Source organism: Chaetodon auriga, chromosome 20 (assembly GCF_051107435.1).
Source record: "Chaetodon auriga isolate fChaAug3 chromosome 20, fChaAug3.hap1, whole genome shotgun sequence".
NCBI classification, from domain to species: Eukaryota; Metazoa; Chordata; class Actinopteri; order Chaetodontiformes; family Chaetodontidae; genus Chaetodon; species Chaetodon auriga.
The window spans coordinates 7,851,259-8,139,616 of NC_135093.1; the positions used below are offsets into that span (position 1 = coordinate 7,851,259).

The 288,358-nt window shown below is 42.9% G+C and overlaps 6 protein-coding genes across 23 annotated transcripts; 5 read left to right on the forward strand and 1 right to left on the reverse strand.

The window, feature by feature from the left end:
* Nucleotides 1-344: 344 nt before the first annotated feature.
* Nucleotides 345-110,048, forward strand: LOC143338775 (zinc finger MIZ domain-containing protein 1-like). 3 transcript variants are annotated; one of them, XM_076759443.1, is made up of 24 exons: nt 345-489; nt 30,212-30,310; nt 71,102-71,221; nt 76,961-77,074; nt 81,893-81,998; nt 92,341-92,376; nt 101,853-101,988; nt 102,417-102,531; nt 102,720-102,937; nt 103,083-103,284; nt 103,656-103,931; nt 104,020-104,202; nt 104,363-104,440; nt 104,546-104,714; nt 104,802-104,943; nt 106,179-106,389; nt 106,650-106,755; nt 106,855-107,015; nt 107,258-107,325; nt 107,440-107,508; nt 107,605-107,849; nt 107,952-108,115; nt 108,443-108,706; nt 108,799-110,048. In XM_076759443.1, the coding sequence occupies exons 3-24, from the start codon at nt 71,153-71,155 to the stop codon at nt 108,904-108,906; spliced, it is 3,240 nt and encodes a 1,079-aa protein (XP_076615558.1). In that variant the 5' UTR covers nt 345-489; nt 30,212-30,310; nt 71,102-71,152; the 3' UTR covers nt 108,907-110,048. The 3 variants fall into 3 exon arrangements, with proteins under 3 accessions (XP_076615558.1, XP_076615559.1, XP_076615560.1); XM_076759444.1 differs by lacking the exon at nt 92,341-92,376; XM_076759445.1 differs by lacking the exons at nt 345-489; nt 30,212-30,310; nt 71,102-71,221; ... (1 more) ...; nt 81,893-81,998; nt 92,341-92,376 and adding an exon at nt 87,864-88,003.
* A 3,129-nt stretch (nt 110,049-113,177) lies between these two features.
* Nucleotides 113,178-118,052, forward strand: ppifb (peptidylprolyl isomerase Fb). The gene is made up of 6 exons (XM_076760671.1): nt 113,178-113,419; nt 113,625-113,655; nt 114,718-114,806; nt 114,889-114,985; nt 115,607-115,682; nt 117,373-118,052. The coding sequence occupies exons 1-6, from the start codon at nt 113,267-113,269 to the stop codon at nt 117,506-117,508; spliced, it is 582 nt and encodes a 193-aa protein (XP_076616786.1). The 5' UTR covers nt 113,178-113,266; the 3' UTR covers nt 117,509-118,052.
* A 510-nt stretch (nt 118,053-118,562) lies between these two features.
* LOC143339138 (zinc finger CCHC domain-containing protein 24-like) lies at nt 118,563-132,768 on the reverse strand. Its single transcript, XM_076760200.1, has 4 exons — nt 132,349-132,768; nt 130,771-130,971; nt 120,496-120,660; nt 118,563-119,666 (listed from the first exon to the last, which is right to left on the reverse strand). The coding sequence occupies exons 1-4, from the start codon at nt 132,559-132,561 to the stop codon at nt 119,553-119,555; spliced, it is 693 nt and encodes a 230-aa protein (XP_076616315.1). The 5' UTR covers nt 132,562-132,768; the 3' UTR covers nt 118,563-119,552.
* Nucleotides 132,769-134,197: 1,429 nt separating this feature from the next.
* anxa11b (annexin A11b) lies at nt 134,198-142,697 on the forward strand. The gene is made up of 15 exons (XM_076759965.1): nt 134,198-134,295; nt 136,555-136,924; nt 137,020-137,060; nt 137,249-137,392; nt 137,489-137,576; nt 137,668-137,762; nt 137,909-138,022; nt 138,275-138,365; nt 138,769-138,848; nt 138,976-139,032; nt 139,140-139,233; nt 139,373-139,468; nt 140,026-140,084; nt 140,230-140,352; nt 140,464-142,697. The coding sequence occupies exons 2-15, from the start codon at nt 136,564-136,566 to the stop codon at nt 140,521-140,523; spliced, it is 1,503 nt and encodes a 500-aa protein (XP_076616080.1). The 5' UTR covers nt 134,198-134,295; nt 136,555-136,563; the 3' UTR covers nt 140,524-142,697.
* Nucleotides 142,698-146,461: 3,764 nt separating this feature from the next.
* Nucleotides 146,462-176,661, forward strand: LOC143338851 (disks large homolog 5-like). 7 transcript variants are annotated; one of them, XM_076759666.1, is made up of 35 exons: nt 146,489-147,172; nt 152,669-152,737; nt 153,419-153,587; nt 153,946-154,089; nt 156,220-156,403; nt 157,658-157,914; nt 158,249-158,561; nt 158,907-159,137; nt 159,259-159,297; nt 160,221-160,405; nt 160,543-160,668; nt 160,937-161,069; nt 161,159-161,283; nt 161,482-161,657; nt 161,873-161,976; nt 162,368-162,460; nt 162,877-163,827; nt 163,939-164,062; nt 164,563-164,710; nt 165,418-165,539; nt 166,088-166,168; nt 166,264-166,423; nt 166,686-166,763; nt 167,164-167,326; nt 167,417-167,550; nt 167,849-168,013; nt 168,112-168,295; nt 168,706-168,854; nt 169,149-169,319; nt 169,436-169,632; nt 170,300-170,443; nt 170,644-170,771; nt 171,774-171,883; nt 173,921-174,030; nt 175,597-176,661. In XM_076759666.1, the coding sequence occupies exons 1-35, from the start codon at nt 146,875-146,877 to the stop codon at nt 175,698-175,700; spliced, it is 6,069 nt and encodes a 2,022-aa protein (XP_076615781.1). In that variant the 5' UTR covers nt 146,489-146,874; the 3' UTR covers nt 175,701-176,661. The 7 variants fall into 7 exon arrangements, with proteins under 7 accessions (XP_076615782.1, XP_076615784.1, XP_076615787.1 ...); XM_076759667.1 differs by lacking the exon at nt 159,259-159,297 and having other exon boundaries at nt 146,462-147,172; XM_076759669.1 differs by lacking the exon at nt 159,259-159,297 and having other exon boundaries at nt 146,462-147,172; nt 153,434-153,587.
* Nucleotides 176,662-177,381: 720 nt separating this feature from the next.
* On the forward strand, nt 177,382-257,453 carry LOC143338852 (calcium-activated potassium channel subunit alpha-1a). 10 transcript variants are annotated; one of them, XM_076759674.1, is made up of 32 exons: nt 177,382-178,302; nt 189,223-189,366; nt 209,521-209,582; nt 213,905-213,998; nt 214,088-214,199; nt 219,766-219,841; nt 220,637-220,712; nt 220,859-221,029; nt 222,736-222,827; nt 225,802-225,912; nt 226,052-226,157; nt 226,264-226,346; nt 227,236-227,305; nt 227,468-227,623; nt 227,867-227,976; nt 228,265-228,333; nt 228,821-228,907; nt 230,247-230,323; nt 232,469-232,642; nt 235,279-235,311; nt 239,152-239,245; nt 244,168-244,291; nt 244,657-244,881; nt 245,236-245,428; nt 246,351-246,464; nt 246,698-246,790; nt 247,774-247,904; nt 248,676-248,870; nt 249,640-249,758; nt 249,880-250,101; nt 254,261-254,289; nt 255,170-257,453. In XM_076759674.1, the coding sequence occupies exons 1-32, from the start codon at nt 178,069-178,071 to the stop codon at nt 255,319-255,321; spliced, it is 3,828 nt and encodes a 1,275-aa protein (XP_076615789.1). In that variant the 5' UTR covers nt 177,382-178,068; the 3' UTR covers nt 255,322-257,453. The 10 variants fall into 10 exon arrangements, with proteins under 10 accessions (XP_076615789.1, XP_076615790.1, XP_076615795.1 ...); XM_076759675.1 differs by lacking the exon at nt 235,279-235,311; XM_076759680.1 differs by lacking the exon at nt 232,469-232,642.
* The last annotated feature ends 30,905 nt before the right edge of the window (nt 257,454-288,358 follow it).

Here is a 288,358-nt window from a genome sequence, read left to right on the forward strand (position 1 = left end):
ATTCATTTTAAATTACACTAAGTAACCCTTTAATCAATAAGGAGACACTACATTAAACACCCAGAAAATTTCCTTTTTGATAGGTGGGACTACTTAATGTGGGCCCCCTTTTAAAAGTCGCCTAAAATCTGGATTGTGTGGTCCTGGTAGACCCGGTTGGTAGCACCCTCGGAGCGGGTCTCTCCAGCAGATCCAGTGTACCAGATGGCTGCTGAGCTGAGCGACAGTCCGGCTCCGCTGCCGGCTCTCGTCCTGATGGCGTCTCCGCGTAAAAGTCCGCGACACATTTTGTCAGCAGCCACCGAGCATGGGTCCCTTTGGTAATAGAATAGCCAATGTAATTTGACACTTCAACTTACTGCGCTCTCTCCGAGTCTATTCAGTTACTCACCCACTGACGTTGAGCCCATTCTCAGTGGCCGTGAGGGGGGAAGATATTTAAAAACAAGAGCCGAAAATTACCGAGGACTTTCTCCGCTTAATAACCCGGTGAGTAACTGCAAACTTAACGTTGCTTATTCCCAGTGTGGCGCTGCGAGGCTCTTGTCTCGGCAAGGTTTTGTTTCCACTTTGGCTCAGATTGTTTCTCAACAATAGAGTGACCACTTGAACTGGCACTGAGCAGCACGTCGGAGCCTCCAATAATCAACCGCAGCTTTTTATTTACTATCAGTCCGCTGCGCGCCGTCGGGATTGAACCGGCGGGCTGTTAAGCAGGTTGTGCATTTCGTTGGTAACAGATGCCGCGTTGATCTCCAAAGCGTCGGGGCTCGGAGGCTACATTGTAGCAGCCTGTATGCGTTTTGCTTGCAGAATGAATCATGCCGCGCTGTGTGAGTCTGTGTGCGTGTGTGCGCGCAAGGTTTAGAGGTAGGTCTTGCTTTTACCTTTGGCTTGTGATGTGCACAAAGCACATGGTTTGTCTAATGTGGCTTTAATGGTGCTGCGAGGGGATTCATGCAGGCTGCAGAGTAACTGTGGACAAGGCAAGGCAGCGGTCACTGCTCGGATTGTTCATCAAATGTCACGCTGGATGTTTATTTCTGAACTTTGGTAACAGCAGCACGTGTGTATACTGTTTAAATATCAATGTATTTATGTCACAGCCTGGAGCCATCCTGCCGCTGTAGGTCATTGGTGTTCCATTAGGGTTTAACAAGTTGACTCCCCAGATTCCTGCTGTCTGGATAACCAGTTGGGATTGAGGGGGGGCCTCTCATATAGAACTGGTTTCATTTCCACTTACTGTACATTTGACCAGGAAGCAGAACGCATAGCAGAGTGGAAAAAGTAAGCTAGACTCCCTCATCTGCTTCCTAACCATTGTCAATGAAAGAGCGTGTGTGTATGTGTGTGTGTGTGTGTGTGTGTGTGTGTGTGTGTGCCTCTCTCATATAGACACACTGTGTTTCTTCTTCTGTTTGCTTCTGAAAATCCCAGTTTGGGAGCATCAAGCAAGCAAGCAAACACACGTGCAGATGTTTCTCGTCTTTTTCTGCCGAGATGTCCAGGAGAGCTCTTCCTGTTTTTGTTATGTTGCTGAAAAGTTCATTCTCCTCGCGTCTGCTCTCAGCTGCTGCAGCATCCCGATCTGTCCTGCACAGCTCGCACTGTTTGGACCCAGCTGCGGAGAGTCGTGCAAAACTTCTGCGGTGATGAGCAGCCTCGGTTGCTTTGTTTGCCTTTCCGTTATGCAATCCAAAGGGTCTGCTTGGGTTTGGTAGCCCCTGAGCTGTTCCATCAAGGCTGCATCTAAAACTTTCAGATGCAGCCTTGATGCGGGACGGGAGAGGATGTCAAACTAGGAAGCTGCCATCTTTATGCACCTGGTCCTTTGATTGCTCCTCGCTCAAGTCCCTGCATGGGCCACCTCTCAGTCTGCCTGCATCTCGAGCACTTGATGGCACGTGTGATTAAACGCTGATTGAGCTCTGCTTGTGCAGGGAGGGGAAACTTCAAACTTCCAGTGGCTTCGCAGACTAGGGTGGTGTCAGACAGGGGAGGAGGTTTTCTGTCCCGTCCCCTCCCTCCCAGTCACCCCATCTCTGTGGGGCCCCAGGTTGGGCTCCTGAATAACCATGGGGCAGACCCCACCAGGCTGACCTTCTTCTATTCAAGTTGAGGATGTTGAAACACCAGCCGTCAGACAAAAGACACATTGAAACAGAGATCTGCAACCCAGCACGTGTGTCTGGGTGCTGAAGCAGCCCATTTATTAACTCTGAGATTGACCACTGAGAAGCGTCAGCACATAAGGAGGCAGAATAAAACTGGAGAACGACACAGAGCTGCTTCTGGCACAGATTAATGAACAAAATCTAAAAATAGGCATGAAAAAAATTAAGCTTTACTTTTAATTTTAAAGCAACCCGCGTATTTCTTTTCCACTTTTAGAACAAATCTTTTTTTCTTGCCCAGGCTGCAGCCAGCCTGAGGTCTGTGTGTGGCTCCGTGGATTGACAATGGCAACACGTTTTCAGTGCAGGGTGGGAGTTTTTCGCTCTCGCCTTTCCACCCGCCCGACGAGGTGAGAGTAAAGGCGGAAGCTGGAAATGGCCGTGCCACATGGGAAATAATTCAACTCTCAGATCAGAGAGGACACACAAGAGGCCTCATTACCTCCAGCACTACTGCTGGCCAGCCTGCGAGCAGACCGAGAGCCGCTGTGCCTCAACCAGCCACAGGACTGAATTATTATCTGTGTGCTGCATCTGATGCTCCTTTTGTCTGGAAATATTCCTGACACACAACATAGTGTGCAGTGTCATTTTACACCCAAAGAGTCAAGAGATAAATATGCACCATGGCAGCAAAAATAAACCCTCTCCCAATGGTTTGCAGCCTGAGCCCCCTTTTACCAACAATGTGCGCTTAAGTAGCTGGTAAACATGGCTGTTAGATGGTGAATAATGTCATAATGTTATTGATTCGACTTGGGAATTCCACTTGCGGCGAGCAGCCCTCTGAGGCACTCTAACAGGAAAAAAGGCGAGCGAGCGAACGACCGACTGCTCTTCCTCCGCGGTCAGAGCCTGTGGGAGGTTTGTGTAGGTTTCGCTCAAGGTCCCTTTTGTGTTGTCTTTGCTGGAGAGAATAAACTCCTGGGATGAATCACCCTGCTGGTATGGCTATTTTCAATGAGTGAGGAGAGCGCAGGGCGAGCGTGGCGCGCACAAAGTGTGTCACTGGACAGCTGGAGTAGCTTAATCATGAGCTTTAGTTTGGTGTCAAACAGCACTTGTTTTTTTTTTTTTCATAGTCCAGTTATTATGTTACTCGTGAGCAATTATAACATCGTGAAGGGTTATTTTGATACTGCAGCATCCCTGGCAGTGAGATTGTTCTGGATAACCAGCGATGGAAAGTGATCAAGTACATTTTTGAGCACATTTTAACCTTAAGTCCACCACATTCCAGAGTTTTTTTTCAACTCTGTTGTACTTGTTGTACAGCAGTGGTTTTTAGTTACATTGCAAAGATTTAACACACAAAACTGATGATATTTCATAAAATATGTTGGATTGTTATGGTTTAAACCAGCCTTTCCCAGCCTTTTTCATCTTGTGAATGCCTTAATGAAAGAACCAAACAATCCCGCTCACTGCCCTTCACTTGTACTCTGCTGAGGACTTATATTTCAAATATTTCTTGACCATCTTAAGTTTTGACGACTTCTACCCGAAGAAGGGTGTTAATTAAGTGGCTACGAGTGATCAACAGCTGTGGGTAGTCTTAGTTTGTGGGTAGTTTTAATGGTTTGTGACGCTTTAAAGTGATGCAACATGTACTTACCACCCATTGTGCAAAAACACAGAGTATTATTCCACTGTGGTATTGCCAGTTTTACTCCACTAAGGGACCTGAATGCTTCTGCTGCCACTCAGCATAACAAAATAAGCTGTACATCACACCACGGTATTCTTCCCACACGTGTTATTCTGCATTCCTCATGTGTGTGTCTGTGATGATTTGTGATGCTCCACCTCGGCGACACGCTCGACGCAGAAACATGTGTACCGTGCAGATATCCACAGAGGGGTTTTGTGACGGAGAGAATGGTCAGACTGTACCTGTCAGCTTGGCTGTTGACTGTTAATAAGAAGCTTCTATTTTCAAAACACAGCTCAGGGAAAGGGAATCTGTGTGTGTTTTGCGTTCGTGCAGCAGGGAGATACAGAGCAAAGCGAGGGATGGGAGAGGTGCTGGGAGTGACGCCAGACCACACATCATTTAATCATGTTAGAGTGTGCAACCACTCTGTGCATATTTTCGGTTGCATTGGTGATATGAGTTGTTATTGTACAAACTGCGCACAGAGAGGGCTCGACGGGAGGGGAGACGGGGACGACGGAGAGGAAGAAACATAACTCTTATTTTGGGGTTTTGAGATTTGTCAAATCGTTGATTAATTTCAGTTTTATGAGCAAAAGCTGATCATAAAAGTCAGATTTTTATCGCGGGGGCATGTTATGAAATGTGCGGTGAAATCTGAAACAACAACATTTGCGAGCACTTAAAATTGCAGCCTGTGGAAGGATGACCATTGTGCATATTAGCATTGGATTTGAACGCATCCTTTTGGCTTAATCCCACTGTTGACTCGCCTGCTAAGCACTGAGTGTGTTATTTTTGCTCTTTTTAGGGAGCCCCTCTCTGCATAATCTCACTTAATCTAATCTATCCCTCTTTATAATAGACTGGGAATGATGTGACTTTATAGGAAAAGCTTTAGTGTGGATCCATACCAAACAGACTAGTGTGCCGGCTTCTTCCCGGGGCCCTCTGGCAAAGCTCTTGTGAAAATGCAAGTGACCCCTGCGCCCCTTGTTAGTCTGAACAATAGGCCTGCCTCCTCTTACAGCTGCAGCCATGCTGGAGGGGAAGTTAGCCGGAACAGAAAACACACATCTCGTGATTAATAGGTCTAAATACTGTATTTTGGGCTTGATCCCACGCTTGCCCGGAACACCAGGAAAATTCCCTCTTTATTTATAATATCAATTATGTGCAGGATTCCGGGGCTGCAGCTAATGCTTATTTTCATGATTAGGCATTTTGTCTATAAAATGTTGAAAAAAATAGAAAAAAAAGTGCCTATTCTAGTTTCCCACATCCCAAATTGGTGTTTTCAAATGTCCAAAACCCAAAGATGTTCATTTTGCTGCCCTGCATGACAAAGAAAGGCACAAAATCTTCACGTCTAAGTGTCTCGAACCAGCAAATATTTGCCATTTTTACTGAAAAGAATCACTGAATTCGAATATCCAAATAGTTGCTGACTCATTTTATGTCCGTCAGCTAATCAATAAACTGAGCAGTCGTTGCAGCTCCAGCTGGATTTGTTGTTGGTGCTCAAAGTGGCCGACAGAGTGGCATGAGATGATGAGGCGATTAACCAACTGTTCAGTAAACGGATCATTTTGATAATTGATTCTAAGTTTTAGTTGTTTATGAAACAGACTCCAGGTTCTTTTCCTCACTTAGTCCATCATTTGGTTTCAGACTGTTGCTAAATGTCGACAAAATCAGCCCTCCGTCTCAACTATGTACAGAATTCTTGTGATTGAAGTCACTTGCGCATTGGCTGTCAGCTTTCCTGAAGATCTGGATGACATGGAAGTTAAATATGGAAGGCAAACGCAATTAAAATACACTAATACTTTGTTTACACGTTTGTTGCCATCGGCAGGGTTTTGGGTGTCAAATGGGCGAGTTGGAGGGTGACATGAAAAAAACAAAATCCAATCTGCAAGTCCTAACCCACGATGGATCTAATTGGAGCTTTTGAGGCCCCCAGCAGTCGCAGGCTCATGCATGTTGAATGTGACATGCTGTGAAAAACATACGCAGATGATGTCACAGCGCGGCACCGCGGCGTTAAGTGTAAATGAAAGGCTCTGAATCATGAATAACATCCAGCTTCTCCAGAGCCTCATCTTCTATAAATTAAACAAGGTCCAACCCAGGAACCTTGAAGGGTTGTCAAGTCTTGCAGCGGCGGACGATGTTGCGTGGCAGACACATTTCCCTCCTCAAATTTCAGCGTAAACCGAGAAACTGGCAGCTGCTCTCGAAAATTTGAAGAGGTGTAATCTCACTATCAAAAAAAAAAAAAAAAAAAGGGCGCTGGAAAGACTCCTGAGGGGCTCTGCTGAAGCATCACAGCGTCTAGTTATGGGAGTGTAGGAGAGAGGGAGAGATCCACACCTCTGATGAGTAATGAAGGTGATTCTGAGCAAGTGGTGGAATTACATTCAACAGAGCCCGCGGGGGTCCATATCTCATTGTTCTGTGACAGGGAAAATTAACTGGGATTTACTAATACGCAGGGAACGTCCCCCCCCTCCATCCTCTCTCTGGCTCTCAGAAAAAAAGGTCTGAGGGTAATCTCTTTCCCCAGCAACACCAGCCCCCCCCTCGGAGTCCTCCGCTCCCCCTCTACTCCACCGCAAACACAAATGTCAGATGTTTTCAAGTTTGCTATCAAGATGTAAAACACAAGGAGGCAAAATCCCCGACACGTTGCGCGGTCTCCCCTTCGTCTGCTCCTGCTCCAGCGCACAAGAGGCTTCTATTCAAATACCGTTTTGCATTTCACCTGTTTTCCTTTGCATAGCCGCTGTGACGGAGCCTGAGGTGACCCGGAGCAAAGAGGGCTTCACAGGCTTTGATTCCACATGACCGTCTTTTTTTACAGCACTTGAAAAGTTGGGTTGGTATGTTACTGGTCGTGATTTAATAACAGTTAAGCACTCAGAAACTCACAAATCTGCGTCATCGAGACTCTTAACGAATGATTTGATGCCGTTTGATTGGCATTGCAGTGGAAAACAAGCCCACAACTGTCTTTGGATTTCAGATTCTCGCTGGTTTCAGCCTCTTAAATGTGATGATTTGCTGCTTTTCTCTGTTGTATATCAGTGAAGAGTCAATATTTTTTGACTTTTGGGGTTTAGGACAGTGGGATGAGTCAAAAACAAGCTATTTGAAGACGTCACCTCAGGCATTAATGACAGGCATTTTTCACCCTTTTCTGCCATGTGTCAGTTAGACTAATTGAAGCTGCTCTATTGTTAAATTCTGATTGATGCATGGAAATAACTCTTTTTACAGCTGGTTTAAAGCTGTGAAAAGAGCACAGAGCACAGAAAAACAAACCAAAAACAAATACAAAAGCCTCTCTTTTCGAATAAACCAGCAGTTCAAACGTTGTTATCACTAAGGGGAAGAAACTGATTAAGAAAAATGGTTTCCCTGATAGATTTACTTCACTTTGCTTCACTTTTCATCAGAAAAAGCTGCAGTTTGTACAGAAGCATCTCACACACAAGAGTGCTGCTGTGTGAGAATTATGAGACCATAACAATTTAACATTTTCATGATCTATCAACTATTTTTTTGGTTATTTCTTTAGTAATTCATGCCTATGAAATGTCCAAAATAGTGAAAAATGGCCTTTACAGGTCCTCAGAGCACAAGGGGATGTCTTCAACTTGCTTGTTTAGTCTGACCAGCCGTCCAAAACCTCAACATATTCAATTCATAACTATATTAAACCAATTAGCTGATCAGTTAATCAGTTCAGCATCTGCTTCCTGAGATTTCTCTTTAATCAGTGCAGAGTTGTTAAGTCCCTTTTGTGCCGCGATCTTCTGTTTCACCCTGCTCAAACAGAACAGTCTAACTGATGATGAAGAGCAGGCGGCAGCGACACCACACCCACCGCCCGTGTGTCGGCTTACACTGCGCCCTCGCTCTGACGCGGCGTCTGTGTGCGGTCGCCTTCCCAGGTGCAAGGCATGCATCACAGACCAGAACCGATACACCAGCGTGACAGGTGTGGGCAGTGAAAGAAGACCATGACAGACGTCTCGCCTCTGGATGGGGTGGAATACGTTAACCCTTTGCGTCCCATGGATGCATTTTGGGTCAAAAATGTCACCCCTTCTGTTCCGCGTCTTTCTTTTTCCAGTGGTGGTTGAAGTTCTGTTGTCCATCCTGGATAAACGTCCATAAATCTGCTTAAGAATTGTTGGAAAAATCATGATATCTTTAGATTTAGCCTTATTTTTTTTGGGTTCCCACGTTTGTAATCAGGATTGGTTGATCATAGGATACCTGGGAACCTTGATCTTGTCTCATAATAATTAAATCTAGAGCATTTCTTCAGTGTCAAAATGACGCCAGTGATCAGTGTTACCAGGAGCTGCTAGCAGCTAAAGCTAACGGGATGCTTCACGGATTTGCCACAATGTAAACAAACAGACATAAATGCAAGTATGTGCACATACTGATGAATACACAGGGTGTACAGTGTTGTTCTGTCAATTAAGAGTATTTCTGAGGAGCCAGACTTATTCTGAACTCAATATACGGCATGCCCAGGGTTCAAATGGTCAACAACCAGGTTCACTGGATATAAAACGTGCATTTGTGTATCAGCACAGCAAGCAGGTGACCAAAAACATGGCCGGTAGCCACGCGCGACGCCGTCCCAGCGCGACTTTAAATAACTCTTCTGTAAACACATCCTGTCTGTTTACTTATGTTGCCTCGTCCGGTTGGCCGGCGTGAAGTCCCGTCCTCAGCGGCGGCTTTGGGAAATGAACACGAGATTGTTTCACACACTAATAGTAATCACAGATATCAGAACAACTGCTGCTGATGATGAATGCTAATTAATTGGGAAATAGCTGTCTGGACGTAAACACAGTGAGACACATATGCAGACACACTTCACGCTGCTATTTATAGGTGCAGATTGCATAAGCTGTTTTTTTTTTTTTTTTTTTTTTCCTAACAACAGGGTGTTCTCACTTTGTCAGTATCAAGCAGAGAAACGCTGTAACTGACCAGATTATTTTTACACACATATATTGCACCCCTGCTCCTTCTTGGCAAACGGTGTGTGGCCCAACGGGTCCCACGGCTTACAAAAATGTTGACGGCGGCCGCTATTTTTGACCATCTGCTCTAAAAGGAGGGCACGTTTGAGTCACAGACGCTGTGGTGTGAGGCTGTGCCCGTGATGTGCCTGGCATGGGGGGAGAGAGAGAGAGAGAGAGAGAGAGAGAGAGAGAGAGAGAGAGAGAGAGAGAGAGAGAGAGAGATGGCTCACCCGAGGACCCAGCATCCTTAGCGTCACCATGGGCGTACACCGTGCGCGGCTGGTTTCACTAATGTGTGTTACATTAGCATGAAGGGTGATGGAGGCGGGGGGGTCAGGGTGTTGAGCAGAGGGAGGGGTGGACCCTCCTCATTTTGGACGAAGAACAAGGGGCAAGATATCCTTGTGCTTGACTTATGGTGTAAACATCGTCAGTGAGATGAAATGGTCTGAGGTCAGAAATGTCTCAACAAGTGTCTGTGTCTTATTCCACCTCTCTCTCTTTCTCCCTCTCTCTCTCGTGTGTGTGTGTGTGTGTGTGTGTGTGTGTGTGTGTGTGTGTGTGTGTGTTATTTGTGAGGTAGGAATGTGAAACCTAATCTGCCCTGGTGGGGGTGGGGGTTAACGATTCCTTGTGTTTTTCAGGTAGAGAATCTGGCCGCTGCTTTCATATTTACACGTTTCTTTGTGTTATTTGTGACTTTTTCTTTCTTTTCTTGTGTTTTTCATGTTCTTATGATTCTCTGCTTCCAATATATTTCTTCGTGCACATGTGCAGATGATCCTCCTGTCATGTCTGTCTGCGCTGAAAGTTCATAAAGTCTTCTTTTCTGCAAACGAGCAAAAATCTGCCAGTACAGTAGCATTTGTTTTCTTTTACAACCTGATGATTTTCTGATTTGTCTCTTTTGTGTTGCTGCCCTCGTGAAGCACTTTGTCATGTGGATTTCGACAAATGCTTTTATAAATCAAGATTATTATGATGTCATTATGTTATTTCAAGTCGTGACTCAACTTGTTTCAAAAATCCCTCTAAAAAAAGTTTGATTCAAGCGCAGCAACCAGCTTTATTCTTTTTCTCTTCAGTGGAAAACGGTAAAAATAGATTTGTTCAAATATCTGAAGGGGATCTGCAGATAATCTTCCAATATAATCATTTCCGCCCTTTTTAAAAGCATCCATCCTTAAATGTACTCTCCAATTGTTACCAGCAGCTGTTAAGACCCCCCCCCCCACACACACACACACACACACACACACACTGTTCCTCTGTGGTTTCACTTGACCTTGGACATCCTGGATTTGGTGGCACAGCTCTCCACAAGGACCCCCTTGATTCAGAAAACACGCATGCTATCAAGACCTCCTCTGAGCGCTGATAAATCCACGATACCTTGTGCCTTTGTTATTGTCATGTTTGCCATCAGCTGATCTTGAGGAGCAAATTGAAAAAGCAAATCACTGGAGGCTGCGTTTCCTGCGTCCTCTTTGTGTGGCGTCCGCCGACACTTCCTTTGGAGGAGGGAGGTGGAGAGGATCATGTGAGCTGTAATTATATTTATGTTGGGTCCCATTCAATCTGTCACAGTAAATTTTGCCTCACTTGTCATATTGTAAATCATTACAGCGGATTAGATGCTGGTTATGAACTCAAAAGACCGGGGAAGGATTCTTTTTTTGCCCTTGTGATCGCTGTATTTGTTTGTTTTTGACAAGCTGGTTGTGATGATATTAGCCGTGCAGTGTTTCCTGGATGTTCTCAATAAATTTTAATTGGGAGGAGAATGGGTAATGTCACCGGCGTTTGCTTTGAAGAAAGCCCCTTTCAGAAGAGCGGGCATTCTTCCAAGAGTGGAAGAATGCCTCTGAAAGCCTCCGTGTTTCACGAGCTGTCCTCCACTTTTTGTTTTCTTATTTGTCTGGGATCAAAGACGCGCCATGAGCGGCGATGGAAAGTTTGACTCCTTTCCTGGCAAGTGGCTTCTTTCAAACTAGTGCAGTAGAAAGAAAAAAAAAAACAGCCTTTTGCTTCATCTCAATCAGCAGCTCAGTGCTGAAGCAGGATAGACTTCTGGTCGCCTCTCACGCACTTGTCCCAACTCAAGATAGCGATCGACTGCACGCTCGCTTGTGGCAGCCGACACAATATTAATCATAAATATCCTGATGATTAGTTCAGTCCCTCATTCATTAGTGAGTGGCACGAACCGTTACTCCCAAATCACTAAAAAGATTAGTTCAGAATGAATGAACTTTTCATGCCGCTCGCACTTCCACCGCGCTCACACAACAATGCTATTGTTCGGCTCCGTTTTACTCGCCCCTCATGAATTTTCGGGAGCTGAATCGACTCACGGCTGCGAGTTGTCACACATGTGTTCATCCACCTTGGGCACAAAGACTCACATGTCTGAGCAGTTGCTTCATTTGTCTACAAAATCGCTTGTTTGGAGAAGCCCTGAATGTTGCATCCCGCCATTTGTATGCGAGTCACATCTACCCAAATAAAGCCTCAAAAATTTCCCTAATGTGTACTGCAGCAAAATCACATTTCAGCCTTATTTATGCTACTGTCTACACCTGAAGACATAATTTCATCCTTAATCTTTTAGAGACGCTCTAACTTGCTATATATTATGGATTTCAGCATGCCAGGAGTTCTAAGAGGGAAAGTATGAATTATTTGTGTCATTACTTTTGCTGCTGATAGGAAATGTTTTGCATAATAAACAGCTAAGACAACAAGTGAAAAATTAATGAGAAATATATAGTTTATGATGCATGTGGTGTGATGTTTGCTGATGACTTAAAGAAAAAAAAAACCCACTATTCTCTTTGGAATGATTGTCAACCATCAATTTTCATAACGTCATTGTTCAGCTAGTGAGTATTTGTTTTTATTAATCTCCACAGTTTGTATTGTCATGTTAATTTACTCTACAAGGGTCTCGCTACAGTGTGAAATCTTAAGAACAATGAGGATGAAAGGCAAGAAGGCGAGGCTCATATCAGCGGAGAAGGATATTGGAGAGGAGTAGTCTACACTTTGCTGAACTCCCAAAGCGTCTTTTTTTAATATTTAGCTCCTGTCAGTTAAAATCAAAAAGTTTCTCACTTTCTCTAAAGCTTGCAGAGAGAGAGAGAGAGGGAGAGAGAGAGTGAGGGGGAAACTGCTTCACGGGTGAAAGCCCTCGCACATGAATATTTAATGGTTGCATTTTAACCAGAGTCATAAAATCCAAGAGGATGTGGCTGAAAAGAGAGCAGTGAGGAGTGTGCAAAGTAGGCTACTTTGTTTCTTTATAGTCTGAGCTGAATGCCTGAAAGTCATGTAACTCTTTTCTGGCTGCACAGTGAATCAAATATGTGGATTGTGTCAGGCTAATTTAAAGCCGGGGCCACGTTTAGTGATGTGTTGCAGCCTGTTTTTGCAGGGTAAGCAGCTTGTTCTACAGCAGGATGAAGAAATCCTGGACCTTAAGGGGCTAAATTGAAAATGTTTCATTTTGACACTTCCTCAATGCACTCAGGAAAATGGATTTGATACACTTAATCCATTTGGCCAGCTGACCAGATTCAGAAGCAACATCTATTCAATACACATCAGTTTTAGCTTAATGGAGTTTGAGCCCAAAAAAAGGAGGATATCTGTGGATATTTAATATGCAACCTCTCCGTCTTTTTCTTCTTCTCCTTCTTCTTCTAGTCTTGTCATGCATTTTTAAAATTCTGTTCAGCCCTCCGCTGAGCCAGACTCGCAGCAGACAGACACTGAGCTGATTGTTAAGTTTGATAAAGCTCAGTTTTGTGCGTGCACGGCGGGGTTATTTTCGTGTATGTAAGCTTTACTTCACCGTAATCATTTGTCATCCAATATTAAATCCAGTTAAATCGACTCATAAATTGCAATCACTTAACTCGGCCCAACTATTATGTTTAATATTGCTTTGTGGAAAAGGTCAGCCGGCAGTAGATCAGGTTCCAGCAACCCAGATAATTCAGCTGTCTTTTATGAGTCTTTTTAAGCTCCGGAAAAAGCAGCAGTCAGGCAAACCGAGTGTACAGTACTTAACAGCAGCAGCAGCAGCACACAGGATATGCAGCGGCGACTGTTTATGTTTTCTATCCCTAGATATCCTTAATGCAGTGTTTAAAGTGTGTGTGGTTGGCAGCTTGCTGATAAACCACAGTGGATGCCCTTAAGGGAAACAAAATAGAAGGCTTTCCCCACTGAAAGGTCCAAAGTGCAGTTGTCCACTCTGCACAGCAACAATGGAGCGGTTGTGCAAACGGAGCCATCAGCAGCACTGGCAAGCCTGGCAAACCAGCTTATCAGGAGGCAGGGTGCACTGAGCATTGACAGGGGAGGTGGTGGGGGGAGGTGGGGCGAGGGGCTTGTAAGAGGAGGTTAGAGTGCATGTGTGTGACTTCGTTCGGTGGTACACAACCTCTTAGTTCATTTGGAAGCTTGTGTGCTTGCTCAGGCTGCAGAGATACAGCCGGGCGGCGCTCTGTGTTCACATGTCACCGACAGCTCAGATTGGGAACAGCCATATATTAAATGGCTTCGCATGTGTGTGTGATCATGTATGAGCTGCTAACCAACCCCATTAAAGGGGTACTCCGCCAAACTGTGAGTTCCACTGTGAGTATCAAAGGCCCGTTATTAGAATCAAGCTGAAATCAATATCACAATAATTAAGGCTCACATTTTTCACTGGATTGAATGTGGCAGCAGAATATGCTCACGCCACAACAGTGTGATTGTAATGAACGCTAGCAGGGCGACGGCAAATGATTATTTTCATCATGGATTAACATTCAGGTTCTTTCCTAGATTAATTGATCAATCATTGGGTCTGTGAAATGTCAGAGAAAAATAGTTAATGCTCACATTAAGTCACGTAATGTTAAAATTACTAACGCCGTTAATCAATTATCAAACTATTTGCTGTTTAATGCTTTGCTGATCGATTAATCAACTATGCCGGCTCTAAATGCTATTAAGTAAGTCTGAGTGACACTTAGATCAAAGTGGTTATGAAGGTAGAAAGACTCTGCTGTTGGATGAAGCTCTGAGATCCCTTAAGTGACGTTAATAAAAAGAATCAGCAACAATTTTCCTAATCTGTTAATCGTTCAATTGATCGTTCAAGCAAAAAAAAAAAAAAAAAAAGCTGCACGAGAACCGTCTGTTTATTTTGGCGAGCGGTATGAATGATGCGTCTGATGCCAGTCAGCTAATAGTCAGCTCTATTGAATTATCATCCAGTCTATTACCCTAAAAGGTGGCTCTGAAAAGTTTGTAGTTTGCTCTGTTACTGCTGGCTGCTGACATCCTTGAAGGAAGAGAGAACTTTTCAGAGCCACCTTTCTGCGAAGATTTGACACTTGAAATAGATTTTCAGTAGGGTATTCCATGACCCCCCCCCTCACCTGGAATAGTACTGAGCAGATGTTGAATGGCTCAAACAGGATAGGTCCAGCGGATAAGTGTGGCGAGGACTATCAAAGTGTCAATATTTGCATTACTTTTCTCGTCTGCGTAACACATTTAATGCACTCGCTCGTCTCTCACTGGAGCGACTCTGAATTTAAGCAGCGCAGTTTGTTGGTGGCAGATATTTTTTCTTTCTCAGTTGCTGTTTGAGGTGTTGGAGGAATGCGTCTTGTGCTCAGTGGAGTTTACTCACTTGCAAGATAGTCTGTCGTGCTTTCACTGCATTTCCTTTGGGACACAACACTTGGAAAAAAAAAAAGGAACTCTCAAGGTGCCTGTGTTAGGCTTCAGATGTGACTCTGGGTTGGTAAATATTTAGAGAGCAAACATTTTGATACCAGCAGGGATTATAGTTGAGGGAAACATGTTTTTCTAAGAATGTAAATGTCAGCATATTGCAAGGCATATCGCTACATATTTTCATTTTAATGCCAGTTTCCAAAAAACAGCACTTTAGCAACTGAAATCCCACAGAGGAAATCAGATTGTTTTTCCAAGTCCAGCTTATTTTGATGTTGCTCGCCCACTGAAACTCATTCTCTTTGTTCAAAAACCATCCAATTCATCAGCAGGGATTGCTGCCGCCCACAAACAACCAGCATATTTGTTCTGCTGCTTCACCTTGTTGGCTTTGTAGAGGGAAGGTGCCAAAGGTGGATGTTAAACATGTCAAGTGCTATCTGCCTTATTTACTTGGCCACTGAATATTCATGAGCCTTGATACTGGTGTCAGCCTTCAGCCAGCCGTGCAGAGAACCAGCAGCAGCCTCTACAGTCGTCAGACAAGCTTGAGCCTTCGTCATGCAGCTGCTTCGATCCTTCCCAGAGATCTCCTTTCACGTCACATTTACGTTTGTTTTCTGATAAGGTGGTGATTTCACCTGATGCTGACAATCGCTTCCTGTTCCAATTTGCGTGCGAGGGGAGCCGTGCCGCTTCTCGCTCTGAGGCGCTCTGGGACGAGTCCGCGAAGGCACCCAGCGAAGAAGAGGGAGGGTATAACCCCGTGTTCTGCACTCATGCCCATTTACTCCCCCTGACACCTCCGGGGACATGCTCTGACCTCTGCAGGGATCTCGCCTCCCTCCTCACCCTCACTCATGCGTTTCCTCTCTGCTCCGAGGAAACCGCACCAAATTCCTTGTGCATTACAAGAGCTTTCAAGAGGCCCGGCCGCCGCTCGGCCTCGTCTAGACTGCCGTGACTGTTGTTTGGCAGCGTCGCCGAGCTGCGGTGTGGGGTCAGACTCACTTAGCATGGCAGCGGAGATTGCAGTGGTTGTCTCATTAAATATATGTTTCCTGTGTTAACATGAGAAGCTCATGCTCTCTGCTGCTCCTTGCCTCAGATGAAAGACACCCTCTACAGGCTGTACCCTTTCAGAGCCTGACACTGTCAACATGGTTAATGCTGTAGATTAATAATTCGTAGGGTGTTGCAATGAGATTTTGGCAGTGGTGGAAGAATTAAGGTCCTTATCCAAGTGAAAGATGCAATACCACTGTGTTAAAATATTCCATTATAAGGCCTGCAAGTCCTGCATTCAAAACTTTACTTCAGCCCAGTGGAGCTAAATACAACACTATTATACGGTTGTATTAGCAAGTTGTTAGGGTGACCATGTTAGCTAACATGTTTACACAGACAGGGCGCAGCATTAGCATTCATAAATTGCCATTAATTTGGAGTTGTCTGTCCACCTGATGAATGTAAGTCCAACAATCACTCTTCTTGTATCTCTGTTTCATTCAACACCAGCTCCTGAGGGAAATATTTGTTGCTAAATGCTTCACTATGTCACTATGCTAGCTTAAATGCTAAACTTTGTTTGGTGCTGGGCAGATAGCACACAGTTGGTACAAAAGGACAAGTACCTTGATTTTGTGCATGGGTTTCATGTTTTCTAGCAAGCTGTCAACTCTGCGGTAAAAATGACAAGTTCATAATCAGTGAATTTTGGTCAAGTTGGGTCAAAATGTCCCTTTGAGGGCTATTCTTGATGAAAGAAGAGCTAACATTGGCTAGCAACTGGCCGTCGCTGTGATGCATTTTTCACCATATAGCAGCCCAGAAGTTGTCCTAATTGAAGGCTTATTGCTGATCTATTATATTATGTAAATTATGTATTAACCATAGATGAGACCATTAGTTACAACCTACAAATCATTTATGAACTATGCTTTATTCAGAAGTAGTGTAATGTTATAGCTGGTTAATTGGAAACTGTTGCTTTGATTTGAGTAACAAGTAAAATAATTACCTCTGAATGTAGTGGGTTGGAAGGATTAAGCATTATATCATGAAAATTAGCAAATAAAGTACCTTAAAACAAGTACAGTACTTGAGTAAATTGACCTCCCACCACTGGATTTGTGAGAGGAGGAGCAGAACGAGTGCAGGCTCCTGATACAAGTCCTGATACATGAGTGTTTGGCTGCAGCAGAGGGAATTTCATCTCCTGTCATCTCCCCGTTGATTAGTATTGATTGGTTGGGCTGAATTGGCCTCTTGAATGGAAGTTGCATCAAATAATCCCTCGTTCTTGTTTCCCAAATCCATTGTGAGGGCTGGAGAGCGATTGTATCAGTGGCTTTCCGAGCACACGATGGCGAGCTGAAACATTTCCTGCGGGGGTCAGAAAAAAGACGTGTGTTCTAGCCTCTGTTTTACCTCTTAATGAGACTGGGGGAAAGTTGACCTACCGAGTAATTGTGACAAACATAGCCGAGGGGGAGCTGAGTGTCGCCCTGCCCCCTTTTCACTGTGGTGGTTTAAGAAAAAAGCTCACTGCACCTGCAGTTTGTATAGACATGAATCTGTTCCCAGACAAAACGAGGAATTCGCTGCAGCTTGGAAGGATCCCCCCGCGGTGCACGGATGACACGGTCTGCTGTGTTGCTGCCGCCGCCACTGCTTCTGGTTGGCTTTGGATGGGGGCAGCTTGAGTGTAATGATGAAATGGAAAAGTTCCAGCACAGTGAACACTCGCACGCAGAAGGTAATTGGAGATCTCGCCACCAAAGAACTCTGCACGATATGCTTTCAATTCCGCGCCACGGAGAGACAGACCACAAAGTTTGATTATGTTTGCTGTTGACTAAACGCCTGCTGTTGTCGAGCGAAATGAGATCCTGTTCAGACAGGGTGCAAGTTGGGAAGGTGAGAAGGCAGCGACTTGGGCTGGAGGTGTTTTCTCATTCTGTTATAAAAGTAGCATCACTGTTAATATTTCAGTCCAATTCAATGTCTAGTTTTCACCGTTGAGCTATTTTCAAAACACAAAGACACACACAGGAGCCTGCACAAATAGGTTTTGGCATCCTATTCCTAATTTATGAGACCAGAGTGTTGTGTATTAAATGACTGACAGGCTGCGGATTGTTTGGGATCCCCACATTAGTGCAGCATTGTTGATCGCTTTTCGAGCAGGTGTTTTAGGCTCATGACATGTTAGCCTCGTTTAATTGAGGAAAGACTTGGGATTGGTGGTTCTTTAGCCACTTCAAGTCTGATTTGACACCAGAGGATCGGAGTGTGTTCAATGGAAAGCAAATGAATGATTGATAAGAGAAGCAAAGCTGCTTCAAGTCCTGCTCAGAGGACATTAATAATGAAGGACACTTTGAGCGCCTCAGTGGCGTATGGAAGACAAGAGATTTCATCACCTTCTGGATTCTGCACTATTTTTTTGTAGTTTTACTGATAACTTTATTTTGATTTTAATATGATTTTAATACTTTGATTATTTTTTATTGTATGTTAAAATAAATCCACCTACTTGTTGGTTTTCTCCACTAACAGCTTGCAATATAATTATATGCATATATGGATGCAGTTTTAAGTATTATACACAATAAAGAGGTCTCAAACTAATGGTTGTTTGTTTAGAATTTTCTCTTAAATCAAGCCTGAAAATTATGTTTTTATTTCTCTCCATTTTTGTTTTTCCCCAGATTTTTTTCGCCTTGTAGAAAAATAAACACCAGCTCGCAGGTACTTTGTGTTTGAGACCCATAAACTACATCATTAAGTGCGTTTCCACCCATGTTTTTATGTGCATTTTCAAATTGCGCATAAAAAAACTGAGCTGGAAATGCCAGCAATTCAACAGAAATATTGCAAAAAGCATAATCTCAGTATGGTGTCCTGTTCTGCGATGGTGTGATGCTACCTGACAGAAGAATTAGCTGTTTATCTCAATGCGCCCAACTCCAAATATTTGCATATCAGTAGAGGATGGAAACGCGCATTTATCCACGTTTTCTTTTGCCAGTCTTCTGGAAAGCTGGTTAAAATTTGCTTTGAATTTTGGATGGAAACAATTGATATCTTCCAATTAAGCCTTGCTTAGCTTGTGCCCAATTGTTTGCCGGTGACTGGCTTGTTTCCCTCCACGAGGTTGTGCTCATGGTGGTGCTCAAAGTTTGATTGTTCACTTTTGAGTTATGAGTGCCAGAGGTGCCAAAACACATAAAAGATGTTGGAAGAGGAAAAAGGAAGATGAGGAGATGTTTTTTGGCAGTGTTGCTGCTCTGTGAAGCTGCCTCTCCTGTCTGCAGTGGAGATCCTGCTGCTCTGTGTGTGTCTGTCAGGCTCCATGTCATCCTGCTATTGTTCAGGCCAGAAATCAGCACAGACTCCCATTGTTCTACACACAGATCTGCAGCTACAGGCTGTTCTGCCCAATATCTCTGCACTTTGTCATGTTTGTAAAATACAGTGTCATCTCTCAGCTGTGATAAGAGGTCGCCACGGGTTCTGCTACCTCCGCTGTCTCTTTGTGCTTTGGGAGCTACAACAATATGGAATTCTTCAAACTAGCCATAATTTGTTTCATCTCATTTGGGCTTTAAGTGCCATTGTGGCAAAAAATTAGCCTGAGCATTGCCGCAGAGTGGCTGCACAAGCGTCTCGTCCCCCCTCCATAAACCCTAACTGGCTCTTGACAGTAAAGGAAGACATGCCTCAAAGTGGATCAAAGTAATTCCTCCCTCCCCCTGTCTAAACGGAGCAACATGTTGACATGGTCCCAGTCACAAACTTGGTCGTTTGTGGAGGAGGAGAGCAGCTGAGGATTGCTCCGGCTCATGGGAAAGCATTCTGGCTGAAAAGACGACGTGACATTTGTTTTCCAAACAGTGTTTGTCTGGCTTCATGTTAAGGGCCAATGAGGATCTTGGAGTGTTCAGTGGGTTTTCTGTTGTATGGTGGTGTTGATGCAGGCGGACTTCTCTTATGTGAGCTGATTGTATGGGCTTCCGTCATGTGGTTTTACTTTGTGAAGCACCTAACTTTCACTCTGCCGCTCTGTCTCTTAAGCCCGGCCAGCCTGTGTCCCATTCAATGGCCACGCAGCACGGCTCCTCGACGGGCTACAGCAAGTAACCTTTCGTTCAGAGGAAAAAATCATTTTTCTCAGTAAGACATTCGCTCTTATGCCACATGCACCTCTTAGCCCCGGCAATATTCCCTCTTATGCTGTCATCATGAAGTGCTCTCACATTGAGCAAAATAAATGATTGTGTTTGCATTAAATCTTGCAGAGCTGGCCTTGATGCTACTAACTCCACAAGAAGAAAAATGCGATGTAATACATGCTGTATTTGTTGTCCGGATGCCCACCGGACTCAAAGCGGTGAAAAAGTGGTTATTTTTGCTGTCCATGCTTGTGGAATTAAAGTCAGAATTTTCTCTATAAATAATGTTATGTGAGCCAATAACGGATGGGCAAAAAACTTGGAAGAAAAACAGTTGAATCGTCAGTGCAAAAGAAGAGCAACATGTTAGAAAACACTGACAAAAAGTCAAATGTATAAGCCTGCGTGCATAAAAGCTCAGGAAGAAAGCTCATCTGTGACTCCCAAGCAACATTTTGCATGAAAAATCTCACCTCAGAGATTAAAATTCTGTTGCATGTGTCACTAAAGGCCTGCAGAAGCTAGACCCAACCCTGCAATACATTTAACAATTCACTTTTTGTTCAGTTTTGGATAAATTCAGCACAGTGGTTCCCAACGTTACAATAAAGCATTGTGCAGATAAGGTTAGATAAGATGATCCTTTATTCAGCACCCAGAGGGAAAATTCAGGTGTAGCAACAGCAACAGGACAGAAATAAGCACAGATGAATGGAGAATTTAGAGAAAAAATGATAAAAGCCATATAAAATAAAAACAAGAATAAATGAAATGAAAGGGAAACTACACAATAGCAAATAAACTCAAAATTACAGGCAATAATACTACATATATAGTACCACATATAGTGTAGTATTCACTACCACCCTATAGAGATGTTATGGCTAATATGTTACATAGCAAACCATTGCTTGATTACACACCCTGCAGATACAGAGCAACATTAGCATTGAACACCTATAAGTCCCACGCTGAGTCTGCTTTTATCTGTGTTTTGGTCTCCACCATCTCCTTGGGGAAGTATCAGCCTCTGTAGCTCTACTGTGCTCACAAGATGGTTCACAAGTTTGTCTCTGTGTCTTTTGGTGCTGGGCAGGTAACGTACAGTGAGTTTATCACAGCTTTTTTTTATTGAATGCCAGCTGCCTGCTGCATAAATGACACTGATGAGAACGCTGAGACTGATCCAAAACAGTAATTTTAACCAACTACAAGCTGGAAGAGGCTAAAACACTGCAGAGTTGGATGATGACTCTCTGCAGGTGACTATGAGCAGCCTCCTTTATGTTACTCATGCTGTAGTAATTTTTCCATTGTTGGCATAAAATATTGATCTGTGCAGCTGTAAATTGGCAATAGCAATCTGAAAGTGCACACTTATTGACATCTGTTGGCCGTGCATCTTGTATCAGTTCCTGTTAGTATAAACTAAAGATAAGTGCATTGATTTTCTTTGCATACAAACTGCAAAAACAGTGCACATTGAGTTATTGGTACGTGCTGTCTGTTAGCATGTTGTATATGATATATTCATGTGTAATATGTGTGGAATTTGTCTCTTGTGTTTTTTTTGGGACTTTAATCCTCATAATTCAAGATAAACACTAAGGAACAGCTTGAATGTGATCAACATTTGATTGAATTCTTAATTTGTCCTTGATTGATGCTGAGTGCGTAAGAACATATGGCTCTGGTGTCTGTAATGGCCTGCCGGGTTCTGATGTTTTGCTCCAATAAGCCGCCAGACATTTCTCAGCCAGCATTGCCTTCGCTATGACACATGAAGAGACCGCAGATGAGAATCACCTGTCTGTGGTGAGCCCTGGGAAGCAGAGCCCATCTCCTCTCAAGGCGGCTTGTCACCGCGGCTATTAAGACTAATAGCGGCAGCCTGTGATAAGCACAGTTAGCTGAATTCATGACCCGAGCGGCTGGAGCGGCGAGATCATTTCCACTTGTGTGTTTTTCTGCTGATGCGTTTAATTTTTATCCTGTCCGGTGCTGTGACACAAGAGGGAAACCAGAGAGTGCCAGAAAGAGAGAGGAAAATAGAAAGGGAGTGATGGATCCTTGGGTGAAGTATTGATTGGTACAATCCAGGATGAAAGCGCTGCAACAACAGACGTACATTATATTCTCTCATGACACACAAGAAACCCTCTCTGTAGTGCTGATTGCATAAGACTGAAAATCCATCCCTCTTTTGTCATCGATAGTTTCTTGTTTCCTTTTTATGCTGATGGACTTGTTCAAGGCAAATTACCTGAAAATTGCACATTACATCGACAGCGTTTCTGTTTCCGTGAATGACGTAGGGATAATCAGCCAGGTTGAGTGGCACAGTGACCTTCTTAAAGGGTCCATTCACTCAAATTACAAAATGACACATTTTTCCACTTACCTCCATGGTGGTGGTATCTATCCAGGCAGAGTTTTGGGTTTTATTTGCCCCAGGTGAATTGACTTCCATTTGTGATGCTCAAATTATGGGAAATTTCAAATATTCAGCAGCAGTCTGTCTTTCAGTGAACAATGTCCTGGTTACTGTTAACACACCTTATTGTAAGCAGTTTTCACTAGAACTACTTTCTACTGAAGAAATATTAGGAAGATTAGGAAATTGGGCCAGATTTAAATATCTTATTTAAAAACATAACATCTTAAATTGAGGCTATAAAGTAGATCTACAGAGAGCCTGTCTCCAAGAACAACAATCTGCTGTGTTATTTTTACTTCAGTATGTATTGAAATATTCAACATATTAAGCTGTTTTCTTTCACGTGTCCCCCAAAAGGTTCCTGGGTTCCTGGAAGGTTTCTGAAACGGAAAAAGGCTCTTAGTATTTCTCTAATTTCGGTGAACTGGCCCTTTAAGGCAACACGATTGGCTTGATGAGGCGTTTATAAGATTTCCTTTTCCTTCTCCTCCCACATTTACTCTCCTGCCATTCTTCCCAGTTAAAACCAGCCAGATATTTGTCGAGCATCAGATATGTGTTCCCCCTCCCTGACCCCCTCTCTGCCAACACATGGACGGTATTAGCCGATTTCCTAGAGATCAGTGGAGGATGTCGTCGGAGCACTTGTGCTCCTCTTTCTCCCTCTCACTCGCTCTGCGTAGAGTGGCCCGCTTAATGCATTGTAATGGTTGACCATTATTTACGCAGGGGATAAACAAAGAGAAGCGAGGAATTGATGGAGTAATCCACTCTCGCAGTCATTAGGCATTGAGATGGAGGAGCTGGTGGGAGCAGCCTCCTCCTTGTGCCTCTCGAGTCGAGCAGCTAATGGAAATGGGACTCATTAAGACACCTTATACTCCGACGCACCCAAGATCATGAGCAATTGCTAATTGATTGTCGTTAGCGCTCTCGCAATGAGACGCTCTGCCTGTTTTCTCATTTGTTATGAACGGCTTTGTTTTCTTCCCCCCGTCTCCTTCACTTCATTATTGATGTTGCTGTTTTTCTTTCTCTTTCCCTTCTCCCCTTTGCCTCCAGAGTCCTCTGGAACTGACTCATTTTAACACTGTTTTACCTGGTTAGCTGCAACAACCACAATCCTGAGGAATGTGTAAATTCTGTCGTATTTCCTGCAATTAGAAGGTAGCTCTGTTTTAAAAATCAATATCCTGGACCCACTAATGGCTGTATGTGTGTGAAACACACAGGCCATGGACTTGTGTAAAAGGGCGGATGTAGAAAATGTGCTTCTGCCGGCATGGTCATGGTTGAATAGCAGGGAGAGGCAGGTCTCCCTGTGATGCTTTGATTATTGGCTCTGGAAATTCCTTCCTCTTTCCTCTAGAACCAGCAGATTGTGTTCATCTCAGCCTTTAATCATTTTTTCCCTCCCAATAGTAATGTGCTCTCTTTCCCCTCCCTGGATTCCTCTGTGTATATGTCCGCTCCCCACCTTTCTTCCCTCTCATTGCTTTTTCTTTTTCCTTATTATGACGAGGAGGAAGAAAAGATAAGGGAGGGAGAAAATGCAAATACAGGTCCGTGATTCTTTTTTGTGACAGATCAGGCCTCATTACACCCACCTCTCCTTTGCAATTGGCTCAGGAAGCTCTCCCCTCTATTCCTCTTCTCTCCTGCCTTGTCTCCATTATATTATGAAGTCTTTCACCTCTAGTAAACCCTCCTCTGCTCCCGGGCCGGTGAAACTGTGAGGACGGCCAGGTGACCAAAGAGGAATTTCTGGCTGCAGGGCACAAGATTTGCTTTGCAGATGAAGCAGGACGGGAGTAGGGGAGGTAGGGGGCATCATTTTTATGTCTGTGGTCAGACGGTGCTGCATTTCTTTGCTTTAGCGCTCTGCCAGCAGCCTACACCTCTATCTCTATCTCCCTCGTGGGAGTTGCTACCACCTTCTCGCTCCGATAGGGAAAGACTGGAAACAAAGGAAGAAAAATACAGGCGCCCTCTTGGGCTGCTCTCGCTTTTGAAACAAGATATACTGTAGAGAGAGGAGGAGGAGGAGGAGAAATAATATTGAAGCCATCAATTCATGTGAGACCCACATTAAGCATCAGCTCACTCCTTTGAATTAAGAAAAAGAAAACATGTTTAAACTGGAATTCATGCAACTTTGGTCTCATTTTCATGAGAACGAAATCAGGAGATCTATTTTGATTGAATCGCTCGATTGGCTCGCATGTTAGCCATCAGCTCACCAGCTAGCTCACCAAGCTTGTAGCTATACCTATTATGTGACAACGTGCCGATAAAGTTCAGCGTGCCACTTCCTGGTGTGACCAAGTCTTTACTGAAAATCATAACCATCCATCAGTTTACAGATTGACTTCCTGGTTCAACTTTGGCCGTCCATGCTTGGGTGCAGTTGTGCGCTCCCGGCTTTCCTGTGCAGTGAGTCATTATCGGCAACATTTTGGATGCGCTCACTGTCAGTTTTAGTGGTTCAGAAAATCTGGTGAAACCGCCGACTTGTTTACAAGCTTTCTGATCCTGTGGCGGCTCATTTCTTGTTCATGTCTAGACTTTGTTGTCGCGATGTGATTTTGGTGAGTACAGTGTTATCATAACTAAAACGAAATGAAAGCCAAAGTTTTAACAAACCTTTTAAGCGAACCTTTAAAATGATTCTCATTTGAAACGGGAGCCGTTTCGGGATCACTGTCAATTGTTCCGCTTGTTTAGGCGATCCTCAGCACAAACAATTGATGCTAGAGGGCAAACACATTGGGAAGTTATGCACAGCAGGAAGTAAATTACCTGCATTTGCTTGAATAAGAGACATAATTGGCAGTTGCTGTGATGCTGATCTAGTGGCACACAACACGTATACGACAGCACTGTTTTGAGTGTGTCGGCCTGCGTGTGTTGTATAAGTTATGTGTATGCGTGAGTGTGAGGCTCCACATAATTACAGCAGCGGTGGTTAACTAGGCGCCGGCGTTTGTGTTAATCAGTAGAGAGTGAAGACTGGGGAGCTAACTGAGCTGGTGTCTCATGCTCTCTAAATGTATCACGCTAAAAACCATTATCTCTAAACCTGTAATCATGGCTACAGCGCTCATTCACTGCAGTGATACACTTGATGTTTATGGCTTCGCCCCACAACAACATGTGACTCTGTCTAATGTGATTATTCCATGTGACGTCCTCAGAGACAGCGCAAAGGCATCGTAACCTTACTGCTGTGAATTACAAGATTAGGATAATAGCTAATAAAAAGTTGGTTTGCAACAACCTGTCTTGCCCACTAACCTGAATTTAGGGTTAGCATGTCAAAAGGTTAAAACCAGGCAAAATTTAGTTGAATAGTGAAAGTTTATTGGACATTTAGGTTATATATATAACTACTATTTCAACAGTGTTTACATGTGTGGTTATGACCTGTTTTACATAGAAATTTATAGTCACAGTGATTCATGGAGCTAGTAATCAACAGATTTGTTTATAGTCAAATTGATCATTATTTGCAAAACATGTAATTAGAAAGATTGATGAGTTATCGACCTTTAACGTTGATAATAACCCAATTAGAGTGTTACATGAAAGTTGCAGAAGTCAGTGTAACATTAATTAGTTTGTCTTAAAGCACGTCATTAGTGTGTATGTAAACACGCTGACTGTGAGGCGAGATGATTGCCTGCGTGCTTTCACACAATCCAGCATTTATCAGAAAACCTTCTTCTCTGCTGAAAATCATTACAAACGACCACATTTGCTGTTCCAGAGTTCCTCCTTTGACATCAGCTGTCTTTGTCGGGCGTCTTTTGAAAAGCAGAGATTCATATCTCAGTTGATCTTGCATGTCTTGAGTATATCAACAGCAGGAAGCAGCCTACAGGAGGCATCATGATTTTTGTGCCAAGGTAACATCAAGTGGAGCAGCGTTGAGGGAGGTGAATGGGAGGTCAAATGCTTCAGAGCTGGTATTTACTGAGAACATCACGGTGTGATTAAAATCGTTCCTTTTCACACATTTCTCTGTCTTTGTCAGCTTATTAATACTTTGAGTCATTGCTATGGACTCTCAATATAAGTGAACATCTGGTTAAAAAAGGGAATTTTGCTGCATTTTTTTGGAGGTCATCTGATTTTTTTAAAGATGTATCACCCAACCATTATTACTTTGACACAGCAAACAGCATATTCAACACAATAAACACAACGTGGCTCTGCACATTTCTGATGGGCTGTGACAATAACCACACAGGCATCACCTATATATTATACCTATACCACAGGGTTGAGTACTACAGATGTTGAATTGAATGTATAATACACAAACATGACAAACAGAAGCGTAAATTAAACAGTTGGAGTAAGATTTTAATTTCAAGTGCTAGGTGTTACTCTAACACCTATAGTGGTAACTGCCAACTGTGGGGAAAAATCCATACCATCACAGCTCCAGTTTCTGAGCTGTTCTATCACCTAAGCTCATTGTTTCCTTTTTTATTGAAGCCAAAAAACCTGCTTAAAACCTCTTAAATCCTTTTCCTGTTCCATTTTGTTCACGTTTCATGTCCACGTGCATTCAAAACCTACTGTATTTACCAGTTAAAATGCAAATGTGGCCCTCTGGGAATAATGGCCCCAGAGAGCTGGCTGGGTGGACGGACAGCCTGTGGCTCTCAAGAGCTTTTCCCACAGCGTTGAGAGCAGAGCCAGGTGAGAGTTTCTCCCCAGGTGTCCCTCTGCTTTGCCATTGTCCAGGCTTAGCGGGTGGCTCCAGCTCCCACCACCCGTCTGACTCACCAGCGGGTTTCATGGCCACTTTGCGCGGAATGGCTGTTCTCCATGCAGCCAGTAAAACCCGGTGCTGACTTGGGAGGAATGAGTCTGTCCAGCTCTGGCGGCAGCAGCGACAGTGGGGATTTTGACTCCATGAGGACCCAATTAAACCTGGGAGGGCCTCTCTGAAGGAATAATAACAATGATAAATGCACCTCTGAGGTCGGCTTAAAGGAGACAGGGAGGACTGTTTTATTGTGCTGGCCTGTCTTGACACAGTTTGCTCCCGGCTTCTGTTTTTTTGCAGTGTCGGGAGGTTCAAAATCTCACCTTGTGAAAGCTTTTTTAAAAAATTTTTTTGGTGTCATCTTTAAAACATCCCATGACTTGGCTTTATGCAACATCAAACCCTCTCTGCATGTGCTTTGAAGTGGCTTGGGAAGCAGTGACTCATGCCAAAAGTATGAATTGTGTGTGTGTGTGTGTGTGAATGTGACGCAGACTGGATTTTTTAACGTACATTTCATTTCATCAATCAGTTTACAAAAAATGTATCAATTGCAGTCATTAATCAATCGTTGAAGTCAGATGAAGGCAATTTGAAGGTGTTAATTTGAGCTCCGGGAACTTGCGAGGGAAAGTGTTTGGACATTTTAATCAAAAACTAATTGGGATATTAATTGAATTAATCTGCATGACTTTGATAACTTTTACAGATTGTTTTTTCCACAGAACCATTTGGGAAGTTGTTGGATGAACTATTTCTCTATCACCGTCTATTGTGGGCAGACATCAGCCAATCAGATCAATGAACCATTTTACATTGTAGAGAAAAAAAACCTGTTTTCCATGGAGACGATCCTTCAGTGCCATTCTTTGCTCTACTCACCGAAGAAATACTCTCTGATATAACTGATGCTATGGCAGCATCTATGCTAACCTCTTTATGAGCCGCCATTGTTGTCGCTGAACGAACAGTCGCGCCTAAACCACGCCCGCCCCGTAGCTGCCAGTAGTTCCTCATTGCTGATTGGTTAGAACAATTGCGGTTGAAGCCTTGGCAAGGTGGATTCTCACGGTGCATGATCTTGTGTTCTTGCAAATCCACCTGCATCGCAAGCTAATAAACTTTACAAAAAGAACACAGATCCCTTTTGAAGATTTTGCCTTCTCGAGTGTCTTTCAAATCATCTTTAGATAGAGAAATGTTTAATTTTATGGCTTTTAGAACCCATTATTTGGGGTTTACTCTGTCTGAGAGAAGATATGCAGTCATCTGAGACTCAAAGTGTATTTTCCTCTGTCAGGTGGTAATTCAGAGAAAAACTACTTTAATTAGATAACAGGCCTCTGTATTTCAGATTTGCACTTTGCCAGCAGTTTGTCAATTACTGCTTGTGGTTTCATAGTGCCAGTCAGTCTTTGTCTGGGCGCTCGAGCCTCCTCCTCACCGCGCTGCAGAGCCGTGTTATTGTACTTAAACAAATCAATTCTGTTGCAGTTGAGCTTTTTTTCCTCCATCCCCCGTCATTATGAACTGTTTGCAGTGCAGAGCACATTGATTTTTCACAGCCCTGGAAAAGCTGTTGATGAATAGCACAGAGGTATCTGGGGAGAATCTGGCTTTAAAAAGGAGGCACCCAGCGTCAACCCCTCCTCCTCTCCCGACCCATTGAGCCCCCAGCGCTCCTGCACTTTCTCTTTTCAGAGAGCGGTACTTCCAACAGGGGAGAAATGCTGCCTGAAAAATCTTCCAATGATTAAAAAAAAAAAGAAGGATTAAAAAAAAAAGTGCAAGTGCACAAGGGACCGCCTTCTCCTGCTGAATGTGAAAATACACCTTGTGGTTAGACAGTTTTTATATTTGGAGCATTAGCCTTGTCCTGTCAACCAAAGCGTGAGCTCAGGAGGGGCCAGAGGAGCTCCGGTTGGGGATAGAAATGGCTAGCATGCTGTGTCACTATGCAGACGGCTGATGAAAACGATACTCTTAACAGGATTCAGCGATAGACTTGAAGGTGGACAGGATAAAGGAGCAGAAGGGCGGGATAGAAAGGATAAAGGAGGAGAAGGGCGGGAAAGAAATGGCGCTTGTCACGTACTTATACACTCCATATGTATTCACAAAGCAAGAGCAAACACCTTCAAGGCATATTTGTTGTTAAGGTCCTTCGACCATCTCAGTGAGCTCCTTGAAGTTCAGCATTTTCAGAGTGAAAAAAAACTCGATAGCGCCCTCTTTGAACAAAGGAGAGGGCTTAAAGAAAAGTTGAATGCCACACAACCCCCTCTCCCCTGAACTGAGACCCTTCATGCAGGGTTTAGGACCTCCAAATTTGACTTTTTTCTTCACATTTAAGGTCTTCTGGAACTACAAAATAAAGTTTCAGCACTCGTTGCCACTCATTTGAGCACTGAAATTCCTGAAAATGTAAATATTCAAAGTGCTGTTCCCGTCCGATGCCATCAGAGCGAAGCGTGATATATGGAACGATAACGCATGCTACAATCCAGCCTATGTATTCTATGCTAATAATTACATCTACTCACTATGATTAATTCACAACGGAAAATTAAGTCTCTGTACTGAGTTGCTTGGGCGACCATAGATAAGAGATGATTATTTACTGGGTGAGATAAATCAAATTTTCTCTTCATTTCAAATCATGATTTAAAATGTGGTTACATTTTAGTGCTGTATTATATTCAGGGTTATTTTGTTAAGATCTTAACTGGCCTATATTTAATGTTTTTTTTGAGCTCAAGTAAAAAACGTGGTCATGTTCAAGGATCTGAATGGCACTGCACCAGCCCTGCCAGCCCAGGCTAAGTGCAGAACTACAGTGAAGGCCTCTCTTAATAGGCTTATCTGTCAATCGGGAGTGAATTGTAGCTGTGCCACGGCAGTGAACCTACTCTGCGGTGGATGTTTATGATACCACACTGATCATGTGAAGTATCGGTTGCTCTTTTGATTCGTCCTTCATGTGCAGGAGAGCGTGAAGGAGCTTATCCGTGCAGGGAAGACGTGTAGCACGTTAAGCAAGGCGCAGATGGAAGCCACTCAGAGCCCGTGGGCTTGATTTTCAGGCAACAAGAAAATGCAAATGTAATAATTCAGTGTTTGGAGATTGGTGGATAATGCAGCGGTGATTGATGTTTTTTTTCTGTTTTGTTTTGTTTTTTCTTGTGTCTCTCAGGGGCAGAAGACGTGAGGCGCTGAAGTGTTTCTCCTCCTGGTGTGTGAATGGGTGGGGGGGTCCTTCGAGGAGAAGAATCAAGGATTGAAGTCAACACAGGTGAGTCTTTTTTGTTTTTTCTTATAAGCATGTGATGGGACCTGCAGAGCCCAGCAGGTGTCAGGGCTAAATTTTGTTTTAAGTCGTGTGCACAAATTGGAAATTTATGCTCTGAAACTAGTGTACTAGTAGACACTGAAGGTACAGGTTGTTGTGGCCACTCAGCAGCTTTAGCATTGAGGCGCTCTACTCATTAATTTGTACTTTTGATTCTGCATTTGGCAGCTAACAGTTGTGTGCGAATAGCTTACAACTGTTGTTACATTACCAACCAAGCTAATGAGTTTGCTTACCTATAGTTAGCAAGCTAGCTAGCTCAGAAAGTATCGATAACTCTGTTTTGATTCATATTCCTAAGAACAAAAGGCCCTGAGGGAGGAAAGGGGACAGCAGAGAGAAGATGGACACAAGCTTGGAGGAGCTCTACCATGTCCCCGGCTTGTTAATGTGTTAGCCTGAGCTTGCCAGCTACACTTCACCAACTAGTAGTGAGAGTAGTCATGTCTAGCACAGGTGACAAAAACATTGATTAACTTTAGGTCCTGTAAATTCGAACTGAATCATTTGAGAGCAAAAATTAGCTTTTAATGTGCACAAATGAGTAGTTTTTTCTAATCCCTGAGACTTTCCGGCCTCTGTAAGGACCCTCTTAGTTGCCTGATATGTTGCTTTGCCTGAAATATCCCTGGGAAAAGATGTTATGTCACAACTGGAATGAAAACAAAGCTTGTTACTGGAAGCAGATATCTGCCTCCCCTGTCACTACAGTGATTTAAAGACTACAACTTTGTTTGCTCGGACATGCTCTGTCCTCCGCTGGGCTCGAGTGTCTCTGGTAAACATTGGATGGCAGCAGTTCGTGTGTGGCCGGCGTCCGCTCACCTCGCGGAGCATGTTGATTTCATTAGGAGCTCCTGGGGGGGGGGCTCTGAATAACAAAGTGCTGAGATGTTGTGCCTGTTTATGTTTTTTGCCAACATCCAGGTCCTTATGTAGTCTGACGAATGTGTACACACACAGAAGGTCATGAAGATCCACTTCACCAGCAAGCCACCAGCCACCCTTATGCAATATGTAGCTCTGCGTATGTTCCACTAAAAGGGAGAATTATGTTGTTGAAAGGGAATGTAATTGGTTCGTCCACTGTATTATACAATACAGCTATGGCTTCATGGATTAGGAATTGGGACATCCAGCACACACACACACACACACGCACACACACAGAATAGATAAGAGTGGTTAATCTTGATTAGAGCAGTGTGAATGCAGAGAAATACGGTGCCCTGACAAACATCTGCCCGCCACACAGCTGAGTGGGATAAACCAAAGTGATTATTGTGGAAATGTCAGGCGAGGTAGACAGTGAGAGCAAGTGAAACGAGGGGGGATATGACATGAACAGGGGCCATGACATGAGTGCTTCACAGTCGGCTCTCTCTCTCTCTCTCGCTCTCTCTCGCTGACAGATTTTTTCACTCTCTGTCGATGTAAGGTTGCCTCTGTGGAGGGAAAATCTGGCTGGGTTTGATGGAAAGGCTGCAGTCAAACGAAATAGCAACAGCCTCAAATAGAGAAGTGTGATCTGTGAGGCTGATGGCCAAATACAATCTCCAGCAATGAAATGTGTCTTTCCTTCTTCGTGATTAATCTGTTTTCGTCGGAAAACAGTAAAACAATGCCCATCGCTGGTTTGTAGAGCTCAATGTGACATCTTCAGATTGCTTGTTTTGTCTGAGCAACACTCCGAAACCGAAAGATATTGAGTTTCCAGTGATATGAAATAGATAGAAACAGCAAACGTTCACGTTGGAGAAACTGGAACCAGTGAAACCCTGCCGATTTCCGCTGGATAATTTGGTGTTTTATGTCAGTGGACTAAATGACTAGTTCTTTTAACACTAAGCAGTGTTGGCTCTCAGTTTCATATCAGCTGGTTGATGTCTGAAGGTTGCCAGGTTGGTCTTTGTCTCCGTTGAGCCCTAATGAATAATTGCTTTCCTCTGTGAAATGTGAGGGGTGCAGACATTCTGTTAACCTCGCTGAAGGAAGAAAAAAAAAAGGGGGGGAGGAGAAAAAAAAATCCCCTTCCTGTCAGTGGTCTGTCTTTCTCTCTGTTCTTGTGAGATCTGGAACTGATAAGTGTGAGGCCTCTGGTAACTGAACAGGAAGGATAGAGGGCCTGGCCCTGGAGCCCCTGCCTCTGCACACATGTCCACCTCCCCCTGCAAACAAAGACAGCAGAGCCTCCCACTTCAAGTTTCAAAAATATTTAAGCCTATTAGAAGGATTATCATCACTTGTTGGAGCGAACTCTTATTCTTAAGAGTTTTCTGTTGAGTATAATAACAGGGAGGCATTTTGATTAAATAGACCTCGGCTAAATTAATGCTTTGCAGCGGCTTCACACCCAGGCACGATCACAACTCCCTTGTTCCACTGACCAGTCAAGTAGAAGTGCTTTATTAAACAAGCGCACGGCCGAGCAGTGAGTTTAACATTCAACCCGAACACCCAGAGGTCTGAATGACAAGCTGTTAAACCGATAACCGTGATGGAGCGGCTGCAGTGGCTACGCGGAGATGTTTCCTGAAGCGGGTGCTTTAAGGGGAAAGACACCACAAACAAAATGTAACAGAGTGAACTCTGACACTCATACCGTGTGTGACATTTGTGAATAAGCTGTTGGTTGAAAGATCAGTTTTGTGAGTTAACTTTTTACCATTACAACAAAAAGTTGTGAGGAACTATTTTGGTGAACTTGCTGTGCCAACAGAACAGCCAGGACAACATTTGTGAAGTATTTACTGCATGAAAACAGAAATTACAGACAGGCTATCTGTAACTTCAGGGTTATAAACAACAGATTGCCCAAAGTTAGTGGAAGATAAAAGCGCCTGGAGAGGAAAAAGAAGATCTGTAATCTTTGTAATGATAATAGTCTCGTGCAGGACTATGATTCTTTCAAATGTCATCAGAGTTAAATCAGGAAGTGTTTGCCTAAGTACTATTTAACCCATCCATTCATGTTTATTTTGCTATTACAGTCACATAAGCCAGAAGTTATATGTAAACTAGATGCTTTCTTTAAGAATGTCGTACATTAATTTGTGTAATTTAGGCTTCGTTATGGCATTATTTTGTCACTGTTTGCACTCCGTACCGTGTTAATGCAGTCTTTGCTTAATAAATCAGAGTAAGCCATTGGGAGGGTGTTACCTTACATTTCTGGGCCATTCTCTGCTGGTGCATTTTATTCCTGTAAATAACAGGCCAATCACACACGACGTGACCTGATACCAGGCTGCTTTCAGTGCAGAGTGATAGAAGATGTTTTTGTCCTTACACAAACCATCAGTTCCAACAGTATAGTGTAAAACTGTTTTGCTTACCCCATCATCCAGAAGAACGGTCCTCTGTTCCTAAACAAACAGTAGTTTCAGTAAGTAAGGTGCAGAGCAGCCACGAAACACGTCGCAGGTTCAGTATGGGTTTTCACTGCACTCATTACCAGCAGCTGGATGAGATCAAATTCAGTTTGAGAGTGTCCAAAAACATCCTGACAACGCAGAAACTTACTTAAATAGATGACAGTCCCTCAAATACAATGCACTTTGTCAACCCCGTGAGATGAATTGACATACTCGTATCGATAGCAGTGAACAGCTATCCAAGGATTGTGCCCTTGAAGCTTTTGTGTCATCATGACAGAGAGGCTATTTACTCAAAGGTTCAGTATTGATGTGTAGCAGATGAGTGCAAATATGAGTTTCCCATACACTACTGGGTGAGTAACTGGACCAGGTTGTCTTCTCGCAACCATCCGTGTTGGCTTTTCCTCTGTACTTAATGCTCACGTGGAATTTCCCTCTGATCCCGTCTTGTTCTCTTCACCTTTACTTGAAAAGCAACTTTGGGAATCAAGTACATTTCTTTTTCAGGCCTGAGACTGTGGCGGAGATGTTCGGGGATGGTATCCTTCTCATGAAAAAGTGCGAGATAACGTTCCAGGGTGACAGCTGAATTATTAGCCCATTAGTCACCGGAGAGAGAAAGAGGTGGATGAACATGGCACCCGTCAAGAAAGTGCCTCTTTTTTGCAGATAGCCTCCTCTAAATGCTGCACAGGAATCTTGTAAGTCTCTCCCACTGATGTAGGAGCTGGAGGGCCGGGGTCAGGGTGCAGACCTGGAGCTATCCCGGTGCTCTGCTGCTGCTGCTGCTGCTGCTGCTGATGATGATGACCCGGCCGCCTGTCCAAGGAACAGAGCAGCACAACACAGAGGCAGAACTCAGTGTACTAGACTAAAAATAGACATGGTGTCAACCCCGCTTTCCCATAGACACATACAAATGCAGACGTGCTCACGCCTGCTCGCGCACCCCGTACCAATGTGGGCACATGTCTTCAGAGGCGATCGCAACCGCTGGTGATTCTCAGTGACATGCCAGAACACGTTTGATTGACAGGGTGACTGCGGCGGTACAAAGTGTGTGTGTGTTCGGGACAGATGTTCTCCGCAGCCCGCTCAGATGGTCTGAGCCGACGTACAGCGGGAGGAAGCCATTAAGCAACACTTGGCTCCGAGATGAACCTACCCACTGCTCCGTGACCCTGTTGAATCTCCGAGCCTCCTTTACATCTCGTGTGTCTTTGTACGTGCTATCTGCCCGGCTGTTCTCAAACGAAGGCGCTGCAGAGAAAACGCCGAGCGTTGAACAAATGGCGTAGCGCTCGCTGCTTCCTTTGATGCAAAATTAAACCTGATATCCCTTTGACATGCCTTCCACGGATAACTTGTCAATTTCCTGCTCATGATGAATAGCCTGAATAAGCTACGCTTCACAAGCCAACAAATTAATTAATGGCATGGCGTAATATGTTTTAAGAACACTTGGCATTGAGATGCTGTTGGCTTGTGAATGGTCTACCTTGATGCTGATTCCTGAAATACGGCCGCATTAACGAGCCTTTCTTCTGCCGCATGCTGCCATATTATTGCAATTGTCTTTGTCAGTGAACACTGTTACTGTGGTCTCATTAGGTTGGTACATGCTTATTGTAGAATATAACCAAACAGGCTTGACTTGGCTCCTTTCTAATGAAATGATGATAGTGGCAGCTTTGCACGGCCTTGAATTAGCCCATCAGCTGATCTGACTGTCATTCAAGTGGCCCAGTTTAAAGATGTATTTACAGCAGGAGGACACATATAAGCCCTGACCCTAGTTGCCATAGCTGAAGTTCACCAAGTTAATGTGTCTTTTGAAGTGACATTACACTTCCTTTCGACTGTTTTTCAGATCACTACATTTGTTTGACAATTACTTGTTGCTTTTCAGATTTCAGCATTTTTACACAAATAGTCAGCAGTATGTGAAGCAGTTACAGCAGTAAAAATCATTACTCTTATAACAACAAAATGCAACCTGAGAACAATCAAGCTCTTTGTGGTGAACCAACACAGAATTATCACCTGAATCTGCAGCTCTACTCATCTTTATGGAGTTGGTGGAGACCAAAAACAGAGTTAAAAGAGGATGAATATTGGACTGTCATTCATCATGTGGACACAAACACAACTTCAAAGGAATTGTTCGTAACTGCTGGATGTGCAAATAAGAAACTGCTTGCTAAGAAGTTCATTATATCAGTCCTAAAAGATGGCAGCGCTACACCACCTGTGCTGTTTCCAGTCTTACCGCTAAGCTAATCTAATTTCCTTCTGGCCCCAGCTTCACACTGAACAGCCTGACATGAGAGTAAGAGTATTTCCCAAGCTGTCAAACTACTTTTTTTTTTTTTTTAAAGTTAGCAGCAAATACTTGTGAATTTGAGAAGAATTTTGCATGTCAAACATTCGCTTATGATTGAGTACTTTTACTGATCCACAGCTCTTAGATATTTAACCAAGAAAAGGAGATATTTGAGTATTTACAGATATACAGCACTTTGTCACTTTAAAAACAGCAAAATTAAGAATTTGTTTTTCTGGTTCTTTCAAAGGCTTTGATATGAAATATGGTGTATATTACCAGTTTATCTCTTCAAACTCTGGAGCACGATTGACATACAATGAAGTCAGATCTTTTCAAAAGCTCAGGAATTCATGGCAGACGGGCTGATAGTCATCAATTTCAGACTTGTTTGGTAATTTTTGGGATCAAAGGCGATGATGAGGATGATGATACTGATGCTAATCCCACTGAAGGGGATGATTGAGTCATCAAGGCAAAACAGCTGTCTTATGTGCCGCCCCCCCCCCCAACACACACACTCACACACACACACACACACACACACACACATACTAATGGCTGATGATGACGGTAGCAGAGTGTAAGTGAGTGCAATTGACAGCGAGTTTGAGCTTCCTCAGGGAGGAGGGAGAAAGGCTGAGTCTGAGCAGAGGGAAGCAGGCAGCAGGGTGGCCATGAAACATTCATGCACCTGGGGACTCTTTGCATAAGGAGAGCAAGCTGAGCCAGTAATGAAGTAAAGAGCAGAAGACTTTTAATGGCTCTGTTTGTCCTTTTATGAGATTAGCTTTAGTCTGCCTTCTTATATGAATTGCGTTAAAAGCCTAATTGCATACAGTGATTTAGTGATTTGTACTCGCACAAAAGGCACTGCCTGCTGCTGTGCCCTGTAGAAAATATTATTTACATCTGGAATAATCTAATTGTGCTTGGCTACAAGATAATTGGTACCACAGGTGCGCGGCTGGTTCTAGCTGAAAGCTGGACAGCAGAAGGTGAGTTATTCCCAGCCCTCGGCCCCTCTGCCGCGGACTGTTGACATGACAACAGAGCACCAAATGTGGACATCCCCAGCTGTGCCGTTGGAACAGTTGTCCCTCCTAAACTCGTCCCGCTCAGCGGCTGCGAGCTCGCGCAGGGACAGAAAAAGGCGAGAGGAGGAGCAGAGGAATGGCGAGATGAAGAGCAGAAGACGGGAGAAGTAATATTTAGACAGCTGCACGTGCACTTCGGCGTATCGCTGACAGTGGGAGGGGGTAGAAGCGGGGGGGACATTTCGGCGTCCTCAGCTGGGCCTCAGACAAACTGCAGTATTGATGTCACTGCGCCGTCCTGACTGTAAATCAGTCGCAGTCATCCATAGATTTACAAACACCTGCTCCCTCAATCCTATATCGTGGCCGTATATTATCCATGTAAACTGAGTAAAAAACATGTTTTTAAGCTGATCCATGACGTGAAAGCTATCTGAGAGCTCATTGTCAGCGTCCTCGTCCTCAGCCCTGACTGGCGTGGCGCGGTACAGTAACGATGGTTGTGCGAGACAGCTGGTCACATGTCTACGGTCCTGTGCTAGACTGGCCCTGTGCCTTGAGGTGGTGGATGGCAGCTGACTGCTCTGATTCACTGGGAACTTGACTTGTGCGTTGTGCGCCTCACAATGGACTGAGTCATGGGGAGTACACGCCGAGCTTGTTCAGTGTCCATCTCTCAGACGTTTTACTGGAACATTCTGTTTGACTCCTTTGTGGCCTCTGTGTTTTGATGGAGACAGTGGTCTTTTCTTATGACTGTGTATTTTTCTTGCATTGTTCCCTCTTTCATGGGAATGGTTAGTTTCCCTCCTTTCCCTCCTCACACTGGCCTTCTTGTTGCTGCTAGCTCTCACACTGCTGTCCTGGAGAGGATGTGGACTCTTACATGGAGGCGTTTAAGTGGAAGTATGACATGTGCACACAAATAACCAACCCATTCCCCTTCAACCTGTAGGATTTGCTCGTGATCCCTCACTGGCTTCCCAGCGAACGCTCCCAGTTGCGTTAGGCCGCATTTAGAGAGATGAAATTTGAACCAGTCCATTTTTAAAGCTTATCAGATGCCAAAACAGTGGCACAGCATTAATACTGTATATAATACTGCATAAGAGTGCTGCAGAGTTTGTTCATTTACATATTGTAATGTTTGAAGACGTCACCAGTAACATTTTAAAACACGTCATAACAGAGATAATAAGTAGTAAATATCAAGATCACCACATTAAAAAACCCCTGTAGAATTTCAGCCATGCCACCGCTAATGGCGCGACAGCTCACAGTTACCACACAGTCAGGCAGCATGTTTTTCAGCTCCTGTTTTCCAGGTAGTCAGCAGTCAGAAGCACCGACTGCTATCACAGCAAGCAATGGAAATATTTGTCACTGTAAATAGAGCTCAAAGAAATGCTGACACGTCTCAGCCTCCAACACAGTTTGTGGCTCAAATCGAATCTGAGCAACAGAATTAAAATCAGATTGATCACTGAAAGCTACCAGGCTCACCGGCCACGGGAAAACATTTCCTGCGATGGGGTGCCACGGTTTCAAAAAGTCTGGGAATGACTGCCGGTGTTAACAGCCTGTGGCACTGGCAGCCATTTCTCCTGCAATGTCAGTATTTGTAAAAAGAACGCATAATGATAGAAGGGTGTGCTCTTTCAGTGGTTAATGTTTTCATTACAGTTTGTGCTTCCCTGCTTCTTTTTGAAACTGTTTTCTATTTCACGGCTCTCTATTTAGCCACGTGTGCACCATTCAGTCACCGGTTGTCTTTGTGCTCTTCAATAATACCGCTATGCTTGGCGACAGCATTCAGAAACCCGACATTAAATCTCTACCTGCGGTCACTCTCAGTCCCCTATCACATAATAACATGTGCAACATCCGCACAGCAGCCGCTAATTGCTGCTGGATATTAGAGCGAGGTCTCTTAAGACACTGACCTTGCTTTGGCCAATCATAACAGAGCGTGTTACCGGGTTGAGCTGTGATCAGAAGAGCCCCCGCAGCACGAACAGGAGGAATTAATTATTCAGACTGGCTGCTCGCACGTTTTGCTGGACACCACATTTAATGACATCTATAATGACATCTTTGTGAGAGATTAATGGTGATGTGGGGCCATCAAAGCAGAAAATGCACAAAAGTCCAGCCAGACAGCTCTCTGCGTGCCAGGTACAAACACAAAGGAAGCGGTGGGTGCGAGCATTTTATCCAGATTTTTTTTGCCCTGAAATTCATCACTTTGGATCTTACACATCTTTATGCCTCGTCTCTCGTTCTGTGCAGTTTGGAAAACTCTGCCTCACGCTGACACGCGTGAACCTATGGTAATGACATTTGCTTAAATATTTAGTATACGAGGAAATGAAGAGGTAAGAGATTAAAGCCTTTCCTCACAATATTTACATCTCTGCCACCGCTGTTTAGCTTCTCCAGCTCGAGGAAAAGGCTGAGTTCTATAATGATCAGTAGTCTGGTTTCCACTGACCTTTTCGAGACAAGACGGCACTTCGATGGGCTGAAAATGTTTTCGTGTTACTTAGGAAAGGGGGAATTTTTGACTCGGTGTTCTCTTGATCATGGATGACAGCTCCAGCACAGTGATCCCTCAGCTGACAAAGAAACGAGCTATTAAAAAAGGTTGGAAACTTGAGTCGGTGTTAACGGTCCAGACATGTTTGTAGTCTCGCTCATTGTGTGTGTAAATCAGTATAAAGTCTAATGAATCTTCAAAAGTCAAAATCACTTTATAGAGTAATAATATACAGAAAGTATGTACATATTGATGCATTGGTATTAGGGGTGGGTGTTATACCCGTTTTGTCACCAGTGTCACAGTCTGCCCCGACAAGGATTTCGCCGTATCGTCATTATGGTGACCATTTTGCTTCGGCCTGCTTTGAGGTCCAATACAAAGCAGAATTAGCTTTAAAGCCGAAACTCAAAATTAGAACCTCTAAGTTTTGCCATTTTTATGTAGATTACTGTTCATTTTGCTGGTTAGCCTGTTGAATTTGACATTAGCACGCTGCAGCCAATGTGGCTATTGGCATATACCGTCGACCCGCACGCTGGAACGTTGAGGGACCGTCAAGAGACACTGTGCGATCATTCAGCCTCATTTGAAGCTTGGATGTGGGAAACTGTCTGTTAACGCTGCTTTTTGTGCAGAGCCAGACCCTAACATTATCTTCACACTTCATACTACAGCGCAAGCTCAGCTGGTTTTGTTGTTACAGGAAAGCCTCCTCTGCTGCGTGCCTCTTGGGTATGTGTGTCTGTTGATACTGTATGTAAATGCGCTTGATAGACATGCCCTGTGGTGCACTGACTGTCATATTTATACCATATGCTTTGGGTTTTCTGCCAAATAAATGCTGTTGAGATGCCTAAACCTGCCCCTTGTCTAACTCTGAGCATGAGTCACGTTATATTTACAAATTAGTCTGTAATATGGGGCAGGTTACTCCTTCCAAAACACATGTTGGCCTCATCCTCATTCCTATTTGGAGCCAGTAAACATCATTTCTTCTTTCTTCAGGTAGGCTCCCCTCCAATGCCAATAGAGTGAAAAGAGGTAGAGTGATGTATTGAGTGGATTATCACCTTTATTTTTGTAATACGGTGATTTAATACCGTGAAAAACAAACACACCAAGAAATACTGTGATTTAATGTTAGGTCTTATAACCCCCCCACCCCACCCCTAATTGATATATAAGAGGCGTGTAGCAAGAATGTAGGTTAGTAAAGAAAAAGTGTCAACCGATGCACCTCTCCCAGCTTTCATGTGTATTTGCTGTAAATAGTGCTTAGCAACAGCAAGGTTACTGACTCCGGTTGCATCTGCATTATGCTAATGTGATGAGCGCGGGAAGCCGATGGAGGCTAGTTGCAGTGGATCGCTACGGGGACACAAACGCAGGCGTCATCATGCGAATTAGCAGGATGGCTGATCGCTCAAAAAAAAAAAAAGTTTTAATCAGACGTAAGCAGCCAAAGCGACCACACCTCCAGTGACAGATTACATTCAGATGTTGACTCCTGCCTTGATATTTCTACGGCTCTTATCGCGAGCCCCGCCCCCCCCCCCCCCCCCCGAGCAAACATGCAAACAATCTGGCCTGTGTGTTTCCAGTCACATGATGGGCCTGAAGTTCTGGAAAGTCAGCCTGTCTGTCTCGGTATTTCCTGAGGCTTCATAAACATACATACAGACTTTCTCTCTCTGTCTCTCTCTCACACTATTCTTTTTAAGCAGCCAATGAGAATAATATACTGATCATCTTTATTTGTACTATAGGGCAGGTGTTTTATAGGGCAGAGGCAAAGTAAAACCTGTCACCATGAAACATAAAATGAGCATGTTAATACAGCTTCTGTTAGTCTCTAACTCTTCGTTATTGCTACTGTCTTGGCCAAAGAAGGCTTTCACGATCAAGTAAAATAAACACAGCATTCATAAGTTATTAGCTCCATTTTTGAGTCTTTTTTTCCTCCAAAATAAAACTCATCTGGTAAAAATATGTTGCTGTTAGTGGAATAACTGTGAATCTGCCTCTAACTTGTGGCTACTCCAGACTCAGAATAGAAAAGAAAAACAGAAGGAAGTGTGACTTTATTTTGCACTTCTCCTTTTTTTTTTTTTGTATCTTCTCATACTCCTCAAGAAATACTTTTACAATATATAAAGGTGGATTAAAGCTCTAAACTGTACACCCAATACGTTAAGCTTCAACTGTACGTCCATAGAATGCAATTTAATCCACTTCTTATGCGTTTAGCTTGCTAAAAAGCTCCATCACTGAAGCTATTAATGGATGCTGTTTGTGTGCGAGTATGATTATTGTGGTGGACTTTGCCAGAGGATGGCCATGCATTAAATCATTATTCGATTTAACCAGTTGAAATGTGTGTGTTCGTGTGTGTGTGTGTGTGTGTGTGTGTGTGTGTGTGCGCGCGCACTGGTTCATCTAATTGATCTGGAGTGTTAAAGTGCAGGGTTCAATGAATACTCTAATCAAAACCTTGGAGGCTGCTGCTAAACGGTAAAGAATGATTTAATGTGTCTCTGGCTTTTGTTTTTTAAGCTCGCAGCTTTAAGTGGATTCTTCTATGTGTTCTAGCTCTGCACTGTAGTCTGCGGAGGGAGTTAATATACAAACTGTTAAGACAAATGTTTGTGTCTAAAGCTGTCGAGTTGGAATAAAATTAAACAAACTGAAATCACAGGCTCACATTTCAACCTCCAGATGCATTGCGTGCTGTCAGTAACTCTTGCCGCTAATCTCCTTTTTTACCCGTTTAGCTGCCATCTAACACAATTTCATGGTGTTGATGCACAATCTAAAAATTCAATAGCAGAGCATGTATGCTGGGATTATAATTTGGAGTCTCTGTGGGGGATGTAGGTCAACTGAAAGGCTCTATTTCCTCAAATATTGTAATCCCCATTTGTTCTGCTTTTTCACCAGAAACACAGCTTTGAGGTCTTTGTCAGACCACAATGCCCTGGGCAGGACAGTGGCTCTTAATGCTGCTGTCTTGTTTCCAGATGATTTCTCTGCTCGAGCGCCCCTTAGCTTTTTTTTTTTTTGGTCATTTCCAAATAATTTTGAAATTGCTAGCTTCACCTTATCTTGGCCCTTTTTCCGAACAGGTCGGACCAAACACTGGAAAGCACAGCCTCAGTATCTCTTGTTTTCTTTTACATCCAGCTTGAACTTTCACTCCCTGGGTCGTCCAGTGCAGGAACCAACCCAGGTCATGTTTATGGTTGAACTGGTCAACGGGGTCAGCAGGATATACCCGTTTAACCTTGCCGGAGACCTGCACGGCTCAGAGAAAGGAAGTCATTCATTTGGTCTTGAGAGATAAAGCATGATTGAACAGTTTAGTCTGTCTGCCTTTTCATTGACCGAAAAAAAAAAAAGATTTCTCCATCACTTTCTCAAACGGTTCCACTAATTCGCCGTATTAACGGCCACACTCAGCCAAAGTAATTTCGTGCCTGTTTCTCTGGGCTAGAGGAATAGTTTTGTCAAACCATGCATGAACATAAAAAATTGATTTGTTTATATATCATTTCAGTATAATGGGTTTTTGCCCTGATTCAGTGACAAAACCTGATTTACCTTGCAGGAGAAAAAAGGGGGGGAAGGATTAGTCTACTCGCTGGCCTGTTCATATTCTGCTCCTGTGTTGTATAAACCTGATAACAAGTATGGCACAAGACAAGGCTGTCCATTGTGGAAAGAGCTTTTTTCAACAAAAGTCATTATGCTGGATCAATGCTCCCCAGAGAAACAGCAGGCTCAGACGCCACACACAGAGATGGAGGAGTGCGTCAAAATATGTAACAGCCCTAGGCTTCTTTTTGACGGTTCAGCAGGCCAAGGTACATACCACACACCTGCAATTATGAGGATGTTTTTATTCCGCTCGCAGAATGCCTCTAATGTCCATCCTGCCTTTCTGAAAACTGACACGCAACATTAAAGTGACATGAAATTGTTTGTGCATCCACTTAAACATGTTTTCACACTTAACTCTAGTAGCTATGCACATAGGTTATACTCCTACATGCCTACAGGACCATACAATGGAATAATTTAAAGCATTAATTATAAAAAAAAAAAATTCAACAGCATGATATTTTTCCAGAAACAATGTCAGGGTGGCAGAAATTCCCAAGATGAGTAGAGCAAAACCTGAGCGAATTAAAACCGTGACTGTTGCATTGTGGGTGACATAGGCGCCAGGTTTTGACAAGGGAGAAGAATGCGTGGAATAAAAAAGACAAGATCTCCAGTTCTGCTGCATCAATTCTGATCCTTTTTATTTCACGCTGTCCATCATGGGTCTGACAGTGTTACAGGAGTGCAATGCTAAATTGGTGGAGTGCTCTTTTAAGTTACTATGGGGCTTCAGCAGTGTGAGTCGGACAAATCAAATGGACATCTTCCAATGCCAAAGTCTTTCTAGTACAAAATTCCCTCTGCTGCAGCTCAGCTAGGAGACATCGTCTGGGGAGAAACGAAAAGGGGAATATTCAACTGAAAAGGCTGTAAACTCAGAAAATACTCACATGATTTGTCCAAGCCTCATATTTGCTGCTGCTGAACTTTGCACTTTTGCAGGAAAACTGTGGATTTTGTCCTGTTACTTCCATTGGAGACACGCTGTCCTCCACAGTATGAACAGAAGAAATGACTACAGCAGCTCTTTCAGTGCACATACAGCATGTCAGTAATGTTGGGAGAAAAATGTAAATATAGCCTTTAAGTGAGAAAACATGTTTTTTTTGTGTGTAATTTGGGGGATCTGACACTTAAAGATAGTGAAGCATCACATCAGGAAATGAATGCGCATGTACTCTAGTGTCCTCCATTCATTAAACCATGTCTGCCGGTCTGTCTTTGTCATCAGCCTGCAGCCTGTCTGGGCAGTTCCACATGACAGCGGCATGTGTATGTATGGACAGCACATTTAGCCTCTCTGTCTTCTCTGTCTCATCTTGAATGTTTATACCCGCGGGTCAAATAACATCTCATTTAGAAAATAAAGTCGGAAGGTTGTGTCGGGGGAATTAAGTATTTCCTGGTAATAGAGCAGGATGCTCTGGAAAGACTCTATCTGTCTGCATGAGTGTGTGCTGCATGGAGCTGTGTGGTGATGGATCTGCTGGAGGGGGTTGTAGAGGCAAGTTGGGGAGAGCAGGAGAGGCGGTGGGGTGGGGGGGGTCGGAGGTTCCGTAAATAGCCCACCCTGCGTTAAGAAGCGGCATGCCGGGGCTGCGCTCCGTGCAGTCCTGACCTCACCGACCAAGCCGCCGCTCACATTTCCTCACAGTGCGGGAGGCTGTGGAAGTCAGCGCTGACTGTTTCTCCACTTTATCCAGGTCAGATCTGATCTACTCTCACTAGTAAAGCACTGACGCTCGTGACCCCGCTGCCCCCCTCACTGCCAGCCAGTGTCAAAATAACACAAGCAGCTCTGCGGAGGGCCTCCGCTGCCTCTGCCTGCTGTTATGAAATCACTCTGCCCTCATTTGTGTTTCTAAATATCTACACTCGGGTACATTTTCAGATCAAAACAAAGCGTCGGCTCGACTTGATTCCCGTATTCCTCCACATTAAGCTGTTAAAAGAGAGTTTGCCTCGCAGCGTATGTGCAGTGGATATATGTGTGTGCTTGGAAGTAGGTCATTGATTTGGAACTTGGACACTGATTATGTGCTGGCCTAGAAATGAGCTATAATCGGTGTCTCTCATACCAAAACAGCTTTTCATAAGTGGCAGTTATTTCAAGGTCAGGACAACAGTTGTGTCTCAGTGCTGCGCATACATACAGACTTTATTTATCTTTTTTTCTCAGTTTCAACAGATTGCCGTGTCTAGAATCTGTTCAATCTTGTGAGATTGCTCATTTTAGGATACATTACCACTGGGGAAAAAAGACTCTGAATATCGTGTTCATCTCTCTTTATAGCGATGAGAATGTGCCAAATCTGCAGGCATGCCCTGTTCTGTCCTCGATGGGGGTTTGATGTGCTCATTCGGATGCCATTTGAGCCAATAATGTAAATATTCGTGGTCTTTGAACAAGCCAAGGCTTGATCTAATCTGTCTCTTTCCAAACTCTCCTGGAACACGTGTAAAAAGGGAGTTTTCTTCATGACCATGTTGGAGTAAATCTTGCACTCAAAGCTGGGAATTAACTGTCAGCTAGCATCATCACAACTCCCTCTCTCTGCCTCTCTCCATAGCTTGAAGCGAGCGCTGTATTAGCGGTGGATTTTCCTGAAACGCCCTCAGGAAGACGCCTTGATATTGTTTCGTAAATGTAGCTGGATATAGATTCAGCTCTGCTTACAGTATGAGCTGATATTTAGCTTGAAGGACTAGTCGTACTCTCTGAATGGTGGTTGTAGGGGGTCAAAAAGGCATGTTTGTGTACTTCCTGTTCCCTTCCTCGGTCTTGGCTTGTGTGGGTCAAGAACAAACATTGGGAGCGTGCTAGCATGAATGGAGATCTCTTATTTTTAAAGTGGCTGCATTCCCTGGTGTGTTCTTGTGTTGTTGCAGCATCTTTTCATAATGACACCAGGAAGAACTCGAAAGAGCAAATCTGAGTTTGCATATCATCACAGGTTTGCATGAGAGCAGCGTTGCAATCGCTCCTCCTCCCCTCTGCCTGTCCCACATGGAAGATCCTCAGCATGCGCCTGTTTAAATGAGCCCTCGCCATGTTTGCATTTGTTTAGGCAGAGAGGCAGAAACCAACAAGCTGGCACAGACAAAAACCTATCAAAAAATGACATCAGCCGCAACAGCTGCAGGCTGTGGCACTGGGAGGAGAGGAGGGAGAGAAAGAGGGAAAGAGGGAGAGAGAGAGAGAGAGAGAGAGTAGGAGAGAGAGGGAGGAGAACAATTGACCAGAAGCGACACGGGAAAGAGAGGTGACCTGATTGCTCAGCTGGCCAAGAGCACGGGAAGGAAGCAGCAGGAAAGGCTGGTCCCCTCAGTCTGGCCTGGCTCTCTGCTACTTCTGGTGGGTCCCTCTGTGGCCTTCCTCTCCTCCCTTTCCCCCCCCCTGCCTTCCCCTCCTCCTCCTCCTCCCGCCCTCCTTCCCGCACTGCTGCCTGTCACGGCTCACTACATCGGAACACAATGATCAGCTCTCACCTCCTCATGAACACGGGTCATCATGGTAGCCATGCAAAGGCTGGGCCCTTTGTATTAGATAGGGATCACTGATATCTGGGGAGGAGGAGGAGCTGCTGCAGCCAGCTGGAGAAGTCAATATTGTTTTGGTTTTTACTGCACATATATGTAAGGGTGTTTAATTTTTATTATTATATTTATTAGTGATGGCCTCAAGGTTACCAATTTTGCGGCGCTATTAATTTCGTCTTGTCGCACTCGAGGAATTATTGGATGTGTGTGTGTTTATGATTCCTCTCTCCACAAGGAAGCACGTCAAGTACCTCTTTCACAGTTCCTGTAGCTCATAATGTAATTAATTCTAATCGCAATCATCGTAATAGCTTTTCAGATCAAATACCCAAGAGCGGTCCTAACAAAATAATCCATTGCTCTGAAAAACAAACACCCAAACTCTCTCACACACACCCTCGCTCTGTGTTTGGCTTTGGCGTGGAGAGAAGAGCAGTCGGTTGAATGGGGAGGGGGACATCAGAAAACAGAAGGACCTGCACATTTGCATACCTTTTTAGCATGTGGCTGAGGGAGCCTTTATTAAATTCAACCCCCCTCCTGTGGGGTGGGCCCAACCAGTGGAGGAGGGGGAGGGCTGACAGGGAGGCAAAGGAGGGGAGGTCTCATCTTGGAGACAGGAGGCACCATCTGAGCCAGCAGACGAACAATGTTTCCAGACACGAGAACAAGGTGGCAGCAACGGCAAAGTGTTTTTCAGCAGACCGGCACTGTCCCTGTCTGGTCATAGGGGAGGGGAGGGGAGGGGAGGGGGCCATGTCCAGAAACAATCATTAGCCTAAAGAAGAGGGTCTCTTTGGGTGCTGAAATGATTAGCTGATAAATCAATCAGATCAACAGCATTTCTGATGGCCAGTTTATGTCATTCATGAAGCAAAAATGCCCAAAATGTGTTGATTAGAGCCACTCAGATGTGAAAATTTGCTACTTTTCTCTTTTTAAATGATTGTAAATTTTAGATATTTTGGTGTTTGACTGCTTTTTTGGACTAAATAAAGCACTGAAGACATTGCCTCAGGCTCTGGGAAATCATGATGGGCATTTTTTACTAATTTGATCGATGTTATAGCCCAAACGTTATGTTACAGCCCTATAAATCAGCACGTCAGCCCATCCTAAAATGTCTTAGATGACATAAAAGTCTATGATAAATATAGTATGAGAAGACTTCAAAATATGGCAGTCGGTTGATGTGAAAAATCCACCAGCTGCTACAGTATAGGTCTGAAGCTGTTTGCACTCTCTCTCTCATTTATTGTCATTGAGAAATTTGTTTAATTTTGGTGTTTAAAATGTCACAAAAATCAGGCGTCCTTCATGCTGCCCAAAGCCTGCAAAGCTTGTTAGTCCTACTGTAGGAAAACACCTATTAGCAAGTGATTTGATAAGAGCACAGAGATGCTTTGTGTTTGCGTATACCTGTGTGTGTGTGTTTGTGTGTGTGAGATGTATCCGAGGTGAAGTGGGGTAAGCCCAACAAGCTGTAAGTATCTGTTCAAGCAAGCTGAGGCAGCTTGTGGTTGTGCTGTATGTGGGCTGAGATAATGAACCAATGCGGCGAAGTGAGGCTTTTCCCCTGCCTGGAGAGGGATGAGCTGTTAGCACGCTACGCTAGTTAGCCTGTTAGCCCCCCTAATGAGCCTCAACAGCAGCGATGGTTGCAGAATTACAGGTTATCCATGCACAGTTATCACTGATAGCCCTACACCTCTTGCCTTGTGAAAGCAGTTTTAGCTGGATTTTAAAAATTTGCATGCAGATCAGGGTCATTATAGCTTATTTATGACAAGGCAGAATACTTCTCTATTTATTACTTCAAAGCTATAAATAAATATTCCTGTAAATGTACCGTTTTCTTTTTTCAGTTTGATGGTTGTGATTTGTAGGTACAGATGTAAGACGTGAACCCTGCGCCTTTTCAGCGTGTTGCCACATTTGGTTACTTTAGTCATTATTCCTACGCTGAAACAACAGGATCTAACCTTTAAAAAAAGATTCTCTTCTGTTGGAAAACTGATTAAACGATGCACGTAGCTTGCTGGGTAAGAGTCTAATTCTCACAGCTTGCTTGCCATGAAATAGATGAAGAACACGTATTTTTTAAATATAAATCAGTGGAAAACTTGTGAGCTTGAGTCAGTGTTAGCGACTGCTGAGTTTAACCAGCAGGCTTTGCCAACTTTCTAATTCCCATGTCTTCTTTAAGATAACCTGAGGTTCTGATCTCCAAAAAGTTGAGGGGGAACATGGCCGTCAGTGGAAGCAGCATGTGCAACACTTGTGCTAACCAAAAAATACCCTCGCTCTTTGCTGTTTTTGTAAGCCCCACCTTAGCATTTGGCACACCCAAGGCAAAGGGGGGATGGGAGAACAAGTATGAAGTGAAGAAATATCACAGATGTTAGTCTGCATGAACTCCTTCCCCTTTACAGCCTTCCTGCTCAATCTGGCCTCTTTAACCTCCGTTTTTTTTTTTTTTTCTTTTTGGTTTTTTTCCCCACTCTCCCTCCACAAAAGACAAATGACTTCTTCTAACCTAATTTCAGTTGCAGCACGCGAGGGTCTGCCTCGACGCCTGCCGGTCAATAGAGTTTGAGTAGACGCTGTGCAGATTCAAGTCACTCTGGAGCCCAGTTGGCTAGTTGTCTACCCGCAGCATCCTGGCTCCTGACTTTGAGAGGATTTTCCGTGGAAAATTCTGTAAACGTCTTACCTTTTCTCACATTAACTTGCCTCTGTGTCTATGTGTGCGCTTGCTTATTCATGCACGAGGAAGCTTTTTGCACCACATGCTGCAGGGCCAGTTGTCTGTTTGAAGAGTCCAATGGAAACAGCAGGGTTAGGGTTTCAACCTATGCTACAGCTATACTGCGTGTGTCTGGTTTGTGACTGTGACAGGGGTCACAGTTGTGTGACATGCCAAACCCAGTCTGGTGGCGGTGGTGCTGTCACTCACCCGCACGCTCAGCGGATCGACTCGTGCTGTCATCTGCAGCATAATCTCGCTCGCGCTTAATTAGATTAAAGCAAGGAAAACTGTCTTAACCTCATCACAGTCCAGAACGGGACCTGTTGAGATGCTCTGGACCGATAAAGGGCAGGAAGTGGCGGAGTGTCTTTGATTATTCGGCCTTTCTCTATTTCCCTGGGGAAATGTTGCTGCTTCAAGCCTGGCAAAATCTTTGCCATGACCAGGAGGGACCTTTGATTGGTTCCTGATGTGTGGACAGCCGTCGTGTCTCAGAGGGCCCACAGCAATTTATCCAGAGGATATTAAATGACCTAATGGCCATATTATTTGCACAGAACTAACCTGAAGGAATCTCTGTGCGTTAGGTAAGGTGTTGAGATATCCAGCCACTGTTCTGCCTCAGTGTTCACATGTCTGAGATGTGATTTACTGTACTGTGAAGGTGCATGTATTCAGTTTTCAAGCAGACATTTCTCTGAGCTGGATGCTTTCCCCTTTTTTTTTTTTACCAGGATTTTAATCAAACGATCTCTCACGCTAACACACAAGCGTGGACGAGCTGGTGCGATTTTGTCGTCAGGATGTAATAGAGGCCAGAGAAGCATTGTAGTAAAAACTGTAGTGCATTGACGCTGGCCTCTTTCAGCTCTCCTTCTCTTCCCCCAACAGGAACTGGCTAATTTCCTGAACTTGATATACCATTTGGTCGACACAGAGGGAAACATCTGAGAGAGGGGGATCTCAGAGAATTCTCCACTTTAAAAAGCTTAATGAGTGTTCAAATCTCTGGGTCAACGCTTTTTAATGTTTTACAGGTGACGCAGGAGTTTTTCTCGCTGACTTTGGAGGCACCTTAAAAGGAAAAGTGAGCAGTCAGGAAATTAAAGTTTTGCCGGGTAAAAAAAGGAGAAACAGTTTTTTTTTTTTTTTTGCTCAGTCGTTGCCTCATTCACAGATTTCCTCTGTCTGCTCTCACCATTTCACCTGCACAGCCTTCGATGAGTCTGCTTCAATGAATTAGACGCTTTCCCTCACTCAGTCTTAGTTTATGGAGAGTGTCTGTTTCCTCAAGCTCTGTGTCAAAGGTCACAACCCTAGCATGAGGTCATATCTCTGGTTGGCTGGCAGTTGGCAGTATGACCCCCTCTCCTGGCAGTGACCTCCTCTCCCCTCTCTCCCTCTCTCTCATGCGTTCTTCCCTGATGATCCTACAGAGTGGTCAACACGTGTAACTTCCTCTGATTTAGGTGAACCCTCGACCACGGCGATCCGTCCAACGACCTCAGAGCCGCGGCCGTCCCCGCCCGCGTCACTGTTTCTTTAAACAGATCCAGTTGCTTTTGTTTTGCTTTCAAAGAGTGGTGCTGGTGCAATAAAAAAGGAATAATTTCCAGACAAAGCACTTGTCTGCCTCTGTACAGCTCAAACATTAAACTTGTGCAGAGTATTACTTGTGCCTATTGATCGGAGTCCTCTGCAGTGGGGAGGGCAGTGTGCAAAATCAATGCATTATTTTCTCCTAGGCTAGCCTTGTTCATGCTTGTTTTTTGTTTGTGAAAGTGAGAGGAAAACATGGGAGAAGCCACGTACTTGGACTGCGTTTCATCCTTTCCATTGACTTCAGTGACTCATTTTTAGCGAATTCAGCCTTGTTCTTTGTCATCTCTCTGGCCCTCATATTTTTTCCCTCCTTATCTCCATCGCATTCATGGGCATGAATCCACCTCTTTATTGTGGTGGGTGGGTGATGTCATGCTTGTTTTTGCAGTGTGTTTGCACTGTGAGGTTTCGTGTGTCACTTTGCCAGCCTGGGACATGCACAGTGGAGGTTGTGTTCGTCCTATGGCTCGTTTCAGGTTTTGTCTGGCTCTTATCGTGTGATGATGATGACGTCCTTCTTAATGAATCATGTATGCCAGTAGAGCTGCAGCTAATGCTTTGCTTCATTAATGAATGCAGACTATTTTCTCTATTATTGACTGAATTATTTTGTCTATAAAATATCCAAAAATAGCAAAGAAATGACCACATTTTCCCAGAATCCTTGTTGGCATCATCAGATTGAATTTTGTCCAACCAACAGTCCAAAAATGTTCAGTTTACAATGATATAAAACAGAGAAAACCAGCAAATCCTCATGTTAAAGAGGCTGCAACTAGAAAAAATGGCTAAAACGATGAACAGATCCAGATAGTTGCATGTTAATTTTCTGTTGGCCAACTAATTGATTATTCAACTAACCTTTGCGGGTCAACATACAATTATGTCCTCCTTACTTGGGCTTACAGGGCACCACAAATGAATATAAACCAGATCCAGAGTGCAGCATGCACATTTTCATATGATACTAGTCTGAAAAAAAAAACCCACCAATTCACAGAACGTCAAAAAGTCAGACCTCCATGTCTGCAGCAAAATCCATGAATCAATAATTTAATTTAATGGAAATTATACTAGCATCGTTCATTGTAACACAACAACCCCTTGCCTTTCTTTCCAAGCGTTTGAGATTACATTAGCTGATTTTGAAGACATTAAAATCAACCTACCATCCCAAATTTGTCCGTTTCATAAATAAGTGACACTCTTAAGTCATCACTTTGTACAACACAGATGAAAATGGGACGGACGATCCACCTCTCCACTTCTGTTTTCTCCCCGAATATGTGTGAGTCTGCCAACGTCAATAGCTCGGGGAAGAATACCGGTTCTTAAATGTGCAACTAAAGATATTTAGCTTCTGGATATAAAATATGGAAATCTGGATAAAAGCTTTGTTTTAAAACTTATTCCTGTAGACGCACTGTGCAAGGTATTAACCTCCTCCATTGTGTGGATCTGAGGTGCAGCTTTGGTTGGACATGAAGTCCGAGAGAGGACAGAGAAACACAAAAAGGGGTCAGCGGACAGGAACATGGCTGGTGACAGGCTGCCTGCATGTGGGGTGGTTTCGCTAACGAGAAGCCATTGTGCCCTCGGTGAAGGTTAACTCTCTGATTCAGGGAGGCAGGAAGTGTTAGCTGCCTCCCCTGCACTTTTCCCATCCGCGGCCTCTGCCAAGCCTCAGCAGAACAATCCAGCCCCTGTGACTAAGAGGGAGGGAGGGAAAGAGAGAGAGAGAGTCAAAGACAGAAAGAGGGAGGACCAGAGAGGAGGGGGGGGGGTATAAAAAAAAAAAAAAAAAAAAAAAAAAAAAGAGTAGAGAGGTCCAATTCTGCAGTGTAACATCAGGCTCCTACGTTATGCAAGTGTTCCCTTTCTGTTTGCCTCACCCGGGGTTTTGATACAGATTGCATGAAGCATGATGGTAATGCAGAACATTCGCTCTGTCCCCTCTTCACCAAAACAGCCTCCATTTAAGGTAACTCAGACATTTTTTCCTCTACAATCGGAGCTGCAAAGTGGCCAGCTGTAGCCAGGTTCCGGCAGGTTTAAGCTCTGCACCCACACACACACACACACACATACGCACACACCACCAAATGGATATCACAAAATGCACTCAGAGACAAACACCCACACAGAAAATAGACATCTCAAAATATGCACACGCGGGCAAAGACACAGAGAAAATAGATATCTGAAAATACGCACACACACACTCATAAGTCACAGCACCTCATACCGAATCAACAATCGCATCTTTGTTAAATTATCCAGGAAATTGTTTGCGGTGCTTTGATAACACAGGTGTTTATATGGTAATACCTTCTGGAGGCTGGATAAGAATGAAACAATAAAGTCATTAGGGTGTTACAAGAAGAAATGAAAGCAGGCTCCTGCACACACTGCAACTCATCACACACACACACATACACACACTGTCTCAACCAGAAGAGGCTGAACTCTTATACACGAATTCATTAAAAAAAAAAGCTTTTGTCAGCTGCCTTAATGACCCTTGATGTGTATGAACCTGTGCCAAGTTGTCCATGGAAGGGCGATTCATCTCCACTAGTGTTGTGGTTATGTGGAAGATAAAAGAAAATAGAAAAGAATAGAGTATACACGAGCCAGGATGGATCATTCATAGGAAGGTGGCCAGTTTGTCTCACGTAAGCCATTAAAATAGCTCCTCTTAAGCTCTTTAATCTTAAGTGTTTGGTGCAGAGTTTACATTAGTAGTCACTGATATGAGGTGATACCCCCCCCCTCACCCGCACACCCATGAAAGTGTCTTATTGACATCAGGCGTATTCCCATCTGTCAACATTTCATATGTTCAGTCATCTGTTGTAATTGTCTTCATCCTCACTGGCAGCAACCTTTTGCTGAGCTCGCCCTGCTCTCAAATCGTCCGTATGTCTGCGGGCGTTTCTAAACTCACTTACATGTTAATGCAAAACAGTCCAACCTGTAGGTCAAAGCTCATCCTTCTGTTCACCTTCGGCTCCGGAGATGTTTTGTCTGTCTTTCAAAGCAGCGTCGATTAATATTTTTATATTAACAACGGTAAATTGCGACGGCTAATGTGCACATCACGCAGGTTGTGAAAGACGCGAAGGTAATATTGTTTAGGCTTCGTCATAGTCTGACACGTCTCGTGGTCAAATCACAGCAGGTCAAATCTCCTAATCTGGCATGACGACCATCTGGAAAGATGTGTGTTCTGATCCCATGTTTCTGTGTGGAGTAATTACTCAAATAGAAATCGGAGTCTCCGCACTGCTTGTTACTCACAGAAGTAATGGCATTACTGTAACGTGTTACTATCCAACCCCACTCTGGACGAGTGCAATCATCTTTCCCAGATTGATGAAAACAGGAGCAGTAAGTGCGACAGACAGGCAGGGTGTAAACAAAGATGTCTCTCCACAAAGGTGCCCTCTCTCATCTGATCCCGACACATCTCTCCTACAAAGGAAGGGCTGTGCACAGCGTGCAGACGCTGCTAGCCTGCCTCTGTTGGTAAATAATGAATAGGTCACACCTGGTGGTCTCTTACAGGCTCGCTGCAGCCTCCATCCCTCTCTGGTGGTGGTCTGGGAATCGGCGTGTGTGTGTGGCGGAGGTCTAACATTAATCAAAATTCTCCTGCAGTCTTCATTTTTGTTGTGTTTTCTTTAACCTTTAGCTACACGGTGTCCTCTCGTGTCACACTCCAAAATGCTTTAACAGTGTTTGTGCTTTTCGTGTGTCAGAGTGTGTGTATGTGTGCGTAGCAGTGACACCGAGACCCAATAAGAAGCATTAGCCGAGCCGAGTGTTGGATACGACCGCGTAAAGATGCAGACAGGTACTTATATCTCCACAGAGGGTTACAATAGAGACTGTGCACAACAATCAAGCGACAGATGATTTCTTAGGAGATTGTTTTTAATGCCTTGGGACCACAAATGGCTAAAAGCTAATTCAATATCATTATTTGTGATCACTTCAAGAGATAGAACGACCCGCAAGAAAGATTTCTCAAATACCCAGTTGAGATGTAATGCATCATCAGTCATGCCAGCAATCTCTCTCTCCATCAAAAAGGCTTGTCTCATTAAAAATACATGCGCCGCATTGAGCTGAAGTGTACCAATCACACCGGCTTTCCAGAAAAACTCCTCGTGCTGCTGTACAGTCAGCAGGTAATGAGCGGCTACAGGCTAAAGTGGATTTTCAACATTTTGCAGCATTTCAGGAAGGGGCAAGGGTTGTTACACAGAATTATTTTCATGATGGATCAGTCTGTTTAATCAATTAATGCTTCCTCTATAAAACGTTTGATTCCAATCACAAGTTTCAAGAGCCCGGGGGTGATGTCTTCAGATAACTTTCTTTTTGTCCGAAACCCAAAGATTTTCAATTTACAGGGATCTAAAGCAGAGAAAAGCAGCAAATCCTCACATTCGAAGATGCTGTTATTTATAAATTTTCTGTTAACAACTTGTTGATAAATTGGCGAATAGTTTCAGGACTGAGACGTGGATTTTACCCGAATCAGTATTCCTGTCAGTCTCCTCCACGCTGTCACTCATGCCACTTAGGCCGCTGAAATCCACAAAGCGCCTCGGCATCGTAAATGTCGATTTTTTTTAGAAATAGTTTATTTATTCAAGACGAAACTCTCCCAGAAGTGGTAGATATGACTGGTTCAGTCCTGCTTATCAGCAGCGCGGGCCGTGTGTGGCAGAGATAGCGTGCGGCGAGTGCGTCACGGAGAGCGTGTGATTGGAGCCGGATTCAGCAGTCAAACAGCGTTTTATCTCTTGTATATCAATCACGGTGCACTGTGGCCCCTGCGCACACGAGCACCAGAGCTCACCGCATTGTTTGTTGTAGCAACAAACCTACTCTGAAGTGGTATTGTGGTGCCCTTGTTTTTTTTAATATTTTTCATAAAGGTTACTGTTCTGTTGTCAGGGAAGCGGAGAGAACAGAGTCCTCAGACTGCCGGTTCACAAAGCTCAGCGGCAGCTAGAGCAGAAATCATACGAATTCTTTTGACAGCAGCTCCTCCAGTCAATAGTCTTTACAGGGTTTTGTGTTAACACCAACACCACACGAGGCAACAAGATGCACTCCACTCTGCAAGATAAACTCTTGTCATCAAGGAATTAGAGTAACTATCTGCTCTGTGTGTTTTCCTTGTGAGCGAACAACACAGCAAATCAAAAGAATGTTTACTGGGCTGCAAAAAGAGGAGAAGTGGAAGTGGAGAACAAAACCGTGTTTCCTGTCTAGTGATTTGTAAAACTCTTGAATTAATTTTGGCCTGGAAAGCTGGCTCTGCTTACAGGGAGTTTTCCCTATAAACAGTGGAAGGGAGACTCCTGCCTCTTGAGTTCTTTCCATTCTTTCCACTACGTCTACGTACAACCCTGCTTCCAAAAATGTTGGAACGCTGTGCAGAAGAGAAATGAAAGCAGAATGCAAGCATTTGTAAACAAGCTGTGTTCACCGGCAACAGTTTCATGAAGGGTTCCTGAGCCCATGTAGTAATATCCTTCGTACAATCATGTGTTCACAAAGTGGTGAACCTCGCTCCACCCTCGCTTTTGAACCACTCAGCCTTTCCAGGATGCCCAGTCATGATACTATCACCTGTTACCAATGAACCTGTTTACCTGTGGAATGATCCAAACAGGTGTTTCTGGAGCGTTCCACAACTTTCCCAGTCTTTGAAACGTGTTGCTGCATCAGATTCAGAATATGCAGATATTTACAAAAATCAATGAAGTTAATGAGGTAAAACATTGAATTTATTGTCCTTGTGCTGTTTTCAGTTGAGTACATGTCAAAAAGGATTCACAAGTTTCTGTCTTATTTGTGTTTTGCACAGCGTCCCAGCTTCGATGGAATCTGTGTTGCATGTGTGTTCGCACATGCTCTCACACACGAACAGATTCACAAATCTGAGTTGTTTGCTTTTTTCACAACTTCCACTTGAGATGTTTTGACCATCTTTTCCTTCGGTTAAGATAACCCATAATATCCCATCGAGATTTGGGAAAACGGCAACATCGCTACTGACAGGGAAGAAAAGAACGGCGGTGAGATGATGAAAGCAAAGTAAATCACTTTATTTGGAGGAAAATCGTGAGCACACCCAAAATGTACAGTAGGTACTTTCATTTGGACTGAACCAGGAGTTATACTGTAAAAGCCGTGATAGGATTCATGTTAAAAGGTCCGAAAGGGCTAAAACTGCTGTGAGTCAAACCTAATCATCAGGCTGTTAAATGCTGCTAAAGAGCCCACTCTTCTTCTTTTCATTTGCCTGCCTTCCTTCTGCTTTTTGTTTTGCATCGTGTGATCAAGATACTAAATTCTTTGCCCGAGGCGCTTCTCCGTTTTTTGATGTTTCTCCCAACAACACTCCAGTCCACCGAGGCAAGGAAGAAAAACAACTTTCCCAAGTTTAGTTGTTGAACATAATATTGAATCTTGAACATTGGTATTGACTCGTGTCCCACCAGACCAATTTAATCTGTGATTCGGCTCGTATAGTGCATCCAGCAAAAGGAATCTTGTTATTAAGCCCCTTTAATGAAACAGTCAGGATGGACTCTCCATATCTTCTTGCACTAAAAAAAGCTCATCTAAATGGAAAACACATTGTCTTCATTATTTGCAAGTGTTGAATGAAGGCAGTTGCCATGGTTACAGCCATCGGAGGCTGAAGCCTGGTTTGAGGCCAGAGGGGCTACAGGAACAAAGTGGCTCCTAATGGTGAGATTGTACAAATGGCTCTCTGAGAGGGTTATATATCGCTGGCATTTCCATGTTGGCCAACACAGCCGCGGCGCAACAAATGATCAGTTTCACATCATATCCTCGTGTCAGCGCCGGCTCGGGTTAATGAAACAAGATAAATCTCACCAAGTTATTTGCTATTCCGCAGCACAGTCTGCTAAATATTCTTAGAAATGCATTTCTAAATGGCTACTCTGTGTTGTTTTCCAATGCATCTGCTTTTAAAGAGCCGTGCGGAAACTTCCAGTGTACACCAATCAAAATGCAGATTGTCTACACAGCATGGTGTCCACCCAGGAGAATTACAGCTGAATACTAAGCAGGAGAGAGCTCTCCGCTTTGACTGCTGTTTATGCTTTTGAGACAGAAAGAGGGAGGCAAAATGAGAGAGAAACGGTAGCGCTTAATTCATTTTCTTGTCTGAATGTAGGTTAAATTACCTTTAAATCCCACACAGAATTGCACATTGCAGGTAAATGAGTCACTTGGCAGCTGATAAGCAGCAGAAAACACACGCTGGGAATCAGGGACAAGGTGCCTTTTCGCAGAGAGGGACACATTACTAATAATAGAGGAAGTGGTCATGTGGGACCTCTCTGCTCTACGATTCATGTCAGATAATAATTGGTTTACCTGATACGACGGCCTGTGTTTGGACGGTGATGGGGCAGCGGTAAAACAAATTACCAGGGGGTTGACCTTTGGTAGCGCGGTGTTGACCCCAGTCAGGGAGGCTTCCTGACAGGAACACTCCTCGGTGCCGTGCAGGCCAATGTGGATGCTGCTGGATGGAGCAGGATCAGAAATGGACAGGTATATAATCTAATTATTAATACTGTTTCTTGCATTTAGATACATTACACGCATACATCGGAAAAATCAACATTGGAAATTACACATTTTAATGAATTTGCTTATCGTGCTTTCCATAACAATGGCAGTCAATGAAAAGAATGTGAAATGATATGGAAATTGCTCCAACGCAGTAGTTTTACTCCAACTACTTAAGTTTTGTTAATGGAGACCTGGCACTTAACGATAATGTTGGCTAAAAATATATCATTTATTGCCTCATCTCATCCATTTTTGGGAGGTTTTCTAATTATACATCTAGATTAAATATGTTTTTCTTGAAAAGCATGCACAGAAAAGTGGTGTTTTTCAGCCCTGAGTCTTGTCTGCAGGTCCTCTGCTCTGCCTGAGTGCAGCCTGACAGACTAAATCCAGGCTTGAAACGGTTAAAATGGGCACTTTCTGCCGCATGTAAAGCTCATTGTGTGAGTGGATGGTAACAAATGATGAGTGAATCTCCATTTCTGCCAACTCAGCCAGTCTGTCATCTGGATTATGACAGCAGGACAGTGAGGTGACATTGTTTAAGTGATTTTAATGAGTAAATCAAAACGAGGGGCAAGAGTAAGAAAATTATGCCTGTGCTTAAAGACTGCTCGCTGACATTCAGAGCAAGTTTCAGCCGATGCAGCTCATATTTCTGATCATCATCATCAACACAAGCAATCAAGTTTTGGCCTTTGCTGGTGCTTGTAAGCTCCTTTTTTGTGTCAGACTTGCTATTGTAAGTGCATCAAGGTTCTGCACACCAGCGGCAGCTTGGTGCGTCTTGTTTGTGCAGGGTTTATTTTACCCTTGCAAACAGGTTGTTCACACGTTTGAAAGGGGCTCTGTTTGTGCTGTAGCTGGCCTTAAAGCCCGTTTCATGTCTTTGTTTATCTGAGAAGAGAAGAGTTCTCAACTCTCAAGACTTGTTTGTCCTTCCTGGGTGCAGACACTCTGCAGTGGTGGATCGAGAGGGATTCTTTTCTCTCAGTGTTCCCGACCAAGCATTCAGTCATGTGATGAAAGAGATCTAGGGCTTTCGAGGGCCCGGCGTGACGTCTACGGTATCCATTTTTCTGTAGATCAAGACTAGATATCCTTCCTAATTTGAATTTAAATCCGAGGGAATTGTCTGCGGCCTGCAAGGCACGTAGCACCGTCTCAAACAGGCGCCGCTCGATATTATAACACAATTTGTATGTTAAAAAGGTGGCCCCTGTTGTTTGGATGTGTTTCTAAGTGTGAGTGTGTTTGTGTGTGCGTGCGTGTGTGTGTGTGTGTGTGTGTGTGTGTGTGTGTGTGTGTGTGCGTGCATATCGACCAGTGCAGGATGTGTCGCTGACAGGGCAGCCTCTCTGGCCATTGTGTCGGGGAGGGGAGGCTACTTGCTTTCAATCCATTATTGACTAATCTCATTAGCCGAGGATCCTAACGCTGAATGAGCGGCAGAAACTGACTTCTCTCCCTCCCTCTCATCGGGATACACCAATCACGTGCGCACACACACAAACACATTCACATGCAAACGCCCGTGCGTGCGCGCCCATATTGAAGCCCTCTGCCACAGAGAGGAGGGAGTCACTTGTAATTATAGACAGCAGTTTTGAAAGAAGAAGTTTTTTTTATTGCCCTTAATTAATCATTTTAATTAAGTGACTGCCTATCTGTGCTTTCTACTGGATTAGCTAATTATATGTTCAGCACTTTCTACTTGTGTCCTGATGTATGTGCGCGTGGCCCCTCGCCTTTGTCTCATGGCTGCTTGCGCTCTATCACCGTGGCAGCCTGTTTGGTCTGTTGCTCACGGATCACGCTCACCTGCGCGTCTGTAAAAACAACCGCTTTGCATATCAGCTCGCTCCTGACAGCGTAATCTTTGCAGTCATGGAAAAGGAGATGCAAAGTGTCCATTTGGTTTGCACCGATGCTTAATAATAGTCGGCAATCACGCAGCAGCTCAGCATTGTTTTTGTTTTGTTTGTTTTTTTAAGTGTTTGTGTGCGTCTCTCAGCGGCCAGGTGACTACAGGGCCGCACACCTCTGCAGTATCACCCAGCAGAGAGAGACAGCAGACCACTGCAGAGAGAGATTCACGATCCAGCCAGCCTGTAATTGCTGATGGTTCAGCAGTTTTCGGGGGCTGAAACAGGAGGATACGGAATTTCTCAGCTTTCTCCGCTTCTTGCAGCATTCATTTCCTCCTCTCTGATCCGGTGCGTCTCTCCCTCAGTGACTCACAGCCTCTCACACCTTCCCTCTCTGTCTGTCTGTGGATGTGTTTGTCTTTAACTGCGTGCGTGTGTGCGTGCGTGTGTGCGTGCGTGTGTGTCCCGCACACTTCTAGAAATGCTACTGCAGGCAGCATTGTTTATGTTCACCTGTCAAGCTACCTCAACTTCCCTGATGGATGATGTGGAGCTCTGTTGTTTGCCAACAGCTAGAGATGGGCTGTAGCTAAATTACACCCATGAACATACAAGACAGGAATATTACACAAACCATCGATCCACAGGTAGAAAAGCCCTCTAAGGTGGAACTGGCAACTGAATATTTGACCAAAAATGCATTAATCGTTCATTTGTCTTCATTTGACAAGCAAAAAAGGTGAACGTTTGCCGGCGTTAGCTCCTTAAATCTGAGAATTTGCTGCCTGTCTCTGCTTTGTGCTATGTTCTATTTAATGTCTTTGTTGTTTTGGTCAAAAATGTGCAATTTCAAGATGGGCCCCTTCGCATTTGAGCACTTCTGGCATGTGTCTTTAACTTGTTTCGTCATTTTTATACTGAGTGAATACTCACTTCATTAATAGAACACAACAAAGTATGACAAAAGTGATACGATGCAGTGTGAAAATAATTATTTGATATACTATTACACTACTGACATGGCCAAAGATACCTCTGTAGCTTAGCATTGCTGTATTCATGCAGTGGTGTGTCAGTTTGGCTGTTAGAATAAGCTTAATGCACCCTTTGATGACACATAATGGTAAAAATAAACAACTCCTCACATTATGAAGTATTTGTGCAAGCTATTTTCTTTTTTCCTAGCGTGTATGAAAGAGATTATGTGATGTTTGTGTGTATATGTGTGTGAAAGGATGGCACTGTTATCGCTTCATTTGACAGCATAAGTCGTGAATTGCATAACGCCTCCTCTGTCCTAGCATTCAATATTCATCTGATGCTATTTTTAGCTCCTGTAAGATTATATAAAATGAGACATACTGTTCTACAAACATGTGATCCGCATCACTGGGACTACTTGCTTCTCTCTGGCTTGCCTTTAGTGGTTTTTTTTATGATGTACACAAAGAGCGCCACACAGTAGGACGGCTGAAATAATATACGTTGAATGAAATAAGTCAGGACGCCTAAGAAGGGAAGATGTGCACAAAAAAATATATTGACTAAATGTCTTCACTGTTTGATTGAGGACTCTGCTAAGTCTACTCCCCTGGAGAGTCTCTTTTTTCCCCCCCAGACACATTGGCATTCTTCACAGCCACACGTGAAATGAGAGGCTTCCCGATTCATTCACACAAAGGCAATCAAAACGTGGCAGCCCGCAATCTCTGGCAAATTAGAGCAGTACAAGCCGTGTGGCGTGGACCCGATCAGAGGTTGGAGAGGGGAGGTGGAGGTTGACGTCTGTCTGTTGCATGGGATTCATCACATGCCTGTGTGGTTTTAGCCCCCGCCCCCCCCCCCCCACACACACACACACACACACACACCCCACAGCCCCTCCATGAGGAAGATTTGTGACACAGATTTACGGCAGCCTGTGTTACCTAACCTCTAAATCAGCCCCCCCCCCCACACACACACACACACACACACACACAGCAGACCCCCCACCCCTCCTTTACATACAGACACACTCTGCCTGGTCATGGACAGGGCATGTAGGACGGTGATGGAGAGAGGAGGGGGGGAAAGAGGCCGAACTGCTGCAGTCAAAAGCCTCCTCTCGGTGGATCAAGCGTCCGCCTGTCTGGTAATGTGTTGTCATTGACCAATTAGGAAATCCAGATCAAACAGGCACAGGGAATGGCCCCTCGCTGCCCCTCTCTAAGCACTCTGCTCTTTTTAATTGAGCACATTTGTGGAATGAGAGGCTTCTCCCTGGAGGGAGCGATGGCTGCAGATACGAGCAAGCTGTTAACACAGGATCAGTCCGCTCAGTGAGGTTATCAAACAATCTGCTGATGTAAAAAAAAATATATCTTTATGAGTCATGCCAGTTAGAGCGTCATAATACAGGTCTGTGGGGCGGTAGTATGGGAGTATTTTTAGAGGAGGACATCACAAAGTTAATGAGAGAGTACTAGTTCTGTGTGGTTGCTCTGGTGGTGTTTACATTAGCAAAGATTAACAGATTTTTTATAACCAATCATTCATTTATCATATTGTTAAATGCTAAAACACGGTGTTAAAGTGAAGTCATGAAGTCAGCTAACCGACTCTATAATGTCCATTCAAGCAAGTGTCTTGAACATTAGCCACCATAAGCTACTGGTCACACCAGACCAAGTAAAACTGTAACAGCAAATCCTCTGAGTGTATGAATTTAGCAGTGGTGTGTTTTATTGCTCATATTCAACTTTTCATTCTTGCCAGTTATATAATCTGGCTTTAATATATTTAATCTGACCAGGGAAATGCTCCACAAAGATCTGTTTCACACGAATACATTGACTCAGATCGCTGCTAAACTTAGACGATATAAAGGGCTATGTGATGCAGATTTATAAGCCAGCGTTTAACATATGAACTTTGTGATCAACTGTCACCAATACTACTGAGATCAGGGGGATAATGTAAAATCAATGGAAAAATATTCAAACCACAACACAATTTTAAAGTCCTTTTAAAAAGAGTGAAATAAAATGGATAAATTACGTTACAATATACAGACAAAACAAGTCATGTGAAGATGTCTGTCGCTATCTGACAGGTATTATAGAAGTCAAAAAATCGATTGACTTAAATCATAATGAATAGTTGAATAGATGATGCCAGTAACCATTAGGTGCAGCCAAGATAGAGAAACACCTCTTATGAAATTTTAAAATAGAGATGTTAGCGAGGTCGTTATGAGTGCTGTCAGTCGGATGGTATGTCGTCTCAGGCTTCTTGGGTGAAACAGAGAAAGCTCATGTTGCTGCTGTCCATCAGCGTCTGGGCAGGTTGAGCTCATGCACTATTTAAAATCTCTCCCTCTCACTCTCTGCGTCTCCCTCTCCTCCCATTCACTCAAAGTCACAAACGGCCAAAGGTCACTGGCACAATGGAGACAAGGAGGTCATCCATCCCCCTGCCCCCACCAATAACCCCTCAAAACACACACACACAGGCCAACAAACACGCACAACTGCCGCTAACTAATCACCGCTGCCCGCGCACCTTACACACTTGGAAGACGGCGAACACACGAACGCGCACACCCTCCTGTTCTGCTCTCAGCCTTCTTTGAATTCCTTCCCATGTATCTTGCAGCTTGCCTGTCACTCCTCCCCCCAGCGCTATCAGTCTCTCTCTCCCAGACCTCATAATGGCTCCTCCTGGGTAGCGGCTGCGTCTGCGGCTCCCGCTATTTCAAAGTTTTAGCTGGCCGGATTAAGCGTGGTATGTGGAAAATGAACAGCCACTCACAGGAGGGACACATGAGCTGAATGCATAATAAACCAGGAGACTGGCAGGGAAAAAAGAGAGCAGAGAAAGGAAGAGGGGGGGGAGAAAAAAAAAAAAAAGAAAAACAGTCACTCACAAGTTGTCTGAAGCGGTGTCAGCACCTACACGGCAACAATATCACTCACCGAAATGGAAATAAAATGCCTCTTTGACTTTTCCTGTGCTCACAATCAAAGGCAATTTTTAAGACCAAGTGTTTCGAGGGCTGAGGGTAGTAGTGACGGCATTCTTTGTGAGATATTGAGTGCGAATTCACCTCGTATCGCAACAGTTACTACGGTTTACACTCGGCTCGCCGGTTTTCGTCGTCATCATCATCACATGCCTCCAGAATTCCTGGAGGAATGCGGAGCAGAGAGGGGAGCCTGGCTGACAGAGCACCACCGGCAGGCACAGGGAGCGCCAGGCTAGCCGGCTAGCTGCTAGCTCCACGCTGCTCTGCGTTTGGTCGGGGCTCTTAGGAGGCGTCACGCAGTCATGTGGCTCATCTGTGCTGCCTCTAGCGCCCCGGGGGAATTGACCCCCCGCTCCCCTCCCCTGTTATTAGCGCGAGGGTGGAAGGAAATTAAAAGAGTAGCTGTTTGGAGGAGGCGGTAGAGGGCAAACAGGAGAAGGAGAAACTGCTGCGATGCTCCTCATGTGTGCATTTGGATAGGAGCATCTCCTCTCCCGCTGCTTGCTCCAGTAGCCAGGCGAGGGTAGGTGGGGACTGGCCCCCATCTGCCTTTGTCCCTTTTTTTTTTAATGGCAGGCGGCGATAGGCCTCTGAGACTTGGTGAAACGTTACACTTGGTTAGAGAGGAGATATTGCTTAGGCCCCTCTATGATCCCCGGCCCTCTGTTTTCTCCGTATTCTGAGGGGGAGTTTGGAGCAGCAGTAGTGGTGGGGGCTTCAACCACCCCACCCTCTTGCCCCCACCACCATGCTCCCTTTGCTTTTCTAATCACGCTGCAGATGTGCCTGATGGCTGAACAATCTCTGTGTACTGAACATGGGGCTCCCGCAGGAATCCAGGAGGCTTGCTTATGTGAGCTGTCATGAAAAAAGAAGTGAGAGGGCAGGGAGGGAGGGAGGGAGGGAGGGAGGGAGTGAATGTGGGTCTGCGTGAGAGAGACAGAGAGAGAGAGAGAGAGAGAGAGTGGAGTGAGTTAGAGGAAGAATGGGAGATGGAGAAAGACAGAGGGGAAGAGGGAGAGATCAGTGAACAGCGACCAACGCAGCAGGGCTCCCAGGATTGAGTGTGTGTGTGTGTGTGTGTGTGTGTGTGTGTGTGTGTGTGTGAGTGAGTGAGTGGCACAACTGCGAGCCCACCCTCGCTCACGGTTGCCGCTGGAGCTGCAGACCAAACCACATTAAATAAAAGAAATCCATTCCCAAGCCTGTTAAGGAGCCATGTGGGGAGGTGTGAGAGAGTGTGTGTGTGTGTGTGTGCACTCGAGTGGCTGTGTGTCCATATGTGTGTGCAGCAGAGAAATGGGGGAAGGGAGGAGGAGGTGATGGAGAAGGGCTGAGGGGAGGGGAGGTAGAGCAGGGAGGTGGGACAGGCAGGAGGCAGCTCATATTATCCTCCGTGCCAGCTCTGGATGGAGCCTGCCGAGGATTATGGCACATTCTGTAAAGCAACAATGGAAGCGGCGCCGATTCGTACACATTTCCATCCGCTCTGCTTTTTCCTCTGTCGAACAAACACAGCTTTGTCCTCGCTGCCCGCCTGGCCACTTACCAGGCAGAGAACCAGGCGGACACCTGGAGTCCTAGAGCTGCCCTCTCCAAACTAAACACCCCTCCCTCAGTGCGAGAAAACAGCGTCTCTACAATGTTGAGATAATTAAAGGGGAGCTTTCACGCAGGCCTCGGCCGACAGTCGGAAGAAAACAAGACATATCTCAGAATCAGAGCTCATTAAAATCATGAGGGTGAGGAGATGCTTCATCCCCCTCCTCTTCCTCCTCCCCTCCTCCCTCATCTTTATCGCCCTTAAGCAAGTGCTGCAAACAGCCGAGCCCTAGTCAATGATGGCGCAGATTAGTCCTTTATTGCCTAATTCACCTACAATAGACGGCGTGCGGGGACGCCATCACCTTGAGCAGGGCGTCCCAGCGTGTCCCCACGAGGCGCGAGAGTGACGCTGATTCCTCCGCTCAGGCCACCTCGTTCCGTTTTAATAGTGTCAGCAGTACTTTGAGCTTTCGATTAGTGAGGTGTGTGTGTTTCGCTGTGTGTGTGTTGGTGGAGGGGGGTGTTTCACACAGCTCTGTGGAGGTGTAACACCCCGCCTGTAGTGTTGTTGTAAAGCACATTAGGAGTGACTGAGGGTGTTGTTATGGTATCATGATGCCGGTCCAGCACTCAAGGGAAGGTGAGAAGATCTGTGTGTGTGTGTGCGCGTGTGTGTGTGTGGTCGGGATGGTGGCCAGCGTAGCTTGCTGTCTTTCTACTCCAGCAGCCGCCCTCCACCTCTCTGTCCGCGTGCGATACTTCGCTCGAGTCCCTCTTGAGGCAGGAAATGTGTCTTCATTCAAACGCTGCATCTGTGTCTCCCTCAGAGCATAAGTTGGGTTTATTTAAAGTCTGCCTCGTCTGAAAAATGTGTTTCACTTATTTTTATGTCACTTGGGTATTTGTCACTGTGCAGAATGAACCCAGGATAAGCTGCTTGTTTATCACCTGTCTGATTATCTGACGCTCAATTTCTTGCCCTGTCTGACTTTGTTGTATCGTTGCTGAAATGTTCCCAGATCTCAGCAATTACTTTGGCGAGCACAATGTGATTATAACCAATTACCAAAACTACAAAAAAAAGACCCAATGTAATAAACTGTAAATATCCTTTTAGCGGTACTGTGCCCGGCCCCGGAGTAGCCTGACTTGTTTTGGTTCACAAGCCATTTATATGAATAAATTAAATGTGTTTACCACTTCTGTGTGCCTTGACAGCTCAGCTGAGAGACTGTGTAAAGCGGCGAGGGTTCGTGATCCATTTGTTCTGCTGTGATGGCGGGATAAAGCTAATCATTGTCTACTCTTCTCGCCCTCAGACTGTTTTCATCCTGCAGAGCAGAGGCGCACAACTCGTCTACGTTACATTAACAGGCTAGAAACTCTCTTTGAAGATGCAGGGTCGGGTTTGGGGTGTCTGAAATAATGTTTAGATTCCAAACTGTGCGATTGTGACAGTTCAAAAAGCAATCCCTCTTACTTACTGGAGATAATGTTCTGCTTTAGTGTCTTCATTCAACATTATTTAGCGTCACCGTCTTCCAGTCCCCGCCGTGGCACAGTTTTGTCATCAAATTAAATCCACGGCCCTTTTCAAGGTACACTTATGTAACATGATCACGTAATGAGACAAACATGGACCCTGCCTGACAGGAGACAATCCTGTCCTCTGCGGGGTGCCGTGTGGAAACAAAGCTTTTAAAGTGGTGGTATAGGGGGGAAGAAAAACATTGTTTTACCCTAGAGGTGGGCTGATAGCACTGTGAAAAGCCCATTTGAAGAGGTAGGCCTCATCTGTCACTGGGCAATGGAGGAGGCAGCCATGCAGAAGCCCCCTGATTATAAAGAGATAATTTCATCCAATCCTCTGGTGGTGCTCCATCACCTTGCCGCCATCCTCCACTGCCTTTCATATTTGTTCCCAGCCTGCATCTCCTCACCCGTTTCGTTTTATTACAGCTCCCACTCAATACATATATTTTAGCTCCCCCTTGAATAGGGAAGGAAAGCGGGTCTCCCTCCTCCCCTCCCACTCTCTATCCCAACTCCACCCCCCCCACCCCCCTGTGCGTGTCTTTTGTTGTGCAGGAATCCACAGCTCTCAACTTGTTGTGTAACGCCTGCCGTGCAATTTAGTAAATTAAGCTCAAGCAACGCGTGTATCTGCACCGATTTCCCCTCATACTCTCAAAAGCGTGCGGCAGGATTTCTGGGGTAACTAGCTGAATCAAGGCAAATAAGTTCACTTTAGGTAATGGCGCAGAGAAAATAAGAAATGATAACATCTGTAAGATAGAAAAGAGCATGTAAATAGGGGGAAGGCTCATAATTGCATCTGTTGTCATATCTGCACAGCATCGCTGGTTTAATCTTTAATTTGGCTCTTGTTAGTCATTAAAGATATAACAAAGGACTAGTGTTTAATTAGAACGAGTGAATATCTGAAAATTAAATTACTCCCCAGCACTGTCATCTCATACTTTTTACATTTATCCTGGCAAAGAAAGTAAATGTGAATATGTGAGACCAGGCTTTTTAGGGCGGGGAGGTCAGAAGGATCATTACAATGTGTGTTTTAAGAAAAAAAAGCAGGGGTGGTGAGAGGCAGCCCTGCCTCTTTTCTTTCTCCTCATTTTAACTCTCTGTTGGAGGTAAGTGAGATGACATCGAGAGAGAAAGAGGGAGAGAGAGCGAGCGAAGGGAAGGGAAGGGCAGGAGGGAAGAGAGACGGCGAGAGCAGGTCGACTCGCTCATCAATAACCACAAGGTCAGACAGGCAGTGCCGGGCTGAGTGGGCCCTGTTAGGAAGCAGCAGCTGAGGATTTGTAGAGCTTGTAAAGGCTTAAAGCAACACCGCTCCGCCTTCTTTGTGCCACTAGCCAGGCCTTTGAAGGGCCAGGGAGACACCTGCTGGTGGCTGAGGGGCACGGTGGTCCAGGGCCACCCTCGCCAAGCATCAACTCAGTATCAGCTGGCACAGGGAGGGGACTGTGTAACAGCAGCGAACACCAGAGGGATGTAAAGAAGTCAGTGAGCGAGCATATATCACCACTTAGGGGGATGCACATTCAATTGTGTGACACATCCCTAAAAAACAGAACAGCTTCTATTTCTATGCTCGTAATGGAGGATTTTAAAATTATTATTATTTTTATCAACCTTTTTACCCAGAAATGAGGGCGTTTCCTATTGGAGATAGAATATCTTGAATCAGAAATTTTTGAGTTGAGGTCGTAAATGCCATTCAAATGACCACATTTATTAAAAATGTACAAATAATAAATAGTTATAAAACCCTGCTAAGTCACTAACTAGTGAGCCCACACCTCCCTCACCTCAAGCCTCAAAAGTCAGCCTGTGTGAGACTTCAGAAATGTCAACAAACAGATACTTTCCATCTGCAAAGAGAGTCAGAGTGGAAAAACTCCTCCGATGTCTCGATTCTTTATGAGCTTTCTAATTTATGGAGAGGAATGCACTCGTGTGCCCTTCTCTCCTCTCAAGTGCAGGCATGAGCAGCTCCAATAGGTAGCATAAAAGCTCTTTAGCTGTCTAGTGGAGTAGATTACTGGCCCTACCGTTAAATCCAGCTAGAGACCCCTAAGTGAGCATTATCAGTATGGTGCAGCATGCTGCCTCCTCTCTCTTTTCCTCTCTCTCCCTCATCTCACCGGTACTTTGTGCAGTGAAATTTCTCACTGTGTGATGGTAATGGAGAAAGATGGCGTGGGGCTGGGAGGGGTCTGAGTGATGGGGGCGAGCGTTTGAGTGAGAGATGAGGCACCGCAGGAGGAGATGCCCCTGCAGTAGCAAGAAGGAAAGATTGAGACAGGAGGAGATAAAGGAGGAGCGAGGGGGGAGAAGATGGGTGAAGGAGGAGAGGCTTTCCACCACCACCCATATACTGTATGTGCTTATTAACTCACTTACCCCTCCACACGAAGCTGCAGGTCACTGTGAGTTATGGCCGACACCCTGAGTGTGATATTTATTTGATGCTGAATGCAACATTAAATCAGAGCCCCACAGGCAAAATTGATAACCTTTAATGTAGCTTGTAATACTTTTTAACTTGTGATAATGTTATGTAGCATGTCAGATCACAGCCCTATTGTTTGCCTTCCGTGAAAAATTATTCCTCTGGAAAAAAAAAAAAAAAAAAAGGTGGGGAGGGGGGAGAGGAAGAGGTTTTCCATAAGCCGCTGCTCCAAAATCAATAGTACGCTGTAAGGGGTTTTGTTAGAGGAACTCTTATGTAGCTGGAAAGCGTTGGGAGGAGGGGGGAGAAATGAAATGTAGAGCATGTCTGGGCCCAGGGTACAGATAATTGTTAACCAAAGATTACATAATGGCTAAGTAATGTAAACAGAGAGCCACATGCCAAGTTAATGTTCTCACAGGCCAGGATGGAGGGGTTTCATGCAGCTTTCTGAGAGAATGCTGACAGACTGGGCGACTCTAGACTGTGTGTGGATGTGTGTGTGTGTGTATGTGTGTGTGTGTGTGCGCGCGCCTCCACCTCTGTTCATTTTCACCCCGAGGTGCTTTAAACATGGTCAGACATCCTCTCTAAGTCATCCACTGTGTCCTCTCCGAAGCTGTATGGCAGCGTTCGGGGCAACCGCCAGGGCTTGTTAAGGGTGTCACAGGAGCTGAGAGGAATGTCATCCTTTGGGCTCTCTGAGGTGCTTGTCACCTGCCAAATCAATATCTCCCTGCTCAGCTCACAGCACCACACACACACACACACACACACACATATACACGCTAAACTGCAATATCCTGGTGGTGATGGGATTGGCAGCTTCCCTGGAAGAGGCGAGCTTTAACACGTGTCTGTGTGTCTGTTGCAGAACGCTCCAGTTTAATGGCTGGCAGGTAGAGGCCGAAGAGGGACAATCAACATGAACTCGATTCCGTCGATGGACAGACACATACAGCAGACCAATGACCGTCTGCAGTGTATCAAACAGGTGAGACGCAGTGTGCTGTCAGCTGGCTGATTTACTAGGCGGCCGTGCATTATTATGTGAAGCCTTGACACATAAATCACACGAGGCGAATTTATGTTAGCTATTACATGTGTTACAGGTGGAAAGTAGCACTTGCATTAACATAAGTATTGCCGTTAAGTAAAATCCAAAGTACTGCTACTTTATTTTAACACGTCTACCTTGTGAAGCTTTCGACTTTTACTCCTACTTTTACATATTTCAATGGGATCTGAGGGGTGAGCTGCTAGTTACTTTCACATTCGCACATTCAGATTTTAGAGATTTTTATATTCCAAACACGAGGCAAAACCGACACAAGTAAATGTCACTTTTCAGTATTTTTGGTAGTGTTATCTTGTTAATGATGCATTTCGGCATTTTGAAGAGTTTCAGCAAGAGAGAATTGTGAAAGAATCTTCTTTTTTGGGAATTTTCTCTGCCCCAAACTAACCTTCTCATAACTTAAATCAAACAGTCAGACTCAGATTCACATGGAACATGCACTGTATGAGGCTAACGGGCTAGCAAACTTTTACCAAGATACTTAATTGCAGCTCTTTATTTTTGCATTGTGACCAACTTTGTAAAAATACACTGTGGTATTGCAACTTTTACTTAACTTCAGCCAGCCAGAGGACGTATTGTTAACTGAACAGATTACGTAGAAGCAGTGATATTTGGCATCCAGGCTCCGACCTCAATATTCCCCCACAAGGAAGCACAGTGTGCCATATGGTTGGGTGCAAATATAATATAAAATTGGTTTTGTTGAGAAGAGTGCACCATGTTAGTGTAGCATCAGACCTGAGTTTACTGCTTGAACTGCCCTCATTAGAGGATATTAGTACTTACATTAGGATATTAGTACATCTTCCACCATTTGTTACATATGTGATGTTAACAGTTCAGATCCATATGAATCCAGTTTTGGTTTAAACTTAAAGTCTTCGGTAGGTTGAGAGATAATTATAACCTTTGAAGACTGCTTCTTGTTGACAGAAAAAAGTAGGAAACCATCACTTTGGGTTTCCTTTTCTAAGTTTGTGCTTATACACACACTCACAGCCATGGCCACAAGGCGTCTGAGTCTTCCTGTTTGGCCACAGTGAAGTGACTAATCTGCTCGGTCTTATTATCCGGACTGCGGTGTGACTCAGGTTACTGACTGGGGTCAAAGAGCAGAGGCTCCCCTCCCTCCCCCATCATCACCCTTCTCTCTCCCTCCACCTCCCTGACTCCCAGCAAGTCCTTTTGTTCTCCTCTCACCACTGTTTGCTGCGGGACGAATCTCCGGCAGAATTAAACAGACATACTTGCATAACCCCGGGCTACAGGGCTCTCCCTTTGATCTCTTTTCTTAACTGACGGCCCGTTCTGAGGTCCAGCTCCTGAAAAGTACATCAGAAGGCCAGTGGGACAATGTATTGGGCTTGCACTTAAACACAAGTGTGGATGTGGCAAATTGTTTTACCCTCGGCAGGGAGTTCCCAGCTATTACAGAGAAAGAGACAAGGTGAGGCAGATAGCAAGACAGGGCGAGTGCTTAGGGAGCAAACAGAGGGAAGCCCCTATGTGTAGAGACAGGCTTTGATGTCCTTAAGTAATAAGGCAGAGACAGGTAAACACTCTCAGTCTTCAGTCTGGTTCGCCTCTTCACAGCAGGATATTAAATATTCAATATTCACTCCTTCTTTAGTTGTATGGGAGGTGAAATTGGATTCTGTTAATGCACCGTGTTGCTAATAGCTCATGAATTATTCTGCAAAGGAAGTTGACAGATCAGAAAGGGGGATTTGCATCTGTCTTACACAAAAGTGCAAACAATTCAAATGTTGCGGGGGTTAAAAGTATTAACCCCACAAGGCAAAAATTTAAACAAACACGTCCCAATGTTAGCGGCCGGGGACGCAGCACATGGGTAAACATGCCAATTAGAGAGATCCATGGCATACAAGGAGGCCTCCAGTCCATCTAATAAATGGTTAAGCACCGGGTCATTTCAAACCAACCAGTAAGAGCCAGCACCCTGCTAATAGAGGCAGCTTTGTGCTGCAGACAATCAGGGTTTGGAAGGCCCGCATAATAAATACCATTTATGTCCTGCCAATTAGACTAGCAGTGAGCCCATTCAGCCGGTCGTCTATTCTCCTCCCCGCACACAAAGATGATCATCAGGGGAGATCAGAACAATTAACTCACTATCTTCTCCCCTGCTCCCCATTGTCCAATATCCAAGCCATTAAAATAATTAAGGAAATATTGTAAACCAATCCAGCTGTTTGCTCTAATTGAAAGTGTGCACATGCTGAAATTTGGCATCTTGAAGGCAATACGGACGTGGAGCAGGAATATAAATGAAGCCTCCTCCATTGTGTTGTTGTTTTCTGGAAGATGTGACACGTCTGTCTGAATACTCCCAGCCAGAGCAGCGGACAGGGGAACAAATTGATTTTGTTGCTCAAATGATAAATTACTGCCGAGTGCGATGATAAAGTAGAGGAAATTGGAATCTGTCAGCCTGATTGAATCATGGGTTGAAAGTTAAATCAGAAATCATTATGGTGGTGATTTTTAAATTACCGTCTTGTTGTGAAATTGCAATAATGTGATTTATAAGCAATAACTTAACCAAACTCTTCATCAACGATGAAAACGTGGTTATTTTTCACCCCAGTACGCTAATTTTGATACTTAGTTCAGATGTCTCCTTTATGTTTGCATTGTTTGACATCAGCGTGAGAAAAGCTGAGCGCCTGTGTGATTTCATGTTTGTTTTGCTTCCAGCTCATAAAATTAATTCTTCTATTTGATGCTGGTTAGCACATCACTTCAGCTCCTTATTATTGCATATTAGCAGCATATTGCCTTTTTTTTACTCATTATAAAGCACTTAGTAATGCTTATTCTGGATGACCACACCAAATAGACCATTAACTAATTACCTAACCCTGCCCCTTTAAGAGCCAATGCTACCAATATGCATGCTAATAAGCAACTAGTTAATGGGGAATATGTGTAAGGTGTGAGTTAACGCAGAAACAATTGGTGGCCTGATTGATTCGTCGATCCGTTTAGCCATTTATTAAACAAAAATGCCAAACCAAAGCCTCTGAAATGTGAGGATTTGCTGCTTCCTGATGTCTTATATCATTGGATGTATCTTTATTTGGAAAAGGTAAACAATCTGGATAGTTTTTGTGTCCTCATGATGTTTGCAGTTGGTACCAAATGCCTCAAGGGAGCTTATCTGTAACTCTTAAAGAGCGACGCAGCAAAATAAATATGTTCACTTGTTTAACCTCCAAACAGGTGAGGATGTTTTAAAAAATGATACATAAGAGCAGTTATCAGATTTCACCCCAACACACAGTTTCTCAGTTTGTTTTCCTCTCGCGTCCTGGAATTGCACCATTGTGAACACTTTGGGGAAGATGGGCTCCGTGATACTGCTGGTATCTATTTCAGAGACAGTATTTTTCCCCTCGCTGTGGGGAAGCCGGTTTGCTGTCAGACTCTCCACTCACTGATACGTGCAGAGGTTTGGCGGAAACTATGAACTCTCCTCTCGCCGCAGGAGCACTTCCTCAGACTGCAAGCGTCAATATTTCAAGACAAACTGGAAAACATCCCACTCTGTACTGCTGCTGCGCTGCATGGCTATGCAGCTGTTTTTTTGTCTGCCACTATGTTCTTTCCAGGGTTAATTGTCTCCATTAATATGTTTTCAGTGCTCTGGGGCGCCGCCGAATGTAGAACAACAACAGCAACCGAACCAAAAGCTGTGATTTTGAAAGGGAAGGGAGTCTTTGCCAGATCGCGTGTGCTGTCACATTCGGTTTCGCTGCAGATGTGCAGATCAAGTCGTTTCCAGACGTGACTACAGAGGATGATTGTATCTGAAGAAAGCTGTGTCCTCAGGACACTGCGAGTCCTGTCCGTCTTTGTTTTCCCTCGAACTGGGCCGAGCTTTGACTGGAGTGTAAATGTTGGAGGATCACTCTCACCCAGGGGACGAGGATAGGGGGGAGTGAGGGGTCTCTTGGCCACTAGTTTAGGTTTGATTGGTGGGTTTTGGCCGGAGAAGGGGGAACATCTGTGGCGTGGCAGTGCCAAGCTCTCCATGTGACAGCCACACTGGTGGGACCAATTGTTCTGAGTGCAAAGAACAGTAATCACTTCAAGCCCAAGTGTTGGTGTTTTTTTTTCCCCTCCCCTCTACATGCCCTCCCCCACCCCACCCATTCCTCCCCCTTTCCATCCTTGGTGCGCTGATTGCGTGTGTTGTCTAGCTTCCAGATTCATCTAAATTTAGCATCTGTGGATGTGTGTTTCTCCAGGAGACTTTATCCACCAGTAGAATTTACATGCTCAGTAACCCCACCACGTCCCGTCCCAGTCTCCCCTCAACAAAGACGTGTTGGCGGAGTGGAGAACAGTCTCAGACAGAGCATAAAATAAACAAGACTGGTTTCATCCGGACCTTGTCAAACACTGGCTTTGTAAATTGATATGAAAGCTGCCTTATCAAATCCTGACCTCTGCTGCCCCCTAAAGAGCAAACAAGAAAAAAGCACTGTGAGGTAGTGACTGAAGCGCTGTCACTTCCTCTTCTCCTTTTCTCCCTGACAGTGAAATCAAAGTACACAGACGTGTTAAGAAGGCAGCCATTCACTTTAAGCTGACAAACCTCTCTATTTACCTTTGATGCCATGGAGTGGGAGCCAATTGTTCCTGGTTTGCACTGCAAAGGCTTGTGTGCGTTATCTGTCCAAAGGCAATAGATTACTGCAGAGCTGAGGCGGTGTGCCTGCTCTTCTATGTATAAAGTGATTCATGTTGAGGTTTGAAAGCCTGTAGAGAAGAAATGACCAACAGTGAGTCTGATGTGGCGACCCAGAGAGGTCCATTTTTCAGTTTCCTTTGCTGCTCTACAGCAAGACAGACAACAGGGTTAGCGAGTGGGCTGCAGGCTCCAGTTAGGGAATGAATAGCATAAAGGGGTGCCTGTAGGTCAAGGAGCCTGTTGTCAGATAAAGTCACAGCACAGCTCAGGGCCGGCTGGTGAAATAAGGGCTTCCTGGACTATTCATGCAGCTATACATGGAGATTTATTGCACTCAGGATTCAGGCAGTGCTGCAGAAGCCTGGGGAGAGTGAAGTGGAAGCATGAGTCTAATGGGGACATACCCCTTCACCCCTGCACATTAATACTTTAAACTGACAACATAAGTCATCTAAAGTGTAATAAGATACATTTTGGGAAATGTGGTTGTAAAAATGCTGTTTTCTTTTTAAGCCACTCTGAGTGCTTTTAATTATTCATCGTGCTATTGGCAGGGTTGATGTTCTGGTGACATTTTGTCTCTCATGCCCCATCCACTCATTTTCCGTCTCTTATCCGGGTTAGGGAGGCAGCAAACTAAGCAGGTAGTTAAACCACATCCTCCACATCTGTTTCTTTTGATTTTACACCCTTTTGATGTAAATATAGACATCAGAAGTCATTTTTGAAAGCAGATTTTGTTGAAGGAATTTGAAAGAATGGAGATGAGCAAATGTACTTAATCTGTGAATTATACTTCAAGCAGTATTAGTATCAGTTTAATACCTGTAATGACTGAATTGCCATGCCACAACTTTAAAAATCTCTATTCTGTTTCCTAGTGAAAGTTACTGGACTCTAACATTTTCCCAAACTTTCCCCTTTTTTCCCTCCAGCACTTACAAAACCCAGCAAATTTCCAAACAGCAGCGACCGAGTTGCTGGACTGGTGTGGCGACCCCCGAGCCTTCCAGCGCCCCTTTGAGCAAAGCCTGATGGGATGCCTAACGGTAAGTCGCCAGTCATGACCTCCCTCTCTGCAGCCTCATACTTGGAAGGTTCAAGGACGATGAAGGGGGCGCTAAAACAAGTGCTGCATTTGCTCTTTCCATAACTCCCCCAGGGATGCGAGGGAACTAATGTTTGGCTGCCTGATCTTCACTGAGGTCGCGGGAAAATAAAAACCCTGTAGAAACTACTGTGATTCAGCCACCTTTCAGTGACTTCAGTTACAGTTTGTGCTGTGGCTCATGAAATCGGCACACTGGAACATGAAAAGGAGTGCAATAACGTCCTCAAACCACAAAGCAATCAGCGCTTATAGGGAAATACACTTACAAAGCCTGTAATTCCCTTACCGAAATGTCAAGGGGCTTTTGATTAATTGAATAATTAGTATCCCATGACTTTTGAAAAAAGGCTTGACTGTTTGGAGACTTATACTGTAAACAAAGAAAGATTTTGGCCAAAATGGCAAAATGCATCAGAGTAATTATAAAGAAGGTTTGAGGTAAACGTTCACTCGCAGCCTGAAGAATCTCCTACTGCATCTATGTGGATTCAAAGGAAATACCAAAAATCTCATGTGTGTGTCATTTAACTTCTCCAGATTTAAAAGGTGGCTCTGAAAAGACTGCAGCTTGCACCTTGGTAGAGGACAGCAGTTTAGATTTACAGCACTTAAAATGGATGTCATGCAGTTTCATGGTGGAATAAAGGACCAAAATTACCACATACACTTCAGTGCTCAATAATCCATTGTCCAACACTCCAATATTTCCAAGAAAAATATGCCTAAATACACAGCCTATGTTTGTCGCTAGCCATAGTAAACATTAGCAAATGTAGCTCGTTACGTGCAACAAAGATAAACAGCTAACTGCAGTAGCAACCAGTGGAAGCTGTGCTTTTAGTCGTATTGTGGAATATTTTTTGCAAAACACTATTTGAAACATATTGTATGTCCAGAGTGGTGTTTTAACAACCAAACAATGCCTTAGCGCACAGCTTACACAGCATATGTTGCTAGTGCGGTTAGCTGTTCACCTTTGTGCAACTATGTTAGCTTCATTTGGTCATGAATTACAAAGTTAAACAGCTAACCGTCTAACAACAAGCTGTTGTTTATTACGCCATAATTTGGCGAACATGAGGGTTTGGAGCATACGAGGCATATGGATAGGCAGATTAGTATTTTCAGAAGTTTTCTATCAATGTTTGTTTGTTTGTTTGCTTTTGCCATGGCTCTCGGCCACCGTTGGAATCCATTGTAACTGTTTTAAATCCAAACCAACTACAGCTGCCGTCCACCGCAAAGGAGCAAGCTACAAACTGTTCAAACGAGCCACTTTTCAAACCTACAGGGGGTGAGCATTTGGCAGATTTCGAGTATTTCTTTGAAAAAATTATATTATTCTGAATTATTCTGTGTCAATGCAATCTGGAGAGGTACTAAATGAAGTCCTTACTACATGTCCTCTGGAAACTGAGGGCCAAAATACAGAGGAGACAGGTAGAACAATGCATGGACTGCGGAAGTGTCACTCACCTGTCACCCTGGGACATACTGTGCTTTAACATGCACATTTCCAAACTGCCTCCAGCAGTAGATAAGAGATACATATAGCTCCTGTTGGGTACAATTTGTAACCCTGCAGAGAAAGCGTGGCTACAGCAAGCAAAGGAACCCAAGAGATTTGTACTTGAGCACCACAGTGAAACCGTTGTGACACATCCCTCCATTCAAGTGATTGTTTGTGTTACTGCTTTAATGTGCAGCAGCAGGTGCCTTTTCCTCCATTTCGCCAATTCAATTTGTTTCCTGCCGTGAAAATCTCAAGGCTTTTCCTTTTAGTTTATGGGTTGTATAGACCTTAGCGTGAGCCACTCTGGGAGGGAGCACAGAGAATCTGATGTGATTGTGAAATTACCCGTCCTCAGACTGCAATGGCAAACACTTCACCCTGTTGCCAGCGTGTTTGTGTCTCACTGCTGCCTCAACATTGGCATTTGGTGATGTAAGACAGGTGGCTACACTGCAAAAAAAAAACATCTTCTACAAACAGCTAAATATTTGTTTGTGCCATCAAGAGAAATTTGCTATGGTACCAAACAACAGACTTCCAGTGTGGTAAGCAAAACTGTCTTTCTTTCCTTGAAATTACACTAAAAATCAGGCCACGACGAAACATATCCAATCTTAAAAATTTAAATAAATGTAAAGAAAAGGTTGCTTAAATCACGATTATTGCATATGAGTCTCTATGTGTTACAACCACCAAGTAAGCCTTGCCATCAAGTGTAAAGAAGCAGAAGAATGCACTTCTTATTTTGTGTTATTAGCTCTATGATTAAGCTGACTGGAAAAACAAATTATATTGTCTCAATAATGTTTAGTTTTATCACTTACAATAAGTTTTCTTTTTAGCCAAGCTAAACATTAATGCCATCATCCTTTGTGGTTTGTGCTAATTAGTAAATGTTAGCATGCTAACACATTAAAGTAAGGCGGATGAACATTAAACCTGCTGAACAGACAGACAGACAGCAAGAATAAAAAGGAGCTGTAGAAAAAGAACAAATACACAATGAAAAAGGATGCAAAATAATATCGACTATACACTGTACGACTGTACATTACATACAAAAAGAGTATAAAAACTGTGTTGCCTTGAGAAGGATAGTATTGCATGGTAGAAAATATGTAACACAATATGTAATATAATAAAAAAAATATGTAATATTGGACAAGATAGTTGAAAGTTTCAAGAGGACATTTTTGCATACGTTAGTGTCTGTTTTTCTTTGCATTTTTTTTAGATTGCACAAATAACTTAAAACCACTAAAAAAAAATTAATGGCTTGGTAAAAAAAAAGAAAAGAAAAGAAAAACACTACAGAGCTTTAAAGCTTCACATATGTGACATAAACAAGATGTTGAAAGCGAAGGCATATATTATCTTTACATCTGTCTCTCATTTTCTTTCGCCACTACCACTAAAACAATCACAACCCCAGTATGTGGCATGAATATATTATTTTGAGATACTGTGGGGGGGGGGGGCACTAAGGGTCTTGGCTTTCTTTCCAAAAAAAACAAAATTAACCTTGTGTTAATCATTGCAAAAGTCACCAGTGGCCTCGTGACAGCAATGTGGCAGAAAAGAATGAGTGACTACTGTATGGTAAACAATCCACCACCACAGCTGCACTGACTGTGTACAATTTAAGTCCTGAAATTAGAACTACTTGTCGTAACTTCTTGCACTAAAATTACCATTTAGCGAAATGTCCCTCACAAGTTTAGATTCTAATTAGCCAGCCTATACTCATATATCTTCTGCTTAATGGGGGATTCCTATAAATAAAGGCCAGATATACATACTCTGTTTTGGTGTCACGTCAAGACTATACTTACAGGAGATAATGATATGGTGCAGGGAGCAATGTTCAGCTGTACTACCTCAGGGCTTGTGTTGAACTTCAGAGTGTGACAGCAGGCTATGAAAGCCCAGGCAGGGAGAGGAATTTGTCTCTTGTGAGGCCGTTTGGTCCACTCAGGTCTTAGTATGTCCTAAAGGTCTAAATGTCTGGAGCGGGTCTCTTTGAGCTGGTAATGATGATGGTAAATCAAAGCAATGTGTGCCACATAGGGGTGATTTACATCACCTCCTGTGGCATGTGGATGTTTCTGTTAATGCTTCCTCTCAGTGGGCATCGCCGCACTGGAGTGTGATGCATTTGCTCCCCGTCTCGCTGTCCACTGACTCATATGGAACTGATAAGCTTGTATCCTTTAAGTTTAAGTGGGTCTTTGATTCTGCCAAACTTCACTCTTATGTAAGTCAGAATGTGGGAAAATGTCAAGACAAAATGTTAAGTCCTTTAGATAAGTTTAACTACCAGGACGGGCCTGTATTCAGTGTGTTTTTCTGAAGTAATCCGTGGGTGAAAAGATATATATATCTGCATATCTATTGCTTTGGCTAGGGAGAATATGTATCCATTCCTCTATTATTGCTCGTAAGTTAGAAGAATCTAGACCACACACTACAGTGAAATTTGGTAAGAAACATCAGCGTTTGATAGGGATCTGGGAATTTTTATGAAGAATTTTCTCATCAACTTCTGCAATCGATTGAATAAAATCAGGCCCACATGTCCCTTGATGGTCTGTCACTGTGTGTGTGTAAATACAGATGCACATTTGATGGATTGTGAAGGTTTGTGTGGCACTTTTTTCACATGTGGAGCCCTGCATGGTCAGACACCTGTGCACATCCCTGATCCCATCCTTACATCGCCAGTGGGTCGCTGAGCTCTTCTGAGGACCAGGGCTCACTGGTTTCCCTCACGCTTGACTGAAAACAAAAGGTGATCGTGTCTTTGAAGTGGCGGCTCCACTGCGGCTCGCTCGCTCCATAGACTCGTCCCTGTTGACGCCTTTAAAAAGCAGCTGAAGGCTCATTTATTCAAAGTGGCCATTGTCTCGCCTCGTGTTGTCCAGAGCTGTGTGTGGTTTTAAGGTCTGTTGCTGCTTATGTTTCATTGTTTTTTCTTCTTACTGTTTTTATGGTCTTATTTTTAACCGCTGTATTCTTGTGAAGCACTTTGTGACCTTGCTCTGTGAAAGGTGTTAGACCAAACAAACTTTACTTACTTCCTGCTCGTCTCTGCTGTTAAGCCGATAATGAAATTGCTGTTTTTGTGACCCTCTTTCCAGGATTCATTTGGTTGTTTCCTCAGTAGAAATGAACTTTGTACCATAATAGAACAGAATATCAGACGTTGTCCTGACTGAGCGCTGCATGCTGTGTCGTTGTATTCAGGTGGTCAGCCGGGTAGCAGCACAGCAGGGCTACGACTTGGACCTGGGCTACCGGCTCCTGGCCGTGTGCGCTGCCAACAGGGACAAGTTCACTCCAAAATCAGCAGGTAAGACCAGAGTTTTCTCAACCACCGTCTCAGGCCATCTGGCCATGCTGGCCAGTCTGGGCTCAAAGTTCCTGTCTGCATTCTTGGCAGCATTTCATGATACCCACCCATTGCTGCTAGACTGTGCAAGATCCTCACACTCCAGAAAAGTACTGCACACTTAACTATGTTGGACATGATTTCACATGTACCAAATGGTCACTGGCATGTTTCAGTTCAAGTAATTTAGCATTTTAAGCTGATTATTGGATTCTTGGAAAGAGTAAAAGAGACAAATGATGAGCTTTTATTATTTTAATGCTCTCTGCATGATAAACTTTATTTTTTTGGTTTTGAGCTAAAGTAATAATGCAAAATACATTCTCCTCCTTCGGTCTGACTGAACATTCAGCATTACCCTCTGATATCTCCATAAACTTTGACTTCATGTCACATTTCACTTCCAAACTTGTTCACAACAGCCCGACTTTTCTCTGGAGTTCTAGACAAAGTGTGTACAGCAGAATACTCCATTTGTCACATGCGACAAAAAACTACTCTATCAGTGATGATGAGTTCCTGTTTTCATACCGCACCGTCATCTTGGTACAGTGATGGATTATTGGGACGGATGTATACTGCTAAATGTTGTTATCAAGCTGGCGAAAAAGCATGCTGAAGCACGGTGGGAATGAAGATGTATAGGCTGTCAGCAGCTCGGAAGATAACCAGAATATTTTGTGCTCCTTTACAGTTTTTTGATTTGTGGTTTCCACCTGTCTTGGGTTACGAGGAAAGCGGGGTTGCACAATTGCTTCTGTGTGCTCGGCCTCTCCGCTGAGCCATCTTAAGTCGACTAGGACATGAAAGTCAGAGACACATATTGTTTGAATTTTCACTTGTGTTTGCCTTTTCTGATTTATACCGTCGATGGTTTTATATGTGATAACGTGAGGCTTCGAATCATGCAGTGTCACTCTTATGTCAGCCGCAGGAGGGGAATCATTCTCTGCCTGCAATTAACTTACACTGCCAAATGTTCTAATTCTACTTAATGCTAAACCAAATCTCAGGCCCCACTTTATGGGCTTAGATAAGATTGCCAATTGATTCTCTGTCTGAATAATTTCCTGCAACAGTAGTCATTTGGAAACCGGCAAGTACTCCAGTCTAGGCAACATCCCAAAGTGCATTTCATGGACAATTATGTACCTGTATATGCATGAATATTTTGAGAGGAGAGGTCTGTAGGAAGAGAGGGAGAGTCAATGGAAACCACTGAGGAGGCATTCTCCTGCAAAGCTCCCAGAAGCTCTTTGGAGTGGAGGCCCCAGTCGAGGCGGTTGTTAAGGCGGAGCGAAAGCCCTCTCTGGCAGCCAAGGGAGATGGATCTTAAACGACACTCCCACCGGGCCCCACGGGCAGGACCCACTCCCTGACATCCAGCGGAGCTGTTGCCGAGTGACGGGGGAAGGGGAGTGAGTCACATGATAGGGGCGGGATGGCGGCAGCAGGTCAGCCATCCAACACCAGAGACAGACGAGTCAGTGTCTGCCGCTCACCGAGGAGACTTTTGGGAGTCTCAGAAAGCCAAGAAAAATCTGAGAAACTAGATGAAGTCTGTGCAGAGAGGACCTCATGCACATCCTCCTGTGCGTGATGTTGTTTTAACGCTAATTAATTTAGCCAAATCTTGACAGTCCTGGATGTGATCCAAGTATTTTTTTTTTTAATTCCCAGCTCAGTCATAAATGCAGACAGCCTGCCATTTGTTGCATAACAAGCTTTTTTATTGTTCTGGATAAAGACAGCTTGAAACTGTTCCACCTTATGCTTATTCCTTATCTCTGCTAACAAAGGGGCTCGTGGAGCCCACACCCTGAAAGTATTTCTTAAGAGAAGAAATGTCCAGGGAGCATCTGAAGCCAAATCTTACTCTCATATCCACTGGCCCGCTCAGTCACATCATGCATCTTGTAATCTGCTCCGAAAATCTATGTTAAAAAGTGTGTGTCGGGGGGGGGGGGGGGGGCGTGATCTCCGGTAGTTACAAGCAGGGGCCGTCTGCCACAGAGGACATCAGGTCAATGGACGAGTGCTAATAAGTAAATCAGATTTGGTGTCCCGTTTTAACCAAGCCTAACTTGTCTTGGCTCTGACACACGGCGTGGTCGAGCGATTACATTTCTGTTATGTCATCTAAAATTCATCTCCCGGACATGGGAGAAAATTGAAGGGAGAAGTTGTGCTGAGGGGAGGGCCGAGCTGATTTCAGCGGTAGGAAATCGATGTTCACAGTCAACTTACAGCTGAAACAGGTTGTAGCTTTGACAAATCGATTCAGCGTGAAATGCCTCGGACAGATTAAGACGTTGGTTTGTTAATTTCTTTGCAAGAAAAAAGCTTAGGAGGGCAAAACTCATAGAAACAGACCTTGATCTTATTGACACCAGCAATATGTAACATCTCGCCTGAGGACAACTGTTTATTGATTTTATCAGTTAACATATCTGAATTTCAGCAAAGTGAGTAGTTTATAGGTTTAGATAATGCCTGTTGTTGTATATTAAATGCCTCTGCAGCAGACTGGAAATGGAAAACTCTGCACTCAGTGTGATTTAGTGAGTTACTGATCTCTTCAGTAGATGTACTCAGGGGGGATCGGCCATTTGTAGTCCTCTTGTAAGCAGCCCACAATGATCGGGCAGAGCTGGGGGAGGGGCGTCTGTCTGCTAGTAGTGACCTCTTTGTGAATGAGATTAGCCTGCTCTATTAATCTGTGATTACTTGGACTGTCTTACCGCAGGGTGAAGCCACGCACGTGGTGCCGTGGCGACATCAAAGCAGGCAGATCACTCGCTATGGTGTGGATGAACCCATCAGGGCCTCTCCCTCCATCACAGGGTACATTAGAAGCCCTGGTAGGCCTGTTTCATCAGCCCCCTCCCGCAGTACTGTGGTGGTTCAGTCTGGTTCGAGAGCGTCGACAAAACGCTTAATCACGATATTTTCTTTTTTTTTTTTTTCTTTTTTTTTTTTTCCTCCAGGAGGGTCAGAGTGGCACATTCCCAATCGTTTGCGCCTCACCAAGCTCTTGGAATTCCTAAGCTCGAAAGAGTGAAAGGAGGCACCACTTTAGAAGAGGGGGGAGGCCAGCCGAAGTTTTTCAGCTCCTCCAGCCGTTCATTCTCTCATGTAACAAACGGCTGGTAAACCAGCAATTCAGCAGATAATTAGTTGGGCTTCGGCTCTCGCTCCGTCAGCCTGGTTCGTCTCCACACACTCCTCTACACATGCAGGCCTGTTTTCGGGTTTGATCAGCAGACATTGTGGGTTGTAGGTAACTGTGTCAGCATGCTACAAACATCCAGGCGACAGAGTTTTTACCATTTGTTTCAACTTGTTTCCTTGGTTCGACCGTGGGAGTATTTATGGTGGGACTTGTGGCGTCTTGGTTGTCCAACCAGTTCAAGCATGAGGAAGCAAAAGCCAGTGTGGGAGGGGATGTTGTGTTTGTCTGCAGTTTTAGGTAAAGATTAGGCACTGTGACCAAGTGCTTCATGCTGAAGAAAGCTGGAATCTATCCGGAATATCCAGCAGAACATTCAGCCAAGTCGATTTTATCCGTAGTGTATGTAAAAAGCACAGGTTTGTCTCGAGAGGGCTTTAAAATATGTACAACATATGACCCTCTCATTACACTCTTTATTCAGCTGAAAAGTAAACTTTATGAGCGGAGTAGGCAGAGGTGGCAGGACTAGACTTACACTGTGGAGAAACAGTGGTTTAATATCATGTCCAAAACACATAACATTAAGTAAATATTAAGTGTAATAAGAGTCTCAGGCCAATGAAAGCGTTTGGAGTGAAGACAGAAGATAATAGTTAATTCCCCTTAAAACAGACTCTGCAATCCAGCTGAGAAAACCCAGTTTCTGTCAAATGCTCCTGAGTATTTTTAATCATTTTCTTCAGTGAAGTGGAAAGAGGAGCATTATCTTAATGCTAATGCTATCTTAATGCTAGTCTTCTGTCAAGATACTGATTTTCTAAATGGAAATTCCCAAGATAGGGAAATTACCGAAATTCTCACTGATTTCAAAGAAAAAAAAAGACAGTTAAGGGGAAGATGAACGTCTTTCAAGTGTGCTGTAAAGCTTTTGTTCTTTGTGCTGGAGTGGGTGAATTTTTTTACTTCACCCGAGTGCAAATCTAATGTAAATTTTGTCTAAACAGTAGTTTGAAGTGCTGAGCACACATCGACTTCCAGTGAAGCAGTGGTGCTTAAGACGCGGAGGTCAGACATGTTGTCACTGAGCTGTAGAAAGGTCTCCGATTCTACACACAATACAGAGGTCAGATAAACACACACGGGCCTGCAGGGCTGTAATTTCTCTTCCCAGAGCTTTCCACACCGAAATGTTTTTTCCTTTCTTTCTTTCTGTCTCTCCGGTCGCTGTGCTTCAACGTACAGTTTAGCTGTGGCTTTTCCTAAATAGAGAATAACACAGCAGTAAAAAAAACATCGTTGGTGGCCGAGACCTCGTTTGAATATCGGCAGCAGTCGCATCTGAGAAATGAACAACCATCAGTTAATCAGACTTTAACACAGATTCAAGACTTTATTTGCCTTTCATCAAAGCTTTATTTCAGAGCCATGGTTCCTCGGGTCGTGTTTAGTCCAAGCCCTGAGAGCCGCTCAGCACACCTGCTGTGTAAACTTTACACTTTAAGCTTTAAACTGTAGATGTGCTGTGCATCGGTTTATACACATTTCTCCACGATTCACACAGTTTCACGGACTTGAAAACTGCTTGGCTGCGGATGGACCCACGTCGGAACGTAACTTGCACCTGATTCTTCCAAAGATATAAATCTACACTTGTGTCCACTCCGGACAGGCCGTGTGTTTTACACTATATGATAACTGTATGTGAAGTCTTCCAGCCAGCCATGATTGATGTGTTAACTCGCAGTACGGCTGCAGGGCTGTAAGTCACTTGCTGTGCACTTAGCTGATAGTAAATACCAGGAGAGCAAATACAGACAGGAAAGACCAGAGATAAGAGCTGTTCAGCTCGTCTGTCCTTCCTCCCCTCTATGTAGCTGTCGCAGTTATTATGTGTGTGGCAGCAGGAGGTGATTGGAAGCATCTTCAGCCACTCACGAACGGCTCCGTCATTTGCAGCGCGACAAAATCGGATGTTGGCGCGTTAAAATTAATCCACGTCGTACCCTATGTCTCTAATTAAATGCTTATTGTTGTATTTTAGCCACAGATCAGTTGCACTAATTTGACACCTGGGTTGACTCGCTGCTGGTGAGCGTGAGTATTTTTATTTGCAGATGACAATGGACGCTCCAGACTGCCTCAGGTGCTGCGTCTGCCCACAGTTTACATGTTTTATATGGGTGTAATTATTTATCCAAAAGCCTGCTCAGGCTCATGTGTGCTGAAAGACAAATGTGGTCTAATTGGCCCCTCCCTCTCTGATTCCAACCCTCTGCGCATTAGGAAGCCACAATACCCAGCCTCCTCCTCCTCCTCCTCCTCCTCCTCCTCCTGGTCCTCTATGCCCCTTAATTACAATGACTAGTTTGATGGATTAAGTCGACTGTATGCAAAGACAAGGTTTGGGGGCTTGAAATCACTGTTTAATGCACCCACCTGAACCGTCTCTATCGCCACTTTTTTCGGCGGGACTTCCCTCGTAACAAATGTTGCTTTAAATGAATTGATTGAGGCTTCTTTTACTCGTTGCTCTGGACCCGGGCCAAGATACAGGCTGTCTAGCACATTAGGCGCCACCCCCCTTTGCAGGTTTGAAATGTGAGCTGCCTGCATTTTTTTTCCTCTCTCCTCTCCTCTCCTCCCTCCCCTCCTCCCCTCCCTCCCCTCCCCTCCCTCTCTCCCTTCTGGCGAAGTGGCTGTGGCCGCTTCTGTGTGATGTGTGTATTGGGAGAGCAAGCAATGGATCACTAGACAGAAAAAGAAGATACATCAATAACTGCTGCATACATCCGAGGTGAGGAGATAAGCATTTGGTTCTCTCTCTGTCTCTCTCTCTCTCCCTCTCTGCCTGTCCCCCCCACCACCACCTCCACCCCCCACCCCCCCTGTGTCTCCCCCCTCTCCCCCCCTCTGTCTTTAACCCTTTACTGCTGCAGAAGCCGGCTCCTAATTTTGCTGAATGATTTGTGGCGATACGTACCTTTCTTCTTCTCTGACCACAAACGTGTGTCTTCCTCTTCTCCTCATGGCTGTTAGTGCTGTATGAAGTTTCCTCCCCCCCACCACCACCACCACCACCACCGCCTCCCTCCGTTTTTCCTCTCATTGTCTCTGGGGTATTTGTTGCTTGAGTGCAAAGAAGCCGGTGGCAAGTACAGCAGGAGCCCATTAGCAATGACTCCATCTGTGATTGGTTTTGCCTGCGAAACGGAGAGAGCAGCCATGAATAATTGATGTGTATTGTGCAGTCAGTCACTGGACACGCAGGGAGAGAGGAGAGGAAAACAGAGAGAAGCTGCTGCCCTGAGACACAGAGGGAAACGAGGGGGAAGAGGGAGGGAGGGGAGGGAGAGAGGAAGAATGTTAGAGAGAAGAGAGGAAGGTGGGAGGGATAGAGAGACACAGAGAAAGAGCTTTAAAATAGCTGCTGGCTTCAGTAGTGCAGAGATTAAGGCTGCCCTGTATCGCCTTTGTTCTGCTGTTGCAGATTTGTGCTCAGAAGTGTTTCTAGACACATGAGTCCCCCTCTTCGCTGTGCTGGGAAGAGTGAGAAATAAGCAAGGACATTGCTGGAGTTAGTCTGGTTGAAATGCGGGTGGCATTTTAGACATGGAGACGGGGGGGGGGGGGGGGGGTCTGCGCTGCTGTGAATAGGACAGAGCCGCGAAGCTTTGAGCTGTCAAAAGGAGGAGACAACAGTTAAAGAGGGTTGTGTTTGCAGGGGGTGTATTCAGTGACAAGAGGGAAGGTGGATCTGCTGCTGCTGCTGAGAGCAACTTCATGTTATTTTACCCCTGGGGGTGCAGATAGAGGGTTGATTCCTGCATTGGTGGGTGCAGGCGGGCACCCTGCCACGTCTTAAACTAACGGAATGGGGTTTGACAGTATGACGAGTGCCTCGCAGCGCCCCGCGTGATAGAGTTGCAACAGCTGACTGCTGCATTTGACCCACTTACAGCTCGCACAGAAGGGGTCAAAATGGCCTTGATTATCTCTCTGAGTCGCGCTGACCTACTTGAGGCGGCGTTTTCCGCGAGACTCTTGGCAGTTTATCACACCCACTCCCCTCAATGCCACACGGCACAACCAGCCAGGCTCACTGCAGAGACACGCACAGATTCTCTTCCTATGTAGTCTTTTTTTTTTTGTTGCTTTCAGATCAGGGATTTAGCGTTTCTCGTGGTCCAATCATGTCTGCTTTTAAAGGCAGAGAAGCAGATTAAAATTTCCAGGCTTTTGACGGCACTGAGATGCTAATGCACCTGTTTTCTCCCTGTTCAACTTCAGGGAACACTTGAGTGTCTGTATGCTTGAGAGATAGCTGTGAGAGGTTGGTAGCTTGCTCCTTCACTCACAGCAAAAGACAAAACATCCATACAGACTTGTCAAACCACTCCTGAAGCACAATCCGCCTCTCTGCCATTAGTCTACATGCTCAGTATGTTTTCTAAACTCTAAATAAACTTCTTCTGTGTCACTCTTTCTCCTCCTTAAAGCTCCAAATCACCATCGGATGTTTTAGCTATTTATCATTGAAGCAGTCATTGTTATACAGACAGATCAACGATGGACGGGCGGATTATGCTTTTTGATAAGTTCCTTTGGACATTTTGATGACATTTTTCTCGCTGTGACTGTGAGTCAGCCTTCCTTACGACAGCAACAGAGCTAACTGCAAACTTTTTCGAGTCCCCTTCGAAGCAAAAGGGTGGAGCTCCTTTAATGGCTGAGTTTCTCTTAAGAGATAAAGTCAGCTGGTGTAATTTCTTCCTCCTATCAGCCTCACTTGAGAATTATATTTTGGCATGTTGGTTTCTTTATTGTTCACTTCTCTCCATCAAGAGGGGTTTTGTTAAGCTGTACAGTAAAGTCCTGGTTTGGGCAGTTCTTCAATGATTTTTCTCCCCCCCTCTAAAATGTGTCTGTGGGACAGCTCCCAACATGCTAAGACAAGAGAGGTTTTGCAACAGGCGGTGTTGGTAAAGAGATGTCTGGCTAGCTGTACAGTGCTCCACACTTCCAACTATTCATTACTGTTGTTTTGTCAGCTTCAATGAATCTCTTGTTCTCTCTATTGGAGATGTGTTTTTTTCCACCAAGTTGTGAAATTGCACTGACCTTTTTCTGTGAAGTTTTTCCCGATAAAGTCCCAAATCAAAATAACAGCAGACGGCATGCAGGAGCAGTTGATGTCATTTGTGTATTTGCAGAAGATTCGGGCTCTTTTCACGTTGCTTTTTAATAAAAGAGCATCTCAGCCACCGACACCGACAGGGATGCAGTTTGTTTACACCTATTGTGATCATCCAGTCAAACCCAATGCAGGGTTTTGATCAGATTTGATATTGAATCCTCCAAAGATCAGATATGAAATGGGGATTGTAATTGCGGGCAGTCTCTGACAGAAACACAATTTTAATTTTAGTCACAGTTAGTGATGTTATTTAAATGCTGCTGAAGCATGAAGCTGCTGCTCCACACGTCTTCACCAACTTTATGACGCGATGAAATCTGAGCCCGTCCTCGGCTGAAAAAATGGCCATATGGGTCGACTTTGAAGGTGGTTATTACAGCCCATATTTACGTTTATTGTTAGGCGGCAACCTCTAGTGGCCATAGTAATTATGATTGGAGCAAAGGAGGAAGCCAGGTGACGTAGTAAAAAGAACAAGAAAGTCCACATTTGTAGGAGGGTGGATGGCTGGGTCAAACAAACACAGGACTTTCACCCGGAAGACCGCTGTTTACGTCCTGTGACATGGCTAAAAAAAACTGAATATAAATTTGTCACATGCGATGTGGTCCCTGGACATGTCAATAATCAGAGTTTTAAAATTGCATTGCAGTATCAGTAGGTAGATATTTCTCCTCACGGATGCCTCTGCCCACTACTTCTTCTCCCTGTAAGTCCCTTGGAGAACTAACAACAGTAACTAACAGCAGGCATTAGCAGGTTCACTGTTATTTGATCCTAACTTATGATCAGTCCTGCAGGTGAAAAGTAATCATATAGTTGGTCTGTTTTGTTAGCCGCGGATCAGGTATCAGAGTGCAGAGCGGTGGAAGCGCTTAACTTGATCTGCACCTACAGCAGACTGAGTTACATTCTGCAGAGACGTGAGTGAAGGCCTTTGCGAGGTCTTCTATATGTGTTGTGCAGACAGTCTGAAAGCAGTGAAAAGATCCTTTTAGAAATAAATTAACAGCAGCCTCCCGGGGTGAAGGATGAAGCCAGTGTGAAAGTGCTAAAAACTGCAGTTCTTCGAACGGCCACTTGAGCTGGCTCCAAAAGTGAGTCAATCCCCATAGACCCCCATATTAAAATGCCCAACTTTACAGCAGAAATGAACGTGTTTACAGCCTGGTACAAAAACAGTTTTGGTCTCTGAGGCTAATTTCGGTTGAGAGATTATGAATGACGGTATTGGACAAAGCAGCACATTAAAGAGGCATTAAGTAATCTATGACCACAGATTTAAAAGGAATCAATAGGACTTAATCCTTCTTTCACATGTCTATGGCAAACCTCCCCTGCACATATAAAAATACCCCTTTTTCACCTGTAAAGCATTAACTGCTTAAACCTACTTACACATCATTGTCTATCATAAGTTAACTGCTCCGATTAAGAGCTCCACATCCTTTCAAGTCACATTTTGAAAAATAGTAAAAGAGAGGAGTTGTCTCATTAACTAATAGATATCCTATGGTGATTAGATGCATCACCACGGAAAACAATAACTAGTAATAGCAATACTTCTTAGTCATTTTTTAGTGTTAGTAGCAGGAATGCCGTGAAATGTCAACAATTAAACTGTCCACACTGGATATCACTGTGATTTTATACCATGGCACAGTAAAAGTGTGATCTATTTAACTTGAGTTTTTTACAAATCCATTATACCCATAATTTTCCTTATTTTAAGTATAGTATGTTCAACCATTCTCTCTTCTTCTGAGTAGGTTTTTAGGCAGTTTGTGAACTATAAACTCATATCTCTCATCCATCCAGTCATCACATAGGTCTGTGTTTGAATAAGGAAGAAATTCATCATCAATTGTCTGTCATTTACTGAATATCTTTAGAAATGTTTGTAAAGTACAGTAAAATGTAAAATTTGAACCCTACAGAAACCAACTGCTGCAGGAGGTGTCAGTCTGACTCAGGTACTTGCTGTGTGTTGAAGTGCTGCACAGGAAACTCATACACATTGGCTGAATCCAACCAACCATCCTCATCACAGCCCTTATGTCCTCACATCGGACATGTGTCGACATATTGTACATGGAATGACATCAGATGTGCTTTCTTTGGTTGGTCATTTAGAAAAGCTGCAGAACGTGGCTGCTGTTGTGTTGTCTGTCGGAGTTTCACAGTCCAAAGCATGTCACACATGTTGTTTTATCATCTTGCCTGCATCATAGCTCACACTTGTGGTCTCGGCTGTTCATTGAAGCCATTAACAACCCGAGTTTATGCCTTGTTCCTCTTGGTGATTTGTATGTTAATTATACACCCCCGCCTTCTCTCTTATTTGAAAAAGCAGGTAGTAAAAGTTGTGACCGGAGCTTAATTCAAAGTCAGAATAATGTGATGAAACTTTAATAGAAACAGGCACAGTAAGCACACATGAGAATACAGCAAACTGGATCTTATAGACAGCAAACATGTACAACATCAGTACTGGGTCATAAAAAAAATATGGAATATGAAATCATTTTATGTGTTTATGATGTAGATTTTAATGCTAGTTGTATAGGAGCAAAATACCAGACATTTAACTGAGAGAAAAAAATAAAACAGAATAAAAAAAATGTATTTGATAATGTTCAAAAAGGCACCGTGATGTGCAGGTTATACAGTATAAAAATGTATTACAAAAATATAAATGCATATGATAAATAAAAAAAAATTGGAAAGCATTAATAGAAACGCAGGAATCCAGTTCAAAGGAATGAGGGAAAAAAAAGCACAATATCTGAAGAACGTATATCATTTTAAATACATGCTGTATGTAGAGAAAAGTGCAGTATAAGAACCATCTGAGCTTGTTTGAAATGGGTACGGTTTCATTGTTTTGGCTTGAGTGTTTATCATGTGGAAGCCTTTTATTCAAATCCTGCGCCGTTGCCCATATGGATGACTCTAATGAGCCTAGAGGGGTGCCAGGACCCGGCCCTGGCTCCTCCAGTGTCTGTTCCTACTGTACTTCTAAAGGGAGGCTTTGACCCCAGGCCCACTGTGAAAAGGTCGCAGGTGAATCAGCCACCAGCGTATGCCACCGTGACGGTACCGGCCCTGCCCAGCACCCTGAGGTGGGCAGTAGTCTGGGCACATCTGCTCTGTGCCTAATTAGTATCATTGTAGACGAGGGCTTAAGGGTGGGCCTTCGTTAATAGCAGCCTGTTGCTCGGGGAAACAGTCTGGCTCCTGTAAGCTGCTTCTTTGCAGGTCTGCTCATCTGATAATCTGGTTGCAGAAGTGCACGGTTAAAAACACGCTCTGTGCTGGTGCAGCCGGCCTCACTGGGCAGATGGCAGAGTTTTTGGGAACCTCGGTGTGGTCAGGTGATGTGCTTCGCCCTTTGTAAAGGACCATGTCGTATTTTTGAAAGTTCTAGCGTCTGAAGCGAATCATGTATGCATTATACTTTGGCTGGCACTTTTTTAGATTTTTTCTATATCGCATGCAAGTCAGTTAGCAAACTCTGGAAACTTCAGTTGAGTAATCGACAGTGAATCATATGAATCACATCAAGTGTATTTATGTAGCACTCGCAAAACCTTAAGAAAAGCAACATACAAAACAAGAAAGCAAGAACATAAGTAAGCATTCAAAAATAATGACAGTAAAAAAAAAAGACTAAAGACTAAAATGTAGTCAGGAGAGTCTATTAATACATTATGAAAAGTAATGGAAATGAATGGTTGCCATCAGTCAGTCAGCTGCATACATGCTTTGAGTAAATGGGCTAAAACTGCAACGGCCCTTAAAGGAAGCTCTGAAACTTGACCTCAGACACTTTGACATAGTGCTGCCAGATTTTAGCTCCTGAATTAGGACATAAAGATGTAGGTTTGGGAGGAATCTTGCTCCCAATCAGCTTACTGTGGCAGGGAGCGACATACAGTAACAGATTGAAGATTGAATGTTGGACGTGGGAGATGTTTGGCTTAAATGCACAAGGAATTAATTCACACCAGGGGGCTGAAATGCTATAGATTTCCACCTTCTTGCTTTACAGAGACCCTGAATGGCGTGCCCTGTTTTTAATGAAGAGATTTGTTGCATGTGCCAGGAGAGATTATCTTTGAAAACACTGGTCTGCTTGGGCGAAGGTTTGGTTGCCGTACAACCATGACCAAGAAATGACAGCCCGAGTGATGAGATCTGCATAAATCATCTTGAGGTTGTGGCGTATATTGTATCTTTTTCTTGTTGGTATTCACTCATTGCCAAGTGGATTTCTTTAAGGATGTACAGTCTAATCTTTATCTTGAATCTGTGAACACAGATTTGATTTGAGCATAAGTGTCTTATCGTTGACATTTTTGATTTTTTTTTATTTAGAAATCCTGCATTTTTCTATGCATATAGATAGAAATTTGCATCACAAAGTGGTTAGCTGGATATTTTAATGCTGAAGTTATTATGACAGCACAAGTGGGAAGTTAAGAGGGATAAGGGACAGCTTTCCTATCTGTCAGTAATACAGTCTTTAGTGGTTTTTGATTTTGCAACAAAGAACGCAGGATGTCAAAACAGAAACCCAGAAACACCAAATCCACAGCATTTTCTTTTTCTCCTTGCGCCGCTTGCCTCCACATGGCCACATATGCTTGTGGCCTCAGTAAAACCTTTTTGGCACAAGTCCAAGCGCCCCCCCGTTCTCCTCGCCGGATGGACATGGCACGACATTGTGGCCATGTGGCCAGCAGGAGGCTGTATTTAAGCTGGGGCAGCTCTGAAATGGGCCATAAAACCTAGCCAGCAAGTCTGGCTCCCCATGAGGCAACGGGCCTAAGTACTCATTGACAAGACTCCAACATCACTGACTTTCCAGAGAGAGAGCGGGAGAGGAAATAATGCAAGAAAAAAAGCAGGAGACAAAGATGAGGTGCAGACAGGAGGCAGTTGTCTGGCCTAGATAGACAGGCTGTTTTATAACTGTTAGCACTATTGCTTTCAATCCACAATATGAAGCTGCTTCCCTTTGCTTCTCCACTGCTGAACACCTTCATTCTGACTTTTTTTCATTTGTCTTTGAGCTCATTTTCACCTAATGAAATAGCTTCTTAACTGCATATGTTTAAGTGACCTCGGGGGAAATATGTCACATTTTGATGCCACATGGCAGCCATGACATTCACATGTTCCCACTTCACACATCCTTCCCACTTCATCAGCTTCCTGAAAACATCACTCACCCTGTAATATGTCACCAAATGACCCACCCAACTTTAAAATCATACTAAACTGAGCTAATGAAGTCAGTTTACAGACTTAGTTTTACAACACCCAGTTCACACTTGCCTCCGTGACAAAGTGTTGGAAAGTTGAGAGGCTGACCAATGTGCACCATGTGTTTAAATCGGTAAACCTGCGAGCTTTGGTCTACGACCCTGATTCCAAAAAGGTTAGGACTTTGTCTAACACAGTATATTTAATGTCAGCTTCATTGATTTTTGTAAATATCTGCTTATTCTGAATTTGATGCAACGTGTTTCAAACAAGTTGGACCGGAGCAACTAAAGACTGGGAAAGCTGTGGAATGCTCCAGAAACACCTGTTTGGAACATTCCACAGGTAAACGGGTTCATTGATAACAGGTGATAGCATCATGATTGGGTATGAAAGGAGCATCCTGGATCCTGGAAAGGCTCAGTCGTTCACAAGCAAGGATGCAGCGAGGCTCACCACTTTGTGGACACATGATCGTATAAAGGATATTACTCGGGAACACTTCATAAAACCGTTGTCAGTAAACACGGTTCATTTGCAAAAGATTGCACTCGGTTTTTATTTACGTTTTACACAGCATCCAAACTTTCTTGGATCCCGGGTTGTAATGATTCCCCATGGATAGAAAGCACAGTAGCACAGCTCTGGTCTGTCATGGGTTGATAGGTCCATAACTTGTTATACCTGTTATACCCGCCTCCTAAAAGCCTGCATGATTGAGGAGTTGCTCCCATTTCATTATCAAATTGGCATCGATGAATCATTTGTGGCATCTGTGAAAAGACAAAGAGAGGTTTGATTGCTGCCAGGCGGACGTCCATGGCTCTGTGGTGACTGTCGGAGAGCCGCGAGGCAGAGTGGGACATGATTTACGATCCAGCCAGTAGTTTACGCAGGATAGTTTGGCACCGGCTGGGCCCTCGTGAGCATAGCAACCAGTTATTCATGTAGTTTTCCATATATTATGAGGAAAATCCCAGAATTTTACAGTTCTGGGAAGCATACACGAGGCACATAAGCGAGGAATTCTTTGGCTTAAACTAAACATGGCTGTTTTGCATGGCCTCTTAGGTGCTTGCAGTAACCAGGGATACTAGGGCTCCCTAGACTCTCTCTTATTTTAATTGACTTTGGCCTGCAGGAGGCTTGTGTCCATTCAAACCTTTCTGGGCAGAGCGAGAGAGGAGGGAGGAACAGAATGTGAATAGAGCTCCCTCAAAACCTAAAGAGTGCAGCCCACTAGAGCCGTTCTTGTTAGTTTGCTCATGGTCTTTGTTCTCCTTTCAGCCCTTCTGGCTAAATGTCTTCAAACAAGCCGTTTGGGGGTTGTGAATCTTTCCGACAGGTTTATAGCAAAAATTGGACTTCATTTTTACAGTTAGTGTGGGAATAAGTGAGGAAGTACCTCTGATGTGAGTGTGATGTGATGACTGGATGTGTACTCTGTGTTCGTGTGGACGTTGGTGACCGAGCCATGTGGGACGATGCCAGGTGGGAGTCCAGGGTTGACAAGGGAGCAGGTGTCTATTAGATACAGAGCACAGAGGGAGAGAGGGAGGAGGTGGAAGGGAGGGGAGGGAGCGAGGAGGATCACAAGAGCTCTTGGCATCTGCCTTACCTGCTGCCTCCCTTACAGTCCCCCTGCCAGTAAATGGAGGGAAACAGGAGGGGAGAAAAAAGAAGAGACGAGGAAAATGTTGTCGAACAGGCAGCAAGTGAATGAGTGACCTTTGATATGGCAGCCATGTTTTTTAGGGTTATCCTCTCCCACAGGTTGTTCGTGGAGCGCATCGTCCCTCTCTATCATGGCTCGGTTGCATTTGCTGTACATCTGTTTCAAAGGATTCTTTTTCCACTCTATTATAATGGATCATTTTTGTCTTCAAAGCATTCAAACACGAACATGTCATTCCTCCAACTGGATAATCCAGTCAACATGCTGTCAACAGTTTCTATAGCTACTATTCCTTTGCTAAGATGGATTTATAGCTGATGCAAAGGGATGACGGCAGTCTCGCTGTTGATTCCTAGAGCATACATTTTAATTTATAGCTCAGCGTCCACTGCCACAGTAGACAGATATATCGTTCATTAGCCTATAGTCGTCACAGTAACTGTGTTTACGCTCTTCCAGTTACTTTGTGATAGGAATGCTTTGCCTTGTTTCTTGGTGGGAAGGAGCTTTGCAGTGGAAGTAGTTTTGCCTGATGTGTGTTATTGGAAAGGAGAAAACTGCTAAGCCTTTTTCTCAACTTGCCTCATGTTGTGTTTCCTCTCAAGAATCTCTACCAGCATCAGAAACTAGCAGCCCCAAGTGACCAGTCACAGTTCTTGCTTTCCCCTCATGGTAGATCTGAGGCTGCCGTAGGTGCACATCAGCTACAGTGAAGCTATGGAGGGCTTTTTTGAGCAGCACAATTGAAATTTGACTCCCTTCCATTGTATTGGGGTATGGATAGAAATCCCAGAGACAGACGTCTCAAACCAAAATGGCTAGACACCGCTACAGGTAAGTGAGAAAATATCTGAACTGTTCCTTTAATCTGGAGCCCCCTTTCTTTTAGTCGAGCAAAAGGAGACAGAATCAAGCTATTTAATCAGTACAGTTTATCTCTCTGCCTCCTGTCTGTACGTGCGGTGAAAGGTGGGGTGGGGGAGCATTATCATTGGAAAGAGCATTGAACAACTGTCAGGGATGCAGTCCACGTCATTTGTCATGCCTCCCGGGGGCTTTATGACAGAGAGTGAAGCTGGAAGCTGCAGGCCCATCTACTGAACCACCCATCTAGTCCCAGCAGATGCGTTTACCGCCCTTCGCCGTGGCTGACCATCAGGCTGCACAGCTGAGCACCAGAATATCAATACGGCTCAGACTCAGCCGGGCCCCTGGGACTATCTACAAGGCAAACAGGATAGGCTCCTCTCCTTATGGAAGCCAGAGACCCGTTGCCGCCAGGGAGACCAATGTAAACAGTGCAAAGAGATGCTCTGTAGCACCAAACGGCAGTTTGATTCACTCCAGAATAGTCGCTGTGATTTTGGAGAGCTACCCCTAAGACGGTTATCTCCGGTTTTGGCTCGTCTCAGGGAGGGAAACAGATGAGTCTACTAAAGGGCCGTCTGTGGGAGGAGAGGAGAAGAAAAACAGTAATCCTTTTGTGTTCATCATCCGCACTGTCCTGAGAGATGCTCGGGTAAAGGAGGAGGAGGAGGAGAAGGAGGAGGGGAAGACTGTGAGGAGTAACGGGTCGGCTGTTCCTCCTCCTGTCATATGAAACCTGAAGTTTATCCTCTGAGTCAATGACAGAGTGGCTCTCCTTTAAACAGGCTGGTGCTCAGTGGAGGTGGTAATTTTGTGTGGTGATAAGCCCTTTATCTAATGGTGGGGTAGAATAATTCCTCCTTAAGTGGCAGCACTGGTGCTTCCCTCTCTCTCCTCTTTTTCTCTCGTTCTCTTAGATATGTATTGTCATTTCCCTGCTTGGCTCAGCGCCGTTGTTGCTTTTGTCTTGCGGCTGTTGATGTCGGTCTCGGTGTGAAACGAGGATACCGTCCCCTTAGCCAGACGGCCTCACGGTGGCACAGTTAGGGGACAAATTGTGGAGACATGTTTATCAACATAGAAGAAGTGCAAGTTACCCCTTGTTGGAAGAGAATAATGGGGCCTAATTGAGCTGTAACATGCTGGCTGTTCGCCAGGCCCTTGAATTGAAAACTCACTCCATCAGAAGGAGGTCTGGGGAGGGTGTTGAAGCACTGCAGGACATTCTAACATAGATGTGAAACTCGTAAACCTATTAGCCACACTTGGACCTGGATGTATTTAATTAAAACTAGCCTACAAATCTGCCCATCTACCTGCAAGTGTGATGTTTTTAGGTGAGGAGCGCCCGAGAGGCCTTTTCTGTCAGGCAAAGCACAGCCGCGGCGAAGTCAGATCAATCCTCTGGAGGAACAGCACAGCCTGTCTCCTGGCACCTGCCTTGCCAAGAACAGGAGGAGGAAGGAGGGGGAAAGAGAGAGAGAAAAAGAGAGGGAGCATGAGCGGGTGGGAAGGAGGAAAAACCCAGCTGCCTCTGCGCCTGAGCCCCGTGTTGCTTTTAAAGGAGTGGGAGGGAGGTGGGGTGGGGGAGAGAGGGAGAGGCAGGGAGACTGCTGGCACCATCTGTACATGTCTTTTGTATTCCAGCCCTCATCTTTACACAGAGCGAGGCTGGTGTGCTCAGTGTTCAAATGAAAGGAGAGGAGGTGCCTTTTGGGGTGCGATGCTCTGAGAGGAGAAGGTGCGTGTGTGTGTGTCGACACTGAAATTCTGTTTTGTCCTCGGAAATTCGGCGCACTCGGAGGACATCTCATGTCCTATTTATTTTACCTCTGTGGGCGTTCATTTACACCAGTGCGGTGTCTTTCCTTACGTGTGTGTGTGTGTGTGTGTGTGTCAGAGGGCTTATACCCTGTTTACAAGCACTCATGTGTGGTCAGATGTCTGGGTTGCCATGTTTGTGATAGGAGTCAGAAGCTTTTGTTTGTTCCTCCTCCCATCAGCCCCATTAGCCTGATGTCTCCCCTCTCACTGACTCACTCAACCTTTATTTTTTTTTTATCTCTCCCTCTCTGTGTAAAATGTGCTGTGGCGGCCCGTCCTTGCATGTGGCAGCAGGGTGGATCTGCCTGCGAGGACAGCCTGCGCTGTCTGCTGTCATATTGACGTGGCTTTTTGCGCGAACCGCAGCTGAAATCACCAAGCACTCTGTTTCACCCACCCGCCCCTCCCTCGCTCCTCAGTCAGCCTAGAAGTGCTGTGAATCATAAGAGGAGGTGGCTGCCCTGCTCTTTGATTGAATCCACATTCCCTCTCTCCTCTGACGCCGCAGAGAGAGGCTAGAAGGAGGCACGGAAAGCAAGAGGGAGAGAAAAAGGAAAAGTGAGTCTTTTGTAGTTGGCACAGCACAAAAACATGCACTGCAGATGAAAAGCATATGATTCGATCAAACGCGCTCTGTGGTAGCTGCCTAACCGAGCGGTAGGTAGGAAGGTGGGGAGAAGGGAAGGGCTGGAGTCCATCTGCAGGCCCAGAGTGAACCCTAGTGGCCACGAGCTGCAGTGACATGCTGGATTGAAGCTGATCTTTCATGTTGCAGCATAACGATGCATCCTTTCTATTGATCCGTGCTTTAAGTTTCATTTGGATGTTGAACTGTTTGAAGACAAAAAAATGCATTTAAATAAACCAAGAATGTAATACATTTCATAGGCATTAGGTATTGTATTTTACATATTAGAAAAATATATTTATCAGGGTAAAGAGATGTTTGATGTCAGATGTAATTTGGGGTTCAGTGGTAGATACTGCAGACAAATTCACCAGTATACATATACTTTTACACAGTGAAGACTTAACTGATGATGAATCAATATAGAATAAGAGCTGTGCTGTCACCTTCTACATTATGTCAGTCTAAGTCTCTCACTGTTTGCATTTATTCCCCCATACGGCCTTCATGTCATTTCCAGGAAGTAGTAGTGACTTAAAGCGATGGAACGCAACAGAAAAACATGACTGACAGTAAACAGGAGGCAGCTAATGTGTATCTGTCTGCTAGCGTGAATATATATATATATATATACACATGTAATATAATCTTAAAGCCCAGTCAATGTAAACCAGCCTGTAAGCGAGATAAAAGCTTGTATTTGTCCAAAGGAAAACATTAAAATGACCCTTAAACAGTTCATTTAAGTAAACAAACTGAAATAAAATGCTAATTAAAAGACACAACTGCACCTGGAATCCAGTCTTACTTTTACACTTTAGATAATCTCAGACAAGGTCCTCAAATTATTAAATTTGTTGTCAGGATCACTTATTATTTTTTCTGATCTTATAAGATGTTTAAGTGTTTATTTTTGGAGATACTTGCACAGACAGGACTCCCCGATTTGTCATAGGGTCTTTTCCTTTCTATGTCATTTTGTCAGTCAGGCCATTGCTTTTTAATTTTATATCCATATTTGCTCAGAAGCTTCTGTTCCTAATTTGTTGTTTCGTCACCCTCCTCTTCTCACACAATCAGTTTTTGCAGGTTTTTGCAGCGCTTGCAGTAGAGGGCTATTACCTCTGCAGTTATTTCTCACAGGACTCCGACAGCACTGAAACACTCTTCCTCTGCTCTTTTTCCAGCGCTTCTGTCCTCCTGGTGCGAGGAGCTGGGACGCCTCCTCCTCCTCCGTCACCAGAAGAACAGGCAGAACGAGCCTCCAGGAAAAGTGCCCATGCAGCCTCCCATGAGCTCCATGAAACCCAGCCTCTCACACGGGTCAGTGTTCACACTGCTGCACTTTTTGGCTTGTGTGCGAGGTGTGTTTGTATGTGTGTGTTGGGTGTGTGAACAGACAGACCAGGCCCTCGGGGAAAGCCCTTCCTCTCCGCATGAATCCTGGTGTTCCTTATGGATCAGTGGCCAGACAAACTGCCAGACTAACTGCTTGTAGCACAGTCAGTAGGGACAAACAGTACCTCTAGACCCCTAGTGCATGTAGTTAATAATTACAACACACTGTTTGTGCATTTCAGCAGGAAGAAGGCGCCTTTATTTTATAATCCTAACAATAAAACCTTTGTCTTTCCCTATCATTCAGCCAGTGCAAATATAGCCAGTGCTTTTGTGCACGGTAAATATTTGTGCAGTGACGCAGGGCACATTTTGTTTTGCCTACATGATGTGTTTTTATCCGTCCCATGCAGAGATGGGTCTTTTCCCTACGACTCAGTTCCCTGGCAACAGAACACCAATCAGCCTCCAGGTTCGTTGTCCGTGGTGACTACCGTGTGGGGCGTGACCAACACGTCGCAGAGCCAGGTGAGATTGTATGGCTGCTCAACAGAGAAAAAGTGTGTCTGAGTGGACTGCATCTGATAAAATTATTGTGATGCTGTATATGATGTCATGGCAGCAAGTTCATTTGAGTTCCATCATCCAGTTTGGATGACGTCATCTGTTCTCAGCATTTACACATATTTATCTCTCTGTTTGTCTTTGCCCAACAGGTTTTGGGGAATCCTATGGCTAACAACAACAATCCCATGAACCCAGGGGGCAACCCTATGGGCTCAGGTATGTCTGGTAACAATCCAGGGATGAACTCTCCTCAGTTCCCCGGTCCTCAGCAGCAGTTCCCCAACAAAGGGAACTCTAACCAGGCCTACATGCAGCAGGGCATGTACGGACGACCCAACTACCCCGGAGGAGGAGGCTTTGGTGGCAAGTAAGTGGACTGTGGACTAACACTGATCGTTGCAATGATAAAAACTTCCTCCAAGACATAATTCTGACTATCAGTTAAAATGATTGCGCTCTTCCTGCATGGTGGCATGAGGTCATTTCCTATTTTCTGTTATGCTTTGTCACAGTTACCCTGGAGGGCCTAATGCTGGACCTGGAGGGATGGGCATCCCTCCACACTCCCGTCCTCCTTCAGACTTCACCCAGCCTGCCGCTGCTGCTGCTGCCGCCGCAGTTGCTGCTGCTGCCGCCACAGCAACCGCCACTGCCACAGCCACCGTAGCTGCCCTGCAAGAAACCCAGAACAAGGACATGAACCAATACGGGCCGGTAGGACGCGACAAACAACTAATAGCACCTGTGTGTGAACATCTGTGTTCTTAAAGGAAATTATTGACTTTGCCTTTCAGTGCCAGTAATACGACTAGAACAGGAAGCTGAGAGAAGTGGATTTAGGCTTATTGTTGAAAAAGGCATAATTAGTGTTAAGGGTGAATAATTAGCAGAAGTAGTAATAGAGCCAAATAGCACATTTAGCTTTAACAAAAGCTAACAAGCACACACATTTTAGAACATTTTTGTCTTTTGTTACTTAGAAGATTTTTGTCTTTTGTGATTTTGAATAGACTCTATTACCAGCAAAATTCGCCACATTGAGAGTCAGCTCAGAGATGGTTGATTGAACCTTTTTTGTCTTCCAGATGAGTTCCTCTTTCCAGATGGCACCAAACCAGGCGTACAACAGCCAGTTCATGAACCAGCCAGGACCCCGCGGCCCTCCATCCCTCCCTGGGAACATGGGCGCAGGCATGAATGCATCCAACATGAGTGGGCCCCCGATGGGAATGAACCAGCCAAGGGGCCAAGGCATGGGGCCTTTCGGTGCCCATGGCCAAAGAATGCCCCAGCAAGGTTATGCAGGACCCCGGCCTCAGGGCATGGCCATGCAGGGTATGAAAAGACCATACCCAGGAGAGGTGAGTGGATGTGAAATCAACACTTTCACCTTCAAGTTTTAGCTTCTTTGCTGTATATTGAATATGTTTGTCATCACTGCATCCACAGCCAAACTACGGTGGGCAGCAATATGGACCAAATAACCAGTTTCCTAACCAGCAGGGGCAGTACCCCACACCCAACGCTTCTAGGCCGCTGCCGTCCCCGAACTACCCTGGCCAGAGGATGCCAGGACAGCAGCTGCAGGGCCAGTACCCACCACCCAGCGGTGCCATGGGCCAGTACTATAAGGTGCAGTGATCCTGCCATTTGTTAATCACGATGGTGATTTGATGATTGCGGAGTATCATAGCAAAAACATGTCTGCAATTTCAGCATGGTGTCAGTAGCTTTTTGGTGAAAATAAAGAGATTAATAATGATCATTTCTAATCTGTTTTGTCAAATTACAGCAAGAGCCGCCTTTTAATGGCCAAACAAATAACTTCTCTGGGAGCGGATACCAGTACAACCAGGGTAGCATGAATGGGGTAAGTGCATTTTTGCACCAGTTTTGTGTCATTACATCATACTCTTAGTTGTGCTGTTTACAGCCCATGATCATTTGATTGACTAATCGATTGTGTTCATTATAGCCGCCCAGACCGGTGGGCAACTACCCTCACTCCCCAGTGCCAGGCAACCCAACTCCTCCAATGACCCCGGGAAGTAACATCCCACCATACCTGTCACCAAACCAGGACGTGAAGCCACCCTTCCCTCCTGACATCAAACCAAATATGACCGCTCTCCCTCCCCCTCCAGGTCAGTAACTGGAAAATGTCAGATGAAGAAATCTGAGCAGTGATTTATTCCTTCTAACGGTCATAACGCTCTTCTTTAACCATGTAGCCAACCACAATGAGGAGCTGCGCCTGACGTTCCCAGTGCGGGACGGGGTAGTCCTAGAGCCCTTCAGGCTAGAGCATAACCTGGCTGTCAGCAACCACGTCTTCCACTTACGGCCATCTGTGCACCAGACGCTCATGTGGAGGTTAGACACCATGCACTACATCAACATACAGTATATTTCTAAATATTCCTCCCAAATATTTCATCTGTTGTTAGAGCTTCATGATACCGTCATTTTCTTTTTCCTCATTCCTTTGGCCTCCTTTTGACAATTGCAATTTTAGGTCTCTGGAAACAGTTGGCAGTACCAACACAACATTCTCTGGCTCAGTAAAATCGGTTTTCAAATGCAAGAACTGTTCCAGGAAACCGAACACTAGTTGTCACTACAATCAACGTTCGAACTAGAGATGGCAATTTCTTTGATTGTTTTCAATGGTTGTCGTGACAGTAATACAGACGATATCTCGACTGGTTTGAAAAGCAAGATTAAGGGAGGCTATTAGAGGGAGAGAGGGAGCACGAGAACTTAAACTGTGGTTAAAGTGGTTGCACTTATTGAAATTTTGTGGAAATGCATATATGAATGTGGAAAAAATAACTTTTAACCCTTTATTCAGTTCCTAGGGCTTACAGCGCCTTATAAGTAATATCACATGGGATCCCACAGGATGCTTCTCTATGGTCAATACTATTTTCCCTTTACCAGACCAGCCTTGTTTAAATCACTGAACTGTTCCTCAGTTTAAAACCCTATTGTTCTTACAGTTTGCAAAAATTATCTCAGTGCCTTCCATTGTTCTTGTTGGTCTCTCTGATCATTTGATTCTCTTGTGGGAAATCTGGCTTCACTTAAGAATCGAGAACCAAACCAAGGTAATTCCTCAAGTCCTCTTAACCTTTGACAAGCCGAGTGAAAAGGTTGTGCAGTCATACTGTCTGCAGCTGAGAATTAATAAAAAAATCAAACCGCCATTATTCCCAGCTACCTTGGAGAAGGTCATCCATGCATTCATTTCCTCTGATTTATTGTAATTCGCTTTACTCCCCCTCTCAAGCAGAAGTCACTCTCACATCCGGAGCTTATCAAGATCATGAAATGATGAAACTTTCTGGTGTCAAACCGTGAAATCACATCATCCGTTTGTTTTAGAATTATTAGGAGGCTGGGAAGGAAGAAGCATCATACATTAGCACCGACAGGCTGTAGAATAAACAGTTAAAGGAAATCTTGCCTTTTTTATTACTGCTTATAGTATAACAGGATCTGCGTTCATAAAGTTTGTCCATACAGATGTTTCATCATGTGCAACCAAGTGCCATTAAACCATCCATAACACTTACCAATTTACATTCTTTCTTTGCTCGTCTGTGCAGATCCGACCTGGAGCTGCAGTTTAAGTGCTACCACCATGAAGACCGTCAGATGAACACCAACTGGCCGGCGTCGGTCCAAGTCAGCGTAAACGCCACGCCGCTCACCATCGAGCGGGGTGACAATAAGACCTCCCACAAACCCCTGCACTTGAAACACGTATGCCAGCCAGGAAGGAACACAATCCAGATCACGGTCACTGCCTGCTGCTGTGTGAGTAAACAAATCTCCAGAACTAATAAAAAGAGGTTTACGCAAATCCAGACACAAATGTTAGTCAGCAGATAGATTAAAGTCAGATATGAAAAACCTACCTGCAGATGATATTTAATGCTGAAGCTTAGAGCAAAATAAAAAAACTGATCTGTCTGGTCTTTTTTTCTACTAGCTACACATGTTGAAACAGTAAAGAAACCAGCAGAAACAAGCATATGAGGATGTTTGTGATGGTGACAGTTTGTTTCCTCCTGCAGTCGCACTTGTTTGTGCTGCAGCTGGTCCACAGGCCCTCAGTTCGCTCTGTCCTCCAGGGCTTACTGAAGAAGAGGCTTCTGCCTGCAGAGCACTGCATCACCAAAGGTACATGCCAAAGAACATACTCAGGTTTTGCTGCCTATTGTCCTGATCGATCTCAGAGTCCTTGCTTATGCACTATATTTCTCTCCTCGTGCATCAAAGTTAAGAGGAACTTCAGCAGCGTAGCGGCGTCATCGGGCAACGCAACGCTCAACGGAGAGGACGGCGTGGAGCAGACGGCCATTAAGGTTTCCCTCAAATGTCCAATCACCTTCCGGCGAATACAGCTTCCAGCAAGAGGCCATGACTGCAAACATGTTCAGGTAAGCACCGCAGGGAGAAATAAGCACTGAGAGTCAAGGATCTGATGGCTTGAAAGCATAAGAGATAACGTTTCTGCATTAAAATGTCAAAAAACAATTAGACCTCTGCTACGTATTGTGTTGAGTTATCCCAAATGTTTCCAACACTGTTCAGGATTACAGTGCGTTTCACTTGGTCGCATGTCATTGGTGACAACATTGGAGATAACAAATTATATGTTTTTTTTTTCTTGTTCTTGCAGTGTTTTGATTTGGAATCATATTTACAACTGAACTGCGAGAGGGGGACATGGCGATGTCCTGTATGCAAGTAAGTTTACCCATCTTAGATACATAACAGTGTTTTCCCTGTCTTTAGCTTTGACTGTGATCCATGTCGTCATCTCTCTCAGCATGTTAAGCCCTGTGTCTCTCCTCTGCTCAGTAAAACAGCATTGTTAGAGGGACTCGAAGTGGACCAGTACATGTGGGGAATCTTGAACGCCATTCAAAAGTAAGCTGAGACAAGAAACTAATTTGTAATGCATGTGATGTCTTTTTCTTCATGTCCATGTATCATAACTTTTTGATTTAATCCATGTTTCACCAGCTCGGAGTTTGAGGAGGTGACCATTGACCCGACGTGTAGTTGGCGGCCGGTGGCTATCAAATCTGATATCCACATCAAGGAGGACCCAGACGGACCACTGGCCAAGAGGTTTAAAACGATGAGTCCAAGCCAGATGATCATGCCCAATGTGATGGAGATGATAGCCCAGCTGGGCCCCGGACCGTCGCCGTACCCATTACTGTCGTCTCAGCAAGGGGGCAACAACAGCGAATACAGCAACCAAGGTAGGACGCAGACACACAAACCTTAAACAGACGAGTTTACGTGTTCAAATGTTCAAATAACTAAGAAATATATGTATTAACTGTTTTCATTTTGTTTGCCAGGCAACAGCTACCAAGGGCACGGGAACTTTGACTTCCCTCACGTCACCCCTGGTGGTACGTCGATGAATGACTTCATGCACGGCCCCCAGCTGTCTCACCCACCTGACATGCCCAGCAGCCTGATGGCCCAAGACAAGCCGCTCTCCCACAACATGCCTGACTCAGTGAGTTCTCCCTCTGTTTCGTTTATCGATGCTGCAGTTCAGCCTCTCCTTTCTTCTCTGGCTGCTTTGTTTTATTCTGTTTTCCACCTTTATATTTATTTTCGTGAAGATAAGGTCATCTTACTCAGGTAAAGTTACAAAGACTTTGATCAATTTTGAATTCACTCAACAACTCGAAGGTGTCACCGAACTTGTGATGGGCCTTTTTTACTCTTTTCAGGCACTTTTTAGACTAAATGATTAAGATATGAATCATTATAATAACTGATAACTGATTAATACCTAATCAAAATAACTGAGAGATGCATTTCCCACCTGTCTGTGCAGTTACCTCACTCTGCTGCCAACGACCAGTCGCATGGTCCTCTGCAGCAGAGCTTACATGCATCTCCACACCCTGGGAGCCAATCAGGGCAGCAGCTACACCACAGCGGGCCTCCTCAGCCGTCACGACAAGCTCCACCTCCTCAGCAACAACAGCAACAACCCCAGCCCGCCCCCAACAACCACGGCCACGGCGACCTGGCCTTCAACCCCTCCAGCAGTTTGGACAGCCAGGCGGGGTCGGACATGCCCGAGCCATCTTTAGACGTGAGTCCCGACAAACAGCAGAGATTTTCAGAGCCGGTCTTTAAATCATCTGTTCACTTGAATGCCTAACCGATTCTCCTCCATCTTCACAGCTTCTTCCAGAGCTTGCTAACCCGGATGAGCTGTTGTCGTACCTGGATCCACCGGACCTCCCCAGCAATAGCAACGACGACCTTCTATCGCTCTTCGAAAACAACTGAGGCAATTCAGACACACATAAACTTTTCTGACTGCCTGCAGCTTCCCTGAGATCCCAGGGCGGTCGCTCAGTACTTGATAAACACAAAGATGCACTCCCTTTCTCTTCTTCCTCTTGTACAGTTTTCATTGGCCAGCGCAGATTGACTGAAAGAGGTTCAAACTCAAAGACACGGCGGGACGCGAGGGGGTGGCCCCGCCCTCTCACCCCGTGGCGATACTTTTGAACTGTGCAGCTATACTCAGTTGATTTTTTTATTTACGCCACACATAGGTGTATGTGTGCACACTAGGAACGTGTTGTAGCATTTTTTATTCATGTTTTGTTTCCTTTTGAGAAGAAAAAGGAATTCACTGTATAAAACCGAAAAATGACTGAAAAAAAAACAAAAAAAACCCTGCGCTATCTGGCCAGTGTGCGTTATGTCCATATTGTTATTCCAGTCTGAGAGGCCACAGCTTCCTGGTGTCACAGCTCCATTCCCTGACTGCTCTGGTTAGTCGCACTGTTTTTGTCCATCAGACATCATTTAAAAGCACAAAGAGATTTTGGCAATGCAAAAAAAAAATAAACAAAAAATGGAAAATCATTATGGAAGAAAACAGATCAATTAGATCAGCGTGTCTGTCCTTGACTAAAAGTTTTTTAAATTTTTTGCTCTTCTGCCAACATTTTAAAACAACTTTTGAGAATGATTGGCTTCCACTTTTTCCACAATTTGATACACACGTATTTTTGTCAAAAAAAAGTTGATATCCCTGCTTTCCAGCCCTCTGAGGGTTGACAGCTGGCATGCAGATTTTGGCCCCTAACGAAAACAAAAAACCTTTATATTGCATACCAAGACTAGCATATCTGCACTTCTACATATTGTATAGCTATCGTCCTCCTGGTCAGAGGAGTGATTTTAAAGGAAATGAAAGGTACAATATGAGAGATTGGGGTTCCTTTAACGATCCTGCTGCGTTTACTGCTTGCTGCTACAACTTCTTCCATGCCATCTGCTCTGCATGAGCCCCGGTGTCGCTCCTGTCAGCATTTTTGCAACGTTGCATCTCTCTCCCTGTTAAATGATGTGCTGTTTAAGTAGTCTACAAAGTGCATGTGTGCCAAGCCCGTGTCTAGTGCTGTTCCAAGTGGGTAAAAAAAAAAAAAGAAAAAAAGAAAAAAAAAAAGATCGTGTGGTTTTTATCAGTTGCTGTTTCCACAGCTCTCGTTTGTACATTTGTTTTTGATTTCTGTCAGATTTAGTATGATTTATTTAACACTAACTTTGAAGGGATAATGCTGATATCAGCAATGCATTTTTTATGTATTTGCTGGATATACTGTGTTACGTTTGTTTGTTTGTTTGTTTTCTTGTTCTTGTTGCTGCATAATTAAACTATCCATAAATCTTTTGGGAAACTGCTCAACATCACCAAAGTTAGAGGGAGGAGAATGCAGACGTTTGTGTTCGCTTGGTCCTGTGTGAGAGTGCGTGTGTGTGAGTGTGTGTGGGTGTGTGTGTGTGTGTGTGTGTTTCTACTAGTGTGATGGGAGGTAATATTGATTTCAAAGATATTAGAGGGAGGACAAATACAGTTTATCCATCACTGCTGTTCAAGAAGTGGTTTTTAAAGCAGTATTGGTGCAAACCTTTTTGCCACATTTGTTTTCAATTTCACTTTTTGAGAAGAGTGCTGTTCAGTATGCAAATGTATTATTTTTTAAGAAATGCTATTGTACTGTAAATATCATTGTGAATATTTTTGTATCATCTTGATAATGTCTGTCCTTTTGATCATTAGTCGTCCAACCTAACCACGCGCGCTCCCGAACTCCCATCTAACCACTGACTTTGTTTGTAACCAGCATACAACAGCTGTCTCGCCTCCTCGTTGTGGGGAAGCCAGTCCAAATGTCTCATAAGCTATTTCCTGCAGGTCATCGTGCTTTCTGGTCACTTTTCTTCCCAGTGCACTCTGTCTCACGCCTGCTGTTTACAGACAGGTGTCTGGTAGTGCCCCCCCCCCTTCCCTGTGTCAGCTCGAGGTGATTGTGTAGCATCATGTCAGTTTTCAGATGTCAAGCTCAGTCTGACGCAATATTTTCTTTCACGCTCAGATGTATTTGATTGAAAATGATCAATGTTGTCTATTCATGAGTTTATGTTAGCATTTTATCAGTGATACTGAAGAGTAATGGTTTTAAAAAGATGTGGTATCAGCTGGCTTTCAGTGTAATTAGTGAGCTATGTGAATATCATAATTGTTGCTAATTGTCAATACACAGTGGTATTTTAAAGATATATCACAACCATATTTTAAAGAAATCCATGATATTGTTTATATTTTTGTTATAGAAAATGTGGCTTTTTTAAAAGCACGAGACCATATACATTTTTATCCCCTTTTGTTTTTGGTAAATTATTTTGTACTGGTTTTCTTATTAATCTGTAAGGCTAGAAATCCAATTTCTTTCAACTGTAGCATTGTGCTGATTTAACTGCCCTGGTTTTATGTAAACGTTATTTTAAACGTCATTTAAGAAATATTATTTGTTCCAGTTCAGCACACTGACATGTTGTTTCATATTTATGTCACAAGGAGACATCAAATCAAATGATCCCTCTTTTAACGACACACTGCCACATTTTCATTTCTTTCCCGTCTGAATTGAAACTTTTCATCAATCCCGTGAAAGTCGTGATCATTTCATATTTTGTTCTCACTTTTAAGTGAGCCAATTTGGTGTACAAGGCAGCACCCCAAACCTGTAGTTGCACAATCACAATAAAGGGCCATTTCTGTGGGGGGGTGAGTTGTTTTAAAAAAAAATTTAAAAAAGTAAAGTAAAAAAAAATACAGAGAGAAAGGGCACGTTCATCATTCTGGCCTGGAAAGGATGTTGAGGGCAAGGCTAGATCAAACGTCCCAAGGATGCCTGTATATATGTAAATGAATATAGAGACATGTGAACAGAAATGTATTCATTTTCCCTGGGAATGTGCATTGTTTCTTCAGAATAATAAAAAGCTTGCAACCCCTCTACTGGAAGTGGCTGAATATGGAAAATGAAACTTGTTAGTTAGTGTCTGTGGGTATCTCTCAGCATTTTGTTCCCCCGCTGTAATATACTTTCACCTCTTTTGTTAGGGGAACTGGGACAGCTATGTTTTACATGTAATATTTAGCCTAAGTGTTCTAGTCTGTCACCTGCATACTCTGAGGTGCTAAAGCTAAAAAAGGAGAAAAAAAAACAAGGTTACAAAGTTTGCAGGGGTGGGAGAAAGGCAGTGGGTGGGACGGGTCCAGAAGATTGTAACCGAATCCATAGTTTGTACAATTTTTGATATCATGAGCAGTTGGAAAAATGATACAATCTAAGGTGATTCATGCAATGTGGCCATTGTCTCTATTGTGTACATTGTATGTACAATCATTTCATATTCTAAACTGGTCAGAAAATAAAGGAACTAATTGTGATTTTTAGTCTTGCAGAACTGTATGTAGTTAGATGATGTGACAACCTAATATTTATCTAATAAATATGTATTCAGATGATACCTGTATGTCGCTGTGGTCTTGTCTTTTGTGCACTTGCATCATAGTCTGGTGTTTAAGGCTGCCTAGCTCCCATGGACTGTCTGTCCGAGCAGAAAGTTTACCTTTATAGGTATCAGATTTAGGCTAATATAGCTGAAGATCAGTTTGCCATTGTGTGGAAATGATGTGAGCCCACAGATCCTTTATTTAAGAAAAAAAAAAAAATACAACAGTGTAAAAATATTTAGTTACAAGTAAAAGCCCTTCATTTGAAATTAACCAACTACTTAAGTTTGAGTACAGAAGTGGCTGATATGTTATAATTATGTCCATGTCATGATGCCATAATCAGTCTCTTAATAAAGTCGGACAAATAAATCCTTGACATTTGCACTCATGATATGTTGTGTGATTTGATTTTGAAACTTTCTAAGTTTTTATTTCATTTAAATGTATTCTTACAGATATTTTGTCACGTGATCGTAATACTATGCTGATGATATTTTTAAATTGAAAGTTAGAGATAATCGTCAATGAAAATAATCGTTAGATGCAGTCCTTATCTAAATAAATAACAATGTCACATGGGTTGTAAAAGCACTATTTTGTAACTGCTGTGAGAGCATGGGTTGTCGCTTGCGCTTACATTACGTCTCGCGAGAGTAATCATTTTTTGTGTTTGAATGGCATTTAATCTCGCGAGATCCCGCTCAGCCCACACGACCGGAATTTTACTTCCGGTCGTGTGAAGGAAAACTTCCTCCTCTCACATGTCAGCGTGACTTTGCCGACAGCTGACCTGAGGGAAGTCACTGAACCTCATTAGCCTTCAAAATGTTGCTTTTATCAAACAGGATAAAGTTATGCTCCCTGGCGTTCACCGCCGCGCGCATGTACAGCAGCGGCCCCGCAGCCGCGAACAAGAACCCAACGGTTTACTTCGATATTTCTGCGGACAACCAGCCTCTCGGCAGGGTAACGTTTGAGGTGAGAGGCTGCAAACACCTGCATGGCTTTAAGTTTCACTTTTTAACGCCGTTTTATGTTTTTTATGAATGACAAAATAACAGCTATTGCAAATTAAACCTGAAGTTTGTCCCGCGTCCTGTGTGCCGTTCACTGACAGTCGGTGAATTATAGGGAACAACTTGTTCACATCACCGCCTGAGGCTTTTTATTTTTTCTGTTGCAGCTCAACGCCGACGTCGTGCCGAAAACGGCAGGTAACACACGACCTTTACCGTTATATAACATTTTATTTCATACAAGTTTCAATGTGCTTATACTTTTGCGTGAGTATTTGCATTTTATGCAGCTATATGTTTTAGTTCACCGTGTCTCAGGGGCCAATATTTTTCTTGGACAGCTTTAGCTGCTAGCTTCGTTACAGGTTGCAATTTTTCATAACGTTCATTTCCAGTGAAAACCGTCTATCTCCAAATTTGAATTTTTCTGACAAACTGAAGGATTAAATGCTCCTTTCTTCCTTAAAAAATCTCCTCCTTCTTTAGTTAAACAAACTACTTAAAAACCCTCTTACATCAGCTGGAAAATGCATCGTCATCAAGCTGTAAACAGGCTGTAAATTCCATTAAAAGTCGACTTTTTAGAGATACGTGGTTCTCACAGGACAGCAACACTGCAAACATACAATGACCTTACAGAACATGATGTACTGTTTTGGATTAAACTAGCCAACACTATTTAAAGTAGTTAAAATTAGCTCAACCTTTAACATCTGCAGCAGTAAAATGCAACATGCATAAATACAACAGTAATATTAATCCCAAAGCATCATATAAAATATTAAAACACTGACCGGGGCCATTTTACTGCATAATGAGTACTTTCACTTTTGTGAGGAAGGTTTTGAATACAAGACTTGTACTTGTAGTGGAGTATTATCAGTGTGGTGTTTGTACTTTTAGTTAAGTAAAGGAGCAGAATACTTGTTCTTCCACTGTATGCAACCATAATCAAACAAGTTTGAACAGAACCTGAATGCGTCGGACGGCAGGAGCCTGCACCTGAGATTAGGCAGTTACTAAACACAGTAGGCTGAAAGGATGATTCATGCTCTCAAAGGTCACCGCTTTTCTTCCTTGATTTAATTGGTATTCATGTGCAGGTTTATGAGCCAAAGCTCATTTGGGAATTCTCCACACATCAGACACCCAGCCCTAAAAAACTACAAGGAATAGCTAGCACCCAAGTGTTGATTATTTTCTTTTAATACCTGCTAGTATGGATTGTCAGAGTCATTTGACTCAAAATCTTTCTCGTAGAGAACTTCAGAGCGCTGTGCACGGGGGAGCATGGCTTCGGTTACAAGGGATCAACTTTCCACAGGGTGATCCCTGAGTTCATGTGCCAGGTAGGTTTTTTTATCTCTTTTGTGTCCTTTTGTTGTCCAGCATGCTGTTACAGTGTAAATACAGCGATGTGTGTGTTTCCAGGGTGGAGATTTCACGAACCACAATGGAACTGGAGGGAAGTCGATCTATGGCTGGAAGTTTCCCGATGAGAACTTCAAGCTGAAGCACACTGGACCTGGTAATCATCCCATTCTGCTCGTACGCTGCTGTGAATGAGGGACAAAGCTGTGCTATCTACTGTTTAGTGTCCATCGCTCATTCATTTTGAGGCATAGCGCTTAGTGGTGAGGTATTTTCCAGATGGGGAAAGTCGGCAAATTTGAGAGCCATTGTGAAGCTCAGTGACGGAGGCTCCGGCTGCTGCCGTCTTGGCAGTGCCTGACTATACCAAACTTCCAATTAATCCAAGACAACTGCAGTATTTCGAGGCAGACAGATGGTGTTCTTCAGGGGCTCGTCTCTACAATAAAATATTGGAAACCAGGTTGATCAACAATTTGGAGAGGGCCAAAATCAAACATGGACCAGCAGCAGATTAAATGTTTTAGTCACTTAAAAGTTCAGCTGTGGGAGCCTGTTAAACGTTTGTAATTGGAAACTCAATAATGAATTTAAAGGGAATAAACTGAATGCATGCTGTTCTTCATTGCAACACCAGGTGGCAGCATTTTGCAAGTAGCGTTTGAATAACCTGTTTCAGAGTTTGACGTGTTTCCTTTAGTGTGGCTTTTTCACAGCAGATATTTTGACCTGTGGTGTTACTGATAATATTATTAACCCTTTAACTGCTGCATTGCAGGTATCTTGTCCATGGCCAATGCTGGACCCAACACCAACGGATCCCAGTTCTTCATCTGCACCACCAAAACAGAATGGTATGTGCCACTTATGCTGCTGCGGTTGTTGTAATACAATTCACCTGGAGGTCCCAAACCTTTTCAGCTCTACACCAAAAAAATTGGTTTTTGGACCCAAATTTCCAAAAATACATGATCCATTATTGCAACGTCCTCATTTATAAACTACTGATAATGAACCCGACAAACCATGAATTTAAAAATCGCTGCTCTTCAGCACGTAAAGGTCACATCTAACATCTGTTCTTATTCCCTGTAGTTTCATCTAAACTAGCACAGTAAGAACTTTCCTCCATTATGGTTTTCACTTCCTGCCCTCTGTCTGAATTTAATGTCACATGACTGCAAACAACCTATTTGTTGACAGCATCTGAGCTGAACAGCCCAGCAGAGCAGTTAGTGGATGTAACTGTGTGTGTAGCCCTCTTGTTGTTGTTATGCATTTCACTGCCTATGTAAAACGATTCTGTGACCTTCTCTGGGTCGCGTACCTAAGTTTGGGAAAGTCTGTGACTGGATGGCCTGTTGAGACATCTGCGAAGAGCTCTGATAATTTGCTGTCTGGAAAAGTGAAGACCCCACACAATGAGCAAAACAGACATGTCAATACTTAATCCAAAGTATGCAGAATGATAATGGATAGTTCTCCTTTCTTGCAGTGTCAGTCTCCCCAAACAGCTTGGGTGAACTGTGCTCTATGAATCAGAAAGCATCCATAGATTTGCCTTTTTAAACTATAGAGCGTGGGAAATATGTGTTTCTGGCTCTTTTTAAACCTGAAATTACTTTAGAATTATGCAAATGCGGAAAAACATGACAAACCAAGACATATAACTGAGGATTTTGTCTAAATTCTGAGCGTGCCTGCAGTGGCAAAGTGCAGTTTGGTCACAGCAAACTTTGAAACATTCAGTGAAACGTTAGTTTGAAAACATGGAAAAAGAGAGTAGCTTCAGTACAAAAGCATGTGTTTTAGGTTGAGTATTGTTGCCTATTTGTATCCTTTAATCATAGTGCAGGATGCACTGCCACTTACAGCAACTTACCCAGAATCCAAAACAGAAGAGCTCTCAAACCCAGCACCAGGACCTTTGCTTTTGATATATCTTATTGATTTTCAAGAAGATACAAACCATGTAAGAAATGAGACATGACTTCACTTCACCCACTCATCCCCTAAATACAAACTGAAAATGAAATTCCCATCCCTACCACCCACCCAGGTTACAGAATACAGAAGACAAAAGTATAAGATGGTTAAATAATTGTATGAAATAGGACGTTTATGGGTTCCACAGTATTCTTTATCAAGGGATCAGTATAGAGCCATACAAAAAGTATCCACCCAGCTGAACAACTTTGTTATACCATCCACCTTTAAAGCTTTGCTCCCTCTGGAAAGCTTTTTCTAACATGTTAGATGTAAATGTGAGCCGAGCTGTGTCCAGTTATTGTTGAAATGCTGTTTCAGAGCTTTTTCCCACCCTGCTGGGATCAAAATTCTTGTGTAAGCAGTAAATTCTTGTAATGCTTTGGCACGAGGACAACAAAAACGTGCAGATTTGAATGATGGCCTACAATAGCGGAATCATTGCAGAAACGGTGGCATCACCCAACAAAAAGCCGTGAGTCAAGCGCAGTCGGTTGCACCATGGATCGTCTCACTGTCCGGGGGCAGTGATAATAAAGCCCCTCTTTCTTCATTTAGGCTGGATGGCAAGCATGTTGTCTTTGGCAACGTGAAGGAAGGACTGGACGTGGTCAAGAAAGTGGAGTCTTTCGGTTCCCGGTCTGGGCGGCCCTCCAGGAGGATCACTATCACAGACTGTGGAGAGCTCGTGTAAGATCCCCGTGTGGACACGGCCGTAGTCTCATCTCCTGCTGTAATTTCAACGAGAGTCTGAGTGAAAGAAGCTCTTTCTTCAGTCATGGCACAGAGAGATACCTCACTTTACTAACAACTGACTATCTCACAGCCACACTCACTTTTTATTGTTTTGGTACTTAAAATGTTCATCAGGAAGGCACTTAAGTGTGTCATGCTATAAAATGTGAACTTGTGTTATAGAATAGAAGACAATGGGCTGTTGAGCTCTAATATATCGGAATGAGCCATTAATTCTTCAACATGCATTGAAAGAAATATTTCTTTGCAAAAAATAAAGTCATTGTTTTCTAAATACGTGAGCTCGTTCTTGTTTGATTTGCATGAACTTTGACGTCAGTATTACAGACTCCTTTAAAACCGCAAGAATGGGTTTGAATCCCTCTGAGCGACACCTCTCATCCCGTAAGTTGATATATTATTATAAAAATATCAATTATGGCTGCTCTCAGCCGAAGTTTTGCCCTTGAACATCTGGCTGAAATAAAGTTGATTTAGAGTGGAAGGTGTGTCCGTTTATTGGTGGGAAGGTGAATGTTTGGTCGCCGGCTGAGATCAGCGTTGCGTCACTCTTCCCACCTCCTTCTGTTTCCCTCATCAGCCTCAGTTGACTAATGATCTTACCCCGTGAAGCATTCGTTCTGCTGAGGTCTGTCGAGGGAAATGTTTCATTTTTGGGGTCAGCTTGGGTTTGCTGCACGTTTTTTTGTATTACGCTGCACTGCAGGTTCTGCCAGCGGTGGTATATGAGAGGGCGATGGAGACTGATCTGTTTTTGCTTTGCTGTAAGTAAATTTTACCAGATGCTGCAAAAATATTGAGAGAGGTTGAGATTCTGTTCTGTGCTGTGGGGAGATGGAGATGTGCAGCCGCTGGATCGGTTAATGCTGAAGTGAGAATGTGCTGTTATCAGTCGTCAACTATTCAGCCTTGTGCGTACTCCCAAATCCTCTCTGCTTCACGGATGAATTAAAAACCACGACGGGATCAGCTTACAAAAATCACACTCTGAATAACGTGTTTAAAAACATTTTAATACAAAAACATTTAAAGGGAACACTCAAACTAAGGCACATTAAATTTTTCACACCTTTAAACCGTTAAAAGTGAAAGGGCTTTTCTGCTCCATGTTCATTCATTCAAAAAGCCTCTAAAGAAACGTGCACATCCAACCTTCCTCTTAATCCTTCATCATCTTTGGTACATTCAGATTTTTATTCCTTTTTGTCTCATGTTACATAAAAAAAGCACTTTTTGAGTTTTTCTTAGCACTGGGTGCCAAACTAGAACAGCTGTCATTTATGCTGTTTTTCCAGGAACTAAAATGCTTCTCCCATATTGCATTAGTTTACAGTTTTGTAAAACTTTGGAAAGGCAAACTACCTAAAAGATGTCTTCAGAAATACAGGCACATAGCATATAAAGAATAAATGTTAGTCGGCTAATATATTCCTGCACAAAGTATAATAATCAACAAGTAATGGCTTAAAAATATATTCCAAAATTATGTACCCTCCAGTACTGATAATAATGCAGATACACATTAATACTGCATATCCTTCTTAGTAAAGACTTGTTGCATATTTTATACAGAAAACATTTCATTTAAGTTATTTCTGGAATATACAAACGTGTAAAACAGAATCTTTCATCTGGAAACTCCACTCGTTCCAACGCGCCGGACACGAGCGAAGACAGACACAGAGCTAAAGTTTCTTAATTCACAGTTGGTAAGATTCTTAAGGTTCATCGTTAAGACTTCAGATGAATATTCACATAATGATGACTGAGTAAGAAACAAGTACTCGTCTCCACTGAGAGATGCTGTAGAAAAAAAGAGCCTCTTATGCTGAGAGTCACAGTGTCAGAGAGGATACATCATGAGAATAAACCGTTAGACGCTGCAGTACATAAAGTTTATTATCGTGTATTTTTAGTAATGAAAATATAAGTGTCCCTTTTTGAGAAAACTTTGGAGGAGTGTGTAAGGCGGGTGGAGTGTGTTATTGCACGCGGCGGCAGTAGTAGCCGAGGACTTTGCATTTTTCACACAGGTGCTGCGGGTGCTCTTTGCTTTGGTCCGACACGTCTAACCCGTCCGGCTTCTCCAGAGGTCGCTGGAACAAAGAAAGAGAGAATTACTGTTAGAACTACTGCAAAGTTTTCCTCAGTATTGCCTCTGGGAACTTTTTCTTAATAGCCTTTGGTGGAGTTTATGTTTAGTTTTGTGAAAAATAACATAAAATTTCAATAAAATAAAGGTATTTTCCACCAGAATTCCTGGCTCAAATCCTGTAGACAGCTGAAGCACTTCATTTTACCTAAATTAATGTGGTTAATAATTACATTTTTATAAGACTGGATAGTATGTTTGGAATCTGTATCAGGATCCAGAGCCACGTCAACATACAGTATGCACAGTGTCCCAGTTAAGGACAGAAGAATCACCTTGAAATGCTATAAAATTCTGCACAGAGCTGATATTTGCATCCAAGTTAGAGACCATGCACACAAGAATTTGGCAACCAGTTACAGGAAAAAGGGATGGGATTTAAAAAATAAATGTAGATTTGGTGAAGTTCATCACCACACACATCATAGCTCATAAAGTCCTTTATAAACTGACCCATGGAACTGTTTGCACCAAAAACTAACTGGTAAAAACATTGTACCTGCAACAGTGTGTCTGTTCTACAGTCACACAGGATCTGACTTTGTTTGGGTCATAGAGAAAACATAAAGCAGCTCTTGGCTTCAAGGGTAAAACAACAAGAAATATACAGTCACAGCATGCAGTCATAGAAAATAGAACAGGTTTACTGCCATGTTGTGCGCAGTGAAGCAGTGTTTTCCTGTGAGGATTCGACTCACGAAACCTTTCCTTCATCTGCAGCGAGCACAGTTTTCTGATGCTTCCTTCTGTCTGTGGGTCGGATGTTCTGTTACCTGCTTATGAGGGTAAACGTTGATGTGGCACTTGATGCATTCTTGTCCCATGTTGGCCCAGGAGTTCCCACTCATCCACTTCCTCTTGCACTTTGGACATTTATATTCACCGAAGCACCTCTTCTTTCCCTGATACGGGGTCAGGCCTTCACCTTTGGGTCGAGCCTGGACAAAAATATACAGAAGACAACAGTTTTTACATGGCTGACCTTTGTGAAACCCACTTTACCATGTTGCTTCATTCGATTTGACCCTGGTGAAAGCTATAGAACTCACCATCTTGTCTGATAAGGTGGGTTCCTCATCTCTGGCAGAGAGAGGAGTATTAAACATTGGTATTTGTTGATCCATAAAGCCCTTTTTGGAAAGCTACAACCTCCCATCTCAGCAATGCTGGATTGGAACCTCAGACCACTTATGCTTGACGTCCCCTCGGGTCCAGTCTGAATTTGGAAAGTCAACCTTTTATTTTAGTGTCTCTTGGAATTATCTTCAACACGCGTTAAAAATCAATTCTCTGCTGACCTATGGACATTTTAAAACCATGATCACAAACTTCCCGGCATCAACGTTTAACTGTTTCAACTGATTTCTCTTAAACCTCGCCTATTTATTTTTAACTTGACATTATCGTAAATGATTCCTTGAGTTTAAATAAAGATTTGAAATGAAATGAAAATACTTAGAATTGAGACATTTGTCACTGTGTAAACCTCAACAGCTTTGCAAACATTTTGGCTTTTGCCTCTCACCACCTTCAAATGGAAGACTGACCCATTTGGTTTCCTTGGACGGCTGCCAATTCAAAGCTCTGCGTGATTAAAACGGGAAGTGATAGCTGCCCCGCTGGTGGCCAAGAGCGCGGAGCTTATGGAGTAGCTCTGTCTCAGGAATGAGATGATTATGTATGGTGTCTGTCAATTAAAGGTAAAAATCTCATTTGCGTCAATGCTTGATTAACACACGTTCCTGGAGGTGTGAGCTTTACAGTTCAAAGGAACCTGTCTTATCAAAACTCTGAGTGTTGAAGGACAGCGTTGAAATTTAGAGGACTCCTTGTCCTGTAGGAGAAAAGCTTAATAGTTAATCTCAAGGAAGTTGTGATATATTGTAATGGTTAGGTGTAATTTATTAGTTGGACAGAAAAGAAGGAGTCTCAGCTTTCCCGTTAGAAATGAACTCCCTCCCTCCAGCTGTGTTCCCGCGGGACCATAAAGGAGGCCCCGGCCTGTGGGGGGACCAATGGGAGAGGCCTCCCTGCTATAGGACAAATACCTCAGGCTCTCAGTCATCCCTCCCAGCTGGCCCCAGCCCACCAATCAGGACAGAAAGATCTTAGCAGGGAGGAAATAAAACCCAGATGAACTCTCCACTTGTATAACATGACAAAATCCTAAACCCATCACGAAGAAATCATCTCGACAAGACTGGTTTAAATTAGAAGCTCCTCAGCTGAAAGTAGGGCAAGTCAAAATTAAGACTGAATCCGCACCACCAGAGGAGTGCATGTCAAATCTTGTTTTGATTTCACAGCAGGAACATATGTCAGGTTCAAAACGTCTTACAGATCATTTTACTCATTTCCAGGACTACATCTGTTTCACAAAACACAGTGAAGGCTCCAACAGGCAAATCTCTGTTAAGGCCACTGTGAAGCATTTTGAGGCCCGTGTTTGCATCACCTAGCCACCACGAGGCACTGTTGGAGGTCACTTTTGATGGCAGCCCTCTCTCTCTCAAGCGCCTACAGGGAGAGCAGACAGAGCATCATCTTCCTGAGGGAGGAAACAGCTTTCAATCTGCAGAGCAAGCAAAACAAACTCGACCTAAAGTCTGGAGCCCACAGGGCAGCAAAGGGCATGGCGCACTCCGGAGTTTCCACCGGCCCCATGAAAGATGTGACGCCGACAGTCGACAAATGAAACTCACGCTTGTGACCTGACAGCAAAGGGACTGTCTTGTGGAAAGCAGGAAAGTCCGATTGAAAGCAGAAAAATGCACAAATCTGTCATCAAGCCCTCTTTGTGCACGACACGACCAGTTTATTTAACACACCTCAGAAAACCTTTCATTGTCTCTTGTGAATCTTTAGAAATAAAGATTGTTTGGATTGAGACACTGTGACAACATATTTCAATAAGAGTAAAAATATTTTTCCAAAATGTATATCACAATAGATCTGATGCTTAAAAAATAGGTGTAAAGCAATCAGAATGATGCCAATACAATGAACCATCTTCCACTATACACCTATACAACATCTGGAAGGAAAAGCCAGATTCACCCAGTAGATGTTGCGATATTTCACTGGGAAAGTGAAAATCTTAACCTGCTGGTGGCGCTATGCTAAAGTCAGGGGATCACCAAAGTCAACAGGCTTCATCCTCTGTAGACCATGAATGTCTCTTCCAAACTTCATGTCAATCCATCCCATAGCTGTTGAGATCGTTCAGTCTGACCATCCTCTGAAGCCGCACTGCTAGCATGGCTGAAAACATGAAGGCGTGATGTTTAAGGCTTGGTTAAACTTGTTGAGATTTTAAGATTTTTGGCCCTCCTCTCTTCATCCAAACAGGCACATTTTTCCCAGAACAGATTCTTCACATTTGAGAGCAGATCTTTGCAGCCTGTAACCCAGCTTGAGAAACTGCTTTGTTTTGAGATAAAAAAAAAAAGATCTTAAATTAATTTATAATGTGCATTGCAACCCATCCCGTCCAAAAGCCATAACTTCAGTTGTGTAACTTAAATCAGCACAGACCGATGTAAAGCCAGATTTTCAGGCTGCAGCAGATAAGCTTGGCCCAGATCCTTGTAGCCTGGTGAGAGAGGCCCAGGAGGTTGGCTGCCTCCCTCTGCCATCATCTGGAAACCATCAGGATAAACAATGGACTACTCCAAATCCTCACCCCCCCTCTTTCTCCTTTCTCTCTCCCTCCTTCACTCTCTCCCCCACTTCCATACCCCCATGACACATTTATCCCAGAGAACACAGCAACACCAAGCCCATAGGATACCATGTGGTCAATTACTCCACACCAACAAACCCACAGCTCTCTCCCTTCGCCGGGTTGAATTTGTGTCAGACCCCCACAGCATCAGGGAGAAGCCCAGCTGTTACCAAAGCAAAACAGCCCGTTAATGCCTGGCCTGAAGTCCACGGCAATGGGTTTCCCATGTTTTAAAGACTCCTGTGTCGACTTCAGCGATACTTTTCATTATCTTGTGAAATCAATTATCTCTGGGAGGGTTTAAAACAACAAACCAACGACTTTCCTTTTGCCCCGAAGGGAAAGTTCTAGAACATCCAGATCTTGTTGTGGAAAACGGTTATTATGGTAAGGAGAGGTGAAGCGATTAGTTGAGTAATTGGTAATGAGGATCAATTAACTGCTGGTTATTGTGAGGCAGGAATGCCAAATATACTCTGGTTCCTGCTTTTACAATGTGAGGTTTTACTGCTTTTCTCTGTTTTATGTCTGTCATTATCATTATAAAATAAACACCTTTGAGTTTTCGGGTGTTGGACGGACAAAATTAGCTATTTGAAGACGTCACCTTGGACTTACTGTTAACATACATTCAAATATGATTAAAATTCTACTTTAGGAAGCACCGAATAAGACTGTGGTGTGGACATTTTGTCATGTACATTATCTTTGAAACAGATGTCGTGATCATCTGCTAAGAGTATAAATCAGAGATCAATCAGACTACTTTAGTAAATTTGGGATAATCCCTTGGATTATATGGCTGTTCACAATTATTATGACGTGGCACGATAACTGAAATACTCTTGGGGTGAAATCTGTTCTAAATAAATAAATGTCTTTCACAGACACACTGGTGTTAATAATATCCCTTTCTTTACATATTTGAGCTTTGACTCATTAAAGGTGTGAAGTATTACTTTGACAGACACACTGTTGTTGGATAATGATGACAGTAAAGTCACAGTTATGCTATATTACGATGTAATCCATCTGCAGCCTTTCTGCAAATCCCGCACATCTGAACTAATGAATGGATTAACCTTCCTCCTCTCCAGAACAAATGTGATTAGATTAAAAAAATGGAGGCCAAAGAGCAAATGATTGGTTTTCTATTTTCCTTCGAGGCTCTCTGGATTTTCATTAAATTGAATGATTTCCTCACATTCACACACATCATATTTCTCAGCATCTATTTCCCACGCACTGCTGCTTTCAGAGGACGACTATCGACCAGTACACGCTCTGATCCATCCAGTGTGTGACCGAGCTCCAGCTCTGACTGTGGTCGAGTTGACGACATATACAGCTGTGAGCTGGCGTTGTGTTTCACAAAGGGTGAATGACAGGGGCAGGTGGGCTGGCACACAAACAAGACGAGCAACAGCAAAATATTCCCAACTTCAGTTCAAAACACAGCAGTGTCAGAGTCAAGAAGACGCTGTGTGGAGACTTAATAAAGTTTGATTTTATTGTCTTGTTCAGTAATCGGTGCAGTCCTTCATACCCTGATCTACTCAACCAAATGTGGACTACATAAGCAAAGAGCATGAAGCATATAAATCTTTTAACAAGACATTCTCTCAGCTTTCCTCTTTCACAATACTGGAGCAACTTAAACAGCAGAGCTGATCCAAACCTTCTTGAGGCCATAAGCAAGAGAGAAATACCCAAATTTGGTGTAATGCTCACAAACCCCAGAGTTTTGTATGCAGCCCAAATCTGCTAATAATTATTCTACTTTTTACAACCCCGACTCCAAACAAGTTGGAACGCTGTGTGAAACATAAATAAAAACAGAATCAAATCATCTGCAAACAAACTGTGTTTACTGACAACGGTTTTACGAAGTGTTCCCGAGTCCATGTAGTAACCTCCTTTACACAATCATGTGTTCACAAAGTGGTGAACCTCGCTCCATCCTTGGTTGTGAATGCCCCTTTCATACCCAATCATGATACTTCTACCTGTTACCAATGAACCTGTTTACCTGTGGATTGTTCCAAACAGGTGTTTTTGGAGCATTCCACATCTTTCCCAGTCTTTTGTTGCTCCTGTCCCAACTTGTTTGAAACGTGTTGCATCAAATTCAGAATAAGCAGATATTTACAAAATAACTTGACAAGGTAAAAAATAATGTAGAGTTAAAGACGCCACAGACAGGGAAACATCTTTTAACACTCATTCCCCGCTCATGTGATTCCAACTGGAAAAAGTGTGAAGTACAAATCCTCCAGGATGACAAAAGTGATTTCATCTTGAAAACATGCAGTCACACAAAAAGGGAGCTCTACACCATTCTTTCCTATACATCCATTAGCTTTGCGCAGATGGACAGCCGCTGTTTATGAGGGGAGTCTATCTACCCCACATTCCAGGGTTTCCTCTATCTTGCTCATCCTCCTCAGCAGATGATGTGGCCAAAAGCAACAGACAGCCTACTGAGGACAGATAAGACTTTTATCAGCAGAGAAAACAAAAGGACCAAAGCAGCACTAATCAGACAGTGTTGCTTGAGATTCACCAGTTACATGTTTGGCTATGAACTGCGTTACTCCACCTGAGGTACGGCGTCAAGTCCAAAAACAGCATGATATCATTATCAGCTTTTCTACTGACATATCAGCAGAAAGACGCCCTAAAGTGTGAGATCAAACAGCAGTAAAACGATCATCTCTGGAGATTGAAATCCCAAAGCACTCATCTAAAATAGGCCACAATAATATATCAGTTTGTGAATATGGCATGCCATTTTATTAAATGTTTATTTCTGCTCAGCCTCTGCTTAGTTAGCTTAGCATAAAGACTTGAAATGGGGAAATAGCAAGCCTGGCTCTGTCCAAATGTAAAAGAAAATAAATAAATAAATAATCAGCCGACCAGGATCACTAATGAATTTGTTGTATCTCACCTGGTACGATCATGGTGATGTAAAGACTGCAGGAGTGACTGTGCCTGGCCAACAAACAATCCAGCACTCGTTGTGTTCACACTTTCATGTTTCAGACTTTTTAGCGTGGATTAAACAAACAAGATACAGCGTGTTAATTAGCAGATTTTGTTACTTTTGGGTGGATTCAGTTGAGCAGTTTTCCCTCTGTTTCCAGTCTGCATGCCAAGTTAAACTACTCGTCTCCTGTTGCATATATCAGAAAAAGGTTAAGCTCTTCCTTTAAAGCAGTAGTTATGTCATACACGCCCTCAATCATTAGCAATGACAATTAATAAAAACTACTAAAACTACAAGTATTTCATGGCTTAGAAAGACATGTTGTGATGTTAGATGGTGTTTTTCCTGCCTGATAAGACTAAATGAATCCATGGTACTGAATGCTGTTGAATATTAGTTTATTTTACAGGAAGAAGTTGACATTAAGGAGTAAGATAAGAGGGCTGATGCCACTCTTAGGTCTGTCCGGTAAATATGAAGCTACTACCAGCAGCCAGCTATCTGAGTTCAGCACAAAGACTGGAAAAAGGGGGAACAGATAGCCAGACTCCGTCCAGGGGTGATGAAATCTACCGACCAGCTCCTCTAAAATTCAACAATTAACATGCTTTATCTCGTTTGTTTAATTTCATGGTAAAATGTCAAACTTAAGGACAGAGTTAAGGATATTGCATCGGGGGATGAGATGCTGATTAGGGCTCAGAACTAAAAATATCTGTTTCGGCTTTCAAAGACCACATATAAATCAAGGAATTTCCTCTGTCAGCCTTGCAGCTATCAAACGTTCCTCTGTCCAAAGTAATTACTGTATCTAAGCAGACTTCTTCCCTCCATTCAAACATGATTAAACTGGAACTGTAAAGACATACACCCACTTCCTGTGCTGCACTGTTTCCAAAAGGCACTTTCTGGATGCAGACATCTCTGGGCAGCTGCTCACTGGCCCTTTAAACGAGTGTCCGACAGCCGCTCCTCTGCATAGACAGAGACGGAGATGACTGCAGCCAAGCAGAGCTCAGCGAACAATACAGCCTGACTTCCTGACCTTTGGTTCCACAGCCTCTCTGGAGAAACAATGCCCTCCTTATTTAGCCCAGGCTCTTCCCACTGTACACCCATTTACTATCAGCACACCGTACACACTTGTGCATTCTCTTTACAGTAACCGGGTCCAGCTACTTAATTGGCAAGAGGTCATTAAAATGTTGTGACCCTGGGACAGAGAGTGAAAGGTGTTAACCCTGCAACATATGAGGTCATTTGGTTGAAAATGGAAACAGTTGAATTTAAGTTGGACATTAAATCATTTTTCTGCAACTTGACATAAAGTGAGTGAACCAACACTCTGTATTTCAGTTGTCTAAAGCTAGAAAAAAATGCCTCAGATTCCAGCTAAGAAGAACAAAAAGCAGTTTGTTCAGTAGTTACAGCTTCAGAAGAACTCGGCTTCAACTGAACAGGCCTTTTGTCATGACGGGCTCAGTAATCATTGCTTTGGATCGTGAATATTAGCAACACTTGCTAAAATCTGACATCATCTTTCTGAAGCAGAGTGAGCGTGGCAGAGAGCCAGCCAGCAGAAATGGCTTCCAGATTTTGCACATTTTAAGGGGCGTGACTGCAAAGAAGAATCGTAAATATCTCTGAGTAATCCTTTGACGTCTTAACCTTCGAGTGAAGCGAGTAACCCAACTCTCCACTATGCTGTCAACAGGATGTTGACCACTTACAGGCCAAGCGCTGCACAGATAGCATATCGAATACCTTTCAGTGTGACTGCAACCCAGATGCACGGGCTCCACCTTAACTGGCGCTTTTTCATTATTTTTCATCACCTACGGCTTCCACTGAGGAGCCGTGTGTTTCTTTATCAAAGAAGCAGACTTTTAGAGTTGACATGGGCCCCATTCCACCCAGAGAGAGAGGCTGTTAAAGGCCCCACACACCCACTTCCTGTGTGCTTCTTCTCTCATCTTACTGAGCCGTGACATTCTTTGATTCCTGTCCACCGCGGCTCACCAGTACAAACCAGTCAGCTAAGGAAGCCAAAGAAACTCACAGCTCCTGATAAGATGTTTTTACCTCTCCATTAAAAATGACAGCTTTTCAACAAGTGATTTTTCGACGCTTTGATTTACGCCTCTCTGTTTGAAAGAAGCAATGCTTGTGTTACGCTGTTTCCCGCCTGGTCAGGATCAACCTACAGACTCATACAAACTCAGAAATAAGTGTCAGTGTTCTGCGACATCACATGACTCAGGAATCTGTCATGCAAGGATTCAAGTTTTACGCCTGTGGCTGAAGCACAGCCGTTTGGATCAATCAGCATCCAATGAGGATGACTGGCAGCAATGGGTGGGCGTAGTTTAGGTGTGACAACAGCATGACCGTTTGTTCAAAATCAACAATGGCGGATGGCGAATGGTGGAACTGGAGAGTATTTATTCATTGAAAGAAGAACAAAGAATGACACTGATTTTCTTTGTGGAAAAGAAGTTTCCGCTCATCTCTCAAACTGCCTTTGGCCAGAGTTTCGCTCTCTTGCTACATCATATGATTTGTTGGTCTGACTGGCTGAAGTTATCCCCTGATAGACGATGACCGACGCATGATTCATCCAATCACCCTCTAAGAATTTTCTGAACGCACCCGCCCTTTTCCGAATAATTTCCATGGACAACTTCCCAGATGGTTCGTTGTAACAAACCATCTGGGACCAGCACAGCAGGTTAGCCCAGGTGTGCACAGATGTGAAAATGTTAAGAGCTATAATGTCACTGCAAATGATTTTCTCCACATTCCTCACATTCCTCCACTGTTCACTGCTGAACTGCGCCAATCTCCGCCGTGTTGGCAGTGATGGAGACGACATGCTTTCAGAGATGAGAGACAGGAAGAGAGAGTCAGCCAAATGTCGAACAAATTCTTAATAATGGCCAGGTTTGATGTAAGCTGATAGCCGGACTCTTCCTACACTTCTTCATGTTTTTTAGTTAGGTGAATGTTTTGGGAAATACGCTTATTGGCTTGCATGCATTGATGAGAAGACTGACCACTTTCATTTTAATCCATTAAACAGCCAGGAGACAGTTAGCTTAGCTCAGCACACAGACTGGAAACAGGGGGAAACAGATAGCCTGGCTGGATCCAAAGGTAACAAAATCTGCTTGCCAGCACCTCTAAAACTCACTAATTCACACACTATATCTCAGTTTAATTCATACAAAGATCATAGTATAACTAATAATTCACTGTTTTGGGGAAGCTTACATGCCTTTGCACAAAGTTAAGCTAGCTGTTTCCCCCCATTTACAGTCTTTATGCTAAGCTAAGTTTACAGGCTCCTGGCATACAGATGCAAGAGTGGTATCAATCTTTTCATTTGACTCTCAACAAGAAAGCAAACGAAAGCATATTTCCCAAAAATGTATGGCTTTAAGCTCACACAGCAGGAATTCAACATGCACAAGAAATATGATTTCCTGTGTTGGAAGGAAATATTTTAAATGCCTGCTTATGTCTTAGACGTTACCCTCCGATTCTGCTGTTTGACACTCTAACACATTATCAATAACTGTCTGGTGAAATTGCTCAAAGATTACTCGGTGTTAACATATGTGGAACTATCAGAGAATGTTTCAGTTTTCACACTAGCAAATCCTCTGTTTGCCTCACAAAAGGAAGCAATTACACTTTACTGACTCCTTTATATAATGGACCAGTAAAAGTTAACAGCTATTTGAACTTCTACTTTTGCTACTTTGCTTCTTGGACACATCCTGTCCATCAGTCATTTGATTATTTCCATTATACCTAACAAATGTCAGGCATTTCCCTCTGAACATGATCAATGGGGAACTGCAGCTGCGCATAAAGCAGTGGTAATATTTCTTTCATGTTTGGAGTGGAGGTCGTGCCTCGTTCCACAGAGAAACCTATCATCTTTCATTAAGGCCTGCTCCGAGATCCAATCTGGCATCTGCTGCTCATTACCAACCTGTGGTGGTACATCGAACTCAAATATGTGCTGAGGAATCTATTTCACAATGAAGGGAGAATAAAGTTGGACTTTATACTTTTAATACCAGAAAATTTAAAAAAAAGGTGACTAATACACCAACAACTCAGAGGAAGTATGTGGGTTTGTAATAAACCTAATGTTTTTCTCCGTATCGGACAGCACTTTGTGTGTTCTTCGCATGTGCTCTTTCTCATATATTCATGCTTTTGACTGACAGCCAAAATGGCCCCTCACACTGCACAGCTGTTTCAGTTTAGGCTGCTGCCTGCGAGGATCTGCACCTGACTGATGTGCAGCATCACCGACTGGCTCACCTGAGGGCAGTCTTTGATGTAGTGTCCTTTGTTGAAGCAAAGGTGGCATAGGTAGTTGGGCGGCGGCCTTTTGCTGGGTTTTCGTGTCTCGGGGGACAGGGAGAGGTCTGAGAAATGGTCCGCCAGAGAGCTCAGCCCGTCCACGATGTTGTTGAGGGACCCGTAGGGTGAGGTGCTCTTGTAGAAATTGTTGTTCAAGGCCTGTCGGAGAAAAGACCAAGAGGATAAATCACTGGCAACAGAACCATGCAGAAATACACAGTGGACACCTTCATACAGTAAAGTAGGGCTGCAGCTAACAATTACTTCATTACTGATTGATCTGTTGATGAATCCCATTACTACTTATGTATGTAAATATCCTTAGATTAGCTTTATTTGTCTAACTAATAGTCCATTCCATTATGATGATATAAAGCAGAGAAAAAGCTGGATATTCTCACGCTCAAGCAGCAAGTTTTTGGCATTTTTTATTGATGAATGACTTAATGAATTAATCAATAGTTTGTGTCATTTCAGCTCGACACAAAGTACCTCTCACGTCACAGAAACACACAAGGTTATTGTTGTGACTGTACGATGAAAGAGCATTTCAGCCAGCATGCCAGTCCATCACCCTGATTGATTCGCCCGTTTGTCTCTCCGACAGTAGTCCACATTATTTCATTTCTGCAGATGTGCTGCCTTTACTGCATCTATGCTGTGGGGCCAATAGTGTCCGTTTCCGTGTCAGAACAAAATGCCTTTGTCATGCATTCTTCTAACTTGTTCTATTGACACGGCACAATCAGCATCATTGTGCCAGTGGAGGAGACGGGTGCTATGGCACCGCAGGGCAACCATGAAGAAGAACAGCCTGCAGACACTGGCTGTTTACTCTGAAGGCATCACAGAAGGAGAATTGTGATCAGATGCATGTGTCCATTGCAGTGGGTAATGCCCTGCATGAGACATCAAACCACTGCATGTCTGTGGTGTGTGTGCAGTTACAGCATGTCATTAGAAATGTTGCATTTCTGAAGTTAAAAAGTGATTTTTATAATTAAAGTACATAAAACTGTCTTTTTTTAATGTAAATATTTTAACCAAAACTCACTTTTTTATGATGTATGTCAATTTATCCTACTTTTCCTGAATGTGTCAGTATTCTATTAAGCAGTAGGGAGCCCCACTGGGTGAACTCTGCATACTCCTCTAACCGAGCAGAGGCCAGCCAGGGTGAACTCTAACATTTCTAAAACCTTCTGAGAGCTCTTTCTCAACCAGCCAGTCGTCCTGCAGCTGCACACTGACACCAGAACAGTCTGCACACACTCAGGCACTATACCAGGGTACAAAACACATATTCATATGCTACCCACTCACCACAGTGCAACCCAATGAAGGCATGCAGGTGAGGTTTACTATGGGCAACAAAAATAACCTGCAGTGAAATATGTGAGTATGATATTCATGCACGTCGGTGGAGAGAGATTTCTGACATAGAGCAAAGAAGAGATGACTGGATGGAAGCGCCATGCAGAGCGTTAATCATGACTATGAGCGCGTTATGACAGCGTAACATGACATGAATTCTACCTCACTCCTCAGATGGAAGAAGTTGTTGAGATAGTTGGAGCTCAGATCAGCTGCGCTGCGCTTGGAGATGTTCATGTCCTGAGGAGAAGCGTCCGACTCGGCTTTGAACGCATCAAAAGCGCCGCTCTGAGTGTCTTGCAGAGACATATAGACCCAGTTGAGCAGCTGTGCAGGTTGGTACACGGGGGTACCAGCCTCTATAGCAGACATCATGTTGCTTTTGGAGGACTGCGCCTCTTGGAACAGCACCGTCAGAACCGCCGGATTATCTGGACCACCCAACTTCTTTCAGTCATCCCCCCGCTCCGGCTGGATGGGTGTGATCCTTGTGCTCACCTGGGGAGCCCTGAAGGACCCCAGTAAGCGGACAGCAGTGACGGGGGAGAGCGCAGTGGAAGCATGAAGCGCAGCAGCCTGAATGCCAGTGGGAAGCTTGGAGCAGCGCTGCGCTCTGGACTTCTGTTTGCGTCACAGCGAATAGGAGGTCCAGCATGAGTTTGCACCTTCATGCTTACCTTTCCTTTACATTTGTAGCTACAGTATATCCAAGGATGTACAGTTCTACGATCTAAAAGTAGACGTTATGGTGGAAGGAAAAAAATGAAAATGATAGTTTATATAGGTCTGTTAGTAATATTAGATATATGATTTATCAATAAATTAATTATTTCGTTTAAAAAATGCACCGAGTCACGTTTAATATTTGCCCCAAAAATATTGTTTAATTCACGATTAGAGGTCAGTACTTTACATTTGCGGTTGTCTTTGTTTTATTTTGTTTGTTATGTATTGTACTGCCAAAAACTGTTTACATTGTCATGTTTTTATGGGAAGCCATGAAGATTTGTTGTTGTTTTTGTTGTTGATGTGATACAATAAATTGATGTGTCCCTCATTCGATGTAAGAGTCATATTCATCACACGCAGCCATAACATAAAAACATAAAAGATGCCTTAATGAAAGTTTTCGGAACCTGTTTAAGTGACTATAAACCATTACGGAGGGGTTATTGAGGATATGTTTGTTTGTTTATTTATTTATTTGTTTATTTATTTCAGAGTGAAGTCCAACAACCTGTAACCGTCATGCACGCTTTGACTACTGGTACACTGCTGCCATCTAGTGCTTTTTGTTGGTTCTGGAACATAATTCTTACTTTTAAGGAACAATTAAATTCTGATTGTTGGGAATGCCGTGATAGCATCCTCCAGGCTTCTCCTCCAGTGGAGAAAATGTGTAGGCTGCACTACATGCAAGAAAACGTTTTGGAACCGTTTCACCATAAATGCATCATGACTTTCTGTGTGCCAGCTTTTTATTTGATTTGATTTGATTTTTTGCCCCTGGCTCTCAGACAGCCTCAGTCCATCAATGAATCTCCACGGTGTGAGGTTGCTAAACTTTCAAATGTACAACATTTACGTATTCATAGCTTCTGGAGTGCTCGTTAAGGGAAATGTGCTTTGAGGACATCTTTAGGAGGAATCTTTTTTGGTGGAAAAAAACATGATTCAGAGCATTATTCATAGCGATTTGAAAGTTTTCAGGGGATTTAAAAAAGTTAAATAAGTGATATCGCCGTTTATTAAAATTGAGCTCTGGGTCACGTCAATGAAATTCTAAATATTTGACATAAGAAATTTAAACATGACGTGTTTTATACGCATGACATGGACTCATATGCACATTCTGCGCCTGTTGCAGCAGCACAGAGATAAATCTAATCACCTTTTCGGACAAATAGTGCAGTGTGGCTTGTGTTAGAAATGACAGTGCAGCCCTCTGAGTCAACATCAGCCGCTCTCCGCTGACGCTCGGTAATTACCGAGCAAAGGTTGTTACAGCATGACGGAAACAATGCTGAGGACCCACCCACCTCCGGACGGCTAAATCCCTCTGCAGCTCTCCGCTTGTCTCTTCCTGGATCTGAAGCCACTGTCAAAAAAGTAAGTAACCCAGATGTTTTTATTTTAGACCGTGAATGCCGTGAAATATTTGTCCACCATAGCGTAACAGGCGACAACGAAGTTTAACAAATACTTTCGGTGTCCGTTAACGTTAGCATTAGCTTACTTCTCTTCTTGTGAATGTAGGAAATTAGCCTCGCCCAATTAAACGGACACAGCCCGGTGTGGAGCTGTTTAACGGTAACATTGCTAAACTTCCTTCTTTACAAATGTCTTGAAATGGCTTCCTGGTGCTTTTAACTGTATTTTTCTAACGTGTCAGACGTCTGTCCCGGTAATTCTAGGCGTTCAGACTGAATGCTGGCTAAATGCTATATCTTAACGTAAATCTTCGAGACAGTAACATTATGTAACGCTAAGGGACCACAGTGTACAAGCTCCTGGACATCAAAGAAAATGATGGTGTGAAATTAAATATTAGCTTTGCTTGATAGTATATGTACTTTTACTCGGATTAATATTGTTGATAGAGTATATGGACTAACGTTACTGCACATTCTTATCGTAGCAAGTTGGCGAGTTGAGAAATGCAGGCCTGTGATGCTGCAAAGTAGGGGCTTTGCTGCTTTCTAGTGCCCCTCGTAAAAGTGAGATTCATCCGCGAATATGCTCATTCTCCGCCTTTAACATGCCTTGAGGTGTAGAAATTCAAAATAATATAACAGCAGCAGCAGTCCGTTGTTTATTGGTTTGCGTTAGGAACCCAGAAGTATGTGACGGACGTTATTTTTCAACACCATCGCACATTAGAATTATTATTATTTAAGACAAAAAATTTCGAATGCAACGGACAAAATACTAAACTCTTAGATGTCATTTAACGCTTTAATGATTTTAAGTCACGCATGAACGAATTCCCCACTCATATTTATAGCCTTCTTGGGTTGTAAATCTCTGGTGTGGTGGAAATGTTAATATTTACGATAACACGTAAAAGCCCCACCAGTGCGTAGAGGGGTCCAAAGGAGAGGGCTGGAAACTAATGGAGAGTCAACAATCAGACGCCCTTCCTGCGGTCACCCCTAACACGGCGTGTTTAGGTCTATGTAACTAACCCAGTGGTGCATCTTTGAATTCAGATTACTTAAATCTAAACTCAATTGCTCTAAATAAGTCCGGTTGTGTCAGAAGAATTTTTTTCATTTGCACATAAATACCTAAAATAAGTTTTGTTTATAGAGCCAAACAGTGGATTGTGTGCAGCATTAAGGTGCCTTTACATTGTAAGGAATATCTGTGTTCTCTCACACTACAGAGCCTGTAGGTCGCACCTTGTTTTCCAAAAACAATGATTTCTCCGGTACCTGGTTTCTTGTGTGCATGTAAACAAAGTAAATTTACAGTCTGCCAGATTATCTCTCATTACAGCCGACAGACCAGTAGCTGTAATTGACATTTTTGCTTCATTATGGGATGACACAGGGGCACCTGAACGGCTGTGTAATTCTAACTCTTCCAATGGATGGTATCCCAGTAGAGGGATCTTATGAATTGGAGATTCCCCTTTCATAACTGAAAAATTCAGGGACACTTGCTAGTTATTGTTATGCAGTGTTTCCTCTGAGAAAGGGGAAGGAAAGCTTGAATCCTGTCATAAACAATGAGCACTCTTATCATATGAAAGGGATCCATGCAGATGGACGTGGTGAGATTGTTGTCGTATAGAGATGTGAGTAAACAGCCTGTGGAGTGATGTCAGTGATGGGGACCTTGTCTGAACTTATAGCTTATTCATTAACTTACATAAGTTGTAGGTGAAGGGAAGAGCATTTTATTACCAAACTATTGTAAACACATTGTAAACTAATTATGACCAAACAGTTGGGTCAGTTCTTCAGGAAGTAGAACAGGTGGTTAAAATCCATTTTACACGTTGTTGTTTGTGTTACCACATCTAAAGAACCATGTGGATTAGACATACATATTAGACAAATGAAGATCTGTGTGAGACAGCAACAGTCACTGCTTGTTTACAGCCTGAATGAATGCTGCGCACATGCTGTAGAAGTCCTAAATAGACCTCATGTTGACTATCAACACTCCATCATCAGCCTCCACCCCACTACCCTTCGGTCTATTGAAAAGCATAGGCGGAGCAGAGACATTTTAGGGGCCAGGATGGGTGATTTAAGCTACATCTGAGCTTAAATTTCTGGAAATGGACTTGCAGTTGAAAAAGAGCCATATGATGGCCGTTATACATCACGGTCACACGCCACAACTTCATGTCACCTCCAGGTTCTGAAGATGAGCTACCCAGGATACCCTCCTCAGTCTGGGGGATACCCATCACAGGCAGGGGGCTACCCACCTCAACCAGGAGCATATCCACCCCAAGCAGGTGGCTACCCTCCAGCACAAGGAGGCTACCCACCAGCAGGAGGAAGCTACCCCCCACAGGGTGGCGGATACCCGCCCCAGGCTGGCAGTTACCCTCCCGCAGCGGGCAGTTACCCTCCCGCAGCAGGCGGGTTCCCTCCAGCAGCAGGGGGCTACCCTCCCCAGGCAGGTGGTGGCTTCCCTCCCCAAGCTGGAGGCTTCCCTCCTCAGGCAGGAGGATACCAGTCACAGTCTGGAGCAGGAGGTTATCCCTCCATGCCTGCTGCAGGTGAGGCTCCAAGATGTGCTGTGAAGTTGTGAGGATTCATATTCATTGAATTAAAATCAGTTTTGTGGAGTGTTATGTCAATATTTTCTTTGCAGGTGGAGGCTGGGGTGCAGCACCAAGTGGTGGCTATGGAGCAGTACGTAAATTCTTTACTTAGTCTTCACTACTGCAATACCGTGTCACTGATAACATATGGACCGGCTTAAGCTAAATCTCGTGTTTGCTTAAATCACCTTATCTTCACCAGCCCTACTTGAACCTCGTCTGCTGTATATGAAGTTTGTCACCCTGGATTTAGCACTTACAGCTGTCTTCTGTTTGCAGCCAGGAGGAGCTCAGCAGGGGTACCCAGGGGGTCCTGCCCCAGGCCAGCCAATGCCAAATTACCCTGGAGCCCCCGCGACTAACCCCTCAATGCCCGCATATGGAAGTGGAGTTCCGTCCAACCCTCAGGCACCTGCCATTCCTGTAAGAAGCATTTGTCTTCGTCCCTTTTCTCTGAAACTATGTACAAATGTTATCTCCTAATGTTTATTTCTTATGTGTGCTTTTTTTGGTTTATAGAAAGGGTACAGGGGTTCAATTAAAGACTTTCCAGGGGCTGATCCACTGAGGGATGTCGAAGTTCTTCGCAAAGCTATGAAGGGTTTTGGTCAGTAAATGGTGTTTAATATGCTAAACTCATCGGAAGCATTACTCACTATGGATGATTTTTTTTAACACATCATAAATATTTTAAACAGGCACTGATGAAAATGCCATTATTGAACTTCTGGGGAGTCGTACCAACAAGCAGAGGGTTCCAATGGTTGCAGCCTATAAAACAACTTATGGGAAGGTGCGTTCTCTAATATTTTAGTTCTTGTTTTTTGCAGTTGAAATTCATTCAGTAACATGTTGCTTCTCATTGACCCCGTCTGGTAGCTATGTTTATTTGCTCTCATGTTTTTGTTTCTTGTATTTGTTCTGTGTTTTTCCTCTCAGGATTTAATCCGTGATCTGAAGTCTGAGCTCACTGGAAACTTTGAGAAGCTGGTTCTTGCTATGATGATGAGCCCAGCACACTTTGCTGCAAGTGAACTCAGAGAGGCTATAAAGGTTGGAAGCTGGAGTTGTTGTCTCAGCAAATGTTTCAATTTTGGTTTTGCTCTCCAAACCACTTTGTTTGACTCATCATGTAATAGGAAAATAAGAGCAGAAAAGTAAAGTGCAAGTGAAGGCCAGACAAGTTGAGCTCTGAGTCATGGCTGATGACCAGTGAGCGTTCACCGTTTTTGCTCTATGAAGCAGGTGTGTCCTTCGATGTCTTACTAATGTGTTTCTGTGTTTTTGTTGTTTGTTTGTTTTTAGGGCGCAGGAACTGATGAAGCCTGCCTGATTGAGATTCTTTCATCACGCTCTAATGCAGAGATTCATGAAATCACCCGCATCTACAAAGCTGGTGAGTTCAAATCTTGACATTGTTTTTTGTAAGAAATGAGACCCGTAACTCTAAATGTGAAATATTTTTTCGAAGGCATTGTCTATAGCCCACTCGACACAATTTCAATCCTTAATTTAAATGTAATAAAAATGAACGGAACTGGATTGCTTCTGTATCATTAACACATTGATTAGAGCTCAGACAAAAAATAACGAGTGTATAAATGTGAGTGATATAGACGTACAGCCTCTATTTGAAGGTTAAGACATGTTTGAAATGTTGTGTTTTGCTTTGATTTTAGGCAGTGCGGCCACCCTTTTGTTGTACTTGGATGATGGATTGTGAAAAAGTGGCATCTAAACAAGATGCAAGTTATATGCAAATGATTGTATTTTCCTAAAAAGCAACGCCTTCCTTCCAGAGTACGGGAAGAGCCTGGAGGACGCCATCGCTAGCGACACCTCCGGTCACTTCCGCAGACTCCTGGTTTCTCTCTGCCAGGTAGCTGCCGCACCGCTTCGCAATGAGCTCTCTCAAAACAGATTTCAGCTCATGTAAACTTGAACCCTGTCACTGTACGCCGCCCACGTAGCATATGTTTAACGAGCACATGTCTTGCTTTATCTAGGGAAATCGTGATGAAAGGGAGACTGTTGACATCTCCCTGGTCAAACAGGACGCTCAGGTACCGGTTTGAAGTCGGTTTGGTGTTGTAGCATTCATGGGAACTAATTGGCAAGCCGTGTCATGTTCCTTTTTTTTTTGATTTATGTGTGTCTGTGTGGGCGACAGAAACTGTATGCTGCTGGAGAAAATAAAGTGGGAACAGATGAGTCTCAGTTCAATGCCATCCTGTGTGCTCGCAGCAGGCCCCACCTTCGTGCAGGTGTGTAGTCTCAACATTGCTGCACACAAGATTATTTTTCTTTTCTGCTTTTCCAGTGTCATAACTGCACATTACAGAACATGTTTCACATGTTTTGAAATATTCAGATTATCTCACCTGGGATTGTTTTCTTTGATAGTCTTCCAGGAGTACCAGCAGATGTGTGGACGAGACATTGAGAAGAGTATCTGCAGGGAAATGTCTGGCAATTTGGAGTCTGGCATGGTCGCTGTGGGTACGTTCTTTTTTTTCCAAACCTCAAACAAACCGAAGTGGCTTTCCAAAAACATGTTCAAGTATATATTGAAGTAATTTGTCAAAGATGTTTGTTCCGAAGGGTTTCCTGGAAGGACTGAAAATACCCTGCAGATGCAAACAGGCTGTTTTTTGACTTAAATATCTTTTGAATGCTTGATGATAGATCGATGATTTTGGGTACAGTCATTTTGGTTTATTAAATATTGTGCAGTTACACAAGATGTTGAAGTTGTTTGGGCCATACCTACAAGAATTTGGCAGCCAGTTATAGGAAACCAGTATCTAAAAATAAACGTTGGGGTCCATCCAAATATGCAGTGAAGATTGGATGAACAAGTGTTGTTGGAATGGTAAAATTGTTGTGCACAAATTAAAAATGACAAAGTGCAGAAGAACAAAACCTTTGTGCAGAGGCAGTAACATAAAACGAGTGAACGACAGTACAGTCACCTCTGTCTCTAGTGTGTTTATTATTTGATTGCATTGCAAGCCTCATACCAGACTAATCTATTTACATCCGCTCCTTTTTCCCAGTGAAATGCATCAAGAACACCCCGGCCTACTTTGCAGAAAGGCTCCACAAGGCCATGCAGGTGCGCGTGCTGCTCATCATCACATTTTACTCGTAATGATCACAAACCGGCTGATCTCCTGCGCCGACGTCACCGTGGGTGGCGGGGCATAGGAGAATATTTCACTGCTCCTGCAATGACGTGTCACGTTGTGATGTTTTGACAGGGAGCAGGGACCAAGGACACAACCCTGATCCGCATCATGGTGTCCCGCAGTGAGGTTGACATGTTGGACATCAGACAGGTGTATGTGAAGACCTATGGAAAATCTCTTTACACCCACATCTCAGTAAGTCCCACTAACCACGTCATCATGACAGGTCCAGCTCTTTTTTTTTTTTTCTGTGGTACATTTGTGGGATCATTTGAAATTCATGTTGATTTTTGCTGTGTTTCTCAGGGTGACACCTCCGGGGATTACAAGAAGCTGCTGTTGAAGCTGTGCGGAGGTAACGACTAAAAGGAAAAGAAGCTCACCCTTCATGAGGACGAAATATAAGTCCACACTGAATCAGCGTTATCGGACCTTATATCGTCTCTGATGCATGTAGTTGAAGTCAGTTTTCCGATGACAATAATCAATCATTATTACTTTTTTCTTCAGTGATTTTTTTTTTAGCTACTGTATTGTAGTAGATGGTTGCCAAATAGTAAATCTATATTGATATGAATATTTTTTAATACGCACTAGATAGCTTTGTCATTACTGGGTAGTGCCTGAAAATTTCATACTTGATTAAGAAATTATACAATATAACTGTACTAACTATGTTACAGAATAGGGCTGGGCCATAAGGCAGGGAATACAATCACACTCATTTTTTCCCATATTGATCCATATCGATACTTATCACGATATGTAGTTGGATAATGGTGCCAATTTGAAGAGTATCCTGATGATGAAGAAACCAAAGGGACATCAAATTTATGAGAATAGTTAATGAACATAAAAAATAGAATAATGTTGACATTTAACTGTGCGCACAGAAGAACAAGAACATTGAATAACATCTAAATGTTAACATTAAACTTTGCAGTCATACATCATCTGCCCTAAAACAACTGGAGTTAGCTTGCCTTCTAAATTCCAAAGTAACGTGCGGTGGCGGGGATGGCACCTTTTCAGGTAATGATTTGGTGCCTTTCCCGTCTCGGGTGGAACTGCTTTACCGCGTCCTTTGCACACCATCTTAGTCGCCTTTGACATCCAAACCACTACCGTATAACTGATGTCACACGACCTTTTCTGTCAACAATTCTCTTAGCCTCAGAGGATAATGTGAGTCAGTTTGCATGAGCTCTGCATAACGTAAAGCAAACCGTGTGTGGATTAAGAGGGTGGCGCAAGTTACTGTCCCATTTCTGCAAGTTTGTGTTCTGCCTGTTCAACAGGTGTTTGAGAAATTCTCTCCTTTGTTGCACTTACGGATAATGAGTTCTGCCGTCACTGACTAAAATATATCCTTCAGTCTGTGTGGAAGAGCGCAGCCACACACAGCAGAGGCAGCAGACTCACTGGAAGTTGTCGCGTATGTTTTGGCTGTGTGATAGGCTGTTAGATCTGTCCACATTTAGTAAACATGAATGTCAACGCGGTCCCCTGTCGAGGTAGTTTCATCGCCCAGCCCTACGATCGAAGAGTATTTAAAATGTCCAGCAAACTGCTACACTTCAAATCTGCTTTGGTTTGTATTAATTGTTTTGGAGGGTTTCACAAAATATGAAAACCTACAGATCCAGAACAAGGAAAAGTGTCTCATTTATCTAATATATAAAGAACATATACAAGGAAACATTTAGCTCATTACTTAAAACACGCATTATTAACTGCGGAAGGTAAATTGTACCTCGCTGCCAAACATTTCATCTGTATACAAGTTAATGTAAGCAATGTTCACTTTGTAGTGATAGCAGATTAACTCTTTAATGAATGTCACACTTGCTTGTTTAACTCATAATTAAATGACGTGTATTTTTTGAATGTTATGATAGAAAAGGCCTCTCCTCTGTCTTTACGTTCACTAATCAGAGTTTCACTCCTGCTTGCAGGTCTATGCAATGTAGCTTTTCACTTTTGAACCTTTATATCAGCTTTAAAGGACTGTATTTCGGTCTTGACACGTGAGCCTTTCCAATCATTACTCAACATTTACAGACAGTGCTGCCTTTTTGCTGAAAAGCCAAAGCCTGAAGACAGATGATGTTGTGCCTTCTTGTCAGGGCTGCTGTGTAAGCTGTTCAGAGCGAGTCGATGTTTCACTGTGGTTCATCTCTCAAACAATCAATAATCACACCTGTATGGCTGCGGAAATGTCATTCTTAAATTGTTTGGTTCTCAGCATTTTGTTTACAGTTTTTCCTGTGACCCGTATTGGTTTGTATGTTTTGCTGCCAGCAGGGGGCTCTTTTCTCACATGAAGTGTCATTTCTGATGTCTGTGTGATTGTCTGCCGGATCACTAACAGTTTGGCTTCAGTCTGAACATCCTGTATACTAACTCAGCCTCGCAATCAACCTCGTGACATGAATAGCTGAAATTCAATGGATGTCTTTTTAGTATTGTAACGTTTTGCCGTTTGATAGTCCCCGAGACTTGAAACAGCCACTTCTCATTTCAATTAAAAAAACCCCACAACATTTTGGCGTATCTGGATTGTCTTTGTGAAATGGGCTCGTGTGTTTTGCATGAAACATTGACTGTGGATTTTCCACTCTGAGCCGGAACACAATGAGCAATTTGCATTTCAAAGCCGGTCTCATTTTCACCACCTTGGTCTGCATTATGACGACTGAGTCAACCCCCACCACCGCCATCCTCCGAGCACCACGAGCTGCACGTTCTGTTAAAAGGTGCGAGTAATGTGCCTTACATAAGTGATGTCTGAGCGTTTGCGGCTCGAGTGATATGGCACAGAGAGCTTTTCTCAAGGCTATAAATAGTGTCCATATTGGAGACACGGATGTCCTAAAATCTTCTTTCTGTTATGCTCCTTAGCCTCAAAGTGCAGCCTCAGAGGGGCTGCGATGGGGAGACAAATGACTTCTCCGAGCCTCACTTCTTCTACACCTTTCTCACTTCTCGTACACACGCAAAACGAAAAGCTCCCACCAGCAGCAGGACAAAAAAAAAAAGATAAATATTTAATGCTGGTATTTGTGTATTTTCTCTGGAGCTGAGACTGTTCTCCGTGATACCTCCTGAAATATATAGGTCAAAAGGAAATCAAGGGGGGGGGGGGCTCCCATTTGGCTTTTATTTTTGGAGACAAAACAGAACACTTCCCTGATTTCTAGAAAAAGTGCTTTAATTATTAACATGTGGACGTGATAGCAGGATGCTGCACCCTGTCTGGGATTTGATCACACACACATGCAGGGGATACACTGTCTCACTGGAGATGTCAGCACATGTGTGCATATGGGAGTCGTGTCTATAGTATCTGTCAGAGGACCAGTGGGAGACGGGAGCTGTGAAGGTCAGCGTCTGATGTGCTCTTAGCCTTTGCACTTCACATCACACCCCTGGTGCTTTCTCTTCATCTCTTAAAAGACCATTTAAAGGATTTTGATTTGAATTTTGACCGTCATTGCAAGTAAATGTGACTTCAAATCTGTTAAAAGTACCTTTCACATGTCTTTTTTTTTGTTTGTTTTATATGGTAATTTTGAAGAAAGTGCTTCAGATCACAAGAAATTAAAATGAAAAGATGCCTAAATGAAGTAGATGACAGCTGAAAAACCAACACTGTGTCTCATTAAAGGTCTCTCACAGACAGATTAAACATAATCTGTTGAAAAATCAAATTCTGTGAATCTATGGAGATTAGTTTTTACCTTAACTCACATCCCCATCACTGACCTCCAACGTTAATGCTATGTTACAATCACGAAAAGTAAGAATTGACCAAATTGTTGATTTGCTGTGGATTTTCTCCGGCCGTCCAATGAGGAATGTGCGGTTAAGTGACATTTGGTTGCCAGAGACCTAATCCCGCTTTAAACTTCATGAGTGCATATAAGCAAATTACAAACCCCAGGATTAGATGAACAACACATAATGAGATGTAGCAGCAGATATCACTACCCAGCCTGCAGAGCTGCAGCCTGCAAGGCTCGAGGTTCATCCTCTGATATTTGACAAAATAGGAGAATAAAACCTGTCCAACCTGTTCCTTCTATTTGTGTACGCAGTCAGCATACGTCCATCCGAAGAGGCGTTGAAGAAGAGCTGCAAACTGTCTGCAGCGAGACAACATATTAGTCTCCACTTAATGTTTTTACCGCAAACAGCAGCGTGAGTTTGAACTTTTCAGGGTGTAAGAGCCTCCTGTTTCAGTCTGCGGGGATGGGTTTAGGAATTTACATAATTCCTAAACATTCCGTGTGCGCCAAGTGGATTTTCACTGCAGGAAAAAGAAATTAGTCGAGTTGTTATATAACCACTTACATTGTTAAAGCTGTGCTAAACTTAAGTGGGGAAATGTATAGGCACACTGTGTGCAGTATTAAGCTTTAAAGACAGGCCCTGTGCGCTCCAGCTACCTCTAGATGAGAGTCACAGTCCTCATAAAGGCAAAACACTGAAGCCCCTTAGCGATACAGACTACTGGCAGCAATTACGTTAAATGCGGTCAAAGTAGATTTCAACATCTCTGCAGTTCAGCTGTGGATAGATAAGCACATATAAATAATCCTGCGTATGATTTCATTGTCTGCTTTTAGATCATTTGTTTCTTGAGGATATCGGTCTTACGTGACGTCTGCCTCCTTTGAGATCTGATGGATTATGTGGAGCAGAAGAAAGCTCACAGAGCGGGGCAGATGTGTCAGGGGACAATCCAGATGAGGAGCATGCAGCTATATGATGTGGAGATATACAATCTGCCCTGAAAAGAGATCAAAACATGGGGTAAAAGCTATTGCTTTTCCTTTATAATAATCTATTCAGGGTGCATAATTCATGTGCTGTACTGGATTCACTGAACAGATTAGGCTTTGAAAGGCAAAACCCAAATCAATAAATGCTTGATTTGTGATGCTGTAATATTTGCTTATCTATAAAAAGAAAACACTCTTTTTGAAAAGTGCATGCACAGTATGACAACAACCATACCTGTAAGATACAAGAGATAAGGGAGATAAAAGTCCATCAAGCTGTCAGTGATAACCAAAACACACAAAACATCCCAATAAGTTCCTTCTATATATCAGGAATGTCATTCAAGACCCATTTATTTTATGATCAGTGAGAAACGGAACTTCTGTCAACCAGAAGTTCATTATAAAGGATTTTTAGGGACCTGACAAGGTAAAAGTTCAGAAAAGAAAAACCATAAAAAAAGACAGTTTGGGGCAAAATAAATAGTTTTTAGTTTTGATATTTTAGGTGGGCTACATGAAGGTAATAATACTGTTTTGTGACAATGCAAGACTTTTACTTTTAATGAAGTTTCTACCACTGATGGATCAACACAATCCCTCCGTAACGCCCTAGAAAATATTCAGTCAGCAGTGGCTAATGAAGTATCTTTCACTTAAGTAAAACTAATAATACCACAGTGTAAAAATACTCTATTACAAAGTAAAAGTCCTGCCCTCACAATTTTACAACATCAACATCAACATCAACAGAAGAAAAATAAATTATTTTGCAGAATGGCCCATTTCAGAATAAATGCTGAATTCTAATTATTGATACATAAGTATGCACAGTACTTCAATGCTGCGGCTGTATGTACTTTTGAATTTCACCAAAGGATCAATAAAGCCTTATCTTTATCCATAATAATACATCATAATTGATGAATAGTTTCTTATCAAACAAACATTAAACTGTTTTATTTATTTATTTATTTATTTATTTATTTTTTCCTATTTTGTATTTTATCCCTGTTTATGTCTTTTTATACTTCTGATACCACTGCTGCTGCCTGTAACCCCCAAATTTCCCTTGTGAGGGATTAATAAAGTATTATCTTTTCTTATCTTATTATCTGCAAAGCAACTGAAAATAAATGTAGTGCAATAAAAAGTACAACATTTACCTCCAGAGTGTAATGGAGTCAAATGGAAATACTCAAGTAAAGGTAAAAATTGTACTCAAGCACTTACGTTACTTTCCACCTCTTCTCTCAGGGGCCATTTTACTACATCAGCAGTACTTTTACTAGTGATATTTTAGGTGAATTTAGCGAATAATATTTTTAATTGTAACGGATTACTTCCACCGCTGACTGAACACCACAAACCCTCCACAACGTCCCACAAGACTACTCTGTAACTTTTATATCTCGTAATATTTTTCTTAATGGGGCTCTGAGCGGCGGGGAGCCAGGTGCGTTTACAAACTAAGCCCCGCCCACGTTTACCTTAAATGTCCATTGCACGGAAATATGATTGGCACAGAGCTACAGCTGCTCGCGCGGTGAGACATGGCGGAGTTCGCAGTCTGACAGAGAGGGCTCTTTGAAGAGTTTTTACACTTTTCAACATGTCGAAACTACTTGGTTTCTGGACCACAGCGTCTCCGTAACGTAAAGGAGCGGAGCTTAAAGCGGCAGACGCGTCTTTCTTGTTCTTTTCTTTTTTTTTTCTTCGGGAAGGACGAAGCGGCGGTTGGGAAAATGTGTTGTCATCTTCGCGCAGTCAACAGCCTTGGGCAACAAATATGGCTACTTCTTGTGTATCCTTCAGTTCGGGTTGAAAACCGTCCCGACTGGGCCGAGCGGGAGAGTTTCGGGGAGTCGCCGCAGTAGTCCGAAGTGAAGTCGACCGCGCAGAGAGACTAAAGACGGCTTCGCTTTTCGAGGAGATGGAGCCCAAGCATAAAGAGTTGTTGGAGAAATGTTACCAGAACTTGGTGGAGTCGATAACAGACGCGGACCGAGTGGTGGATGTTTTGGCTCACTGCGGGACCCTCAGCCAGGCGGAACGCTACGAGCTGGGACACAACTGCTCCTCCAGCTCGGAGAAAGTGGACCTCCTCCTGAAGATACTGCTCGGGAAGGACAGAGACCATTTCGCGGAGTTTTGCACAGCCCTGGAGAAGACGCACCCTCACCTGCACGCCGTGCTGCTGAATGGCATCGGACCGGTGGACCACACAACTGGTGAGAAGCCGCTGGGTTGATTCCTCCATCGGTATCTGCTCATAACAATGAGGGAAATGTCGTGTGTAAAAGTAGATGAGTGTGGAGGCTTCTGTGGCTTTATGATGGTGATGTTTAGAGCACTGGAGTCGTGTAGTTTGCTTATAACTCAGCCTGTTTTCGATCCTGCTCAGAGCATGATCTGACCAACATTTGGGGGTATTGACCATATGACAGTTTGATGAGGGGCATGACTTTTCCTTTGGGCAAGAATAAACAGAGAGAGAAGGAGAGGGGGAGAGAGGGGCTACACAATCATGTGACCTGATGCTTATTTACACTCACACTACTGTGCTTGTTTCCTTTGCCATGTCACTAAAAGCACAGCCTGCTAGCCCTTTGTGAAAGCTTTTAATGGACCCAAAAAGGCTCCAACAATCAATGTAGTGACAGCAGGGCTGCCCCTGTGTGTGTGTGTGTGTGTGTGTGTGTGTGTGTGTGTGTGTGTGTGTGTGTGTGTGTGAGAATCAATAACCCACTGTAGAAGTTAAATGAACGAGTGAAGAATTAAATGTGGGCTCATGCACACAGTGCAGGGATGTGCAGGAGCAGGAAAAACATGTCTGCTTCGTTTGTGTCCTGGTGCAGCTGCAGCTAATGTTTGTTGTCATTATTAATCTGTAAATGAGCCTTTTTTTATTAATTGAATGGCAGTTTGGGTTTTGATATGTCTTCAAATGGCTTGTAGGGCTGCGACTAATGATCGTTTTCATTATTGGTTAGTCTGCTGATGTATTTGTTCATCAAAATATCAAACAGCCCAAAGTGGCTTTTTCAAAATGCTTCTTTCGTCCAACCAACACTTCTAAACTCAGATATTTACCAAAGAAACAGAGAAATGCAGCAAACCCTTACAGTTGAGAAGCTGGAAATGCTTTGACAACAAATCAATTACTTATCCAGCTTATCAATTTAGGATTTTCATAGTAAAATGTGTTCAGAATGACCTTTTTTAGGTGGTTTAATATCAACAGAAATCAACAATCTGTGTATTAACTTCTGATTCTGTATAGAAATGGTGTGGAGAGTTTACGCTGTGTGCCATCACTGCTGAGAAATGGGTTCATTGCACATTGCCTTTAGGTTTAATGTCCTAACATACCACAGATTCCACTTTCATGCTGTATTATTTCACCCTCATCAGTGACTTCATCTCTTAGCAAAATTCGTTGTAATATGAGTCATTTTGTCCAGTTTTCCTCAGAAAAACACACCACCTTTCCCTCTAAATTTGTTTTTCTCCCTCACGGCAAAATCCCACAGGAATACTGTCTTTATGATGCTAATAAATGTATCATCATAAGCCAACCCGGTGATGATTTATTAAAAAAAATGTATCACTTTGAGCTGTAAATCCCTCATTCGTATGTAGCTTGCAGTAAATACATAATATTGAGCAGCAGCGGTGGCACGTGGTCCTTACTCGGCACCTGTGCTGCACCTTTGCATTTCAGACGCAGCATTTGCGTTGCTGGTTACGTTGCTCACTCTCAGCTATCGCTTCATACTCAGCGAGCTGAACGGTGAGGTGTTAATTATGCATTTTATTCGGCCCTCATTATTTATAAGAGAACAGAAGCCGCAGAGTGAGTCCATTTTCCTAAGCCTTTTCATTTTTGCGCCGCATTTCACAAACGTGCACCGAGTCTATCGCCGAGCACTGATAGGCTTCCTGCTGCCGAGGAGGTTTGTGCACAGACGTGTTCTGGGCTGGTCTTCGTCGTCTGCAGCTCCCCGTTGGAAGTCACACAGGACACAAATGGGCTGAGCTGCTTTTTGCTACTGGGCAGACAGGTTCCTCCACTGCGCAGCCAGAAGACGGGCCTTTCCCCAGCCAAAGCAGTAGCTTGTCACAGCCTATGTGTTTTGAAATTACACGCCGTCAGCAGCCTCATTGAGCTGCTCCCCAGTCACCCACAGTCTCAGGGGGGGACAGAGGTAGATCATCTTTGGAATCAAAACAAGGTTAACGAGGCAGCGCTTCGTTAGTTAACCCCAGCAGGCGGCCAAATGTCAACAACGGAGGTGCAAAAAAGAGCAGATTGAAATCAACGAGCTGCAAGACTTTGGCTGTGATGTGAATGTGATGCATGCCTGTGCGGTGGTTTAAAAGGTGCATGTCCCCGAAGGCTTGTTTGTTTGCTTCTTTTTTTTAATAAAAACAAGAAAATCTGTAGTTTTATATAACCATAGCTTCAGGGCTTGACAGCAGAGACCTTTTGTTTGCGGATTGTTTTCACCTTTTCTGAAGAACAATAACGTGACGGCAGCACATCATATGGGTGTGTGTCGCGGCTGACGTGTTCAATTGGCTGCGCTGTGCAACTGCGACAAAAGACTGTATGTTCGGTCGTATGTTTTCTGTAGATGTCCTGATCTTCTGTCCATTTAACGGGGAAATAAGTGTCTTTCATTCTATCAGCAGGCTTTAGGTGCTTCCACAGACACTAGTTAGCATTTCATTGCACATTCAAAACCTTTTTCCAGCAGTTTCAAACCCATGATTGAGCCTCATTGGGCTTTTTTTTGTGCAGCTCATTTCTTTACATAATAAAACACGAGTCTGCAGCCAGGCTATTAATGTCTGCACCACACTGCCTGGTCATTGTTGTGACGTTTCACTCTGAACCACAAACGTCAACCTGATTTCATTTTGGACGCCATGAAGCACAAGTGTCCAGACCAAAGTTCATTGCAGTCCATCCAGTAATTGTTAAAGAGGAGCTGAAATGATTGGTCCTGTTGGAGTACAACGGCATGCGTGGGGGAAAAAAAAGTCGTATGAGGGTGCACTGACATGTAGCAGGCAGATGAACATCGCCAGCTGAGGTGAAATTCCTATCAACTCCACATCAAGATTTGCTTTGCCGCCGGATGCAAATTTGTTCATGTGTGACCTTACGCTGCAGCTTTTAGCGGCTGCAGAGGGAGCTGCGTGAAATCTGATAAACAGCCACGCTCATGCCGTCTAATAGGCCTTTTTTCGTTTACAGCAGGATAAGCATGAGTGTAAATAACAAAATTAATAATGGCTGAATTCTGTGTGCTGCAAACTGCATCATGCTGGCTCAGTGTCTTTGTGTTGAATAAGAAGCTGATGTTATTAATGGCACCTGTGCTTCTCTGTCTGCTGTGAAACAGTCTGGTTTCATTATTACAGTAAATAATTTCACTGCCCATCACGTCACAATTTCAACACTAGATGCTTGTTTATCTTTGCTTGAACGTGTAAAAACTGTCAGATTTGGGCTTTAAACGGTGATGAATTGACAGATATCAGTTCAATTATCTTTACCTGACCAGTGTTTTATTTTATGACTTCCTCTGTGTCCACTTCCTGGACCTGTTGCGTCAGTGAGTAATACAACGTGACCTTATGGACTCGCGCAGGATAAGAAGTCGCTTTTACCTCCAGATCATATTTAACTCATTGCAGGAGAATCAGATCTGAGGAGGAACATGAGCCTTTTTTCAGATTCGGTTGTCGTGACTTTAAAAAAAAAAAAAGAGATCAACCCAAATGAGATACTTGAGCGGTGAGGGTCAGACCCGCAGCGAGGTCCGGGTCACATGACTTCCACGGAGCAGAAAAGTGAGTGTGCTATGACACAGGGAACCTTGCCCATTGAGAGACTCTCTGCTCAAACAGAGTCATGGGAAACTTAAGCTAGAGGGAGAACAAAGAGAGCTTGATCCATGGGATGCCACGGTTCCTGAGGCACATCAGTCTTTTTTTTTTTTTTTCTCCTCTCTTTCAGTCCTTTGCTGGGAAAAAGAGGGGTGAGCCATGTTAGCTGGGCTCCTTCCAGTCTTAATCAAACTCATAGTCTCCTTTAGCTAGTGGGAACTCAGCCAGCCAGGGATTGATTTAGAGTACTGAGACGTGGGTAAATAGAACCGTTTGTCATGCTCCCGCTCCGAGCCGAGAGCTAGACTTTACATCAGGGGTGGAAGTTGCTGATTTAACCGAACCCTAAGCTGCTCATCCCACGGCCGAGTTAGATCTCAGCAAATGTGCGCTGCTGGCTGTTTGATCGAGACTTGTGCAGTCTGCGAAATGTTTTAAGCACCATTAAAATGTCTTCTCTTTTTTTCTGACACACTTAGAGGAAATGTGCGGAGGTGCTTGTTTGAGTCACGTCTGATGAAAAGAGGGAGCAGTTGGGAGCAGTTTTGCTGCACTTCAGCCGACGAAGCATTATTAAACAACAATTTTGGCAATCTGTGAATTGTTTGTCAACCAAAGTTTCTCTATTTATAGAATAAAAATGGCTTCACCTTGGCCTCTGACACGGTGATGGATGAGTTTTAGTGTTTTCGGACATTTTATTGTCATATGCGCACGTAAATTTGAAGCTGTAGGTCAGTCGATACAAGATACTTGAGGCCGATATTGATATTTGACACAGATGTAAATCAGATAATGAAACATCAGTCTTTTTTGCATAAACACGTAACAGAAAAGCTTTGGAGCTGAAGAATACAACAATTAATGGGCAGCTAGTAAAACACCAAACACTCACTTCTTCCAGCTTTTCCATGTTTTGTGTTTGCTGCTTTTCTTCATCTAAAGTGATAGAAATCTAACTAACCTTGTCTGATATCATATTTAGATAAGTATGGTTGCCATTTTTCACTTTGTTCAGCCATTATCTAGACACAATGATTAACCAGTTCATTGAAAAAAAGAAATCATCCTGCGAAGTGCTAATGGAAATGATTGTTAGTTGCAGCCCTACACTGTTTCTAAATGACATCCATATATCTGAAAGAACGTGCATTCTACATCTAGTTCTGGCTTTGGTCCCCATGAGCAGGATCGACCTCAGATTTCTCTATTTTTTCGACACCATATGCCATCAGAATGACATGAAAGATGCCATAAACACTTAAAACTTCAGCACATAGTGGCTTTAATAGACCAATCCTGAAAATGATCAATAGTCCCACCAGCGATGAAAACAATTGTTCCTTCAGCTTCTTTTCAAAAGTTACTTTAACTTTGCTTTTTCAAGTAACACAATCCTCTCCATAATACTTGGTGTTGCACTGAAGCTTCCTCTCTGTACAGTTAATTATGAATCACTGTAGGCTATAAAAGAAGGGGCTTTCACGGGGGGCGGGGGGGGGGCTGTGTGATGTTGTCAGAGGAGATAAAAGGAGAAGCTCTGAGGCTGCAGCCTCTTTGGGGCCCTGGCTAGTCAGTATTCAAGCTCCCTGCCCAACTGATAATTAGCTACACTCTGCTGTCAGCCCACAGGCCCGTCATCCCAAGTTGGGGAAAGTCCCACCTTATTATGTCTCCAGCTGGCCCCTTTTTTCAGCAAAGGCCCCTGAATGTAACCTAAGCCACGGAGCCTTGATGTCGCATACAATGCCGCAGATAATCATCTTACTGTAATGCAGACATGGTCGAGTACACTCACAACTGACTTTAATGTTTTGTTCGCCTGGCAGGGTCCACTTACAGCATCTTGTCCACCATGCCGTCGGACTCAGAAAGCAGCAGCTCTCTCAGCAGCTTAGGTGAGTGTGGCGCTCACGGTGGTGTTCAGGTGACAGGTGTGCAAATAGAGAAAAAAGGAAACAAAATGTTATCTTCTATGTGCAAAGAGTTAACCTTAGCACACACTCCAAAGATAATATGCATCAACTAAGAGTCAGTCATTGGTTGCTGCTTGTTTAGACTCTGAGCACATGCAAGTGATTACACAGATGTGAGAAGGATTTAGAAACCCTCTACCCCCAAACACACACACACACACACACACACACACACACACACACACACACACACACACAGACCTGGTTCATTTAGTCATAGGATTTGACTGGTTCATGCCACTGAAAGGGAAACACAACTTTGATTTGTATCAGTGGGGGATTCCTGTGTGACCTATTCACAAAAACTGTGGTTAATGAGTACGACAGCGAGGCCGTAAAGTAATGAAGTAGAATGTCAAACTGATTTTGGCTGCACAAATGTGAGCAATCATTGAAAATGTGTTTTCTCGAACAACAAAGACAACCAACATAAGTTTTAGGTAATAGTTGAAAAAATGCCGCTTGTTTTGAGTTTTAAGGAAGCACATGTCGGTTATACTTTTTAAGATTTTAGAGAAATTAAGCTTTTAAAGAAGTCGATGGCGCCCATCATTCGAGCTTTGTGAACGGCACATGCCACCAGTGACATGCTGACTCACGCAGGTACACCCGGTCAAGCCTCCTCCCCTCCGCCCGCCCAAATGGACAGCCACCAGGTGAGCGAGAAGATGGAGACGGTTCTGTTCCAGCTCCGACATGTGACCCGCGAGAGGGACGACCTCCGTAAACGCCTGGCCCTCTCTTCGCCTGGAACCACCTTCGATGACTGCAGGTACTGTGTTGGTCTCGTGCCCCTAAGTGCCTGTTTTCCAAAACAAACATTTGCAGAAAAGGGCAGTGATCCCGTGTGCGCTTGCACGCTGTGAATAGAGGCATTTTGCCTTGTTCAGCCTTTGAAAGCAACAGAAAAAACAAGCGAGTTGAGGTCATACGTGACGCAAAATTGTTTTAAAATATGCTCAAGTCTGTAAAACAAGGGGTAAGCATGCAATTTTTATGATGCCCCTCTTCCCTCGTGTTCCCGTAAGCACAAAGTTTGTGATGTTTATCTCGCTCTGACTTCTCTCATCCTCCCATGTGGCATCTTAAAAACTCAGTTTTGTCTGCCTTCTTCCCTCTCTGTGTAATAGACCAAACTCGAAAGCAGGTCATGACTACGAGCGTCTGAAGCTGCAGTGCATGAAGGCGATGGCAGACCTGCAGTCCCTGCAGAACCAGCACAGCACCACCCTGAAGAGGTGCGAGGAGGCTGTGAAGAAAGCAGACTTCTACCAGTGAGTGGAAGAGCCTACTACAGGGCCTTTGTAAATTTTTTAACAGCCGCCGCATTTGTGCTGTATGCATTTGCGCTCCGCCTGCAGGGTTGTAGCTGGTACTCAGCTCCCTCTCTGACACACTCACAGCAGATTGCATAGAAGAGATTTTATTTCTGTGAAAGTAATAGGGATGAAGCCTGTATACCAGTCCAAAAGCTGACGAGTTAAAACCTGTGAAAAACCCTTCAATTTAATTTCATGTTTTTCTTTTTAAAGTTTTTATTGTCTTAGCAGCATAAATCCCGAGTCGTCTTTTCAGACCAAAGGTTGAGAGCCTGAATTACTCCTCTATAAGTAATGCCTTTAAAGAGTTCATGCCAAAGCGTGGCTCTGTAATCATCATCATCTGAATCCAGTGTGCATGGCACGGCATCTGTGCCATGAGGATAATGCTACCAACAGAGCATTTGTTGTCCCGTGAAATAAGCTGTGCCGAGTTGACATGAAGGCGGGGGGGCGGGGGGGGCGGTGGTCCATTTGTGTGATTCACTGAGGCCATACTGTCTCCAAAGTGTAGGGAACTAACATCTGTCCCCAATGCAAACAGGCGGATGAAGGATTATTGCCACGTTTAAGCCTCTCCTTCTGAACCCTGTTTGCACATCAGAGAGAGTCTTTATTTATTACTGTCCTGTCTGCCTCTGCACTTATCCATTTTAACTAAACACCAACCTCTCTGAATGTGAAAACACATTGTACTGAGATCAATAAGTCACTTAACACGTAGGCCAGCATTAGGGCTCAGTAATCATGGAGGATTTTATTGATCCTCATTGTATTCATGTCTGTGCTGTGTCCAGTTAAGCAGCATTACGTAAGAGGCTTTTTTATCTGTTAATATCAGCATAAAACTAATTAGCATCTCTGAAGTGGCATGACGACCTGAAAAGAGGGGTTTTAAGACAATACTCAAAATATTACCTTATGATTTTTTTAATTTCACTGTAAATTACTGCATATCAGAGTCAAGAAGAAAGTTCCTTTAGAGAGTGAGCTTGAACTTGTCTACAGTTGTAGCCTGTGTGTGATTTTTAATTTATTTGTTGAGTTTGATTTTTATGTAAGGTTAAAAAAAAAAACAAGCTTTGGCTTGAGCCGGGCACATCTAAAAATAAGCCATATGCACAGAACCCGAGGGAGAGTAAAATCCCGTCCATTAATTTGTAGAAATTGTGGATTGTTGTTTCCGAGAAGTGCTGAAATGATGAGTTGATTGAAAGGAAATTACAGTAATCAACAGCAATTTTCATAATCAGTTAATCACTTAAGTAGTTTATCAAGCAAAATGCCAGACAGCCTCTGTTTCCAGCTTCTCTAATGAGGGGATTTGGTGTTTTTCACTGTTTCGTGTCACTGTAATTTGAATGTCTTTTGGGTTTTGGACAGTCTGCAAAATGAAAACTTCACCTCGTGTTCTCGGAACTAGTGATGGACAATTTTCTTGTACAGCCCTGATTCCAAAAAAGTTGGGACGCTGCGTGAATGCAATCATTCGCAAACCAAATCGGTTTGCCGACAACAGTTTTACAAAGTGTTTCTGAGCACATGTAGTAACATCCTTTATCCAATCATGTGTTCACAAAGTGGTGAACCTCGCTCCATCCTCGCTTGTGAACGACTGAGCCTTTCCAGGATGCCCGTTTCACACCCAATCATGATACTATCACCTGTTACCAATCAACCTGTTTACCTGTGGATCGTTCCAAACAGGTATTTTTCAGGAAAGCATATATTTACAAAAATCTATGAAATTAATGAGGTCATTAAATTAAAAATATTGTTTTTGTGCTGTTTTCAATTGAGTATATGTCAAAAAAGATCAGCAAACGCTCACATTCTGTTTTTTTTTTTGTGTTTTGCACAGCGTCCCAACTTTTTTGGAATCGGCTGTGAAATGTTTTCTGTAAAGTAAACAGTGCATCTAAATCATCATATTACGTGCTAAATAATCATTAGTTGAGTATTTGTTGGTCTGTGACTCAAAGGGTGTAGTCATACTTTTTCTTGGCTTCGAGTGCTGTGATGCTGATTTTAAACATGGCTGGCAGCGCCCACGGTCTGATGGTACTTTCTGTGGTGTCTCCTCAGCACGCTGCACAGCCGTCTGGCGAGCGAGCACGCCCAGCTGAAAGACGAGCTGGAGGTGGTGAGGCAGGACAACATCCAGCTGGTCAGGGAGCACAACCACGTGAAGCAGGCCTGCGAGGAGCTGAGGAGGCTGCACGACGACGACCAGAGAGAGGTGGCCGACATGAGGATGCTGCACCAGCAGGTACCTGTGGAACTGGCAATCCTGCCTAAATTAACGCTTACACAGCAACATTCGGGTGCAGACTGTCGACACACAAAGTAGCGCTCATTCCCATCTCAGACCTTCTTTGAGATTTAATGATTTAGGTCTTGACGTTTGAGACAGAAATCAACGTAGTTCTCGCTCGCTGACCATTGCTTCCAAGACATCACTCAGAGAAATGGGGTCAGGCGAGCTCGTCCTCCCGTGTCTCCATCGATCAAAGCGTTCTTTCAAATGAGACAAATGACTTAACCTGCGTCTTTTAATGTTCATCCGTCTGACATTCAGTCAGAAGGTCAGATCATTAAATGTTTGCAGTAGCTTACATAACAGTGGGGGTTGTCTTGCATTGCTCTTTGATAGCAAAGATACATGCCTCATTGTGCTCAGAGCTCATGTCATCATTATGTAAACTGATGTTCAGCGTCAGTCAGATTAGGAGTCAAATTAGCTCAGTGAAGTCAGTCCACAGTCGACCTTTATTGTGTAGTTGTTAGATGCCCGTGACAAAGTACATACTGGACTTTTGTCTTTTGAGAAACATGTCTTGGTTTGTCCTCTAGCGTTTTTCCGCTTGTGTACTTTAGCAGTGTACTAGTAAAAGAAAAATCTGTATCTGGAAGGATATGTGTGCATATGCAGGATTAAGGTTGATGGCCTCCTTACCTGGTCTGGAGTGGGACAGAGGACGGAGGTACAATCACTTTCACTTCCTGTATAAGGCAAAGTCCAGCACTTGTGCTGACGCACGTGTATGACCATGTTGACTAAGTTATCTTGCATAATCACGTAAATCATTTCCTGTTTCTTGGATTATTTTGTTGTTTATATTTTTGGTATGTTTACCTTTTTAGCTCTTAGCTGGTCAGTAAAGAGGCAGACAGGAAACACTGTGAGAGTTAGGGCTTCATGACACACAAGAAAGATCTCTAAACTTGAACTGAGATCATTGTGACAGTTCTAACATATCTGTTACTGTCACACAGTCCTGTTTACGTTCACACCACAAACAGCATCAGTGATAAAGTTATTTTTCTAACTTGGATTTAAAACTTCATCATTTACATTAAAGTTCACCTGAATTGTAGATGTAAATGGAATTAGATAAAATCTCATCTTTATATAATTTAAGTGAGACACTATTGTCCTTTAAATGCACCATGAATAGATGAACCTGGCAGTCCCATTGCACTCCTCTAATTCAGCGAGGCACCTGAATGATGTCATTTACAGGTGATGAGAGAGGGGTCCTCTGATGTCCTCAACAAGCTGTATGACACAGCAGTGGACAAGTTGGAGGCCATGAAGAGCGACTATGAGGCCCTGAAGAAGCGCTACAACGAGAAGACGGCCGGTCACAACGCAGACCTGAGTCGTCTGGACCAGGCTGAGGAGGAGAACCACCGGCTGCAGAAACAGCTGGACATGCTGCTGAAGCAGAGAGACGCCGCCATCCATTATCAGCAGCAGTACTCCTCGTCAATAAGAAGGTGACGCAAACACACGAAACCAGCGGCACTAAAAGCTGCACGCACAAACTCAACAGCTGTAAAACGTCTAATGATTAACAGCAGTGGCTGCAAACTTTGCTACAAACTCAGTGCTTGAGTTTAATGCCAAGGTCAAAATCAAAGAGTGCTGAAACATTCCTTATCCAAGGCAGGTGAAGCTTTGCAGATGAGCAGATGCTTTCTCACTTTTCCTTTATGGTGCTTAAATTGCAAGCGTGGTCACTTTGCCTGTCTGTGTTTTTTTATTATATACCCATCTACTGAGGATGAAAATTCATAAAGAGCAGTAAAAACCCAAAACATTCTGGTGCAGGTTTGACAACACGCAGCAAGAACTGTCCAAGGCCGCAGCCCAGAACAAGGAGCTGCAGCGAGAGATGGAGCGGCTGCAGTCCGAGGTGACGCGGCTCAAGACGCAGCAGCTCAAGGCCGTCAAAGACTGTGAGAAGTACAAGGAGGAGCGGGACTCCGTGATCAACGAGTACCGCCTGATCATGAGCGAGCGGGACCAGGTGATAAAAGAGGTGGACCGGCTTCAGACCGGGCTGGAAATGGCGGAGGCGAAGCTGAAGAACACTTCCTCAGAGAGACGGGTGGCTAACGAGGAGCTGGAGGCTCTCCGACAGGTAAGAGTTAAGTTCGGTTTAAACATTAAGGACTGGGAGAACAGATAGTCCTGTTTGGATTGTGGATTTGTAGAAACTTGTCTTTAAAACAGGTTAATTTTAAGATCATGAATGTGGAAAACTTGTAGGAAGTTTGTCGAAGTAGCACCTTTTATTCTATGAGATTTTATCGATCCCCGGGCAGTGTCACAGCTGCACAAGAATCAGACCAAAGACGTGGATACAAAATTAAAAATAAACACTCTTCATGTATCAGAGTGAGACTGAAGATTCAGACAGTTATGAGCATTTCCTCAGTGTTGATCTCTATCATCCACTTGCGACCTGCGTTTGTGTGATATGAAGGAGCTGGCCTCAGCGCTGGTGGACAGGGACCGGGCCATCTGCGAAAAGAACGAGCTGCTGGAGAAATACTGCCACGAGGTGAAGGACAAGGCCGAGGCCCAGAAGGAGCTTAGCCAGGCCTGCAAGGACATCGAGACGGTGCGCGAGGAGAGGGACGTGGCCCGCAAGGAGAGGACGGAGGCCATCATCCAGAGGGACCAGCTGCTGCGAGAGTATTACCAGGCCAGACAGGTAGCCAGACAGACGGGAGATTTATCATTACAAGTGCAGGGATTGACTTATTCCTCTGACAATAATCCCTTCATCCCATCTCATATAGTAGTAATAAATGTTTTTTTTTTTTTTTTCCCAGCAGCTGGCAGGTTCCCACACATTGAATCTGTTGAGAAACGTGAGCATCACCCGTCACACACTGTTCCAATGTGATTGTCAGATTAATTGCAACGAAAGCGATGAGAGTCCTGCATTAGGAAATTACCAGCAATTACGGAGAAAAGGCTCCCTGACTTTGAAGAAAACTGCACTGCATCAGAAATGGATAATTAAGCCAAACAAGGGCACAGTAAAGTCTAATGGAATTAATTTAGCTATGGACTTAATTAATGCTCTCACTGCACTTGGCAGTCTCTCTGCTGTACGGTTATTTAGAGACGGAGAGAGAGCATGTGCCGCAGATACACCAGAGACGTACACTTAATATCCTATATATGACCCACTTCAAACCACACTGCCTAATCCAATCTGTGACTGTCACGCCTCAAGCTACCTTTACAAGACTGCACGGGCAGATGCTTTGTAGTTTGCAGCAGTTTGTCGGAGATGTTTATGGTTAAACATGATGAAAAAATTCATCTTGAGGTCAGTTGACTGTTTTCTTATTTTTCTCAAGAACTGCAGAATGTTCTGAACTCGCCATGTAAAAGGATCTTCGTTTAGCCTTCAGACTGCATTAAGAAGGGGCTTCGTTGGTGTGGATGTATTGCAACCAAACCAAAAATGATCCTGGATGCCCAGTTTAAGCAACACATCAGTGGGTTTGAAGGTTTAACACGTGCCTTAACACAGCGCAGCGGCTGTTAAAACCATAAAACAAGATTTTACTGTCTGCAAAGTCACTGTGGACAATGACTTTCTTAATTTCTGTGTGTGTACATCAGACCTGCTGCTGAGCTAAAGCTGCAGCCTCAAGTGTCTCAAATATTTGTTGGAGGGAAAAGCACAATATTAGATCAAAAACACCTCGCTGCTCGTGTTGTCTGTGCAGCCCTGCACTGACCTCCATCACCGTACTTCTTCTTTTTTCACCTCCACCAGAAACAAGACTCTGCCACTCTGGACATGGAGCGAGCCAACAAGGAGATCGACATGCTGAGGAAGCAGTACGAGGCCATCTCTCAGGAGCTGAAGGAGGCCCTGCAAGAGGCCGAGGTAGCCAAGTGTCGACGCGACTGGGCCTTTCAGGAGAGGGACAAGATCGTGGCCGAGCGGGAGAGCATTCGGTAAGCAGCGGGTTCAAAAGTCTGCCTTCGTTATGTGGAAGTGGGTTAGATTTATGATGCATGTGAGTCGAGTGAAGACTGAAATAGATTTGTTTACATTTGTTGTGATGCCTTATGAAAACGTGTGCATCTGTCAGCACGCTGTGTGACAACCTGAGGCGAGAGAGGGACAGAGCTGTGAGCGATCTGGCAGATGCTCTGAGGAACCTGGATGACACGAGGAAACAAAAGAACGATGCTGCGCGGGAACTCAAAGAACTAAAGTGAGTCACTCCACTACAACTTCCTGCCATGCTTATACCGTCTTCTGCACTATTTTTAGGTTTAAATCTTGAATGTTATTCAGTAAGTTCCTACAAGAAGAGCGCAGTCTGTGCTCTTCTTGTTTTGGGATCCAAAAAGTAGATTTTTTTATACTGGATCTTTTGTGCCACCTGGTGGATGAGTTGTGTCACTGACCGAGCAAAGTTTAGATCTCCTCTAAAGGTGACTGTGCTCACTTAAGAGCTACACTTTCTGTGTTTCCTGCAGAGAAAAGATGGAAGACCAGTTAGAAAAGGAAGCGAGGTTTCGTCAGCTCATGGCTCACAGTTCACATGATTCAGCCATCGACACAGACTCGATGGAGTGGGAGACGGAAGTTGTAGAATTTGAGAAGCACAGAGTAAGAACCGCTTCTTAAATGTATCTTCAGTAATTCACTATTTGTTCTCTCAAACTGTAACTACATTGATTATGTTTTCTCTTCTTCAGGATATGGATTTGAAAGCTCTTGGGTTTGATATTGCTGAAGGGGTAAATGATCCTTATTTACCAGGAGATTGTGGCATATTTGTCAGTAAGGTGGATAAAGGAAGTATTGCTGAAGGAAGATTAAGGTAAATGTCTCGCTGCTTTGCCTCCTCACACATTTTCTTAGTCCTGGTCTTCATTTGAATTATATTAAATACTTTGTTTTGGAGAGTATGAAGTTTTAAGCCTTTCGATACTTCTTAAACCTCATTGTCCAGTCCTGCATTTTTATTCATGAATTTGAATTGAATTCATTGAGCTGTCACTCTGTTCTCTCTGTGCAGGGTGAACGATTGGTTGTTGAAAATTAATGACGTGGACCTGACCAATAAGGACAGGAAGCAGGTGATCAAAGCGGTGCTGAGCGGCGAGGGAGTGATCAATATGGTGGTTCGCAGAAGGAAGTCACTAGGAGGACGGATCATCACTCCGATCCAGATCAACCTGGCTGGACACAAAGGTCGGCTTCGAATAGGAAATCAGTGTTACCATTTAAATGCTGCTGTTAACATGCGACCAATGACATTCCAGCACACCAAATACAGTAGTTATTAATGTTAGTTAGTACTGCACATGCAATGATTAAAGGTTTAGTGGTGTACCTGATGATATATATATATTTGACAATTAACATAACATTTTAATACGATTTCTGGTTCTTTCTCTGTCCTACAGACAGTGGCATAGGACTGGAGAGTGGCGTGTTTGTAGCCACTTTGGCTCCAGGCAGTCCAGCTGCCAGGGACTGCGCTCTTACTGTTGGGGATAGACTGTTAGCTGTGAGTATGCTGCTCAGAATTTAAGTTTAGCTTACACTGAAAGAAATGATGCACATTTAATGCAGTGAAAGAGCTGTTTGGGCATAGAGTTTGGCTGCTAGTGCCCTCTGCTGTCCACTGATATATTGTGTTTGGCCCACTGGTCCAAAATATGCGCTCTATACTCATGCTCTGAAGGGCAGTTAATGTGCAGGAAACCTGTGCATGTTACGGTTTTATCCTATGAGGAAATGATGCAATGATACAGCTGCAGCATTGAATATCTTCTGGTAGTGTCAAAGTTTAAAAAGCAGTTATTTATTCCTCTCCACCATCTGTTTATCACGCTGTCCTTGGAGGCACGTTGTGGCTGCTGGCATTTGTCCTGACCTTGTGCTTTCCTCTGCTACAGATCAATGGAATTGCACTTGATAACAAGACGCTCTCTGAATGTGAGTCTCTGCTGAGGAACTGTCGTGATTCTCTCAGCATCTCCCTCATGAAGGTGAAGTCCTCAGGCCAGCAACACAACACAGAGACCACCACTGATCTAGTCCTGGACACTGTGACGTAAACTCAAACAATGAAGGCCTTTTAGAAAGACATGTAGAACAGACACAGAGACCTTTGAAAGCATCCCTGTTAAAGATGTAATGTTTTCTAAATCTGTGAGACTTGAGAGTTGTTGATTTCACCAGTGGTAGTAGTATTATTTCTCTCAAAGCTGAAACAAACAAATCAAAAACAGTAGAGTAACAGTGATTTGAAAGCATCTGTGACGCCACACTTGTAGCTACGCGTGGCTTGAGAACTTTTAATGCGAGGAACATGTCTGGCTTTTTGCATGTTGGAGGATTCTATGTTGTAATTTTGTGAATAAATATTGTATAATAAGTATTTGTTTACCTCTTTCCTCCACAGTTCCTCCCACAGAGCTGTTCTGGACAGAGTTTATTTGAAAGTTTGAGAGATACAGAAAAGATCTCCCGGCTCCAGTCCTGCGAGATCCACACCAGGAACTGCAGGAACTCCAAGCACAACTGCTCCACTCAAACGGACGTTTGCAGCTGTGACAGAGGGGACGAGGCGTGTAAGGATACGGGCGACTCTCTGGACAGCAGTGGCAGCAGTGCTCACTGCCACAACAAGCCTTTCTCCAACAGCTCCCTACACTCCCGCTCCCTTTCCTCCTCCCACAGTCCCTCAGAGCCCCACCCGGACTTCTGCTACAGGAGGCAGGACCTCCACCATCGCCCCTTCACCTTCACCCCTGTGCTCTCCGACTGCAGCTCGCCTCAGACCGCCGTGGAACGAGGGCAGAGCTCGCCAACGAAGCCCAGTGGAGGCACGTGGCCTAAAGTCATAGTGGGAGCTTCTATTCCCGAGTGCGCCCAGCTCTCCATCTACAAAAAAAACAAACAGAGGAAGTCCATCTTTGACGTGAATGCTTTCAGGAGGCCCGAGGCGCCAAAACTGGACTACATGTCTCTTTCTCAATTGCCCAAGCACTCGCCGCAGAGCTCCATATCTGAATCTGCTCAGACCCCTCCCACCCCGCCAACCAGGAGCGACTCATTCAGGTTCAAACATCGCCAGCAGAACAGCTCGGCGTCTGACTCCACCATCACCACCGGCACTCCCCCGGCCTCCCCGGCCCAAGCCACATGCCGACAGGACGACGGAGAGGCAGGGAACCAACTCTATTACACCGATGCTCCTCCAGGAGAGTCCAAGAGCGGCTCCAAGAAACCCGCTGAGGAGGAGGGGAGTCGACACCGGGTGGAGGAGCGGGGAAAGAGGAGGTACCGGCCGAAATCTGCACCCGCACTACGGAGAAATGTGACACCATTACACATCCCAGTTCCCATGCAGGTATGTGGGACACCGTCCTCATCCGGTCTGGCATTCTTTTCATTTATGTGTGTTTTAACAGTTTGCCGGCTGCAGCCTCAGTGTTATTAGCTGTTTCATTGCCTCTCACAGGTTCAGAGTTTCTCTAACGATGAGCACTCTCCAGAGCCGATGGACCTGCTACGTTTCTCTCCTATGCGAACCAATCGGTACAGCATGCAGTTTGCACCCCCCAGCTACAGCAGCATTGCAGCACGTAAGTCATCAAAATGACTTCGCCTGTTCGGTTTTGCTTTTTTTTTGGCGTGTTCTGATAAGTTGGTTGTCCATCAGCTTCTGAACGCAACATGCTTTGTGTATAAAAGGATGTTAAGAATCTCTAGTTTCTGTCGCTAGTATTATGACTTAAAGGGCCAGTCTGTGGGGTTTAGTGGCATCTAGTGGTGAGGTTGCAGATTGCCAGATTAGCCATATTCTCCCAATAGAACCCCCTAAATCTTAAACACTGGTCTTTACTCCTCAGTTCAGAGATACAGGTTATTTATTAGTAGTACTAATTATAGCCTTGATACATGCTAGAGTACATCAGTGTTTCTATTGAGGTGCAAGTTCTCAAGAGTTGGATTTCGCAACGAAACAGGAAAAGCATGCTCGGCTTTGTTTGTGTGAGATCATGTCATGTGACTGCACCTTTACTTCCCATCACTGTGTCTGTGTTGAGTCTGGTATGAACTCTTTCTGTGCGTGCTCCCGTAGACCCAGCACAGCGAGGTCTCGCCCCGTGTCCTGCTGTGACGGCCGTGATGAGAAACCCGGTCTACACCGCCTGGAGCCATGAGATCCAGAACAACAACAACTGTCCTCCAGCTCCCAGCTCAGGCGTCCACCCACATTCACACACAAGGTGCTAACATCTGCCAGTGTGTTCGTGTTTTTCTTTGTTCGCACTAATGGGGCCTTTCCACAGCAGACAATTTGACTTGTCATAATAGCACAGGTGTTACTAATGACATCAGCAATGGCTCTATTCTCTTCAAGTGTCCCATGACAGTGTCACAGAGAACCAACACACGCAACAGGAGGACCATGAAAATGAAGCGGCTAAATGGAATTCAGCCATCGTTAATAACAATATTTACACCTGTGCTTTTCCTACAATGACGTGTTAAAATAGTTTTAAGATATCTGACATTTGATTAATTTCATCAAGCGAAGTATAGAACATTTCATTGGTTCCTGCTTCCTCAAATTTGAGGTTTTGCTGCTGTTCTCTGTTCAATATCATTGTAAAATGAATGTCTTTGAGTTTTGGACAAAACAGGAAATTTGAAGACGTCACCAAGGGCTTTGGGAACTTGTGATGGGCATTTTTTAGATTTTATAGATTTGACTAATTGATACTGGAAGTAGTCGTTATTCGCTGCCTTAGTATTGTTTTTCCACATTCAGCACTGATTTAATAAACCCTGTGATGTATTTATTGCACAAAGCAGCAGTGTTTACCCTGCCCCAGATCTCACGAACAGATGGCATGTAGCAAATTATATCTTGCTCTGGGTTGAATAATTGACCGCCGGGGGACTTACTGAGGCCTTTTTACTCCACTTGTAGCCCCCAGCATCAAGGTCGCCTCAGTCTGGACCTCAGCCACAAGCGCACTGGAGACCTGACTGAGACGAGTTGCAGCCAACCACCTCACAGCACCAACTCCCTGCCCTCCAGCGCCAGAATGGGTATGTATGGAGTCCTAGTTTCAGGCAGATCTTAACTTATATAAGGTGTCCTTTCAATGATGTGATGATTTATTCTCTAACTTGTTGTAGGACATGTTTTTGTAGCAATGAACTGAGCATCACACCTCTGCTGCACCTCTGTTGTATTGGTGCAGTAGCAGAAATGTCAAAGATCGATGAAGATCGTTTCCCACAGTGTATAGACTCTGCAGTGAGTAGCAGACGCAAGCTGACTGCCCTTAAATTGGAGCTCCACCAATTTTACACATCAAAGTCTGTTTACAGGTCTGGCTACATGAGGCTGCACTCTGACGTAGCTCAGGAGATGACAGTGACTGATCGGCCACGTCCTGTATTATCATTGTAGTAATTCATCAGAGCATTGTATCACAATGTGTTAAAACAGCCTACCACCTTCCATAAGTAATATATTGGGGGAAACCGTGCATCTACATGGCTTGATAAGTACACAGCAAGAGAGGAAATGTGTTTTTTTTTTCCTTTGTATTTTTCTTCTTCAGTGAATTTTCTCTGTATGTGGCCCTTAGGCTCCTCCACTTTGCAGTTTAGGGCAGAGCGCATTAAGATCCCTCCAACTCGTTACCCCCGCTCCGCTGGATCTGACCGAGGTACGCCTGAGTTTGGCAGCTACATCGTCTGATAACGAGCGTCGCAGCGGTAAACAGCAAGTCTGAATTCATACCTTGCTCCTCTGCCACCCCAGGCTCCCTCTCACATTCGGAGTGCAGCAGCCCGACACCTCCAATGTCCCCTGTCAACCTGGAGACATCGTCTTTCACCAGCAGCCAATCGCAGAGCTCCATTTCCACCCAGCCCAGGATATCAGTCAGCCCCGCTCCAGTTGGTGACAGGAGGAAGGATGGGTAGGCCGGCCCCTCGTCCGGGTCATTATGCTGCCATCATTCAGCAGAGCGCGACATGTTTTCCACCATTTGTCTGTACTTCTGTCTGCTTCATTGTGATTAAGTGCTTGTAAAGCAGTAAACAAAGCTGTGAGCCCCCCATCTCTGCCTTCTAATGGGCCGAGTCTCCATCTATCATTTTATTCTCATCTCTTTCCTCCCTGCTGCTGTTCATTATAACCTGAAATCTTCCCTCTCTTTCCTCTCTCTGTCTCCTTCTCAGATTTGTCTCTTATAACACTTCCTCTGTCAGACTTCCACTGGCAGTTAAGCCCAAGTTCCTCTCTTTAAGAAGCTTGAGGTTTGTCCCGTGCTGCTTGTAGCTCTGCAAGACCGTTTGAGCACGGATCTCAAGACCTTCTGCGAACACACTGCAGATAGAAATGCTGTCATCGTCTTTTCTGTTGTTATTTATTCAGAATGCGGTCGAATTTTGTATATTGCATGACTTTGAGTTGCTTTCTGAGATGCACTTAGCACATCCCACGCAGCTGAAATGTCTTATTGACGAGGCTTTTTAACCTGAAGGCTAGCAGAAGCTTCACAGTACAGAGATCTTCATTACATTGCAGACAACAGCATCTCCTTTGAATCATATGAAGTTGGTCATTCAGTGTTGCATGTTGCATTCTGCCAGCAGTCTTCATGGCTTCCCACAAATGTCAGAACATTACAAAATGTTCTCCTTTGTCTCCCTGAAGGCCATACTTGGAGGAGCCACGCAATGTGACAGTACAGAAAGGAGCAGAACCACTGGGGATCTCCATTGTGAGTGGAGAGAACGGGGGAGTGTTTGTGTCCAAAGTGACAGCAGGCAGCATCGCACACCAAGCCCGTTTAGAGTACGGAGACCAACTCCTCGAGGTACAGCAGCCACCGGACTTCAGCTAAACATCTACTTATGTATCTGTTGATTATTTCTTTCTGTTTCTAATGAATGACTGCGTTTTCCAGTTCAACGGAATCAACCTTCGCAATGCCAACGAGCAGCAGGCGCGGCTGGTGATCGGGCAGCAGTGCGACACAGTCACCATTTTGGCTCAGTATAACCCTCACATGTTTCAGCTGGGAAACCACTCCCGTTCAGGGTAAGAGGGAGTGGAGGGAAGAACGCCACGGCAAGAACTTTCACAGATTGGTTTCATGAATTTCAGGACGTCAAGTCAACTGTTCTGGCATGAAAAGCCTGTCAGCACAGAGCCAGTGAAAGTTTTCAGTATTATGTGAGAAGATGAATGACGGGTATGCTGCTCTACAGACATCAGTTATATAACTGTCACATTTTGTAAATATTCATTACTGCCATTGTTTCTGAAACCTAACAAATAACTTTTAAGTAATTTAGAAGAGTTGGAAAGATTTTGACTCCACTCCTGTTGGTCTTAGTTCTCGCATGGAGTCCATCAGCAACCAGCCGACTCCCCTCGACAGCGGAGCCACGACCCCGGACAATCACTCCACCGTCGATACGCTGAGCGAGCAGGACGAGGGCACCATGACGCCGCCGTCCAAACAGACGACTCCTGCCACAAGCCCTCAGAACTCCTTCAGGTCGGACTTTAACATTTTCTGTTACTGCAACCAACAAATGCGAACTTCAGCAGGCATGATGGACAAATTCAAAGCTAAACTGTGTTTTTCTTCTCCAGGCTTCCTGGTTCAAGCACGCGGCGGGCTGCAGAGCCTCGTCTGGTGAGGCTGAAGAGGATCCAGGTGGAGCTGGGAGTCCAGATCTGTGGAGGAAACCTTTACGGCATCTTTGTGGAGAGTCTGGATGACGACAGCCCTGCTAAATGTCCTGATGGTCTGCTGCCTGGAGACTTGATACTGGAGGTACCTGCGATGTTTCGCAATCACTTAGATTAACTAAGAACTTCATGTGCAGAATAAACTTGACTTAGCCAGTTAGTGCTAACACTTTATAAGACCTGTGTGTGCCGAATGAATCACTTTCTCTTCCTCCTCTTTCTAAAATTCACCAATAACGAAGACATTTGATGACACAGAACATTTGATGACTAAACAGAATGAAAGCACTCTATAGTTAAACATTCAAAGTTCACATACAGCTCCATTTTAGCACATTTGGCTGCACATAGGCGAGTAAAGTACATCTTAAATCCTCTATATAACTGACGTTTTTTTGTGCGTTGTTTGCTTTTACTGGAAGCGATGAGTCATTCTGTGTTGGCAGCCGAGCTCAGCGTCCTTTTGTCAGCTGTGTAATTGATGTTTTCAAACAGTACAACGGCATCAGCATGAAGAACAAAACGAAAGAAGAGGCATACCTGGAAATGTTGAAGCCGGCAGAAACAATCACATTCAAGGTTCAGAACTGCGTGGACAACCTCGCTGCCATCAAAGAGTCCCGTGGAGATGGATTTTACATAAGGTACCCTGACTGTTCTTCAAACAGTCCAATTCAACTTCACATTTCAGTTCTGTCTCACGCAGCAGAACATGAAAACAGACGATGATGGAGATGTTAAGAGGCCTAACAAAACCGACATAAAGGAATCCTCACACTGAGTTTTGTGTTTTCTATGAAAGGTTGAATTTTAAACACAGAATCTGTGTTACAGACTCTTTACTCTTCTGTGAAGTTGTCTCTCAGTGTGTTGTGTCCTTGCTCAGAGGTCAGAGCAGTGCATTCATCATCGCGGCTTCATTCTTCTTCTCTTGTCAGAGCACTTTATGAGAGGGTGGCAGAGGTGGAGCAGGAACTGAGCTTTAACAAAGATGACATCCTGTATGTGGAAGACACGCTACCAAATGGCAACTTTGGCTACTGGATGGCCTGGCAACTCGACGAGAATGCACAGAAGCTGGGAAAAGGGCAGATTCCAAGTAAATACATGTGAGTCATCTAGTCCTTTGTAGCTATTTTCATGAATCTGAATTAACTCTTCCATATTCACCAAGCATCGATGTTAAAGAATGTAATTACAGTTCATATGAATGTGTCTCCTGAAGGATGGACCAGGAGTTCTACAGGAGACACAGCATGGCCGACATGAAAGACGACAACGGCACCAACAAGACTCTGTCTGCTGCCGCAAGGAGGTCCTTCTTCCGCCGGAGGCTGAAGCACAAACGCAGCGGATCCAAGGACGGGAAGGACGTGATGGCCCTGGATGCCATCAGCACCGATTCTTTACCCATCACAGAGGGTGAGAAATGGTCTACTGAGGCACCTTAATGAGGCAATGTGGATTTTGCGGCGGAAGTATCCAGATTGTTTATATAATGGCCACAGAGTCCCGCTTTCTAAAATTTTTAATGTTGGTAAAAGGAAAGAAGTATTTGCAGAAAGTTTCCAAAATAAAAGCACTCTTTGTAAATAAGAGTCAAAGTAAGTTTATGGTGTTCATACCAGCTGGAAAGTGACTTATTGAGCTGCTTTTTGGAGATTTTTATCCACAGCAGTGAACTGTATCTAAAAATTTCTCAATATATAAAGATGGTTGTCAGCTAAATCTTGTGGAGAAAAATACAAATGTTTGTCTGAATGTAAAAATCAAAAAATTCCAAAAATAATGCACTTTTCCCAAGTGCATCAGCACCCTCAAGTTTCAAGAATCTGGCCCGTGACTATATTGGAATATCTGGATGGGAATGCAAATGTTCTGTACGGTGACTTCAGATCAGTGGTAGTCAGATGTCAGGCAGCTCTCAGGTATGAAAGTGTGGTTAAATCAGGACGGTGCTATAAAAAGCATGCTGGCTCAACAGAGCCTCTCCCAGGATGCATGAATTCATAACTGTGGTTATTAAAGAGCAGCTGTGTCTCTATGCAGTCTTGTGTATTTTGAGTGTATTTCTGTATCTCCCGCTCAGACGGATTGAGCCTGATGTACCAGCGGGTTCAGAGGGTGGAGTGCTCTTCACCCAGACCAGTGCTGGTCCTGGGTCCATTAGTGGAGGCCAGTAAGGACATGCTGGTGAAGGAGACTCCTGCCAAGTTCTGCCGCTGTCTGCCTGGTGAGCTCATACACACAGAGCGAGTGTGTTATTACAGTTAATTTATTCATGAAGGACTTGTTTGCATCATTGGTGTCAGAGTGCAGAGATGGTTTTCACCAGGAGCTGCTCAGTTTATGAAATGAATGCAACAAGTAGAGGGAGCTGAACGTCAGCGTGAACATGTTTGGAAAGTTTTAAAAATCTGATTTCTTCTGCAGAGATTATGAAGGCATCTCAGCAGGCGATAGAGCGGGGAGTGAAGGACTGCGTGTTCATTGACTACAAGCGGAGGAGCGGCCATTTTGATGTGACCACTGTCGCGTCAATTAAAGAGATCACAGAGAAGGTAAATTCATCTCGCTGTGGGTAGAAGAAGATCTACAGCAGGATGTCTGTTGAGTTTGTGCACTGCTGCCTTTTTAACCTTGGAGATACGTCTGTTTAACAGAGAGATGCAGCGATCCACTTTTTGCAGTTCTGATCTGGTTCCAATACTTGAATTTGGATATCTGCTGATCTGCTGCTGCTGTTTCGTCTCCTCCTCCTCCTCCTCCTCCACCTTTGTCCCCTTCTTTTTCTTCTTCTCCTTCTCCTTTCTCTTCTTCTTCTTCTTCTTCTTCTTCTCCTTCTCCTTCTTCTTCTTCTTCTTCTTCTTCTCATTATTCTTAATCTTATTGTTGTTAGTATAATTATGTGTAAGGTTACACAGTTAACCAAACAGCACAGTCTTATTGAAAGAGCAAAAAATAGACAGAACTAAATTTCATTGAAATGTTTTCCAAAGCACTTTATTTGAACTGTAGGATAAGTAGGCCTCACAGCAATGTATGATCAGCTGCTAGTATAAGCAGATTTCTATATTTGAGTTCAAAAGTAATAACAGAATTTTGAAGAGTGCAATGGAAAATTGACAACTCCTCCAGTGAGCTGTGTAGAGAAATAAACATCTACACTATCAAAACATCAAATCCGTTGGCTGTATAAATGGACTGTGGAATCTGAGTCTGGGACATCAGTCCGATGTCTCATGAGTGAATTACGTCAGTATCAGCAGCTAATGCCGATATTGGATTGGATCCGTTCCAACTCTGATTTAACAGCACATCTGTGCATCAGTGTTCAGATGTAACGTTTGTCTTTAATTGCAAATGATGACATTATACAATGTGGCTGCGCTGCCAGCTCAACCTGAGTTCAGCAGTGTCACTGTTGGATGTTAATTATGCATCCAAAGCCTCTGCCAAGAACGAAAAACTAATGTAAGTCGTTTGGCATATTTTCTGCAACATTCTGCTTTGAATCATCCCTCATTCCTCATGCAGTCTTTTGCTGTCATTCTCTCTCATAGGACTGTCACTGTTTACTTGACATTGCCCCTCACGCCATCGAACGTCTTCACAGCGTTCACATCTACCCAATCGTCATATTCATTCGCTACAAAAATGCCAAGCAGATAAAGTGAGTAATCCCACGCCTTTTTTTTAAAAAAAGATGTTTGTTTCAGGTATTTTTTTTTTTTGTTGTTTTGTTTTTTATGGTTTCTTGCCTGAAAACATGTCAAGTGTATGTCAAGTGCGCTTTGTGATTTGGTGCCACCACTGTTTACCCATTTCAAGTTCAGATCCTTCCGACGACACACTGAGAAAGTCATTCTTTAGGCCCAAAATAATTTCAAAATATCAAATATTAATGCTCACAAGGCATCTGCATGCAGTGTCTGTAGATACAATTACCTGATCTTATTTTGCAATTAACTGATTAAATTCAGATATAATCAAAAATGTAGCTGCTGCACATGAAGCTTATTTGCAGATGTTTCCATCTTTACATGCTTTACCCATCAGGACGATGTTTTGGTCAGTAAAATAGATGTTAGCATGACTCAGGCCCACATTTCTCCAAAACAAATGCTCTCATCTGTGCTGGTGCAAATTCTCCCTCCAGGAAATCTAATTTTTCTCTTATAATTTTCCCCCCATTGAGGCAGATGCTCAGGAAATTGACATCTGCAAAAGTCTTGCTGCTTTCATAATCATATTCATCCTGCAGACACAACAAGAGTGCGATTGATCAACCTGATTTGATCACAGTGTCATTAGTTCAGAAACCACAGCCTGCTGCCTCCAGCCACCTGCCGGGGTTTTCATAGGATGATGGTGATATTTCAAAGATCCCTCTGCTTTTTCATTTGTAATCGCATGGGAAGATTAAATCTGCTGAATCCTCAGCATGGTACTTGATGCACAGGCACACGCACACAAATAAAGCCACACTCAGGTCTGGCAGAAACAGGCTTTCTCGGCCACACACGTACACACACCCACGGCCACAAATCTATGAAGCGGTGCAGCAGGCGAACATGGTGGAGATTGATTCCTGCTAAGCCTCCGCTGTCATCAGCTGAGTGCCAGCTGTCCAGGGAGAGCTCGCGGGGGCCTGTGGCTCCGCTTCGTGGCGTGGGTGGCTAAAACACTCGCTGACCCCACCCAACGCCGCGTTCATACAAAAAAAAAAAAAAACACACACCTCCCACTGCCTGCCTGCCGCAGCGACTGACAGAAGCTCAAGCTTTTTCAGGGTTTTTTTTTTTTTTATCCTCTGGGAGGCATCAGCAGACCAATATGTTGACTGCATACTGAGCGCCAGGCAGAGACGGGAGTGTGATTCTAGGTTAGGTCAGGGGCTCCCAGTGGATGAAGACTGAGGACTGACTAGTCACATGACTTCTTCTTAAGACTGTGTGCAGATACGGAGCGAACCAGTGGGCTGGAAGGGCTTGCAGTTGAGAGATGTCATAAAAGCTCTGCGTGGGTTTTTCTGTTAGTCTTGCTGTAGGTTTGATGATGGAAATTAGAGATTTTACGATACCAAAGTGTATGCATTAAAGTTTCCCTTTAATACAGTATGTCTTATTGCTTTAGTCCATCGTGGGTTACAATGTTATGAGTAGGATTTCTCAATGAATTTGCATAATTTTTGATTGAATAGTCATTACCATCTGGTTATTCTCAGTAGAAGTTCCATAAAATGTGCTTTTATTTATTTACATACCTAAAATCATGATGCATCTAAATACTATTTACTAAATACTATTAGTATTTTGATGCTTATACGGGCAATAGAAGTCTTGATTTTGAGTGCGCAGTCACATCCTACAGTTATACATTGCATTTGTTTCAGAGTGAGTTTTATCATCCTGTCCGGCTGGAATAAATCAACAGACGAATCAGATCAAAAGATCTCACATCAGCAATGGAAAGGGAGAGTAGAACAAGAGAGAAACCGACTGAGAAACAGAAATGATGTCGTCTGACTGATGTGGACATTCGGTGTCGTCTCAGAATCTGTTCTGAAGACCCTGCTTTGAAAAGTGATGTTTTAGCTTTGACTCGCTCTTGACTCCTTCCTCAAAGTGGTGTGGTGTCATGTGATGCATATGTGTGAGTGAAGTGTGAATTCGAAGTGTGCTGACGGGTGCTGATGTTGTGTCTTCAGAGAGCAGAAGGACCCTTTGTACCTGCGGGATAAACTCTCACAGAAACATTCCAAGGAGCAGTTTGAGGTGGCACAGAAAGTCGAGCAGGAGTACAGCCGCTTCTTCACAGGTTGGTGGAAATGACTGATTTTCTCTGTGATGATAGCGTGGATACAGGAGTTACATTAATAACTAGAATTATTTTGAGCTTATGGAGACATCAGGGCTCTGTAATGAACTGAAATGTGGATATGAAGCATCATTGCAGGGCCGAACGCCACAATACGTTTTTTTAACCCTAAACTCAGACCAATTAAAAATCAGTTCACAAAAAAAAAAAAGGAAACTTCTCACTTACCGCCAGTGGTTTTTATCCATGCAGATTGCAATAAGTCTTTGTAACATATCTTGACATGGTCCAGTTTAACCAGTATGAGTCTGTGACAGCACTCGAGGTCACTTCAGGTTTTTGGATCACAGTATCTAGAGTTAAACTTTCGCTATCTGGAACAGCAGCCAGTCTGAGACACCCAGCTGTCCAGCTGATTAATGACTCTATAAAAGGAGGCGATTTATGGGGAAGGGCTTTTGGAAATGAACACATACCGACACTGATCCCTTCTAACAGGGAGAGGTGGCCGGCCAACTTCTGCACACAAGCTGCGACGATGAGGACTGTAATTATCAGCAATTATAAATCTGAGTGTCTGGTGGTAGATGGCATGAGGTGGAGCTGGTCACACCCCTGCTGCACTGAAATAGTCTGGCTGCACAGTCCTGTTCGTCTATGAGAACATTTATAGCTCTGAAATGATTCGACGGGCGACAGAAAGTTGATCAGCAGGGATTTGATGCTTTTCTTGGAGTTTAAGTCCAAATACAATGAAGATGTTGGATTGGGTTCTGGGAACATGTGATGTGTGACTGTATTAATCAGTAAATGTTTTCCCATTTTTCAAGTAAAAACACTGTTGACGCATTTACCGACTTACACATTAAAGGGGAACTCCAATGATCGTATGCAACAAAGTCAGTTTACAGGTCTTGTGGAGAACCGCTGCACATTTGAGAAGAGTTGTTTAAAGTCTGACAAGCTGCCTCGAGTGATGTCACTTGAGCCGGTTGGTGCTGAAGACTACAAGATACAAACTGAATAACATCTGGCAGAGTGGAGTAAGAAAGAAGTGAGCTAACCAGACGTCTGTAGCCTGCTCCTAATCTCTGCCTGAGGCTAGCAGCTCAAAGCTACAGGAGCTGCTACTAGCATAACACACCCTAATCTCTCACTCAGTTCAGTTGCATCATGGGTATTGTAGGCACCAGGTTGTGACTAGCAGAATTGAAAAGACAGTATCCTTGGTTGTGACAGTTTATATGAAGGTACACATAATCACCATTAACTAATTACTTATTAGCATGCATATTAGTAGCATGTTAGCTCTTTATTAGCCATTAAGAAGTACCTGTGCCTTATTTTACACGACCATATTCTGCAACTACTAGACCATTAACCAGGAGTTTCCCCTCAATAACCTAATTATTGCGTATTGATGGTAAAAAAGGGAGTTGATGCCCCCCAAAATATCACTAGTTGCAGCTCTAGATGTTCATATACAAGAAGCAGCCAACTCTGATATAAATATTTAACACTCCTCATGTAAATACCCCACCCCACCCCACCCTCACTGTGTTGCAGGCGTTGTCCAGGGAGGCAGCGTCTCCTACATTTGCACTCAGATCATGACCATCGTGGAGCAGGAACAGAGTAAAGTACTGTGGATTCCAGACGGAGCGCCGTAGAAATGTCACCTCTCACCACATGTCACTCGGAAACATTGGGGAAGATGTGATTTTTATTTTTATTTTTTTGCTAACGGGACACAGAGTGAATCGGTACATCTCACCAGACCTCATGGTTAACTCCACGCCTTTCTCACGCATAGCAATATCAGCACTGATGATCGTGTAATATTCCCACTACAATAGTGATGTACTGTACTACAGATAGATTTGTTTACACTAGCATTTAATACTTGAATGTTTTATTTCCCCTCATATCTAGTAGCACTCCTTTAATCCCACTTCGTCCCATGAACTTGTCGGACCACAGGAAGTCTGCATCGATGCAAACTGAAGACTTTATTCTTGAAGTGAAGATAGAGTGGACCACCGCGTTCCCTTCTCTATATTTATACATATTTTCCTGTCATTTAATTTATCTAATCAAATCAAAGATGTTGGTTATGAACCTTTTGTTATACAAATGTAGTTGTGTAGTTAATAGGAAGGATGATATTTTCCAATTAATGTTTATTTATAGAGGAGAAATTGGGGCAAATTTGCTTCGTACCTTCACATTGTTTTGTTTTTTTTCATCATTTCACTGCTCAAAAATAATATTGTGCCAAGCTAAAAATATTTGCTAATCACCATCCACTGTTGGATTTATTAACACCACAACTTCTCTAATGAATCATGCGGCAGGTATGTTCGTTCAGCACGGTTTGTCCCAGTTTGTGTGTTCTACTGGTATTGCCAATACTCGTTCCTCTTTGTCAAGTGGATTTTTAAGAAGGGATGTTTTATTTCTGGTTCACGGTCGGCTGTCCACTTAACATTCACACACACCTCTTGGATTTTTCAGTAGATCGCGCTGGCAACATTTCATGTTCAAGTTGGATGAAATGCTGTAGGTCAGGTTTTCTCCTAATGAAGGTTAATATTTCTATAAAATATTAAAAACAGAGTACTGTTAATGGACTGCGAGTTGTTTGTGTTTTTCATTAAAGCAGAGGTTTACTCGTGTTCATTTGATGTGTTACCTTTTAGTTTTTGCAAGATGATTCACAAAGCAGGCTGATGTTTGCCTCGAGTTGGACCTCAACGATCAATGCGCTTTTTCTCCACTAGGGGGAGTAACCAGCCGCTGTAGGTGACAAACGGTAAGATGTCCTTTTATCACCTCATACCACATTATCATAGCTGCATATTCTAGAAAGAATACTCTTATTTATTGACTTGTTTAACAACTTTCCAGTGCATATGTGAACTGAACGTCTATGATGCTGCTTATTTTTATTGTAAGAGCTAAAATATGTTGTAGATGCAGCTGTCATGAAGTTCACATTTAAAAGGATTTGTGTTTATGAACTTTATGAAAACGCAGAAAAATGTTGCGTTTATTCTCTGCTACATCTTTAATAAATAAATGTTTACATGTATGTTTCCTGTAATATAAATCCAGTAATTTAGAGCAAATCGAAAAGCCGAACTTTAGCCTGTAATAAAGCAGATGAAACACTGCAGTTTGAGGAGGAGAAAAAGTCCGATTTTTGGATGTGATTCGTTATAAGAACTGAAGGTCTCCTCAGAATAGTTTCAAAGTAAGTTGGAATCATGAAAAATAGATGAAGCGGTCACTATAAATAACCAGACATCCAGATAAGCATCGACGTCTGCTATTGATGGCTCCTCCCCCGCTACCTGTAAATCTGCGATGCCATCTCCCAACAAATGGATGTGACAGGCGGCCGCCGGAGCCCGGAGAGCGAGAGCAGCTAAATCCTCCCCTCATTTCATGAAAGCGACGTATTTTTCTTTCCTCCAACGACGTCTCCTGAAGGGATATCGACTAAAACTGCGCGCTTTAAACGCGAGGAGCGCATTCAACAGTGCGCGCCGCGGAGCTGAAGCGGCGGAGCTGCGCCGCTCAACAAGGTGGAGCAGAGAGTGAATCCATCGGCTGAGGACAGCACGCCTCTGCACTTTAACTAACACTTCTATAGTTTTATCCGTCTGGAACATCGTGAGTTTTGGAGGAGTTTGCGAAAAAAAAACAGATTTTTTTTTTATTTATTTTACGCACAGATGAGAGGATGACGCGCAGTCCCCGCCATGAACGCGCATCGTGAGGCGCACCGCTGATATCTTGATTTCAAAGGAAGTTTTTCTTATCGTGCGCGGCTCTGCTGTAGACTCAACTTTTCCGTCCTCGCTCGGTGAAGCCAGATGAGAAGGCAGAGGAGCGGGAGGCGGTGGGCTTGACATGGCTGAGCCGCTGGGGCATCAGGGGGCGCTGGCTGGAACTCCCCAAAGCGCCTGAATCCCGGTTGAGTTGATTGTTTTTTGTGGGGGGGGTTGGGGGCTGGCAGGTGACCAGAAGCCGATCATGTCGAAAAACAGGGAGAAATTCAACCCGGACCCGTCCATCCTCATATCCAAGATGAATGTGATCATCCCGTTTTCGCCAGATGTGCCCTGTGACAGCAACGGCCAGCGGATGTGGTGGGCTTTCCTCGCCTCCTCCATGGTCACTTTCTTTGGGGGTCTCTTCATAATCCTCCTGTGGAGAACTCTCAAGTACCTGTGGACTGTGTGCTGCCACTGTAACGCCAAAAAGAAGGTACGATTTTCATAACCCTCCACCCCTCAGTGGAGTGACTTATTTATTACAGGGGCTTTGTATGACAGCCTGTGCGTGACAGCAGTGTGTCCAGCTAGATTTATGAAATGAGCTCCTAATTGAGGCCCCATCAGCAGAGACCACAGCGAATAATCAACTGTTGGCTTAATGTCACGTACAGTAACAGATTCCTGCAGACTAAAACTGCTTCACTCTTTGGCCCTATCCTGCTGAATGATGTGTTCAAAGTGCAGCTGACACTTGTTGGTGGACCATCTTCAATTTAAAAATGACCCAACACAAGCAGGTTATCACGATTATTTGTTGATATATGAATATATGTTGCCCACCCCTCTTTGCACAGCATGCATCATAGCAGATTAAAATGTATACCAGCATGATTTTAGCAAGTTTTTTTTAACCTCAGTTGTGCTTGCTGTGATGTCAGCAATGGAATATTTAAAGGCTTGACTCACCAAAATGATTAAACAACCAAAACTTGTATTTTCTCACCTAAAACTGCAACTGGTATCAAGTCATGCAGATAATTTAGCCTTTATTTGCTCATGTTTGGAGACATCTCCACTTCAGTACAATGGAGGTGAATGGAGTTTCATTAGTGCTGCTGGAAACAGTAAAAAAACACATAGAAGAAAATCAGCAGCTCGTCTTGTGAAAACTGCTCACAGCTTGTTCTGTGCATGAATCAGAGTGACGGACACTTTCAGGAAAGAAATGCTGCTGCTGTATCTTTCAAATGTTCCATTTTCCGCCCTTCTTTTGGGGTGGAGACACAATTTGTGTTGCAGCTTGGATGAACCCGCCCTTTAAGACTCTCAGGCGTAGACAGAAGCAGAGCTGATCTCAAACTTCAGGATTATAAAAGGCTGGAAAAGTGAGCTTCTTGCTTTTGAGACCAATGTTAAATCCAACTCCAAAAAAAAAAAAAATGCCACCCGTAGCTCAGTTCCCCTTCATTTATGTCCTCATCAGGCTGAGGTCGTCATTATTTGCTGCTTGCAGCCCTCCAGTGAACCGTGCAGCACCATCCCTCTGACACGTTTCCAAAAGTCAGGAATAGTTTTGGCTGCTCGGGACGCGCAGTCAGCTGCTGCCACATGGGCCGAACATTGCTGGATGTCCAACAGACATTCCCTTACCAGCGGTGTGTATCTGCAGCGTCTGTGTGGAGGTTAACACTCATGCCACAGTGTAATCCCCAGAAATCATTTTCATAACATTTAAGGCAGACTGCCACTAGATTTTCTGCTTCGCAGTTGTTACGACACCATCTGCCCGAGGCCGGCCGCAGCCCCGTGTTGGGAAAATAAAAAATCTTGCAGCGTTTCTGTCGCGTCCATCAGGCTCTGTTTAGCCGCCTCTTAAAGTTTGTATCCTTCCCAGCATGCTAAAGGACAAATATGACTGATCCAGCTGCCAGAGATGGAGCTGTTTATCTTTCTGCCTAATGTATGTGCGTTCTTCTCTCAGACAGGCGAGGTGGAAGAGGAGAAATGGCAAAGGCTGCATGCAGGGTGGTGCTGACCTTTCTGAAGGGAGATGTCTGTATCATTTCCACGCTTTGGCTGGAGCTGCAACTAATGATTGCATTCATCAGCGATTCATGTGCTGATATGTTTTTGGTTTTTTTTTCGTTAAATCTCTTAGGCTTTAAAATGTCCAGTGAGCCTGAGGTTCAGAATCCAAAGATATATGAGTTATGATGATATATAGCGAAGGTGGAAGCAGCACATTTGAGAATATTTCTGCTTGATAAATGACTTAAACCTCAGCTCTAGTTACAATATTTAAAAGAATCCATGGGCTTGCATCAGAGTTTTATTTATAGGTGTGCAGAATTGCAACAGAAATACATCTGTGAAAATGAGATCAGGATGAGGTTGTTCTTTTCAGAGTCCACAGTCAAACACTGCTCATGTGTGAATACAAGAGCGCAGTCGGATTTTGTGTTTTTCTTCACATTTTGCCGAGCGAGGCTGGTGAGCTCCACCAACCTGTTGTGCCGCTCTGTGGGAGTCAGCCAGAGACGGGTCATCCTTTCACTTTCAATCTTCCCCTCGCTGCCTTTTGCTCTTCTCGCATTCATTTCGTAACTCCTGCCCTGTCTTCTTCTCACCCTCTTTTTCTAATCCAACAAACCAACCTTCCTCCGAAGTGTCAGAAATGCAGTGTCAGGCGCATACGGTATGTGCCATATGAATCAGTGTTTTTGTTGCTAAGCAACTAGCAAGCAAAGGATTTCATTATAAGAGTAAATCTCTCTCCGTTATGCAGTTGTCTAGGCTGTGAGATGTGGCAGGTTGTGTTGGAGGAACACCTCCCCACCCCCTCCCAGTCTGTGCATGTCATTAGCAGCTCAAACATGGAGCTTTCAGTGCATTGTTCATAGATGGGAGTTGATAATCCGTTTCCTCCTTTTCTGATTTTCACTCTGTGTTCGCCTCCGTGAGGCCTTCGCTGCCCCCTTCTCCTCTGTTCTGACAGCTCTCTGAAACTGAGCCTCCGTCTAAGCGGCTCTGCCTTCCCCGTCTGATGGTAATCGATGAAACGTGTCGTTTGTGCCGTTCTGATGAATGACGGCTATTATCTGTCTGGGAGGAAGAAAGACGGTGTTCACTGTAAATGGCACTGCACTCACGATGGCAGGATGACGAGCCGCAGCAGATTCTCAGTCATTTTTCGGCCTCACAGTTACCAAGTTTCAGCCGAGGAATGTGTTTGTCTGTGTGACACCACTTATGCAACATGGGACCTCTGCCCAAAAGCAGATGCATCAATGGCCAGTGTGTAGTGTACTGAAAGAGGCTCCTGTCCGCTCTGTATTTTTAGACACCAGCGGCGGGGTTGTAGGGATGGCGAGGTCATCCGGTTGACCGCTTTGATCCAAATTTTTGGATGGATTGCCATGAAATTTGGTATGAACATTCAACAGGTTGATATTTGCAGTTTTGAGCGAAATATCTTAACAACTATTGGATGGATTGCCATGAAATTTGCAAGATATTCATGATGTAGTCATGTAGTAATTTTCATTGATTATTTACGTTTATGCACACGTTATGTCATTTGTGAGCGTGTGTTTGGGTGTACATGCACAGCACAGTCAGCGTCAGGTGCATCTTCTGGCTCTGACTCAGTGTCCTCAGATGTGTCAGGTGCATGGGGTGGGTGGGGGCTGGGGTGAAGGGGGGTGATCGGGGCATTCAGATGGAGAGTCGCTCTCATGGTGCTTTTAAGTGCCGTCTGAAATATTGTAATTATGAGACGAGTGCTCATGATCGAACAGTGGTAATTACGAGTCAGAAAGTTGGAATAGCTGAGTGGCACTTTGCTGTTGTCTCTCTTTCGCTTTCTCCTACAAAGAGACACACACACAAACACACACACACACGCACACACACACACACACACAATGCCAGCAAGTCAAGCAGTGAATGTTAATGCAACACAACATCAACTACAACAGCTATCATAAATTATTTTTACAGTTCTTGCTCACGATTTCTGAAGCACAGACTGAAAAGATACAATTGCCTGATTTGGTTAGCCTCCATTTCTTTTTATCTGTAGCCGGGGGCCCTTGAACACATCACGTGTTGTACTTCAGTATGAACTCATAAGAAGAAGCGCTTGAAGGGAGCATCATTTATTCAACGTGCAGGCCCTCGGTCCTTTTACAATGGTCTCATTCAGCTCGTCAGTCCTCTTCGTGAAGAAATCACATATATGCCTTGTAATGTCGTTTTAATTGGCTGTGTAATTAGTTAGGCAAGTATTAGCTGCTCACGTTGCATAATATAAGCAGCATGCTGCAGCTTGGCCGTCAAAGCACCATCTGGGATCCAACAGGTCTCAGATTAACACAAACGACGGTGCCAGGGCCTGCTGCTTTTTGTCAGTCAGAGAGACAAGAGATGCACTTGATGATGTTTCGTAGAAAATGTTTTTTATATTTGTGCAATGAAAATCCAACTTACTTAGTAGGAAAGAAGGAAAAGTTGCACCAGTGGATTGTGCATATAGTCCTATGTTCCCTGTTTTTCACTTTTTTTTCTTTCTTGATGCATAAACTTTTCGACTATGTCAGATAGTTTGTGATAATGTTCATCCACAGGTGAGTCATTCATTAACAGCAAGCACTACTCAGGTCGAGTTTTAGCCTCTGATTCCACCGAACGTTCATGTTCGAGCTGGATGTAGCTGCAGACTGGAGCCTCGGTTTCTGTGCTCTTTGACATTAGCAAAATAATTATGTTCACTCATTCAGTGAGTTATTGATTTGAGAGACTCGGGGCCAAGTGCCGTATGTGATACCGTCTTTCTTCGCACAGCCGAGGGGCCATAGATCAACTATGAGATGCGGATATTTCAGGAAGTTTTCCCTCCTCGGAAAATGTCTTGGTTTATTTTTAATGTGATTTATATTAATATATTCTTAAATAATTCATTCACTTGTGCAGAGATTGTGTCACGGCCCACATGTTCTATTCTCGTTTAATGCACTCGCCCCTTGAGAAATGATCATGGTGGATCCTGAGAATAGGCTAACAGTGGTGATCAATGACCTCTGGTGGCAGGAGGACTCAGACGAGATAGTGAAACCTAAATTTGGAGGCTCGGACTATTGATCAAAGTGACAAAGAGGAGATGTGCGGCTGCCCGAGTGGGTGTAATGACTACATGTACTTTTCTCGTGTCCGTCGCTATTAAAAATGCACCCCATCCATTTTCATTTCATTAAAATAAAGTCTAGCGGAGGATTGTTTAACATGTTGATGATGAAGAAGATGTGAAGATGACTAAAACTACTTTTACAAAAGTAATCACTTCCAAAGTACACATTGATTATAAGCATACAGCATTTTTCACGTGGGCAGAAATGAGCTTTTAAATGTCAAAAACGCAGCTCTCCATCTTCACATTGAAGGTATCTTCCTGCATGTGACCTTAAGATGAAATCAGCCGGCTGACCCTTTTTAAAAAATAATTGGACAGAGGCATGTCATGAATCACAAATGATTAATCTTTGAACTCTGCCTTTACTGGCATTAAAAATCTCGTGGCCACTGTGTTTTCAGGGTACACGTTCAGATTTGGTCATTAAAGTGCTCGGGGATAACAGCGTGGTGCCAATTAAGCCTACTTAGCGGCGATCACTTCGCTCAACACTGCCTGTGTCCCCTCATTCATTAAAACAGGGAAGCACAGCGTCAGATAAATACATCGGGTCAAGTGATTCATAGAGTTTAGACAGAGGACACGTCATGTGAATTGTGGCATAATTGCAACGTGTTTTGGAAATGATGTACTTGCTTTATTTTGGTCGTCAGACTTTGAGCAGACAAAGTTTGTAGAGACAAACGGCTTCGTACTCTGAACTGTTTTCACTTTGGGAAAAAACAGCCAATCAGAGGACACCAGGAACACCTCTGTAAGATCGATGAGCTCTTTAGATATAAAAACTGCGCCTTGACAAGGAACAATAAATTCCACGCAGCATTGCTCACAAGCTAACGATGGATTGAAGCTACCTATCGTCGTTCTCTTTGGAAGTTGTTTTGTATTCGTGCTTCAAAGTACTTCCGTGTTTTATTACTGCACTTGCGTACATTTGGGGGAATTGTAAGAATTACATAGACTAAAAAAACGAGCGGACAGAATTGAAGCAGCAGCGGCTGAGAGATAGCTTCATGTTTAGTCCTTATTAATCTGGGTCAAGCTCCAAAAACCACTGGATCCTACAATTCCCATAATGCAACTGGATAGCATCTTTCATTAGAGTCCTTCTCCCTGTTAAGAAGACTAATCATTTAAACTCTGTGCCCCCAATTTATGACTCAGGTTTTTTTTGTTAAACATTTGAAGGCTCAAGCCTGAATCAAGATAACAAAGATGACATCATTCTGGCATCATTAGGGCTATTTTCTCTGACTTTAGAGCCACAGAAGAAAATAGGAACATTTCAGTTCTGAGTAATGACCTCTGCCAACCATGTGTAATCAGTAGGAGAACTGCCTGGTATAAATGTCTGTTTTTAGGACTTTTCAGCCTTATTGTCCAGTTTAAAGCATTTGCATTTGCATTATTTATTAAATTTTTAACAATGTTAATCGATTACAATTCAAAATGAACCTTCCCAGCGCTGGTCACCATGCCTGGGCCACAGTGCCTGTTGGATGTTTGAACAGCTTCTTCTTGGCTCTTCCTGTCAGTTGACTGCAGTGAATCCAGAGGCCTATGCTCAGTTTAACACTCATCACCAGGCTGCAAACAGCATGTTCTTTTCGCTTTCAGTCTCAAAGCCACAGTCTGATCCACTCACCCTGATCTCCGTAAGGGGATTCAAAAGCCAGATTTAACTTAGATTTCCCCAGTGGCTCTGTTTCAAGTCTGATAAGTTTCTTCTTTTATTAAATAAATGATGTAACCTTGGAAAGACTTCGTGGTTTGGGTCACAGTGTAGAATAATTGCTGCAAAAGTGTCTGTTTACTCCTTTTATTACAGCAAAGCATACTCCACTCTACACAAATTAAAACTCCGCTGAGGGCAGCTCACAAATAAACGCTGCCTGAGAGCAGCTGATACCTGTTGCCTCTCCTTTCTGAACTGCACTCTCACAGAATTTTCCGTTGCTGTGTCTCGTTGGCTGCATTAGCCACTAAGTGAACTGGACATGTTATTATACTGTGTTATCAGGTTAGTGCTGCGGGGCTCTGGACCGGCTGTAGGAAGTGTAATATGGTCTGCTGGTGGTCTGCTTGTCTCTGATTAATGTCTCTGAACATGATTGAATTTCGTAGTGCAGCCGGCTATTTAGTAATAATAATGGAGATGGTTGAAATGTGTGGCGTGTGGGTGGGCACCATTATGGAATACCATGCTGAAAAACCATTTTTGTATTAAAAGGTGTGAAATTAAGAAGTCATTTTACATAAGCAATGCTCTGCAGAGTTTTGAACTACTTATTTTCTGAGACTTCTGAACCTTTCACTGCACCACAGTTATCTACTGGCACATATGTTAAGTTAATCAAGATTGTTATTGTTTTTTGGCTCGTGTTGTTGGAATAATCAGAATAATACAGTCAAGTGAAATCCGAAGAAAGGGGACATTGTGGGGTGTCGACACTCTCTCATACTGATGAGTAATGTTAGTTTGTGTTAGTAGGGTCGCACCTTTCTCTAAACTATGCTAATGATTGCTTTCGGTATTTCAGGAAATGTGTACGAACTCATGTTCAGCTGATGGCATTTTCACTGCTTTCTGACAAGTTTGCAATTTTATTTTTGATGCTTTCAAACGTTACTGCAAACATGGCTATATTTTGGGAGCACAGTTTTAAATGCAGGACCTTTATTTTTCATTTCTAATTTGAATTGCGTCTTTCTAAGTCAGCTGGTGAACTATATTTTGGCAACAAATCCCATTAAAAGACAAAAACCAACAATAAACAATTCCATTGCTGTCAAAAAACTATTAAAGCATAAAGTTGTTTTCTTTCTAGATTTTTGTTAAGGTCAACAAATCAATAAAAACACCAAAACCAACATTGCAGTAGATCATCTCTCGTTCATTCTGGACTTTCCTTCTCTGTCCGTGGCGCTCAGCCCCATTGGTTAATTATGAAGATATAAATCTTCACAAATGGCTCACAAATGTAAAGCTTCATTTCTAAAAAAAAAAAAAAAAAAAAAAAAAAAAAGACTCAGCAGTTTCCTAAAACAGCTGACCACTGCAGTTTGTAGCAAAGGGTGTGTATTTGACGGGGACAGTGGCAGATTAATACGCAATTGATGCTTTCTTGGGTATTTACAGCGGCAGGAAGACGTATGTGGGGTTGAGTCATCACAATGAAGGAACATGCCAGTGCAACAATGACTACATTTACATGCGCAGTAATATTCCACTATTATTAAAAATATGTATTTGACACGGGTCAGGTTAACAGCATATTCCGGTTGGGTTTTCTGAATCAGTCATATCAGGATTTGGCTACACAGACTTGTTAGTGGGATCAATTCAGTGTTGGTTTTGGGAAGACAGAGTATCACAAGACCAATTCTCTAAAAGCGCATAAAGGAGCCACACTGTTGCACTGCATGACATGTGCTGTTCATCACAATGAACATGGCCGCTGTCGTTTATTTTTGTATACATCCTGCTGCCATAAATACTAGTGCGCCAAATTCACCGCTAAAAATAGTCCGAAACAGAAGTGCAATTTACTCCTGCTTGAGTAACATTTGCTAAAAATTACAGTACCCAACTGTTGAGCTGTTTGGACAGATTCAGTGGAGACCAATACGTTTGGGTTTGAGCACTTAGGAAGTCAGAAGTATTGTTACCCACACTAATGCACAGATCTTTGTTTTTTCATGGGAATGTCGCCAATGACAAAAATACAGATTATCACCAGCCTCGCTCTTAACTTAAGGATTTAAGTTATTTATTTTCCCACCCTCCATCCTAAACCAGACTGCTGGCAAACAGCTGCCCTTGTTGTCTAATCACAACTGTTCACCCTGTGGTTGTATGTTGCAGACTACATTCAGTCCATTATTTCAGTGGTGCTGCCCTCCCTTCGGCTTTACAAAGATTGATGGTGGAGTGGAAGCACAACACATGTTGCATGGTTGCATGCCAGAAGTTCTTTGAAGCTGATGCCCTATCACAGGGATACACAAAAGCCCATCCTGCATCTGGAGAATGCGGCACGACGAGATCTCGGGCATTAACGCCGCAACAAAAAAGACTGCCGTAGTAGTGCACGCACGTGTATGCAAACAATATCAACTGTCACTGCTTTCAACCGTGAGCTGCTATTTTTCCCCTCTAACTATGTAAACTGCATCAGCTAATCCCACATGATGAGCAGAGCTGCGGGTGAAAGGCCTGATGTGTGACACCATTAAGGTAGAGGAGGACTAGGATGTCGTGGGGTAAAGAGTCCGAGTCGTGTTAGCCTTGAGGCTGCGGGGTGTTTCATCAGGGAGCACAGCTAACCTCTGCATCCTGTCTCGATTTCCTGCTCTGTGAATCATGCCAGTCCCTGCAGACAGACAGGCAGACAGACAGACAAGAGAGACAGGCAGGCAGGCAGGCAGGCAGGCAGGCAGCCCACTCAGTGGAGCAGAAACACCAGGAGCTCAGTGGCTGCCATGGATACACTCCTGGAGCCTCTTTGCTGCTCTCGCTCTGTATGTTTACTGTATGCATGTGAGCATGCATGCATGTGGGTTTATTTTGTAGGCCTTCAGCCTGGTCACTACATCAAAAATGGTGCATTTGTGTTTTTGAAGAGGTGACTTTTTGTGTCGAGCAGTTAGTTCATGTTGTGTTTTTGCATAGCTGTAAATAAAAAAAAAAACACAGGTGCCACTTCCTGTTGACAGTTTGGATTTCTGTAATTGGTGCGGTATCCTTTATGCTAACTCAAAGCTGATCAAAGCAATATTGTTTCATTAACCATGAATGAAATGAATATTTATTATGTGGCAATCCCACAGAGAATGATCATCTCAGCTCTCTGGAGAGTTTTAGTGCTTTCGTTTACGGCTCACAGCTTTTGCATCACTTTCACAAACCTTTAAAACTCAGTACCAAACCACACAGTTAGCAACTAGCCGGTGAATGTAGCGGAGCTTTTAGCCACTGAAGAGCAAGATGTTTTACTAAAGAGATGCTGGAGAGTGAAATCTGGTGTCATATTTGACGACTGGCGGGAAACACGACTCCGGATGAATGCTAATGTTGCTCTATGGCTGCTAAAACGTTAGCCATAAGGTGCACAGCTTATTGAGCAGCGCCGAAGTAGACAAAAACATCAACTACAGTAATGCAGGTTTAGCAGGTAATTTTTATTGAAGATATAGCATTAAATATAGATAGAACCAAAGATTTTTAAACACCTCCACTGGTGGCCAAGAGCATTTTCACTTCTGCTCCAAGATGTCTACTCCAAGTAAAGATGCTAGCAGCTACTTCCTGCTAAACAAGGAACAATGGCTGTTATGATGCTAAAGTTAGCTCAGTCCTGATTTTGCCTCTCTGTGCTGTTGTGATTCATACTGACTGCTGAAGCTAATTTTTGTGCATTAGGGACGGGTGAGTCAAAACAATGAAAATCCCCCAACTGTTCTGTTTTTACCAACAGCTAATGATAGGCATGATATTACAGCTAACACATAATCAAATGCACTCTTGCTTCTATGGACATTGGCTGTTTCTTTCAACTTAAAATGAAATTTCAAGCTCTCGTCACACACTGGAGTCAAAGCCTCTGCACTGCTGGACCTCACTGACAGAATTTAACTGGAGAACTAGCACGACCGTGTGGCTCTACCTGTCGGCTGCCTCTGTCTTTATTGGTCTCTGTGCTGTGACCTGGATGCTAATTGGACAGCTGCTAGCTGGACACAAATATGCTGAGAGAGAGAGAGAGAAGGAATATGTAAACATTTCTCTTTTAACAAGCTACTATTGCAGTTCAGATCTTGGAATTATGAGGGTCTGTCATTTATGGATTACAGCAATGAACTTATTGGAGACTTAACAGGTTAAACATCAGCCCACTGCAAAGGTAATTTAGCCAACCAGCTTATGGTCCCGCACAATAAAAATCTGCACTTTGCTCGTGGCAGTTATATATTGATTTACAGGTTCTGCAGAATAGCGGTGTTGATAACACCATCATCCCAAAACTCATAAAAATTATTTATTTATTTCTCCTTTCTGCCCAGTTGTTCCCTACTGTCTTATTCTGTTCCATCATACTTGTATTTAAGAACCAGTAAACAGAAATAACACTGCTGACCAGTCATTTACTGTTAAACTCTGGCCAAGTGTCAGATTTGTCACTGTATTACCTTCTACATCTTTGTTTTTTTTTTTGCTTGCAGGAGGTCCACCGGATCACCACAGGCGATGGCATCAAGCGCACCGACAAGGACGACGCGGCGGCCAGCGAGGTGGGCTGGATGACCTCGGTCAAAGACTGGGCCGGAGTCATGATATCCGCTCAGACACTGACAGGAAGAGTCCTGGTGAGTTCACTATCAGCCATCATCCCTCGTTTAATCTCTGACTGACATCTCAAGCTACCTCTGCCTGCATGCAGCAGGCTGCCGCTTAAGACGTCAGTGAGTTGAAGCGTGACAGCCAATCACGATCACCCCCAAACTTCCTCCTGACAGCTTGGCACTCGGGCTGAACTCCCTCACCGTATATTTGTCTGTCAGGTGGCCTCGTGAAAAATATTTTGTTATTAAAGGACAGACCTTGCTGAGGAGGAGCTTGCATCTGACAAGCCACAAATCGGGCACGCCTGAAAGTCCCTTGAATTTATCTCTGCTTGTCCGCCGCATAAATATACTGTTTTGAAGTGCGAATGGTGGTAACTTATCTCTCAGACAGGGAGGCGGATACATTAAAACAAAGCCAAGGCAACAAAGAGGGGAGACTTAGCAAGTGTATTAAGGTCATACACCCCATAATGCTTCAGACAGCAGAGAAACACATCGAGGAGGAGGGAGGGAGGGAGGGAGGGAGACATGTACCGTTTACCAATTGCATTTGGTCAGCTGAAGTTGTTGCCATGGCGCCTGGCGTGTGTTGACAGTGCCACGTGGAGGACACATGCCTCTTCGACCACATGTTATCTTGTATTGTACAGCGAGATTTCAGCGAAGGACGAGTAACCTGTCTCTGCTGGTTTGAGGGCGTCTTGTGAAGGACGGTTTCGCCATTTTTTTTTCCCTTTTTTTTGCTTTTTATTTTGTAAGAGTGCTTGATGATTTGGCTATAAGTGCTTGGCAATGCAAGGGCAGGACTGAGGAGTGATGAAATGAAATGGCATTAGCGGGAGCACAGTGCCAAGGCTTGCCGCAGTGCTCGGGGGCTGATCCCGCTTTCACCCACCCCTCTAAATGTGGCGCAGCATCTCCAGTTGGCTCGGCGTGTGTGTGGAGGTTGTTAATCATGGGTGCTGGGTGCTGTAGCTTTATGGGGAATATTAACGAGCAACTTAGCTCACGTTTATGGGACAAAAACTGGGTGAGAAAAAACTGCTGACCATGTTGAAAGGACGAGAAGATGAGTGGTTAAAAATGATTTCACAATATATACAGTAATGTATAACATGCACAGTACAATAAGGGACGTGCTTCCAGTGGGAATGCTGTTAAGAAAGTCAGCAAGTTATTACATTTGATATGAAAGACTTTTAACGCGTTTGCTGCAGTGCCTCTCTAGCGCCTTCTTGAAGGCAGTTTTATGAATTCTTTATAAAGAGGACAAACAGCGTCGGACGCAGTTTGTCTGATATGCATCCTGATAATTTTACAGTCCTTGTTTGTAATTCTGGGAGTCTGTTTTTGTTGTGTTTATGGTCTACACACAGGCAGATGGACGTTGTCATGTAAAACCCAGTGCAGTGAAACATGTGTTGTGGTTTTGGTGATGTGTGTTGCTGTAAGCTTCTGCAAGGAGGTGATTAAGACCAGGAATGGAATACCCCCCCCCCCTTTGTTTTTGCTCTCAGTTTGGACTAAAAACAGCACATTTTCTTCACCTTCCGCCAAATGTCACATGAAGCTCCGATGACTCAGGCTGAGCTCAGGTTGTCCCCATGGCGTCTTCTATTAGTTTGTCCTGAGCCCAGACGCTAGTGACGGTTAATGGTGGCAGTAACGTCTTGCTAACAGAAGCGTGACATCAGCTCGACTGCCATCCTGCATTTCCTTGTTTTTTTTTTTACTTTGAACCACCGACGCTCCCATCAACGTGTGTGTGTGTGTGTGTGTGTGTGTGTGTGTGTGTGTGTGTGTGTGTGTGTGTGCGCAGCTCAAGTGCCCTGTCTCAATGATGGCTTGACACACAACTGTTTAGCAAGTGCTCGTCTGTAACCATGGTAACTGCAGCTTACCTAAACACGGCAGATGTGTGTTTTGTATGTCAGCCTGTTTGGGGGGGGGGGGGGGGGCATTAAAGCCTATTTTCAGGCCATCTGAGAGAAGTGAGAGCATGTGTGACTTAAATGAAAGGCAGAGTGTGTTTGTGTGTGTTATTTTATGCCTTTATTTGTGTGTGTGTGTGTGTGTGTGTGTGTGTGCGTGTTTTTGTTGAGCAGGGATGAGCTGCTATTCCCACATCTTCACCCACGTTGTTGTTTTCTTTAAAAAGTACTTGCGAGCAGCCTATTTGCTCTTGAAATATTCTGAAAGAGCTTCTCGCTCGAGGATATTAATCTTTACCTGTTTCGTACTTGCAGCCTTCATTAATAAAGGGCAGCAGTGTGTGAATCGATCGGTGTTTAACTTTCTTCATACCCAGAGAGTAGAAGCATTTCCATTATACATGTGAGTCTAAGTGAAATGCGTGTCGTTTAATTAATTTTACCAATTAAACCTGCTTAAATGATTAAGTGCAGATGTGGATGAAGGAGAGAATAAATCTAAACCTTTAAAGACAACTGAGCTGTGGATTATGCAAGAAGGAGGTTCAGCTGCGGGATGCCTGCAATATTTTAGTGTGTTCATGCAGGTTTATGCATCAGTTCAGAGGACATTTGTCGATGTCTCTGCAGACTAAATTACTTGTTCTGTTTCTGTTTTTTTTTTCCCAGTTCAAAATAGTAGTTACAAAGTGCAAAGAGAAAAATATGAGACAAAATAAGCAAATATGTCAGAACACGGACACAAAATATACAAACCACAAAGTAGAAGGTTTTAAAATCAAGAAAATGAGCGAGCATATGATGACAAACTATACTATAAGCTTTAACCTAAAATGCAAACTCATAAATCATACAGCTGTATAAACACAGGCTGACATGCATCAAAGGTTAAGAGGCTGGTTAATGTTTAAAGTAACCGACACAAGCCTGCAGCTTCTTGTGTTTTTTCATACTTGATGAAATTAATTTCTCACTTCTTTATAATCTGGCATCTCAAATTGAAATTTGAGGCACCAATGGCAGCATAAAACATTTCACCCAAACGTGACTTGTAGCGCAGCGACGCTCGCTGCTCACTGTTTACCTCTGGCTGAGGATGCTGAGTGATAAACAGGTGCAGGCTGCCCTGTGGAAGGCCCAGAGGCCTGATGCTCATTTGCCCGGCTGGCTTCGCATCTCAGCAGATTGTGAAAGATCAAACCGTGCCTTCAGGGCTATTTGATTAGCTGGGAGGACACTTCCTGATGACCTTTCAGCCTGTAAAGGTTTATCTGCTGGAGAGCAGTGCACCACTCCTCACGCACTCAAATACAACAGAAAAGCCTCGTGTTTATTCTCTAAATTCAGATCAGCAGCGTGCTGCATGTATAAGGACACGGTTTCCCCCAGATTGGGGACACAGACGGATCCCATCTGTCAGTTTATGCATTATTGCGTTCCCCCTCCCCCCCCAGTCACTGTTGCATCATACAGGACCACCCTCCCTATTCATCAAAAATGTCATCACGCTACTGTTTGCTCGCGTCAATACAAACAAAACTCGCTTTGGGAGTTGAACAGGTGGCTGCAGCTTGTACCTGTGCCAAGAAACCCAGCGGGTCTCCTGTAATGTCATGCATCTATTTCCTGTTCACTCACACTTCCCTCGAGAATGTAATCATCAAGAAATTGGAAGATGGGGAGTGTGTGATGGAGTCTGAGGGTAGTGTATTCTGGGGGAAAATGTGATTTCTCTTAAATGATGGCACCCTGCTGAGTGACATTTAGCCCACGTGTGCTCGGTTCCAGAGGTCCACAGGGGGGCCTGGGATGTCGCAAAGCTATTATTCTGGCCACAGAAAGGTTTTCTATTAATGGAAGTGCAGAGCTACCCTTTGTCACTATTCCCATTGCAGTCTTTGCCCCCTAACCCCAATCCCAGTCGGAGGTTGAATGGAGTCACAGATGTCAGAGTCAGACCTGGGTGAATTATCTCCGATTGTTTGGCATGTTGGTCAGCTATGTTATTGTCACTGTAAGTTAGGCTTCTTAGAAATGCCATCATTTAGCATATGAGTGACGTACAACTATGACCTGTATGAGAGCCACATTGATGGCTGCTGTGTCAGTAATGGAAAATGAAAAAAACAGAACTATTTTCATGGAGTTTTTTTGCTCCTGCAATTTTTGTTTTTTTCATATTTTCATTGGAGATATTACAATTAATATCATGTCAAATCTACTACATGGAACGTTACGCTACATTAGCTACCAGCAATTCCTGAGACAAGATCTTAAATTTGTTTTCCAGGCAGATTTATGGGTGTTTACCCTCGATGGATGTCAGAGATAACTCATAGCGAGAGGTCTGCTGATTTCAAATTATGTGTGTCTGTGCATTGTGGTGGACTGAGTGGACTGGTTTGTTGCTAAAGTGAGCAGTACTGTTGGATCATCAAATAGTTTTGAATCCATCAAGCATGCTTACTTTAACTATTGCCTGTGTGCAAAGGTGAGGAAGTAGGAAGGTGTTGAACTCGCTCAAACTCTCTTTTTTTCAGTCCTCACGTTTCTATTTGAGACCTTTTCCTCATTTGACGGATTCATTGCTTGGAGACTGTGAACATGCAGAGTTCTTTGCAAAGATGCAGCGTTCTTGTAGAAAGATCAGGGATGCTGTGGGATGCCGGTTATCGATGGACAAAAGGTGTCTGCAGACTCACCTCTAGCTCATCCCCACCAGCTGTCAAACACAAAGTGCTGCAGATTCAGGGTCGTGTCGGATTACCGGGGTCAACATGTGGAGGAACTCTTACTGGATGACAGGGTGAAGGAGTCATCTTCCGTCTTGACTGCTGTCGTCCAGATTTGATGTCGCCCTGGGAGCAGCCGCAGGCAGAGAAAGGAGCTCCGAACGAAATTATAGGTGGGCCAGAAGGACATTTTCATCAGGCGGACAAACTCACCTCCTCCTCCTCCTCTGAGAGGCTCGGTGAGCAATTGTATCACTACATGGAAAAGCTTTTTGTCTGATGAGACTGAAAAGGGGGAAAGAGGGAGAGAGGGAAACAGTAAACACTTGATCTCTCCTCTCACAGGCGACTGTGTCACTGCAGCAGCAGAAATGTCCATTCGGAAATGATGCAAGCACTTATTCTTTACATGCTTGAGAATTCAGCTGAGTGCTGCTTTATTATCACATCCGCAGTGTTCTGCTCAGGATTCACTGTATGTGCCCTTTTCTTGACATTCCCAGTTGACTCTTGGCTCCACATTAGACGTCAGTGTTGTTGTGTGTAACGGATATTCTACCAACACGCCCGTGGCCTTGTGGCAGAGACGGGAGGCTGTTTGCCACCTGTGGACTCTGGTGCCAAGGGGATCGTGTGTGACTTTCACCGCGCCCGGTGCAGCAGAATGAACAACGTGGGAGCGTCACTCGGCTCTCTGCCCGCCGATAAGTCTGCCGCTATTTTCGGGCGACAGCAGCTGCCAGGTCTGTTTTGTCAGAGCCTTCCAGAAGGAAACAATGCTATGTGAGACTATGTGTTGCCTTCATTGTCCCCAGTCAAAGAAAGAACAGCTTATTAAGACATCTCCGTCTGTGATTGAGGGAAGAAATCTGCAAGTGCATTAAGAGTATCGCAACTTCTTTCCAATACAATTTGACATATTTCAAGAATTTTCTAGAAATTACCAACTGTATCTTGAAATAGGAAGTGCACTAAAAACCTTCCGGGAATGTATTGGTGTTTGTTTTGATGATTTAAAAGAACTGGTCAGATCTGATGCAACCATCATCATTAAAAAAAGACATTTTGAAAATCAAAATTAAAAAATGTGCGGCTCTAAAGATGGCAGTGTCGGTCAGTGCAGACCTTCATGTCTCCCTCAGGATGAATCCGAATGACATTGATAAACATTCCCGCTGAACATCAGCATTTTAGCATCGTCACTGTGAGCATGTTAGCTTGCATATGTTAGCATGTAGCTCATATCCCCCCTGTGTCCTCACAGAGCAGCTAGCATGGCTGTGGACTCTTACTTGGAGCCCTGGTGCATAATGAGCAGCTCATTTGCATTTTCTTCTTATTTTTCTTCCCACTTTTTATGAACACAATCATTTCCTGAGCTGCAAATGTCAAGAGGACCTTGTTTGCTGTAAACTGTGGTTGTCAGTGTTTCCATGCTGCAGGAAACTGCTGACTGAGGCCAATCTGTTGCTTTTCAAGAAATCTTTCTATAAAACTGATAAAAAAGAGTCTTAGAGATTTCTTAACTTAAATGCAAATGACGAGACCGTCTGGAGTCTGTCTGGATTTCTAACATAACCAGCACTTGCACACTAGCTCACAGACAAATCTGAGTGTCGCTTTGACACATTTATTGGAGGTTGGCTTGACCTGTGGCCCATCTGTGCCTGCACTGTCCACAGATCTGAGAGTTGATCCTTAACTCACTGCCCCCGTGAGGCCAAACTCTTGCAGCAATCACACCATTAGTCTTGGACACCAGCAAGTATCAGGTGTGATAATTATCATCCCCCCAGGAGCGAGGGGGGGTGAGAAGGCTTTTCTAATTTGGAACTTCTCTATGTTTGGCAGCCACGTTTTCAGCAGGGCCTCATTTGGCACAAACAATCGGTTGAGTATAATTAGTTTTGTGGAGTAGCATCATATTCAGAACGGAGGAACTGTGGAGAGGAGGTTTGCGATAACACTCTTCGCCCGTTCCCCCCAAAATCCAATTCATGAGCAGTATTATGATAAGAAATTCTCAACCGTCACGAATTGGGCTCTCCAGATTTCATTAACAATCATTAGCTACACAATGACCCAGCAGCCGCTGCCGTAGTGGAGCTCACGTAGTCTTCAAAACTCATCACAGTCTTCTCTTTCTTCTCACAGGAAAGGCAGATAATTTTCGCAGCTGGCACTTTACATCAAACAGGCTTTCCTTTTGGCGGGTTCAGTTTAATTAATTAACACGGCCACTTAAGGAAAATGAATATTTGGAGGTTAATAGATGTTGTTGCAAACTGGTTACACGACAGGTTCTAAGTCTGAAAGTTCACCGGAGGTTCAGCCCTCGTCCTGAGCGCTTAATTGCAGCCAAATTGTGTCCGATTGCAGAACATGAACTCAATTTTATGCATTAATGTCTCGGAACCATTCTCCACCAGCCTGCTGTAGCTCACACTTCATGCATCCTGCATCCCCTCCACCCTTAAAAATACATGCGACCACTGCAGTACCAGTATGTCCAACTTCCCAGATACAGACATGATTTACATTTTAACACATGCGAGGAATTTCCACTTCCATTGTTAGCGCAGGGCAGAGTTTGTTTTCTCCCCCTCTGTCAGTGAGAACCCCTCCTCTCTGCTGCCAGAGAGGTGAGTCATCGCCTGTACGATAGGCATCAGAGAATTTACTTTTTCAGACAGCGACATTTAATTTTTATGTCAGTTTTCCTTGTCAGTTTCCTTCTCTTGTTCACAACGCTCAGAACAAGCGAATTTCACCCTCATATTTCAGATGAGACAGACAGTGAGAGGATGGGGAGGGAGACACGTCCATCCCCTCCCATCCTAAGCTCTTTACGCCTCACTGTGAGAGTGGTTGGGCCGCTTCCAGGATGGCTTAAGTCATGGCTTAACCACTGTGGGATTTGGGGTTCTACACTGCATGTTTTGATTGTGGGTATTTTAATAGCTGAACAATGGCGCAAACTGTAGTAGAATAAGTTTAAGTCTCTTATTTATAACCGAGCACGACATGCTGTTTTGGTCCAGTGAGAGTATTTCTGGATCCTGTCGCATGAAAGAGCTATAAAAAGCAAAGACAATCCCAAATAGACGCTCCAACAGGCTTGACCCATAATGTTCAAGGATAGCATGATTGTTTTCACAGCTCTGAGAGGACGTGTGGTCGTGTATGTGATCGCTCACTGTATACTGTGACCGATGTCAAGTAAACAGAGGATCAGGTTTCAGGCTGCGGGTAGTTACAGTGCAACCTATACAACTTGAAACTGAGCACTTATGCGTAGCTGCCAAGGGTTTAAGGGAGGATCTGGTTTCTTAGTGCTTTAACCTCCATTATTTTTTAAATATCTGTGCATTATGGCTGATGGGTGGAAGCCAAATATCACGTTATGTCATTTAATTCTAAATGTTGGGATATCTTTGAAAAGAAAAAGAAGAATAACCAGTTGGTTTAGTTTTTGACTGTTTCTAAAAGTCCAGTGGACTTGGAGTACCTTTTTGTGCCCTTTCATGCTGCTGTGTTAGATACCTTGTCAGTGGGAGGAGGAAGAAATGTTTTAACTCAGCTCAGACTCCAAACATACTCAGTGAATATGTCCTTATTTGCACAATTATGGGGTCGGTGTCATGGATTTTTCATCAAAAGAGAAAAAGGCTTGCTCACCGCTAATTTCACACTGTTGTATAAACAGTTTAAAGGCGATCTGAGTGTCTCCCTGAAATCCATTTATCTCTCAGTCATACCTACAACACTCGTCTGGCCTCCCCAGCAGAACTCTGACTCACTGCTTTCATGGCCTCACTCCACTTGTCTGCCTTTCCCCTGCTGCCGTTGTCGTGTGCACAGACTTTTTCAGGACCTAACCAACACGTTTTATCAGAACAGCATGCATGTTCTGTGCTCATTACACCTGGCTGATGAGCGTAGCTCTGCGGCCGCTTTTTTCTCTCAAGCCCCTGAGTCTACTTCAGTCTGTCTTTTCCTTACAGAGTGTTCAAAATGGATTTCTGTCATTTTTTCATTTTTTTTTCCAGTAGAAACCTGCAGGAGCCCGTTACTCCACGCTGTGCGCTCTGAAGTTCACTGAGCAGCACAGATTAGAGCTCGGTGTGTTGATGTGGGGTTACAGAGTGAATCAGGAAGTGTGAGTGGCTGTAGAGACCCTGCCGGCTCGTCCCCTGGCAAACCTCAATTCTCAGGAGTATCCTGCTTATTGCTGACAACAACAGCCATTTTCCTTTGTAGCGTTTGCTGCACTGAGAAAGGAATATGGCTGATGTTCCTTTCATTTTGGGGGTTTTTCTACATGTGCAAAAAAAGCTTTTGTCACATGTTGGTTGCATGTTGCATTCAGAGAAGGTATTATTCATATGAAGTCATAAATCAATGTGCATCAAGCTGCCATGCGCTGTAATTTGGACAGCAGCTGTTGGGAAACGATCACCAGTTATTTTTGACCCACTGTTTTCAACACCACAGCGTTTGCTAAAATGGTGTTAATAATTATAATGCCATCAACATGCACTCTCTCTGAGGATCTGTTTTAGAGAATATGATAATGCTCACAACAAGTAGCACATGATTATATATAAAAATAAACCACTGAAATCACTCACTCAATCTGTTAATATTTGCCTGTCTTAAATTCACTTAAAATGTCTGTGAAAGAAACATGCAAAACTTTAAAGTCAGACTGGCGAGGATTCAAATTTAAGTACATCCTCGAGGTCTTCAAAGACTCCAGAGATGGTGTTTAGAAAAGGAAGAGGCGAGAGAAAGAAGCACAGATGTTGTGTCTCACAGTTTACACCCTAGACATTTTTCTTTTCCATATCGGTTTTGTCCCTCGTGTGCAACGTTGGTCTCTACCTGCCGACATCAGCGAAGGCGTCTGTTGACTTTCCTGTTCTCGGTCCCTCTGCAGCTGAAAGCAGTAACGTTGTGACACTCTGCAGCAGCTCCTGGCGGGTTCTGTGGCTCCTAGTAGGAAAGAAAACTTCTAATGAGCTACCAGCAACCACTATACCAGGAGCTGTTCTCTAGGGCCCCCCATAATGACCAAAAGCGATGTTCAAAGCGTGCACGGCGTCAGGTATTATTCATATCAGCTGTATAAATTTTGCACCAGTGAAGTTGCACGATCGTCTGTGTGCTCCAGAACATGTGAGAAAGAGCCCGTGTGAGGTGCATGTAAGGGTTCTGAAAACAACGGAAATGAGTTATTGTTTGACTGCTGATTTGGCCCGTTTATCAGCAGTTGCAGCAGTGGCTGTGACACGCAGCTCATGCAGGCAAAATAAGGTGCTTTTATTAGCACCGGATTGCCACAATTTGCATCAACATTTGTCCTCCTCTGAGTCATAGCTCTGTCTAATGTGAACACACAGACACGATACACATATTTTTAAACTCAGTGTCACTTACACTATTGGATTATATAAGTATCTCCAGTGTCCATGGCATAGAAATGTCCATTAATTCCACTTAGAAATCATAGAAAAAGATGCTGTTTATAACTTCAAAACTTGCCCGAAATTCATCACATTTTTAAGTTTTCTTAGATATGAGAATAATCCGCTGATAGTTGTCTGTAGATAGTTGTTTGTACATTACAAACAGGAACTGCTAACAGCTAATTCGGCATACTTTTAATGGTGCCACTTTGCCAAAAATGTAAACAAATACTGGCCAAAAACAAACTGGGCTCCTGCTGAAGCCCACAGTAAAGTACCCAGAAGCTCTTTAATTATTCTGGCCCCCTACTGCAAAAGAGCCTCCTATTTGATATCAAGTTGACAAAGAGGAGAGAGATTTACAGTGATGTGTGTCAAGGGTGCAAGATAAGCCATCACTTATGTGTTTGTTTTTGTGTTTTTTGATGTGGAATTTATTTTCGGGTTAGCGTCTGGTGGAAAAGAACTCAGTAAATCTGAACAACATCATAAAATAGGTGGTGCTGGAAGCTTGGTGACTTCCTGCAGGTCGTGCAGTGGCTGCTGATGGTTGTGCCTCGTTTTGTTCATAGGAAAATGGTTACGAAGCTCATTTAACAGAGCAGCCGTACATAAAACTGGAGACAAAGATGCAGGAATGTGATTTCGCCGAAGTTGATCCATTTTGGTCCAAACTTCTGCTCAAACCCTTAATGTCAGTCAGGTTTTGAAAGATTTTTACGCTGTAATGTAATATGTTTTTGTCGTCTGAAATATGTGTTCCCACTTCAACATAGTAACCTTTTGGATTCAATATGGTTTGTTCATTTGAACAATAAATAAATCAAATCAGACGATGGTCGTTGTATGTATGTAGGTCAGGGGGTTTTATTAGTAAGGGTCCCTTAAATGTCACGCAAGACAGTAATTTCCAATTTTAGGTAACAAAAAACCCTCATGTGAAATGATCAGTGTCACTCGTTTTCATTGCTGCAGCTGCCTAGTATGCAGCTCTGTTAAAGTGCCTGTCAGTTCTGCTCTTTGAGACAGATGCATCCAGATTTGGAAATGATGATGTTATCACTGAATAGCAGGTTTATCCCTTTGGAACGGCTGTAATGCTGGTTGTGATTCCTAATGATGTGGAAGCAGCTGCATGCAGCTCCACTGGAAGCCTGGAAGACAAAGGAATAATCTGCTTTTATTGACAAGATGAGAGAGAAATCCCTTAAACCCACCGGTTTTACTCTTGAGTGCGAAAGTCTGAAGCACAACAGTAAAGCCACTGATGAAGCCGTGCTTAGAAACTGAACTGTCTGCACAATGTACTCATACTCTGAATGATGCGGTACAGGCTAGAATATTACATTCAATATGTCTGTGAGGCTTTCCAGGGATTCCCAGCAAACCAAATTACAGTCTTAAAATGACTATTGCACTCATGCTGCATGTTGTACTCTAATATCTCCCCCATGTACACTGTAACAACTGTACAGTTCAAAGCTGAATGAATCAAATTCCCCTACAGGGGCGCCTGGGGTCCCATGTAACTCTGAGCACACCGCCGTGATACACACATTCTTACATTCAGTGTGACCTACGCTTTCGGAGGATATGATTATTTTCCCTGTTTCATATTCATCATGAATAATGTTCATAAGTCCACCTGGAAATCATGACCATTCTGAAAAGCAGAGTTTCTGAATCTGCAATGGTTGGTGGTTTCTCTGTGGTTTGTTATTGGAAGGAAAGCTGGCCCACAGCTAAAGCTAAAGCTGCAGTTGTTTATTTTTATTATTGACTTTTCTGTGGTGGCATGTGGTTTTGATAGACTTTAATTTCCTATATGTGTGCTTACAAAACATGGTCCTCTTTGATTTGTGTTTTTTGACCACTGCCAAAATGGAAATTAGAAATATGAAAAATTGGCACTAAAATGTTTAAGTGCTGCTTAAAAACAAACTTTTCACAGCAACAAACCAACAAACCTGAGGTTCAACATGGTCTTTCCGCCACCCTTCTCCTACCGATCAGTCCAACGTCCTTGATAAAGCAGTCCAGTGGGTGAAGAGATACCTCTGGCAGGGTCAGTGATCCCGCAGCTCGCAGACTGACACACTGAACCCGTGCTGCTCTGTGTCCTTCAGCCTCGCTTCAGTCATGAATCAGATTGCCAAAACAGCGCAGGCATGATCAGAATGACACATGATGAGCTCATTTCTTACCACACGCACGTCTCAGATTCTATAATATCCATCATCCCTCTGCTGCTGTCGTCACTGACTGCAGCCCATTATGCAGTCTGATTGTTATTGTCCGTCGATGAGTAATGTCACACTTTCTGCCAAGCTGAGATTCAGATTTTCAAGATCTGATGCATTCATATATCTCAGTACAGTACCGTGAATGATGCTTCCTACTCCGGCAAATCGAATGAAGACAGCCTGCTCAGGCCTAATTTTCCCTTCAGTCTTTTCTCACAATGTAAATTGAATATTAGCATGGGTCAAAGTTGCAAGTCACTCATAAAAAAGTAATAATAATGTCACTAAAATCACAGTAAATTTCTCATGTGCAGCCCTTACAACACTTTGCACTTTGATGGTTAATTGGCGTCCTTGTGAGAGTGAAGCACAACAGTAAATCTGTGAGCTGTAAAACCAAAACAATGAGCTGAAAGGTGTTAAAATTCATTGTAAAGCTCAGGTAGCTGCAGAGTTGGATAGTATTTCTCTGCGGGTTTGTCACAAGTGACACCTTTCACTTTTTATTTGATGTTAATGTTAACATAAAAATATTGATGAGTGCAGCTTTAAGATTATGCTCCCTGTAATTTAAAATAGCTACAATAACAAACGTGATGCACATGATGACAGTGATTATGAAAAAGTTGAACTCCTGTGCTGTTCAACTACTGTCGCTCTGATTTTGACCTTTAAACTGTGGGCGTCTCACCTTCCTGTGACCTTGTCAAACACCCAAGTGACACAGACCGCAGTGATTTGGACCGTTTAATCACAGCTTCTTATTCAGGCAGATGAAACTATAGTGTGCTTATGAAACACATGCTGGGTAGGTTATATTAAGATCATGCTTGAGGAGGGTGCCAGGCTTCAGGAGCACTATCCAATGCTCCATTAGTATGCATGTTGTGTTTTTGCCTGTCGCCACTAGCATGGGGCACATGCAGACACAGTCAGTGAGTGCAGGTCTGAGCTGGAAAGGGACGCAGCTGTCTTCTGAAGTCCCAACCTGTCATTTTTTTAACAATATAATTTACAGGTAGAGCCTCTATTTGCATGCATAATTTTCAATCACTCTGAAAAATAAGCATCTTATCTTTGTTAGGAGATCATAGTTGAATTTTTAAGCCTGTTTTGATGCAGGGATCAGAAATCATTTAGAATTTGGATTTAGCTATTATCCAGCGTCAGTCTTGGGTTTTGAAATTTTGATGGAGAGCTGACCCAGATGTTTACATTTGGAGAAACCAAGTTTGCCTTTAAGATTTTATTTTAATCTGGCAAACGGCCATTTTCTGTCACAGACAAACAATATACTGTAGGTTTATTAAATATACAGTATACCATATGTATAAATGATATGTCCGACCAGAATTCTTCAACATTTTGGGAAATACCTTTCTTTGTGTTCTTGCCAAGAGTTGGACGAGAAGATTTATTCCTATCTCCTGTCTGAACTCTAAATATGTTGCTGGTGCCAGTAACCTTTTAGCTAAACTTAAAATAAAAGCTGGGATTTCATGTGCAGCTACATGCTGGACTGTTTCTTGGCTGGAGCAGTGGCTTCCTGGAGTCTCTGCTGGTTGACTGGCAACTGCTCCAGGTCAGGAAATAATCCAGCATATAAACGCCTTTAAAACTGCAAATTGTTGGTTTTACACTTTGGTTTTTGTATGGATCAAAAAGATGACATATAACTTAATAGTTAGTGAGCTGTTGAAGTGCTGGTAGACATTTTTAATATGAACTATTTGTTTGGACAGAGCCAGGCTAGCTAAAGCCTTTATGCTAAGCTATGCTAACTGCTGCCTGCATCCAGCTACATATTCACTGTACATATGTGAAAGTGGTATCACTTAGTCTGTACCTGCAGGCTTCAAGATTTACTTTATTTTGGTTTGGCCAACATGAATTGACCGTTTAGGAGAAGCACAGCAGACTGTTGTTAGCAAGCAGTTACCTTTTTAGGAATAAATGCAACCACATTAGCATTTATTTGGAGTCAGGTTTCTGTTTTCCAGTCAGATATTATCCTACTCTCATGTACTGGAGCTCTTTTTCTGTCTCTGCCAAGTCCAGAGTTCACAGCATGCAAAGTAATGTGATCCATTGTTAATATAAAAAGAAATGTGCAGCTTTAAGATTGTGTTGACGTAGTTCAGAATAGCAACGACGCTGATGCACGAAAGGTCCATTAAATAATTGTTTACCCTAATCAGCAAGAACTGACAATCACAGTCTGAAATCTACCAATATAATCAGGATTACAGTTTTAGGCATAATTGTTGTGCCCTATTTCAGGCCTGACACATGCTCTGTGTGTACTCGGAAGTGCTCCAAATAGACAGTGAGGAACTTCAGAGAATCGAAAGGTCATAATGAGGCTGCAGGTCATCATCCATCATTGTGCGTTAGCAGCCGATACAGACATACCTTTTCCAATACGAATATGGAAACGGTAACAAAGGCTTGAGATTGCAGAGCTGAAATTGCATCACATGTCACACATGTCCTGTCAGCTGCAAAGACGTTCAGCAGTAATGATACCGTAAATGTCTCAAGCGTTCGTTCAGTGTCCGTATGTGTCAGGGCTGCAGTCAGTCACGTTTATGGCTGTTGCTGTAAACATGCTAATTTGCTGTTATCACCCTGGGTGAAGGATAAACTGTGCAGGAGCACTGCAAGCAAAGCCTAGTTAGTGAGGACAGTTACGATTACTAGGGCGTTTCTACAATTCAAGGGTCATCACACATTTACAGCTGCTGTAAACCTGGTGGGACCGCACAAACATTCAAACAAAACACCCGTTATTAAATTAATTTGTAGTAGAGTTAATGAGTGTGATGACTTTGCAGGGTGATTCACAGCCAATCCCAAAAATAACAGAATAATATAGAGCCCTCTGCCGCTCATCTTTAAAAGAAAAATGTGTTATTCCAGCTGTGACATAGAAATCTGAAGAAGAAAAATGGATGTTCACTTGTGATGTAATTCAGACTGTAATCGCACTATTCAGCTTAAGGACGGCACATTGATTTTTTTCCTCACCTCTATTGTGCAGTTCTGTATTGCTGAGTGTGCCATTATGTCCATGATGCCTTGTTAATCAAAGTGGCACTTGAGGACAGACAGATGGGCCGGCTTGGATTCACCAGGACGGTCCCTAGGTCATTTTATTTTGGAAAGCAGCACGGTGTTCCTGGGGAGGCTGCTGAGGGTCAGACAGTCGCCCACGAGGAACACCAGGTCAGGGACTTGTGCTTCTGTGAACATTCGAGTTGCACACAGTTGAAGTGGGAGATGCACGAACTGGATGTGACACGCAGGAAAGTGAAGCTCTGACTGGACGGGTTTACTTAAACACAGACGGTCTGTCGACTGCGCACACAAATGCGTGGCATCCCACCAATGACAGCTCTGATCCTGCAGTGACCGCAGGCTTTGAGGGAATATGGAACAAACTGACCCCTGGTTCTTCTGAATCCTGTTTTTAGATACTGCAGCAGCTCACAGTAACACAACCTGCTACTGCCAAATCTGTAAAACATGTTTCTATGTTACCTGAATGTCAATGAGCCCTCATTAGATACTATTATTTTAACTGGAAACTGCTGCACAGTTAGATTAACTTAATGCTTTTAACCACTAATGATGATGTTTTCTCGTGCAACTAAAACTCCACTATTTAGTCTGTCTATTCCTTAAATTGCATTTTTTTTTTCATTCTCAATCATACAAGCATATAGGCATCTGTAGTACTTTAATCTTGAAAATACAGCATTTGCCTCTGTGTCAACCTCTTTCCCCAACTACAAAGGAAAAGAAAAGTCATTTTAATGTGAAATATCAGTGGGGGTGACACCACCTTGGGCTTTGAGCTGGCTCTCCACAGTAAAAGTGATTTATTCTGCCCAAGTGAAGTTCCCATTTCTTTGGCAGGTTATTCATGCTGGTTGATGGTGAGTCACACTTCAGGAAGAGTGGAGGAGCATGAGTGGGTTCTCTGATGTTTGCAGGTTGACATCTGAATGCTTGAGATCTGCTGGTGCTCTCTGCAGGCCTGTGATATGCTGTACATCATTGGCAGGATGATTGGTGAGATCATAATCTGTTGTGAGAGTGGACCTGGAAGAATTCTAATTGTTCTATTTTTAACGTGTATAATTAAAAATGCTTTCAGAGGTTTTACCTCTTTTCAACACTTCACGGCCGGACTTGTGTTCCAGTTTAGCCGCTTACTCTTTCTTATTTTTAAGAGCTGTAGAGTTAAAACTAGATGACTCGAGATGTGACTTTGACCTAACTGCTCTGAGACTTCGACTCCTTAAAGACTTATTTTGAGATACTGTGTCCGACTCTAAAGTCAGTCCAAATGTTTGACCTCAAAAATCCTGCAGCAATAAATAAATTAACAGTGATAAACAGCTTGTGCATAGCCTTAAATATGTTCTAATAAACTTGGATATTTGATATTTAGGCCAGTAGCTTAGAAGGAATTTGTTTCAGCTACCTAACGAAAAACATTGTTTACACAGTTTTGAAAGGGAAATTCTCAAATGCTCTGTCATTTAACTCCTTTTTCTTATAAAGACTCGGCTTCAGCTCGTCCTGAAGGACTTGCGATTTGAATTGGACTTGTCTTAAATGACTTGAGACTTGCATACTTTAGACTTGACTTGGACCTGTCTCTCATGACCATGAGTTGTGACTTCACATGAGACTTGCTCTGACAGACTTGACAATTGACTTGGACTTGTTCTATATAACTTGAGATTTCAGTTAGACTTGTCTGAAATGACTTGAGACTTGAGTTGGTTTTGTCTCGAATGATTTAAGAAGACTTGAGACTTGGTTTGACAGACTTGAGACTGAGTCAGACATGTTTCCAGTAACTTGAGAGTTTAGTCAGATTTTTCTCAAATGACTTGTGACTTGGCACAAGACTTGATATAACAAACCCGAGAATTAACTCAGACTTGTTTCACATTACTTGAGACTCGACTTAAGACTTGCTCTGGCACACTCTCACATAATTTGAGACTCTGTTTGGACTTGTCTCAAGTGATTTTTGACTTGAGACTTGCTCTGATAGACCTCAGACTGGACTTGGACCTGTCTCATATAACTTGAGACTTTTTTGGACTTGTCTCAAATGGCTCGTAACTTTCTTTCTTTCTCTTTAATCTGTGACAGTTAAGCGAATGATTTTCTTCTTGAACGCTCACTGTGCTCTCTGGAAAGTGATTTCCTTCCTGGTGGTGGATGATAATTGTCACATTTGAAAGAAAACATTTGTCATTTCCTTTTACTGCTGCATAATTTCCTTCATATCGTGTAACTAGCTGTGCCATTAGGTGAAATAAATGCAAATTAGACAGAGTATGACTTGGCGGCCCTCGGGGTCACCACGCCGTGGTCGGGCCTCTCTGAGCCTGATCCCACTGTGCCCCCTTGTGGGTGGAGCCATCTGCCAGCAAATGGCTGAAGGTGGCTGAAGATACAGATGTGATGCATCATTATCCAGTGACTGAGATTAATGATGAATGCTGGCACCGTCTGCTGTCACCTCATTGACAAACCCAGCCATGGTTGCCCCCCCCCCCCCCCCCCCCTTTGTTCTAGCCTGTGTTTTATTTACCGCCCTCACTGAATCTCCCTCTGCTGGCGGCATTAGCATTTCTAGGGTTGCACCAACATTGTTTCCAGTTTCTAAACCGGGATGGTCAGAGGCATAAAGAGATTTCCTGGCTCTCAAAGAAGAAGGGTTGATTAAAAATGCATGCGGGTGCTTTTTGTCATTAGGGAGCCATCAGTGGTTGCAGGTTGACAATACAATTTCACATCATGGAAATGAATTAGGCTGAGCTCATTCATTATGGATGCCCACTGGCTTCTTGTTCAGGAGAGCCATTGTGTCATTTCTAAATAGATGAAAGCCAGGTAGGGTTGAGATAACCTGGTAGTGTATTTCAGGATGTAAAACATTTGCCCTGCTGTCTGGCAGAAACCTTTCGGTCCGTATCTGTGTCTCTGTGGCTTTTAAAAGGGAAATTAGGACACTCGTTTTGCAGCCATGTTAATGAGCTCCTGTGCTTTTTGACTTCTAAATATCAATTGATGATGATGCTGTACGTTACGTTTAAAGAATCCAAATCTAGGTCTAACCCAAATGGCAGGAAATGTGTTTTGTAACAACTGCGTGCAAAATGTGAAATGTATGAACTCCTGAACTGTGCTGTGGTTTAGCTTCTTTTTAGCCTACTTTGTGCTAAGCATGCTCTAGTTAGGTAACAGATTTTGTCCTCTGCCTCCCATCTCTGATAATCTTCCACCTTCTTGTCCGGTTGGACAAACACAACATGACAGCAGTCACTGAGTTTTACTGTGGGATTCTCAGTGGCAGGTGAAAACAAAGCTTGTTCTCCTGCAGGTAATGATGGAGTGGCCACCTGCAGCTCCGTTTGACTTGTAAATATCTAGATATGGTCATTTATGTTTACTTCCCATTTAACTATATGTATTTACAGTTAAGCCTGATTCTCCATCTCATTCCTGACAGTTGTTAAGTTTCACCTACGCTCGATCAGTGTCAGAGCTGTCACCTGACAACTCTCGCTTTGTTCTCTAACCCTGGATCTCGTGTTTATTACCTTCTTCCAACCTGCCTGCCCGTCTGCTCTGAACATCTATCGTCCCGCTCCAGGCTTCGGTTTATTCAGCAGCGGCTCCCCCCGCAGAAAGGCAGAGTGACAGAGTAAAAAGCAATACCCTGCTTTTTTTTATTACTGTGCTGCTCCGCTGTGGCCACCGGAGCTTTGGGCTCCGCTGCTGCATCCTTCCTTGTTTGTGTCTGTGAAAGCTGAAGCCACGTTCTGTCACCTCGCCCACTCTTCCGCTGCCAATTTACATGATGAGCCGAGCTCTTGTGTATTTATTTACACTGTCATATGTACAGTAAGTGATGAGGCTGTTTGTGACACTGCTGTTCCAAACTGTGACTCTTTCTTTCTGGTTTATATAACACAATTATAACAGGCTTTAGGAGATGTATCAAGGTCTGTCAGTGCTCATTCATAGGCATTAAACATTTGTTACACACCTTGAAACACATTCCTGTCATTTCATTTTATGGCACGCTTTCAGGTACTTTACTCTTGTGAGAAAATAAGTTGTAGAATGAAAAATGCGACAGCTGCACCAACGACTGCTTTCATTGTTGGTTTGTCTGCTGATTATTTCGTCAATTAATTAATTGATCATTGAATCTGGAACATTTCAGTAAGTAGTGAAAAATATCCACCACAGTTTTCCTGAGCCAGAGTTGATGCCTTCAAATGTCTTGTTTTGTTCGTCCAACAGTCCAAATTTCAATTTTCTGTCCATCGGTTAGTGGTTGCAGCTCTAAAAAGAGAATTTAATGACGTGTTTTAAACTTTATTTTTGAATTGCATTATCTTAATTTGTCATGGTCTCTGTGTCTGAATATTTTTTTAAATTCTTATCTTTGTTAATATTTTATCTTATTTTACACTGATTCATCTGTATTTCTGTAAAGTCTTTGTAATTTACCATCATCAAAAGCTTAAAAAGAGTTTTTGTTTTTTTTGTAAACTCCTCCACATCCAACAAATCATTTTAAATATTAGAGTGAATTAGTGTTTCCAGTCAAATGTGTCATGAAGTTGGTGTCTTTGTCTCATTTGCATCAGATGAATCATCTGCAGTTTAGTTCCAAACTAGTTTCTGTGTAAATATATTGTGGGTGATTTGAGAAGTATCATAACATCTTAAGTAAAAAGGTCAATTTTTCTCTCTTTTGCAGGTGGTGCTCGTATTTGCTCTCAGCATCGGGGCCCTTGTTATATACTTCATAGATTCCTCTGAGTAAGTATTTTCATGAGTAAAACCATTGTTGCAGCTGCTGTTGGTCACAGTTGGTCTAACCTGTTCCAGCAGGATGTTTGGGATGCTGCTGCATGTAGAACTTATCTGACCTGAAGATCAGATGCAGCTGTGTAAATTAACACTGTTGTTGCCTCGAAGCGACTGAACTGGTCTGAAGATGGATGGATGAAACTGAGACTTCTGAGTCCTGTAGCTCGGAGCTGACAGTAACTTTAGGATTTACATGTTGCCAGTTTTCTCTCAGAGAAAAAGAGAAATGTCGGTTGTGTATTACGGTCTTAATCCGGTCTAAATTACTAACAACCTGCTGGAAAAATAATGCTGCTTCAGTTATAGAGATAAAAAGGTTTGTTGGGGAAATTGTTTGTATTTCAGACATGTGTGATTTAGATTGGCCTCAGAGACCTCAGCCATTAGCTGGTTCCTATACTCTCATAAATCCTCATATAGTGCATATACTTTAGTTTTAGCCTTAATAACACTGAGTGCTTTGTGCTCTCTATATGGTATTTGAGAACATGTACTTGCTGGCTGGTTTTATCCAATCCCCTTCCAGGTAAACTGCTCTCAGCTTACTGGCGAGCCGCACTGACAAACATCCAGTACGCACAGATGAAATTTGCTTAATCTCTGTAATGAAAGGATCAGACCATCAAACAGGCAGGAAAGACCAAAGTTCCTGGTCAAAACAATCGCCATCGCTCATCAAAATCGAGGAAGCGGAAGACCCTTTCAGCCCCATGCGCGACAGTATGCTGTTACTGCAGCCTGGTGGTGTTTGGACAGGACGTGCCATTAAGAAGCAGAGCAAAATACATCAGGATAAAAGCTTTTATCAGGCCCAGAGGGAGTCTCCGCTGGGAGTAATGTTAAGGCAGACAGAGAAAATGGGCTGTAAACTCACGTAATTTGGCTCACAGTGCTGGAGGCAGGTAGTCAGGTTTTTTTGTTATTTCATAAGAACGCATGCAGCTGAGGGCTCGGCCTGCTCTGATGTGGTTTGTGAGCATGATCTCATTTCATTAACTGGACAAGCTCAGGTAGAGTTACATCCCCACCAATGCCATCTGTGGCCCTCCGTTCTGAGAACTTGCTTGTAGCGGCGCCTGATACCTTTTCTTCCGATGAAGGATGACCTCCGACCTCTGTCTTTAACCTTTTCACACACAAGAAGGGGCGTTGATAAATACACAATGAGGAATGATGCCGCAGCACCTGTTCACTGACTTATATTCATATTCATCCCACAAGGCTCTTTGTCCCACTTTTCATTCAGTCTTGTCCAGGTCTTTCTATTATTCAGGCCGTACTTTTTCACTACCTGCCAACCCAACAAGCCCAGTACTTAAAGCCAAAGAGCAGCCAGTTAGCTGCTCTCTTGCGTGCTTCTAAGTGGCAGCAGACCGTAATAGATACAGCCCTTCCTGTAATTAGTCCTGTGGGGCTGCTGAGGCTGTTATATGATGGACAGGCTGACCTGGCTGGAAGCGACACACAGAGAGACGTCAACACAGAAGACCCACTTAGATTCATAGAGAAGAGCTCAAGCAATGAGCTGCACAGCCATGAAGGAGCTGGTTAGGTCCCAGAGGGGGATTTCATGATGTAAAAGTTTCATTCATTGATTTCTTTGGCCACTTGGAGGGCAGCAAAACTCCACCACAGGCTGACACACCCACAGTCTGGCATAAAAGTAAAGTTAATTTATGACAGAGCTGGTGCTAAAGTTTATTATTCAACTCTGAAATGTCCCACTCAGCAGAGAGCTTTATCAGAGCTGTTTAGCTGAAAACAAATGCCCGCTGAATTTGGAACTGATTTGAAAGGAGCTTGCAGGCTATAAACCAAAACAATGAGCTAAACAATGAGCTAAAAGAAGCCATAAACCTTTGTACAACCGCTAACTTTCACCCTGAGTGGATTCAGGTTTCTTGACCGCTGAGGTCGCCTGCAGAGCCAGAACCAGAAAACATTCAGGTCTCCTACATGTGAGCCCTTCTGTTTGATCTGAGTCTGAACTGAATGAGGGAGAGAAAGACCAGAGCTACTGTGTGCAGGGAGGCTTTGTGATCCATAACAGGCTTAGTCCTCCTCCAAAACAGGCCTACTGGAACTCAATTATTTTGCACTGCAGGTCTGCCTCCACTATATGCTCTGTCACCCTGCTATGACAGGGATTTGCCAGGATGACGTGTCATTACAGGGAATGAGGGCAGAACTATCCTTCATGTTAGGACTGTTCTCCTGGTGCCTGAGAGACGACTGGATAGGATTTTCAGGAATTTGCTCTATTTTTCTATGAAAACGGTACATATTTTTTGAAAAGTCTAAAAACTCAGAATTAAGTGACAGGATCAAGAGGAACTTCTTCACCAATATTTTGACCAATAAACCAGCACCTTTAACAGAAAGTTGATCATCTTTAGACACGCCTAAATGCAGTGGAAGTCCAGCCAGGCTGGAGTAATACACTGCCTGCTGAGGAGAATAGTTTGAGTCTTCCTCATGACATCAACGACCTCCTGATCATCAACCAGAAGATCAACCGAGTGTCACTGCTGTGCATCAGATCAGTTCAAACTAATCCCCGAGGTATTTTAATGTCACCTCATGAACTCGGCGAGGACAGTGTTTTATCAAATGCAGTTTATTAGATTTTTTTTACATAACCAAAGCAATTTGCTTTAATCCAGTGGTATTAAACAGCACAGGGGAGATTGTTGTTGCGGAGCGATGATGTGTGCGTTAGTGAAGCTTGTGGATGTGAGTGGAGGGATCCTGCAGGCAAACAAAGAGGCGACATGTATGAGAGGGACCTGCTTGGCACTAACATGCTGCAGGGACTCCACGGGCGTTTATGTATTTGTTATTATTACTGTAGAACTAATTAGTTAATTCTGATGTATTATTATAGATTAAGCTACCCAAGCAGTATATAAAGTGTTTAAAATGAGCCCCACCTTTACCCTCTGCAACAACAACAAACACATTAATGCATCGAAATCCAGTAATATATATATTATTCTGAAATGGGCCATTCTCCACTTTTGCTTTTGGTACTTTAAGTACATTTTGATGCTGATACTTTTGTACTTTTACTTAAGATTTTGAATGCAGAACCTTTTAACTTGTAGTATTTTAACACTGTAGTATTGCTACTTGCATATGTCCATGAATCTTGAAGACTGTGAAGATATTTTGTGCTTTCTTATCCTGTTAATCATCTCACCTACGTTGTGACCCCCAGGAGAGGGGGTCATTGATGACATGACAAATGTTTTTTCCTGTCTGATTAACTGCTCGTTTTGTGAGGGGGGAAAAGAAAAGAAAAGAAAAGAAAAGAACAGCAAATCTTCACATTTGAGAACCAGCAGATCTTTCAGTTGAATAAACGACTTTAATGATTCATCAAATATCACAATTGTTGTACATTTGTTTTCTGTCGAGTGACTAATGGATTTATTCACTAGTTGTTTCAGCATTAACACGATTAATCAATCTGCTCTGTTTTTATTCATTTCACTCAACTCTTCATTCCAATCATATCTCAGTCAAACATAAATAAGAGCATTACGCTCAGTTGAGTAACTTTTTTCTCCACTGCCTTCTTACATTTTGAATGTTCAGTAAACCTGTTTTTTCATTTTAGGTGTGAATATATTGAGACAACATTTTTTCTAACCTCCAGTCCTACTAACCTATTACAATCTCATTTACTTGGTTATTTATTTCTCTTTATTTGAATTCTTTGTACCAGATACAAGCTTTTGAGGGTGAGCCTTCACTGCATTGCTAGCATTTGCTATGGCTGCCTGACTTCATAAAAGAGGACATGAACCCTGCATGCATTTAACCCTTAAACTACTGCCTTGGCTCTGCATTTCCGCCATGTTTGACTTAGTATCTATTCCATTTATTTATTGTATTTATTCCATCAGATAGGAAATGCAGGCCTGACAGGAAAACAGCATCATTCCCATGATGTGATATTGCATCAGACAGTTTGTTTAGCAGTTATTTAAGGGTTAATCAGGTATCTCGACAAGTTATTGCTTGTGTGACATTAAATGCATGTCCTTTCTCAACAGAAGAACCATTGGAAAATACCAAGTATTGCACTTTTTCAACACATAAGTTCCTCTTGTTTTAGAAATCTTAAAAATGCATTTTCAGGAAAAGAAGAATGCAACTTTTAAGCTTTTTTAAATGAAATAATGTTGATGTATATCCATAGCTTTCCTCACTCACAGGCCAGTGTTTGTAAGACGTTATCATACTCTGTCTCTCCCTCTGTCTCATAGTCCCATCGAGTCCTGTCAGAACTTCTACAAAGACTTCACGCTGCAGATCGACATGGCGTTCAACGTCTTCTTCTTGCTGTACTTCGGCCTCCGTGTAAGTTCAACTCAAGAAGGTTTATTTGCACCCTTATCCCTGTACCTGAAAACTGTGAGTGACTCTCATCTTTAACCCTTCATGTCCAGTTTATTGCTGCCAATGACAAGCTGTGGTTCTGGCTGGAGGTGAACTCGGTGGTGGACTTCTTCACAGTTCCTCCGGTGTTTGTGTCGGTGTACCTGAACAGGAGCTGGCTTGGTAAGGATGCTCGCAGCTCTCACAGAGGCTGATGAACAGACTGAGTGCTGTGCAGTGGATAGTTGGGCTCTTATTTAGTAGCCTGTGGTGCCACCCGGTGGATTCAACGGGTGTAGCAGCTGTCAGTGAACGCACCAGATGATCTCAGCACGCTTTTAAAGCTGCAAAAAGAGAACTTTGTTGTATTTTGTGGTGACTTTCACGGGCACACCGACAATATGAGCCATATAAGTTTGATAATATATCATGAAATGTTGAGATGTTGCATGACATGCATGAAGAGTTTGAATGAGCCCCACTATTACTGTGGAAACAGTGCATCAAATTAAAAACTTCAGAACAGCATGAAAACAGAAAAGCATGGTGACTCCAGAGCTTTATGAGCTTTACTCCTCAAACCAATGCCTGTTTGCATGAAAACACAATCAAACACTGTATGGCTGTCAGCCGGTGTGCCGTTTAAACTTGCATTTGTGCAAGCTGATTTGAAAGGAAATGTCATTTTCGACCACGTCTTTGGCCACGTGTTGTGGGCAGCGGGCACTGTGCTGCAGGGGTCGTTCGCATGCCCTTCACCTGCCCAGCGGCGCTCCAGAGAACACCTGCAATAACACTCGAATGAAATCATGCTGTGATTGAAAAGGACATGAATGGATAAAAAAAGGTAATAAGCTTTGCTTTGGGACTCGAGCGCGAGGATGGAAGTCAATCTGCTAAATGTGTGAAGCTCATCACTCGGAGAGGTCTGTGAGGAATTAGAGGATTAGGGAGGATCATATTTTTTTTTTGCTGCATTACAGGTTTTTATAGCTGCTTTTTCTTCCCCCGTCAGCTGAGGAACAAACCTGCCGTGTAGCAAACAACAGCACTTCTCTCACCAATGCTCTACTGTGGAGTCAGTATGACAGCTTGATGAGTGCAGTTGCATAACGTGCCCGCGTATTTTCCCAGGGGCTAATGTACTGTGACTTACGGCATGAAAACAATAAAAGTAGCAGAGGCCGGTGCTGGCTGCTGGTGCCACCTAGGGGACATGTGAGAGTGTTGCTGGCATTAGAGGTGATGGAAATCTCTATTGCAGTATTGTTGTGGATGTGAGCAGCAGTGTTTTATTATCATTGTCAGTTGAATTATGCTGATAGTTATAGGTCTGTTAGCTGCAATAACATTTTTATTTATCTCCAACTCCAACACGTCTCTGTGTCGTCTTGTGACCGTTTGATGTGCAAAGTTACAAAATGTGTGCTTAGTTCTGTCTTGTTTTTAACAATTTTAAAGCATTTGCATGCACATTGACTATTTATTAGGCTAATTCTGCTTTTATTTCTTTTTCTACTCGACGTTTCTACACAGACTACACAGGTTGTTTGAATGCATACTGCCAAAAAAACAAAAGCACAAATGAATCCCTCACACCCCTCCTGTCCTGCTGCGCATCTGTTAGGTCTGTGTGGATGGAAAGACGTCCACCCACGGTGATATACGACAGCTGCGTTTTGTTTAATAGTAATAAAATAATAATTAATTTAATAGTAATAAAATGATTCCAGCCAATCAGAGTTGTGAGAAACATTGTAGATTGAGGGCACAGCTTTGGCTCTGTTTGCTGAAGCACAGATATGAGGGATGATGGAGTTAATTCCAAACAGCTGACCTACCCGTCACGTAGGTTATCACATGGCAGTTCTGAATTTTCTCTACATAATTGATATTTCAGATAACAATGCGTTTTGTGGAGCTGTAATCAAATGTTGCTCTTAAAGTGTTAACCTGAGATTTCTATTTGAGTCTTGGTGTCAGTTTTAGTGCTCATGCTTGTTTTGGCTCAGAGTTCCTGAGTCAAACAGTGTGAATATTCCTGCGATTCTGTTGTCACTGCTTCCATCCTGTTGCTCTCTTGTTACTGTTTGTGTAGGTGTTGCTCTTTTTGCTGTCTGCTCAGCCACGCATGACTCTCACCGCTCGTCTTAAATGTGCTGTTCTTCTATTTACTGGCTTCTGTTTACCTGCCAGACTCCAAACAGCAAAAATACAAGCATTCATGCACCCAGCTGAGTGAATACAGGTTTGAATACTTTTGTGTTTGTGTCCAAATTTACTTTAAAATTGATTTTTGTTATTCAAATCCGCATGAAGCGTAAATACTGACATTTCCTGTGGCTTGTCGAGCTGGTTCCAGTGGAAAAAGACATAATCTCTGTCAATATGGTCACTGAGCAATTGGTCATGTAGGATTAGTGAGTGATTTACTGTTTAGTTAAACTGAGGTTAAACAGGTGGCGAGTTCATAACCAGCTCAGCAGCGTCTGCTCGCAGCTGTCAGACTCCCTCTTCTGATCAAAACTCCATATTTCACCCGGCACTCAGCCAGACCGCCAGTCTGCCAGGCCTCATGTCTGAACATTTTGACACAAATACTCACACAGTACGCGCTAATATTCTCTCACACTAACGCGCTCATTGATGCAGGACGAGCCTGCGGGTGCGAGCACGACACACATTCTGGATGATAGAAAATACTGTCATGCAGAAACAACATGCAGCGCCTAAGAAGCACAATGACAGTTTTTACTGCAAAGTCTGACATTCTGACCTCCTGCAGGTGTGAAATACAAGCAGCACATTTATCTTTGACATTGAACACAATCCAGCGCAACTCTCAAATATTATAAAGTAAACAGAACATTACTCTTCCAGATAAGATATTCTTGCTGGCGGCCACATGTTACAGCTTTTTCCTCCTGAGCTGAAGTGTAAAACACACAAAGAGGCTTTTAGCATTAAACTGCACTGAAACAAAATGTCCTCAGATGCAAATGCTCTAAAGCAGTGGCTCCTAGCTTGAGGGCCAGGCCCTCCAGACACGTTGCTTGTTAAATATGCTGCAGAATGATTAATGGAATAGGAAAAAATGGTAATGCTTTATCTTAAAGATCTGTGGTTACATGAACTGTGTAATTTGATAAAGGGAGAAGTGAGACACAGTTCTGAGAAAGTCATTTGAGTTAAAACTTCATATTTTTGCTTTTTTTTTAGCTGACCTGCTGTGCACGGACTCAGTTTTCAGTTAGTGGCCCCTCAAATCAAAGCAATGTCTTCTTGCAACCCCTCATCAGTGGATGCATGTGTTTCCCAGTTGTGACCAGTTAATTGTGACCATTAATTAAATAATCAGTCCTGAAAAAGCAAAATAATCCACAAGAAAGAAAAATTAAGAGAAAGTCTGAAAAGATTAATGTTAATTAATGACTGTAGATAACAGCTTTCCTTTTTCCTGCACAAATCTTGCGTTCGAATCTGAAAAGTGTTCAATTCAATCAATCTGAGAGGGGAAAACAATCACTTTGGTGGAACTACTTTCAGCTAATAGACAACTCTGCCAACAGAAGTGACACATTTCAAATGTTGCTTCCACATTCAGATTTAATGGACTTTGCAGACTCGGACAGATTTCGGTCAGCTGCTGTGTTTTCGCTCTTTGCAGTGAGGCTTTTTTTTCATGCTGCGCATTTAGTTTTAACCTCAACTACAATAGCAGTTATTACATCAACTGTGATTAATTTAGGGATTATTGCAGCGTCACTAAATCCATAGAGAAACACATTTATTGCCAAAGCTTCTCATTTCTCCATACACAGCTTTACTGGCTGTTCACATGACTTGTTTCCTGCTATAAAACAAAGATACACGCTGTTCTTGTGCGAGATTAGAGAGTGAAATTTGGTTTGTCAAGAGCAGTTGTGGGGTTATAGGGATGAGATGTAGGTTACATTGTGAAGCCAGCTGATGGACAGACTCGCTGCCCGGCCTCTTCCTTTCTCTGGATGAATCCTAAAGGAGCTTACACTCTAATATCCTGATGGGAAAAGGGTTTGCTTTAAGCTCGCCGAACACGCCTCATTACAGGGAAAATACTATGGAGGCCTGAGGTAAATCAGATAAAAAATACTTTAAAAAAACAGTCCTTTCTAGTGTCAACCTGTTGGGTGCGACTATCATGAAAGCACCTGATTCTCTTTGGTTTTTTTCTCTCTTTTCGGAGGAGGATCATATTTTTCCTACATGATATTGAGCAAGGTGGATGCACAACAGTGAAGACGTGGATGTGAAGCAGATTTTGGACTTGATTTTTGCCCACCAAAAGTAACCTACAGACATGATTCCCACTAAGATGTTAGTGTACAGGGGGCCCGACGGAGGCACACACACTCAGGCAATTTCTAACACAAGAAGGCGCAAGAAATCCACCGGGGAGCTCTTCCAGAAGGGCTACAGGGTCAGGATGGGCCACGGCCAGGTCAGCGAGAAAGAGGACCAGGACAGCATCTGGTACAGCCTCGGCGCATGCTTCCATGTAATCTCCTACTGGGGTAAGACCTGCAGGACGTGGGAACGAGGGGGAATCTCCGCTAAAGCTGAACGCTGGTGTGTCCAGAAGTCCTTGGACTCTGTGTGTCAGCTGGAGCAGGTTCAGGTTCAGGATTTGCTCCGTATTACGCTCCCCATCTGGCAAACGCTCACTTGAAATGAAAAATGAGCTTTGGTGAGGCACACCACGGTTCACGTCATTTCATAAAAGATTATTTATTTCTACTTTTCCAGCTGAATGATTGCCTGTAACGCCTTTGATTTGTGTCATTTGGCGTTCAAACAAATCTGCTCCAGCAGGGGAATTTGTCTGCTCGATTAATGCACCAAGAGATGGATTTTACTTGATTGCTCACTCTTGGCTGATGTGGATTTTAATTGTTTGTGCAGCATTGACACTGCAGGGGATTTCTTTTTGGATATCTGAATCATTTTGCCTTTAAACTCAGGTGGGAGGTTCCTGTAACAGGTAGTTTACTGCCATGCACCTAAATGATGAAACATAACCAATAAAATCGGTGTTATTGTGCTTTATGAGATGTGTTTTTGTAGGGGATTGTGATTTCTGTGTTGATCCTCTGAGCTTTTTGGACCTAAATGGCTATAATAAGGTTCTGATTTATCATATATGTGGCTTAAATGATGACATGATGCGGTCAGTCAGTGGTCATGTACACAGCACAGGCTGGTGTTGTCACTGCTGGTTTTGTTGGCATTATGCCGTCCTTGAACTCTTGGCAACGGGCACAGGCTCTATTTTTTTCTTCCCATAAATGCCCTCAAATTTAGGATTTGACGTCACATCTGTTTCGTGAATCAGTGTGGCGTGACAGCGTCCACCTGTCTCTAATCCAGGCTTTCATCTCCTCCTCGTTCAGAGTTTTATCCAGCAGGAGTGAAACATGTATCAGGTAGAAGCCGGTGCTTTGTGAGTTGATGAAGAGGTAGACATCTGGGATGTTGAGCTTGTTTTTTTCCCCCCACGTTTTATGCTGCAGTAAGGTTTAATATCGCCTCATCAGACGGAGTTTTTTTTTTTTTTTCTAATCAATATGAATCCAATGAAGTTGATAAACATGGATGAAAGTATGAAAGGTATGGTGTTCTTGTTAAACCCCAGTCAAATGCTGTTGATGTTGTTTTCAGTTGTTATTGATGATCTGAAAGTAATTTCTTTATGGTCTTTTTTCCCTCACAGGCTTGAGGTTTTTAAGGGCCTTAAGGTTGATACAGTTCTCAGAAATTTTACAGTTTTTGAATATACTCAAGACAAGGTAAGTGTATTAATATTCTCCCTCACTCTTTTCTCCGTGTAGCAGTGTGAACATTGCATGTGAAGTGATGGTGCTCTTATTTTGTAGCTATAAGCATGAATGTGGTTTTATTTTGAAGGGGAGAAAGTGGGCTTTTTTTTTTTGCAATGTTTATCATGGGCACAATTGATTTGGTAAACATTAATATAAGTTGATATTAATTTTATTCTTCAGTCCTGCAGTCGGTAACGTGCTGTACTTGTGTGATTGAGTCTTGGCTGAAACAGCTTTCCGTTTGTCTCCTGGCTGCTTAGAATTAAAGCGTTTTGCCCAGCTGTCAGGAAGAGCTTATAGAGAAACAAAATGCTTCAGAATAATCTCCTCACTCACTCACTCACTCACTCACTCACTCAGATAAAGGTAAAGACATTAACACGAAGTGGAGGAGAGCAGAAGTCATGCAGGGACTCGCTCCACCATAACACATGAACTGTAATGTAAATCTTACATGCATAGTGAGGAAGACCTTTGCTCACAAAGTGCATGTGTTCACATTTACTTGAGTCGCATTTTTAAATGCATGGGATGAAATTCTCCTTTTTTTAGTGGAAACTGAATGGAAATATATTGCAACCCAAAATGACACCATATTTTTAACAGTTTCAACACAAAGCTGAACACAGTACAAAAGCTGTATAATGCATTTTAAAGCATCGTCCAGTCTAAAGACTTGTTCTGACACACTGGACTGTGATACCAGTCTAATAACTTTATTCCTTGGTAACTCACTGTCTGTTCTGGCTCTTTTTCAAACAGCAACTCCATAAAGCTGGTGAACTTGTGTTCAATCTTTATAAGCACATGGCTTACTGCAGCAGGCTTCATTCATTTGGTAAGTTAGTGGGAGCTGTTACAGTGAAGGTGGATGTTGGTAAAGCAACGTTATAGACTTTTATTATTCATTTGTCAAAGACGATGAAAAAAATCTTCACTTCTGTGTTTCTGTGGTTGTTGTTCAAATCTTAACCTCTGTTCCAGGTGGAAAACTCAGGGGATCCTTGGGAAAACTTCCAAAATTCCCAGGCACTTTCCTACTGGGAATGTGTCTACCTACTCATGGTTACTATGTCCACTGTTGGCTATGGAGACGTGTATGCAAAAACCACCCTGGGCCGCCTGTTTATGGTCTTCTTCATCCTTGGTGGTTTGGTAAAAATCCCTCTTCTTACTTATTCCTGCTTAAAATCCTCCATGCAACCAATCATCACACCCCGCCAGGTGTTATCAAACGCCGGGACGCTCTCAACTCAGGACGCTCTTCACCTGTTGTTTACACTGAGCTGTTTTTGTGGCTCACCACTTCACCACAGTATGTTGCATATCATGTATTGTATGAGTTGTCTACAGTCTTGCAGGTGTAATGCTGAAGTTTTGTTCTGTTATTTATTAATTCCTATATGAATATAGGTGATATTCTACAATATTGTAGGATTTTTGAATTCGTACTTAACTGTAAAAATACTGCGGTTTCAGGTGGCTCCACCCTGCCTCTCCTCCCCCTCTCCAACAAACACAATGAAACAGGGATGATTTATTGAAGCCTGGCTTGATGGATGTAGCGACATTATCTTAGTCTGCGCTAATATTTAAAGGCATATTAGGGAATGAGATGCAAGAAGCAGAGACTTAACAGAATAATAATATGAGAATGAAACAACTACTACAACTAAATCTGACAGAAAGCATGGAATTTCTGATTTGCTGCAGTTACCTGATAAAGAAAGTAGCCAAAGGTCATTTCGAGGACACAGTTATCCGGATCATAAAGTATTACTGAGGAGCAGATTATACTTCATGTATATATTTTTTTTTAATACTGGACCACATTCAGAAATCATTGTTGCCATTTGTCACTTAGACACAGAAACATGGGAAAATAGGATCAGGTTGAAAAATACCCTGAAAGTGACATTTCATGTCCTTGGAAAGCTCAAACAGACCATCAAAACACATGTGCGATCAATACAATTTCAGACTCAGTTAAATTTTACATTGTCTTTGGGGAGAGATGAAATTCTTTCATTTGGATAACAGAGATCCTAAAGTTTCCAAAGATACAAACTATGTCAGACTGAATTTGGGGGAATTCGATTTTAAATGATGCGAAACACATCAATGTTTCCATCTGATGAAACTGTGCAGGCATTAAGAAGTCTTAGGACTGAATATTTCACTGTGTAAATGTTATAAAGTAGTATCTTAAATGCTTTAAAGAGCTGTTTTTGTTCATGTTTTATTACAGAAAGTTTTTCATTTTTGCTCATGAACACTTAAGCAAACACAAACAGCAATAATATCCATAAATACATGCTATTTTTTACCTTTTGCACTTAATTCCTAGCTTGTAAAATAGTGATAACAGACAAACATATTGTGACTTCAGTGTAGAGTCTCAGAGTTAATGCCTGCCATCCATTTAGCTGCCCTCTCCAAATCAACCCGGCATGTGTGTTTGTTGGACAAAACATGGCACATAAGGCTTTTTCTTAACTTCTATAACTTTTATTTTTCTATCACAGATTGACATATCGCTCATCAGCTGTCATTTTTCTCCTTTATTCTTCCAATATCCGTAAATATTGGCCTCATAATTTCCTTTTTCATTTTCATACTACCTCTTGGTATTTGGAATGTAACTGTGATGTAACTTCAGGCTACATTCAGTCAGTACTGACTAATCTGAATGAACTGCAACTTTTTTTTATTTTCTTTCTCCTTCTTCCTGTTAACAAGTAGATATTACTGCTACTCCTGCACTTACAGTAGTGTTCGTCTTTAGAGTAAAAATAGAGGACCTGCTCGTCTTTGCCTTTCTTTTTTTTAGTCTCTTCTTCTGTCTCCTATCTTCTCCTTAGGCCATGTTTGCAAGCTACGTCCCTGAAATCATAGAGTTAATAGGAAACCGCAAGAAATATGGTGGTTCCTATAGTGCGGTTAATGGGAGAAAGTAAGTATTCAAGGAGGCTCTACTGCCTCCGCCGCAGTAGAACCTTCTCTGCATGCCCTTTTCTTTTTCTTTTTCATGCATGTAGGCCATGTTTGCTCGCTACGTGCCAGAAATTGCTGCTCTCATCCTTAATCGGAAGAAATATGGAGGGAGTTATAACTCGACCAGAGGCAGAAAGTAAGTCAAACAAATGAAAAAACAGCAAACTTTTAATGGTGTGGTTTTGTGTGACTCAAGTGGCCCTCTCATAAAGAGGCACGTACCCTGATTTTTGCTTAAACGGACGCCATGAAACTGTAATATGAGATGTAATGATCTCAGTTCGCACTAAAGTCACACGGTGACTGAAGAACTTGGCCATGATTAATGTGTAGAGTTTACTGTACTGTACTGCTGCTGCTTTTATATGTGTGCAAGCTGTCATTGCTGCTTGTCATGAATGAAAGTCTGCTTTTACACTGCAAAAAAAAAAAAAACTCAACAAGTGATTTGTGTCTGTTAATTGAGCTCTAAAAGTATTTTTTTCTTTATAAAATTCACTTGTTTTAAGAAAATGGGACTTTAAGAGCTCAAAAATAGACAGATATTTTTGCAGTGCAGTTATGTACGTGTACTATTGTCGTGGTATGAGGTTGGCACATGTAGGATTTTCTCATTGATCTATGATATAAACTGTAATTATATAATAATGTGTCAAGTGAACCCACTGAACCGTGAGCAGTGGTTAAACCAGAACTATGTTGGTGGTTTCCTGTGACACGATTTTCGCAGACAGCTCCCAGCCAATCAGGAATAAGAGTATTCAGCCTAACATACCCTGAACAAAGTAGACAGGTGTGACCACCGCAGTCCACAGGTGGAGCACAGTGTATCACATCTTCATTCTGCCATTGAGAGAAAATCCTACATGTGTTGTGGTGTCTTACTCGTAACTGAGCTGCTTATTGTCGATGTACATTTGTCATTCACACAGTTTTGTTCGCTCATCTCCCTGCGCACCCTCCCAAACTCAGATTTGCATACCGGCCTAAATAACGTCAAATGAATTAAAGCAAAGGAAAATCAAAGAAAATGAATGATTGGTAGACAGCCCTTCTCTCACTTATCAACTCTGTACAGTGTTTGAAGCTACTATAGAGTTGAATCAGTTTGTTGAAGGGTAAAAATAATAACTTATTTATAACAGAAGGATGAATTTACAGTGAAATAATAAGCCTTCAGGCCAGCTGTAAACCCATGACAAAATGATCCGATTGATGAACTCAAGCTTACCTGAGATCAGCATTGATGCAATCCTCAATCTCACCCGTCCACTCCTGTTTGCCATTGCTTGCTCTGCGCTCATTTTTTAGGATTTGTGTTTCTGTTCAGGAAAAACTCGTCTTGCTTGTCTTCGCTCTGCTTCTGAAAATTCTTGGCCTCTATCTTCAGTCTGACCTACACCCTCAGGACTAAAAACAATCTTTACAGGAATAGTTTGACATTTTGAGAAACAGGCCTATTCGCTTTCTTGCCAGAAGTCAGAGGAGGAGATCGACTCCGCTCTGGATGTCTGCATGATAAATATGAAGCTGGAGCCAGGAGGTGATTAGCTTAGCTTAGCATGTATAGCTTGTTTTTACATTTAACTTTGTGTATGGATTAAAAAATAAAATAAAATAAAATAAAATAAAATACAGTGTGTTAATTAGTGAGCTTTAATGCTGGTATGCATATTTTTAATCAGAAATGTGCTAGCTGTTTCTCCATGCTAAGCTAAGCTAATGGCCTCCTGGCTCCAGCTCTGTACGTAGCACAGACATGAGAGAGATATCGATCCTCTCGTCCGACTCACGGCAAAAAAAAGCAAGAAAGTGTATTTCTCCAAATGTCAAACTGTTCCTATAACATTTTAAACTTAAGCTCTGCAGCTGTTTCTAAAGAAAAAGTGAGATTCTGCTGGATGCCTCTAAACAAAATACGCCTTGTTGTAGCATGCTTTCAGTATCTGTGGTCGTTTGGAAAAATGTCTCAAACCAAATCTTTGCTTCTTTTGTTGGTCAGTTTTGTAGAAAACTCAAAATTAGAGCTTTTCAGGGCATTTCTGTGTATCTTGTACAATTCTGTGTTCAATATTTCCTTCCTTTTTTTTTTTTTTTTTTTTTAAACAATTTTTTTTATTTATCTGACACAAACATCTGGTTGGTTGTGGTTGATAATTTCACCAACAGCCAGTTTTGAGAAATTTTGAAAGTGTGTGGATAGAGTTTTTCAAAGTTTATTTTAATGCTTACTTATTTAAATGTCTCCTTTAGGTATTGTCCAATCTTGATAGATTTATTAGCATCATTGTTTTTCTTCTTATTTCCCTTCTTCCTTACGTCTGCTTGTTGTCATCAGTCTCATTACTGCCAACATCCTCTCCACTGTTTTCCTTTACAAATTAGTGGTGCAAAATACTGATTCTGCTACCTTTATTGTACATTAAAGCCACAAAGAATCACTGTAACACAGTGAGATTAGACAAAATGTGACCAGAGTAAACATCTGAAATTATTTTCGAAATAATTTATAGACATATAGGAATACGTCTAAACTGGGTTCCTTACATAAAGGATCTGTGATATGTGGCAGTCGAGACAGACTGTGATCTGATTTCATAATCTCCATCTAAGTAAACTCTGATCCTTTATAATCTGAAATCCACAGTGTTCTGCACATTCAGTCCCGACTTGTCACAGCAGGAACATCACACATCCCTCCTGCAACATCCAGTAGTTTCTGTTACTTCCACACACATTTGGAATCAGTCGCCTGAACTGTGCTGATTTCGTCTCATGTCCATTACGTTTCTCTCATCTCAGGTTTACCTTTTGATTCCAGGACAAAGATGAAGATGAAACATCAGTTTTTGATTTTTTTGTTTTTGTTTTTTTGTTAACGTTTATTCCGACTACATTGGAGTTTCATTATTATTCTGCACCTCGTTTTCCAGGCACATCGTGGTCTGTGGTCATATAACACTTGAGAGTGTGTCCAACTTTCTAAAAGACTTCCTACACAAGGACAGGGATGATGTCAATGTAGAAATTGTTTTTCTCCATAAGTGAGTACAAAACTTTTTTTTTTTTTCACCTGTGTCTCTTAAGACAACTTTGATTTCTCAAGAACAAGCAATCATCTCCTCACAGGAGATAAGACAGTTTTCCTCCTCAGATTTAAGAGTCTCTCCTCTTCACTCTCAGTATTTCCCCTAATCTTGAGCTGGAAGCCTTGTTCAAGCGGCACTTCACCCAGGTGGAGTTTTACCAAGGGTCTGTCCTCAACCCACACGACCTGGCCAGAGTGAAGGTAACCGACGGATAATACTTCCTGTGCTGCGTTTTGGTGCCTATAAAGTCTAAACTAAGGTTACTGACTGATGTTATGTGTTTGCTGTGTGTGATTTTGTTTCCAGATCGAATCAGCTGATGCCTGTTTGATCTTAGCCAACAAATACTGTGCTGACCCTGATGCTGAGGATGCATCCAACATCATGAGGTTCACCATGATGTGTTGTTTGTTTGGTTGGTTTGTTTGTTGTTCAATGTGCTGTAGCTTCTGTGAAACATAGCTTGGAGTGGAAGAACTCTAACTGGTAAAAGAAGTGGTTAGTATGTGAAGAACTGCAATGAGGGTTACTTTTTGATCTCAGAAGTGCTTGAAAAGTTCTAAATGTGCAACAGAAATAATTAGGACTTGATTCTAGTCAATGTAGTGTATAAATCATTTAAAATCGAATTATCTGTTTATGCATAAACCAGTGCAATAGTGCAAAGAAATATTTTCTTCCCTGCAGTCGGTACTGCATTGGCTCATCTTGTGTCAACGATATGTAAACTTTGAAAATCCCAAATTATTCAGGATGAAAACTAACCTCTGCATCAGCATGTCCTCTAGACTACTGACAGGTATTTGGAAATCCAGGCACAATAAACTGGGATATATGAAATGTTACCAAGTCATCATACTTCCGAAAGTGAGTGCCAGTGTTTGATATCAGTTCCCACTTCCTCCTGGACTTAAAAAGTGAGTGTAAGCGAGCGTGTCGGAGCTGGCGCTCGCTGGAAGCAGCCAGACTCTCAGCATGAACAAGCTCCTGCTGCTCACTTTCCCTTTTGGAGAATCACCAAGAACTCAAGAAGAGAGGAAACACGAATCTGTTACAACACACACTATTTCCTTTCATTTACGGATACGACGAACTGTCTTTAGTTTTACATCTCTGGGCATAAATGTTAACTGTCAGCTGCAGTTGATTTGACATTGATTCATTAGAGCTGTAAGGAGTGTTTACTGTATGTTTATGAATGATATAAACATGCCTTGAAAAAGTAGAGAGGGAATAGGAAAACTCTTGATTTTGTTTTGTCCTTTTTTCATGCATCAGGGTAATATCTATCAAGAACTACCATCCAAAGATCAGAATAATCACTCAAATGTTGCAGTACCACAATAAGGTTGGTACAATCTGTTACTTTTCCTTGTGTCATTAACTACAAAGGCTACTGGTGTCATTTATGTTTGGGTGTTTGCCCTGATGTAATTTAGATCTGAAAGAATTTATTGTTTAATATGTTAGTTTGAATTTCTGTGAATCTACTTTGTTTCTCTCCCTTTAGGCCCACCTTTTGAACATCCCAAGCTGGGCCTGGAAGGAGGGAGATGACGCCATTTGTCTTGCGGAGCTGAAGCTTGGCTTCATCGCTCAGAGCTGCCTGGCTCAGGGCCTCTCCACCATGCTGGCCAACCTTTTCTCCATGAGGTCCTTCATCAAGGTAGCCACAGCTAAGATTCATCCATCTGTGCTCACTGGATTAAATACAAAAGTAAAGTTGGCCATAAACAAAGTCTGAATATAGATAATGATTATCCCAGATGAGGCCCATGTGCAGCATCTGGTGAGTGGGTGGGGATGAACTTGTAAAAAAGAAAGAAATTGGACTGAAACATTTTTCAGTTTTTTGTGTTTGGTTCTTTTTGTGATTAAACAAGCTTTCTGTGATAAATCTTTGGTGCAGATCGAGGAGGACACATGGCAGAAGTATTACCTAGAAGGAGTAGCCAATGAGATGTACACTGAGTACCTGTCGAGTGCCTTTGTGGGCTTGTCCTTCCCTGTAATTTGCGAGTAAGTACATGAAAAATGTATATTTTTTAATTAGAAGTTTTGCTTTGTAGCTTTGTCTTTTGCTGTCTTCTCTGCTATGTTTGGATTAGGGTTTCCTGGATGAGAGAAACTTACGCTTTGAGTCATCTAGCATTGGTTTTTCTAGTAACTTAAAAAATGCTCAACTTCAAAAATAGAGTTGAGACCTCAAAGTAGAAAAAGGTGCCACTCAAAGCTAAGACGATTTTCATAAAACTACAAATATTTAGCATGCATGAAGTCTAATTATGTTGTTATTCTCTTTTGCAGACTCTGCTATGTGAAGCTAAAGCTGCTGCTGATAGCTATAGAGTACAAGTCTGATCAAAGGGAAAGCAGGTAAGTGGATGTGCTCACGGTGGCTCGTTGAAGTCATTAGAATTCATGGATGCAAAAACTTAAATGCACAGGTGTGTTTGCTGTCAGTATTTACTTGCAGTCATGAAGCTACTTTGAATCGGCTTCTCCGTTTGACTGCAAACACAAGACGCCCTACAAAATGTGCTAAATTGGTTTGTTCACAGACATCACAAGCGTTTCTGATAACATCTTGACAAATTAATAGGGGTGGTGGCAGCTCTTTTAGCACAGCTGAAGCTTTGTTTTAATGGTTTCTCCAGTGCCCTGATGCTCATTTTATACCATTCGAAGTGTCACTGCTATCTGCTCTCATCAACTTAATTCAATAAACAGAGGCGAACCTGCCAAATGAGTTGTGAAAACTAATCCTGCCAGCATGTGCGACTGCCAGTGATTATTGCAAAGCCTTGCAAATTCTGTGATATAACTTTGCACTGTGACATCTTTGGTCTTTAAATCCTCACAGCACCCTGATAAACCCTGGAAACCACGTGAAAATGCAGGAGGGGACCTTGGGCTTCTTCATTGCCAGTGATGCTAAAGAAGTAAAAAGGTAATGAATGGGACCTGAGATTAAACTGTGGTTAAAAGGAAAGTCAAGCTGTTTTTTTCCCCCTCTATAGCATTAGCCTTCATGCCATACAGCAGCTCAATCCGCATTCTTTCAATTGAGTTCTAAAATGTAGGAAAAGCAACAAACTTGCCCAAACTTCTTACAAAGTGCTTACAATATGCTAGTTATCTTAACACGTGAGCTAGCATGTCGTTAGCTGCTGTTAGCTGGTGATGTTATAGACAGAAGTGCATGCTTTGTTGCTTGCTAGCATGATGTAGCAGAGGAGACTTGTTCAGTTTGTTTGGTGGATTAGGCCACATGCTGCCAGTGCTTGCGACATGCTAGATAGCTTAACATGTTATTAGCTTTTGGTTGTTAGCTAGCAAGTTGTCAGATGATGCTATCAGGTGTTGGCAAAGATGCTCCATAACAACAGATTACCCATTACAGGCTGTGGCAGTGGTATGAAATGCCATACGCTTCCTGTCGCGGTTGCCCTCTCGTCATCCCCATTGGGCCTTTTTAACATTGATGCATTAGTGATGGACTACTGCTGGCTCATGTCAAAACACTACAACACTAGATACAGTGCAAATGTAAGGTTTGGGCCTTATTGTGACGTGCTACCTTAATATGCTTGCTCCAGATCTCATGAGAGTGTGTTGCTGATACAGACAGGTCCCAGTAAAGTGAATTTTCTCCTGATCTGTCTGTCTGAAAGATACATTTTTAGTGTCAGAATGTCTGGCAGATGTGGCTTGTGAAAAATGGGTCCAGTATTCACTTTGGTGGCCATGTAGTGAAGGAAACGCTCATAGTTTGTGCTCAGCTTCACTTCTCCCTTTGAAAAGGACAGACTGAGGACCTGCCACTAGTCTCCTAAAGGGGCGCGGCAGAGGCCAAACCCACAAGACACAGATACAGGAAATTACTTTTAAGTGCACCATCTTGTATCTGAACGGTGTCTGCTGTTATCTGCTCTTTGCTTGGCCGAGGGTTGGATTCAAAGGCAGTTTAAGGATAGGTCAGTGTTAGAGAATAGTGTCACCGGTCAGAGGGCTCTGCATAGCTACTGCAGGGCTCAAAATGGTGAAAACATCATTTAACATTAATACTGGGGTTCCAAAGGAATGCTCACCCCACTTCTGACAGATTTCATCTCATATATTGAGAAATGAAATGCTTGTTTGACTTGTTTTTGAAAGCCAGGTATTAAATTTGCTTCATCAACCCGATACTACTTGTTGCAAACACAGTCAACACAAACTGTCTGTAAACATTTGATTTGAATATGTTAGACACTGGTTTACATGGGATTCTTGTTTTTCTCCCACAGGGCTCTGTTTTACTGTAAAGCCTGCCACGATGACATTACTGATCCGAAAAGAATAAAGAAATGTGGCTGCAAGAAATGTAAGTGACTGCATATAAAAACACTGTCTACATTTGCTTGACTTCATTAACATATTTTCACAGACTAAAGAGAAACAGCACTGAGCATCAGTCTAGCAGTGTGATGGCGTATTGACATGACCTACATAGCCATGCGTCCAAGCCACTAAGTTCCTCATTAATTATTCATTTCCTGAAACCTTGTACATGAAAAAAGGTCATTGGATTTCTTTCTGCAGCCAAAACAAACAGGTGCACTCCAAGTTTCCCTTGTAAAACTACATGTTTGAGCCTCTGTATGACATAAATACCTGGCCTCATTAATGGGTCAGTCCACCCAAATGCACTGCTCACCATTGGTATCTGTTCTTGCAGACAGTTGTGTTTTTTGGGTGAACTGATTCTTTAAGTATTCTTAATTTGTTTTGCATTTCAACAATGCTTCTAATGCACAAGATCAGAGAGTAGAGAGAATTATTCAACATTTATAGCTTATTGTCTTTCCCATGTGATTCCCACCTTCTATAGACACACAGAGAAGTGAGAAATCAAGCTAGTTAACCCCCCGTGAATACGTTCTAAATGTGCATTTTGTCTGTGTGCCTGTGTGGATGTTTGCTTTGTTTTCTTTTGTATAATAGGTGTCTGGGCTGTTACAGTTAATTGCTTACTTTGCGATGTTAACAGGCATTCAGAGAGACTGTTAACACCACAGGTACCAGGATGGATCATGTGTTTCCAGACTTTAAAACCATCATGTGTCACTTTGTACATCTTTCACTTACAGTTGGTCTTGTTTAAAGCTAACAGCTAACATTTATTGTATTTTCTTCCTGCTGCTTGGGAACTTGACACTCTTTCCTTAAAAATTCACTTTATAGTGATATATTGTGAGTAATGTGGATTCATTTCCCCTCCGAAAGCACAGCCTGCTCCCCCTGATTGAAGCAACCTGTTTGAATGTTACTGTAAATGTTGCATGCACAATGGTTGATGCTGCCTGGATCCCCCCTGTTGTCATGTGCACGTCGCTTTCAAATGGAGGAAAACGTTCAATGAAAATGAGCAACAGACTTAGAAATTATTCTGTCACTGTTATAAAATAATAACATTTTTGGAACAAGACCCAGAGAGACATGGATAGATAGCTGAATAGTTGGAAAATGCAGAAGTTATTCCAGCATCCCCAAAGTATTATTAAGAAAACATTTCATGCCTGCTTAAGCCAGCAATATTCCACATCACCACCAGGTGTCCCCGCAGTCCTTTGACACACACATCCCTGCAAGTAGAGCACAGCTAGAAAACCACCAGGAAGAGAAATGAGGAACATTTCATTTGAACTGTTTTGATAGAAGGAGTAAATCTTTTGACACATACCCCAAAGCCATCTAATTCACTGAGGTGACTGAGCAGCTTCTCCCAGCGCATCTGATACCAGGAATGTTTTGGGACAAACAGCAAAGCCGTTGTGCAGTATGTGTTACTCAAGAATGTCAAATGAATTTATGGTCTAATCCAGTCTCACACAAAGGGAGCTTGTCGTTTTTGTTTTTGTCCTTTCTGGATGCACGTACAGATCTGTCTGAGTCCAGAAAACTGTTTTATGTGAGACATCGTCACATTTACTTTGACCTTTTGAAGGATACATTTCTGCGATCTTGCCCCCGAGTTTCAATTCTCAGCTGAAACCAGTACAGATATTTAAGAGCTGTAAGTTGATAATGCATGCTCAAATCGTTTCTCATCACAGTGTGGACATACAGTAAGCTTGCAGGGCTTATGCTGAGGTGAAGGGATGAAGTCAGGAAGTCAAGAGGGAACTCATGGGAATTGTTGTTTCTTCTGCTGCTGAAGAAGTACATAACCTGCCCACCTCCACCCCACTCATGTCACATTTTTACCCAAAAACCACATGACTTTAGGACCTCGTGATATTTCCACCTCTCGTCCCAGAAATGACCCAAACTGAACAAACCACAAAAAGTGGAAAAAATTCAGATTTCCTCGTCTGACATTTGCACGCTGTCAAGACTAAGTTTATCTTGTGCATCCCAGCAGCAGCCTTCCTCTGTGCCCTGTCTTGCCTTTGTCCACTCTTCCTCCAGAACGACCCTCAACATTAACCTGCTCTTCCTCTCCTCTCGTCTGAACCCGTGACTGTAGCCAAGACGCCCGCCTACAAGAAAATGAGACTGGCATGTTGTTTTGATTGCGGCCGCTCAGAGCGGGACTGCTCTTGCATGCCAGTTAATGTGCGTTGTAACATGGACTCCCCTCAACGCGACATCCCACTCTCTGCTGTCTCTGTTAATGATTGCTCAGCCACTTTACGTGCCTGTAAGTTGTCGCCATGACATGTGCTCTTCAGTGTTTGAAACATGCACTGTGTTAACCGTGCAGTGTGTCTTTAGCGTGTGTGCTGTCTAGCTCTAGCAGCTGTGTCGTTACTGTCATGGATATAGATGTCGCTTTGTCTGTGCTGCTACTATTGGAGGTGACTTTTAGCTGTTGTGAAGCATGCCAGTATACTGTTTTGCTGGTGTTTTGTCAGAGAATGTGAATTCAAATTGACCTTAAGTTTAAATTAGACCGACGGTCACTAATGCCAACATTTTTGCAGAGTGTGAAAACTAATTCTCCCCTGGAAAAAAAAAAGCATGCTTCCCCCCTCCAGTGACCTCACCAACATATTTCCAAGAAATTAAAACCAAAGCCATGAAAAATGTACAGCTGTGCATCCCCGCTGCAAATCTCCTGATGCGCACTCAAACTTGGGAATCCTGGTGGAGAATTTGCATGCATTTCTTCAAATTATATGTTTTGATAGGAGTGTACAAGTGCTATAATGATGTCACTGGAGAGGGTAACTTCATTTTAGGAATAACCCAAATAGCATTCACTTAATCCAAATATTTCACCACTGTACCCTCCAGAAATGGGTGAACAGGATAGGATTTGAGATATTTATATGTGTAAACGCCACTGACAATTAATTTAAAAAAGGGTGGTTTTGAGAGCACCTGAGGGGATTTTCTGAGGGTAGCAGTACATAATGAGGTTAATGTACTGGTTTTATTAAATTAAGATCAAAAGCTTGAACCACCTCTGGGGGTAAAATCTCCAAAACGTATTCAGTACACAAACCAGTGCCAACATTCATTGCCAGCAGAGAAGCTCTGGGTTTCCAGCTTTGAGGTTTTCAGTCTCGTGATATTGATTGATTAGTACAATAAGATGAACAGAATACAATGGAATAGGACTGGATCGCATTGGATTGCAAGAGGAATAAAAGACAGTAGAATAGTGCTGGATCGTATTGGATAATTGAGCTGCTTATGAATTCTTAATTCAAGTGTGATTCCCCTTTAAAGCCAGAGGGCATGTAAAATTGTACTGATGTATCGCAGACGGCATGAAGAATGTGTCTCGAGTTTGCAGAGCGTTGATACAATTTGCTGGAAAACATTGCAGACTGTCATACAGTTTTAGTGAATGTTTCTTGATCAAACACCATTCTGTGTATAGTTGAACGTCTCTGGGCATTTCCACCCCTCAACATGTCTTCCAGGGTTGTGTGCTGTGAGCATCGCCTGGCTAGCTAAGCTCAAGCAGAGCTCCGGAGTTGCTGTCGACACGGTGCGGGAGACGCGCGGAGCGAGGCCTTATACGGCCTGACATGGAAATTATGTTTGCATTTTCATTTTTGGAGTGCTACCGGTTGTCATGAAACTCAGCCTGACAGTTCCTAACCACCAGGCAGCCGAGTGCCCCCGCCCCTCTCCTCCTCTCTCGTTGTGGGACAGATGCTAGCCTGTTAGTCCTGTGACTCTGCTCGCGCCCTCCGATTGCAGGCGACAGATGCCAGGACCAGCAAGGTCCCTGTTTGAACATTGCTGTCACTGTCCTGCCTTAAGCTCAATGCATGACCTTTATTATAAGCAAGGGGTTGAAATAAGGTACTAATGAGCACGTGTGGGACTCACGGCTCCAAAAAGTGACTCACAGAAAGTTCCATGTATCCGTGCAGGTTGTGTTGGGCAGTCCAGAGGAATGGGAAACAGATTTTGGGGAGGAGAAGGGGAAAAATAAACACAATACCATTGATTTAAGAACAAGAACACACACACACAGTGTTACACAGAGCGTAAGCCTTGTTACATTCATACCTCTCCTGACTAAATGTTAATGCAGGTCTGCATAGTACACATAGGTGCTTTTCTTGTCAAAAGACATGTAGACAAGTTAAAACCAGGCTAGGTTTGGAACACATTTCTGACGTCAAGGTTAAACAGCGTTTCAATGACTGCAGTTCAGTGTGTGCTGTAGTAAGGAGCTGCTTCACATTGACATATAGTCATATAGCATTGCTAAAATGATGATTTATATGACCTTGATAGAGCTGAAGTGAACAGAAAGTGCAACGATTTTGATTTGATCCATTCATTTTTCAAGCAGAAATACCAAATATCCCCCCAGCACCTCAAAGTAAATCGGTATTTTTTGTGTTTTGAATTGTTGAGCTTCAGCTTTGGGCTTTAGGAAATTGTAACAGGCCGTTTTCATTATTGAGGACCAAATGATTAATTGATAATGCAGCCCTAAACCTCTCTGATCAAATGTAGTCCAGGTTCACCCTCGACATCTGGTCGTCTTTTGACTTGCAAATCACCAAATCAATACTTACTGGACACATCAGACGTGACTGTTCGTATTCAGCAGGTGACCGCCTCCACACACTGACAGTGATCCGCTGTTTAAGCTTATGGACCACATGGCTGAAAATCATATTCCTAACTGACCCGTGTTTTATTTCTCATTGCTTTGTCCGTGTTGTCTTCAAGGCACCTCTCTTTTATTAATGTGCCTTAAAGAGAAATCTCTCAGCCTTCAGTTCCCAGCTGTCATTTATAATTTGCTTTCATTACAACCTGTTCTTCCCTGTAACCTCTCATCTGTCTCTGCATTTTCCTCAGCTAAAAATAGCTATAATGGATATATCAAATCAAGTAAGTTTTGATTTCCATTCTCTCTCGTTTGTCTTTTTTTTTTTTTTTCCTAACCCTTCCACTTGTGCATTGTCGGCTATCACCACGTGAACTGTCTCTAACCTACTGTATTTCACTGTTTACTGCTCATCGCTCTGTCCAGTCCAACATCATCCATCATTATATTTTATATGCAAAGCGTTAGGAAAATTGTGTCTGAGTGGTTTGTGTTGGGTATCGGTTGCAGCTCAGCAGTAGATGGTGCTGCTGCTGCACTGTGCGTGCGGATGCATTAATCCAGTGTACAGCTGATATACAACAGTGAAACATTTTAAGTCAATGTGTGCAAGAATATATAATGCACATTCAGACAGGAGGCAGTCTAATATTTTCTCAGCTCTTGTGTGTGTTTGAACCATGTGGGCCGTCCACTTTAACAGGATCTGTGACAGGCAGCAAATCTGCCACAACGTGTTGTCCTGGAGAAGCGCTGTGCATGTTTGACATGGGGCAGATGAATAGTGGAGGTCTGGAGCAGAGAGGATAATCTGCTAGACAGCTGACTGTTGAAATAATCATCTCTATTCTCCAGTTTTAGCTCCTAGCCATTTTTTGGAGTAAGGGGAACACTTTTCCTCTGCTTCCTTTTGTCTATTTTATCATGTTATCTTTACCAGTTTTACCTCTAGTGGAGCTGTAAGCTTTCACATTTCAGATAGTCAAGTGGATACTGACTCACTCCTCCCTCATCAGGCATAAACTGCACACAGCAGCTAGTGCTTGTTAATTCACATTGTCACCTCCTTGTTCTTAAGGCATAACAATCGCTGGAACACCTGAAAGCATATTTATTAATTCATGTTTATTATAAATATCAAAGCGAATGTCAAACCCAACATTTCATTGGTGGCTGTAGCAAGTGGTTAAGTGGTGTTTAATAAGAATGAGGTTTTTTAATTATTCAGCTATTAGCATTCTTGTGCCAGAAAGAATTACCCCCAAAAACCAGTGATTCTACTTTAATTATGATAAGAGTCACAAGATGTTTTATTAACATACACACTGCAGGTCTTACTGAAGTCAGTTCAGATCAAATCCTATCTTGTGGAGAATGTGAAGACTTAAAGGGTCGGTCCACCCCAATCACAAAGCAAGCATTTTGTAACTCACCCCTTGTGGTATCTAGTCATGCACGCTATTTCAGTTTTATGCAACCATGTTTTGAAATATCTGTCTCCGAGATGTCGGTTTCCAGCCAACACACCGAATCAAAAAACCTGATATAAAAAGAATTAAGAGCAATGTGTCTTTCCAGAAATAATGTCCTAGTTACTCTACAAACATACTGTGAACGGTTTTCATCATGAGTATTTCTTCAGTAGAAGGTAGTTCCAATGAAAACTGTTGACCTGAGGCCGGAGCATTATTTCTACAAGGTCACACTGAGTTTTTCAAAGGTAATGTTTCAATGCTGTGAGCACCACGAGAGCTAAGAGGGAAAATATCATGTTTCCATTAACGTATTTTTATGCACAGTTTGAGTTATCACAGTAGAAAAGGTAGATTGAAATGGCAAAATAATAATAATAATGAATAGTTTTCACACTCATTTGGAGTGTTTTTTCCCATTTTGAAAAAGGGTTAATGCGCTTAATGGGAGATGGAAACCTATTTCAAATAAGTTGTGATGTAGCAAATATTTGACCCACATGACTGATCAGCCGTTTCCACAGATCATCTCCTCGCTGCTTCACACACATCCGATTTCTCACATTAAGATGTGAAACAAACAGAAATGTCATATTTTCATCATGTTTTTGCTTTTATTTTTCACCACATGAGGTTTCGACTGGTGTTTTTTATAATTGCGTCACCTTGTTGTACCCTCTTCTTCTGCTACTATTACTACCTACTGCTTATCTTAATGACCCAACTGTGAATAATCACATTGTGGCAGAGGATGGAAACAAGCATTCATTTACTTTTGCCAATTTCCTTGAAACTCAGTTAAAATCTGTGACACGTTTGAATAGAAACCCAGCTTATGTTTATTTGTGATTTGGGCAAACTGACCCTTTAAAAAAAGCAAATAATCCATTAACTTGCATTGTACAGAACCTGATTTTGACTCCTCTTCATTTAGCAGTAAACGACGGTCCCCTAAGCCAGTCGTCAACTTATCAATACAAGTCAGCTAAACTGAACCACAACGCGGCCAGCGAGGTCTATAGGGGGCCCCGTAGCGGAGGCGCTGCTGTGTCGGTCCCGCTAGTAAACAACCGCAAGGGAAGCCTGCTGCTCCCCGCTGAGCCCTCTGCTCTGAGGCTGAGCTTCATGGGCTCTGGGGACCTGAGCCAGGTGGGGCGGCTACCAGGGGTGTCAGAAGAGGCCAGCCGGCTCCAGCGGGCACGTAGCCTTCCGGTGAAATACAGATACCACCCCAGTCAATCCAATCACGCCACACTCAGTCACAGGCACTGTAAGGGCCACCTCCCCCCTCCCCTTGGCGTGTTTGGCAGGCCTGAACTCAGCAACAGCATAACCAAAGCATGTGCTTGCCAGGCTGGAGTGGTTGCATGTGTAGCATTCCTTACTAATGACCCAGTGTGTGCAGCTGTCAGCTGTGAAACATTAAATATTGAACAGACCGAGCGCAATGTGAAGGGCCAGTGTGTTGGAGCATCCCTCTCCACTGGAAGCCCCCCGCACTTCAACATTTTCCATTACGGTGTCACTCTTGGACATGCTAGCGAGGCTTGAAATCCTGTGTTCACTTGCAGAGGAGTATGATCTTTGAGACTTTTTTTTCATTTTGATGATAGCTCTTTTAAGTGTCTCCGTTCAAAAAAGCGCTGCTGACAACTTGAACCATCATTAAAAGATACTCAGGCGTATTTTCCATGACCTGTAACAAGCTATTCCCACTATAAACAATGGCTGTTAAAATGCAATTAGTGAAAACACATTTCTTGCTGCTCGTGTTTATTTTACCAGCAACTTCCACAGAGTAGAGTTGTTTTCTTCAGCTGTGATATTGGCTCGTGCAAATATTTTCCTGATTACTTTACTCGAGGGTAAAACTTGTAATTCGTTCCCTATGAAGAGCTCTGTGCAGTTTCTTGTAGTGGTAAAGACAATGTCCATGGGGCATCTCAGCTGTACATAAATCACTCTGGCACAAGGACCGAGCTAATTATATGAGCCAAGGGCGTCACTCCCAAGATGAAGAAAGACCAGCAATCCAGACTGGATTCAGTATTGGCACAAAAGCAGCCATATTTATAACACTGGATGCTTGATGTTTATAGGTTATTGCCTTAATTAAATGAGAATGTGAGTGATTAGCATGGCCAAAAGAGAAGCTATCCAAGTCTAGGTCTGAGGAAATTTGTACTAACAAGGGATTAAAAAAAATTAAGTATCCTAATACCCTTTGATGTATTTGTGGTACTAAATAATCTGAATTACAAACTTGTTGACATGTGGATTACAGCAGTTCTCTGGGTTAGAGTGTGGTGAATAAACCCTCACAGATTAGACATTAGATTGGCATGATGGTTGATGATGGCACTATTGCATGTTTGCATCTTCATACACAATCATGCAAATGTTGTGCCAGTGTATCCTGTCGTCATCGTGCAAACATTGGACTGTTTTCCGTTGCACACGAGTTAAAGTGTCCTGTCCACTCCATCTTGTTCACCCAACCTCTCCTTCCACTCTGTGTCTCTGTAACCGTATTATCTCTTTGAATTCACTGACCTCAAATCCTGCTGTGCTGTTCTTTTGCCGTCACTGATGTTTGGATTTTTGCGTGTCGTCTGATAATTCGTTCCCTCATACTGTTGCCATTTCTTGCAGTTGAAGAGGACCAACAGTCGGCGTTATCGCCTAAAAAAAAGCAACGTAACGGAGGCATGAGAAATTCTCCAAACTCCTCGCCCAAGATCATGAGGTAGGACAACAGTGATGATATTTCTGCTTTGTCGAACTTTGACAAAGCAGGTTCTTTAGCTGCTAAATGCTCCATAACTTAGCCCGTCTGCCATTTGTTGTTGACAGTAGCTGCTGTCATTTGACACAAGGTTGAAGTTGTGAGTCATAAAACCAAAACAATGAGCTGAAAAACACTAAACTGGCAACTGCAGAGTTTGGTGATGATTCTCCATGGGTTCATCACTATGGACGATCCCCTTCATATTACCATTTGTTGATACGAAAAGATTGTTCAGTGCTGCTTTAAGGTTAAGGCTCAGCACTGAGTATCATGGAAAAAACATCTTAAAGAAAATGTTTGTGTGCTCCCGTTTTCATGGCAAACATGTCAGACTTGCAGAAGGTTTCAAGTGACAACCACAGACTGCAGCTCTTAAACAGGCCTGGCACTAATGACAGCACCAGCTAGTCAGAGAGGCTCTAAAGGATAGATAGCCCAAGGCTATTCATCTATTGTCGGATCCCTCTGAGCTCTTTTCAGCACGTAAGGCCACAGATGATATGTATCATCACAATGAAAGGCGAGTTCAAATGCTACCTTGCTTTTATCTTGTCCCGTAAAATTAAATCGGCGCTTATTGATTTTGACTGGAGATAACGCTGTTATTCAACAAGAGGCCATTACAGGGATGATAATAGTAATAGTCATTGTCATTAAGTGCCATGTTGTAAGGAAGCAAGACAACAGGGAAGTCCTGCAGCCTGGCATATACAAAGTGGAATTGTTGCAGGTGAAATTGAATTAAAACTGACAGATGACTTTATGTTCCCACTGCTAATATGGCTGCTGTGCGTCTGACATTTAGAAATTAAATCCACAAATGTCCATATGGTTTAATACTATGACATACAATACAGATCAGTGATAGTACAGAAATGATACAAATGATTTGGTATTATATCTAAAAGGAGTGTTTATATGCATAATTTAGCATTTTCCTTTGATCTATGGCCTCTGATTTTTTCAGGTGGGCGTTTTCCCTTCTTTGATTGTTTGATTTAGTTCAAAGTGGTGTCAAAGTTGAATTGCTCCAGGTGATTTCCAGACTCCTGGGTAACAAAGGCAGGGTTTTCTAATGCTATAGCCATCAGCTAAATATCAGCCCACCAAACCAATCTACTTGTCATGCTAAAACACTCTACAGCACAGGTGGATGTGTTATTTCATCCAGCATGTCTGCTGCCTACACGCTGGAGAGGCATTCGCTGCAGTAGCCTAAGGGATACTTCATTGCAACAAGCGGAGAAAAAAACATCTTGCTGTATACTATATCAAATGTGTTTTTACAGGACCTGCGGCCTCAAGGCCTTTGTAAATAAGTAATGATCAACAGATTGGCTGTGGGTTTTGAAGAGCAAGCCTTTGTCAGTTTGCATGATGGGGAGGATTTTCAAAGACTTCGCCTGTCCTCACTGCTTGTGCACAGTTACAGTCAGCTACTGCAGCGATGCTGAAATAGAAAATTTACATAATATGCATGTTTAGCTTCTACTTTATGTCTCTCTCGGCTGTCACTACGCTCCTCCAGAAGACACCTGGCTTTATGTTTCGCGGTCGTGACGTGTGAAGTCTTGTCAAACGTGTCATCTTACTACTAAAGTAGTGAATTATGCTGCTGATCATTTTGAATGTTTGGAAGTGCGCTTACGGAGATGACACTCACGGACGCCTCTACTCTGTGTAATGAAACGCACCGCACAAAAGAAGGAAGCAATCAGCTGTTCAAGCGGAGCTGTCTCCTGTTTCCAGATGTATCAGCGAACTAACACGTCCAGTCTGGAACTTAGCAATGACGACCGCACTGAAATTAACACCATTTCCACAGGCTCCTTGATGGGTCATAAGACACATCTAATTGTGGGATGTCACAACGCGTTCGGTCACATCGGACTGCACCGTGACATACACGTCATGTCTGCTACAGCACTGCTGAGGCAATTGGCAGTGCAGGGTAGTGACAAGCCGTCATGGCTGACAGTGAGCGATAGCTATCCTGGCAGAGCTCTGCCTCACCAGTCATCTCCACAAGGACAAACTGAAGTGACAGGAGCTCCACTGAGTGAGTGGTGAAACATTCGACTTCTGATGAAATATTTAGCCGAGGTGTAAAGCCACTAAATGCTTTCACTCTTATTAGAAGTTGAATTTAAGACTCGAGCACAAGCCGATGAAGTAGAGCACCGCGAGAGTTATGAAAGATGGCTGTCATGGATAAATAGTGCTGAATTTATGGATTTATTTATTTACAGAAGATTTATGAGCATCATTTATCATGCAAAGATGTGAAACATTTTCTGGTTCCGGCTTGTGAAATGTGAGGATCGGCTGCTTTATTCTGTTTTGACATCACTTTAAATTGAGTGTGTTTGGGTTTGGACTGTTGATCGAACAAAAGAGGAAATGTGGAGACGCCACCATGAGCTCTAAGAATAACGTTCTGACATTTCACAGACTATTAATCGTAGAATAAACCAATTAACTGTAAAACACAATCAACAGATGAATCAATAACTAATATCTTCCCTACATGGAAAGTTTTCACCATCTCTTAATTTTTCCAGGCATTTTGCAAGAATCTAGGTGATATTTTCTCTCTAGTGTTTACTCTTACATTTTCAAGTTTTGTATTTTCATGATGCTATTTTACATTCTTTCATCCACAGAATTTAATATGCGCACACACTCTGTCCAAATTAGAATTTCTTTGACAGATGAGATCCTAAGAGGCAGAAAGTGGCAGAAAAGACATTTCCTCCTCCAACTCCTTCCATTTTTGAAAGGACATCCAGGTCTTGCCTAGGGGTATAGAAGCCCAAGGCGGGCTTTTTTGGCTCCGGTCTCTCGGAGCCCGAGGGATGGAAGTTTCGGCTGACACTTTCATGCATACTTAACATGTTACTTTAAGTAGCATTCTTTTAAGTACTCACGTGGATAAAAGAGATGCTCTTCTTACAGGCAGACGACTTGAAGTATTTAAGAGGTTTTGGACAGAGACAGAAGTCTTCTGTCTGAGTTTCAGAAGATAACATCTTCAGTTCTGATCTGACTCTGACAAAGTGCATTAGGTGGAAATAAAGATGTTTTGGGCAGCACACGGCCTCCATAGGGCAGCTAATGGTGCTCGATCACATTGGCTGGGTAGGACTTTCCTTCATCCAGTTTCTATGTTCCCCTTTTGTCTGTGTGGGATTCCACCAACAGTCCAAGGACATACAGTCCAAAGACATGCTGGCGAACTGGAAATCGCAAATTCAGCAATAATTCAATATTATCGTATATTGACTTTCGCTGGAATCGAATTGCGATGATGGTCATTTTGTGTCATCATCTTACTAAATGATGTTGTCTAACTCAGTGATTCCAAGCAGAATGGAATGATTTTGCAGACGTACACAATATATCAACCAGAAAAATATCTGTATTAATGGTGAAAGTGATTTCAGATACATAGCATAGTCGTACCTGCCCGTAGCTGTAAAAGTCTCTTTCTTTCTACTGTATGTAAATGTGTTTACATTGTGATAGACTGGGGAGCTGTTCAGCATATGCTGTGCCTCTCTCATAATGCATGCTGGGATAGACTGTAGCCCCGGCACGGTGACAGATTAGAAATGGTTAGATGGGCAATGCCTTAAATTGGCTGCAGTAGAGCTGCAGGAACTGTACTTTAAGACAGCATGGAACTGCACTTTTAGGCTAAAAGGTAGGAAAATGTAAATGCTTGAAAATGTAAAGTATGGCTCAAGACAATAGCCTCAAATACAGTGTTAACAAAAGCTACACCTCAAAAGAAAATTGCCGTTTTTGACGAGGACTGGAGTAATTTTTGAGAGTAGCACCTGATGTTGGGTACGAATGTGCACTATTTCTACTAGGAGGAAGATATTAGATATGATTTATACATTTTTTTACATGTTTTATTTATATGTATTTTGTTTGTTTTTTTGCAGATTAGTCGACTATTTAATTGTTTGTTTCAGTATCATAAATTTTAATACATCTCTCGGAAATCTGGTAAGAGATCATATCACTCTGACCAGAACAAAGCGTGTTATACCGCAGGTACTCATGTAGGGAGACCACTTTAGTGGTCAGTGTTGGGGAGGATGAAGCTCACCACTGCGCTCAGTGAAATTAGTTTATCTAGTTCTGATGCTCTGTTTAAACATTAATAGGCTTCACTTTGAAAAGCAAATATGATTGGGCAAATTACTGAAATATTTAAAGTCTGGTCTGTTAAAGCTTTTACCACGCAGCACACTACGTCAAAAGCTGTATGCAGTAAGGGGGCGTAATTGCATCTCCGTGCTCATGCCAGTCAACGCAGTGTGTTGCTGCCATCTCCTTCCGCCTGGCTGCCGCTGCTGATGTCACTCTGCTTGATGACATGGCAGTTTTGTTGGCATTTCTGCAGATGGCCTCTGACAGGAATGAGCAAAGGGGGAAAAGGGAAGAAAGCTACTTTTCTGAGGATAACTGATTTGTTTGGAGAGCCCTAAATATTCTGATGGTCTATTGATGAATGTTTTTGACAATTAATGATTGAAATTTGTCTAACTTTTATTTTTCTTTATTCGTGATTATTCTAATTTCTTTATCTCAATTCATTGTATTTAATTTTTGTACTTTTTAATTGAGTTTACTCGTTTTATTGTCATGACTTGTAATCTTAAAATGTTTTAATCTTTATTTAGCCAGACATATAACATCCCAAAGAACAAAGTGTAGTATAAGCCATGCATACAGAAATATCAGTTTAGGCCAATTCTTTTATGATGATTTTACTTTATTAGTCAAGAGCCAAGAGTTCATTTAATCCACATTTACGGTGTCTGATAGTATTTTTTAATTCCCTCCATCCCGTCTTTTTGTTTGATTAGACATGACCCGCTCCTCATCCCGGGAAATGAGCAGATTGAGAGCATGGATGAGAACGTAAAGAAATACGACTCCACGGGGATGTTTCACTGGTGCCCGTCCAAAGACATCGAGAAGGTCATCTTGGTGGGTTCTGCTCCTTTACTCGGCACACGTCATTTGTCCCCGACACTCTTCTCTCCGGTGACAGATGTGTCATGTCACAAAGCACCATCAGAGGTTGACAGGGCACTTAAACACTCTGTAATGAGGTGTTTGACATGTCATTTGCTATATGGGGGCCCTGTACATAGAACATTTCTTGGACTAATACATATGCAATTTTTCATATTACTTTCATAGTCTAATGCAGTCATGAACTGCATGATATATTTTTCTGGGTGAATAGGCAACTGAAAAAAGAGAAAGCCCTAACATTTGCTAGAAAAGGCAGTTTGTCTCATAAACATCTTCTTTTTTTTTTTATCCCTTGCTCTTTCTTTCCTTCACAGACCCGCAGCGAGGCAGCCATGACTGTTCTCAGCGGTCATGTGGTCGTGTGCATATTTGGAGATGTGAAATCAGCATTGATCGGCCTCCGGAACTTTGTCATGCCTCTGAGAGCGAGCAACTTTCACTACCATGAGCTGAAGCACATCGTGTTTGTCGGCTCCCTCGAGTATCTGAAGCGGGAGTGGGAGACTCTTCACAATTTTCCAAAGGTCTCCATTTTACCTGTGAGTACAATGAAATCACCCAACAACCCTGTTTCCTACAAATGACATCAATAAGAAACAAACTTGCATTGCAAACATGTAGCAAACATAATGCTGTTTTTGGCCATGCTAGCAGCATGATGCTAGCATGGCATGTCAAGACCTTTAAGGACTTCTGTTAAATGTAAGAATATCACACTTCTGGATTGAGGACTTTGTCAATGAAGTAATAGATAAATGGACAAAAGCATTTTGTCTGAGATGAGGTTGAGATACATCTCAAGGATGAAAACCACAATTTAAAAGTCACTATTTTCATCTACCTCATATCATGTAGGTGAGATAACAAATTCTCTCCTTCACTTCCTCTCAAAGGGCACACCGTTGAGTCGGGCAGATCTGAGGGCTGTCAACATCAACCTCTGCGACATGTGTGTCATTCTGTCAGCCAATCAGAACAATATTGACGATGCATCACTGCAGGACAAAGAATGCATCTTGGCGTCACTCAACATCAAATCCATGCAGTTTGACGACAGCATCGGGGTCTTGCAGGCTAATTCCCAAGGTAAGGAGCGCCCTATCATAGTTCACTGCACCGCCTGGAAGGGACAGGGCCCTGGCACAGAGAATATCCCTCACTGGGTGCTGCCTGGCTGACCTGGTGTCACTGCGTTTGACAGTAAACCCTACTGACTATTCCTCAGGTTACTGTAACAACTGGTTTCTTCACAAACCTAATTGGTGGCAACAAGCACAGCGCTGGCACAAAAGCCTTACCTGCCTTACACAAATTTACTTTTCAGTATGTGCAACTGTTGTGTAAAAAATATATATAATGTGTATAATTTATGAATATTGCATGTCACAGCTCTCAAAACAGCAACTGAAGCACTCAGTTAGCTGGAGATGGCCTTCAATAATGGTCAGTCTTTGGTACTGAGAGAAATGCTTTTAGAAACCTTTTGACCTGAGGAGGGGGAAAAAAATCCCTGTCAATTTCATTATTTCTCTAATACATGTATGACCTCGCATTTGCCTGAGTCAGCAGTAAGTGATGGATGTCAAAACACGGCCTATGTATAATACATACAGCATCACTGATTTAATGTGCTTACTTGTCAGTCTGAGGAAAGCAAGGAATGTCAAGTCAATTTGAATTCAATCTTGCGTCACTTATTTTCTATTTCATGGCTCCATACTGTACACGCTTTTGTGGGTGTGTGTAAAAGGTTTCCGTCTCCATGCACACACAATCTAAGGGAAACAAAATGAGCAGTATGTCACATCTATTATATATGGACTAATACTGGACTTTGTCAAGAACACAGTAACATCGCACTCAGCAACTTTATGCTTTAGCAATGGCTGGGAAAAGATGAAACAGCCCCGGCGTTTTAGTTCTGCTGATATGCTTCTTTGTAGCCTCTGATGAAGTACTGAATATTTCATTAACAGATGTGCTTTATGTTATGTGTGTGTCCATTCAGGCTTCACACCACCAGGGATGGATAGATCCTCTCCTGAAAACAGCCCAGTCCACGGATTAGTAAGGCAGACTTCTGTCACCACTGGAGCAAATATTCCCATCATAACAGAACTAGGTATGCTGGCTGCTGTATATTTATGTCACTTGATTGATGTGCTAGCTCCAGTGTTGCATGTTTTTTTTTTTTTGTTCAGTTAAGTAGTTGTTAACAGGTCTGAAAACACAATTTCTGCAATTAGATGCTGTCAACACTTGATTAACCGTACTAAAAGTGGAGTATTTCTGTTTTGTTTTTTTTGTCCCTTGTTGACATGCTCCAGTAACTGTTTTTCCTCAACACTTGTCTAGCGCCATTAGCAAAGCCAGGCAAAAAACTGCCTGTGATTTCATTCAGTCAGGATAAAAGCAGTGGGACCAGCATACAAATGATAACTGAGCTGGGTAAGAAGTGCCTCTGTCCTGTACTGCAGTGTTGTAACTGCTGCTGCCTCCATATCAGCTTTCTTTTGATTTCTCTCGCTGCACAAGAGGCTCAATCCATTCCCATGGCATCACTTTGAGCACATTTTACCCTTGGTTCTGGTTGAAATTGCCTGTCTTGTTTTGGCCCCTTATCTCAAAGCAAAATTTTTCCCTTTTATTTTTCTAAGAATTGCGAGGCCTTTGATCCCTCAGAAGTCCTTGTGGCTGTTTTCATAGCATCTTCTGTCGGATCACATTCTCTGGCCCGTGCCCGTCTTTCATCTCAGCCCCGTCGATATGACTGACATTTATTTCTGTCCTCACAGAAGTAGCGGTTCTCCAACTAAATTTTACATCATTACTTTCTTCCAGCTACTGCATGTGTTTCTGTGCTCAAATACATCTTCAAAGAAGGTTCTGGGGCAATGAGATACTTTCATTTGTTTTGACATGCAAGTACAAGTAATTGGAAGTTCTGTCTTGGATTTACAAGACAAACAATGGCATATTGGTGTTACTGATATTAACTTCAGGAGGACTTTGAATCAAGGCCTGAAGCTTTGACAATATGCATGGTGTCATGAGTGTGCATGAATGGCCTGGATATGGAATGTGGCAGAGGCAAGTTGGCCACAAGGCCGAACACAAATACCAGACACGGTTTCACTTCAGCCGCTAAAAAGAAGCTATAATTTTGTCATAATTCGGAAAGAGGAAATTAAACCATACACAGATTTCTAATACAGTCCATATCTGCAGGTGCTGACTGTTGTGCACAACCTCTCCTTTTTTGTGTCCTCCTCTTCATGCGAATCAAGTATTTGCCTGATGTATGCTTAAGCACACAATCCATGCTTTTTCAAATCACAATAATGTCATGAGATCTGGTTTTGTAGTGCAGAAAATGAACACGAGCAATTTATAATAAGTTATGAAATCTATCTACGTGTTTACCCCCATAGTGAATGACTCGAACGTTCAGTTTCTGGACCAGGATGATGACGACGACCCGGACACAGAGTTATACCTCACTCAGCCTTTTGCCTGCGGGACGGCCTTTGCAGTCAGTGTGCTGGATTCCTTAATGAGTGCTGTAAGTCAGAATTGATTTGACTTGCCAACAACATTAGCTTATGATAGACATATAATATCTGATGTGAAATATGCAAGAAATCTTGGGTTTTGATATGAGGACAGGTGTCAGAATACCTCTACCCCCTCCAAAAATGTGGGCACTCTGCTCACGTTAAAACAATACACGACAAGACTGGAACTTGTACTGGGTATGACGGCTTCACTTGTCTGCCTTTCAGTTTGAGAGAGGTTAGAACAAAGCTGCCTTCAAGTGCGCTCCAGTCTAGACAAAGGTAATGCTACCTAATGGACAGCCCTCATCCATCATTTTAGTCAATAGCGCTGTCAGCAGCCGAGGGAGATGTCACTGTGCTGTACAAGCAGAGGGAGACAAGAGACTGCAGTGCAGCGAGAAGGGGCAGACATTTGGACTTTTTAGGATCAACAAAGCAGAAACTTGTTGGGATTAACAAGATAACTTCACTGGGGAAAGTGCATCTGCAGGCTCAATGTACAGTTTGTAAAACAGTTTTTTTTCCACAAATTGTGAGTTATTTAGCTGTAAGAAATCCCTGTACAGCATGAATGCGTGCCTCTCTCTGATGGGACTGAGAGTAACCTGCAGTAATTGGATTCTCCTGTCTTTTCACTCAGTGTGCAAAGCAATGTGACGCAACAGAGCAGGGCTAGATGGCACCATTCGGCCTAGCTGGCACTCTGAGAAGGTTCAGTTGTGACTTTGACAGTGTTTGCTTAAGGATTTATCCCCTCTCTACCTTCATTCCTTCAGACATACTTCAATGATAATATCCTCACCTTAATCCGGACGCTGGTAACAGGCGGGGCGACGCCAGAGCTGGAGGGGCTGCTGGCAGAGGAGAATGCGTTACGGGGCGGCTACAGCACGCCACAGACCCTGGCGAACAGGGACAGGTGTCGTGTGGCACAGCTGGCCTTGTACGACGGGCCCTTCGCCGACCTCGGGGTAAGTGACTGATCTTGTCACCCAGGGGCTAAGCACATCTTTGTCTGATTGGGTTGTGGGAGCTGACTTTAGTGACAGGATTCAGACTAAAAGGGACGGCTGTGATTCAGAGTTCAGATAAGTAACAGAGATTGTGTGTCCAAAAATAGATGAGTTCTGTGACAAAGAAAATTAGAGTTTTAATCCCGTCCAGTCACAACAAATAAGTCTTATGGAAAAAAATCACAGCAATATTATATTTAATATTCATACATTCATACAGTGTGAGATGTCAGCTATGTACCTTATGGACTGCAACGAGAGGGAAAAAAGCTAATTAAGTTGGCTAGCTTGCAAAGTGTTGCTCGATAGCTCTGTCGCTAACGGGACAATAAGTTAATTCAGTTCATTCAAGACCACTGACTCCTGTCTTAAAACCAGGCTCTTGTGGAGCAGTTCATGCTTAGACAGAGGATGATTAAGTAAAACTGGATGGTGCAACATGGCTATTAAGATAAGATAGCTTCCGCCATTTTGGATTTTCTAGCTCTCTGTCATTGCTGCAAAGGTCAGCTCTGTGATGGCAGTTTCCATTGGTCAATGATGGGAATTTATGTGCGCAATGGTACTGAAATGAATGTGGTCGAGGCTTTAGAGTCTTTTGAATAATTTCCATCACTGCCTGTAAATGATTATTTTGATGTATTTTTATATTTATGTCAAGTGTTGCATTTGTTCAAATACAGACTATATATGACAGTTTTTTTTTGTTTGTGCGACTGTCTTGCAGGATGGTGGGTGTTATGGTGACCTGTTTTGTAAAGCCCTGAAAACATACAACATGTTGTGCTTTGGCATCTATCGGTTACGAGACGCACATCTTAACTCTCAAAGCCAGTGTACCAAACGGTGAGTAAAAGCTCTTATGTGTTCAAAAGTGTTCAAAACAGCCACAGAAAAGGCTTAAAAACTACCTTTAACCTCCACTAAATTTAGAACTGCCCTCCCCTCTGCTCCCTCTCTCCTCTAGGTACGTCATTACCAATCCACCATACGCGTTTGAGCTGGTGCCCTCAGACCTGATATTCTGTCTGATGCAGTTTGACCACAACGCTGGCCAGTCTCGAACCAGCCTCTCCCACTCTTCACATTCGTCCCATTCCTCCAGCAAAAAGAGCTCCTCCGTCCACTCTATCCCAACCACCAACCGCGCCAACCGCAACAAAAGCAGGGACTCTCGAGACAAACAAAAGTATGTGCCCCTCTAAAGCTCTCTGACCGTCTTTGTCCGTGAACAGTGCCTGCCAACAGTTGCTGTCCTGTGTGTCCTTTTGCAGGGTCCAAACAGACTGTAACATGTCTGGGTGTCCATGTGTGTATGTTTGTCTGAATGTGTTTGTATGTTTCTTGTATGTCTTAGTTTGCGTCCAACGACCTCATGCAGTAAAGAACAGTGTGGTTTACCCCTTGACCAGGACCACCTCATTGTACAGGGCAAACTAGGCTACCAAAAAGGGCTTCTGTTTTTCTTTGGGCTGCCATACAGTGAGCTTTTTTTTGTATTTTTCTGTCCATCCAGTGGTTGTCATGGTGGCTCTGAATTTTTCCCATCCTGGTACATTTTTATGCAAATAACTAAGTAAACTTTCCAAAGGGTTGTAAGTAATTCTGTTGTTCTTGAGGAGTAGAGTAATTAATTAATTTCAGATCACATTTTGTCATGATAGACTTAGACTTTACTTTAAAAGGTAAATGCAAGCTATCAGAATCAACAGATGACATTTTGTTTACATTAAACTTTGAGACACACACACATGTAGAAGAGGGTTTTTAAGATAAATCCTCTTACTGTCCAATTCACTACTGACTTTGCTTTGATCCAAGCTTTATAAACATAGTTTAAGGGATCATTTGAGTTATTTAGGTTCATCACTGATTTCACTGTAGTGCTCTTACCTGTCCACACAGGTCAGATTGTCTCTTGGTTACGTGTGAAGGACACGCCCCAGGAGCAAAAAAACAAACAAAAAAGAAGCTTTTTTTTTTTTTTTAATACGTGTGATATTGGCCTATAAAATATACAGTACAACAGAACATGTCCCCTCAGAGTTGGTGCTGCCAATTCCAACTGCAAAATTGGCAAGACCTTTAGTTTTACTGATGCTGTGTTTTTGTTAACCCTCACCTCTGTGATAAAGGTCACTGGGTCTTTCCATCTTATAGCATTCCAGGTTTTGCTCTGTTCAAACTTGTTTGCTTTATTTAAGTCAAAGCTGAATCTTATTGTTTTTAATCTGCACTGCAGTTACAACCCAGATTCCAAAAAAGTTGCGCTGTGTAAATCGTAAATAAAAACAGAATGCAATCATGTGCAAACTAGCTGTGTTACTTACAACAGTTCTACAAAGTGTTCCTGAGTCCATGTAGTAATCTCCTTTATCCAATCATGTGTTCACAAAGTGGTGAACCTCGCTCCATCCTCGCTTGTGAATGACTGAGCCTTTCCAGGATGCCCCTTTCATACCCAATCATGATACTATCACCTGTTACCAATGAACCTGTTTACCTGTGGAATGATCCAAACAGGTGTTTTTGGAGCATTCCACAACATTCGCAGTCTTTTGTTGCTCCTGAACCAACTTGTTTGAAATGTGTTGCTGCATCAAATTCAAAATAAGCAGATATTTACAAAAATCAATGAGGTAAAACATATTTACTATACTATCAAAAACGATTAACAAGTTGTCACATTCTGTTTTATGTATGTTTTACACAACCTCCCACCTTTTTTGGAATCGCAGTTGTTCATGTCTTAAAAGTTCATATTATGTCATGTCAATGAAATACTGAGCATCATGTCCTCTAAATGCCTTTTGATTTACATTAACATTCAAATGTTTTACTTAAATGTTATTTGCCACCATGAAGTATTAATTATATCAAGATATTGATGAGTAGAAGCTGTTAAGGTTATTAATAAAGTTGCACCCCGATTATAATTACATTGTGAATCAAATTTCAGTGTTATTTTGTTAAAAACATTTTAAAGCCATTTTAGTGAAACTTTGGCAACCTAACATGTTTATTATTATTTTGTGGACTACCAGTAATTACATTTTTACCAGAAGCTGATAAATGCATTCTGCAAAAAGTGTGTGCTAAAGGTCATGGTTCAAAGAAGCAAACAGAACTGCATCATCAGCAAAAAAACAGACGTCTAGTCCTGAAGTCACCAAAGCGAACAATCTCAACTTCCCAGCTGTGCCCATTGATTCTCTCTTTGAAAACCCCTAACAAAATCCATAGCATGCTACATCCTTGACAGAGCCCTGAGCAGAACACACTTTGACTTATTGCCAGAAACACAGACACAGCTGTCACTCCAGATGTACAAGGACTTAATGCTTCGTAGAACAAGCCACAGCACCTCATAATCAGCGCACCCACAAGTCACCAAGAGGGAAGCATTCTTCAGACTTCTCCAAATCCACAAAATAGATGCAGACTGAATGGGCAAGCTCCCATGACCATTCCTGTATTGCTGCAAGAGTAAAGAGTTTGTCTGTTGTTCCATGAGCAGGGAGGACTCCACCGTGATCAGAACCTCCCAGCCAGCATACTGGCATATGTTTCCCTTGGGAGGCTGAGCAGTGTGATGCCCAAATAACTTGAGCACACCTTCAAGTAACCTCATTCAAAAGGGCAACTATCATCCATCTGCCAAACCATAGGCACTGTCGAAGACTGCCACATGACACTGAAGAGGTGCATTCAGAATCTTCTCCTAGCCTCTCAATGCCTGTCTGTTGATCCAGGAATCCCCTGAGCCAACCAAGCCAGAAAAACCTCCTTTACCACTGGTGTACAATGGCAGGCTCTGTAACAGGCACCAGTGACATTCTGGACACGATTCTGCAATGGAGACTTTGCGGAAAGGAACTTAAAAGATCCCAGTTCCCAGTTCATCATCACTTTGCATTTGGGTTTACCGCGTCTGTCTGGCATCCCCCCATGTCCATCTCATAACTCTCAGTGGAAGGTGGTGACCAGTAAACAGCTCTGCTCCTCTCCTCACCTGAGCATCTAAGACATACAGCATCTGACTGAATGATATGACTTCAAGTCGATGATTGATCTTTGTTCTGGAACCATGTACTATTACCACTCAGTACTCAAATGTGTTTTATTATGTACAGTGTATGGCTAGCATAGAGGTCCAATAACAAAGCACTACCCAGGTTTAGATCAGGTAGGCGGATCCTCACAATAACTCCTTCAGGTTTCCAAGCTCAGCTACTCATCAAGTCTTCAGGTGGCACCCTATGTAGGACCTGAATCAGAGATTTCAAGAAGTACATTTGCTATACAGACACAAACACACAAAGCATAGTTTGAGCCTTCATCTTTGCAGAATGCAGTCATATTGAGGCAACTGTGTCATTTTCTTGGAAAACTCCAATACAACAGTGCTCAGCTGGAGGTTCATGTGCATCACCAAGCCCAACGGGTGCCTCTAAACGTGGACAATTCAAGAATCCAACTGCTAACCAGGAGCAAGGCATTTTGACTATGGTTGGCAATACAGCAACATGACAAATTTAAATGACCATAACACATTATATTGTACAAGGAGCCATAGTATTCTGAGACTGTGAATTAATAAGCATTATTGTCTGTCATGGTGTACATTTTGATAAGAAATATCTAAACATTTTGTATTGTTTACACATTTAGAGGGTTTTGCAGAATTGGCACAGGTATGCAACCTCCAAGCACTTTTTTTAATCTAATATTCTTGCTATGGGAAAATATTCACATTCAAATATTCTTTGATTGTTCATTCAAAAGATGAATGAGCACATGTTACATTTTCACAGCTGCTGAATGAATACTACAAGCATTATGGTTAGTAATCTGTGCCCATTTGAAATAAAAAAAAAACATTCAGCTGCATAAATTCATTCATATTGCACATTTTACAGAAATTATTTATTTTCTACATGAAATTGCTGAGCCCTCTTGTTTTGTGCTGATCAAAGTACATTATATAACACATTTGGTATGTTAACTGCATGCTGGCCATTGGGTTCAAACATAGACAACATCATCCTTCCAATTGCTTTGGCAACAGGCATGGATTCAGTACGGCTGCTTGACACATGCTACAGTGGCTAGATGCATAGTAATGGCACCCAAAGACTTTCTGACATGATACACGTTCTGTTTTTCTTTCATTTTGTTGAGTCGTTGATTGCACCCTACTGTTTAACCTACTCTACATCCACATGTAATGAGAGCATCTGCTGTTTTTATACCTCTGATCACCATGCTGTGCAGTTTCTGTTATTAATGGTCATATTAGTATTTTCCCATTTAGCTTACATTTAGTGTACTACTCTCTTTTTCCAAAGTGCAACAAGGATGAATAGAGTGGGCCAAGGTATGGAAGTGAATGATTATGCATGATGTTAAATAATGCATTGAATACGGTCATGTCCTTGCTGACATTTTGCCCTCTGAATGAAAGCCAAGTAGTTTAGTGTTTCCAAACGATTGCATCAGGACCGCATGGTTATGACCTATGCAGTGCATCTCACTTTAGGTCTGACTGTAGAATGTGTGATTGCAACTGAATGGTTTGATGCTACTTCATATTATTCTGTATCAAGTGATGTTTGATGTTTTGTTATTGGCAACGTGTTTCTACTGGCATATGTGTTAATGTACTGTAGTACCACAGCCTTAAGTCATGTTGATGAAAATGCATGACCATGGCCATTGCCAAGTGGATGAATCACCAGCCATATATTATGCTAGACCATCTATTTCCTTCAATAAGAAAAGAAAGTTGCATCAAGCCAAAGCCTGAAGCCCCACAAAAAGATTAAAAACAAAAACTTTGACAGTATGAATTGTGAAGGTGAAAGTATTAACGTCTAATTTGGTACAGGGAAGTATGAAAATAGATTTTGTTTAACTGGTGATCTGCATGTTTGCTGACCCAACAAAAAGGCATGCTTCAATGGCAGTATGGTATATATGAAAAACCTGAGATGAGTCGCATTACAGAGGGGAAACCTGGGACTATGGGACATTGAGTGATACTTACCTGCCATTAAAAACCCCATCTTAGAGCACATTTTCATCATGTCAGAATTTCTTTCTACAAAAACAGTTGTTTATTTTATAATACGCAATGTCCTCCCAATGTTCTGTGTGCACTTGAAAACCAAACACTGAAATTGTAATTGACGTCCATGTGGCATTAACTGTCTCATGTCCCTCCTCTTTGTCTCTATATGATTTTGGCTCTTTCTCAGAAAAGACATGGTTTACAGATGAGCCAGAGAATACGCACCTGAGGACCATTCAGATCAAGCCTGTGAATACTCTCGCCGTCAACCAAGTCAGTCAATATAAATCCACAAGCAGCTTGATTCCACCCATCAGAGAAGCAGAGGACGAGTGCTGAGCTCCAGACCCACACCGACACCTGAACGCTCGGACTCCCAGAAGACTTGGCGTGTAGGTGTCAGACTGGGACTCGGGGTGTCTTCTCATCTGCAAACAGAATCATCAATTGACGTTAGAAGAGACAAACCACACTGCTTTCCTCATTCACCTCTGCAACAAGCTTACTGTACAAGCAGATTTAGAGTCATACATGAAATACACATGAAGACAATCGTAGTCAAATGTCGCAGCCACTCAAATATTAGTTTGTGCAGCTAATCTTTAGTGGTGACCAGACTCCATGATTATTTTTTTTTTTTTTTTTGCATTTTGGGGAATGAGGGTCACTTGAAGCAAGGAGGGGATTATTATAACTGGATCAAGTTTTGCAATTGTAAAAGTTGCCTTTTTAGCTGTTGATGAACAACTACTACTACTGCATTTACTTTACCCAGTGTTGCAGAGTTATTCTGTACAGTATGTTAAAAATGTGTATTTTACATCCAGCTGCGATCCCACCACAATGGCATTGTTAGTGACTGACTCTCAGTGATTTCTTTGCCATTTGGAGCTAATTCACAACATTTGTGACAGTTAAGATGGCCAGTGTCCATGTGTAAATGGCATTTGGCTCCAGCCTTATCTCTATCCAATTATATTTGTCTTATCTTTGCCTTTTTGAGTCGTTTGTTATAAATGTTTTCATGTTGCTGTTTGGTTGCAATGTCCAAAACCCCAGAAATCTTATTAAGTAAGGCTGTTAAGTGTCTGCAGAGTTTCTCCAGGGCTAAAACGTTAGGATTGTTGTTTTATTTTAATTCTTTTTTTGCCAACAGCCAAATATGATAGAGCTGTTTTGTTGCCGACACTAAAATACAACCAAAAACTCACACAGCTTCTGATTCAGTGACAGAGCTAAAGATGTCATCAGACAGCAAAGCTAATGCCATATGATTAGTCTGTAGGTGAGTTGAATATAAAAGCCACATATCGCATGAAGTGGGCATCTTCAAGTCCTCCTTTGGCTCTAAGCACTGCCTGACACAGGATTGTCTTGGAGGCCATAAGTGCTTGTATGTACTCCATGACCAATCTTAATGCCATAATCAGCCACGTCCATGCTTTTAGAAACTTGAAAAACAGCTCTATCATAAAATATGGTTTTGGCTATTTATATGTTCTGCTGGCAAACCATCTTGGTGATCAATCTCATATTTGATATTTTTATAAAACAATGACCACACATCTAAGGAAGCAGCAATCATGGGTTTCAGTTCATAAGCCCATGAGGCCAGAATGCAGAGCTAAGAGTGGTTATAATCTTGTCTTATTTAAATAATACAACATAGCTATATTGGCACTGTTGTCACTTTACGTCAGAATCAATGAAGGGGAAAGAAAGGTTTTAAAAAAGCAGTCCATAAAATCCTTAATCCACAGTGGATGTGTCACAGTCTCGCCCAGGATGCGTGTTGGATATGAAAAGAGAAAGGTTGTGACATTTTTACTGGCACAGAGAACATCCAGACCGTCCGTCCCTCAGTGCCAGTAATGTGCCAGGCAGTGCTGAAGCCAACGGAGGACTCCAGAAGACCCACTGCTGCGAAAAGAGGCTTCTAGTTGAACTGGATTTAGGCAAAATGTACTTTCCTCTTTGCTTTCCATCTTGCCAGCACGGATTTTTTTAAAAACGAGTCTTTGAATTTCTTAATGTGAGGCTATAATTTCCTGGAGATAACTAGAATCGTAGTAAATAATTTGAAGTCTTAAAACTATTTTTAAATGGCCCATTGTCAATAGCAGAGCCTGATAGCAATTCGTTTTAATGTATCTTCAAATAAATCTGTAAAGCTTAATGTAAAATATTTCTTTCTGGTGTGTTCTTGTTTGACAGATATTCTTGTTTTACAGTACCTGTGGGGTTGACACACATTCGGCATTGCAGTCTAGTTTGTATTATTTTGTGAATTTTCTTTTAGCACATTGACTTGTGGATACAATGACAGTGCTAAGTTGATATTTCTGACTATGTCATAATACCCAATAATAAATACAGTTTATTGTCTTGTACAAATAGGCTTGTACATAAATTGTACATGATTTCATTTTGTATTTTCACAAATTAAAAGCTGATGTATTGTGTTCTACAGTGAGTGTCCTGCCATTTATTTTCTCAGGCCTTACTGGGAAGTTACAACACAGCCGCTCCAGGCCACATTTTACACATTTGTCTATTATCATATCATTCAGGATTGAGCTTAAGGTCCTCCTCCTTGTATACAAAGCCCTTAATGGACTAGGACCAAGCTACATCGCTAACTGCCTCGTTTATTATTTACCTTCAAGAACACTGCTGCTGGTCAACTGCAGGTTTCCAGCAACAGTCAAAAGAAAACTGGGGATGCAGCCTTTGTCTGTTACGTCCCAAAGCTCTGGAACACACTGCCTACAGATATCAGGGAAGCAGCTCCTTGAATATTTTCAAAAGAACTAAAAACGTATGTCTTCACTTCAGCCTTTGTCTAGCTTTGACTCCCTGATATAGGTCTGAAACTTTAGTGCTTTGCCTCGCGTACAAACACTGCTGCACTTCTTTTAAAAAGGTATTTTACTTCATTTTATGCTTTGATTTGCCTTATTCTACTCTATTTTTACCTAGATTTTAATATTTTATTGTATGGTTTAATGCATTGTCTTGGTGTATGTGATTTCTTTCTTGTAAAGCACCTTGAGCTGCAATCCCTCTATGAAAGGTGCTATACAGATAAAGTTTATTATTATTATTATTATTATTATTATTATTATTATCAAAGCGGGACTAATCTTCCCCTATAATGATGATATAAGGCACTTTATGGTTGCCAGACTGATCATGTGACATGTGGATAATGGCTGATAAAAAAAACTCCACCTTCTCACCTTGGGGACAAAGAGGGCCCGTCATGCTGCTTGTTAATGATTTTACACACCATGGCACTGTTGGAGACTGTCAGCATGCCAATAATATTTACAGACTAACACCTCGCAGAGAGGCTGCTGATTTTCCTGATCCTCCTGCCAGCAGCAGTGTCACCTTCTTAGTAAACAAACACAGGCAGCCATCACACCAAGAAACACCCACTACAAGCAAATCTGTATTTATCTAATGGATTTTAAATAAAGTTCTTTGCAGTGAAGGACTGAGCTTGATTAGAAATGTGTAGCTAGCCAGCTAGCTAAATTGCTAGAAGGACAGAGGTAGCATTGGGTTGAAAAACATGGAAAACATGACCATTATGACTTTTGCTAGCTGTGAGCTACACTGTCCCTCACCAGGGAAATGTCCATATTAAGTCCCCATGGGAAGGACAACACAGTAAGGAAAGTGGAAAACAAAAAAAGAGAATCCACATGAGTGATAGTAAAAAGAGTTAAATACATAACGCTGGAGTAAGTTAACAGTGTCTGAGAATACTGTATTAGCAATGCATTAGCCTCAGACAGCTCGTATAATGGCTAGCTTGGTTAGCAGAAAACTAATAGTAAGAAAAATAAAGGAACAAATCACCAATCATAAAACAGCTGGAATAGAAAAAGACATAGCCTACTAATGCTCCAACACGGGCGTCTGTTAGCATTTGCTGGTCAAATGTCGGACAAAGCGGTGGATGTAGCAGCGTCAGTTAAACTGGAACTGATATGGAACTGTGCCAGCAGGGGTTGCTACTAGCAAAAGAATGTTCAACTGAAACCAGCCGCTGCTGGCAGAATTTATGACTGACCGTCTAAAAGCTCTTTCTTTAACAGGAGCTTTAACGGCCCTCTCGGTCTGCTGATGCCTCAGAAATCACAGAATGATGTTCCACAGATCTGCAGCAGAGTATGAAAATGTATTTCTGCCCATGATATCATCAGTCTAAAAGAATCAACATTAGCTGAGCGACCTCTCGCTGCAACTGTTATGTCATTCTCTGTTGAGCCTGAAATATAACTGCAAATATGAACCGTACTCTTTACAACTTTGTAAGTGTAACTTACAAACAATATGAAAAGAATATAGGCCTAAGATATCAGAGGTCCATAATTAAAATGCATCTTTTAGCTAACGTCTCCTCTGAAAACGGTCATTTTCTGCCTCTGACACTTAAGTGAAACTTCAAACTGGAGTTTCTACAGTCACACTGGGCTGTGCATGTGTATACACACACACGTACACACACAGATCCACGATCCCCTCTGAACACAACTCTTGTCCAGCTGCACAGGCTTGGCTGGTGATAATAGTTTCCATGACAATGCAGCACTCCAAGTGCATCAATGCCAGCCTGGATAAACAGTGATCCTTTACCAAAACAAGGGGGTCATTACGGCAGCTTGTCAAATCAATGTTGAGAGTGTCCTCGCTGATTAAGGCGTCCCCTCTCAGTCCTGACACAGTGTCAATACTGGCTGGCCTGTGGCGGCACACTCCCATGATTGGACTGAAATGCCTATCAGTCAGGCAGCTGAGCTGGACTAATGATTCCCTGTGCTGCCTATTAGAGTGACATGACAATTTAATCCTGTGGGCCAGGCAAGGAAAAAGTGACCTTGGTGCTTTATATTGAGGCTGAGGTAAATTGACAAGAGCAGATAAATCTTTACCTTAGGCTATTAACAGAATTAAAGAACAACAACAAAGGCAGAAGGTCCTCTGTTTTTTGTTGTGTTGTCCTGTTTGCCTCCGTCTTTCCAAGCACTGTTACATAAAAAAAAAAAACCTTTAAATTTGAAAATAATCTTGCAAAAAACAACCATAAGATAACACTGCATCATTAAAAGGGCCGTATTTTTATCGCTTCCAAAACATGTCCACTCTGCACTGCCACGATTGATCGAATTCTTAGAACAACAAAGAGTCAAATAAAAGCCATGGGTTGAATTCTTCTGTGCTTTCCTGCAAAGCTGGAATATTGAAAGTGGATATTGCTTGAAGCTCAAGGTTTTTCAGATGTTCAAAGCCATTCCAGCATGGCCCCGGGGCAAGGTATATTGCCTTGGACATCTATCTTAAGGCTATGAGAACATTGTCTACATGGTTGGAAAGAGGCCATGTGTTTACACAGATGTTTCAAGCTTTTAGCACACAGATCTTCCTGTACCGAGCCGCACCACCATCTTTTGTGCCAAGGGCCATATACATTTTGCATTAGTTTACCCTTTGATACAGAAATGAAGGAGGGCAGGAGAGCTTGTCGACTTGCACGCAGTGTCTAAAACAAAATAAAGATTCTCCGCGCTGCTGCTTGAATATTTCTCAGAGTCGCATTTAAATCGAGGAAAACTTTGCCGTCAACATTTCCGACACCGTGGCTTCATTTGCTCCCGTTTTTTAACGGTTGTTGCGAGGTGACCAGCGCACAGACAGAAACGCTGAGCCTCTCCACATTTCTACCAAAGGAAAAGAAAACAAATGGCAAAAGATAAGAATTTCATCCCCGTTGTAAGGACAGATCGTCGGCAATGGGAGGCAATTTGCCTGTGAGGCACAGTTGCCGCACTGACCCTTTATGTTCCCTGTAAAGGTCAACATTTCCCTTTCTTTTGTTTCACTCCATGCATGCATAAATCAAAGCTCTTGGCTATTTTCATCTTTGAAGTGGGAAACACCAGTCATCAAAAACAAAATATAACCTAATATAATAATACAATTCTGCCACTTTAATAAAATACCATCTGTGGCTGCTGTTAGGTGCAAATGTTTTGATAAAATACAAAATGTTGAATCCATTTTTTATGGGTTGCTTTAAGAAATAAATGCTTGCATTAAAGATAATTTGCTTCAGCATCATCAATCAGTGTTTTCCCATATCTGCTATGCTGAATTGTAATATTGCACATTAAAAACACCCTCTCTGTTGCTTCTGTGCAAAGAAATTAGCAGTAACAAACAGCAAACAGATGGCACTATCCCATAACATCACTTCTCAGCCCAAGTTGTAAACATGATTTACAATTTGCAGGATATTATTTACCGTGATTCATGTTTCTGTCAGTTCCACACTGGAGGTTAATAGAAATGCCAGCATGCTCGCTGATTTACTTAGTAAAATTTTCATCCCAAGGTTCAGGTTCAGAAGATTGGAGTCAGAGAGAGTTACACGATTCATGCATTATGCAGAAGAAGCTGACACGACCTTCAGCCATCACAGTCTTCTCTATATATCACACTGGGCTTGACCCTCCCAAGGCCAGAAGGAGCGTTTGATATATTTAACCACTACTGCCATTAAATTACTCACATTCTTTAAGAGCTGAAGACGTTTTATGTAGCTCGCAACATGGAGGCAATATAATCTTGATTAAAAGTGGTTTTACACTTTGTATTTGCCTTTTACCGCAGGTGATGCTTCAGCAATAAGAAAGCCATTCATAAGTCAAAAGCAAACTAAATCAACAAATAAATCTCCTGCATGGCCCTTCTGATTTTTATGCCCCACATTATGGCCTCGCCATATGTCGGCCATATGTAGAAATAAAGAAGAAAATCTGCTCCTGCTGTTTGATACAGAACACATCATAAAATGATAGGAAATAAAGTGCTGTTTTAGAGGGTGAGGTCCATTTTAATATAATTGGCTTTCGAATTATTTATGACATTAATTGCCACATTATCGACTGGCTGTCAGCTCCTTGGGCTTGCAGTCCATTCTTCTTCACAAAGAGCGCCTGCTCAGCCTAAAGTAGACTGACAAGCTAATTATACCATCTTCCTTCTCAATGATAAATGTCACTAATGTGAATCTGGCCCAGAAATAAGACTCCTTAGTCACCTCAACCGCAAAAGTCTCCCGCTCCAGCCAGGATCTTTGGATAGGGATGCTTCATTTCCTCCTGAATCAAGTTATGTTAAAGAATTCAAGCCCCAAATTGTGAAACAGCTTCTGTTAGATCCTGCGTATTATCTACTGAACATTCAGTCACACTTAAATCAACACTTTTTTATATTTAAGGTGGCAGAATACTTCAGAGCTGCATGTTGGATGATCAAATGGCTTCACAAACGCCTCCAACCGCACCTCTCTGACGCTGGATTGGGGTGGATGTGTCAAACAATCTCTGTGGCTATCTGAAACAGACAATCCCACCCACGTCACGCAGCGATTGGCCAGCTGTGCGGAGGTGAGAACAAGTTCTTTGAGTACAACTGAGCACAACACTGCGTCATTATCATCATCTTTAGATTGTACCACGTCTCCAGAAAGTCCCCTAAACACAACTTTCCGATTCGGGTGGGGGGGGGGTGGGGGTGGGCATTGTCCGACTTTCCCGTAGCTTTCCGTTCTTTTCTGCATAACCAGGCTCTTACTCTGTCACTCAAATATATGATGAATAATTACACTGTGAATGACTAATGCACACTGGATAATATGTTCAGTTCTTTAAATGGTTTATGGAATCTGGATAATTTCACCCACTTAAGTGTTTTGAGGAGAGGGAGAGCAAACATCAAAAACATTTTCCTGTCACTCCACCCCAAAATCCTTCATATGAATTCCCTTTTTAATCACGCTGTTTACATATTCCGACTTCACTTAGGACGTATCCTGACAACAATGAGAGCTGACACGTACCAAACTTGGTATGTCCCAGAGCCATCTTCAGTGGCTGGGACGCTGTCAGCTCCTCCTACATCAGTGGCAGTGTCTCAATGGTAGTGCGACACATGTCAGAAACTTTTAAACGTCTGCTCTTTTCAGCAGAGCGCTTCTGCAGCCCAAAGATGGTATTTTATGTGTATTAATGTGCGTATGACTACTGGTCAAAGAGTAAGCCGTATTTGCTGCAATATTGGCATAATGTCAAGTATGAGGCTTGTACTTTATTATGATTCTGAGGCTCAGTTGAACCCACTGGATCGATAAACTCAAATATTCTTGACACATAAGCTTTTTATCTTTTCTATTATTTGATAAATTCCCAATAATTAACGACATAATAATTCTGCAGTTCAATCAAGCAGCCGTCAGCACAATAAAAATTCAGCCATGCGGTCGGATGTTTGAGGAGAAGCCATCTTTGGTGATTGCACATGCCTCGTGCAGCCAGACACACATCTGAACTTTGACCTTCTTTGATCAGCAGTTTTGGCAAGGCAATCCATCATGGTGCTCTTACTGTCAGAAGAGGTGCCTGGCTGCAGCTGTGTGTCACTGGCTAAGAGGGGCTGCTTAAAGGCAATCATGTCAACCTCCACGCGACTGCTCAGACTCCCAGATTGAAGGAGGACTTGACAGGGCCAAAAGAGTCAGCTGAAGACACTGGAGGGCTGTGTCTGATTGCTCTGTGGCCATAAAGTGATGGCTGATTTTATCCTCTGTGAACAACCGACTGAATGAAGTCAAAAATGGTGGAAATTCAACAAATGAAAACCCGACTTTTGTGCTTTTAAAAGTACCGTTTCGCTTGTGAGGTGGTATAAAAGCGAGGCCATCCTTCTTATTCTGTAAGAACAGAAATTAAATTCAGTTTTTAATTGAAAATCAGTTTATGCTACATGAATCATAATTCTATACATGACAGAAATCCATTACCAATGATCTAAAGCTGCTCTGTTTAACATTACAAAAAGACAGGATATGAACACTTTTTCAGGTCTGACCTTCAAAATATATTTCTGCCTCAGGACAATGTCTAGACAGACAGATTGAATACTCTTTAAAGGGACGACTGGCTGAGTCTGCTGCTGAGCCATGACTTTAACGCAAACTTTGCAATTAGAAGAAATGTAAATTACTTTTAGGCCTCTTTGCAGCGAGGTTTTGTGGTGAGCTGACCTGGCACAAACACACCAAAAACAGCAAACCCAGGGGGAAGAAAATATATTTACATGCTCGGGAAAAACTGGTGGATGAGTGCGTTTTTGCCGAGGGCAGGAAAATTATTTGGGTATACTGTGCTGATATATACATTATAGATATTTGGAAAAAAGCCTAGATTCTTGCGTGTAAAGAGACCTCCGTGGCAGCAGGTTAGGTCGTCGTCTTTCACAAAATGCCACTTGTCAGATACCGGAGATACATCCCGGTGTAAATAAGGCGAGCGGTGAGTGATATTCCAGTTCCACTGCCAATGATTACCTGATGGGAAAGCAGATAGCGTATTCCCTGTCACTTCTATACAGGCACCGAGCACATTAACGGCAAAAGCGGGCCTGACTTTCAGACAAAGAAGCTGAGTGACGGCTTGCTGACTGCGGCTCCGAGTGTGGAATAACATGATGTGAAAGGACATTGTCAGGAGCCGAGGAGACGAGCCCAGATTGTACATAGTGACAGAAAACAGAGATGAGGACAGAGATACTGGTGCCATATTAGTGGCCAGCATATTCAAACACCATCCTTGAGTCTAAGCAAACTTGACATCACCTCCAATGGCTTCAAAGTGTTCGCTCCCCTCCACCACCACCACCTGCCCCCTCCCCTTCTGTCTGCAGCCAGCTTTCCTCTCTGATGTGTCTCCAGACTCTGTTCTCTCTTATGTAGAGAGTTACCAGCAGGCCTGTTCTGTCAGGACAGGAGGATAGGGGCGCCGCGGCCTGCGGATACCCTCAGTCAATCTACATTTGGTCACCGCGGTGGGAAGTGTGCTCATTTTTTCCGATATCTGAGCTACTTGAGGTGATCCGAACACTGAAGTGTGAGGAGCTGTCAGCTTGCATAAAGCTCTGCACCAGCGGAAGATGTACAGTTCCTGATATGCTAAGAGGGGGGAGGGGGTGGAGATGTCTCAGTCCTGATAGGCTATGGGGGAACTGGGGACCCTATAAAAAAGAGGAGGGGGGGGGGGATTGCATTCTGTCTGCCTGGGGACTAGAGGTCGGCGGGAAAGGAGGCAGCTCATCACCAGGCCCCCTGCAGTCTCAGGACAAATTTATGCTGTTACAGGGGCAAACATGGAGGAGATATTTTAATGCTGTATCAAAATATCTACAAGGAGCCAGCAGAAAGATGCACCAACAATACACCATTGCTTTTGCAGAAAACAAAAAGAGCACTGTAAAAGCCTGTAGAAAAGAATGATTTACTTGGTAAAACTCTGAAAGAAGCTGTTTGTTTTAGTTTCGTGTTTTCACTGGAAGGTGTGCTGTAAGCCTGCCCAGTGGCAGTGGTGGGCACCGCTGTTTGTACTCTACAGGCCATTAACAGTTCACCCCACGTTCTCCAGCAGGGCAGCAGCTGGGGAAAAAGAAGCATGCGGCAGCGTTGCAGGATCGCACCGGTGCAAAAAAACATGGCCAGAGGCAGGGAGGCTGGAGTACGCTCCGAGTGAAGTTGGCAGCTGTGCGGCTGTGTGTGATAAAGTGCAGCTCGCCGTAAATACACTCTGGGGCTCCCTGCACAGCTGGCGACTGTAGGTTACAGTTCTGAAAGATGGAGTGCAGGAAAGGGATAGTAGGGGGAAGAGACTGATGAGAGAAATGCAGTGCTTGCATCTACACATCATCTGTCTGAGGTGGAGAGGGGGATCAGAGCCAAATGTATGAGAACAAGGAAGATGAGGAGGAGGGTAAGAATGTTATCGTGTCAGTGTGAGAGAAGACATTTGTGGGCATCTGTTGACAATTTAAGAAGCATTAACATGAAAGTGTATAAGTGTGTGTGGTGTGTGTGTGTGTGTGTGTGTGTGTGTGTGTGTGTATATATATATATATATATGACTATAGGATGTCACACTTAGTGCTGAGGCTAGCTTTCCACCATCTTTGTGGGTTCTTCTCTTTCACTGAGTTTAACAAGGGTTAGAAGTCTATTAATAACACAATTACACTATTTTCATTGTTGACAGCTTTAGCAATGCAGACCTTATCCATAACCAAAGAATGATGAGATTATGTGGCTAAAATAATGACTAAGAAATTCATTTTATTTAGAATATGTATTTGAACAATGACACAACTTGAATAACTGGCTGTTAGGTAGCAATGACCAGTAAAGTGTTTATATACAGTAAAAGATGTCAAGGCAAGTTAGAATCCAAAGTCAAACCGACTGACATTCAGACATTACTAGGGCAAGTAATACTTCATGAAATGTTACTTTGGCCTGCTCAATATTTATATACAGTACATATTTCATCATAGATTACCCAAAACAACCAACATGAGTGGACTGAAATATTAGTTTAGATGATAAATCATTCATTTCCACTGTTGTTTTTGCTGATATTCTCCTGCTCCCAAAGGAAACATGGAGGCACAGCTGATAAAGTTATGCAGACATTTATTTTTCACTTCCAGTGATTTAGCGTGACTGTGCTTGTCACCATGATTTAGAGGAGGCTGCAGTCGGCATTCTGTTTGTTGTGACCAAACAAGTGCAGTGCCTGCACGCTTTCAACTTCAGGGTTATTGATTAAAGTTTTAAATGGTTGCCATATTACCCAGGGACTTCTGGGAGATTAATTTGCATCAACATTCGTCTGTAATTCATTAGCCATTGAGACAGCTCAACCACAAGGACTCCGTCTTGAGAGAAAAGGCCATTTTTCATAGTGGAAGGCAAACTAGATGCTATTAACAGTAACATACAACAGATTTCATGTTGCAAAGAGGATTCAGTGCAAAAACTGAGGATGATTAGGTGTGAAGTTTTTGTAATGACTTTTTATGGGATGAAAGTAAAGGTAAATCTCATCTTTTCTACTTGTCCTACATTTAAGTATAGAATTCTTAAACTAAATATGCACAAAACTAAAGCTCCACTAAAGATTTTATCTATGTAGCAAATAAATCAAATGACAATGTGTAATGTGAAATGGGTCACTCACCAAAGCCCACAATGGATTACCACCCAACTCCAGCTCTGCAGACCCTCTTTCTGCTCATTGTTTTGGTTTTATCGCACATTAACTCCATGGTACACACCGATTGCGTTCAAAAGCCTTGTTTCCGACAGGTAGGCAGCTGTTTTCAGCAAACAAGCTCTGATAAACCCAGTGTATGCTTTTTGCCCAGCACGCAGACAAAGGGCAGTCAAATATGCTAATGTTGCTGCCTGTCTGCTGGATGTGTAAATAGGAAGCTGTTTGCTAACGTTAGCCATTGTAACTTTATAGAAATCCAAAGTGAGACAGGAACTTCCGAGTTCTGCTGCACAAACCCAATGACATTAATGCAGATCACTACAAAATCAAGCCTTAGAATACATCTGAATCAACAACATGTTAGCTGGTCCACTCCAGATGTCTAGATAAGGAAAAGACCCCATTCATTTAGTTATTTATGTTACATTTCTGTCCTTAATGGCCTTAAACACCATTTCCCATAAGCCCTCGACCACCGCGGCTTAAACGCCACCAGCTCGACAGAATGAGGTGAATCCATTTCTTAACATCCATGGAGCCCACAGATAAGTCGAACGTACTGGAGATAGAGATGTTCTTTCAGACAGCAGAGATTAGAGCTAAAATATTGGAAAGATGACTTCAGCAGAAAGTGTGTATGGAAGAATACAAGTTACAGTGATGCAAGTACCCACAATGCCATGCTTGCACATTTTAATGGATGCAGTATGCTAACAAATTCAGCATTTCATTTTGCAAAAATCCGACTAGTTTCAACTCATTTCTTTCATAAAGACCGATGAAAAGAAATGCTGAATGAGAGACTGAACTGTGTTACAGAGGCTGGCCCGGACTAGACGTCAGAACTTGCATCAGGTGATAATATTTAAGTGCTACACATCTGTTATCTTATTGTGGATTTTTTCTGCTCCAAATTACCAAATAAATCATCTGAAGCAAACGTAATTCATTCGACTCATGAAGGTTTTTCTCCACAACAAAAGAAGCGGTGGATGTCCTGTACGATGTAAAGCCAAAGCCTCAGCTGGAGAGACATTCAGAGACTTAATTTCTTGAAAAATAATAAATTGCCATCAAGAGGCAATGTAGTAAATAAGAAATATGACTGTGAACATGAAAACTGAGCTGGCTGTGTATGAAGGCATGTTGTGTCCTGAGGCTTTGGGTCAGCAGTCAATTAAATTATCACACTGAACTGAAAGACTTTCAAAATCCCCTTACTGAATAATGGTTGTCAGACACTCTGTATCCTCCATGATGTTCTGTAAAAAAGGTTGCAGCAATGGGATTAGGGCTTGATCCTCAGCTACTGCTGTGCCCAGTCTAAAATGACTATCCTCTTATCTCAAGGCAACAGAGCTACATTATGTTATGTACCGACTTCGTCAAGATAGAATGGATGTCATTGAAATTAATTTAATCTTCCTTAAATTAGCTTCTGACTATGAGCTCTCGCAGTCAGAATTTATGTCCTCCAGGATTCAATTTCCTCCGTGGTGTGATATGCTTTTATCAGTTGGTAACTATTCGGTGGCCTCCAATAATGAGAGCTGTCACAGAGGCCAGAAGCGGATAGTGTTTGATGGCGACCATCTTGTGACCACTGGAACTGTCGCCCACATCTACCAGGGGGAAGGAAAAAAAAGGACTCGAGGGTTCTCAGACGTTACACTGCGGCTCTCGCTAAGGCAACAGTAATTACAGAATCACATGCTGATCAATCTGGATCCACTTTAATCCAATTATTAGTCATTAGACCATTAGAGGGTATCAGTGTTTGATTCATGGTTGCTGAAATGAAAGACAGGCCATCTGATGTCGAAAATGTTTGAGTCACGACGGCAAGATAACAGCCTGGAAAGATGCCTTCCAACTCATTTCCACACCAGCTCTTACGTAAATGATACAATAAATCAATTAACTGATAAAACTCCATTGGATCATGATGTTTATTGGATGTTTAACTTGTTAAAGTGATAGAGACCATAATAAAGATTGTTATCAAAATGTGACTATAGCGGATTCATGTAAAATTGATAGCAAGCGACGATTAGTCAACTGATCAATTAATGAACAAAAATTAATACATTTATCGTTTCAAGTCATTTAACAAGTCCCTAGTAGGAGTCTGCAGCCATGCTAGCAGCTCTGTGCGGCTGTACTTCGGCACAGTGGCTGCTTTGAGCTAAATGCTAACATCAGCATGCTTGTACTGGTGGAGCTGTCTGTCTGTTTTTATCCATGCAAACACACTGATGTTGATGCAATGATGCAATGTTTAAACCAGTCAGATGATGTTTAGCAGATTTAATGTTTACCATGGTCACCATCTTGGTTTTGCTAAGTAGCAATTGTTAGCATGCTAACATTTGCTACTTAGCACTGAAGTACAGCTGAGGCTCATGGGAATCTCATTAATTGTGCAGTTATTTGGTCATAAACCAAAGTAATGGATGAAGTCAAATTTTGAACTGATGACGATCTTCTTGGCCATTTGTCATTATTTATCTTGACATCATTTTCCAAGAATTCCCTGAATAATGAAAAAGGGAGGATTCAGTAATAATGAAAATAATCAGTCACCACATCCCGAGTTTACAGCACAATAAAGAACCCTGAACAGGCTGCTTTCCCAAACACTAAAAGCTGAAATGTTCTGAGAGAAAAACCGTCTTTAGCCAAGTATACCAAAACCCATTGCTTAATAAAAAAATAAGGGACTGGCTTCTGACAACTTGACAGCAGAGACAGTTATGTATTTTGAAGCCTTATAAGCTCTGCCGTGGGTTCCTTTCACCAGCAAAATCCCAAATGTCACTTCCTACCTGAGATGTTAGGTGCCCACCCGGCTGTCTGGTCCCCATTATTACTTTCATCTTGTCTCAACTCCTGATGCTTAATAAGCAAGAACCTGAGGGTCCTGCCTCCATCTCTAAACTCTGATTTGATGTGGCAAGGAGACAGAAAACAGGGAAGAGGGGGGACAGAAATAAAAGAACAAGGGATCAAAATAACTGTGCCTGGCTGGCTGAGTGGAGTGGGGCCCATCAACACCAATAACCGTTAGCTGCGAACACGCGTGTCACAGCGAGACAAGTGTCATATCACTCAGCCCACTGCTTCATTTGACTGGAACACATCAATCACTCAGGGAAATCCACACAGACGTGCTGAGATAGGCCTCACCTCTGGCTCCCTCATTACGTTGCGTCAGTGTTAGTGAAACCTTGGCCTGTCAGGAATTCACTGCCGTCTTTCTCTAGAAGAGTCTCTCTTGTCCAGTTGCTTCTATCGACGGCAGGGTGAGAATGCAACAGCGCATGGGAATCTCACAGCTATTACACATTCGTCTGTGTGCTAGGTGTTTCAGCTGACCTCTGCTACTAACCGAAATGCAAAGCGTCTGCATGGCTGCACACGTCTGTGCCCATGAGCCTCAGCGCAAATTACTGATGACAAAGACTCATCAATATGACATTTTAAAGCTTTATGGCTGCAACAAATGATTGTTGTCATCATTGATTATGCTATTGAGTATTTTTTTAGATACATTTTTAGGATTTAATGTGGAAAGTGTCAAAAATTGGGAGAAAAAAATCCCATCACAAGTTCCCATAACCCAAGTTCAAATTGCTTGTTTTTCTCAACCAGCAGACGAACCCCAAAGATACACAATAATACAGACACAAGCAAAGCTGAAACCAGTGAACATTTGGGACTTTAAATTCATAAATAACTGAAGCACTTAGTTGATTATCAGAATTGCTCATTTATTCTTTAGGAACAATTATGTAGTTTTTTGGCTAAAAACAAGCGAAAAAGCCAAATTTCCATCCGCTGGTCCTTTTCCACCTTCACATCAGATAATCAAATGCCGTCTACTCATTTTCAGTCCATTGACTAATTGACTGACAAGCACGCTCACTTTTCTGCACCATTTGCCGCACGTCCACACCTACTGACATCCAAATTAATCAACGGGACAAGTATCATTAATATCACATCTACGACACTGCAGCCCTTTTGTAATAAGACTTGTTATTTCAGCTCAAAATCTCTATGTGCAGAGTGAAAATGAGAAAGTGTCCCTCGGCGGTGGGCTTTAACGAAGGATTAAAGGCTTATTAACAAAGGCGTCCCTTGAAAGCCCGGCTCTCTCCCTGGCCACCGCCATGCTGCGCCCAGCTGTGTATACAACTCCGACAGGTAGAATAATAACGGTTATACATCACTGCACCTGAGAGCCCAATCATCTAAATTTTCCCCTGCCACCGCCTCCCAGACTCCATTACTTTATTGACACGCAATCTTAAGAAGGAGAGAAATATTGCACATGTAAGGTCACTTGGTTATGAAGACATATTATCATATTATCTGCATGAGGGTTGTAGGGCTCAGGCCTGACAAAGCTAATTATAATTGGACATGATACAGAGCTCAGAGCATATTACGTGCTTGGCTGCATGACAAAGTCGCAGCTGAGATATGAGGGGAGAGAGGGGAGGAACATGAGCTGAAACTCAATGCGAAGAGGGTGAAGCTGTACAATAACAGCAGCGGGCTCTCTGATGATAATTTATGGATACATCCACTATAAGCACCGGGCCAAACCTGCTCCTGCTTGTTCATGAGGCACGAGATGGAAAGAGCCAGTTGTTCAAATCCAAATTTCTTACGGACGCTGACTTGAAACAGCTCTAATGCCCAAATGTCACATTTTGTTAGCGACAACAAAAGTGGCCCCGTGGCTTCTTATCTCCCCTCCCAAGGTTATTTCAGTATCTTCAGACACAGACAACTGTTTCTGTTTTTCTTCTTAAACGACTGAACCTTCGTGCTGCCTCCTCCAAAGCAGCCATTTACCTCCAAACAGATCTGCATTATTTTTTTTTAAAGCCGACTCGCTCAAACTAGAATCAGTTATTGAAAAATCAAATCAACCTCGCAGACAAACAGGCAGAAGAATAACTGAGTCAAGTGATACTGCGCATCTGCTCTCCTCTAGTTCCCATCCTGCAGCTTCATAATCTCATCACGGGGGTCGTGATCGGTGCGACTTCGAGTAGCTGCGATCTGTGAGCGGACCCAGAGGTCAGATGTTAACTTTAGTTTAATAGTGTCAGGTTTTTTTCCCCCCACTCATTTGTAGTGATTCATCATTTCAGAGGTCTATTCATACAATATGCATTCACTTATTCTCATGACTATTTTTACAACTGGTCTATTACTGTAGCACAGCACTATTTAAATCCCAACTTCCCACTTAAATAGCTGTCATCTGTGCACTAATGGAAATGTACTGAAATAAAAAACCTGTGATGATTTCAAAGTATCGTAAGTTAAATGTGTATAATGTATGATGTAGCAGTCGGCAAGATGCACCTTGAAAAAAAACGGGATCTTTTCCTAAACCTAACCAAACTACGACCATCATCTGAATCCTGGGTGGCTATTAGTTTGAAAATCTAACCGGACATCGCATATTTATCACTTGACACTGTCTTTTCACGGCAAGGCGAGGTCAAACGTGACCCCGCCACGATGGACAGGCAGGTTGGCTAAACCCTTGGCCATAACCATCTTTTAATATCCTTGTTTGTTGTTGTTATTTGGGTGGAAGGACCCTTTAAAGCAACAAAGAAACCTTCACATGTCGTCTCTGCCTGTAAATAAAGCAGCTCTATTATCTTGACACAAAGCCAGAAGACTGTAAACTCTGACATCGAGTGCTGGTGGCCAGACGCTGTGAATTACCAACTGAAGTTTTTGGATGTAGTTTAATTAGGACAAACTATCAGGATAACACACAGTGTACTCAGATCTAATCCAGTGCATATGTTTCTTCTTAAAAAATAAAAATGTCTACAGCACTGCTGTTGGCCTAACTTTTAAAACATTCTCTCTCGCTCTTGCTGCAAAAGATACTCAAAACATCTGGAAGTCCATCTGCCAATAAATCTCCCTGATAAACGATGGTGCTTCAGAAATCCGAGGAAAATAATGAGTGGTGCAACATCTTGGCACAACTAAAAACATACTTGAAATACAAGACTACATCTCAGATGCTGAGCTCTGAGACCACAAATCACAAAGGCTCAGTGAATTAGGAATTTATTTCAAAGCACATCATGTCACACACACATTTGCAACTGTATATCTTTCCAGATACTGGCAAGTGATGCTGGAAGTCTGGTAATGCTCATAGGTGGACAAGAGTACACTGCAACATCACATCTTGAATTTGCATGCCCAGTATGCTGTTATGAAAAGGCACATTTGTTTCTGTGCGAGCTGTTTTTCCCTCATCGAGCACAGTTGCAGTGAAAGAAATTAAGCTGTAGATCATTTTCCTGACTGGAGATTGCTCAATATGTCTGAAATTAATCAAGCATGGGCAGGTAATAGCAATCTGCCTTTAAATTACAGAACGTTTCAGCCGTGCTATTTGTGCATCACGATTTTGCTTTGAACAATTAAATTTAATTAACGACTATTAAGCCTGGTGTTTCTGTTTGGAAACTCCCCCGCCAGCCGTCCAGCTTTGTCATCTGCTTTCAGAAACTCGCCATGACAGGCCATTTTTCATGATTTCTCTTACATTGGAAAAACACCAGTATTTTAATTAAGAGGCCTGAATGTCCAGATGCTTACCTATTTTTTTTTTTCTTAATGATTACTGATGGTAAAGCCACGAGCGCAGCAGCCAAACATCGATGAAGGCGAGAAGGTTGCAAAGTGAGAATTCTCTTGTGCATGGTTAGAATTGACATTTTAAGGCTCTCTGAAGCTGTGACGGCACTGTTTGTGCCATTACTGGCTCTGTGCTGCTCTAACAGCACACCGTTAACTTGATACTGCTAAAATACTCGGGAAGGTGATGAGCATCTGTCTGAGTTTGTGCTGCTATGTGAGGACAGTCCAACAGGTGGCATGAGTCTCCTGCCCTGCTCCTTCATTTAGAAGCGGCTGCAGGGGACGGAGGCTACCTTTGTTGTGTTATTATTTTTCTTATTTGGCTACCGGACAGGAACTGAGCCTAATTTCCGCATTGTGGTGTTGATAAAGTGAACTGAGCCACGTTATGTTTTCTAATCTAAGAGAATAACATATTTGACTCAGTTAGTGTGCTGTCCTCTTTAGTAAGTCCTTAAGTTGATTGAAGAAAATATTTTTGCCCTTCACAATGTTTTTGTCCTTCTTGTGTGTAGCTGTTAGCACAATGAATATTAACAATATTAGCCTCTCAAGAATGTCAACAATTTTCTGCCGACTTATTTCAATATCCTCTTTGCACAAGGCTTTCATTTCCTTAGGTACGCTGTTAAAAGGCAGCTCCAGCCTGCCCTGACTAATTTCCTCTCAGCCTCACAGATCACAGGCCTTTCCCACCCAGTGCTCCCTTTGCTCCCACAAAGACCCTCGTAATCCTGCTGCTTGTCCACAATTAATCTTCCCAGTTGCCATATTATTAACACAACCACCCACGGGCAGAGGATGCAAATGTAAAGCCAGGAACAGGCCTCTCTGTGTGCAACCGGCCCCCCCGCACTCGGCCCACAGCGGAGTGGCAGAAGTGTCAATCACTCCAGGGGTTTAAACCGCTGCCCACTATCAGCATCAAGGGCTTTTCAGCCTCCCCTCCTGTCTGCTGATCAAACAACGTGACCCCTCCCACCACAAACCCCACAGTTGAGTTCCCTCTCTACGTTTTTCTTCATCTACCTTCGCCTGTCTGTCTTTCTGTCTGACTCTGTCCCTCTAATCTGTGCTGTTCTCCCTCAGCGGCCCGTCACTCTCATTAGGAGAAGACACTGTTCACGTAGGAAAAACCTGGACGGAGCCCTTTGACTTTGTTACAACCCTAGTGGGCCTGACCCAAAATTAAAATTGAAAATCGTTGGAAAAAATAAAATATAGAAAATACAGAAAAAATAAAAAATCTGACTGTGCCGCATTGGATGCTGAGAAATTGTTATGGCCTTTTTTTTTGCTTAGACTAAATTATTAATGGATCAATTGGAAAAGTAACCAACAGATAAATAAATACTAGTCAGCTGCAGCCTGAGTTTTTCCTTTACCCAGCTCTAAAATGAGAAATGGGTGGAAAAGCAAACCACCACACCTCAAAACTGCAGCAAGATTGAAATAACACTGTATGAGACAGAAGTCAGGGCGTTACATCAAAGTGATGAATCCAACATGTTTCATCTGATGTGTCAAAACAAGTGGCTTTTTTATAAGGTGTTGGTGGTGTTATGAATAAATCTTATGTCTTATAATAAAAAGCCAGTAGTTGCTTTGGCTCTGAAGGAGAATCATGTAAACACTGAAGAAACAGAAACAATATTCCACTTTTGTTTGTCTCGCTGTGTTAAACACATGTGATTACTGTAGCTGTCTACTGGGGTGAGCTCTACCAGTCAAGTCTTAGCCGTTAGCATATACTCTACAAATCATAGCCTTGATCAAAGCTGCTGCTGTGAGAATAGCTTGGCACCACTTTAAAAGAATATGAAATAATGTCCCAATCCAGCAATTCTGAAAGACCAGAGTAAAGAAAGGGAGAGCATAAGAGCTGAATGTGTGGAGGCTTTTTGAGAAGTTGGTCACTCTATTGCCTTCAGTGTCACTTGACATGAAAGTACTGCCAGTTCTATGGAGATCCAAGCTGTTCCCCAGTGGTTGAAATGCTATTGTGTGTCAGACAAAGGACATGGTTTCATAGCACCCCCTTGTTTGCATGCATGACCAGCACTTTCAAATAAGGCCTTTAGATCTAAATCTCAGGCTCCACTCAGCACAGAAGGCAGCAGGCAGCTTTGTTAGTGGTGAGAAATTACTGGGGATGTCCAAACTGAAAACTAGGCGTTCACATCTCCAAACAAGAGCTTTTATTATGCTGAGGTCTACAACAAAGCCCTGCTGTGAAGACAGTCCCGCTGAGCTGAGGCATGTTGTTTACCAAAGCATCATACTGAAAGATACAAGATTGTCTTCTGCTGCTGTCGTCCCTTTGGAGATTTAGCAGTGAATCATCGCAGATTGAAGTTTTAGTTAAGCAAACATTTCTCGGTGGCAGAGCAGCACTCTCTGCTGAGTTAAACCTGCTTCCTTTGGCTCCACTGAGGAGCAAAGGAAGCAGGTTTTCAGAATGAGGTTTTACTAACTGGCAAACCTGAAAGAAGACCAAGGGAAATATGAATTGATTATATAAATCAAACATTTTCTGACTGTGTACAGCAGGATATTTTAAGGATGTTAGTGTCTCTAAAAATTCTGTAACATTCAATCACAGTGACGAACCCACAGAAAATTATCACCTGAGTCTGCAGTTCACTAAACTATACAGAGCTTTGTTCCAGCTGTCAGCTCATTGTTTTGGGTTTTCTGCCTGCAGCTTCACTGTTTTGGTTCACTCTCACCACTCTTAGAGTGTCATTTTTGGTCGCAGCAGGAGCTGTTTTTCATGAGAAAGCTCTAAAAACCACCTGCATGCTACTTGCCCAGCACCAAACAGCAGGCAGACTAAGCTAACACCTAGGTGGTGAAAATAGTGGCGCGTTTAGCAACTAAACAGCCAGATTTGTCCCTCAGGAGTAGGTAGAGACCAAAAACAGAGTGAAAAGAAGGTGAATACTGGACTTATATTCATCAGGCAGTCTTCAAATGAATGCTAACATTGCTGTGTCTGCAAAATGTGCAAAAATAGGCAACTGTTTGCTGACAAAATTACCATATCAACTTAATAATATGCCATTTTTGTGTTCACAGCTTGTTCCCACTGCTCCAGTGGAACTATGAAATAACGTATTATGAGCAGGTCCTTATGTTGTTTGCATCCTGTTCTACAATCTGATGCACAAGGATGCACATTTCCACGTACACGCATGCAGGTGACACAATGCACATTCCTGCCAGCAGAACTAAACTCTTCAGGAGCTGCCGTCATTGTTTCCCAAGGAACACGCACTTCTCGCCCTCGTCACACCTAAACCACGCCGTAGCTGATTGGTCCAAACCACTGTGGTTCGGCCACAAGCGCAGAACTTGAATCTCGTGAATCCAGCTGCCTCACAAGAAAAGGGTTTTAGAGACATGTTTGATGTGAAAGTAAGTTGTTCCGGAGAAAACACCACATGACAATGAGAATGTCACTCACTTGTTGCCAGCTGTCTGAGACAGAAATGCGCACCTCCAACCACTGTAACCACCTTCACTTTTAACTGTTACTGCAGTAGCAGCCCGACTATCTTGTCTTCATCTTGCTCCCTTCATGTCATAATAAAAAGATGTATCTCTCTCACTTCTCATGCAAAGAGCACATCCTCACATTTCACTGAAATTCAGGAGGCCAGGCCTCAACTTGCTGTCAGCGATCAAAGTTATTATCAGAGAGAATGAAGAAACCATTTTTCTGCAGAGAGAGAAATTCTCACAGCGATATATCAAGGCCTTGGATTTGGGAAAAGATTGTCTGTCAGTAAAATATGTGATAGTGTTTGAAACTTGAAGGGGCTCCTGGGAGCAGGAGAAGACGATGTGAATAACAAACTGCATCTGATGACCTGAACCACAAGCTGGGATTCTGTGGCACAAACAATGAAGACGAGTGAAACACTAGACACAAGCTTTGTTTAAATATGGAGTGGAGTAGATATCATTTCAGTAGCACTCTGTATAGACGCTAAGATAAGAATCCAACCTGTTAACACTAGTCACTAAGCTGCTAGCAGGGGCACTGCTACAACAGCTCAATAACAGCTCTGACTCAGTAAATATCTATGTTTGGCATGTTTCAGGGCCTCTATCCAGCTGTGGGCCCTTTGAATCATCCCTCCCAACAGCCCCCCAGCTGTTTCACTTAAGAATCCAGAGTTTGACTAGCATTAAATAAAAGCTGGCAAAAGCTTTTGTTCCACTTATGAAGGGGCCTTACTTGTGCTTGTCTTCAGGATGGGAATAACATCCTGAAACATTTACTCTTATGCGATTGGATCATTTGGAACAAATTCATGTGAACAGCCCCAACACAGACAAACTATCAGAGTTGGTTGAGGAGCGTCTTAAAATGTCAAACAAATTCAGCTTCAACATTTAGTCAAATGGCTTTATGTAATGTGGAACTAGCAGGGCCAAACTTCCATTTTTAGCCGTTTTTAGTTAATACCTTTAGTTTATGGCACATTTTGGTTCAGTCTCTCCGCTCTGATCAACTTTATTTCCAACAGCAGCAGGCAGGTGTTTTCTGCCATAACTCTCTGTACATTACCAAACACAGACTGAGTCAGCAGCTAGCTGCATGGAGAAGAAAGTCGAACATCTTACAGCTGCAAATATATTTCTTAGGGGTTACATCAAACCAGAGCTAAAAGGAGAGTGAACATTGACCTTAAATTCAGGTAGCAGGTAGACAGAAACAAGGTGGACACATGAAGGACAAATTTACAAGGGCTGTTAGCTCAACGTTTCGCGTTTTTCTACCCCCATTACCCAAAACTGCTTAATAACTGGAGAACTGGCGCCACCCACTTCATATCTTGATAAACTGACTCCTGATATCTGCATGAGTAATGGATGGAAACAGGCATTCATTCACATTCTCTTTTGCAGATTTTCTCCAAAGTCGGTTAAAAATTTGCATTACATTTGGATGGAAACCCTGCTTGTGCGGCCCCTTCAGGGAAACTCCTGGTGCATTGCCGCATTTGGACATCTCTTCTGTAGACACGTGGCTGAGGACATAGTGGGCTGTCTGACAGAACACAAAGAACAAGCACTTCTCCAGCTGCCTGATTCCCATGTGAGAGTGATGAGAGCGCACGGAGGGTTAGTCAGAGCCCGCTGGAGACGAGCAGTATGGAGGTAGGCCAAGCAGACGTCAAGTGCGGCTTTACAAGAAGCCTTACACACAGCGGGGGCCCTTGGTAGCATTGTATTAGGGTTCCTGTATAGGCATATGTCAGCTAGCAGGTAGTGAGTAAGTATTCTGAAAGGTAGAGAAAATAACTGCTGCCTGTTTCCAGACCTTTGAATCCGCCCACTCCACCAAGTTCAGTTGACTGATTCTGGAAACGGAGTGCATCGAGTTCACAGTTCTGTCTGATATCAGGCAAACAGAGCTGAGGACAATGACAAACACAAAGCCGGAGGTGCGACGATGTGCACAGCTATTATTTACTTTACAGGACAACTACGGGGACTTCAATGTCAGGTCTGAAGAAAGCAAAAACTCTGCTGAAGCAGCAACAACTGAAAGGGAATCAAATATGTTCTTTTCTGTGTGAGACTTTGGCAGATTAGAAAAAAAAAAAAGTTTTTATGTTTGCCACCTAACAGAAAACAACAGTGTGAAACCAAGTGGTGAGCATTACCTGCAACTCAATTTCCATGTGGTCAGCATCAACAATAGATATTAAGTTGGTCTTAAAAGAGCCTGACAGGAGTTTTCAAATGCCAGCTGGTCAAATCAAATTAAGCTGCTTTGTCAAACCTCCCCCTATGATCCGCCAACATGTGTGTCTCCCATCACCTGAAAAATCATGGGCAACACAATTTAATTACAACTAAAAAAAAAAGAAAAAAAGTGTAAACATCACTCTCTTTCATCCCTTTATGTATGTGGACAAGAAGACAATGTGTTAAGAGGAAATAAATCTGCCTTGACAGCCACATCAAAGGGTGCAGTGAGGGGCTTACTGCTACTTAAGGCACAGGAATGCTGTTGCTAAGCATCAGTCGAAAACCTATCAACCCTTTAAGGACTTTACTATTTTTGAGAGGGAGGCTGAGCAGGTTACTAGAGGCCAGACACTCCACGGTGACAACACCCCGAGAACTCATAAATCCTCAAAAACAACACATTTAGTTATGAATCAGGCAGGAGATTCATTTTTAACACAACACACACTCCATTAGGTTTTTTTGGGGCTAGTTTGTTACCATCTAACAGGGTTTCAGATCTCTGAATCTTTACTCATAAATAAGTAACTATTTGCTGACTATGAACTTCCTCTGCCCTTTTAGGGAGGACATGCTTGTTGATGAATTAGGACATGCTCCACTGCATAAAGGCTATGAGTCAGTGCTAGCCGCCACCTCCCTGTGAATAAATTCAATTCCCTCATTTTGCAGGGTGAGGTGCTAAATCACTGGCAGCGTTTGGGAGCAGCGGGGTGTCATTGGATGGCTGGGTAGCCAGCCTGCTATAATTCTGTCCATCAACCTAATTCATTATTTCAGCAGCTGCAGATTTCTACTCTGAATTACAGAAAGTGACAAGTTTGAGTTCAGTTCAAAGGAGAAAGCTTTTAAGTCAGACTTTGGCAAATGATCTGGAGTAGCATGTCGACGGCGCCCTGTCATTCACCACTTTGATGAGGGGTAAATTTTTTGGTTGGAGTAGGGGAACGAACTCGTGCACCACGAGTCTCACTTGTAGGAAATAGAAGCGATAGGTGACCTCTCACTAACTGGTAATCCACAGAGTATTAGTCATAATAACAGTGGATAAATCCCTTTGAGAGAGTTGAGCCGTCTATGCATGGCATGGGGCTGCCTGGCCAACAAATCTCCTTTTTTTTATCTCATCGTTGAGATGAAAGAGAAATGGTGCTGAGGATTACAGAGAACAATCATGCATTATTAGCCATAAAAAAAGAAAAGTACAGAATCGGCTTTGTGAGAGGCCACTCATTACCAATTACCCACTATTTCTGACAGCCAGGAAAAATTACTCACCGTGGCCTGAGACAGATACCATCAGTGCTCACAAACAGCTACAACGCTGTGTAACTCTTCCAGTTAGAATAAATTCAGAGTAATTTGTCTTGTTGACTTTGATGCTGCAACCTGTCAACAACATAGTAATTTAGGTTTTCTTGTACAGCATACAATGCTCAAACTGAAAGGGACTTCTCATTTGTCATTAATCAAATTACAAAACTAAGAGTCTACAGCATAGGCTGGATAAAACAAGTGGATGTAGCCACTGCGACTGTCACCCACTGGCTTATGGACTATCTTTGTGAAGCCTTGGATTTGAGATGATGGCTGTCTCCATCTTGATTTCTTTTGGATACACATTTGGTGGGGGGTGAAGCCGGTGCCAAGCGAGGGTTGAATCTGAGTGAATACCTGAGGACACTTCAGGTCACAGTGGTAGCAACTTGTCAATCACAAGGTAGCCACGCCCTAAAGCATACCTTACTCCATCATCTATTTTACTGCTGGCCAGGTTTATGGCACTTCCACATTGGCTTCAGTCAATGTTCTACAACCACACTATGAGGCTGTGCTCAGACTTAGTAGTGCTTTTGTTCTTGCTAATATCAGCATGCTAGCATGTTCACAATGAGAATCCTAACATGTTAATGTTTAGCAGGTATGTTTCCCACATTCAGCATCTTAGTTAGCTGAGGCTGATGGGAATCCATTAGTTTTATTAGATATTTGGTCATAAACAAAGCACTGCTAAAGACTGCAAACATTCTCTGATTCCTGCTTGTAAAAGGTAAAGATTTCATGCTTTCCCTGGTTTGGATCATTGTACTTTTGTTAGATAAAACCATTAATTTGAAAACGTCACATTGAGCTCTGGGAACTTGAACAGATGAAAGCATTTAAATAAGAAAGCTACTGCATTTTTGGTACTTCTGTTCTTTGCTTATTTACTGACTCCACTGACTCACTCACATCGTGGCATTCAGTGGGTGGAAGCTTCTCCCTTTATTGTAATCAGCTTTCATTCCAGCCCTTTTGATCCCTTGCTTTCTTTTGTGCGACACACCTCATCACCTTTATTTTCTGCCATAATTGCATGGGAAAGATCTCCCCTTTGATACCGTCTGCATGCCAAATCACTATCGGGGAAAAGAGTGTCGAAAAGTGCCATGTGCGCTGTCTGCTGGGAGAATAAAAGAGCTCATACACCTGTGGAAGACAAACAGGGTTTTCAGAGATATGACATATCTATCATCCCGGAGCAGGATATGAACTGTTCTGTCATCTTAATGGTGAAGGGAGCTTTGCATAGTGTAACAGTAGGTGCTGAGAGACATGTGTTGCACATGGTGAACTGTCTGGCAGCTGGCATTCCCAGGTCTGCAACCCCCTCTCAACCCCTTCCAGGCCCCTGTCTCATCTCCTGGCTCTAATCTGCAGACACAGTCCTCTCCTGCAGGCTCATCACCGGGCTGCTGAGTGGAGCTGAACAGGATCCTCTGCTCCCCCTCAGGCCTCCTCCTCTTCCCCTTTACCACTACAACGTCAACACCCACCCTCCACCCCATCACAAGTGTCAAGTGAGGTTGTCTGATGTCTCCTGCTAACACAGCTGCAAACTATTTTACAGGGGAATTAAAAAATCTTAGACCTTTAATCAGCCTCCAAGGAAATACAAAAAAAAAAAAAGGGTCTAGAAAAACTTTCACACTAAGGATGTAGGTGGATAGATATCCAACAGAATGATATGTAACAAAAGGGAATGGGGAACATATGTTTTGTCATTTGTAGTTTTTGGCTCTAGTGTTAGGACACTGATTATTTGCTAATAGTGGATAAAGATACAAGAAAATTAGGTTTTCATAGCAGGTAATCTCAGCATCTGTCAAAGTAATTACTGAAAAATTGCCATTGATCAATATCCTGCAGGTTTATTAGAGTGTTTTTGCGTTGGGACATTGTTACTGTGTGTGCACATTTACTTTGAAGGCAGTCAGCTTTTGTAATTTTGTATATCCATCTTGTACTTGGTCATTTATGCAAAAAGGCCTCAATAATTCTACTCAGACTTGTTGCTTATCATGAACAAATTCTGTAAACATTCCTCCTGAATTTGAACTAAACCCACTCAAAAAAAAAGAAAAAAGAATATCTGCACTGCATGTCCTCGCACAGAAAGGCAGCCGCTGCCTAACAACATAGCAGCTAGATAAGCAGGCTAGATTCTACTGAGAGAATCTGTTATCAGGGATGGTGCTATGCACTGACATTAAGGATAATCATATCTATCAGCACACTGCCAAACATCCCCAAGTGAGCCTGGCGGAGAACAAAGCCTGCATCGTCTCTCGGAGCTAAGGTTACAGGCAGATGATGATGTACTTGTCACTGGGGTGCAAATGATCCACTGCCCGGCCAGCTCCGAATGCAACGAATACAATCCACAAGAAGATATGGATATCAGCCGAACAGTTTAGATATCTGCTCATTCCTCTGCATGATAGCTGCAACTGGCTTGCTTGTTACAGTTCTGAACCAGGAAACTGTATGAGCACTCCAGTAGCATATAATGAGCTGTCTTAGATAAAATGCAAAAAGAAGTGTTGGGGGGGCTGGATAATGCAGTCCTTCATCGCCTCGCTCTCTTATTGCAGGAGCGATGTCTTTGTTATTCACACTCACCTTAGACTGAGGGAGCACAGAAAATGCAGTTACTCAAAGCGAAATATTCTTTGCAAAAGTTCCATGAAAGTAGAAACAAAGAGTGTTGTGAAGGAAACAGTAATGAGTGTTTATGGTGAAACTACAACTGTGCATACAAGGATAAGGATTATCTGTTGTTTTTAGACCTATTATAACAATTAGACCATAGGCCAGCTATTATAGCTGCACTCAGAGTATCTCATTACTGACGAGGCACAAAAACCAAAGCAAAACAAAAGCAGGATGAGTAGCGTGTTTTGGCAGCCGTGTCAATTGCTGCAAGTAAGTGCATATCCCACGTTCTGTTTGAGGCCATGAGAAAACCAAAACAAAAAGAGTTGGCAGGACAATTTGAATCTGACAAAGTAGTTGTGGATGAGTCAGTGAATGAATCACTCTCAATATCACAAAGCACAGCATTTGGAGAGAAATCCACCCTTAGCAGGGAAGTGCTCCGCTGGCAGTGATAAATTGCTTTTCTCTGCAGCGTCTTCCACATGGTTCACATCAATATCCCATTCATTATGATGTATTGACTCCCATCACAGGTATTGCTAATGTATATCTTAAGTCATTTCCCGCTGATTTAAATAGTTTAGAAAACTAAATATCCAAAGGTGGTATACAGTATATCCTCTGTAAACATTTGAATATTTATCTCAGTTTACTTTGTGCTTGGAAATACAGATATTAACAAGTTAGTTTTTCAGGTTGTGAATGTTATTAAAGCTGCGTTAGTGGTTTAAGACCACCAGGAGGCAGTAATGCACCAAAACAAGTGGACACACAGCCTGAGATACAATCATCTTATAAATGTACGAAGCGGGAGTTAGGACATGCTTAGCTTAGCTTAGCATGATGCTTGCTTGCTGGTTGAGGCATCTTTAACAGATAGGCTAGCTGTGTCCCCCTACCGCCTGTCTCGATGCTAAGCTAGCTCTAGCTACCTGACTATCTATCATGACAGTCAATCATGCATTCTATTTGTGCAGCCAGAAAACAAAAACAAGGAGACTAAAAGCTATTTAGTTGGCAGTTGGCTGTTAGTTCTCAGTGGGTTTGGTACTAAGACTAATTTGATTAAACGTCAGTAAAACCATTGCTTTGATACACTCTGATTTACTGAAGTGCATGAAGACTAAACAATGAAACTACTGACATGACGCTGTATTATCAAACCTGTGTTTCATGTCTTCTGCCACCTAGAGCCAGACACACAAGCAGAACAACCTCACATGGCCTCTCAGGGTCACCACAAAACACACGCGCACACACACACACACACACGCAGACAGTCAAGGTGTGGGCAGACAGAATGGGTGTGGAGAGCTCAGAGCCAGACAAGGCAGCTCGTCTTGCTTGCAGAGAGAAACAACTATCAGTAGGATCACTCCACTTCACTCCACAAGCTGGAGTCTAAACAAGTCTCTGTTTTCATTTCCATAAAGCCGCGCTCTGTCTTTTGTTCTGACGGAGATAAGATGTATAAATTATGAGCAGCTGACAAAGTATACTGGGACGCCTCGGGCAGCTCATCAGTCATGCTCGGCCTGTCAGCAGGTAACTGATGGGGGCCCTACAGGCACAAAGCCCCCTTTTAAGCGAAGGAGGGGGAGGCAGAGGAATTAAAGCTGTTGTTGGAGTCCCGAGCACAACAGCTGACTCATATTTAACAGTCTCTTTAAAGGAGTGAGGCAGACGCCAAAAGCTTCAAGCTTCAGAGTGTGTTTTGTGGCTCTCTCCTCAGGAGTGTATGTCTTGCTGTTGTGCTCTGTCGGCATTATACAATGGTCGTCAAGCAGGAGGTAGGCACACAGAGAAAGTTGTCTTGAGAGACCACCCAAAAAGAGCCGGAGAGGGGTCTGACTGTGATAGTCTTCAGCTTAATCAAAACTACCAAACACATATAATCCTCTCTATGCATCTGCAGAGGACTCCTTGACATTGTACCCGTTTCGATTGTGGATCATTGAGTTTCATTTCAGCACTAAAGCCCAACCTGTGAAAGAAGAGGATCTGATTTACTGGAGCTTTTATGCACAGTGTGTATTTGAGAGATAATCATAATGAGACAGTGTACTGGGCTAAAGATGACAGGTAAGAATTGATGTCTCTTCCTGCAGCCATGTGGGTGGGAATGAGTTGGCTTTATTTCAGTCGGCACCACAGCTTGAATCTCCCCCGGTCACTGTCGCTTTCTGTCTTGTGGACTCTAATCTAACTGGGTGGATGTGCAGAAGGTAACATGGGAGAGCAAGTCGGCTTTCCATCCAGCACGGCCAGCCGTACAACAATAAAGGTGCTGGTCTGTGCTCAGTGTGAGGACTAATTAGAGCTGCTGTGCCATTTTCTTTCTGCGTTTCTATGCGTGTAGGTATCAAGTGCGAAAAGACTGAATACTGAAAAGGGTAGTTTAGCTCTGAGGTTATATTTATCCTCAGAATAAATAATATTCCTATGGAAAGTGGATTTATGTTCCACTTGGTAAAACAGCTATAGAACATGAAGCTTTTTTTGGAAACAAAAAGGGCAGTGAGTTCGGCTGGTTTATGCCCCCTCATCATATTTCTGCAAACCAATCTCCACGGCTGTCTGACGTCTGGAAGGACATAAAGTATCACACCTTCATTTGGGTCAGACAGGTACTTTACTGTATCAAATGATTGGGAGTATAAAATTCTCTGAATAGAGTCTTGACACCAGAAAAGGAAAGACACCACCGCCGCTCAAGAGATGTAAAATAATACAGCTTATCTCTGATGCCCAGGAGGAAGAGATATGTCCACCGTTGCCAAATAATGGCATATTTCCATATGAGTCATTCAACATGACTGCTAAAGCTTAAAAACATCTCCGGTTTTACTCAGAGCTAAAATAAAAATACCAAAATATTTATGAGAAGTGCTTGCCTGATGAAAAAAAGAAAAAAAAAAAGTCAGGAATTTGCAGTAGCAAATTGCAAATGTAACATCAACCAAACCTGCTATCTTTGAGAGATCTTTGCCATTTCTCTACAAAAACATGGTCGAAGTGAAATTTAAAAATTTCACCGATCTTCTGCATAAAACTAACCCAATTCAGAACCACATTTATGAACCAAGGTCAAATAAAAGTCAAGCCTCGAGCCCTGCAAACAAATTTCCTTGTACCCCCAACGAGGAGGACTCTGTTTACATAGAGCTTGTCTTCAGGCTGTGTGCATTATTACAGTATCAAGAGGTAACAATACTGTTCATGGAGTTTGCTGTCAGCACCACACGGCCTGGCATGGGAGGCGCTAAAGTTAACTTAATTTAGAGAAATTAATCAAACCTGTTGGCTAGTGCCTGCACACGCTAAAGGCTACCAACAGATTCTCCACTATTTATTTCATATCAGAGTTATCAGTAGCTTCAATTCTGCAGCTGACGTGATTTTTAAATAATACAGAAAGCAATGAATGTTTTTGTTTCTGATGGGCCTTTAACTTGGAAGGAGGATTGTCCGAACGTTGTTTTGCTGGTTTGCAGTGTCCACTAACTCCTCACAACAGCTCCTTTGCTATTATATTTTAAAATACTTGACTGACTACTTCTGGGGCAAGGCCATTCACACACTTAAAAATCACTTGTATAAATGAGAGATTTCTAAAATTCTCAAAGCTTGACAAATCACACCTTTTCTGAACTTCTTCTGCCATTTTATTGCCTTCTATCTAATATTTTTAAAGCTGGTTTGTCTAATGGTTTCCATTGGAAAACAGTTCAAATTAGTCTTGATGGTCTTGAACACTTTCCAAATATGTGCTCCAGATATTAATTGGGAATTCAAGACAACACCTAGACATGTATCTTTGTCTCTTTCCACATTGAAACTAATTTTGCAAAGTTCAGAGTAGAGAAGTTATTTTGGAAGAACTTCTCAGCTAAACCTCCTCTGACCTGAATATGATGCCAGGAGGAGAATCACCTGGAGGCCACACTGCATCGATGTGTTTTTGTGAACACATCTGTGAATATGAGGTCATCCAGGTAGACAGGCCAGATTTGTCATAAAAGTGAGAGACAGATGGTCGCTGGGAAACCTCCAATAACAAAGAACTTCAGTACAAATGGTCAATACGTCAATCTGAAAGGGCTAATTATAACTCACGGGGCTGATCTTGATTGATTACTCCAGAGCACAATTACCAACCCGTCCACATTAAACTGATGTATGAGTGTTTTCAGTGTTACAGCTCCTGAAAGTTTAATACATTTCTCATTAAAACACTGTTAGCACTGCACGGTGAATGTCCCTCGTAGGGCTGATTTAGAGGTGACACAGAGAGGCGGAAAAACAGGTGAAAGTGAAAGAAGGCTTGGACTATGACAAGAACATGGCCACTTCAGTGTGTGCCCCGTCTTTGAAACGCTGCAGAGAATGACTAAAGGTCATTTGTGTCCATCCATCACAAAAGTGGAAAAACAGTCTGACGAGCATCTTCTCAGGAACAGCATTGTTAGGACAACCTTGTAGGAGGATATGTAACCTTCGCTTGCTTAACTCTGCATCACAATGTGTTGAAATGACTTTTAATCAATAGTGAGGACAGTTTACAGTAATTGTTCTTCATACCTGACGCATGCTTGAGAAAATGAATTCTTGTATTGAATTCTCTTTTGCTTTATTATACTGTGTGGCTATTGATTGGTTGTGAAGCTCTGCAGGTAAGATTTAGTTTCTAAACTAAACTAAGTATAAAACAGGATCTCTTTTTGAGGCAGGAATGTAGTCAACTGAATGCTAGGGTTGGATGATATGTGAGCAATAACACACAACACAACACTTGA

Coding starts and splice junctions, on each gene's coding strand:
- LOC143338775 (XM_076759443.1), top strand. CDS start 71,153: ATGAACTCGATTCCGTCGATGGACAGACACATACAGCAGACCAATGAC. Junction 81,999..92,340: donor GTTCACTCCAAAATCAGCAG/GTAAGACCAGAG, acceptor TGAACCCTACAG/AAACCAACTGCTGCAGGAGG. Junction 104,441..104,545: donor ACCAGGGTAGCATGAATGGG/GTAAGTGCATTT, acceptor TGTTCATTATAG/CCGCCCAGACCGGTGGGCAA.
- ppifb (XM_076760671.1), top strand. CDS start 113,267: ATGTTGCTTTTATCAAACAGGATAAAGTTATGCTCCCTGGCGTTCACC. Junction 113,420..113,624: donor TCGGCAGGGTAACGTTTGAG/GTGAGAGGCTGC, acceptor TTTCTGTTGCAG/CTCAACGCCGACGTCGTGCC. Junction 114,986..115,606: donor GCTGAAGCACACTGGACCTG/GTAATCATCCCA, acceptor GCTGCATTGCAG/GTATCTTGTCCATGGCCAAT.
- LOC143339138 (XM_076760200.1), bottom strand. CDS start 132,561: ATGATGTCTGCTATAGAGGCTGGTACCCCCGTGTACCAACCTGCACAG. Junction 120,661..130,770: donor ACATCAAAGACTGCCCTCAG/GTGAGCCAGTCG, acceptor ATTTTTGTCCAG/GCTCGACCCAAAGGTGAAGG. Junction 119,667..120,495: donor ACGTTTACCCTCATAAGCAG/GTAACAGAACAT, acceptor TCTTTGTTCCAG/CGACCTCTGGAGAAGCCGGA.
- anxa11b (XM_076759965.1), top strand. CDS start 136,564: ATGAGCTACCCAGGATACCCTCCTCAGTCTGGGGGATACCCATCACAG. Junction 137,393..137,488: donor CTCAGGCACCTGCCATTCCT/GTAAGAAGCATT, acceptor TTTGGTTTATAG/AAAGGGTACAGGGGTTCAAT. Junction 140,085..140,229: donor GGCTCCACAAGGCCATGCAG/GTGCGCGTGCTG, acceptor ATGTTTTGACAG/GGAGCAGGGACCAAGGACAC.
- LOC143338851 (XM_076759666.1), top strand. CDS start 146,875: ATGGAGCCCAAGCATAAAGAGTTGTTGGAGAAATGTTACCAGAACTTG. Junction 161,977..162,367: donor TTGGGGATAGACTGTTAGCT/GTGAGTATGCTG, acceptor CCTCTGCTACAG/ATCAATGGAATTGCACTTGA. Junction 169,320..169,435: donor CAGATTCCAAGTAAATACAT/GTGAGTCATCTA, acceptor TGTCTCCTGAAG/GATGGACCAGGAGTTCTACA.
- LOC143338852 (XM_076759674.1), top strand. CDS start 178,069: ATGTCGAAAAACAGGGAGAAATTCAACCCGGACCCGTCCATCCTCATA. Junction 214,200..219,765: donor CCTGAACAGGAGCTGGCTTG/GTAAGGATGCTC, acceptor TTTCCCTCACAG/GCTTGAGGTTTTTAAGGGCC. Junction 232,643..235,278: donor CTCAGCCACTTTACGTGCCT/GTAAGTTGTCGC, acceptor CATTTTCCTCAG/CTAAAAATAGCTATAATGGA.